The following is a 258,440-nucleotide window of genomic DNA, read 5'->3' on the forward strand; positions in this document are numbered from 1 at the left end:
TCTGTGTACGCAGAACTCTGGTTTACGCGGGCTCTCCACCGTCATATGGCCTCTCGTTATATCTGAACCTTTTAGTTTTCTCTCCCACTGCTCACTGTTTCATTCTCTTTTTTTTAAATTTCATCCTCCTTGAGATATAACTCACATACTATACAACAACATTTAAAGTATACAACTTGATATTTTTTAGTATATTCCTAGAGCTGTGCACCCAAAACCACAGTCAACTTTAGAGCATTTTCCTCATGCCAAGAGGAAACCCCATACTCATGACCATTTATGCCACAGGCCCCCAACCCTCCCCATATTCCCAGACCCTGGCAACCAGTAAGGTGCTTTTTGTCTCTACGGGTTGGACTCTATTCCACTCACTCATCTCAGATAAATGGAGTTCTCTAATATGTGGTCTTCCGTTACTGGCTTCTTTCACTTAGCATAACGTATCCAAGGTTCATCCCTGTTACAGCCTGTGTTAGTACTTCACTCCTTTTTGTTGCTGAGAAACATCTATTGTGTGGATGGACCACATTTTATTTATCCCTTCATCAGTTGATGGACTGATCATAAAGTAGGCTGCTATGAACATTCACGTACAAATTTTTGTGGGGACACATGTTTTTATTTCACCGGGGAACGTACCTAGGAGTGGAACTGCCGGGTCGCATGGTAACTCTATGTTTCACTTTTTGAGGAACTGCCAGACCCGTTTTCCAAAGTGGCCGCGCCATCTTCCATTCCTACCGGCAGTGTGGGAAGGTTCTAATTTCTCCACATCTCATCCTTGACATATCTCAGTGAAAACGTTTAAGAGCGTAGGTTCGACTGACCGCCCACCTCTCAGCACCTGGTGATACAGTTCACTGACTAGGTCCTGGATTGTCTGCCTCGCCCCAGGTACTCCCCACTGGTCAAGTCACCTAGGGCCAGAGTGATGCAGCGGAATAACACGGTTCAACACACAGCTGCCAGATGCCCATCCCTTCTGCAGAGTCTCTGGGAAAGAGATGAGGTCTGAACAACATCACTTCCTGAAGACGCAGTACTTGAAGGTGGCACCGGCTCCATCCCAGTCCCAGGGCCATGTGTGTGAAGAGAGCACCAGGCTAAGAAAGAAACGGGTATTGCTCTTCTTGGGCCTTGAAACGAGGCAACCTAGGAGACCTTGTAACTCGTTTGATCTGTTTCAACCAGCATTTCTGGGCTACAAGAGTCAAGTCTTTCCCAAGTAGTTGCTCTAGCGCCTCCATCTTCTTAGGAGCAGGAAATCTAGTGTCTGCATTTTTTTCTAAACTGTTTTTATTTATTTTAGAGAGAGAGAGAGACATCGTGAGCAGGGGAGGGTCAGAGAGAGAGAGATACAGAATCCGAATACAGGCTCCAGGCTCTGAGCTGTCAGCACAGAGCCCGACGTGGGGCTCGAAAACACGAACCGCGAGATCATGACCTGAGCCAAAGTCAGATGCTCAACCGACTGAGCCACCCAGGCACCCTCTCTACATTTTTTTTTTAAACTGCAGAGTCCCAGGGACTACTGTTGGGGGCCTGAAGGGCAAAGAGGCATAGGAGGGGATCTGAGCCTTGGGACATGGAGGTCTGAGGACCAAAGACCAGGGTTTTCACCCTTCCTCCCTCAGTTTCTAAGGGCCTCAGGGGGGTACTCACTCAGGTCAGTGGGAGTCAATCCTGCCGCAGGTACAGGGAGAGAGAGAGAGAGCAGGAGGTGTGCCTCAGAGACACCCTCAGTTTTGCTGTTGAAAGGGGGCCCTTCCTTGTTGGATTGACGTTGTTCCTTTTGCTGAGACCTGGCCTGGATCCCTAAGGCCAGGCTCCAAGTTCAAAGATTTCTTGGATCACAAGGATACACCCAGCGGTTGGATCCAGAGCTTCCTCCTCGACCTTACCCTGTGCAAGAACCAGTATATAATCTTCATGAAGACTCCTTCCAGGCTCGAGCCCCAGGAGGAATGGATATGGACCTTTCCAGTCTGTTGAACTGCAAACTCACGTACCTGTTAGTATAAGCACATAAACAGTTTACTTAGCAGAAACAATATGGCTGCTCAGAGGGGTAATAAGAACATGTGCAGGGGCGCCTGGGTGGTGCAGTCGGTTAAGCGTCCGACTTCTGCTCAGGTCATATCTCACGGTTCGTGGGTTCGAGCCCCACGTCGGGCTCTGTGCTGACAGCTAGCTCAGAGCCTGGAGCCTGTTTCAGATTCTGTCTCCCCCTCTCTCTGACCCTCCCCTGCTCACGCTGTCTCTCTCTCTCTCAGAAATAAATAAAACATGAAAAAAAAAAAAAAAAGAAGATGTGCAAATGGAGGAGTCTATAAATCCATGTCATGTGTCAAGTGGCAAAACCAGGAGGGGCCCTGAGAAGCCCTCCACTGGGCGGCATGTTGACCTTTTACATCTCTGCTACATGTGATGCTGGGGGGGCACCTGTCACCATAACAAGACTCTTCTGAAACCTTCACCTGAACAAGAGTCTAAGTCAACTTTAACAGAACACAGCCAAATACTGTCAACTAATTTTTACCCATGGCCTCCAAATATGACCACGGAGCCCCTCACTCAGCTCCCTTCCCACCTCCCACCTCTTCCCACCTTCACACCCCCAACCCCCCTGGTCTCCATTTTGGATTTCTCCCATAGAGTTTCCCTGGGCCAAGGGGGAGGTGGAGGAGAAGGGGCTTCAGTGTTCCTTTTTGTCAATGACCTTGCATCTATCCCAAACATCTTTTCTGATGTTTGAATCTCAGAGAGAAGGGGCTGGGTTCCGGAGATTTTGGCTCCAGAAGGTTCCATGACTGTTGGACACTTTTTGACTCTTTCTCCCTGGCAACCAGAATTGTGTGTCAAGAGGCATGAAGGGTGAGGGCAGGCTTCCTCAACTCTTATAAAGCTTTCTACCATGGTCCACTCAGGGCAATGAAGGCCTACTTACCGTACATTCTCATAATCAAAAGAATCCACCCAAAGATTCTTAACTGAATAATGAAAGGTCTGAGCTGGCTTTGGGCCTACCCTCTGACATAGAAGCAGCTGGCATAATTTAGACATTTCTCCCAACAGGTATCTAGTTACATTAACATCTTGGGAGATAATTTTAACAAATTATTGGATCATAAAGTTCTTTCAGACAAAAAAGAGCATTATCCTAAACACGTGTTTATTTTATTTTATTTAAAAAAAAATTTTTTTTTAATGTTTTATTTATTTCTAGGAGAGAAAGAGAGAGACAGCGTGAGCAGGGGAGGGTCAGAGAGAGAGGGAGTCACAGACTGAAACAGGCTCCAGGCTCTGAGCTGGCAGTCAGCACAGAGCCCGACGCGGGGCTCGAACCCACGAACCGTGAGATCATGACCTAAGCGAAAGTCGGACGCTTAACCAACTAAGCCACCCAGGCGCCCCCTAAACACGTGTTTAAACAGGATTTAAAAATATTAAAACTATGGTAACCCTTCCATTTTGATTTTTTGTTCACTACATTGCACCCTAATGATTAACATATCAGAAAATATATAGTTTAAAAATAAAATGACACTTCATGGGGCACCTGGGTGGCTCAGTTAAGTAACTGATGCTTGGCTTTGGCTCAGGTCATGATCTCATGGTTTGTGAGATTGAGCCCCACGTCAGGGTCTGTGCTGATAGCTCAGAGCCTGCTTGGGATTCTCTCTCCCCCTCTCTCTCTCTGCCCTTAACCCCCCTGTCTTAGGAGCACATGCATGCACACACTCCAGCTCTCAAAATAAATAAACTTAATAAAAAAGAGATTTCATAATTATTTCATGAACAGTTTTAACGATAAATTTTCTTAGAATGACACGAGAGAGAGAGAGATGAGGGGACAGGTAGAAAGGGAAGAAGTGGGTTCCAAGAATAACTTACTAATTAGTACAATATATGTGGCCGAAATGGTTGATTTTGGATTAATGTGATTTCTTGGTGAAATATTGGAATGTGAAACTCAAAAATCTTTCTTTATAGCTAAGGCTTTACCAAAGCTATTTCAAGTTTTGAAATCTCCGGGGGTGGGAGGAGGGTGGAAAGATAGGAGGTGGGGAATTCATTCCCGGGACAGGTTAAGGCTGGTGCAGCCTCTGGTATCGGTGGACTGTGGCTGTTAAATTGGCCCCTGGAGTCCTCAGATCCTGGCTTTTCACCCCAGCACCCCACCCCACCCCGCATAACTCACTGTGTGTTTTTAGCAAGCCACTTCCCCTTGGACTCACGAAATTCTGCTTCAGTTCTGTGATTCTTAAATAGAATTCAACCACACAAATCATTAAAATCTGAGGTGAGGTCATCCCTCTTGACCAGTAGGGGGCGACTGATGATCATGCCTTCCGTTTTTACCCTACCCCCACCCCTACCCCCACCCCCCCCCACCGTCAACGCTCCAGGAACCCTTCCCACTTTCTCTGGAAGTCATTCCTATGTTTAGGGCCTCCATTTCAGAATGAATGACCACTTTCATTATTTTTTATTTCTTTTAATACAAATGATACCCTAACAGAGACAAAGGCCCTATTTAAAAACCAAGTTGAAGGAAGCAAATATGGGGATGAGGTGCTGGTCTAAAGATTAGAGCACAGGTGTGCATTCATTCACTCTTTCATTCTATGAATGAATGAAACACCCTCCCTCCACTTTCCAAAACTGGGGAGATTTGTGAATCAGAGATAATCAAATTCACAGTCTGATTAACATTCCATTCGATAAATGGAAACTGACTGCACCCATCTGAGATCTGGCCCAATCACCGTTGGCTTGGTTTTCTAGCAATGGAAGCCAGACTTTGGGGGGAAAAACAAATATTCTCAAGCACGATAATGCCAGCTTTATTCTTTCATAAGGAGTGAGGTCAAAATAAAGTTGACAGGAAAAAATAGGATTTCCTTGTATGAGATTGGACTATTTTACCCTTGTATGAGATTGGAAAAATTAACAAGGACATATTTGTTTCTTTGATAACTAGTAAGCCAAAAGAGCCCCCCAAAACACCCCCGCCACCTTGTCTCCCATAGCTCATGCTGGTGGCGGCAACTATGGGAAAGCCGAGCACCCACCATTGTGCCCCGTCTTAAGACTAGGGCTGCCTCCCTCTAGGCAGAGTGAGCGAAGTATGGGCAGAGAAGAAACTGAAGATTATGATAAAGGCTAAACCCTGCATTTGATGGACACAAGAAAAGAGTGAGAGCAACTTCTTTCTGTGGAGACAGGTGGTTCCAATGAGGTAGATTGGCAGTCCAACTGTCCTATCAAGGTCAGCTAGAAAAACTGGACCAAACATATAAGACATGTCTTGGAAAGTGTGCTACTAGCTGGTGAGGGTTTGAGGGTCAAGATCCTGGAGAGAAGCGTTAGCAGAGAGATTAACCTTGAGGCATTTGCCCATTCTCCAGAGGCAGAGAAGCTTCCCATGTTTTATGCTAAAGAGACAAAAATTAGAGTTCAGGACCAAGAGCACCGAGGAGGAGGAGCCTAGGTAGACCCCTCAGGCTTTCAGCTGGGACATCCCAAGAGGAGGAGGTGACAAATAGAAAAACCCTCACAAGGACTGAAGCCCCATTTCCAGTCAACTCAATTTACTTATTATTATTATTATTATTATTATTACTGATTATTCAACCTCAGTGCTATTGTCGTTTTGTGCCAGCTAATTCTCTGTTGTGGGGACTGTCCTACCCCATGCACTGTAGAAAGTTTAGCAGCAGCATCCCTGGCCTCTACCCATTAGATGCCAGTAGCACCCCCACCAACTTCAGATGACCCAAACTGTCTCCAGACATTGCCAAATGCCTCCTGGAGGACAAAATTGCATCTGTTTGTTTGTTTGTTTAGAATACTTTTAAGTGTATCTGTCTGTTTTGAGAGCACATGCAAGTGGGGGAGGGACAGAGAGAGGGGGAAGAGAGAGAATCCCAAGCAGGCTCTGTGTCAGCTCAGAGTTCGATATGGGGCTTGAACCCATGAACCGTGAGATCACGACCTGTGTTGAAATCAAGAGTCGTCACTTAACCAACTGAGCCACCCAGGTACCCAAAATTGCCTCTGTTTTAAAACCAGAGTTTGTGGGGCACCTGCGTGGCTCAGTTGGTTAAGGGTCCAGCTTCAGCTCAGGTCATGATCTCACGGTTGGTGGGTTTGAGCCCCATGTCAGGCTCTGTGCTGACAGCTCAGAGCCTGGAGGCTGCTTTGGATTCTGTGTCTCCTTCTCTCTCTGCCCCTCCTCCACTCATGCTCTGGCTCTCTCAAAAATATTTAAAAATTTTTTTAAAAATAAAAAAAAAAATAAAACCAGAGTTTGCATGGGTGGCTCAGTCAGTTGAGCATCTGACTCTTGATTTTGGCTCAGGTCATGATCCCAGAGTCGTGGGATTGAGCCCCACATTGGGCTCTGAGCTGAGCATGGAGCCTGCTTGAGATTCTCTCTCTCTCCCTCTGCCCTTTGCCCCTGCTCACACTTTCTCTCTACTAAACCAAACCAACAAACAAACTCAAGCTTAAGGGTACCTGCCCAGATTGCCTGGGCAGAAGCAAAATAAATCTTACATCACCTAGAGCCTCAAATTATATCCATAGTTTTTCATTCATGATATCCAGCACCTAGTAAATAGATAAATCCCTTCTAAATAGATGATAAATAAAACATTAAAAAAAATTAAAAAAAAAATAAATAGATGATAAAGTTGACAGACATAAAAAGACAAACCCATAATCATAGTGGGAGATTTTAGGACAAAGTTTTCAGGAAGTGATGGAAAAAGCCAAAAAAAAAAAAAAATCAACCAGATCTGGACAACAGCCTTCAACTGTGAAGGGGGGAGTCTCTGGTGAGGGCATCGGGTCTAGTTGCGTGAGAGAGGGGGGTTCTGGGAGAAAGAGGTAATGATATTATGATTTATAGTAAGAAATACATATTTGGTCTTGGACTCTGTTCTCGGTGCCGTGAGTTCTGAAACACTTGGAATTTTCAAAGTGTTGAGAAGATAAAGTATCTTTTGTTATGTGAACAAGGTGACTTTTGGAAAGCCCCTGGGTCACCTCAGGATGGGGACTGGTCGCCAGAGGAACTAACCATGTAATAAGAGAAGTGGAACTTTCAGACCCGCTCCCAGACCTCCAGGGAGAGGAGAGAGGCTGGAGACTGCACTGAGTCACCAATGGCCAGTAATTTCATTGATCATGCCTACCTAAGGAAGCCTCCATAAAAACCCAAAAGGAGGAGGTCTGAGGAGCTTCCCAGTTGGTGAACGTGTGGAGATTCGAGGGGAGTGTTGCACTTGGAGAGGGCACAAAGCTTCTCTTTCCCCATACCTTCTACTATGTACCTCTTCCGTCTGGGTATTCCTGAGTTACATCCCTTTATAATAAGCCAGTAATCTAGTAAGTAAAATGTTAAGTTTCCAAGCTCAGTGAGCCACTCTAGCAAATTAATTTGCTAGACCCTAAGGAGGGGTCATGGGAACCTTCAATGTATAGCCTCTTGGCCAGAAGCACCGTTGACTATCTGGACTTGTGATTGGTATCTGAAGGGTGGGGGCAGGTGGTGGAATCTGATGCCCTCTCCAGGTCAATAATATCAGATTGAGTTAAATTGTAGGCCAGCCAGCTGCTGTGGGAGAATTGCTTGGTGGTATGGAAAAAACTCATACATCAGAATTGGGTACGGCAATAGTAATAGGGGCATCGTGGGGAGATGGACAGAGATGGGGAGAAAAGGAGTGTCTCTGTGGGTCCCCTCTTTCCGGAGGCCTAATGTTACAAGACCTCTTTTCTATGGGTGGCACAAGTTTGCTTTATTCGTACAGATGTTTCCTTTTTGTTCCTTCCTCTAAAGACTATACCGGCTGCCTCTGAGAACTTCCATCAGAGCTCAGTCATGTTTGGGTCACCAAAGACTAGTAAGGAGGCAAAAGGCAGATAGTAAGCACTTTCTGATCACCTGGGGGGTGTCCCCAGGAGCCCAAGTCCTCTCCTTCTCCTGCCATAAAGGTACCACCAGGTATCACCAGACTCAAAGAATCTAATATCTGAGGGTAGTCACTGAATTGGGAGAAAGTAGGACTGAATATCTGATTCCTGTCTCCACTCTCCCCTCAATGTTTTGGCAAGAAGTACTCTGGCACGCTACCTGCTACATGGCAGACATTATTCTGATTGTGGCTATGACACAGAGAGGGTAAGATTGGGATAAGAGATGGAGAAGCTGTATCCTTTGCCTTTGAGGAGCTCCTCTCAGCCTAGAAAGGGGGAGGGGATGATTGGCAATAAAATAAGTAAAGCAGTAGTTTGAGTTCAGTGTGCCAGAGCAAGGCCCGGAGGAACATACTTGCTGATAAGATGGCAGATGTAATCTGGACTCTTATGAGTGGTTCACGGAGAGGATGCTAGATTAGAGGAATCTAGTTAAAGCTTTGAGCGTCTTCTGGGTTAACATGGACAGAAAAGCCTGTAGGGGAAAAAGTGTGTTCACGGAAAAGTTTATCCAGCAGTGATGGAGAGCCTACTCTCTACCAGGCACTCTGCTAAGAGCCTGATGTCCATCAGCAAACAAGACTCAGTCCATCCCCCCAGGTTCCTTTGGGCTGATCCAGTAGGGCAGGTTGAAAAAGAAAGAGCCCGACGCGGGGCTCGAACCCACCGTGGGATCGTGACCTGGACCGAAGGAGGATGCTCAGACGACACAAGCCACAAGCTTGTCTGCCGACAAGCGGACACTTCTGATAAACTTTAACTTGATAAACGAGTGGTGTCTTGCAATACAAGTAGTACGTGACACCAAATGTCACATGATCACAACTGAGCCAACGGTTCTTCTCTCGCTCGCTCCCTCACTCGCTGCAGGATTACTTAGAAATAAATAAAAACATTAAAAAAATTTTTTTAAGTAATGTACTTCCATTGAAAAAAATTAGAATACAAAAAAATATATAAAGAAAAAATTTTCTATACTGTTAATAACCCAGGATAATTGCTATAGGCATTATATTTCCTTTTATTATTTTTTCTATGCATATATACTTTACAAAATTATTAAGCTATGTATTCTGTTTTGAGTATTGTTCAATGAAAAGGCAAGCTGCAGGGGCGCCTGGGTGGCTCAGTTGGTTAAGCATCCGACCAGCCTAGGTCATGATCTCACTCACGGCTTATCAGCTCGAGCCCTGCATTGGGCTCTGTGCTGTCAGCCTGCTTCAGATTCTGTGTCTCCCTCTCTTTCTGCCCTTCCCCCATTCACACTCTGTCTCTCTCTCAAAAATAAATAAACATAAAAAATTTAAAAATAAAAAAAACAAAGAAAGGGCAAGCTGTAGAAGAGAAGTCGAATGACCACATTTAAGTTGCCCTTATGTATGTATCTTCTGTTACTCCTCTGAGGTCTGGGAATCATAGGTCATAATATAAATAGACATTTTCTCAGGAAATGAAAAACAGAAAACTTTTCCTTTGTTCGTCCTACATTTCAGTACTCTTTCGACTTTCTAGAAAAACTACAGGTTTCCTTCGCAATCTGAATAAAGATGAGGGGCAATTTCCTTAGCATCAATTCCTCAATCCTGTGTAATATATACACAGATGAACATTGCTATTTATTCCCCAGTTCATCTGTCAAAACCAGTGTTTATAAAGTTTGAGTAAACTGTATCATAGAGCACAGAGATTGACTGATACAGTTAGAAACAGCCAGAAATATAGCACTCTATCCCTGAAGCTCGGTATGAGAGCCAGGTGCTAATGGTAAGCAGTCATATACAGAAGTCAAATGCCTGCAGGCAGTGACTTAGCAAGTCTGTGAGGCCTTTGACATGATAATACATTGAACCCAAGGTGCTAAAGGCCTGATAGAATGAATGAACTGTGGACTAAGGCAGAGCAACACGGTCATTGTGGCTCCCCTCTTACCAAGCAGGCATGGGCAGAAGGGCAGATGGGAGGAGACCCACCCTGTCCTGGGGCGTTCAGAGCATTGGTGCCAAGGACACCGAGCTCAGGGGCCCTGTTTGAGGATGATCTCTGCCCCCACCTCTTCTGAGATCCTGCTTTAACCGTTATCTCAGCTCTCTTAGTGTTCAGCTTCCGTCTCTCTTGATTTTTCCAGCAGCATTAAACTTACTCTCACCACTCCATCTGGTTGTTGGGCCATCTCTCTCCTCCCTTGCACAACCAAATTTCTTAAAGGAGTTGTCTACACTCGCCACCTCTGCTTTCTTATTTCCTGTTTTGCTCAAGTTTCCTTGGAGCAGAGACACTTCGGGCTGGCTCAAAGGAACCGCCTCTTGCAGGGACACGTTGGAGACCATGTGGAAGGCTAGAGACAGCCACATAGAAACTTGCAGTGGGGACTGTAAGCCCATCAGGATCAGATACACCTCATCTCCCTTCTCCTCCCCTCCTTTTCTCTCTCTTTCTCTGTTTTTCTCTCGACATGTCTTCCATTCTGTCCCTCTCTCTGCTTCTCATCTAGTGCCATCCCATAATGAGCACTCCACCGCCAGTCAACCTCAGGGTCTTCAGCTCCCACAGAGGCCCGAGAGAGATGGAACTTAATTAATCTGGTAATTTCCTCACTTGAGGAGACAAGTCAGAGGTCACTGGCCTCATATTATAGGATACAGCTATTTCAGGGCCACAGGATCATGGACAGAGCAACCTCCCTTAGAAGGGACCTTGGAGAGGGGCACCTGGGTGGCTTAGTCGGTTAAGCGTCCGACTTTCACTTAGGTCATGATCTCACGGTTCGTGGGTTCGAGCCCCGCGTCGGGCTCTGTGCTGACTGCCAGCTCAGAGCCTGGAGCCTATTTCAGAGTCTGTGGCTCCCTCTCTCTCTAACCCTCCCCTGCTCACACTGTCTCTCTCTCTCTCTCCTAGAAATAAATAAAAATATTAAAAAAAAAAAAAAAAAGAAGGGACCTTGGAGAGAAGAGCAGACCGTGAGAAGCATCTTTGTCTTCCTCCCATTCCCTCTTTAACCCAAGGCATTTGGTGTATGTGCTTGGCAGCCTGGAAGCTACTCTCACTGAGGTCACACACGATGTCTTTCTTGTTGAATCCAATGGATAGTTTCATTTCTTTCTGTGTTTGGATGTTCAGCGGCTTTGGAAACGATCAACCCTTCTTCTGCTCCTTTGTCTATGACTTTCATGAAATACACATTTGTCTTAGTTCTCTTCCTGCTTTTCTATCTGCTTCCTTCTGGCCTGTCTCGTGGGCTCCTGTTTCTCTACCTCTCCTCTCAAAGCTAGCCTTCCTCTGGGCCCATATTTTCCTTTCCTTTCCAGAGTCCTCTCTTCCCTTCTAGTCGCTCTCCAGGCCATCTCGTTGTCCCACATGCTCACAACCGCCTGCTCTGTCCTAATGGGTTCTAACTTTATATGTCTGCCTGACCTCCTCCAGACCCCTTCGCCAACCGGACAGCAACCCTGGATGTCCCACAGAAACATCAAAGTCATCGTATGTACATTTGAACTCACCACCTTCCTACTCAAACTTTCTCCTCCTCTGTTGTTTTCTACTTCTGCAGCTGGCGCCACCCACTTGCCTGAGCCAGACACTGGGCACCATATTCAATGCCCATCTTCCCATCACTCTCCACATCCAAATAAAGACCCAACGCCAAAGAATTGACAATAATTTCTTAATGTACCCAACACCCAGTGGTCCACTTTCTAAGTATCCATCTTTTCTTTCTCCCTCCTGCCATCACTACCATTCCTGGGTCCTTCAACAGCCTCATACCCGGGCTCTGTACCTTCAGTTTTTCAAACCCTAACCCAGTCACCCTACAATGGCCCAAGTATTCTTTTCTTTCCTCATTTTTATTGTTTGTTTATTTATTTTTAAGTGAGCTCAATGCCCAAAGTGGGGCTAGAACTCACAACCCCAAAATCGAGCCACAGGCTCTACCTACTGAGCCACCCAGGCAGTAGGTGACTCCTTCCTCCTTTTTAAAAGAAATATAGTTTTAGTATTTTATGTATACACAAAGACCTAAATCACTACCAAACAGTTAAGGTAGGACAGCTTTCTCTTTTTTTAAAGTTTGTTTATTTTGGGGATGCCTGGGTGGCTCAGTCGGGTAAGCGTCCGACTTCGGCTCAGGTCATGATCTCAGGTTCATAGGTTCGAGCCCCACATCGGGCTCTTTGCTGACGACTCAGAGCCTGGAGCTTGCTTTGGATAGCTGTGTTCCTCCCCCCTCGCCATCCTCCACTGATTGTGCACTCTCTCTTTCTCTCAAAAATAAATAAACATTAAAAATTTTTAAGTTTGTTTATTTTTGAGAGAAAGAGAGAGAGAAAAAACAAGTGGGGGAAGGGGCAGAGAGAAAGGAGACAGAGAATCCCAAGCAGGCTCCCAATGCCAGTGCAGAGCCCAACGTGGGGCTGGAACCCACAATCCGCAAGATCATGATCTGAGCCAAAGTCAAGAGTTGGTTGCTTAACCCACTGAGCCACCCATGGGCCCCAAGACAATTTAATATAACTATATACTTTGTTGCTTTTTTAACTTCTTGCTGTGAAGAATTTTAAACATACACTAAAGGAGACAGATTTTTCAAAAATTATTTATTTTGAAAAAGAGAGAGGGCGAGTGGGGGAGGGGCAAAGAGAGAGGGAAAGAAAGAATCCCAAGCCGGCTCTGCACCATCAGCTCAGAGCCCAACACGGGGCTCAAACTCATGAACTGTGAGATCATAACCTGAGCCTAAGAGTAGGACACTTAACCAATTGAACCACCCAGACACTCCTAAAGGAGACAGATTATAATATTCTTATGTTCCCGTCCCTCCAGCCCCAATAACCATCAACCCAAGCTAGGCCTGCCCTATCTGTATCCCAGCCCACTCGCCCACCTCACATAATTTTTGAAGCAAAGCCCATATACCCTCTCATTTAATTCATAAATATTTCAGTATGGATTTATAAAAGAGGTTTTTTTTAAATTTTTTATGTTTTTTATTTATTTGTGAGAGAGAGAGGGAGAGACAGTGTGAGCAGGGGAAGGTCAGAGAGAGAGGGAGACACAGAATCTGAAGCAGGCTCCAGGCTCTGAGCTGTCAGCACAGAACCCAACGGGGGCTCGAACCCACGAACCGTGAGATCATGACCTGAGCCAAAGTCGGACGCTTCACCGACTGAGACACCCAGGCGTCCCAAAAGATAGAGATTTTTAAAATACCACTATCACACCTAAAACGAATTCATAATTCTTTACATCACTAAGTACCTACTGTTTAAGTTTCCAATTGTCTCATAAATGTCATACATTTTTTAAAACTTAGGACCTAAATAAAGTGCATACATTGTAACTGATTGCTGTGTCTTTAAATGTCTTTTAGGGGCGCCTGGGTGGCTCAGTCGGTTAAGCGTCCGGCTTCGGCTCAGGTCACGATCTCACAGTTCGTGGGTTCGAGCCCCGCATCGGGCTCTGTGCTGACAGCTCACAGCCTGGAGCCTGCTTCAGATTCTGTGTCTCCCTCTCTCTCTGACCCTCCCCTACTCACACTGTCTCTCTCTCTCAAAAATAAACATTAAAAAAATTTAAAAAAAAATGTCTTTTATTCTGCTGGTTCTCACATCTCTTTCTTTTCCTTCCAGTTTATTTACCAAAAGAAAACCAGAAACATGTTGTTTGTCCTGTAGAGTTTGCTTACCTGGGTTTTATGGATTGCACTCCCATGGTGTCATTGACTAGATCCCAGCTTCTGCATTTTCTATGTATTGGTATTCGGATTTGGAGACTCTCTTAGCCAGGTTGAGCTGCTATAATGGAATACTGTGGATTAACCAATAGAAACTTACTTCTCACAGTTCTGGAGGCTGGCAAGTCCAAGCACAGGGTGCCGCCTTCACTGGGTTCTATGAAGACTCTCTGCCTGGCTTGCAGACAGTTGTCTTCTTGCACCCTTCTTACGTGGTGGAGAACAGCCCTGAGCTCTCTTCCTCTTCTTATAAGAACGTTGATCCCATCATGGGAGCCCCACTTTTATGACCTTATCTAAACCTAATTACCTCCCCAAGGCCCGCCTCCAAATATCATCACATGGTAGGGGGTTAGGGCTTCAACATATGAGTTCTGGGGAGACGCAAACATTCACTTCATAACAGAATGACCTTTTTTTTTTTTATTAGTGGCATCATTACATCTGACTCTTAATATACTGGGTCTTGGGGCGCCTGGGTGGCTCAGTCGGTTAAGTGTCCGACTTCAGCTCAGGTCATGATCTCATGGTTCATGGGTTCAAGCCCCGCATCAGGCTCTGTGCTGACAGCCAGCTCAGAGCCTGGAACCTGTTTCAGATTCTGTGTCTCCCTCTCTCTCTGACCCACCCCTGCTCATGCTCTCTCTCTCTCTCAGAAATAAATAAAACATTAAAAAAATTTAAAAAATATACACTGGGTCTTAAGGTTGATTGATTTTCCTTAGCAATTCAAACGGCTAGGGCAAGTAAATGTTTTTAAATCTTATTTCCTCTTCCTTGTAAAATCCTATAGTAACTCCCCATTTTTCTTAGGCTAAAGTTCAAAGGAGTGATCGTGTGACTATCTCCTGGCCACTGTGACTGACCAAGGGGTGAACATGTGACCCAAGTTAGGTCAATCAGAGCCCCTTTACCAGCTTTTTCTGCTGGAGCTGGGGGTATCTCTTTTGCTGTGGGCTGACCTTAAGGGAGGTTCTGAGGAATTCCTCCGGAAGTTCTCTGGTTTCCATGAGAGGACTTTTGCTAGCACAGTGGTGTTTAACCCTGGCTGCACAAAGAGAGATTTAAAAAAATACACAAGCCCATGCAAAAAGCCAGACACAAAACGCCGTGTACTTTATGATTCCATTTATATGAATGTCCTGCACAGGCAAATCTATAGAGAAGAAAAGTAAGTTGATGGTTGCCAGGGATCGGGGGAAGGAGGAATGGGGAGTGACTGATGATGGGTCTGAGACTTCTTTTGGGGATGAGGAAAATGTTCTGGAATTCGATATCGGTGATAATTATGCAACTTTAAAAAGGTGCGTTTTATGGTATGTGCAGTATATCTCAATTTTAAAAGGTACCCAAGGGGGGCGCCTGGGTGGCTTAGTCGGTTAAACATCCGACTTTCGCTTAGGTCATGATCTTGCGGTTCGTGGGTTCGAGCCCCGCGTCGGGCTCTGTGCTGACTGCCAGCTCAGAGCCTGGAGCCTGTTTCAGTCTGTGACTCCCTCTCTCTCTGATCCTCCCCTGCTCATGCTGTCTCTCTCTCTCCTAGAAATAAATAAAACATTAAAAAAAAATTTTTTTTAAAGGTACCCAAGGCCAGACTCCCCTAGATCAACTAATTAAAAAATTCTGCGAGTGGGGTCCAGGAGTTGACAATTTTGTAAAACTCCCCAGGTTATTGTAAGGAGCGACCAGCCTTGAGAACCACTGTTAGATTAACACATTTGCTCTCTTTCTTCCCCTCTCACTCCTCCCAAGGGTAAGTAGGGAAAATGGGGAGGGAGTGCTTAGTATGCGTGCTTGAATGGTGTCTCTGTCTCTCCTTTTCTCTTCCTTCTCTTAAATCAGTTCAGAAGAGAAGATATCCAGAAGCCCAGTTATGACTGCAGAGCTTGGTCTCTATTATTAACTGAATTGCATCTCCCCAGAATTCACACATCAAAGCCCTAATCCTCAGTGTGACTGTATTTGGGCGCATGAAGAGATACTTAAGGTAAATGGCATCATAAGGGTGACGCCCTGTCTTCATAAGAAGACATAAGAAGTCATAAGAAGACTCTTCATAAGAAGAGTAAGGGACACCAGGGATGAGCTCACACCGGGACAAGACCATGTGAGGACAGAGAGGAAAGACGCCCAAGGAGAGTGGCCTCAGCAAAATTGAATATGGACCTCCAGCCTCCAGAACTCGAGAAAATAAATTTCTTTTGTTGAAGCCACCAGCCTCTGGTATTTTGTTACAGCAGCACAAGCTGACTGATACAGTCTCCAATTCAGCTGTTTCTGTAACAGAACAAGAGAAAGGCAATCACACCAGTAAATGACGAGTCCTTTATCTTATCTCTTCCAATTGTTACGCCGCCTATTCGCTTTCATTGTGTTAGTGCATTGTCTAGAACCTCCAGAAAAACGCTGAATATCAGGAAAAACAGACTTCCTTGTCCTATTCCTTAAGTTAATGAGAATGCCTCTGGTATTTCGTGGATAAATATGATGTTTGCTTTTCCCTTTTGATCTCTATCTCAGTCCACCCAGTCCTCCCAGGCCGGGAGTCCATAATCAAAGCACCAGCAGGGTTGGATGAGGGCCCTCCTCTGGGTTACAGACTTTGCTGTGTCTTCACATGGTGGAAAGGGCTGGGGATCTTTCTGGAGCTTCTTCTCCCAGGGTGCTAATCCCCTTCATGAGGGCTGCATCTCGTGACCTAATCACTCGTCAAAACCCCATATCCTAATACCATCTCATTTGGGGGCAGTATTTCAACATATGAATTTTGGGAGAAGACACGTATTGATACCATAGCAGATATGCTTCTTCAAATTAGTAAGTCTTGACAAACTGTCTTGTTTTCCTACTCCATCTAGATAGTTCTGTTGCTTCCTCTGCACACTCACTATGCTTGAAACAAAATTAACTACAGACTATTTTCTGGACTTGCCATGCTCTTTCATGGCTCCATAGCTTTGTACATCCCCTTCTTCAGCTGGGAACACCCTCCCCAACCTCCCAATGCCCGACAGCTTAGAACCAGATACAACTATAGTTCCTCTTGAGACCCAGGACACAGGGAAGAAGATTCTTGCTTCTCTCCCCATTTAAGAAAATATTGGAGGAAAGAATCCCACGACTCTCCTCCTCTCCTTTAATTGGAGAGGTGGCCAGTATGACTCACAGCAGAGGTGGGGGTAATTGGTCTTAAAGGCAAGGCCCCAAGGGGCGCCTGGGTGGCTCAGTCGGTTAAGTGGCCACCTTTATCTCAGGTCATGATCTCACAGTCTGTGGGTTCAAGCCCCGTGTTGGGTTCTGTGCTGACAGCTCAGAGCCTGGAGCCTGCTTTGGACTCTGTGTCTCCCTCTCTCTGCTCCTCCCCTGTTCATGCTGTCTCTCTCTCTCTCTCTCTCCCAAAAATAAATAAACATAAAAAAAAATTTTTTTAAAGGCAGGGCCCCAGGCTCCACTCTTCTTTCACTTCCTGAATTCACATAGGATGCTCTTGTGTGGTTAGCACTCCTTGACAGGGCCACCCTCCTGGGGAAGTGGGAAGTGGCAATCTGTCATTCTCTCTTTTCCAACACCTTCTCTGTAGCTGGGTGGGGAGGTCCAGTGACCCTTGCCCTGTGGGCCCTGCACACTCAGTTCAGTGGAGAGAGAGGAAGGCCTACATTTCCCTTAGACCTAGGTTCAGGCCAGGTTCAAAGCTAGCTTTTACCGGAGCTTTGCATGAAGTTTGGTTTTTAGTTTCCCATGTGGCTAGAGATTCTTGGACTTAGATTCTTTCTTTTTTTAAATTTTTTATGTTTTATTTATTTCTGAGAGAGAGAGAGAGACAGCATGAACAGGGGAGGGGCAGAGAGAGAGGGAGATACAGAATCTGAAACAGGCTCCAGGCTCTGAGCTGTCAGCACAGAGCCCGACGCGGGGCTTGAACTCACAACCATGAGATCATGACCTGAGCCAAAGTCGGATGCTCAACCGACTGAGCCACCCAAGTGCCCCGTCATGGACATAGATTCTATTGGGGTGGAAGGGTGGCTCTCTTACAGACTCACTTAGTGGTGCTTTCAGCAAATATTTGCCAGATAAATGAGTGAACTGATTTATATGCCCTAGCCCTTCCCTCCTCTCGTAGTAGCTGCTAGACTGGGTACCTTTTGTGACCTCATTGCATCTACCCACCATTCTACCAAGTATGTATCATTATTTTCATTATAAAAGGGGAAATACTATATACTACTACCATACTAACTTAAAAAAAAAGGTTTATTTATTTATTTTGAGAGATGGGGGAGGGGGCAGAGAGACAGAGGAAGAGAGAGACTCCCAAGCAGGTTCCATGCCACCAGCACAGAGACTGATGTGGGACTGAATCTCACGAACCATGAGATCATGACCTGAGCCAAAACCAAGAGTTGGATGCTTAACCAACTGAGCCCCCAGGCGTCCCTACCACACTAATTACCTTGAAGCAAATCTCCACTTTAAAAAAAGTAGCAGACCCCACTGTTCACAAAATCTGGCCCTACTTTCTAGTTAGTCTTCATTCCGGCCCACTTCTTGATGTGCCTCTGTATAGGTCATATGCGTTATGGATCTTACTGAATCTTCCCTAGTTCCTGCATTAATTCAATCACAAACATTTATTGAGCACCTACTGTGTGCTGGGTACTGAATCAGGTACTGGGGACATGGCGAGTGATGAAGGTGGACACAGTCTTTGACCTTAATGAGTTTTCCTTTAGGAGGTCAACAGACTTGAACAGCACAAAGAGTGCTACAAAGGAGAAATTTAGGCTGATGGGTCTGAGACAGAGGAATGTCATCTAATTTGGGGAGCTAAGGAGGGCTTTCCTGAAAAGTGATTAATTTAAGCTAAGATCTCTGTGTGCTAGCTCAGGCTGCCTCTTGGGCTGGCATGCTTTTCCCACTTATTTTCTCTGGTCCCTGTCCATTATTCAACTTCCAGACCCAGTGAAATTTCTGGAAGTCTGTCCCTGATACTTATGTTAACATATAAAGTAAGGGGTGCTTGGATGGCTCAGTCACTTGAGCACCCAATTCTTGATTTCAACTCAGGTCGTGATCTCATGGTTTGTGAGTTCAAGTCCCGCATCGGACTCTGTGCCAGGCATAGGGAGCCTGCTTGGGATTCTCTCTCTTTTCCTCTCTCTCTGCCCCTCTCCTGCTCACACACACTCTCTCTCTCTCTCTCTCTCTCTCTCAAAAAGGAATAAGTAAACTTTAAAAAATAAAATAAAATATAAAATAAGATGCTAGGAAGTAAATAAACTAAAACCAAAAACTTTTCAAAATATTTCATCATAGAGGTAGAAGCTGTTCTTTGTCTACCTGTATGTTTTCTCTTCTTCTTCCTTGGTAACAGAAACCTAAATTTTAGCTTAGCCTTTGTTCATTCAGAGTAAAGACTGTTTTCCTACCTCCTTTGCAGCTAGGCTTGACTGTGGTATGTAAGCAGAAGTGGTGGGTGCTACTACAAGGTATGTCCTTAAAAGGAGACCGTGAGCTCCTTTTCCCTCCTTTTCATCCCAAAGCTCAGTGGATATGAAGACTGGAGATCCACCTTGGACCATGCTGATGAGGGCCACCTCCTAGGGATGGTGAAAAGGAAGCCGGAAGTAGCCTGGGGCCTAGATGCCCCGAGAAACACTATATTCGTTTCCTAACTATTCATTACCAATTGTGTGGCTCAAAACAAATCACCACTAACTGTACGGCTCAAAACAACAGAAATTTATTCTTTCATAACTCTGGGGTCTAGAAGTTCAAAATCAAGGTGTTAGCAGGGCCTCGATCCCTCGGAGGACTCTAGGGAAGGGTGGATCTTTCCTTGCCTCTTCCTGCTTCTAGAATCCCAGCTTTTCCTTGGGTTGAAGTGGCACCGCTCAAGTCTCTGCCCCATTGTCACATCGCTCCTGTTCTGTGTGTCTCCCTCTGTCCTCCCCTTTTCTTAAAAGACACCAGTCATTGGATGTGGGGCTCACTTTAAATTAGCGATGATTTCATCTACAAAGACTAATTACATCCACAATGACTCTGTTTCCAAATAAGGTCACATTCTAAGGTTCCATGTGGACATGAATTTTTGGGAGACACTACTCAACTCACTATACCCACTACACAAATTCTAAAATGCCTCTATAAGCTTTTCAAGGGACAGAAAAAAGCTCTTTTCTCTTGTTTATGCCATTAATAGTTTGGATCTCCGAAGGCATACCCCAACCATCAGAGTCATTCTGCAGGGCATGTCTTGTGCAATCTGCTGGAGACTGCTCTTGGCTGACAGCCTGCCCCAATCAGGACAGGGGCTGGAGGGTGACAGGACCCTCCCCCCGTGACCATATTATTGGACTTTGAATGGACACCCAACCCAAGCCGAGCAAAAAACATTCCCTCTTCCAGGGATTTAGAATAGGACTGAGAGATAACCGGTGTCTGAACTTGTCTCTTGATTGGAGGAAATATAAATGTATGAATTCTGGGGTAGTTCTCTTCTGTTTATCATGTGTAGAGAGAAACAGAGAAAACTGGTCTCTACATGGAAAAAAACAAAACAAAATAAAACAAAACAGATGTTCCAAGAGAGGAAGATCTATGGGTCTGACAAGAAGTCTGAATCGTTCCCATTCAGTCTTGGTTCCGGGGCTCCTAGGAGACTTGGCTGCATTTGTGTCCTAAGGTTAAAGATACTACTAGTGGCAGGTACTGAGAGCTTAACATGGTCCAGAGCATCTTACAGCATCTGATATATTGGTCAGGGCACTCTTTCCTAGTTTCTGCAGTGTTTTGGAGGCTTAACCCAACACAAGTTTTTTCTTGCCTCCCACTGAAGTCCTTAGTGGTCAGGCAGCTCCTTCTCTTCTACCTAAGTCGTCTGGAAGGGGTGAACTGCCAAGTCTGCTGGAGCAGAGAGAGAGATTGATGGAGGAGGTACAGCCACTCTTCTTTCTTTTTTTAAAAAAATTTTTTTGTTTTATAATTATGTAGCATATCTGCAGAGGTTCGAAATCCAATCTGTGTAGCAGGTATATTTAGATAAATCCAGTTCCCTCTACCCTATTCCCTCCTTTCCACTAAAGTTAACAATGAAAAAATTATGTTTATTTTCCTTTTAAAAAATAAGCAATTGGGGCACTTGGGTGGCTCAGTCGGTTAAGCGTCCAACTTCGGCTCAGGTCATGATCTCGCGGTTCGTGGGTTCAAGCCCCGCGTCGGGCTCTGTGCTGACAGTCAGCTCAGAGCCTGGAGCCTGCTTCGGATTCTGTGTCTCCCTCTCTCTCTGACCCTCCACTGCTCACGCTGTCTCTCTCTCTCTCAGAAATAAAAAAATAAATAAGCAATTATGCACATGGTCTCCCCTCCTTCCTCATTCAATACCATATGCATTATCTCTACCTTGCTTTTTTATTTGTCAGGGTTTTTTATTTATTATTTTGGTGAGATATACATAACATAAAGCTCACCATCCTAACCATGATTAGGTATACAGTCCAGTGACATTGGTACATTCACATTTTTATCCAACTGCCACCACCTCTAGAACTTTCCTCATTTTCCCAAACTGAAACCCCACACCCATTAAAAAATAACTCCTCATTTTCCCCTCCTCCCGCCCCCTAGCAACCAAATGTTGATTACTCTAGGTACTTCACAGAAGCGGAATCATACAATATTTGTCCGCTTGTGACTGGCTTATTTCACTTAACAGAATGTCTTCAAGTAACTAGAGTCACTCATAACTGCCTCAGTCCCAAAGTGATACATGTCACAGTCCATTGGCTAGGTCTAGACATATGGTCCCAAATGAACTGCAAGGGAGGCTGGGAAGTGTGGAGGAACACAGGGAATAGTTGGCGAGTGCTAGGTTTCATGAGACATACTTGTGTCACATGATAGATTCTCTTTTTTGCTTAAGCTAGCTTGAGTTGGCTGCTGTTGCTTGCACCCAAGGAATTCAAATCATATCCATCATATATGTGTATCTTAACGTGTGATAAATGGAGGAAGCTCAAAACTGAGGATTCTTCATTATTAACTGGTAGTGTTTTTGTGCTGCTTTTCAAAATTAGAGTTATGGGAATTGGTGTGAAAATAACCCTGCAGACCACATATCTAGTTTGATCAGCATTTATTAGACAAGTGCACTGAGCACGTAGGATGCATCAAGAACTGTGAGGATCATCGGGGACACAGCGTTGAATAAAATTTGGTCCCAGTCCAGTTAATGGAAAACATTGTCTGTTGATTCTCATTACTTGTTTGACCTATGACCTAAATGTGTATTATTAGATTGTGCTCATGAGGGAAATTTATGAGTCTACCATGAGTATATTTTTGAGTTGTAGAATTTCACTTCCTCTTACTTTCTCAACACTTTTGCTGTTGGTAGTGCTGTATCCAAATTTCCTCATTTTTTTCCTTCTTTGTATTTCTCTTTTTTGTAAAGTTAAATAATAAGGATCCCACATTTTACAAATTTTTATGACATCTTCCACCGTCTATCTAGGAATGACTCAAAAATGTTAAGCACGGACTAACTTTAAAAAATCTGTGCTTGGGGTGCCTGGGTGGCTCAGTCAGTTAAGCGTCTGACTTCGGCTCAGGTCATAATCTCACGATTCGTGGGTTTGAGCCCCGCATTGGGTTTTGTGCTGACAGCTAGCTCAGAGCCTGGAAACTGCTTCAGATTCTGTATCTCCCTCTCTCTCTGACCCTCCCCTGATCACGCTGTCTCTCTCTCTCTCTCTCTCTCAGGAAAAAAAAAATCTGTGCTTAATAACCCAGAGCTTATGGGTTGACATTGTTGCACAACAGTAAACACGGCAGGGAAACGAAGATTTCTTATATGAATGTGGAATTAGGTAGGAAGAAAGAATTAGTACTGTATTGTGATAGTCAAGACACCCGGATTGTAGGCCTAGGTCTTCCCACAAATCAACTGCATCATTTTGGGCAAATTCCTTTAGTTCCCTAGACGTTAGCCCTTCATCTGTAGAATGATGCCATCAAACTACCTGAAAATTTCTTTGTTCCTTAAGTTCTATACTTTTATGATTTTACAGAGAACCATAAGGAAGAGAGAGTTGGACATCTGGCACAACTAGGAAACTGTTTGGAGAAAGAAAAAGGAAAACGAGGAAATGGGAAAATTCCAAGGACAAAGAAGACAATATACAATAATTCAGAAAAGCAGAAAGTAAAGAAGTAAAGTAAAACAAGTTAAAAAGGAAGAAATGGAAGGTAAAAAAATTTTTTTGGTAATTACAAAGATAAATCCAATGAAATTTCACATTTAAGTTTGGAGAGAAGGAAGAAATCTGGTTAGCTATACTTGCATTAAGATGAACTCTTCAGAAGTCATTATGACTTGCATCTCTAAGGTTTAGCAATTCTAAAGAAAAAAGAAAGAGGTTATATCTAGTAGCTGCTTTAAGCTATCAGCTTGTTAAAACTAGCATGTTATGGAGTGAATAAATCCTTTTAAGGAGAAGGTGGACAAAGAATGCTGTGGGGTAAAAATGAAACAATGTGGGGTCGCCCATGAATGAATCATTCAGCTTTGCTGGTTGTCCTCCAGAACTCAGAAAGAATGATTACATTTCATCATTTCCTCCAGCGCCGCAACAAAGCATGGTATAGTTGAAGACAAAAATGCTTGGCTCATGGTCAGGCGACTCACATGACAATGGGGCCCCTGTCGTAGGGTGTGTGTGGGCGGCTTACTCTGATTCTCTTGGTCACTCAGTGGCATCATGGCACAAACGGAGACAGCCGCTCCTGAACAACCATTTTGCTTTGTTCCGAGGGAAGGAAGGAAGCTTCCATTCCAGGCTCTTCCCACCCCATCCTCTCTCCAACCCCCGTCGTCTTACTCTTGGGGTCAGAAGAAGGACGCACCCATCTTTAACTCACTCTTTACCCTCTTAGGGCCTATGAGACCTTGACAAGTGTTTGTGGGTTCTACCTCTCATCCTCCACATCCCCAAATGGGGACAATTGTGTACATGACATTAAATGACTAATGGTGGCCTTCACAGAGACTTAATGCAAAATGGAAGCTCAAAATATCATTTTTATTATGTTTTCCCCTCCGTGGACGTCCTTCTCCTTTCAGTCTAAAGAACAGATGAATCCTTTAGAGCAGATGATCCCATTTTGGAAAAAGTTTCCTCTAAAAGACACTGTTCCCAGCTTTAGGGAATAGGAATGTGCAGTTTTTATAGTCGAAAAGCCACATGAGATATTATAGATGGGGGGCGGGCGTGGGTAGCTGGGTGGTTCAGTTGGTTAAGCGTCCAACTCTGGATTTCGGTTCAGGTCATGATATCAGAGTCGTGGGATGGAGCCCTGTGTCTGGCTCTGTGCTGAGTGTGGAGCCTGCTTAGGATTCTCTCTCTCTCTCTCTCTCTCTCTCTCTCTCTCTCTTTCTCTCTCACCCTCTGCCCCTCTCCTGCTCACATGTATTCTCTCTCCCTCAAAATAAATAAACATTTTAAAAAAGACATTATAGATAGTTCTGTGGGACAATATGTTTCAAGTCACAGAATCATGAATCTTAGAGATGGGAATAACGCCTAAAGAGCTTATTCAGAGAGAACTGCTGGGTCGTTTCACCACTGAATGTGGTGTTGTCTCCCTTTTTGCCTGGAGAGACATGGCTTTTGGTGGTTTTCAGTATACTTATCTCTGGACAGCAATATCCTGTTCTTAAAATGACTGCTGGGGGTTCAGTTGTATCCCCTCAGAAGATACATTCAAGTCCTGGTCTCCAGTGTGTGTGAATATGACCTTACGTGGAAATAGGGTCTTCAAGGAGGTAATCAAGTTCAGATGAGGTCATGCTGGAGCCCTAATGCAGTGGCTGGTGTCTTCATAAGGAGAGGAAAATTTGAACACAGCCACACAGAGAGGATACCTTGTGACAACGGAGGCACAGAGTGGGGTGACTCATCTTACAAGCCAGGAGCATCAAGGATTGCCAGCAACCAGAAGAAGCCAAAAGAGGCAAGGAAGGCTAGAACCTTCAGAGGGAGTATGGCCTTGTCAGCACCTTGATTTTGAACCTCTAGGCTTCAGAAGTTGTGAGAGAATAAATTTCTGTTGTTTTAAGCTGCCCAGTGTGTGGTACTTTGCAGCCCTAGGAAACTAATCCACTGACCAAATGATGACATCTTTCTGTCTCCTTTCTTATTTTAACCTACAGAATAGGACTAATCCTTGCTCTCAATAGCCTTGAGATTTCTGATGGAAATGTTAACATAATTATTAATAATAATTGTAAAGTATTTGAAACAGTATTTTTATATTAAAATTATATATATTTGAATTGGGGGAAGCTCCCAGGGAGTCTCCCAGACAGTCTCTTCCCAGGTTCTCTTCTGTGCTGCTCCATCCAGAACTGGGGACCCTAGCAGGGGAACCCAGGCACGACAGAAACCATTTTTAAATGCTGGTTTACTTCCTATGACCTCAGAATAAAAATATGCTTTTAAGTATTAAGATTTTTTAATGTTTATTCATTTTTTTTGAGTGAGAGAGAGAGAAAGACAGAGTATGAGTCGGGGAGGGGGAGAGAGGGGGGAGACACAGAATCCAAAGCAGGCTTCAGGCTCTGAGCTGTCAGCACAGAGCCCAGCATGGGGCTTGAACTCAGGAACCGTGAGTTTATGACCCATGCCAAAGTTGGATGCTAAACTGACTAAGCCACCCAGATGCCCATAAGTATTTTTTGAAGTGAATTTTAGAGGATTTTTTTTTTTCATTTATTTATTTTGAGACAGAGAGAAAAAGTACGTGTGGGAGGGGCAGAGAGCGAATCCCAAGCAGACTTCACGCTCAGTACAGAGCCTGACGCAGGACTCGAACCCACAAACTGTGAGATCATGATCTAAGCTGAAATCAACAGTTGGATGCTTAACCCACTGAGCTACCTAGGTGCCCCTGTCTTTTAAGCATTTTGAGCTCTGGGGGCTATTGTGGAAAATTAGAGGTCGTGTTATCATCTTCCTTTGTCTCTCCTTTAATTTTGCTTTAAACTGACTTTCTTCAGGGGCACCTGGGTGGCTCAGTTGGTTAAGTGTGCAGCTTTAGCTCAGGTCATGATCTCACGGTTCATGGGTTTGAGCCCCACATTGGGCTCTGTCCTGATAGCTCAGAGCCTGGAGCCTGCTTCCGATTCTGTGTCTCCCTCTTTCTCTGCCCCTCCCCTGCTCACACTCTGTCTCTCTCTCTCTCTCTCCCTCAAAATAAATAAACATTAGGGAAAAAAAAGATTTTAAACTGACTTTCCTCAGAACTTGTTCATGTTTTCCCTTAAGACGTCTTCACTTTGGTACCTGATAATTCTTGTTTCAATGTCACTGGTTATTCCTCACCTAGGCAAAGGTGTGATTTCCGCATTCTATCTGGAACTCAGCTATTTATTTTAATCTGTGCACAGACTTCTAGCCGAGAAGGATATTTTGATTGACTATATTCCCTTACTTGTCAGGTTGTAAAGATGAGTGTAAATGGCATGCATGGCTACCATTGCGGGGGTTTTTTAAATTAAGTTTTTTAATTTTAATTCCAATATAGTCAAAACACAGTGTTATATTAGTTTCAGGTGTACAATATAGTGATTCAACAATTCTATAGATTATGGGTTTTGTTGTTTAATACGTGAAATCAATATAAATCCTGTTGGGGGGCACCTGGGTGGCTCAGTTGGTTAAGTGTCCAACTTCGGCTCAGGTCATGGTCTCATAATTGGTGAGTTGGACCCCTGTGCAGGGCTCTGTGCTGACAGCTCGAAGCCTGGAGCCTGCTTCAGATTCTGTGTCCCTCTCTCTCTCTGCCCCACCTCCGCTTCTGCTCTGTCTCTCAAAAATGAATAAACATTTCAAAAATTAAAGAAAAACCATATAAATCCTGTTGACCTCATGCTTTTCTTTCTTCTTCTTCTTTTTTTTTTTTTCTGTTACAGAGAATCACCTAGAACCTGGAATAGACACCAAGCTGATGACCTGATAAAGGATCCATTGCTTCATTACATCATCATTAGTGATAAGCTTGCCGGTCTCATACTTCCTAACTCTTTTTTTTAATTAATTAATTAATTAATTTATTAACGTTTATTATTATTGAGACAGAAACACAGCATGAGCAGGGAAGGGGCAGAGAGGGAGACACAGAATCCAAAACAGACTCCACGCTCTGAGTTGTCAGCACAGAGCCCAACGCGGGGCTCAAACCCACAAGCCATGAGATCATGACCTGAGCCAAAGTTGGAGGCTCAGCCGACTGAGCCACCTAGGCACACCTCGTACTTCCTAACTCTATAAAAGGTTTCTTTTACCTGTATAAAGAGGAATCCTTTGGCCAGTGCAAGGGATATTTCTTGCATGCTTACTTTGCAACTTCAGTGTTAGCTCTTTTCTAGAACATTGCCAACATTTTTTCTTCTTCTCAAACCCTAAAGAAGAATAGCCCTAAAGAAAAATTGTCTTATTCTTCTATGTAAACAACCCTATGCCTCCCATTCTGTGTCTGAAATTTAGACTTTTTGCCGCCCATTGTTCACCTTTTTTTGTGTGCTTTAAGAAGATTCTTCCTCAAATTAGGTCTTGGTTATAATTGAGATTTTTATTTTTCTAAAAAACCATGAATATTCTCAGTCATCTGGTTCAGACACTTGCACTATTTTTAGCACACAGCAAACCTGTTGTTTTCAATTAGATGAATAATGGAGCTAAATTTCCTGACTCTGTTTTTTCCCATTTTCTCAGTTACTATTTGATATATGTCTCTGAAATGATCATTTTTAATAGGTCCTCCCCATGATCCAAGAAACTTCACAGAATTGATCAGTCATGGGTAGATTGTTACAAGTATCTATCTTATATATGTCTACACTATTTAAGAGATTTCACATTGCACTGAGAGAAAAGATTCCTTCCTCATCTTCTGGGTTATTGGATGGACCCCCAAGGGTGGGTAGGGGGTGATGGGGAGAAGAGTCAGTAAGCTAAAGAGATCTTTGACTGTTATTATGGGCTGAATTGTGTCTCCCCCAAATTCTTATGTTGAAGTTCTCAGACTGTGACTCTATTTAGAGATAGAGTCTTTAAAGAGGTAATTAAGGGGCTCCTGGGTGGCCCAATCCGTTAAGTGTCCAACTTTGGCTCAGGACCTGATCATGCAGTTGTGGGTTTAGAGATCCATGTGGCCTCCTTGCTGACAGCTCAGAGCCTGCAGCCTGCTTCACATTCTGTGTCTCCCTCTCTCTCTGCCCCTCCCCTGCTCGTACTCTGTCTTTCTCTCTCTCTCTCTCTCTCAAAAATAAATAAATGTTAAAAAAAAATTAAAAGCAGGAAGAGGAGATGAAGACACGTCTCACACATGACAGAAAGAATCATGTGAGGACACAGTGAGAGGGTGGTCAACTGCAAACTAGGAAGAGGGACCTCAGAAGAAATCAACCTTGTTGACATGTCGATCTTTGTTTATTCATTTTTGAGAGACAGACAGACAAAATGTGAATGGGGGAGGGGTCAGAGAGAGGGAGACATTGAATCCAAAGCAGGTTTTAGGTTCTGAGGCCGTCAGCACAGAGCCTGATGCGGGGCTCGAACTCATGGACCGCAAGATTATGACCTGAACTGAAAGTCAGACGTTGAATCTACTGAGCCACCCGGGCACCCCAGAAACTTCTATTGTTTGAGCCCCCAGCCAGTGACACTGTCTTATGGCAGGCTGAGTTGCTAATCCAACTGGGTATCGGCCATAGCCCTTCTCTACTTCGGAGCTCAGCCTGAAGGGCAGGGGGAGGGCATGGAGAAGGATGTATGACAGAGCCATCAATTTGGAGACCTGCTCAGTACAGCTCTGAAGGCTCTAGGTATGCCATCACAGACGGGCTGCCTGGCGGAGGTGGGCCCCTTCTTGAGGGCACACATCCAACATACACTCCTGGGACAGAGGGAAACAGCTGCCGATATTCATACTTTAATAATTTGGTGGCTGTCATACTAAATTCCCTAATGGCTGATCTTTTACCTTTCCTTAAGAGAAGATAAATCTTTACTCTCTAGAAATAGAAGGAAACAATACAATTAATTTGTCTAGGCTTCTAGTAAACTCTTTATAGCTTTTTCTTTTTTTTTTAATTATTTTTTAGCATTTATTCACTTTTTGAGAGACAGAGAGAGACAGAGCATGAGCATGGGAGGGGCAGAGAGAGAGAGGGTGGCAGAATCTGAAGCGGGCTCTAGGCTCTGAGTTGTCAGCACAGAGCCCAACACAGGGCTTAAACCCACGAGATCATGACCTGAGCCGAAGTTGGACACTTAACCGACTGAGCCACCCAGGTGTCCCCATGGCTTTTTCTAACTGACATAAGCTGGTGTATTAAAAGGGGGCAATGAAAGAAAATCAAGCCATCCCAAAGAGATCTACAAATGTTCCTTGGGCAAGTGTACTTGGCTGAATAGTGTCCCCCGAAAATCCATGTCCTCAAGGAATCTATGAATGTGACCTTATTTGGAAATAAGACTTTTGGCAGATGGAATTAGCTGTTAAGATGATGTCAGGCTGATTTAGAGAGGGGGAAGGGCCATGTGACAGTGGAGGCAAAAACTGCAGTAACACAGCTGCCTGCCAAGAAGTGCCAAGATGGCCTGAAGTCTCCAGAAGCCAAGAAGAAGCCGGGAAGCCTCCTCCCCTGCAGCTTCCAGAGAGACGTGGTCCTGCCAACACCCTGATCTTGGACTTCGAACCTCCAGAACTGCGAGAGGATGGATTTCGGTTGTTTTCAGCCACCTAGTTCGTAGGACCTGTTTACAGCGGCCCCATGAAACTGACACAGGAAGTCAGCAGGACAGGGGCCACCACAGCTCTTGACAAGTGCTTGCCGGCTTGTAAGTGTCATATAGTAGCTACTGGCCCACATGAGAGATTTCAAGCCTCTGCGTGATAAGGGACAGTGTCTAGCACAGACCTCAGAAAAGCTTCTCCCTTTCCTTTCAAACACATCTGCGGTAAATGGACACTGCTGGCTGAGGTTCCACAAGGCATCTTGAGAGTATCCATTATCTCACATAAGATAATGCATATAAAGAGCTTTAAACTAGAAAATGCCTTGTGAGCCATAAGGTGACTATTGTACCTCCAGTGTGAAGAAGCATCTATTTTCTGAAACATCAGAATAGCTGCTTTGGGATGTACCCTCAGCTAACTGTTAAAGAAGAAATCTTTCCCTCTATGAAAGGCATTATCATTTAGCAGTAGGTACAGAAAAGGAAGTGTTAGAACTGCAATATTGTTGTTGTTGTGTTATTTTTTTTTTTAAAGTAGGCTCTATGCCCACCAAGCTCTACACCAGAACTCACTACCCTGAAATCAAAAGTCACATGCTCTACTGACTGAGCCAGTCAGGCGCCCCAGAAATGGCAATATTTTCTTTCTTTCTTTCTTTCTTTCTTTCTTTCTTTCTTTCTTTCTTTCTTTCTTTCTTTCTTTTAAAGTTTATTTATTTTGGGAGAGAGAGAGAGAGAGAGAGACAGAGCACAGATGTGGCAGGGGCACAGAGAGAGAGAGAGAGAGAGAGAAGGCAAGAGTGAGAGAGAGAGCATCCCAAGAGGGTTCTGATGCGGGGCTCAGAACTCCAGACTCATGAACCGAACTGTGAGATCATGACCCGAGCCAAAACCAAGAGTCGGTGGCTCAACTGGCTAAGCCACCCAGGCGCTCCTGCAATGTTTTCTTAAATGTCTCAGATGTAAACTTGAAATATGAAGCCCTGGTTTTAATGTTTAGTGTATGGTATGCTTTTCTTTTCTGCCAAAAGGAGTCATGTGAAGATGAGTGAGGTATATATTTGAAGCTAATTGTAAATGAAATCGTTCCTAGGTAGGGAAGTCCCAAGAGGCTGGGTAGCGTGTTGGGAATCACGCAGGATTAGAAATTCCAAGGTTGGTTTCTATGAGGTCCCAGGGCAGAAATTTTTGCCTGATCCCAGACAAGTTGCTGCGTTTTGCTGAGCCTTTATTCAGCTAGATGATTGCTAGAGTTCTCTAGAATTCCCCTGCCCAGTGGGAAAGAAGGGGCAATGGCCTCTGTAGCAGGTTGAATAGTGTCCCTGCAAAAGATATGTCCAAATCCTAATACTCAGTACCTGTGACTCTGACCTTATTTGGAAATAGTGTCTTTGTAGATGTAATTAATTAAAAAATTTTTTTAATGTTTTATTTATTTCTAGGAGAGAGAAAGAGAGACAGCGTGAGCAGGGGAGGGTCAGAGAGAGAGGGATCACAGACTCTGAAACAGGCTCCAGGTTCTGAGCTGGCAGTCAGCACAGAGCCCGACGCGGGGCTCGAACCCACGAACCGCGAGATCATGACCTAAGCGAAAGTCGGACGCTTAACCGACTAAGCCACCCAGGCACCCCTGTAGATGTAATTAATTTAAAGATGTCTGGGATGAGATCATCCTGGATTAGGGAGAGGCCTAGACCCAATGACCCCAACCCTCATAAAAGACAGAAAAGGAGAGGGAAAAAGAGTTGCAAGAGAGGACACCATCCGAAGATCCATGTGAAGACAGAAGAAGAGACCGGGGGTAGGTGGCTACAAGCCAAGGAGTACCAAGGATCACAGAAACCACCAGAAAGCAGGAGAGAGGCAGAAAACAGATGCTTTCACAGAGCCCTCAGAAGAAAGCAATCCTGTTAACATTTTGATTTTGTTCTTCTGGCTCCCAGAACTGTGACAGAATAAATCTCTGTTGGCTTAAGCCGCTGAGTTTGTGGTGATTTGTAAGGCAGCCCCAGCAGACTCGTACCATTCCCTCAGGGCCCGGGCACAATAAGCTACCAGTGACACCTGAGTCAGCATCTGATGATTAGAAATCAGTGCTGCCCATCCTTCCAGACCAAACACTTGTGCTATTCTAATGGGGCTTTTGTATCAATTTCCAATGGTGACTTAAAATAACGTACTTTATTCTCTTAGAGTTCTGGAGCACAAAAGTCCAAAATCAGCCTCATGGGGCCCAAATCAGGGGTCAGCAGGGCTCTGCTTCCACCAGAGACTCTCAGCACAATCGGTTCCTTGCCTCACGGAGCTTCTTGTGGCGCCCAGCACCCTTTGGCTTGTACACCACTTTCGTTTTCAAGACTGCCATTTTCAGGTGCCATTCTGTCTTCATATCACCTTCTTTCTGTGTGTAAAATCTCCACAGCCTCCTTTTTTTTCCTTCTTAAATTGAGCTATAATAGATATACAACATCGCTATTAGTTTTAGGTGTACAACATAAAGAGTTGATTTGGGACATAATCTATCATATATATATGATTACGACAAGAGTATAGTTAACATTCATCACCTCCTATAGTTACTGTTCTTTTTCTAGTGATGAGAACTTTTAAGATCTTCCTCAGCCTCCTTCTTATAAGGGTACATGTGATTGCATTTAGAGCCCACTCAGTTAATCCAGGATAATACCCTTAATCACAGCTCAAGATCCTTAATCATATTGGCAGAGATATTTTTTCCCTATAAGGCAAAATGTACAGGTTCCAGGATTAGGATCTGACATCTTTGAAGGTTGTTATTCAGCTGCCTTTGAGGGTTCCAACTGGCTTTTATTATTTTTTTAATTTACTTATTTAATGTTTTTTATTTATCTTTGAGAGAGGAAGAGAGTGGGGGAGGGGCAGACAGAGAGGGAGACAGGATCTGAAGCTGGCTCTGTGCTGATAGCAGAGAGCCCGACATGGGGCTCAAACTCACAAACCTTGAGGTCGTGACCTGAGCCGAAGTCAGCCGCTTAACACTGAGCCGCCCAGGTGCCCCTCAACTGGCTTATAGTGAAATGTCAGGTAAGCCACCCAGAGCAGTCCAGTGCAAGGGCTAGAAGCTCTCCCTTCATCTGACTTCGTCCTTTCCTCAGGACGCTCACGGTGGGGAAGGGGTGAAGTCCTTCAGAGAATATTCTGAATGGATACTACCTCTTTCTCCAGGTTTTGAGTGTCTGCCTCCCACCCTCATTTAATCCCCATCCCAGTCTGATGTCTCCCACCTCATTTTGAAAATTATAACCCTTCCAACAGGTTGGGACGTGCCCTTGGTCTCCCCAGGTATTTACCACTTTGGGCTTCAGCCCAGTGTTACTAAGGATGTCCCTCTGTTGGCTCTGGACTGCGTGTGTGTGCGTGTGTGTTTTGGGGGTGGCGAGGTAAGCTTGGATTCCTATGAATTGGGAGAGGGCTGTGTGCCTTGCTTAATTCCAGAGAGTTCCTTGACCAGGAAAGGGTGTGCCAGGTTCCTTCTGAATCACTCAAGGGCAAGTTCACCTTGCCCCAAGGAGTGTTCCATTTCTTCCTGAGACAGCCTAGCCTCATACCATGTGATGAGAACACTTGCTTCCTATTAAGTGTACTTATGAATCCTCTCCTGGAAAATCTATAAGCCTAGCATTATCCAATCAAAGAACTCTTCCTAGCTCCATTTTCACCAGAAGGGCTCCACATTAACTGGGAATAGCTCTCTCTGAGTCATTGGGATGAATGGTGCTATTCTTGAACACACCGTTTCCGATCTCCAAATTTATCTCTTGAGAGAAGTGGGTGTGTGGGTGTGTGTGTACATGTGTTCCCCCAGCTACGTGATTGTTAGTGGATTACAGAACTGGAGGTAGCAGAAGGTGTATCCGAGTTTAGGAAGCGGGGAGGGGCTAAAATGATGTCAGAGAATGATCTGAAGAGGGAAGGACAAATCAAGAGAACACAAAGAACAGGCACAAAATTCTGGAACGTAGAAGCTCAGAATGTTCTTTTATGCTAGTGTTGGGAGCAAGGTTTGAGGCACCTAACGCTTTTTAAAGGAAAATGGAAGATGAGTACCGAATTCGGTACAGGGCTTTGGATAACATCCAAAAGTCCTGAAGCTTATGTGTCACTGGCCTCAGGACAAATCCTCTGTCTCTAATTTGAGTCCAGGCCAACATCGACCTTCTAGTTATATGATTAATATCAATTGCTCCTACTTCCCAATGATGTGATTTGACCTAAAAGCTTCCAAATCATGTATATATTAACATATTTCTTCTTTAAAATATATTAACATAATGTATATGTACATTTATAAAACATGTTAGGAATCTATGAAATAATCTGGAATCTAGTGGAGACCCTTTATACATAAAGTAGATTTTTACAAAATTATAAAAAGACATTTCTGTAACACTTCATAAGTCAGAACTCCCTTTCAAAGACTTTACCTCATTGAATCCTGCTGAGAAACGAGTAAAGAAAATGTTGTATTTTCTCTACATTTCACATGAGGGAAGCCTGCCTTGGAGAGAATTGGGAGATTTGTCGGCCCACATGGCTTTGGTGAACGGAGGAGGTGGCCAGACCAGGGCTCCCCACTGGCCAGTGCTGAAGGGGCCACATGCAACTGGTAAACACTTCTGTTTACTGGCGGGGGGGGGGGGGCAGGGTACAATGCCAGCAGGGGGTGGGCAGGGGAGAACAAGAAGAGACCTCTTCAGAACTGCCTGTCTCACACTACTCTTTCCTACCTGTCTCTCCATCCCCTTGGATTTCTCGGCTCCAGGCTCCACAGGGAGAATAGCAAGTAATGCTATTATATCATATTATATCATATGAAATCATAGTCAGGGGCAGCAGGAAACAAGGCGCTGGTGGCCTCTTGGGGACTGCTTTCAGATCCAGAGCTGGTCTGTTTATGCAGCAGTCCCTCAAGCTTGTTAGGCTCCTCGGAGCCAAATTCTCCACTTCTCGTCATGAACTCACAAAGGGAGAAAAGTTCAGAATGGAAGGTGCCCTCCCTCAACCCCCAAATTGTTTACAGGGCACTTTTTTTTTCTATTCAAAATGAAAATAGTTATACTGAATCCCAAGGGAGTAACAGGCTCCCACTGAGTAACGAGATAGCCTTGTTAATGTCTGGGCGTTTCCGGCCAGCCCCCTTTGCCCCACGGCTGGAGAAGTTTCTGGCTTAGCGTCCTGCTATTTCTCTCCCTCTCCCATCCTCCAAGAAGGGCCAGGATTCTCCTGGGGGTCAGATTTCATAGCAAAGAGCTAAAAAAGAGGAAGGAGCCTGGTAAGATTTAGGAGAATCTGCGCTGTATGAGGACAGTAGTGAGAGAAAGAATAAGAGAAATACAAACAAAGGTCTTGCATTTCCTTAAATTATTTTTAATTGTGTGGAAAGGGTCCTTTTTTAAGTTCTGTGCTGCCCTGGGCTGAGCCCCTTGGGCTACAGCTTTAGAAGCATCTCACCTACAACCTGGAATCTTGATGAGATCAGAGAAGAGCAATGGGAACAAACCATGAGAAGCGAGACACTGCTTACGGACAACTGCAATGTTAGGATTTTGCCATATTCAAAAATCAGCAACAGGGGCGCCTGGGTGGCTTAGTCGGTTAAGCATCCGACTTTCGCTTAGGTCATGATCTCACGGTTCGTGGGTTCGAGCCCCGTGTCGGGCTCTGTGCTGACTGCCAGCTCGGAGCCTGGAGCCTGTTTCAGTCTGTGACTCCCTCTCTCTCTGACCCTCCCCTGCTCATGCTCTCTCTCTCTCTCTCCTAGAAATAAATGAAAATATATATATAAAAAAAAGCAGCAACAGTACTCTAATACTAAAATGAAAATGAGAGCCAACTTTTGAAATGTTTGCCACATCTGCAGCTGGTCTCTCATGAGCCTTGTTAAAAGGTCACCTCGGAGACTTTGCAAATCCTATTCCACTCTTCACTTCCCCCAGCTGGATACACCCCCCTTGCCCATCCGATCTGGGGCAATCCAGAGACCCCTCCCCCAACATACACCTTCTCTGTGCTTCCTCAGGCTCATTGAAGAATTGCTGGAAAACAGAGGGAAAAGGATGGACCACCAGTAGGAAAACTGAAACCCTGTATTTCCTTGTCGCTAAGTGCTGCCTTTACAAAATGGTGAAATACAGTGAGATGTTCTTTCTTTAGAAGAAACAAGGGATTTAAAATCTACTGGGTAGCATTTCAAGGATGTAAGTTTCTGCGGAAGCAAGCCCCCCCCCCTGCTGTTTTCTGGTGCAGTACAAAATATTCTTTAAAAAAATCTCTACCACCTGGGTGGCTCAGTTAGTTAAGCTTCCAACTTTAGCTCAGGTCACGATCTCACAGTTAGTGGGTTCCAGGGCGTTGAGCTCTGTGCTGACAGCTGGGAGCCTGGAACCTGCTTCAAATGGTCTCTCTCTCTCTGCCCCTCCCCTGCATTCTCTCTCTCTCTCTCAAGAACAAATAAACATCGGGGCGCCTGCGTGGCTCAGTTGGTTGAGTGACCGACTTTGGCTCAGTTCATGATCTCACCGTTTATGAGTTTCAGCCCGGTGTCCGGCTCTGTGTGGCAGCTCAGAGCCTGGAGCCTGCTTCGGACTGTGTCTCCCTCTCTCTGCCCCTCCCTTGCTCATGCTCTCTCTCTCAAAAAATTTTTTAAAAATTAAAAAAAAAGAATAAATAAACAAACATTAAAAAAGATTTAAAAAATCTCTAACATGATTATCTAACAGACAGCATTTTTGACAATTATTATTGATTTATGATGGTACCCGACCCCAATAGGCCGTCCACGGAGCGTTATAATTGCCAGAGAGGAAGAACAAGCCGTGGTTATTGCTGTGGTTTAGAAAATGTGCCTAAGAAAAAAACACTGTTCCTTATGCTCCACTTTAAGAAGTATAAAGGGGCTCCTGGGTAGCTCAGTTGGTTAAGTGGCCAACTTCGGCTCAGGTCATGATCTCACAGTTCCTGAGTTCAAGCTCTGCTTCCGCCTCTGTGCTGAGAGCTAGGAGCCTGCCTCAGATTCTGTGTCTCCCTCTCTCTCTGCCCCTCCCCTCCCTTGTACTCTGTCTCTCAAAAAATGAATAAATGTTAAAAAAAAATTTTTTTTTTAAGTATACCGTGCTGAAAGATGGCTTATATACTTAACTATACCCGTTTTGACAGCATTTAAGATGTTAGGAAAGCTCAATGGGGCGCCTGGGTGGCTCAGTCGGTTGGGTGCCCGACTTCAGTTCAGGTCACGATCTCACAGTTCGTGGTTTCGAGCCCCGCGTCGGGCTCTGTGCAGGCAGCTCAGAGCCTGGAGCCTGCTTTAGATTCTGTGTCTCCCTCTATCTCTGCACCTCCCCTGCTCATGCTCTGTCTCTCTCTGTTTCAAAAATAAATAAAATCTATTAAAAATTTTTAAAAAAGATGTTAGGAAAGTTCAAAAATACTAAGCAGCATATGAAAAATAAAAAGACCCATGCTTTGGGACTCCTGGCTTGTCAAGACAAAAGGTTCTAGATCCTGAGGCAATAAATTACTGAAAAATGTTTTTGTGTGTGGTGAAGAATGCATTTTACACAGACATATTTAACTAGCGTTTTTGTTTGTTTTTAAATTTAAAGCACTAAAAGCACATGGTTAAAAAAACAGAATCAGTGTACACGAATATAAAGTGAAAAGGAGAAGTTTCTGCCCTCCGTACATTTCTTTTTTTTTGTTTGTTTAATTTATTTCTAGGAGAGAGAGAGAGAGAGACAGCGTGAGCAGGGAAGGGTCAGAGAGAGAGGGAGACACAGACTCTGAAATAGGCTCCAGGCTCTGAGCTGGCAGTCAGCACAGAGCCCGACGCGGGGCTTGAACCCACGAACTGCGAGATCATGACCTAAGTGAAAGTCGGAGGCTTAACCAACTAAGCCACCCAGGCGCCCCATGCCCTCTGTACATTTCTGATCTCCCTCTACATTGATGGGATTTTGAGATGATGGTAGGGTACGGAGCTGATGGCCAAGAAAGATTTCTTGAAGACATCTTTGATGCCAAAAGGTAATTTCATTGAAGCACAGGGACAAGACCTATGGGCAGAAAGAGCTGCACTGGGATTGTGAAGAGTGACTATATACCTGCAGGCTGGGAGGCAGTTAGGGACAGCATACGTCTCTAAGGAATTTTGGAAGCAAGGACCTCAGTCATGAGACCCTTCAGATGTATATCAGGGGCCATAACCCTGGAGTAAAATTGCCAACGTATACTTGGGGTTAAAGATAAAGGAGGTTTGTGAAGGAATTTTTATGTGTTTAAGGAGACTCACAGGATCGTAGTGAGTCAGGATAATATTAAGCCAAGATTCCCTTTTTTGCCCCTAGCAGAGGGTCATCATTGAGGCACCTGAACTCCTAGAGGGAGGTCACTGCCTGTTTCAAAGACGTGTCAATGGGCTGTAGGCAGTAAGGGAATTTAATTTTTCATTTGTCTTTGTTTCCCACATCACTTTGACATGCACTTAAACCTCTTTACATTTTGATGAGGGTGATGTTAGGGCCCCAGGAAACGGAGTCTCTAGGTTTCTGGAGATTAGCTATGGATAAGATTGCCTTTTTCTTGCAGTTTACTAAGTGAACCATAAACTGAAGGGGACTCCTGTCCTACATGACTGTGATCTCTATCAGTCAACCATCTGTTTTCTTTCCTTTCCCCTGTTCTCTGGCAGCCAGGAGTGTCCGAGGAACATCACACATGTCCCACCTTTGGGGGCAGGGGTTGCTGTTAGCCTGTACTTTGCCCTCACCTTGCCCCTCCCCCCATCATCATTCCTCTGAAGTAACCATACTTTTTTATTTCAGAAATGCTGTGGGTTTATAAAAACATATCTCTCCCATTCTCCCCTTTTAAAAGCCCAAATGGGATACTTTAAATACTATCCTGCACTTTGGACTTTGTCTATGTAACAGTATATCTTGGGCATTTTTTTCAAATTAGCTTTTTTAAAACTACCTAATTTAACTATTTTTTTAAATTGGAAAGTAAATGCATAACAGAAAGGAAGTGAGAGACAGCTGGCTTTAGACAAATATGAAATCATCACTGTAAAGGCTAATTACCTTCCCTCTGGAAGAAGAGTAGAAGAAGAAAGAATAGATTTCCTTTTTTCTCTCTCAAACACACAAATTATTATAGCTGGTTAAACAATAACTTAAGTGGACAATTTTATCAGGCCAGATCACTAAACAATGAGTGCTTTTTAAAAAAAAATGTTTCTTTGTTTTGAAAGAGAGAGAGAAAGAGATATAGAGAGAGAGGGAGAGAGAATCCCAAGCAGGCTCTGCACTATCAGCGCAGAGCCTGATGCAGGGCTGGAATTCATGAATCGTGAGGTCATGACCTGAGCCGGAATCCAGAATCAGATGTTCAATTGACTGGGCCACCCAGGCAACTCCAACAATGAGTACTTTTTAGCCCTTCCCCCCCCCGCCGCCAAAGTATAGAAATGAAGGAGTTGGTCTTCTCCAGTGAACACAGTGATCTCTTTCTTTTAGATGAATGTGACAGTCTTCTGAGAGGCAGGCTTTCCCCTTTTTTCTTCTGTGGTGCTTCTCAGCAGTTTTACATATGTCGAACTGCTCCAAAATGGTAGTTACAATTTCCAGTTGTCCCTGATGACATTATGGAAGGAGGTACCATAAGTTTACTGGCAGACAAACCCATGAGAAATTGGCTGAGGATTACATTGTCAAATGTAAACATTTGGCTTTCGAGTATCTTGTGCCTTTAACCACTTGCACTGCTGACCTAAGAACTAGCAACCTCCTGGCAGGCAGAACATGTATTTTTAAAAATCCTTCCTTTGGGAGATGTCTCATACACAAACCAGATTGAAGAAAGTTCTCAGAGACGCACAACATACAAGATTGTGAGCAAGTAGACGGGAAAAGATGCTAAAAGTCACATTTCTCCAGTGGACAGTAGGATCCAATCAGAACCTAAAAATCTCAGAGACAAATAATAAACTTGACACTGAAGGCCAAATCAATAATCCGAGTTAAGTCATTTACCATCATTATTTGCGTTGGTTTAACTATGTGGACACATTTCCTCACACTCATTGATTTCAGGGCTGGAAGAACCCTTAGTGATCATCTCTTTTAATGTATAAAGAAACAGACTAAAAAAGATTAAGTAACTTGCCTGAGAGCATTCAGAGCTGGCTAGCACAACTAACTTCCTACAGGATATACTAAATGGTATAAGGATACCATACACAGAAGATATGTAACATGCATGATAGCTATTCCTGTTTAAAAACAGCATCACATGGACTTTCCAGTACAACCTAGATAACACTATTCAAGGGCAAGACGGTCTTGAATTAGGAAGCTGGAAGAGAGTGTTGAAGGCTAGCTGGTAGCCACAGACCAAAGTTGGGGGGGGCCAGCCAGGGAATGGAGAAACAAGAGCTGAGGTTCCGGAAGTCCCCAGCAAGAGCAAGGCAAGGCAGCTGTGTCAGGAGACTGGGGACATCTCCAAGGACAGAGCATTCAGTCGCTTCACTCACTCTGCTCTGCTCAGCCAGGCATTATTTAGAGAGAGAGATAGAGAGGGAGGAAGTCAGAGTCCAGGCGCAACTTTTCTTCAGGTTTTCTGTCTCCTAAAGATTCTTCTTGTTAGCTCTGGATTTATAGGTAACCATCCCCTTCCATGGTATTAGTTAATGATTGACTGCTGTTTTCTGCTAAGTGCTATCCGGCAGATTTTTCCAATATATTTCCTTTTAAAAAGTGCTGTTTAACCCTGGCTGCACATTAGAATCTTCTGGGTAGCTTGGGGAAAAAATGCTGATATTAGAGCCAACCCCAATGAGATTCTGATTTCATTGGTCTGAGGTCCTAGCATTGGTGAGTTTGAACAATTACCCAGGTGATTCTAATAGGTAGCTAAGGTTGGAACCACTGATTTAAAACATCAGGAAAAGTTTCAATCAACTAGCCAATTGTTTTCAATTATAATAGCATTGTTTTCCTCACATCTGGCAATGTGATTCATTAAAAAATAATGACATCTTTGTAGAACAGTCATCATAGGACTTTCTCATCACCTACTCATTTTCACTAAATAAAGTCAGCATATGGCCGAATTCAGCAGTAAATCTGAAACTGATGATTTCGCTGAACCTTATCTCCATTACCTTGTGTTTAAGTCACATCACAAAGATTTGCCATAGTAATCACTCCTCTTGATCTTTATGTTGAAGACATCTGGGCAGTCCAGGAGGTTTGGGACTTATCAGAGATTCCAGACATTTTGTCATCATGGGTCTTTCTGTGTTACGGAAATTCAGCAGAGAAATCAGTGTGGGCTGGAATAATTAGTATGGTGGAATTCCTTGCTGCTTTGGGGCACTCTTACTTTAAGCAGAAGGTTAAAAGTATTGCCTTCCTTATCTTGTCTCCTACCTCATTTTTTCCCCCCTTCTTTCCATCTAAAGCATTACAGAATGCAGGAGAAAGGACTAGCCAGACTCACAGATTTATAAAACCAAATGTAATTAAAGGTCATTTAGTTCAGGGGTGCCTGGGTGGCTCCATTAAGCAGTTGACTCTTGATTTCGGCTCAGATCATGATGTCACGGTTTCATGGATTCTAGCCCCACATAGCACTCTGCCCTGACCTTGCAAAGCCTGCTTGGGATTCTCTCTCTCTCTCTGCCCCTCCTCTGCTTCTGCTTTCTCTCAAAATAAATGGATAAACTTTTTATTTTATTTATTTTTTAAAATTTGTTAATGTTGGGGCGCCTGGGTGGCTTAGTCTGTTAAGCGTCCGACTTTCACCTAGGTCATGATCTCGCGGTTCGTGGGTTCGAGCCCCGCGTCGGGCTCTGTGCTGACTGCCAGCTCGGAGCCTGGAGCCTGTTTCAGTCTGTGACACCCTCTCTCTCTGGCCCTCCCCTGCTCACGCTGTCTCTCTCTCTCTCCTAGAAATAAATAAAACATTAAAAAAAATTTGTTAATGTTTATTCTTGAGAGAGAGACAGAGCACGAGCGGGGGGGGGGGAGGGGGCAGAGAGAGGGAGACACAGAATCTGAAACAGGCTCCAGGCTCTGAGCTGTCAGCACAGAGCCTGACACGGGGCTTGAACCCACGAACTGTAAGATCATGACCTGAGCTGAAGTCAGGTACTCAACCGACTGAGCCACCCAGGTGCCCCTAAACTTTTAAAAAGTCATTTAGTCCAACCACCATCTGAGACCAAGAGACCTTGCAAGGTCACACACTAGATTGCACGTGGAGCTGGACCTGACCTGGGAACCTGACTCCCAAGCTGCATTGGGTTCAAGATACCACCTGACCTTTCAAAACTGACAGCTCAAAGATATTCTGGAGGGCTTCCACCTTTCACCAGACATCTTATCCTGGTCAAACTAGATCACTCTCACTTCACTGATCGACTTATTGTGTCTTTTCAGACCCGCTGCTTAATTCGGGACATGATTACTCTGAACTTTACTGCCTTCTTCCTTGCAGTTTAAAGCCCTATGCTAATACTTGTGTATTTTCTATTGTTACATGTTTCTGCTTGATGTGCATTTATTGGATGCCTGCTGTTGTCAAACGTCACGAGGTACTGAGTGTAAAGACAAAATAGAGAACGGCCCTGCTCAGCGGGAAGGCTGGCTGGGGCTAGACCCCAATAAGCAGCGTCTTGAGTCGCATTTCCCTGCTCTCCTGGTCTAGGTCCCTGCGGCTGCTCAGGCCCAGGGGAGGAGGGGGTTTCAGGCTGGAGGTACGGAGTCGGTCTGGCTTTCCTCAGGGCTGGTGAAAGGAGCCAGGATGGCAGGGAAGACCCACGAGTGAGCTTCTGCTCCACAGGCCACACGGCAGGTCAGTCAGACCCTGACTAAGTCAAGCCCGGGTTCTGCCCGCTTTCGCCCCAGATGGGAAGGCGGGCCCGCCAGGGGAGGGGCCTGAGAAGAGCGGCCGGATGGGTGGAGGAGGAGGAGAGGAGGGAGGAGGAAGAGCCTGAGGGGAGGAGCCAGGAGGAGAACTCCCGGAGAAGCGGGAGGAGAGGGCGGAGGAAAGGGCAGGAAGGGGAGCGGGGAGAAGAAAGGCGCGCGGAGGAGGCAGGGAGGGGGAGGAGCCTGGGAAAAGCCGGGGGGAGGAGCCAGGGCAGAGGGTGGAGCCGGGAGCCGGGGGAGGTGCCGGGGGCGGGGCCGGGGAAGAGGCGGAGCCGAGGGAGAGGCCTCCAAGGCCGCCGCCGCAGCCGCCGCCACCGCCGCCAGTTCTCCTCCCTCGAGTCTGGCCGCCGGGGCGCTCCCTCAGCCGCCGTACCTCGAGGCGCGGGCTCTGGCGGCCCCGGTCGACTAGGACGCCCCGCGCGCCCCCCGCGGGTCGCCGCCGCCGGGGCCCGGGGCCGCAGAGACCAGGGCGCGCCCGGCCGCCGCTTCTGCCTCCCTCGGCGCCCGGGGCCGGCATGGAGCTCTTCCAAGCCAAGGACCACTACATCCTGCAGCAGGGCGAGCGCGCACTGTGGTGCAGCCGCCGCGACGGCGGCCTCCAGCTCCGCCCGGGTGAGACTGGAGGCGCGGAGTGGCCCTGGGCCCGGCGCGGCGGGGCGGAGTGGGGGGCGAGGAGGGGGCGCGGCCGGGCCCCTCGGCGCGGGCAGCCCGGCGGGCTCCGCCTGCGGCCCAGGCGCGCCGGGCGGGGCGGGCGCGAGGGGAGGCGCACGAGCTGTCATGATTTCCTGACGGGAGGGAGCGCTCGCCTCGCCCCTACCCCTCCACGGGGGACAAAGGGCCGGCGACCCTCGTTCCTCCGAGCGCGCCTCCGCGCCGAGATCCCCTGGGCTGCGGGACGGGAGTGGACCCGAGCTGAGCCGCGGGGTGGGAGGAAAGTTCGGGCGAGGCGCGCCTGGCCTTAGAGGCCTCTTCCACTCTGGAGCGGCTCTGGCACGTTCCCGCGACAAGTTCTGGGTTCGAATTCCGTCCCGATCTCAGACCAGAACCGACGGCGCCGGTTCAGTGGAACGTCCTGCCGGGGAGCTGCACTCGCTGTTGACATCTGTGTGTTTCTGGTGCTCTATTGTTAAAGGTGTGACTTCCTTCTGCTTACCTCATAAGCACCCGGGTTTAAAGCACCCTTTCTTTGATTTTAGTGTTAACAGTCAAACTGCATCGTAATGTCAAACTTCTAACACTTTTGTATGACTCAGTATTGTGTGATACCGGATGTGTCGTGGGGCCACACGAGGGTGTCATGTAAGCTGTTGGGAGATGCCTAAGTCTGCAACGATTAGTTTGTGTTAGGAAAGTTAGTTCAGAGCGGTGAGTTAAATAGAGCAGTCCCTGTCCTCAGAGAGCTGACTGTCCAAGACGCGGTTTCCTTTTTGGGGGGGCGGGGGAGGGGGGAGGACTCAGTGCACCTCCGCCTTTGAAGTTGCCAGTTGTTTTTCCGGAGAACCTCCGAGAGCTTTCATTTTAGAAGTGAGAGGACAGTGTTCTCTAAAGAAATGGCCAGAACATTTAAAATTTCTTTGTAATTCTGTGTGTAATGTAGACAAGAATCACAAGGTATGAATTGAGAAGTATAGGAAGGTCCAAATGAGCGTTTCGCATCACAGCTCTTCCCCTTTATAAGCTGGTTTCCAAGGACATTTTCCCTTAATTATTCCCAATCCCTATAACAACCTTACAAAAGCAGGTGGTGGTATCCTCTTTTTCAGGTGAGAAGAAGACACGTGTGAAACTTGGGTAACTTGGCCTGGGCTCACAGAGCCTGCCAGAACACTTTTGGCAGGTTCCACCGTTTTCTTATGGGGACCTGCTGGTTGATTTGTGAGAGCAGTGGAGGAGAACTTAATATTTTTTCCTAGGTTCTGGCTGTATTTTCTTGCCATTACAGTTTATTTCCTCGATTCAGAGTAAAGAAGAGAAACTACTGCACCCAGATAAGGTTCCTGATCTTGGGACAGAAGTCCAGTAGACAGGATGTGTTTGACCAGTCTCCAGTCATTCTCTGTTTTTCCCCATTTGACCATTTGCCTAGCACCTCCCACCCCTCTGCCCCCCATTTGGAGTAAGGCTTCAAAATGCCCCTTTGAAGAAAGGTAGGTTGCAAAATTCTCCAGGCTAAGAGCCGACTCTTTAGATTCTTAGGGCTTGACTATTACAGCTGGATGAACTTGAGATCATCTCCAGTTCATCCGACAGAACACTTTTCTGTGGCGCGTTTCAGGTTGGGCTTTTGAGTCCTTGCACATAAAATGTTTTGAAAACAGTACTGATCGGTGTTTGTTCAGTGTACATGTCGGAGGACAGGAATTAGTGTGTCTCATAAAAAACAGATTGCTAGGTGGTCACCTGTGAATTTGGGCAGTGGATTGAGACCTATGTAAATAGGGTGGGCTTGGCTGTTTCCGTTTCTAGGGCTCATCTATCCCTTCTCTTGGCCTCTAAGATTGACAGGGGTGAACCAAGCTGGTGGAATTCCATGCAGTGAGGTAAGGTCCTGGGAGCCTTCAGAAGAGGAGGGGTTTTAAGGGAATTATTTGTCTTTTCCTTAGTTTGTGTTTGTTTCTTGTACCCAAGAGGCTCTCCAGTCCTAACGGTTGCTTGGGTGTAAATTACTCGCCTCAAGTGAAGTTAAGTCAACTCTTCTTGCATGCAGCTAGTGACTTCCCTTTCAGTGGAAGGCCACCAGAACACCTACTGCTGAGCTAAAGAAGCTCAGTCAGTGAGTCACAGGCTTAAGCCTTTAAGGACTATTCACAGGGTAATCTGGGCCTAGAGTTTGTATTAAGCCATGTGGTTTGAATCACTGTTTATATATCCAAAGTCCATATCAGAAGGCAAATTAAAGGTTTTTTTTCCTGAATAAAATAACTCTAATCTTTGCAATTAAGTTCATATCACTTCTGAGGATATAGGAGACCACAGAAAGAAGTAGACCTAAAATCTAAAGGAAGAGGCCATTATGTTTCTGAAGTAACAGCCTTCTTTGATCTTCAGGTGTTCACGTGTAGCCAGTGAGTAAAGAATCCCATGCACCAAACTTTCCCAAATAGTATTTCCTATCCAGTACTCAAAGAATGGGTATTAATAATGGTATTTTAATTGGATAAGTGCTTTTCAGATCTTTTTCTATAGAATCATTTAATATTGTCTTCATTTTATTGGATCTTTTCCCTCTGCTGTTCTGGACAGCTTTGGTATTGTTTCTCATGACCGCATTTAAAATCTTTCATTGCTTCCTATTGGCTATTTAACTGAATAGGTTAGTGACCAAGGCCTTTCTTTTCCAAAGGGCAGTGTTATAAAACCAAAAAAAAGCCTGTGGGCTTTGTTTGTGGTTTTTGTTTGTGGCTATTGAACAACCTGAAACAGGACTTTTTTTTTTTCTTTCCTAGAGACCTCAAAAGAATCAGTATTGATTATTTAAAGTTAAAACGACCATTTCCTTAGCCAGGAAAGTTTGTCAGCCCCTTTTCTTGCCTAATTTATTCTTCTAAGCCCCTGCTCAGATACTGCTTCCCCCTGTGCTCACCCTGGCCCACATCCCTGGGGCAGAATCACTGGTCACCTTTATGGTGTTTCTGGGTGCTTTATACACTCAGTACACACTTTGAATATAGCACATACTGCATCACATGGTAGTAGTTTGCTTGCTTCTTTCCTAGTGGACAGCACATTCCCCAAGGCAAGGGCTTTATTCCTCTTGGTAGCTGGGCTTCAGACTGGGTAGGATGAAGAAGGTATTTTTGGTTGAGTTGAGCTAAAGTCCAGGTTTTCTCTCAGTAATATCATTGCCATAAAGATAGGATGTTGTGGTATGCCTAATATTCATTTCAGGCCCTGTTTTGAATATCTTCTAATTAGGGCAGAAAATCTCTGTCCAGCAGGGTGAGGAAATAACTCTGAGGAAAAGTGTATTTCCATTTGCGTTATTTTTCTACCTGATTTAGCATCACCTTTTTTTGTTTTGTTTTTTTGAAAATTTTTTTTTGAAATTGTGGAAGTATTCCATATTTTCTTAACCTGGTTTAAATTTTTCAGTTTCTTCTTCTAGCTAAACACTTGAGCACTGTTGCTTTTTTCTAGTGTTTTCACTTTAAGGGTAGCGAGGAGTCTGTATTCATTCATACATAGCCACTGCTTTTTGGTGGATGCTTCTGTCTTATAAGGTAATGACTACCAGAGATTGTTTTATTTTCTGCCAGGGAAAATGATAAAGCTCCGTGTGAATATTCAGTAATCTTCTGCCGGTGGTGTTTTGCTATCTGAGAATAAGGATTATAATTTAAAGACTTTAAAAAAAGGAATAGAAAACAGTCTACTATTGGAGAAGAGTGATAATGGTCTTATCTCTTTAGTTTTAAAAATTGCTTCTACTAGCCGTATGGCTTTGTCTGATATGACGGTGTTATGTAATTTCCTGCTGAGTATTGGTTCCTTCTATTCTGAGACTGAGTGACCATGAAAAGATGGCAAAGCATCTGTCATATACATAACATTCATAAGCATGTAAACTATATTTGTAGTTATGATACTCTGATGAATACCAGAGAACATTTTTTTGGAGGGGCTAGTGGCTCATAGTTAGAATTCACAGAAACCTTAAAAAGTGTTCCTGTTCTCCCTAGAGTTATTTTTTGATGAAAATTATTTTTAGTGTGTCATATGAAGTTCATTTTTTTTGAATGAGAAATTGTAGTTATGGAATTGATATGCACATAGAACTTATCTCTTTTCAGGAATCGTATTTTATGAAACTACATTCAGTTTATTTAGAATTTTTTTAGTGTCATTTGGTATTTACTTGGGGGAAAAAAGATTTTGAACTTTATCTTTTGTAAACATTGTGTTTACTAAAAATTCACAAATTACCATGACAAAATGTAATTGGGCATTTTGATTTAAAATTAATTATTGAATCTATTGTCAGAATATTTTAACCATTTTGTTGAATAACTAGGTTTTTTCCTGGTGTCTTTAGTCTTTAGTTTCCTTTAAGTAGTTTTATACCCCCAAAGCACTCCCCCCCCCCATATTTTATATTTCTAACAAGCTAGCAGTTAGATTGATTGTACATTTATTTTTATGAGCATTGATGCATGCAAGATAGAAAAGATCCCTATTTCTAAAGTACCTCCCCCCTTTCGCTTAAAAAAAAAAAAGTTTTTCTAAAGTGAGTGATGACCTTTGCAATCAAGTTTTACAGATTGTGGGAAGTTTTTGTGCATATTTTGTTGTCTATGTTGTCAACTGAGATTAACTATAGTAATAGTAACAGCTTTTATTTATTGAACATTTTTCTGAATCAGATACTGTTCTGAGCCCTTAATATGTACTGTTTATTTCATCCTGATAATAAACCTCAAGAGGAGGGTTTATTATTATCCTCATCTTATAGGTGAGGAAACTGAGGCACGGAGAATTAATTTGTCCAAGTTCACAGAGTAAGAGAGTCAGGCTCCTAACCCAGTATATGACTCTAAGGCCAAATTTTCTCCAATATTGACAAAGATGTTTTTATAAACCTTTTTACCTTCTTGACTACAGTTACAGGATTTATATTTTTATGGTAATACCTGACCTGTATCTTTAGCTATCACAATCATTCTAGAGTAGTATATGTAGAGACTAAAAGAGCCTCAGATGTCAAAGCATGCACATTGAGAAAGGATCGATGTAGAATGAAAGTCTGGTAACTGGGGCTACTGGTCGTCTCTGGCCCTAACCCTGCCCTGACTCCTTGTAGCAAAATTAGTTCATGTAGTTACAGGGAACGCTGTTCTGTAATTGATTAATGGTTTTTCCAGTTACGGTCAAGTTTATCAGGTTTCTCTTCTTTGGTTTTGAGAACATCTGCAGTTGGGGAAGGGAATGGATACAGGGTAGATCTTGGAGCTGAAACATCGATATGTACTGGATGGGAACTGTTTCAGCCAGTGATTAGCAACCTGAAGCCTTTCCCAGTCTCCCTGCAGGAGCCTCTAGATCCAGTTTCACAGGCATCCTTTCAGAGCACATAGAGCAGAGAGCAAGTGGAGGAGAAAAGGTCTTCGGGGCCACCACCTTCAAAGAGGGGAAGGACATCTGTAGAGTGCCTGGTTCCTAGATGCTTGCATTGTGACCAAGGCCTGGGCCAGCAGAGGCCAGGACTTGCCAAAGGCTGGCTTCAGCGGAGAGGCAGTCTCGAGGCCTTTTAAGCTAGAGCATTCGGGTCCCCAAAACCAGGGAGCCCGGACAGCTTGGTTTTTCAGAAATTTGGTTGCATTGGTGCTGCTCCCTGATGCCCAACAGCTTGACTCCCCTTTGTCCCAACTTCCCTGGGCTAACGCAGCCCAAGGAAGGAGAAGGACGTATCTAGGCACCTGGCTCGCTCAGTTGGCTACACGTCCGACATCTTCTCAGGTCATGATCTCGCAGTTTGTGAGCTCGAGCCCCACATCAGGCTCCCTGCTGTCAGCCTGTCAGCACAGAGCCCAGTTCAGATCCTCTGTCCCGCTCTCTTCTGCCCCTTCCCTACTCGCACTCTCCCAAAAAATAAATATTACACAGGAAAAAGGAGGTGTAGATCTATTGCCATTTCTCTAGCACCTGGCTCGTCACAGGTCTTCTGTAAAAATTATATTGAATGAATTGAAAGGATTCTAGTCCCTGGTCAACCCTGTGTACCTTGAGCAGCAAAGGGGCTGTTGGGATGATTAAATGGAGAATATAGGAACAGAAGACTAGAACACTGCCTCTCTTGCCAAAACAACAACAAAGTGCTAATTTCTCGTTGTCATTTTATTCATGAAAGGGAGGAATCGCACTTTTAAGTCTAGGATTCAGTCTCTTCTGTTTTTGAATGAAAATGGGATGCAAAGACATTTTAACTTTTCTCAAACTGGCCCTTGTACAAAAACCACAAATGACTTGTTGCTGATTTTGGTCGTTGTGATTTATGACAAAATTGGGTTGTGCTCGCTTCGGCAGCGCATCTGTGACAAAATCAGGTGATGTATTTGCAGATAGATCACTATTAGAAAATCAAACTAGTTCGTGCTGTTGAGTGGATTCTCAGAGACCTAATCTAACTTTGGTGTGGTTTCATGGGGATTTAAATGTGTTAGGTCTTTGTAAGCAGAATTACTGTCTCTCTATGAATAAACTGTAAACTGTTCTATTTCTGTTCAAAAAATTTTTAATGTTTATTTGTGAGAGAGGGAGAGAGAGAGAGAGAGTGTCTGTGTGTGTCGGAGCATGAGCAGGGGAGGGACACAGAAAGAGGGAGACACAGAATCTGAAGCAGAGTCCAGCCTCTGAGCTGTCAGTACGGAGCCTGACGCAGGACTTGAACCCATGAGCCGTGAGATCATGACCTGAGCTGAAGTTGGATGCTTAACAGACTGAGCCATCCAGGAACCCCTGTTCAAATGTTTTAAAATATAGCCTTTAAAAGTTTAGTCCTGCAAACACCAGCCCTGAGAAGTAAGAGCAATATCCTAGCGCCTCTAACAAACAATTACTTGTTAGCAAGTCTAAGTTATAATCATTATGTATTAACTGACCATAATTGAGCTGAGAAGAACGTTTGGAATATGTTTAACAAAATAGATATAATACATTTTTAAAATGTATCAGTAGCTGTTGATAATAAGTAATAATGCATAAATAGTATTTTTAAACTGATGATAAACCCTAAATGCTAACACATTTAGCATTATAGTACTATCACAACACATACTGGTAAGATCTTAATTAAATCTCGTGCTCTGTTAGGATGACTCATTTTCCGGCTGCTGTGAGACCCTTAAAGAAACTGCTCTCATTCACAAAAAAGCATCCACTTCTGGCTGCTTTCTGTGGTAAGCCTGGTTGAATGAAATACAGGTTGATTTTAGGTCAGTGTTTCTTGTTGTTTTTTCTTTTAAGGTAATTCATTTTATTTCAGGTCAATTCAATTTTAGCCATGCATTTCTTTAACTTGGTAGTGGGGTGTTTAGAAATACATTTTCTTTATGAATCTTATTCTTTGAAACAGCTTTTCAGTTAACCCCAAACTTGAAATTTCACAGTTTCTGCCATGGTCAATGTCTACAATTTGTAACAATCACAGAATCTGAAATATTAGGAAATTTTAAACATTGCCATAACGCTTTTAATTTTAGTAGTTTGCATGTATGATATTAATGATGCTTCTGAGTATCATTATACATTGTTTTATGCCAAGTACAAACATTCTTCTCCCTATTTCAGACCCTTGGGGGACAGACCAAATTGTTGAGTTGAGTAATAGTTTGCTGCTGTGCCTTCTGGGCACTTGTATTTCCTGACCTCCAGGATTCGGTTCTTTCTAGTAGCTGTTATATTTATCCCCCTTTACCTCTTTACAGTGCACATCTCCCTTGATTTACTATGGGATTATGTCCTGATCACCCCTTGTAAGCTGAAAATACCATAAGCCGAAAGTGTACTTAATACACGTGGCCTACCCAACATAGCCTAGTCTACCTTGAACATGGTCAGAACACTTCAGTTAGCCTACAGTTGGGCTCAAATCCTCTAATGCAAAGCCTATTTTATTATCAGGTGTTGAATATCTCCTGTAGTTTGTTGAATACTGTACTGTAAGTGAAGACAGAACACCCGTATGGGTGCAGGATGGTTAAGTGTGTGGGTTGTTTACCTGTGGGGGTCACGTGGCTGACTGGGAGCCTCAGTACCTGCGGCTGCCCAGCAGCATGAGGGTGAGGGTATGGTATTACATAACACTAGCCGGGGGGCGGGGAACAAAATTTTAAATTTGAAATACAGTTCCTATTGCATGTATATTGCTTTTACACCATTGTAAAGTCAAAGTCATAAATTGGACCATCGTGAGTGGAGGACCATCTGTATTCTCTTCTTGCAAAGAAGCAGCCTCACTTTCCCCCCTCTAATTTAGCATTCTGTTTCTCCTTCCAAATTATATTAAGTCTGAAATTCCGTGAAGTTATTTATTCTCTCAGCATTTATTGAAGACCTGTCTACTGGGCACTGTGCCAAAGAAAAAGATGGATAAAATGCTGTATCCTAGTCAAGGGTGTGGTCCAATGAGGGAGACACACACAGGATTCTAGAGAGACAGGTGCTGTGACACAGCTGTACGGCCCAGCTCTCTGGGAGGCTTGAGTTGGGTATTGAAGTTCGAGGTTTTAGTGTTGTTTTTTTTCCCACCAAAGTAGTGAAAAGCTGTTTTTCTTCCTAGTAAAGGAAATGGGAAGAAAGGTAGTCTTTTATTTGATTCTTTGAAGTTTCTTACAGCTATAAATAGTCTGATTATATTTCTCCTATGAGAGTGGAAAGCCCTGGAAGAAACTGGCTATATACATTAGTAGACTTCTATGGACTTTGTTTCCTGGCCAGACTTAACTCTTTTGTATGCACACTGACTTTGTTCTAATTGGATACTCAACCACAGAAGTCTAAGTGGCCAGACTGTCCCTTTACCTCTCACCCACAGCACACTTTGCTGTGGTCCTTGCTTCATCTAGAAGCAACTCATTTGAGGCCAACTAAGGTGGCAAATCCTAGACCTGATGGTGGGTTTGAAGGCAGAGCTTTTTGTCGGTGGGGGCCGGAGACGGGGGAGGATGACACAGACCATCCTAGGTGAAAGGAGTCAGTCGGTTTTGAACAGTTTCCAGGAGAAGCCAGAAAATTCTTTAAACACCAGCTGGGAGAAATATTGTGTCTATTTAATTATTGAAGTTCTAATTTTGTGCATCTTGGTTAAAAGCTCTAAAATGGGGAAAGAATGGGGCACCTGGGTGGCTCAGTCGGTTGGGTGTCTGACTTCAGCTCAGGTCATGATCTCACAGTTCAAGCCCCCCTTTGGGCTCAGAGCCCACTTTGGATTCTCATTCTCTCCCTCTCTCTCTCTCTCTCTCTCTCTCTCTCTCTCTCTCTCTTCCTCTCCCCACCTCTCCCGTGCGTGCTCTGCCTCTTAGAAATAAACATTAAAAAAAAAAATTTTTTTTTTTAAAAGGGGAAAGAGGGGTGCCTGGGTGGCTTAGTCGGTTAAGCGTCCAACTTTCGCTTAGGCCATGATCTCGCGGTTCGTGAGTTCGAGCCCCGCGTCTGGCTCTGTGCTGACTGCCAGCTCAGAGCCTGGAGCCTATTTCAGAGTCTGTATCTCCCTCTCTCTCTGACCCTTCCCTGCTCACGCTCTCTCTGTCTCTCTCTCCTAGAAATAAATAAAAATTAAAAAAAAAAAAAGGGAATCCTTGGTGATTCTCCTAAAAAAAATAAATAAAGGGGAAAGAAAATACCAACTGTTAGCTCTAATTTAGCTTTCAGGATCCCATTTCTGAAAGATCTATCAAAAAACAGTTTTGGGGAGCACAGAAGGTGAGAGGTCTATCCTACCCAACACATTGCTGTTCCTTGGGTAACGCATTACGAATTTACTGTTTGAGGATTTACCGAATCTTTATCTGAACTGATCATACTGTCTGCTGCTTAAGGTAATAAGTTTGAAAATCGCCATTTAAGCTGTACTTGCCTTAATTTATTCTCAAACCAGGTCTTTTAGACGTGTGTCTCCTGTGCTGGTATTCTGAATGCACTGTGAATCCACACCTTTCATAATTTTGTACATTTCCGTCAGGTCCTCCCAGCACCTGATTACATTGTCTGACCTTTCACAAAGTGTTGTTTTTTTTTCCTCCCCTTTGATCATCCTGTTCTTTTTTGAGTTGCATTGGGCTTTTCTTGAGATGGGACAACTGGGACTTTACATGTCAGAATCATAACAATTTTTAGATTGGTTATTGTAGAGTTTAAAAAACAATTTCTGATATCTTTCATGATTGTGGTTAAAACCTTGTGGCTCTGTTGCTGCACCCTAATTAGATCCCTGTTTTAATAGAAAAGTCTAGAAATTCTTAAGATCCCTTTCCTAAGTAGTGTCTCTCATCTTTTAAGTATTAGGGTAATTTTTTGAAACATTTCTTTTTTTTTTTTTTTAACTTTGTTTATTTTGAGAGAGAGTGAGAGAGCACAGCATGCTCACACATGCACATGAGCAGCGGAGGGATAGAGAGAGGAGGAGAGAGAGAGGGAGGGAGAGACTCCTAAGCAATACTTTATTTCATGGAAGTGTTTAAAGTTGTACATGGCACAGGCATCTTCTATGAATCAAAGTGATAGAATAAAATTACTGATGTAGGTTCCACCCAGTAACCTATAATCCTTTAGACGAGTAATTCTCAATCTGCCAGTACATTAGAATCACCTTGGGGAGATTATCAAAATACCTATGCCGGGGCCCCGCCGTGACCAACTGAGTCAGACCCTCAGAAGGGGTGGGGTCCAGACATCCACATTTTCTAAATGAGAAGCCAGCATCAGCAACCATTGTGGTGGGAGTGAGTTCACCTGGGGGGAAATCACCAGCTGCTAAAACTTCTAAATTGGGTTAGTTCTTTAGCTTGCTGAATGCCGGAAAATAATTACCATTAGAGAATTCAAAGAAACTTCAGACTTTGCATTTATGTGATGGCACCTGAGTCAAATTATTCACTAACCTGTTTCCTTGCCTAATTCGGAGAACTGAATCTCGGATGAGCTAATGATGGGAACTTTCAGTTCCTCACTTTAGAACCCTTTTCCTCATTTGACTTTGGTATTGGTGATTGTCTTTCAGAGCAATAATATCCTTTGTCTTTTGCAGGAAATGAAACTTGGGTCTGATTATTTATGCATACCCTAGCACCTTCTTTATTATTATTATTTTTTCTTTTTTTTTTTTTTTAAATGTTTTATTTATTTCTAGGAGAGAGAGAGAGAGAGACAGCGTGAGCAGGGGAGGGTCAGAGAGAGAGGGAGTCACAGACTGAAACAGGCTCCAGGCTCCGAGCTGGCAGTCAGCACAGAGCCCGATGCGGGGCTCGAACCCACGAACCGCGAGATCATGACCTAAGCGAAAGTCGGACGCTTAACCGACTAAGCCACCCAGGCGCCCTATTATTTTTTTTTCTTAAAGACACGTGAAATTGCCTGCAAATTCTTTAGTAGATGTGTGACACTCAGGCTTATCTAGCCAGGGCTGAGGGAGCGCCAGTCTCTCTGGGCTCTTGGAATGAATGACTCATGTGCTCTGCAGGCACACAGAAGTTAATCACTTGTTTTTTGTGTACCAGGAAGAGAAGGGCATGTGAAAATAGAAGCCATGTGCTGCCAAATGGGTCTGAAGAAAGAGTGGAAATGTTGACCTAATGGGTCAAACAATTGAGCTATGACAAAATACCCAAATATCTTTGGGTAAATGTTACTTTCGTTATTCTGCTAACTTAAATTTGGTGTTATTTCTAAAGTGCTAGACTTTTGTAGTTTGTAAGCAACTCTACCAGATAACTTTGAAATTCCTAAGTTTTAAAACCTATTTGCAAATTTCAAACGTTTCTCTTTCAAATTTGCATGCCCCATTGGGCCATCCCTTTCGAAGGAACGATTAGAAAGCAGTATGTTGGTTGGAGCAGATAAATTCCATGGCTGTTCTTCGTGGAAGGATGGTAGAGTCCCATTGGTCATATTCTCTGCCATACCATTGCCTTCCACCTCCAGAGAAGCCATTTGTATTGGTGACAGGGTGTCCATTAATTACCGAGTGTAGTTGGTACATATGCTTAGATTCCTGTCCTCTACCTGTGTCCTCTGTACAAGCAGACTCTGCTAATGCCAACTTTTATTTCCTTAGTGAAGAGTAACAGGTTACACACACACACACACACACACACACACACACACACACACTTTGAAGTGAACTGTGTACAAGGTACCCTACCAGGCAGCAGAATCACAGCAGTTCAGAAAGACATATGAGCGCCCCTCTTGGGCCAGGTATGTTGTCTGTTTAGGTCTTCCTCTGTTGCTTTGTCTATACATTGGCAAGGGAAACCATTTTAAGTTAAAGTTTCCTCGAATTTTCAGGCAAGTCTTCCATTGTGAGAAATCACACCTGTGTTATTATATTTATTAAAATATAAATGCTTTTGGTATTAAGAGCGCCTATTGCAAAATACTGGTCTTTTGGGGTCTTCCTTTAAAACCAGTGTAAATGGGTGCCTGGGTGGCTCAGTTGGTTAAGCATTCAACTCTTGATTTTGGCTCGGGTCATGATCTTAAGGTTGTGAAATCAAGCTCCTGAGCTGAGCGTGGAGCCTGCTTGGGATTTTCTCTCTCTCCTTTGCTTTTTGCCCTTCCCTGCCTGCCTCCCCTTCTCAAAAATAAATAAATAAATAATAGCAAAACCAAGATGTTAGTTTTATTAAATGTCATTGAAGAATGTGGAAACTAATTTGACAAACTATTTGTAAAAAAAAAAAAAAAAAGTCATTGAAGAGAACGTTGAAATAACATTGAAGATAAAGTTGGTAGGAGAAATCCATTTTCCATTTCAGTCTTTCATGCTTGCTTTTACTTATTCATTCATTTGGTTCAGTGACTACTAAATGAGTGCCTGCTACCAGTGGCAAATAAAACAGGCATAGAATTAAATAGACTGATAGATTGAAAGTTAATCTGTCTTTTAATTGGTTGAAATTACACATTTTTGCCTGAGTGGCTCACTTGGTTAAGTGTCCGACTTCTGCTTAGGTTGTGATCTCATGGTTCATGGGGTTGAGTCCGGCTTTGGACACTGTGCTGACAATGGAGCCTGGAGCCTGGTTTGGAGTCGGTGTCTCCTCTCTCTGCCCCTCTCCCACTCGTGCTCTGTCTTTCTCTCAAAAATGAATAAACATTAGAAAAATAATAACCTAGACATTTATTATAAGTATTAAATTGTTATTTATTACATAATATGTAATTGTATATTATGAAATTATTATACTTATTAGTTATTTCTACCTTTTTATGTTTTCCATTGTGTATATGTGGTTTTGTTTTGTTTTTTTCCTGTCACTTTTTCTTGTCTTCCATTGGATAGCTTGAATTTTTGTCAGGTGTCTTTTTGTTGCTGATTAAAAGTTATACAGTACATTCTATTTGTATTTTTCTATGGTTTTTCATGACTTAGGGCCCAGTACTTATTTTCACCTATGTAAGGAAAGTGTACCAATATTCGTGTTTTCTTCCCAAGCATGTTTTTACCTTTTTTTAGATTTTACCCCTTCTAGATTCTCCCTCTGTCCTGCATAGAGGATTTAGGGGAAGGGAGGAAGTTGACCCCTGTACTCAGTTTCCATCTGACCCAAATCAGGTTGCTGGGACTGAGACTGGGACGCCATGTTGATATCTAGGCATTGAGATAGTCTCATAAAACATTCATTAGTCTGAGAAGGCTTTTGGGAATTCTGGTCCTACCATAAGATTTAATAAGTAAAAACTTTGAAGTTGGGGTTTTTTTTTTTTTTCTTTTCTCCTTTCCTCTTTAAAAACAAATCCATATGTAGGCCCTTGAAATAAAAATTATGGAACTGAGTGGTAGGAACCTGGAATTTTATTTTTTTTAATGTTTATTTACTTTTGAGAGAGAGAGACAGAGAGACAGAGTATGAGTGGAAGAGAGTCAGAGAGGGGAGACACAGAATCTGAGACAGGCTCCAGACTCTGAGCTGTCAGACAGAGGCCAACCTCAGAGCCCAACACAGGGCACGAACCCATGGACCATGGGATCATGACCTGAGCTGAAGTCAGACGCTTAGCCAACTGAGTCAGCCAGGCGCCCCGGAACCTGGAATTTTAAACACCTGTTTCCCAGCTTAAGCTAAAAGGTATTGAATGTTTCTGTGCCAGGCGTTGTGTTGGGCACTTTCTCATGATTCTCTCTCATTTGATCCTTATTAAAAATGCTGCAAGTTGCATGAGCTTTCCATTGCCAGCAGAAGAGCTGTTGCTGAGAGGGGTTCGGGGACCGCTGAGGCTCTTTCCCATCCCCTCACCCCCGGGGGCACAGAGCACCCGCGCCACCCTCATCGCACTTGCATCTCTGGACTCTGTCTCCGCTCCTGGTTCTGGTGTCTGCTTAGGCCGCCCTCGTGCACCGGGCCCTGTCTTGTCACCCGGATCTGTGGTTTTGGCCCGTCCTCTCCTGTCCATCCTCTGCTCGCTGGCCCTAACATTCAGTCTCCAGTGCAGACCTGCCCCATCTGGATGGACCGGCTCCTGCATGTACTCCCTGTTGCCCACCCCACCCCGCCGGGTGGCCCCGTGCACTCCTGCTCACACCTCTCTGCCCCGCAGTAACCAGGCTGTCTAGTGTCGTCACCGCATTCAGTAAAGATCTGCGTGCTTGTTACGTGTGAAGCAGCCTGTCAGGTGTAGGACTGACCAGAGCGTTTTTAATGATCTAGATGGGGGAGGTCTTGGCCCCAACAAGGATGGTGGCAGTGGGGTTGGAGAGAAGTGAAACACTCATCAGGTACTGAGGAGAAAATCATTAGGACTTGGGGAGGAAGAAAAGCATTTTGGATGACTCCCAGGTTCTGGCTTGTGCCGCTGGAGCGATGTTGGTGAGCTAAAAGGCCTGTACCAGTGTAAAATGAGGGTATTAGACTCGAGAACGTTTTGTAGGGACTCTTATGGGGTTAGAGGTACATTAAAAAGAGCCCTGGACGAAGTGGGAAATGGTGCTCTGATTTTGACAAGCTTGTGTTGTATTGGGCACAGTCAACCCTGATATCTTCATCTGAAATAGACCAAGTGACCTTAACTTTGCCACTTTAAGTAGCGAACCCTTCTGTGTGATTCAGTGTACATTACCTGACCTCAGCTTGCCTCTCCATTCCATGCCGTCTCTTCCTTCGTTTGTCCATTCAGCGTTTTGGAACCTGCTGTGTACCGTGTACTGGGGACATAAAGCTAAATGAGACTAGGTCTCCATGAGCTTCCTGTTTAGTCAGGGAGATAGGAAAGTCAGTAATTAGATGCACTAGACCAAAATAAGGTGTCATGACAGAAATACATACCAGCAGGGTTCAGCGGGGCCACAAAAAGAGTGCCTCATCAGTTCTCCTGGGTGGGCGGAGTCAGCAATATGTCAGGGAACACCAGTGATTCTTGTTCTGAGTCTGGAATGAAAAGCAGGCAGAAGTGGGTGTGGAGCAGCATTCCAGACCCAGCCTGCACGCACTTCTGGATGGTTTCGGGAAGACCAGGGTGCTGGGGGGTGGGGAGGGGGCGGGAGGAGGGTAGACACAGCCAGACTAGCCCCTGCAAACTTTTCCAAGGAATTTGGACTTTGTCCCTAAGGCTGTGGGGAGTAGAAATGAAACGTTCAGATTAGTGATGTTCATATTTACGCTTTTCTAATGGCTGTTTTCAGGCAAAGAGCAATATTTAAAATAAAGGCAGTTGGGGTCCCTGGGTGGCTCAGTTGGTTGAGTGTCCGACTTTGGCTCAGGTCATGATTTCACAATTCATGCGTTCAAACCCTGGATCAGGCTCTCTGCTGTGAGAGCAGAGCCCGCTTCAGATTCTCTGTCCACCCCCCCCCCCCACCTCTGCCCTTCCCCTGCGTGTGCATGCATGTATTTGCTCTCTCAAAAATAATAAATAAACATTTAAAACAAAGGCCTTTATTACATCCTGATGAGCAGCAGTTCACCAGGAAGGGACCATAATTCTGAAAGTGTATGTGGCTGACAACATAGTCTCAAAACATGAAGCAAAAATTAAGGGAAAAATGGAAAAATCTACACAGAGTGTAAGATTGTAAACATAAACTCTCAAACTTTTTGGTTGAACAATCAAAAATATTAGTACATACAGGAGTTAAGCAAAATAATCCACAAAGTTGATATAATGAGCCCTCACCTCAAAGGTAAATAGTATGTTCAAATGTTTGAGATCCATAATAAGAAACACTTTTTAAATCATGACCTGTATGATACATGTATGTACCAGAAACAACAGTTTCATGAAATGTTTCTCTTTACCTGGTGCAATTTTCCTGTTTCCTGTTCTGCCCAGTTTCATTGATGTTAATGTCAATCTCATTATACAAAATTGATTTCATGACCCACTAACAGATTGACTCCTTTTTTCTTAAAAACACTGAGTTTCATTCACACATAGAATTCCCCTCCCCAAGCCAAGCCTCTGGTGCCCCTCTCTATCCCCCTCAAAACTTCCCCCACCTGCTAAAGCGAAGATGGGTTTGACTCCTGCTTTTACTGAGTCAAGGCCATCTGAGCAATTCATTTGCTGCTTCTCCGTTGCTATATTTAGCTTTTCACCTTCTCCCAGACCTAGAAAAAGGTAGTGCCCTTCCTCTCCAAGGGCAACTTTTACACCTGTACTTTTGATTTCATCATCTTCTGTTTTCTTTTCCTCCTTGAATATCTCCTCTGGTTCTTATTTCTCCTTAATCATTGCATTAGGACCTCAGTCTTAACAGGTTTAACCAGCTTTCTCTGGATCTCAAAGATGATCTGTGACTATTCTTTTCAGTCATTGGAGCACAAAATTTGGTCATCTTGATAGTTTTTTCTAGCTTTTTTTTTTTTAAATGTAAGTTAAAACTTTCTTGAATGGCTGATGTATTCTTGTGGTTCAGAATGCCAAAGATGGAAAAGGGTGTTGAGTTAGAACTTTCTCACCCACCTTTTCTTTTAGCTGTTTGATGCCCTGTCCTTTCTGCCCTGGCCCCTCGCCTTCTTCACCCACTCAGGAGAGAAAAGCTGTTTCAATGCCATTTTTTTACTTACTATCTTCCCATCCTTCCCTGGCTTCCTTTGAGGGGTTTCCTGTTAACCTCCTGTGCAGTCTTCACTTCCTGTCCACCCCATCCTCAAGCTGTGTAGCTCCAGGTCTTGTCCGGCTCAGACCCTTGCAACCGCCTTCTCGTTTTTCCCTTCCTTACTCTCAGTCTCCACCTCCTGTCAATACTGGTAGCTAGTCCCTGACGCAGTCTTGTTTTATTTATGCCATTACCTGCCTGCCAGAAAGCACACACTCATTAGTTTTTTGTTTACATCTCGCCACAATTGGTCTCAGTTTACTTTTTCTAGCTTTATCAAACCGAATCTTCACCACAGCCATTGGCCTTCTGTTCCAGACAGCTTGTTCCTTTATTTTTATATCTACCTACTTAGCCTGATACAGTACCTGCTCCCTGGCAGGTACTTGATAAGCATTTCTCCAATGAAAGGACACATTCCAGAACAAACTCGGTACTCTCCTTTGCATTATTTTTCTTGCTGCTTTCCTAATGTTTCAAGTTCGTCTTCTATGTAACTGTTCCTGACTGCTTTACCTCTAACTTTGTCTTCCTCTTTCATATTGCTATATAGCTCATTTGGTACCCAAAGGGTAGAGTTCCAAAACTGTGGTCCGTTCATTTGAGGTCAAGTTGAAGGGTTATGGGTGGTTGGAGCTCTTTGCTTAGAGGGGCATCTGTGTTGGCAGGTGTTGAGACTTGGCCTGCCTGACAGAGATTCTGGCACATCCTTTGAAAAGAAATCAGGGTATTTTTAGTCTGTATACCAGTGTGAATTCCAGTAGAGTTAGGCTTTTAAAAATTAGCAAAGATAAAATTAATAAATATTTAATACTGAGTAAAGAACAGCTTTTTAAGTGTAAAGATCATGAAAAAGGATCTGTATAAAAATTAAAAACTGAAAACATTTGTAAACATATCAGAGTTGATATCTTTAATATAAAAAGGACTCAAATCAGTAAGGAATATAGAAGCGTTAGAAGATATGAATAGCAAAATCATGGAAGAAACATAAGCAGCCAGTTTTATAATTAAATGTCTAATTTTATCAGCAATGAAAAGAAAATAAACATCATTTAGGCAATGGATGCCAGCAAATGAGAACAATTTAAAAAAATTCTAAATGGCCACAGGAGTACTTTAAAACCATAATTTTCATATTTCTGGCAGAACTCTAAGTTGGTATGTAACCTTTGTAGAAAGCAATTTGGTAATGTTTGAAAGCTTTAAATTTTTTCATGTTTTCACCTACTGATTTCATTGCTAGGAATCTGTCCTAAAGCTCTTAATTAGGGAGGCAATACAATATTTGCATAATGTTCATCACTTATCACAGTATATTTTAACAATAGGGACAAACTAGAAATCACTTAAATGCCCAAGAGTTAGGAAGTGCTTCCTTTAATGGAAAATATCTGCAGCTGTGAATTATAATTTTGAAGTGTTTTTTTTTTTTTTTAAGTTTATTTATTTTGAGAGAGAGAAAGCACAAGTGGGGAAGGGGCAGAGAGAGAGGGGGAGAGAGAATCCCAAACAGGCTCCACACTGACAGCACAGAGCCTGACACGGGACTCCATCTTACAAACTGTGAGATCATGACCTGAGCTGAAATCGAGAGTTGGATGCTTAACCCACTGAGCCACCCAGGTGCCCCAAAGAGTATTTTAAAGACCTGAGATGACTCACAAAATGTTAGAAGAAAAAAAGTTAGCATATACTGCTGTATTTGCAGTCTTGTGTTTCGGTATGCACACAAACTCTGACCCTAAACCTAGCAAAATAAGTTATCTTGGATGGGAGTGATAAAATATTTTTTTCCCAATTTTGTACAGTATTACTTTTATAGTAAGAATGTGTATTACTTAAATTGTAAATATGGTCCTATTGGTTAGTTCCATGTCTGGGTTCCATAACAGGATGGTTAAGAATACAGGCCATGAGTCATGCAGGCCTAGCTTTGAATTGCAGTTCTGCCCAAAGAGAGTCAACTTCATTTGCCTCCCGCTGAGTATATCATTAACAACAAAGACATTTAAGATACAGTAGTCAAAACTCAAGTGAATTTGGAGACCCTGAACTATTGAGTCTGTAATTACCCCATGAGTTATAGATTGATTATAAATTTCACTAAAATAAAATTTAAATGGTAATAATTAAAATGTAATTTAAATTTCCTGCTAAGACAAATATTGTTTTCATTCTCAGTAATTTTTCCCAGCTCTTGAGCTACCACTAGGTTTTCATTTATCTCCATGTATTTAACAGCCTTTTGCGCCTGGGTTTCTCTCGCAAGAGAGTTAAGCCCTGCCGTTCTCACACGTCCATTGTGTGTAACGAATTAGCCTCTTGTCTGGTAGTGGAGAAGAGTACTGGGTATGTGCCGTCCTTGGGAGAATTGAGAAAAGTCACCAAAGCGTTCTGTTCTAAGGACCCCTGATTGGGATGCTTGGCACATGGTATGCACTCAAGAAACGGCAGTGGTTCTTCCTGTTTTCGCCAGAGAAGTCACATAAAAGAGTACTGGCTTTCTGGATTTCTTTGCTTGGTGTAAGCTTCTTTGGCAAAGGGTGTTTTCTAGAGTGTGATCCAGTAAGTGGACATCTCTATGGCTGTTTCTCAGGCCTTGACTTTGAATCAGGGACCAGCTGTGGGCCACAGGGTGGTGAGAGAACTCCTCTACCTTACCCTCTTGCAGTGTACCAGCCTCTTTCCTCCACTGCAGGGCGCCAAAGTACTGCCTCCCATCCGAGTAGAGTTTCGGCTTGTCATTTCTCTCCCCATCTCTGTCCTGATGTCAGAAACCTTTTTCAGGCCTCGGATTTAATGCTTTTTCATAAATTGCTTTACAGTAATGTATTCAGTTCTGGATGTGCATAACTGCCCTTTGGGGATGGTGATCATTTAGAATAGACTACTACTGTTTTAATATGTTTTCTGATGAATATATTCTCATGATTGTTTCTTATTTTATTTTAGCTACCGATCTACTTCTTGCCTGGAATCCCATTTGTTTGGGATTGGTAGAAGGTGTTATTGGGAAAATTCAGCTTCATTCAGGTATGTTTCCGTCGAGTCCTTAAATTTGTCAAAGTTAACGTGGCATTCTATGACCTTTTCTTCTTTGAGGATGAATGTGGATTCTGTTACGACTTTGATTCCTTTGCTTTTGATTTTGGGTCTGCCCAAAGTAGTTATAGTTCCATATAAGTTTCATGAAGTACAAATAAAACATTAGAGAAAAGGAGGGATAATTTTACAACCTTTTCCTCCTCTTAAAAAAATTGAACACCTACTATGTGTCAGGAATTCTGCTAGTTGGTAGAACATAATAGTGAGAAAAAACTGACCTGTTTTCACCCTTGTTGTGGAGCTTATAGTTTAGGAAGAGAGATAGCGGTCAGTAATCTCTGAAATAAATGTGTAATTGTCTGATAATTGTGGTAGGTGCTCTGACAGAGCTACGCAAACTGCACTGATTTCAAGGGAGAGGGCGGTAGGAATAAGACCTCAGAGATAGGCACGTGGCAGACCATGACGGGCCTACTTTGGGTCAGCTGTCCATCCCCGATGCAGTCCACTCTGGCTAAGGAAGAGCATGGTTCTCTTAGCACGCAGTGTGGCCCTTTCCAGGGCAAATTGATAAAAGGTCTGAGTGATTCACCAGGCTCTTGCTTAGAAGACAGACACTTGTGTCTGGTTCAGAGGGAATTTTGTTGCTAAGAAAAGAGATGTATATAGGTAGTTTCCAAAAAGTCCTGAAAAGGACTAAGTGAAATATTTTAAGCACTGTATTTAAATATGTTTTTTCCTTTGGCATCAGTTTTAATGAGTTATGAACTATAGGCAGCTTTACCATAATTACTATGTAATTGGGAATCTAGCTACCTCTGTAGTATGTATGCCCTTTTTTACTCTTCTAAAATAAAATTGTTGTGGGCACCTGGCTGGCTCAGTGGGTACAGTGTGTGACTCTTGATCTCAGGGTTGTGGGTTCGAGCCCCACATTGGATGTAGAGATTACTTAAAAATAGAATCTTTAAAAAGTAAAATAAAATTGTTACGCATTTGGGAGCAAGGTTGCTTCTTCTGTGTTGTAAAGTACCTATTGCTGGAGACCATCTCATTTTCTTTTGTTAGATTCTTTGGTTATTTCTAAAAAGTTATTACTATTGGGGCACCTGTCTGGGTCAGTTGGTAGAACACACGACTCTTGATCTCCGAGTCGTAAGTTTGAGCCCCACATTGGGTGTAGAGATCACTTTTTTTTTTAGAGATCGCTTAAAACAATAAAATTAAGTCTTAAATTTTTTTAAAAATTTGTATTATGAAATATTTCATAGATACAAAAAGCTATTTATTATAGATGTACAGTGTAGGTTGTTATAAAACAATGTATATATGCTACCCAGATTAAGAAATGAAACATGATCAATGTCCTTGGATCTCTCACTGTGCCTTTCTCCAAGAATACCCTACTTCCTTTCCTTCAAGAGCACCTACAATTTTATTTTTAAGTAGGCTCTATACCCAGCATGGAGCCCAATGCGGGGTTTGAACTCCCGACCCCAAGATTAAGACCTGAGCTGAGATTAAGAGTCTGATCCTTAACCAACTGAGCCACCCAGGCACTCCTAGAGCACCTACTATTTTTAATTTTATGTTTTATATTTAATTTTATGTTTATTATTCCCTTGATTTTCATTATTATTTTTATTACATATACATCCCTAAGTAATAACATTGCTAAGGTTTGTATTTGGGGACCAACTTGACAATAAACTATTTGTAAGAAAAAATAAAAAAATAAAATAAAATAAAATTTCAAAAAAAAATCAAAAACAAAAACAAAAGGTTTGTATTTGGGGTACTTTACTATTAAGCTGTTCATGGTTTTTTTACTTCTTTTTTTCCCTGACTTAATTTGATATTTTTGAGATTTATCCATGTTGATATATGAAGCTTTAGTTCTTTATTTTCACTATTGTATGAGTATATCATAATTTGTTCTTTTTCCTATCATTGGGTGATTGTTTAGGGGGTTATTTTTGCTATTAGAAGTAATACCACAGGGCGCCTGGGTGGTTCAGTTGGTTAAGCGTCCAACTTTGGCTCAGGTCGTGATCTCATGGCTCATGAGTTTGAGCCCTGCATCGGGCTCTGTGCTGACAGGTCAGAGCCTGGAGCCTGCTTCCGATTCTGTGTTTCCCTCTCTTTCTGCCCCTCCCCCATTCACACTCTGTCTCTGTCTGTCTCTCTCTCAAAAATAAACATAAAAAAAATAAATAAATAAATACCACGATGAACATTGTTGGATATTCTGTCTTTGGTAGTTTTATAATTCTTGTGGTACAAAGAGAAAAAAGCATTTAGACATTGTATAACCATGCTAAGTATTTTAGTAACTCTCTCCTACCTGTCCACATTTACATAAATATATTTTTAATTCATTTATATGCTGACAGGATAATTTCATAGCTGAGTGTTCTGAGCTAAAACTCATTTTCTATTGTTTAAATGAAGCTTATGAAACTTTTGAGTTATTTTTCTTCAGTTTCAGGCACATCCTGCAGCAGTGAATAAATCACTGAAATCGGTCAGGAGACATGGATCCAAGCTTTATTTCTTAGCTTCAAGAAATAGAAGGGGTTACTTAACATCTGTTTTGTTTACCATCATATCCCGTGATACTATGGATTGACCCATGCAGCTGTTCTGCCCCTTCTCTTCTGTCATCTGGGGTCATTCATGTGGCCACGTTCACCCAGCATTTTTGCCTGGGGCATCTGTTTTCATTCCAGGCGTGTCTCTGCCCATGTAACCTCTCTCTTACACACAAGGCCTCCCCTTAGGTCCTCTCTCTTGGATATCTAGACATTTTTCCAGGGTGGTGGCTGAGTGCCGAGTCTCGGTGGGGGAAGGTTTATCGAACCTCTACTTGTGTCATTGAGCTTGCTAATACCCCATTGGCCAAAGTAAGCCACATAGCCAAGTCCAGAGCCAACATCGGAGGGGACTTTACAAAGGTTTGTGTCCCAGGAGGCTGATTCACTGCAGCCATCATGCCAGGAGCCTGTGCTTTGTAAGCTGTAAAACAAGAATAAAAATAACTGCCGTCCATTTTCCCCCCATAGTATTGTGAGTCTAAAGGAGATAATATACTTGAAGGTAATAAATTCTCACTATTTTATTAAGGCTCTTTTGGTTGCAAATATAAACCTATCAGGATACACAAAACGAAGATTTATTAGAAACCCAAGGGACCAAAAGCAAGAAGTGAATGTTTTACAGGATGTGAGATTGCACTGGGGCCAGGCGATCTCTGAGCACCACCTCTCCTGTGTGTCTCCTTTACTTTTCTCCTCTTTTCTCTGTTCTTCTGTGTATGTAGGACAAAATTTCTGCTCATAAATGGTACCCTCAGTCCTCAAGCCCTACAGCCACCGGAGACTGCCTGTAGCCATCAAGGATTGAGTACGGAGTCTAGTTCAACCCCTAGGAAGGAGATTCCTATTGGTCTGTCTGGGCCGTGGGCCTCCCCTGGTTGTCAGGGGTCAACCATGCTCCAGAGGCTTACTTCTTTGGCCAGAGTAGGAGGCCCTGGACTGCGCAGACGACCCAAAGTTATCTCCTACAAGCAATGAACAGATAGAAGTTGTTGGTCAATGAGTTCAGGATGCAGGGAACGTGTGGGCATTTTGGAGGTGGTGAACATGGGCGTCTCCCGTGGTCAGCCTCTGTTTACACGTGCTTTCCAACTCCTTGTACCACCTGCCTTTGGACTCCAAATAAGTGGTTGGTAAGCGCTGGGGGTACCTGTTCTACAGGACATTTTGGAAAAGGGAGAGGTGGAAAAAGAAAATGGAAAGAAAGAAAAGGAAAAAAAGGAAGGCGGGGAGAGTAATCGCTTTACTTTTTTTTCCCCCCCCTCTTGTCACATCACTCTTAAGAGGGGGAGTGGGGAGGAAGCGAAGGAACATCTTTTCTGGGCCCCCTGCTGTTCTTTCTTCCCTCACCCACCACCCACAAGAGCTAACTGCAGCCGCACCCCAGTGTGTCACTCCACCCCCACTCCCGCCCCCCAGTTCCCCACCCTTCTCGCCTTCCCTCCCTGCAATATCTACCCTGAGATGCCTAATCCCCAATCCTCCATGAACCCCACTAAATCTCTTGCTTTGGCCACACCATCAGCTTGGCCAGTTGGAGGTTCGTTCCCTGGATGTCCTGGACCTAATATAGTCACTTCAGATGCATGTTCCCCTGGGAACATCTTACCTTCTGGGGGTAGAGGATGGGGGGCGGGTAACATGTCTGTACTTAAACTCTTTTTCACTCCTGTTTCCCTCCTACTTATTCTCTACATTTCAATGCACGAATTTTTGTTCTTGTCTAGTGTGATGGGAACATAAGTTTATTTGAACAGATGTCATTGACAGTCTAACAATGGCGTGGGTGAGCCATGCCACTGTTCCTGACTGTCACTGAACTCTGAGCTCTGTGGAATGTAAGCAGGCATGACTTAGGAACAGTGTTAGTTTGCTGCCACAAAGTCCCACAGACCAGGGGGCTTGTATTTTCTCACAATTCTGGAGGCCAGAGGTCCCAAGGTCAAGGTGTTGGCAAGTGCTTTCTTCTGAGGCCTTTCTCCTTGGCTTGGAGATGGTTGTCTTCTCCCTTTGTCTTCTCATCATCTTCACACTGGCCTTTCTATGTGTGTATCTGTGTCCAGATTTCCTCTTACAAGGGCACCAGTCACATTGGTTTAGGACCCACCCTAATCACCTCATTTTTTTTTAAATTTTTATTTATTTTTATTTATTTTTAATGTTTTATTTCTAGGAGAGAGAGAGAGACAGCGTGAGAAGGGGAGGGTCAGAGAGAGAGGGAGTCACAGACTCTGAAACAGGCTCCAGGCTCTAGGCTGGCAGTCAGCACAGAGCCCGACACGGGGCTCGAACCCACGAACCGCGAGATCATGACCTAAGCGAAAGTCGGACGCTTAATTGACTAAGCCACCCAGGCGCCCCCCCAATCACCTCATTTTAACCTAATTACTTCTTTAAGACCTTGTCTGTAAAACAGGGTCGCATTATGAGGAAGGCCTCTTCCCCACACATTTGCAGGCAGGTGGACTTTCCGCTAGGGTGTAATGAAATCTGTCTCTGACAACTTGAATGTACCTGACTTTGGTTTGATCAGTGGGGTTTACCAATTTGAGGAACAGAAAATAGAAGGGGCGTGTAACATGGTAAATACATGAAAGAAAAGCCCCATGAAACATCAACATTTTTAATCCATTGTAGGGTCTAGGAGGACATAAGAGTGATAGATTAATGTGTAATTACAGGCATGATAAGAATCTTTTGTTTCCCTTTTTTGTGGCCCCCTCTCACCGCATCCCCGAGGATGAACTCCAGGAAGACAGGAGCTGTTTCTCTTGTGCTCACTGCTGTGTCCCTTACAGCAGGGCTACTCATAAATATTCAGCAACTACTACTGTAGCAAATATTCTGAGAGTGCCTACTGCACGTCAAGGTTTGCACTCAATGTTGCGGACTTCAGGGTGAACAAAACTCGAAGCTTCCAGGAGTGTGAGATTGGATCCAGGAGCTAGATGTTAATTACCCAGTCACACTGTATGCTCGCTAGACTTCAGCTTCTGGAATAGAGGGGGATGTTGTAAAGCATGTGGCAGAGGGGCCTGACTGGTGGGTGCGGGTCCCGGATGGAAGGCAGTCCTGAGGACTTGACATTGGAGGCAAGGCCTGAAAAATGAGATAATCTCGACAAGGCCAGGGTAAGGGCGCACCGTGAGAGGAGAGATGGCTCTTGGCAGAATCAGCAGCTGTGCGAAAGGCCTACATGATTGATGTTTCCCGGTTTCTGTTTGATGCTGGGGAGATAGCTGCGTCTTCACGGAGCTCTCTGTGAAGAGGTTGCGTTAGGCTGGAGGCTTTAACTGGATCACAAAATCAGAATCTATTCTTTAAATCAGAATCTATTTTGAAGATAGAGAAGAAGTTAAGCTCAGGGTAAAAAGCATCTGAATATAAAAAGAAAAGTATATATTCCATGATATTTTCAGAAATGGCGTGAAAACAGTATGGTATCTTGATTGATTTGGCAATAGAGGCTCTTGGCGTAGTAGTAATTGATCGAATTACTACTCGGGAGTATTGGACAGGCAGAGACGTGGCTCACCGTGGTAGCTTTCATTCATTAAAAGTATGCTGGCCATCTGCTCTTTCTCTGCTGTTGAAGTGGTGAAGATGTCCCCATCATTAAAATGGTAAAATGTATTCTGCATATGGTTTGAAAAGTGTGATTTTAGTCTGCTGCGGAGACTTGGCTAGGACACTGATGACATGAAATCTTTGCTACACTTCAGTGATGAATGAGTGGAGTGTCACTAGCCTTGCTTCAGTACTTTCCTGAAAAGCCATTGGAAAACCCCAGCTGTCAAGGGACCCAGAGGGAAGAAAGAAAAGCCTGGCAGAGCCTCGCAGTGCTCTTGGCCTCCACCCTCCACCAGGGGCCTGGCTCTTGGGGCACGCCTTTTCGATATTGCTTCTTATGTTTAAATACGTGTGTAATTGTCGATGACCATTTGCATTGTGGGAGAACTAGATTGTTTTACTTCAATTTATAACAATTTATAACAATTCACGTTATAAAAAACTTGTAAAAACATGGGATAAGGGATGTACAGCTCCATACATTTATTAAAATCATTGTACAATGGCGGAATTTCATGGTATGTAAATTATCTCAGTGAAGCCATTAAAAACATTTAAGTTGGAAGGGAGCTTTTGATGTACACTGTTGTTATTCCTTCTGATTTTATCTTAATTAAAAAAGTAAATCCCTCTCTTTTGAGGTTACTGTTGATTTTTTTTTTCATGTACTAAAGTTGATTTGAAGGAAGTAATCTAAGGAAGTATTATTTGTGACCTAACATTTCTGCCCAAATGGAATGACTTAAAAATGTAATTCAAATGTAGTCATCTTATATTCACTTTGTTATTCATGAGGGTCTTAGAATTATTATTTTGGAGGTAAAATTTTCATTGGTGACTATGTTCCTGGTTAACCCTTAAAAGACTCTGTAATTGTAGTTTAGGGAACCTATCCTGTGCCTGGATTTGGGTCTGGGAAGCAGGCAGCTATGTGGCGGGAGATTCCTTTCTCTGACATCTTCTTACTCTTTTCTGCTTACCTCCTCTTCCTTTTGCTCTCTCCCCAAGCACAGGGATACTGAATGGCCCTTACATCCTTTCTTTGTTCCCTTAGCCTCTTCCATCACTTTACACTTCAAAATCTTCCATCACCTCCCTTGTCCCCGACCTGAGCTTTGGTCTCCTTGGCGTGGATGGTTTTACCACCCTGGCAGCATGAACTGAACACACAAATGTGACCCACAGTTTTGAGCCTTCCCAATGGTTGTGAGATAAGCAAGCTTCTTGTTTCCGAGCACGTCTCTAATTGGCAGATTTTCATATTTTCAGGCAGGGAGATTCTTTGGAGATGGGTCAGCTTGCCTCTTATGCTGTTCCACTACCATTCCATTTTCTGTTTTTTTAAGTTTATTTGTTTTGAGAGAGCAAGAGAGAGAGAGCATGCAAAGGAGGGGCAGCGAGAGAGAAGGAGAGAATCCCAAGTAGGCTCCATCCACACTGTCAGCACAAAGCCTGATAGGGGGCTAGATCCCATGAACCATGAGATTGTGACCTGAGCTGAAATCAAGGGTCAGATGCTCATGACTGAGCCTCTCAAGTGCCCCCTTCCATTCCATTTTCTGGTTAGAAGCCATTTGTTCTTTTTTTGTTTTTAATTTTTTTTTTTAACATTTATTCATTTTTGAGAGAGAGAGAGAGAGAGAGGGACAGTGCGTTAGTGGGGGAGGGGCAGAAAGAGAGGGAGACACAGAATCTGAAGCAGGCTCCAGGCTCTTAGCTGTCAGCACAGAGCCTGACTCAGGGCCCGAACTCACGGACTGCGAGATCATGACCTGGGCTGAGGTCGGATGCTCAACTGACTGAGCCACCCAGGCACCCCCCCCCCCTCTCTTTTTTTTTTTTTAAGTATTTATTATTTTTTTTAAGAGACAGAGACAGAATATGAGCAGGGGAGGGGCAGAGAGAGGAGACACAGAATCCAAAGCAGGCTCCAGGCTCTGAGCTGTCAGCTCAGAGCCTGATGCGGGGCTCAAACTCCCAAACTGCCCAAGATCATGACCTGAGCCGAAGTCGGACACTTAACCTATTGAACCACTCAGGCACCCCAGCCATTTGTTCTTAAACTCCAGTTTGTCTCAGTGATTCATGTGGCAGTGATATTAAAATTTTTAGCTTTGGAAAAAGGAAAGGATTGTTACAGTAAGAGTGACTGTATGTATGGACCACCTATTAAGGTGCTTTCTGTATTTATTCCCCTCTTTATGTTCTTTTTGAATATTTTTATCTATTGAACATTCTGAAGTGATTATTGTCAAATTATTGCCAGGCATGATTGTTTAAGAAAAGAGATTCTTGATAAATACAGTAAGTTGTCATTTACTTAGACGTGGGCCAGTATCAGCCATCCAGAGCAGAAAGTGAAGGCTATTGATTGGTTGAATTGACTTGATTTTCAGGTTTGCTAGAGCTTATGGGTTTGGGGTCCCCTCTTGTAGGGGCCAGTTGCCTCCAGCCCTGGAGCATGTCTGTGCCCCCTCTCAACCAGTAGTTTATCTTCACGCTGGCAAACCTGCATCATGAATAAAAATCCCAGTTATACTTCATGTATTTGTTATACCCAATAGGTAGGAAAATATGCAATACATTAAACTTTTCAATGAACATATGAGAATACATCTTCATACTTTAAGGTATTTTTCTATATAAATTCATTTTGCCCAATGATACTTTATAAGTTTGACTTTTCTAGTTTTCTAAAACTATTACAGACGGAAAAGATTTTATATTTTTATGCAGTATCAGAGATTGTTTCATTTTATGGCAGGTCATTGTTAGGGACCTAAATTCATCCTAAGCATCATAAGCTAACCTGAATATGTTTCTGATTCCACCATTTGGTATTTTTGAAATGGTGCCTATTAAAAGTGCCTCTTGCCCTAGATGCTCTCTTTGTGAGTCATTGTCAATTTTCTATAAACCCAGACTTGAGGAACCTATACTAGTCAACAGAGCAGCCAGTCAGGAGACATTGAGTAACTACTATGTATGGAAGGTGAACAAATTAATAATTGGCTTTTGAGTTGGTAAGAGAATTAGAAGGCCAATATGGTGTACTTTCAGCTAGTAGGTCCCTGACTGAAAGTAACGGTGCTGGTATAGTGGCAATATTATTTGTAGTTCCACTTACTCAGTGTACGATGCTCCCTAAAATATATTCAGGGATGTGTAGTGATCTCTTTCTAATGGGGGTGGGGTGGGGAGCATTTCTGTTAATGTAGTTAAAAAAAAAAAAAAAAGAAATGGCTTTAAATATAGACTAAAACATTAAATATACTATGAATTCATATCTTTAGAAATTTAAATTCATTTATAAATTTGCATAAAGCCTACTCTATAGATGTACTCATATTCACATAAAATTACTAACTGGACAATTAATAGCTTACGCAGTGGGTATCAATGAAGTAGGTTTTATGCACACACTCGACTGAATTTAAATTCCTACCAAAGATTTGTGTTTAAAAAAAAAAAAAAAAACCCAAAACAGGATCCTTCACATTGTAATATAATTTATCCTGAGATAAGCAATTAAGATACACCAATTATTAGATTCTCTTATAATGTATAGTATGTTAATATATAATGGCTCATTTGAAGAGACTTCATACATTAAAAAAAATGAGATCGAGAGAACCTAGTCAGATTCGGTTTCTAACAGCAACAGACTAGCAATGTTTGAAGAGATAATAGCCAAGAATTTTCCGAAACCAATTATGAATACAAGTCACAGCTTTAAGAAGTACTTTGAACCACAGGGGAAAAGTATAAAGAAAACCACACTTTGGCACCACAAAATGAAACTGATGAAAACTACAGACCAAGAAAACACCCTGAAAGCATACAGAGGAAAAGTACACATGAAATTCAAAGGCATGCAGAGAGCATTGATAGAAACAATGGTGCCTGTCTAGAATTTTGTACCTTCAAAAGTTAAGGAAAATAAAGACCTTTTGAGACAAACTAAAACTGAGAGAATTTGTCACCAGCGGGATCTGCTAAAAAGAAAGACTAAGAGAGTTCTTCAGGTGAAAGGTAAATGACTCTAGATGGGAGTGTGGAGATGTGGGAAGGGATCCCTATCCCTCTGTCTACAGAAAATGCCAATATGCTGGCAGATTTAAAGGAATTTGGCTTTATATGGAGCTTAAAATAGAATTAAAATACATAACAGGGTGCCTGTGTGGCTCAGTCGGTTAAGCATCCGGCTTCAGCTCAGATTCGTGGGTTCGAGCCCCATATCGGGCTCTGTGCTGACAGCTAGCTCAGAGCCTGGAGCCTGTGTCAGAGTCTGTGTTTCCTTTTCTCTCTGACCCTCCCCTGCTCATACTGTCTCTCTCGCTCTGAAAAATAAATAAAAAACAGTAAAAAAATTTTTTTTAAAAGGAATTAAAATATGCCATAGAAGTGATACGGTGTGGGAGGGGGTTGGTGTTCTAAGGTCCTCCATTCCTTGCCCAGGAACTGGTAAAACTGGTTAAAAAAAAAAAAAAAAGCTTTTGTAGGTCAGGGTTCATGTTCTCATCCCCTATAATACAACCACTAATAGCGCCTGGGTGGCTCAGTCAGTTAAATGTCCAACTTCAGCTCAGGTCATGATCTCAAGGTTCGAGCCCCGTGTCAGGCTCTGTGGCTGATCGCTAGCTCAGAGCCTGGAGCCTGCTTCAGATTCTGTGTCTCCCTCTCTCTCTGCCCCTCCCCTGCTCACACTGTGCCCCCCTCTCTCTCTCTCAGAAATAAAAACATTTAAAAAATTAAAAAAAAATACAACCACTAACAAAATAATAAAAGATTATAAAATGTGAACAAAGGGGGAAATAGAATAAAAGTAATTTTAAAAATCTCCCCAAAGGCAAGTATATAGAACAGGTAGGACCAAAAAGAGATGGTAGGTTTCTAAATGTATCAATAATTACATATGAATGGATTTAATACTCCATTAAAGCCCGAAGTTTTCATACTGGAAGAATAGCCAGATCTATATATAAGCTGCTCCCAAGGTAAGCACCTTAGGTATATGTATACAGAATGGCTGAAAGTAAAACAATAGAAAAAATTGTGCAAATGCTAACCTACTGAAAACGGATGTGTAATATACTAATATCAAAGCTGACTTTAAGGCAAGAGGCATGGAATGATCTACATCTCAGTAATAACAGAAGGTTTGAATCACCAGAAAGGTATAATCATTTTAAATTGGTACACACCTAAACCTAACTTCAAACTCTATAAAGAGCAGTGAGTCATTTAAGTTAAATTGGTTCAGACTGTCAATTTGAAATGACAGAGAAACATAAAAGTATTCTTGATGTCAGTTTGACACAGAAGAAAGAAAGGGTGAGCCAATTGTAATCTCCTTTCCGGATTCTCATTTTCCTTCTTTACCAATGTGTCTCCATCTTCCCGTATATGTGGTGGGAACGCAGACCCCTCCCTGAGGCATCATCTGTAGAAGCCCTTCAAGAATTTAAATGCTTGTATTCAAATATTCTGTGACAAACAACTTTGGAGTATATAGTCTCCACCTGTCTTTGGGTTAGTATTTATTTTCATGTGGACATAGATACGGACTCTACTGTGCCCTTTGTTTACACTGGACTGTGTTAAGACAGCAGGTGCTCATTGCTTCATCATTTCCCACCTTCTCTGAGAAGTGGACCCAGGAGAGGTGCAGGGCCTGCTTTGTCCCCAGGAATATAGTCTCTTCTTCTGGGGGCAAGCTAAAGGAAGTAAATGTGTGAGAGTCAACAGCAGACGTCTCTTTTTATTTTTGCCTTTGGTCATAACATCAATGGTTGTAGAGAGATACAGAGAAAGTAGAAAGTGTCCAAAAGAGCAGTGAAAATAGAACCTACAAGATAAATTATGTTTGTATGCTACGAAATGCACACTCTTGCTCTCTCTCTTAAATACATACATACATACATACATACGTACATACATAAAGTCTTAACAAAAAATCCTATCCTACTGAACCAGTTCAAGTTAGAACCAGTCTCTGGAAAAGGTGAGCTGGAAGAAAATAGGAAAAGCAAACTCTTTTTCACACAAATATTCCATTCACTTCAGTTGTCTGGCACATATGAATATGTACTGCATGTGCATTTCTTTCAGGAGCTCTTTTAGTTGAAGCTCACTTAAGGCATTTACCACAGTAACCAACGCCCCCGCTGCCTCCCTGCAAGGCCTGTTGGTGGAGGTACTGGATGCTCCGAGGGCTGAAAGCTGGTAGCTGATGGGGGACTGTGTTGGAAGCCCTCTCTCTCCTGGTGGATCATGGATTGTGTCTGTTCCCAAATCTGTTTCTAGCTATTAAGCTCATTATTGTAATTACGTGATTAAATATTAAGCCCATCAACTCTAAGTGCAAAAGGAAGACTTGTTTCTATGAAAGCTGAACTGAATACTCTGGAAATACTTAGATAAAGCCGTGTGGCATTAAAAAGAAAAAGAATAAGGTGGCTCAGTCGGTTCAGCGTCCGACTTTGGCTCAGGTCATGATCTCATGGTCCGTTGAGTTTGGGCCCTATGTCGGGCTCTATGCTGACAGCTCAGAGCCTGCTTCGGATTCGTGCCCCCCTCTCTCTCTGTCCCTCTCCGGCTTGTTCTCTCTCTCTCAAAAATAAACAAACATTAAAAAAAAAAAAAACAGCAACACTGACTACCATCAGTGGCTCATTCTCAAAGAAAAATTCTAGGTAAATCGATAGAGATTTGAATGTTTCATATGAAAACTAAAATTAAGGGGCTCCTGGGTGGCTCAGTTGGTGGCATCTCTGACTCTCAGTTTCGGTTCAGGTCATGATCTCATGGTTCATGGGATTGAGCCCCTCACTAGGCTCTGCGCTGGCAGTGTGCAACTTGCTTGGGATTCTCTCTGCCCCTTCCCCACTTGCATGGAGGTGCAAACTAACATTAAAAAAAGGGTTTTTTAAAGTCATCTTAAGCTTTCAAGTAAGATTAAAAGGACTAATGCCAAGCATAGTAATTAATTGTTCTCTGATGGGGGGTTTGGATTTGATCTAAAGAATATCCATGGAATGGGGAATAATGGTCAAAAGGAACTATAGTTCTATACGTTAACATTTACATTTTTTTTTTTAATGTTTACTTTTGAAGAAGAGAGACAGAGTGCATGAGCGGGGAAGAGGCAGAGAGGGAGGCAGAATCTGAAGCAGGCTCTAGGCTCTGAGCTGTTAGCACAGAGCCTGATGCGGGGCTTGAACTCACAAACCGGGAGATCATGACCTGAACTGAAGCTGGACGCTTAACTGACTGAGCTACCCAGGCACCCCAACATTTACATTTTTAAGCAAAAGAATGTGTTCATGTATTCTTTATAAAATTAGCATCAACGAAAATGGATTGCTGGACACTCATGGTTGGATCACATGTGTATCGTTATGTCGGTAGGAAACATGTAGATGAAATACTTCCCAGAGGTAAGGTCATGAGTATGTCTAAAAACATTTTCTAAAATTGGATGAAAAAAACTTTTTGATGAAAATATTCTGCAACTGTTTTTACTCTTTTAAGTGAGTCAGTTATTGTATAGAGCAATTGAATCTTTTCCAGTACTATTGTTTTAGCTTGCCTGACTGGTCATCCTTTTCATGATAATCATTTCCTTATCAGTTTTCTTATCTTGCTGGGGAAGTCAGATTTCCTTGTCTGTCTCTTCCTGGAGGAGCCAGGGTTACAAAGTGAATTGTTTCTCCCATTGTAATCCGCTAAAAAAGGTGAACGAGTATCTTTATGCCAAAGGACCTTGCGAGCCTGAGTTGCCTCCATATCTCAGTGTAGGGCTTTCACTGAGCCACACTTTTTTTCTGGTAGATGATATAAATTAATACAATAGCCTGCCTTGGTGCTTTTAAAAATTTAGTTACAGAATTATGCCTGATGCATACTAGGACTGCAAATCTTGGACTGGATGCTCCTTCATTTTTCTTGTCTTAAACTATAAAACCTATATTTGCATCATTTAACCCTGTAACTAACATGTTCCTTCTTCCCAGACTTTCCAGGCTTACAGGGTTATTATGTGCTCTTTCAACTAAAGCAAAATAATTACAGAAATAAAGTTTGCTATTATTTCCCATGAGGTTTTTGTTTTGCTTTGTTTTCTAGAGTCGGTGGTTTTGCCTGGAGGAGAGATCTCCGTGTCCAATTCAAAATTTTCATTTTCTTTCCATTGTGATCATTTTAATTGGGTGTTTTTGTTTCGTTTGTTTGAACACTAGTGAAAAAAGGTAGCTGTTTGGAGTAATGTTGATGTAATTCAAGAATTAATAGGCTGTCCTAGCTTTACCGTGGTCTTTGGCAGAAAATACACTTTTTAGTTTTTTATTCTCTGCTTTGCTAGGTAAGACTCCTAACAAGTTCTTTTTTTTTTTTTTTTTTTTTTAAGAAGCTTTAAAAATAAACTGAGGGGGTGCCTGGGTGGCTCGGTCAGTTAAGCATCTGACTCTTGATTTCTTCTCAGGTCATGATCTCACCGTTCATGATTTTGAGCCCTGCATTGGGCTCTGTGCTGATAGTGTAGAGCCTACCTGGGATTTTCTCTCTCTCTCTTTCTCTTTCTCCCTCTCTCTCTCTCTGCCCCCCTCTCCCTCTCTCCTCTGCTTGCTCTCTCTTCCTCTCAAAATAAACATTAAAGCTTTTTTTAAATAAAAAATATTTTTTAAATTGAGATGTAATCCACATGCCATAAAATTCACCCCTCTAAAAGTGTACAATTCAGCGGTTTTTAATACATTTTCAGGGTTGTATAATTATTACCATTAATTCCAAAACATCTTTGTCATCCCAATTTGCTTAGATTATAACTAGTAGAAATCTATTCCCCTATTAATTTTACTTTTCATGTTTTCTTTTTTAAAAATTTGTATTAAAGTTCTTTTTTTTTTGATGTTTTTTATTTATTTCTAGGAGAGTGAGAGAGAGACAGCATGAGCAGGGGAGGGTCAGAGAAAGAGGGAGTCACAGACTGAAACAGACTCCAGGCTCTGAGATGGCAATCAGCACAGAGCCCGATGCGGGGCTCGAACCCACGAACCGCGAGATCATGACCTGAGCGAAAGTCGGACGCTTAACCGACTAAGCCACCCGGGCGCCCCATTAAAGTTCTTTTTTAAGGTTATTTACTTATTTATTTTGAGAACGAGTGTGAGCAGGGGATGAGGGGAGAGAGAGGGAGAGGGAGAATCCCAAGCAGGCTCTGCACTGTCAGCATGGAGCCGCGGGGCTCGATGTCAAGAACTGTGAGATCATGACCTGAGCAGAAATCAAGACTCTGATGCCAATTTACTGAGCCATCCAGGCACCCCTTATGTTTTCTTTTTGATCAAATTGTGAGACTGAAAAGAGGAGATTAAAAGACTTAAGAGACCAATTAACCCAATGAGGTTCGGAGATCCATTGGAAGTCAACTCTAAAAAAAGACTTTTTTAAATCCATGGTTCCCACACTTCTAGCTGCTAAATGACTTCAAAGCAGATTCCAGATACACTGTATCCACCAGTGCTTTGGTATCTGTTTCAGCATCATTCAATGACCTAGGTGCTCTCTCCCTCTTTATCATCATGTATGGTATCATACATGGGCATCAAGTGCCCATATTCTATGGGTCTGTGTATGTCTGCTCTGTTCTCTGGTATTCATTTGACCATTCCTATACCACTATCCCTTTGTTTTATTTACCTGCTTTATAGTATGTTTTGCTATCTAGTAAATGTTAGCTCTGAGTAACAATAACATGAATTATAAAGATTATTTACTCCTCATAGCTATTCTCTGTAGCAGTCAGTTTTATCCCGTTCTGCAGATAAGAAAACCAAGAAGTCAACTGAGTATTGTGCTAAGTACCCGGTAAATAAGTGGTCAGCTAAAATTCAAGTTTGAGTTCTGACCTCATAGTCCAGCCCAATAAAGCCTCCCTGAAAAGGGAAGGCTGATATTTATAGATTTTCTCTGTTGTTTGATAATTTACATTCTATTTTTTCAGATTTAATCTTTATCACAAATCCCCAGATATATTAAACTTCAGGACATAATATATATATTTCTAAAGAGCACCTTTTTCCCCCCACATTTTTTTTCTGTAGAACTAGCTAACTATAAAAGTATGCATATTTTATTTTACAGGCCATTTCTGTATGCATATCTTACTTTAAAATGTATTTGACTTTGGAAGTTGTATTTCAGTATTGGCAGGATCAGTATTTTTTATGAAAAAAAAAGATGCATTTTGGTTTCCCAAGTGAGTTCATGCATGGAGTAAAACCTTTGTTCGAAGGTTAATATTTTTATATTTTGGCATTATGCCATTAGTTGGTTTACTGGAAAGGTATTTATTACATTTGATTATGCATATTGTGTTTTTCATTGCTGTGATTTATTAAAACCGTAATTTGCAATGTTAATATGAAATGTATCCAAAGTAAACTCCAGCTAGAAGGCATAAACTAGGGAAAGGATTCCTAGTGTTGGCTGTTTGCCAGCACTCTAATACAAATGATTCCTGTGACGTTAGGAATCCTATAGTAAGGATTTTGTTTTATTCAACAAAACGTGTTGACGTTCAACAGTATATTCTTCGTTACTAACTCCTATCCTTCTGAAGAACAAGTGTTATGTACTTTATTTATTACGTGTTAGTTTTATTATACGATAGATGCTTGATAACCTTGATCCATGCCTGAAATACTCCCTAGCCCGTGGTAGGTCCTTGGTTAACGTTTAATGATAATGAATAATGAAATGGCCTGTAAATGCCTTGACACTTTGGAGTAAATTTCCACCCTACTTTATAAAGAATTATAAAACTCTTCCAAACTCTTGTATCTATGAGATGCCTTACGTACATCTTCAAAGCATAGTTCCTAGAATGAGAGTTGATTGATATTTAGGGGAAATTGAAATACAATATATCTCTTCTAAGAACATTTTGTATATGGTGAATATATATCCATCATGTTGGTTTTCCACAAGAAATTACTGAAACACGATTATTTTTATTTTTGGTGCTAATTAGGTATTACTTTTTTTAAGGGTGTCTGTAACCTCATGAACTGAAAAATTGCATTTGCATGCTGTCTTTCATAGACTGTTTCTCATTTAATTAAAAATCGTTTGTGAGAAATAAAAATTTGGATTGGAAAGATCACTGTTGGGCCCCTGGGTGTTTTCTTTCCTTCTTTCTTGTACTTATTAAAGATTCCTTTAGTTTGTTTTACCATCTCCCTCCCCTCACCCCACCCATTCTCCTCAATATATTATTTGCTCACTCGCCTAGTGTGCGCATGAAGTGGTTTTGGAGTCACTAACTCATGCCCTTCCAACAGATTCACTAACCAGAGTACAGTGTGATATACAGTTCTTATTGTCTTTATCCTTTTAAAAAAAATACTGTTTTCCAGAGTTATTTAGGTGACTTTTGTCTAACCGCGTGGTTACATTTTCCATTTGTATTAGAGTTAAGTTGCTGTTTACATATCATTTTTCGCCTCCTCCCCACTTCTGATTGAAAGCAACTATTTCTTTATTTTTGAGGAGATGTGAAACATCACCATGGTCCTAAGAGTCAGAACTATGCAAGAGAACTCAGAGAACTATCATTTCCCCTGATCCCTTGTCTCTCTCCCATTTCTGCATACTACTCCTCTCTGTGGGTAACCAGTCTCATTAGTTTCTAACTTCTCTCTCTTATTTTCGTGTGTAACTGAGCAGTGTATGTGTATTTTCTCGTATCTTCTTCCATAAAGGCTGGCACGCTCTAGATATTCGTCAGTACTCTGATTTGATAGTAAATCTTCTATGACTTTATTATACCTTTGTTCTATAAATATATCCAGTTTATCCAGATAATACATCCAGGAATCATTTCTTGTCAGTTCCTAGAACATGCCTAATGTCTTTTCTACAGCCTCGTACTATTCCACTGAGTGGATGTGTCCTAATTTATTCAACTGCTGTTCTATGTTTGGACCAGATTGTTTCTAGTATTTTGCAAATACAAACTGTTGCAGTGGATACACTTGAGTGTACATACTTTTGGGCTGGTTGCATATCCTCAGGGTGGACTCACAAGAGTGGGATTGCTAGGTTTAAGGTAAGTGCACATGTTTTATTCTTAGGGATCACCAAATTTCCTTCCAGAAAAGTTTTATCTGTTTGAATTCCCACCAGCACTGTATGTCAGTGCCTGTGTCCCCACAGCCGTGCCAGTGAATGTGCTGTCATACCTTTTATTTTCCCCAATCCAATGGGTGAAAATGGTATCACTACATTTTAATTTACATCTCTCTAATTATGAGTGAGATGGAACATCTTTTCCCATGTTCAGGGCTGTTTTTATGTCTTGTCTTATGCTTTACGTTGAAGGTTATATGTAGTGTATATATATTTTGTTGTTAGATTATTCATCTTCAGGTTGCTAGGATAGTAGCACTTTACAAACACCAGACATTTGTGTGACTTTTCTCTTTCAGACCTTCCATGGTGGCTTATTTTAATTCGGCAGAAAGCGTTGGTGGGCAAACTTCCGGGAGACCATGAGGTCTGTAAAGTCACCAAAATTGCTGTGCTGTCGCTTTCTGACATGGAACCTCAGGATCTTGAGCTAGAGGTAAGGTAGCAGTCTCAGGAAATTTTATGGAAGCTTGGCGTAAATATAATAACAAATAGGAGGATTTGGTTTAATAGACAAAAATCATAATTTAGAACTGGATAATGTTTTTAAAAGTAATTTAATCTTGTGGTTTTCAAATTTCACTTTACTAGTGGAAATGTTCAAACTCTGTGAAATCCAGTGTATCAGATGCATAAAGACAGAGGTGGTGATAGAGGGGAGGGGATCCTTGGGACCCTGCCCAGTTGGCCTCTCCTGGAAGGCCACTTTCTGCTTCAGGAGGCCCTCCAACTCTGAGCAGTACAGGCTAAAAACTCCTGAGTTGGGAGAGAGCAGAGTTAGTCAAGAAGGTGAGATTTAACTTACTCTGTATCCTTTTTTTATCTGTGTTTCTTGAAAATTTTCTGAGCATCTATTTCTTTTGTAATTTTTTTTAAAAGTTTTTTTTTTTTTTTAAGAAAGAAACCACTGATCTAGTGCAATATTTTAATTTTTCAAGAGGAAACCAAGCCTACAATAGAGGGACCTAAGGCCAGAATAATGAGATTTCCCAGGGCCAGTAGTTTTTTTTCTTTTTTTTTTTTTTTTTTTACATCCCATGGTACCACCACTTGGTAGAAATAACCCACGAAAGCATTTGTATCATGTTTGCTGTTGGTGTGGGGATGTGGCCTCACTCTGCCCTGGCCCTGGGGTACCCCAGTCACTATGTGATGTGTGAGGCCCTGAAGGTTGTGTGGAGCATCATATCTGATGCCTCAGACCCCCTGTAGAGTGAGTCCTGTTGTGTCCACACTGTACCAATGAAGGAAGGAGACTTGGCAAGAGTTAACTTACCGGTGGCGCATGGTGGAGTCTGGACCTGGACTCAGGCCATCAGGTCCTATATCGCTCTGCTGAGCTCCCTCCCTGTTACCTAAGCAACAAGTAACAGGTACCAGAGCACCCACTATCCCACAGTTTAATACATGTTTTTCTAGGCTCGTTTCTTGGGCAGGAAATATGGGGACAGGGTTAAATTGTTTAAAAAAATAAATAAAAATAACAGTTATTTTTATGCTTCAGATTGTACTGGAAGTTTGACAATCTAATTTTTTTTATTTAAAAAAACCTTTTTTTTAGGTTTATTTATTAGAGTTGGAGACAGCATGGGGGGGCGGGGTGGGAGTGGCACAGAGAGAGAGGGAGACACAGAATCTGAAGCAGGCTCCAGGCTCCAAGTTGTCCGCACAGAGCCCTATGCAAGGCTCCAACTCACCAACCGTATATCATGACCTGAGCTGAAGTCAGACACTGAACTGACTGAGCCACCCAGGCGCCCCGACAATCTAATTTTTAGAAAGCAACATGAAAATGAATTTAAGAGGACTCTTGTATTTTATTTATTATAGGAATCAAAAAAAGATTAGAGTATTTCGTATTCCCCTTTATTGGTGCTAGAGCTAGAACATTAATCATCATTGCTCATCCAGTTAGGCCTATTAAAAGTAGGTTTTTGCAACCAGACTAGCAAAAACTCTGTTAGTTTACTAAACCAATAAATGTGTCATCAGTGTCTTTGGGTGGCTTTGCTGACAAAGATGAGCATGGCTTTCTGTCCCCAACCTTTGCCTTAAGGGGGATCACTCCTTGGACTGCCATTCTGGTCTAAGCACTAAGCTAGGGACCCTGGGGGTCGCCTGGGAGGCTCAGTTGGTTAAGCGTCCGGCGTCGGCTCAGGTCATGATCTCACGGTTCGTGGGTTCAGGCCCCGCATCAGGCTCTGTGCTGACAGCTAGCTCAGAGCCTGGAGCCTGTTTCAAATTCTCTATTTCCCTCTCTCTCTGACCCTCCCCTGTTCGCACGCTCTCTCTCTCTCTCAGAAATAAATAAAACATTAAAAAAAAAAAACAAACTAGGGACCCTGGTAGTTAGATTTAGAGCAGGGGACCAGCTTGTCTCGCACCTTACCCACATGCCAGTCTTTGGTTTGCACATTTGCACTCCCAACCCTGTCACTCCTCATCCAGAGAAGCTTGGGACCCTCGCTGGATTTTTCAGGGAAATTTTCTGATGCCCTTTTGCTCTCCGATCTGTAACATCCTTGAGTTTAGTAGCTGACTATTGTATAAATGGGGGGGGGGGGGAGGCAGGGCAGAGGGTAAGCAAATGACATTTACATGGGATATTTTAAACACAGAATTGTGAATATTATGAAAACTTTAAGTTTTTCATTCTTCACATTTTCCCTTTCTTCTCTATTCTCAAGTAAAACAGATTATCTTTAAATAAAAATGAAAACGAGATTTCCCCCCAACATGAGAGAGTTGAATATTTTTACAGCACTGTTGGACTGTATTAGCTATAGCACTTAGCACGGGCATTAAGGGTAAGGTCCATGTTAAAAGTTGAAAGTATGTAATGGTCCCTGTTAATTGGGGGTAAATATGACATAGAGAAAATATTTCCAGATCCTATTTTTGGCACACGTTTCTCCGAAGAGATGATTATTTTAGAAATCTGTACTTAAGCCTTTTCCCCTTTTTTTAGAAGAGCTTTTCAATAGTGAAAAATAGGAAAGGGCAGAGAACAGCTATGTCGGAAATCATGAATTGCTTCCTTATTTTCCAATATGTTAATTAAAATCTTTGGGATCTTTATTTCCAACTTCCATATAAATCCATTTAAAAGGAGCTTTTGGAAGCTTAGTAATCATTGTTATTTCTTTTGATTACGTAGTCAATTGTAAATGAGAAGGGAAAAAAACCCACTACTTAGAAATAATCGTTGTCCGTATTCTAGTGAGTCTTAATGGTTATTTCCATTTGCCTCAAGCTCTTTGAAGGAGCAATATTATTTTGAAATTTTTAGAGTAGTTTTCTTTTTTTTTTTTTTTTGCATTTTTACATATTTTCCTACTTCTATTATTTTTTTCATAAACATACATATTTTTAAACTAAACTGATGCTTACATTTCTTTCTACCTCTTTCTAATTTGGAGCTCTATGTATTGTTTTCAGTGCCTTCACTGGGTCCTTTCCCAGCAAGGCCTTGGGCTCTTTAGTGCGGTCACTCTTCTCAGACTTGCGAGGAGGGCATCATCTGTCTTCTGTAATTGGAGCAGAAGCAGTCTTACTCCGGAGTCTGGAATTTAATAGATTTTTTAGTTTTCTGCCTTGGTTGCCTTTTCACCTCAAATATTAGGCCTGTTTACCAATTTTTTAAAAAATCCCCTTACTATACAGTTCACCCATTCACGGCATATAATTCAGTGGCTTTCAATGTATTCAGAGTTTTGTGACCATCACCACAGTGCATTTTAACATACTCATCCTGTATGTTAACCGCGAAGAAACCCTGTGCTCGTTAGCAGTCACTCCTCATTTTTCTCCAAACCCCAGCTCCGTCAGTCCTAGGCAACCACTGATCAGCTTTCTGTCTGTCTAAATTTGCCTGTTCTCAACATGTCTTTTAAATGGAATCTTATAATATGTGGCCTTTTGTGACTGGCTTCTTTTTACTTAGGGCAGTGTTTTCAAGGTGCATACCTGTTGTTTGTGTATCTCAGTACTTAATTCCTTTTCATTCTACTGTTTGGATATATCACATTTATCCATTCACCAGTTGATGGATATTTGGATTGCTTTCACTGTTTGGCTGTTAGGAATAGTTCTGTGAACATTTGTGCACAAGTTTTTGGTGGGCACTTGTTTTCATTTCTCTTGGGCATCGCCTAGGAGTGGAATTGCTGGGTCATATGATAACTCTCTGTTCATCCTTTTTGAGGAAGCACCAGACTGCTTTTCAGGGCAGTGTGCCATTTAAAAAAAAAAAAAAAAAGATCTATACAAGGGCATGAAGAATCTGGGCAGGGGGGGAGGGGGAGATCAAATAGATAACATCGATGTTCTTTCTTGTGAAAGAACATCCTTTAAAGTTTTATAGCCTCTGTCCCGTGTCTGCATATCTTATTTGCTATATCTCATTGCCTTAATAGATAACTGCATCATTTTCCATATTTGGTTTCCCTTTAGACATCTGTTTAAAGGTTTAGCTCCACATGGACATAGATACCAACTTTGAAAGTAAAGTCATTTATTTTCTTTTTCTTAAACAGCAGCAGCAACATCAGCCCTTAATCTTGGTTCTGAAACGTAAGTTGCTAGAGTAACAGAAAACTAGGGGAGCACCATGGGGCCTCTGGTGGTGGTTTTGTTTTTTGAGATCGTGTGATCAGAGCTGCGATAAGGGCCTAAGCACAGAACTGGCTGGGCCTCTGGAAAAGGGAAGGTGATCCCGCAGTCAGTGCTGTATGTTGTAATCCCAAGAGCTCTGTCTAAACAAAGCATTTTAGGATCCCAAGAGGTTATTTTCTCTATCTTTGTTTTTTAGAGGGGCTAAATTTAACCCTTTTAGGATTAAGGAATGCACATGTTGTGATGGGCACTGGGTGATTATAGTAAAAACTTTAAATGGTAGCCTGCTTTTTAAAAAAAAAGTTAACCCCTTTAAAAACAGTAGTGGTCTATACTTTTCTAAAGGTAACTGTGTGGAAGATTCTAAAATATTTATTGAATTGTTTAAATTTAAATCTCAATTTTTATTTTTTTAAGTTTATTTATTTGAGAGAGAGAGAGTGAGCATGAGCCAGGGAGGGGCAGAGAGAGAGAGAGAGAGAGAGGGAGAGAATCCCAAGCAGGCTCTGTGCCATCAGTGTGGAGCCTGACAACAAGGCTCGATCCCACAAACTGTGAGATGATGACATGAGCTGAAATCTAGAGTTGGATGACTAACTGACTAAGACACCCAAATGTCCCTAAATCTCTACTTAGAAAAATTGGATTTAAGAGACAGAAATCGACTTCCAGGTAAGATGGTATCCTGAGTTTATGCTTTGCTATACAGATCACAATCCTTATCTGAATCCTTTGGGACCATATTTGTCTCAGAATTCAGGGTTGAGAGTTTTCAAAAGGCTGTTTCATGTACTCCATACATACCCAGTGAGTCTGGGGCATTACCCCATAATACAGTACATTAGTATTTCCTAAAGAATCATATGAATATTCATACTAAGAGAGGTAAATGATGATTACCATAGCCTCCTATCAGCTCAGGGCATATTAGGCCATTAAAGGAGTTTGTAACAAACAAAAAAATTAACTTGGCAGGTTTCATTGATTTTTGGGATTTTGGAGTTGTGGATAATGAAGTTAAGGGCTATTGGGATTAGGCTCCATTCCAAGCCCAGGAAGGGGATAGGGGTTTTTGTTGTTGTTGTTGTTTTTTAAAGAAAAGAAAAGAAAGAAAAAGAAAGAGGAAACAAAGCCGTTGCCAGGCCTAGGGGAGAGAAGCATCTTCATGGAACATAAATGGACAGTATGTTGAACTGAGGCCAGAGGCCTCCTCGGTCCTCTGGGTCCAGAATCAGGCCATGGGAGGTGGAGATTTGGCCTTTGCACAGTAAAGGGAACTAAAAGGGCTCCAGGAGAGATGGGGGCCTGGAGCCGTGCTCAGTGCAACTTGCCACCTCATGAGAGGAGGCTTGGTAGGTTGTCCCCTCTCTGTGGGGTCATCATGCATAAAGAATTCTCCTGTTTAGCCAGGAGCCCCTGCCTCAAGAAATGCTGATCTGGGCAAAAGGTAAGGATCCGAATTAACATGATGGCACTCAGCATGACGTAGTTGGGGTTGATAGGAGAGACACTTGGGGAGAATAATGGAAGATGGGTGCCCGGTATCTTGAGTAAGGGATCCAGTAGAGAGTGGAGTCGGTGACCTAGGACAACCAGAGGCGGGGCAAGACTTGGGAAACAAACGTTGATCAGTTTTGGAAATGCTGAAGTTGAGGGACTAGCGTGTCAGTAGCTGGGAGATGTTATATTTTTGGGTCATGAACTCAGAGCACAAGAGTGGCATTAGAAACGTGTAGTTAAACATAGCAGTAGTTCAGATGAGAAGAGAGGATGACGTTTTCTAGACTTCACGGAGAAGGGGAAGAGAGCTAAGGGCAGAACGTTGGGACACACCACCGTCTTTAGGGACAGAAAGAGATGCCAACAAAGAAGACTGAGCAGGAGCACTTAGAGGTGAGGGAAGAGCCCAGAGTCGTGGGAAATCATCACAGGAGTGAGTGTTAGCGTCCTGTTCTTAGAGATAAGTTTGTTCTCTCCATCCTCAGGGGGCCCTTGTGTTACTCTGCCTGAGCAGTCCCATTGGGCTTTTACTCTCTGTCCTATCCCAGGCAGCTCACAGTCCTCACAGTTCAAGTGACCACGACACCGTTTGTACCCTGCTAACTCAGAGGAGAGTCTAGGCTTAAAGAATGGATTAAAATATGCATGTTCTGGTAAACTCTAACGATGTTAAAAGATGGTAGGAAAGGGGCTCTTAGAGCCTGAAACAGATGAGAGAGGAGTGAATGAAGGAAAGGTCCTCCTCCTAGAAGGGACGCAGCAGGAAGCTAGCCTTGCAGAGGAGGGGGCTCCCCTCTTGAGAGTGAGGAATGTGGAGGTGCAGACGCGGTACGCCACTACAAGGTTACTTTAGAAGAGCTGGCTCTTGCGCATCAGCTTTCAGACATCCCTGGGGGAGATTTTGCCGCCTTGATAACTGTTAAGGAATAACTATGTCTGACGAACGCATACTATCCTGTTTTGGAGATTAAAACTGGCAATCGTCTATAACTAGGTTTGGGCACGTTTTCAATTTTTTTGAGAGTGTTATTAATATGACTAGATAATTACTAACATTCTGTATAAGAATTGCTAACCAACAGTTGCTCAGCATTGCAAGCAGAAGAGGCAGCAGGGGTCTAACGGGAGAGCCTCTTGTTAAAAACTGCTTCTCTGCCGCCCCAGCGATTCTCCAGCAACGCAGGCGGGGGGGGGGGGGGGGGGGGGGGGGGGGCTGAGGTATACTCATGGAAGAAGGGCAGTGACACCAGTTCCACCTGGATGCACGCCCCGTGTGTGAACCTGGAGGTTACCGTTTATATTTGAGCATCAGAGCTCATTCAGCCATGTAACAGATACTTCTTGAGACCTTCTATGCCGGGGACTGTGCAGCACGAGAGATACAGGAGGAAACAAACCAAACATCTCTGCCATCATGAGCTTCCGTGATAACGGGGAGGACAGATAGTAAACGTCCGCATAATTCTGTATTATGTAGTATGTCCGGAAGTAATACATGGCTGTGGGAAATAAAAGTCGGGCACAGGAAGGGTGGTGGGGGGAGTGCTCAGGAGAGGCGATTGTGGTGAGAGGCCTGGGGAGAGGGTGTGTGGGCAGACAGGACAACTAGAAGGGAATCCCGAGGGGGAAGCGTTCCTGACGTGTTGAGGAGCAGCAAGAAGGCCAGTGTGGGCGGAGCGCAGTAAACAAGGAGAGGAAAGTAGGAGGTGAAGGCAGTGGAGGGAAGGTGAGAGTCTAGGTTTGGACCCATTGAATTTGAGATGCCCAGTGGAAATTCAGGAGGAAATGTTGGGATTGGAAAGTCTAGAATTGGGGAGAGAGCCGGACTGGAAATACCCATTTGGGAAGGAGGGGTTGGCATATGGATGCTATCTGAAGCCATGACACTGGATGAAATCATTGAGGGAATGAATTTAGTTAGAGAAGGGGATCAAGAGCTGAGCCCCAGACGTTAACAAGTCAAAAGGTCAGAAAGGAACCAGCAGAAAAGATAAAGAAGGAACAACCTGTAAAAGCCAAGAACAGTGCATCAGCGAGGACGACAGAGTGGTCAACTGGGTCAGATGCTGCGCAGAGGTGAAGATAAAGACCACGAGTCCACCTTGGGCTTAGTAAAGTGGAGGTCATTGGTCACCCTGAAGATAGTTTATGTAGAGTAGTTGGGCGGGGTGGGGGGGGGGGGTGCTAAAGCCTGACTGGAATGGGCCAGGGAGAGAAGGGGACAAGGTGGGCTGGAGGCAGTGAGGAGTCCAAAGAACAGGACGCTGGCTGGCAGAGGAAGAGGTGTCAAGGGAAGGCGTTAGAGGACAGATCTATCAGTATGTTTCTATGCTGGCGGGAGCGCCCCACGGCAGGAGGGGAGGCGGGGAGAGCTTCTGGAGCAGTGTGTGTTTGCTTAGCTCTCCTCTCCTTCCCTGTCAGCCTCAGAGCTTGGTAGTTTTGCTTTCTCTCCGGGAAGTCGTTAGCTCAGTGTGGGCAGGACTGCTGTGAGCAGCTTCGTCCTTAGTTCCTTGTGTTCACAAGTGGAGCAGGAGCAGCTTAAAGTTGCAGTCAGCTTGTGAGACTCACGTGAAGAGGCGTTTCGATAGCCGTAATTTTGAAAAGGCCTAAAATCTGTAAGATCCTGTTATGTCTGACTACAGTCCAGTTACCAGTCTGCACTTCTGATTTTCCTCCAGCTTTATTGAGGTATAATTGACAAAATTGTCCACTTCCAAATTCGATAGAACAGGAACACCTCTCCTCTTTTTATAAAATTTAAAATCAAAGTTTGAACTAGCTTTTGTTCTCATTTTTTAAATCCTGTTCATCACCTAGTAATAATTATTTTGTAAGACACTCTAACGGGCATGTAGTAACTGTTTGCTCTTCGTGAGAATCTACCACTTAGTGTAGGGATACAACCCGTGTGTTGAAAACATGGAATTAGCCTGCATATAGCTAAAAGAATCTTTGTGTACCTCTCAGAGTATTTGCCTTGTGTGTTGAACCCCATGAACTTGTACATCAGACCCTTGACTTTAAGCAGGTAGCCTTCTTCAGGACCTCTTAACATACTCCCATCTTCTTCCTCAGATTTGTCAGTTAGACTGCACATTTCCTGCAGCCTCTGCTGATTGCTTCAAATTTAATCTCTGGTCCCAAAGAGTATGTTTTTATGCTGATTCCGTTAGTATGTGTGAGGAGAGGAGGAGAAAGAGTGATTGAAATGTCCAGCTTTTAAGATTCCCAGTAGAGCAGACTCTTGACATCGTCTCAACCCAAATGCTCCGTTAACTGGCACGAATGAATATTTAGCACAGGTAGCTGTAGAGTAATGCCCCTGGAGCATAGCAGATGTGTACTTTGCAATATTTTAAATCTCAGATGCTGATGTTCAAAGCATTAATAAACCTCAACCAGAGTGTTTTTTATTCTTCAGTTATATTGGGTAAGAACTTACTGTCACTATGATCCAAACCTGAATTTCCCACCCCTAAATCTTCAGGATGTCCTGTCCTGTGTTATTTTCTTATCCTCTATGATAGCTTTCTCTCTTTAAGTTTATTTTTATTTATTATGAGAAGGGGCAGGGACAGAGAGGGGCAGACAGCGGGACAGAGAAAATCCCAAGCTGTGCGCTGTCAGCTCAGAGGCCTATACAGGGCTCGATCTCCTGAACCATTGGGATCATGACCTAGGCCAAAATCAGGAGTCAGATGCTTGACGGACTGAGCCACCCAGGAGCCCCTCTGTGGTAGCTTTCTAATCCTTGAAACCACAGCTAGCTGTGCTTTCTAATATCAGGTGTCTGCATGGCCATTTTATTAATAAATCTTTGAGGTTTTCTTTTAACCACCGTGCATGAGCAGTAGCAGTCACTTCTGCACTTATACTGGGACATTTAACAAGCAGACAGTAATAATAATGAATTTTCTTTCTCTTCCTAATTATTTAGCTCTGTAAGAAGCATCATTTTGGAATCAATAAACCAGAGAAGATTGTACCATCTCCAGATGACTCAAAGTTCCTACTGAAGACCTTTACGCATATTAAATCCAATGTGTCTGCTCCTAATAAAAAGAAAGTAAGAGTTTCAATGATATGGGCTTGGAATTCATCTTTGATTACTTTTAGATTGAAGGGTAATTTCTTTCCCAGGAAGCTTGTTTTCAAACTGTTTGTCCCGTGCACGGTTCTTGGGATTATTTTCACTCCCTCCACCACCACCCCCGCCAGGAAGTTGGGTGTTATCCACATAATGCTGTACGTTGAATTCCTGCAGTAATAGTAGATTAATTTCTTACAGGTTAAGGAAAGTAAAGAAAAGGAGAAGCTGGAGAGGAGATTACTTGAGGAGTTGCTGAAAATGTTTATGGACTCAGAATCCTTTTACTATAGCTTGACTTATGACCTAACCAATTCGGTGCAAAGGCAAAGCAGTGGGGAGACAGACCCCCGTCCCCTCTGGCAGAAGGTACTTCTCTCACAGCTCAGGGCAGCCTTTGCCCCCCAGAACGATTTTTGGACCCTTTTGACTTCTATGGGAAAATACAACATGTTTCTGAACTGTTCATTCTCTACCTTTTCCAGGTTGATGACCGATTTTTTTGGAATAAATATATGATACAAGATCTTACTGAGATTGGTGTGAGTAGTTGTTTCTAAAATATCCTAAAGGTAGTTATGGTTGTTAAGCAAATTTTTAAAAACTGTAATAAAATGAATTCAGAATCTCACTAAAATGGGGACACCTGGCTGGCTCAGTCGGTAGAGCATGTGACTTTTGATCTCAGAGTTGTGAATTTAAGCCCCACACTGGGCATGGAGTCAACTTAAAAAAAAAAAAAAATCTCACTATAATGTTTTCTTCTCTAGGATGGGAATCATTCAGCTAGGAATGCCAAGGCATTGTTTTAAGACCTCTACTGCCTCGCCACAGGCCTAGTTTTTAGCAAGTTCCCATGGGATAGAAGTAATTTAAGCTGCGGAACTAATGTCCCCAGAGTTCCTAGGAGACAGAGGTTTTGTCTGCACCCATTGGAAATGTTGAAATGTGCTTTGTCTTCAATGATGCCAGTCGCTTCCCTTTCCAGTTTCCTCATCTGGGGATTGGAGTAGACAGATCTCTGAGGACATTCCAGTACTGCCAGTATTTGAATCAGGGAAGAGAGGGAATGTATCGAGATTATTGTATGAGGACCCTTCCAGTTTAATGATTATTTTGTTCCTTCACTCTGTCGCCTGTGTTGAAGAATTATACCCATCCAAGGACATGTCAGTCAGTCAAGAAATATGTGTGTCAGGCCTACTATGTGCCAGTTACTATTTTGGACACAAAGTGGGCCAACAGCTGAATGGATAACATTATTTTTTCATTAACTTTTCAAAAATTTCAAACCTTTTGGGGCGCCTGGGTGGCTTAGTCGGTTAAGCGTCCGACTTTCGCTTGGGTCATGATCTCGCGGTTCGTGGGTTTGGGTCCCGCGTCGGGCTCTGTGCTGACTGCCAGCTCAGAGCCTGGAGCCTGTTTCAGTCTGTGACTCCCTCTCTCTCTGACCCTCCCCTGCTCATGCTGTCTCTCTCTCTCTCTCCTAGAAATAAATAAAAACATTTAAAAAAAAAAATTTCAAACCTTTTTTCTCCTTTCTAGCTCTCCCCCTTGGTGGTGGTTAGTGGAAATGATTTTGACTTTAGCAGTGTCTACCATGAGATATCCTTCATGAGAATGAGGCTTGAAAATGTTCTCACCTCTTTGTATGATGCTGATCAAACCATGACCACTGAAACTCAGTGATGGGGAGAAAAATGAGGGTGACAATAATGCATATTTTTCCTGCTTGCTGACGTACTGAGTTCTGATGTGTTCTGCAGGGTTTTGTCAGGCCCTTCGAATTACCATTTAAAACTGATGGCTTGCAGGAGACGTGGTGTTTGGCCGCGTACGTTTCTCTGTTCCTGTCAAGAGTTTTGCATTGTTGCTAGAACAAAAATACAGATAATGAGGATGGTGGTAAGAATAATGAATGCATATAGACCCTTCGAAATTTTCAATTCTAACCACCTTCCTAACATCGTATCTGCCACTCCATAAAACAAAACAAAACTGTGAGGCAGGTCCTGCCTGGCTTATGTGATTGTGGATGATGAGGTGGGTTTGAAGGTCATGCTGAGGTTAAGGCTGGATACAGTTGTGGAGATGAGAGAGAGAGAGAGAGAGAGAGAGAGAGAAAGGGAGAGAGAGAGAGAGAGAGAGACACCAACACCCTGGAACGCTTTTTACCCTTCACTCTCCCTGCAGACAGTCAGCTGGGAAACCGGAGTATTCTTAGCCTCAAAGGCACAGAAGGGGAAATGTCTAGCTGTAATTAATACTCTCCTAATTATGTTGGGTGACTTTGTAAAATAAGATATTTATGGAAAGGATTTTTTTTTCTTTTTTTTCTTTCTTTTTTTTTTTTTTTGGTTTACTATATGGATTTAGTTTGGCAAGGCAAATTTTTTCTAAACTAGAAAATAGTTGGACATCTGCGCTTTGTAGTAAGGGGATCAGAATTGGTTGTATGTTATTAAAGTCTTGATACAATAGTGAGTTAAAAATCAGCCTGTAAGTGTTTTTTTTCCCCGTACCAATGAGAATAATCATAGTAACTATGTTTGTGAAATCCTTATAATAAGGCAGGTACTATGCCAAACACTTTTTACATTTTAGTCATTCACTCAACCTAATGTGATAATAGTTTTTCCTGTTTCTCAAAGCAGGATGGTGTGGCATGGTGAGGGTAAGTGATTCATCAGAGCGAGTTCGTAAGTGCCGTGGGTCCTCTCAGGCGGCTCTTTTTATTTATTTATTTATTTTGTAAGTGATCTCAACACCCAATGTGGGGCTCAAAGTCATGACCCTGAGATCAAGAGTCATAGCTATCTCTGTCCAGCCAGGCACCCCCCAGGCAGCTCTTTTTGAATGCTCGCCCTAGAGAAAAAGGCTCTCCCCTTTGTCTTCCTCCCTCTTTCCCTCCCTCCTCCTGCCATTCTCCAATAAGCAGAAAACATGGTTAAAAACTAGAAGGTTTCAGCTTTTAGTAAACGGACAAATATGTGCTGGCTTCTGTGTGGGTTTAAGAAAGCACCAGGGCTGAACAGAATAGAACCAACATGATGTGCATATTGTTTTCAGACACCAGATGTGGACTTTTGGATTCTCCCCATTATCCAAGGTTTCGTGCAGATTGAAGAACTTGTGGTTAATTATAATGAATCATCTGATGATGAGAAAAGCAGCCCAGAGACGCCCCCTCAGGAGTCCACCTGTGTAGATGACATTCACCCACGATTTCTAGTGGCTCTCATTTCACGCCGAAGTAGGCACAGAGCAGGTGAGTAGAAGGGCTGAAATCATGTGCAAGTTAAATTCAGACGAGAACGGGGAAAGCGGCAGATGTGTTGAAATGCTAATGACAATAATGGATTTGGAAGCATAATTGGTTTCAAAGTGCTCAGTGACTCTAAATAGTGTGGTGTAATTGGAGACCAATTTTTGGAGGGAGGTGATTGGGGGAGAGTTAACAAAAGCAGAAAGAGAAAGAGGTATATATATGGAGAAGACAGTCATGGGATGTGCTTCTAAATACCATTGTTCCCACTGACAGCCTGTATCACGGTGATAAATCCTTCCTGAGTGCTAGCACCTTTGGGAAAACCCTCGCCTTACAGTTCACTGAAAGTAGCTTCACTTCAACTTTTACAAAACAATGATATATATGGTTACGAGTTTGGAGGAAGCTGATGCTGTTCTGGCTGGAAGTTGCACATTAGATCCTTAAAGCTCTCCTGGAAGATGGATTTGGTTAAGAAGCATATCTAATCAGGGACGCCTGGGTGGCTCAGTTGGTTAAGCGTCCAGCTTCGGCTCAGGTCATGATCTCACGGTGGTTCGTGGGTTCGAGCCCCACATCGGGCTCTGTGCTGACAGCTCAGAGCTGGAACCCACTTCGGATTCTGTGTCTCTGTCTCCCACTACCCCTCCCCTGCTCACGCTCTGTGTCTTTCTCTCTCAAAAATAAACATTAAAAAAAATTTAAAAAGCACTTCTAATCAGACTAAATAATGTTTTTTTCCCCTCTGTCTTCTGTTTGAATTTTCTTTTAGGAATGCGTTATAAACGAAGAGGAGTGGATAAAAATGGAAATGTTGCCAATTATGTGGAAACTGAGCAGTTAATTCATGTTCATAATCATACTTTGTCATTTATTCAAACACGAGGCTCTGTGCCTGTCTTTTGGAGCCAGGTTGGGTATCGATATAATCCGCGACCTCGGCTGGACAAAAGTAAGCACGTCCATCACTTAGTTTGCCATGATGATTTGAGAGAGTATTGTTTAAAAATATTAGGTACTTTATAGGTTTGGATTTGCTTGGCCAGATACTTCATTTAAAACCAACCATTTAATCCACTTAGTGAGATGTAATAGAGATATCGTAATTGCAAGACTATTAATGGTTGTTGACAATTTAAGTACTTTGTTTAACAATAAAAAATGCTCTAACAATAGAGAAAAGCATAGCTTATTTCACAGATTTTAATTGCTTCGTTGGAGACTACTTTATGAAATGTTTACTTTTGGAAAAGGGTAAATGTACCCAATATTAAAAGAAGCAGGGAATATGCTCAGAAGGTATCTACAAAAAATAGATACGATGCCTTTACTTAAGTGTCTTGCTGCGTAAGGTTTATTGTTGTTTTAACTATTGAAGATTTCATTTCTTCCAGCATTTTAACTGGAGCGCTGGAATGACTAAATCATGTCAGTCTAATCAGATTACTCAATGAGGTTGATTTTAAAAATCGTTTATAGAATATTTTTCTCTCAAAACTCAATAGATATTTATAAGAATCCAGTAAGCCTTCAGTTTATAGTATTCATATTTTTAGAGTTTTTATTCTCTTCCTACAAACGACAGGGAACCCGTTCTGACGCTAGGCTGGACGCATGCACAATAAAGGTCCCGTGTGCATTTCCAGTGTGGTCTGGGGCAGTCTAACTGGGGAAAAAAGCAATCAGAGATCTTTAGCGTAGCATTCTATTTTAAAATATTGTTTTTTTGTTTTTTTTTTTTTTTACCATCTTAGTTACATTTGGTTGCCAAGAAATAGTTGAAAAGTAAGAGTAAGGGTGGAATAGGTACTGATTTCTGTCTCCAACATGGGAAGGAAAAATAGATTTTGTATCACTTCTTTGTAGGTGAAAAGGACACTATTGCCTATTTCTGTGCCCATTTCGAAGAACAACTGAAAATTTACAAAAAACAGGTGGGCTTTGATCTGTATTAAAATGTTCCTTCATATTCAGCCATGGTTATGTATCTGTTTCTTTAAATTTCATGAAAGTAGCAATGTACTATTTGTAATTTAAAAAAATGATCTCTTGTCCAAAAAAATGGCATCTTGCCATGAAGTTGAAGAATACATAAGCTAAGAATATTTCTAATATTCTCCAGGAAGAATTATCATTGAATCAGCTTCTTTAGAGTGTTTTTAGATAAGAGCTTAGTCTACCGTCATTAATTATTATAGTTTAAGAAGTATCTAGAGTAAGGAAAGAAAGGCATCTCCATACCACCTGTAGTTCTGCCTCCTGAAGAAAACGATTTGATATGCATCTTTCAATATTTTTTTTCTTTGCCCACCTATCTTATGTATTCATATGTAGGAGGGTGATCATATAGACTAAAATCAACTGAAAACTATTAAGTGAAATTACAAGTTCAGTAAGATGGCCGGATTTCAGATACAGGATTTGTATAGAATAGCCGTAAGTCCGATCTATTAGCAGTGACCAGTCCGAATGTGTAATGCTGTAGGATGCATTTTTCTAACAGCAACAAAAATAAAAAAGGGGCGCTTTTGTGGCTCAGTTAGTTAAACGTCCAACTTCGGCTCAGGTCATGATCTCATGGTTCGTGGGTTCGAGCCCCGTGTTGGGCTCTGTGCTGACAGCTAGCTCGGAGCCTGGAGCCTATTTCAGATTCTGTGGCTCCCTCTCTCTCTGACCCTCCCCTGCTCATGCTGTCTCTCTCTCTCTCTCTCTCTCAGAAATAAATAAAACATTAAAAAAAATTTTAAATAAATAAGGAAGAAATAACCTAAAACCTAATAAACATACAAAAAAAAGATAGCTGTGTATGGGGGCAGGAGATGGGAGGAAGAATTACTAAAGAACACAAAAGAAAACCTGAGTAAATGGAGAGAAAATACCATGTTCCTGGAAGGAAAAACTAATACTGAACAGATTTCAGTTCTTCCAAAATTAATATATAAATTTTGTGCAGTCCCAAGAAAGTCTGAGCAGAAAAATAAAAAACAAACCCTAATGGCCACCTGGGTGGCTCAGTGGAGTGTCAGCCTTCAGCTCAGGTCGTGATCTCACAGTTCATGGGTTTGAGCCCCGTATTGGGCTCACTGCTGTCAGTACATAACCCGCATCGGATCCTCTGCCCTACTGTCTCTCTGTCCCTCCCTTGCTCATGCTCTCTCTTAAAAATAAATAAACCTTAAAAAAAAAAAAAAGCAAACCCTCAGATTGAAAAAATTATAATTTTTAAGTTTGACAATAAGAGAGAAGGGCAGGTAATTGGGGCAGTGAGAACTGTCACACGTTGCTAGGGGAAACCTAAGTTGGTATAGCTATTTCGAATGGTATTATCAATCATAATAAAATATGCTTATACTGTTAATCCAGTAGTTTGGCTTTATGATATCGATCCTACATATTATATCTAGAAGTCATTTCCAGGTGGATGTGGATCTGAATGTAAAAAGTTAAAGTTAAACCATAAACCTTTTAAAGGAAAATATAAAAGGTCTTTTTTTTTTTTTTTTTTTTAAAGACCTAAGGCCTTAGCCCAGCCTCACCATGGCACCCCTAGAACATCTTTTTGATCTTTGGTCTTAATCAGGACTTAAAAAGCATTAACCAATAATGAAAAATATTGATACATTTGACTTTACTAAATTTTTAATTTTTATTGAAGTTTTATCATTTATTTAAACTGTATTAAAATTAAATAGGACTCAAATCACCAACCATGGTGAAAAAAAATTATTTAGAATTTAAGCTTTATTAAAATAAAGAATTTCTGTTTATTAAAAGGCACCACTAAGAGAATGGAAAAGCAGTTCAAAAAGTAAGAGAAGATATTTAAGATTTTTTAATACATATATAGAACCAAAGACTCCTATCTAGAGTTACTAAAAAAAAAAAAAACAAAAAACAAAAAAACCCTCTTAAAAATGCTAAAAACAGATGTACAACCCAAAAGAAAAGGAGACAAAAGACTTAAGCAGATATTCATGAAAAAAAGTGTATTTAATAGGCTCAGGAACATATGAAAAGGTGTTGAACTTCACTTATCATCAGGGAAGTGCAGACTAAAACCTAACTTAGACAAGAGAATGACTAAAATAAAATGATCATGTTTATCAAGCTTCATTAAGGATGTGAAATAAGTGAGACTCTATACAAAACAACTTTAACTGTACCTGAAACACATATTCAATCCAGGAGGCAGGTCCAAGAGCATTTTTTGCAGCATTAAAGTAACCCGATTGTTCAACGGGACATCAGTGGATAAATAAAGGGTGGTACATTTAAAGTGTTGACTTACAGATGCTTAAAACGATGAGGAAGATCTGTGTGTACTAGCATGGAAAGAGCTTAAGATCACACAGAGCGAGAAAAGGCTGTAACAGCATATGGTGTGTTGCCATTTCAAACCCAGAAAACAAAACTGTGTTGTTTATGTACATGTAATTCTTTTCCACATATATGCTGTCACACATATGTGGCATGCACATTTATGTAGGCATACCTTTACATGGGCTGAAAGGGCACACACCAAACTCGTAACCAGTGTTACCTCCCAGGGAAGGGTATGGTTCTGGGTGGTAGTGAGGAGGGATTTGACCTTTATCTATGTTTGAATTTTTTTACAGTGTGAATAAGTTCATGTATCAGCAATATGTGCAATTATAATTAGCATTACAGAAAATAAACCACAATTTATTTTTTAATGTTCATTTATTTTTGAGATAACGCGAGATCGTGTCCTGAGCTGAAGTTGGATGCTTAACCGACTGAGCCACCCAGGTGCCCAAACCACAATTTAAATGTAACTACTAGGGACGCCTTGGCTGGCTCAGCTGGTGAGTGTGCAACCCTTGATCTCAGGATCGTGGGTGGGAGCCCTGTGTCTGGCTCTGTGCTGACAGCTCAGAGCCTGGAACCTGCTTCAGATTCTGTGTCTCCCTCTCTCTCTGACCCTCCCCTGCTCACGCTCTGTCTCTGTCTCCCTCTCAAAAATAAATATTAAAAAAAGTAAACTTGTTTTAAAAAAAGAATTTTAATGATGTCAAGGTGTGCAAAGGAAGCAGAAGAAATCGCCTCCTTACCACCCTCATCCCTGCTCTGTATGGACTTTGAAAGCCTGTTTGTACACATCAGTTTTATTGGCACATGTACTGAGCAGATACCTTCTCCTTTCTGATGGTACCCCAGTAATGTTCCCTTGTCCACCTGCATCCCCTGGGTAATTGCTCTCTGGAAAGTGGGCCCACGTCAGTCTGACTCAGTCCGGGTGGCACCACCATTCCTGTTGCCAGCGATTGGTTTAGCCATTGGCCTGCGTGTGTTCATTGGCAGTTTGGCCAGTGAGGTAGTATGTGAGGGAAGTCTGCTGGGAAGCTTCTGGGCAAGATTTCCTGCTCTAATAAATAAGCAGAGATACGGGACCCAACAGTCCCTCGGTGGTGGTTGTGTGTGGAAGTGACGTACTTCTGCAGCTGTGGCAAAACCATGAATGAACTAGCCTGAGGGCTGACCAGTGTGCCGATGATGGCAGCACAAAAAGATAGAAAGAATTTGATATTGATGCCCCTGAATTAAGCAATTCCGGGACGATGTAACTTCCTCTTCTGAGACCTGAGTCAGTGATTCATCATTTGCAGCTAAAGCCTATTCTGACACATGCATATGTACAAATTTAAAATTAAGTCAAAGGAGGGCTCTGCCATGTGCATTATTCTGCAGCTGTTTTCACTTACTGTTCCATGGCTGTTATTTAACCATTTATCTGTTAGTGGATCCTTAGGATATAGTTTTTGCCACTGTAAAACAGCTTTTATGTACTTTGGGACACTTGTGTGGTTTACAGAACAAATTTCTAGAGGTAGAATGGCTGGACCAAACAGAATACATTTATTCATTTTTTTAAATGTTTTTATTTATATTTAAGAGAGAGACAGAGACAGAGTCTGAGCAGGGGAGGGGCAGAGAGAGAGGGAGACAGAATCTGAAGCAGGTTCCAGGCTCCGAGCTGTCAGCACAGAGCCCGATACAGGGCTCAAGCTCACAAATAGTGAGATCATGACCTGAGCCGAAGTCAGATGCTCAACTGACTGAGCCAACAAGGCGCCCCAAACAGAATGCATTTAAACTTGATACCTACCACTCTTATTCCCCAAAAGATCCCAGCAGTGTACACTGTCAGCAAGAGTGCGAGCCAGTGCCCATCTCCCCATATTCACTAATGCTGACTACATTTAGGATTCAATTTTTGCCTCTGTAGAGATAAAAACTAGTTTTCCGTTTTTAAATTAGTATTTATTTTTTAAAGAGGTTTTATTTAAATTCTATTTAGTTAACATACAGTGTAATATTAGTTTCAGGTGTACAGCCTGGCAATTCAGCACTTCCATACAACAAACAGGTGCTCATCCAAGTGTCCTTTTTAGTCCCCATCACCGGTGTCACCCATCCCTCCACCCATCTCCCCTTCGGTAACCACCAGTTTGTTTTCCACAGTTGGAGTCTGTTTCTTGGTTTGCCTCTCTCTCTTTGATTATTAACAAAGTTGTAGCCTCATGTTTATTGGGTATTTGTATATTTTCTCTTGTGAATTTCCTCCGTATTGTGAATTTTCCTCTTTTTCTTACTGACTTTATAGCACTCTTAATATAGTATCGGTTTAATGTTACAGGTCTAGTCCCCCACATAATCTTTTGTTTCTTTTTGTTGTTTTACCTTTGTTTACTTGTATCATCATTGGGTAAAGAGGTTTTAAGTTTTTATGTTGTCACAATTGTTCATCTTTTCCTTTATGCCCTCTGGGTCTTATCTTATGCTTAGAAAGTCATGTCCAGTCCTACAGTTATGGAAACATCACCCCAGATATTCTTCTAGCTTTTAATAACTTAAAAGTGTATTTAAGTCATTAATGCATCTTATAATTTGTGTATAATGAGATGTAGAGCGTTAAAGTAAGTCTTCCCCCCACTATATAGATAATTCTCCCAGTGCCATTTATAGAATAGTCTGTATTTCTGCCAGAATGATATTGTTAATACTTTAGATTCCTCGATGTGCATAGGTCTGTCTCTAGGCTGGCTATCCTGTTCTATGTGTCATTCACCTGTTTCTACAAGAGTACTTCTGTCTTAATTGCTATAGATTTAGAGTATGTTTTGCTTTCCAATGGGACAAGTCCTCCTTTATTATTAGTCTTCAAAACTTTTTCCATATATTGGGGCGCCTGGGTGGCTTAGTCGGTTAAGCGTCCGACTTTCGCTTGGGTCATGATCTCACTGTTTGTGGGTTCGAGCCCTGCGTCGGGCTCTGTACTGACTGCCAGCTCAGAGCCTGGAGCCTGTTTCAGTCTGTGACTCCCTCTCTCTCTGACCCTCCCCTGCTCACGCTGTCTCTCTCTCTCTCTCCTAGAAATAAATAAAACATTAAAAAAAATTATAAAAAAACAAAACAAAACTTTTTCCATATATTTATCCTTCCAGATGAACTTCAGGATTAACTTGTCAAGTCCATAGAAAGATCCTGATCAGGAAATACAAATCAAAACCACACTGAGATACCACCTCACGCCAGTCAGAGTGGCTAAAATGAGCAAATCAGAGAACTCTAGATGCTGGCGAGGATGTGGAGACACGGGCACCCTCCTGCACTGTTGGTGGGAATGTAAACTGGTACAGCCCCTCTGGAAAACAGTGTGGAGGTTCCTCAGGAAACTAACAATAGAACTCCCTTATGACCCAGCAATAGCACTGCTAGGAATTTACCCAAGGGATACAGAAATGCTGAGGCATAGGAGCACATGTACCCCAATGTTCATAGCAGCACTCTCCACAATAGCTAAAACATGGAAAGAGCCTAAGTGTCCATCAACAGATGAATGGATCAAGAAGATGTGGTTTATCTATACCATGGAATACTACATGGCAATGAGAAACAATGAAATCTGGCCATGTGTAGCAACATGGATGGACCTTGAGGGTGTTATGCTGAGCGAAATAAGTCAGGCAGAGAAGGACAAATACCATATGTTTGCACGTATAGGAGGATTAGGAGGAACTTGACGGAGGAACAAGGGGGAGAAGAAGGGCGGAAATGGTGGGGGAAAGGGAGAGAGGCAAACCATGAGAGACTCTTGAATGCTGACAAAAACTGAGGACTGATGGATGTGGGGGGGAGGGGGGGATGGGCATGAAGGAGGGCACTTTGGGGATGAGCACTGAGTGTTATGTAGAAACTAATTTGACAATAAACTATTTGTAAAAAAAAAAAAAAAAAAGAAAGATCCTGATCAAATTTTCATTGGGATTGTTGAGTGTTTAATTAATCTGGGGAGACTTGGCATCTTTACACTTTTGAATCTTGCTATCTAGTACCATAGTGTGTCTTTCCATTTATTCATATTTTCTTTTATGTGTTTAAGCAAAGTTTTATAGTGTCCATATGTAGGTCTTGTATATTTCTTTAAAACTTGTAAATGTTTTTAATATTTGCTGTTATAAAGGACCTTATTTATTATTTTATTATAACTAATTTGTTCTAATTGGTTATTGCAGATATGTAATACATTAAAAACCTATTAATGCTATGATGTAAATGGTTCTCAGAAACCTAAATGTAACAAGTGAAAATCTAATTTTATAGGGGAAAAAAATGATGCGTGAGTGGATAAACTTGAGTATGGCTATGAAATATTTCTAAAACACAATTTCAAATAAACTGATGCAAAACCACACTGAGTTTAACACCTGATTAAACTGAATTTGTTTTTCCTCAACTTTCTCAGGTTATTATTAACTTGGTGGACCAGGCAGGCAGGGAGAAAATTATTGGCGATGCTTACCTGAAGCAAGTGTTACTCTTCAACAGCTCACATCTCACTTACGTCTCATTTGACTTCCATGAGCACTGGTAAGAGGGCTTCCTGACAGGAGTTTTGATCGGTTCCAGTGTTGGTGGGACACGCAGCCACAGCAAGCTGAACTCTCCTCTTCCTGATGGGAAGAGAACGTTCTTCGTCTCATTGTTACTTAGTTTTAATTTTCTTTTTCTTCTCCTTCTTCTTCTTCTTCTTCTTTTTTTTTTTTTTTTTAACATTTATTTATCATTGAGAGACAGAGAGAGACAGAGCATGATCATGGAAGGGGCAGAGAGAGAAGGAGACACAGAATCTGAAGCAGGCCTCAGGCTCTGAGCTGTCAGCACAGAGCCTGACACAGGGCTTGAACTCACAAACTGTGAGATCATGACCTGAGCCGAAGTTGGACGCTCATTCAACTGAGCCACCCAGGCGCCCTGACATGAATAAAACTTAGTTTTAATTTTCACATCAGCTTCATTTTGGCTAAAAATTTAATTGTTCCTGAAATATTTTATCTTTCCCAAAACAACATGGCAATGGAGAGTTCCATTTTTCATTTTTTCACTTGAAGAGCTTCTAGAGGGGTTCCTTTCAGCTTGAGTCCAAGCCTAGCAGAAGTAATCGAGTCCCCTGACTTAAAAATCCTTCTCCTGGCTCTTCTTCATACTCTACTAGTAACACTTCTTTCTCTGTGGATAAGCTTCAGTAGGATTTACTCTGGAAAAACGATGATCAGTGGATCATATTGATAGTAATTTTAACTTGCGTGTGTTCTGAAAGCCAGGTTCTTCTGCCTTAATCCTGGCTCTCCTGTGGATTCATTTGCCTTAGTATTCTAAGCTTCTGATAGCTGTGATGTATTTCAGTGTGTTCTTTTTTATTTTCTTTCACAATGCAGATTAGTTATAAACATGTATATAATTGCCTATATAATTTATAGTGGTGTTAACCTCACAGGCTTACAGCAATAATTTTCTATAATTTTTCCAAGCTACTTTAAATATTGTTATCTTAAGCTAGAAAACCTATTATTAGGTTTAACCTATTACTAAACATTTTCTTTTTCTTTTGGCATGGATTTTAGCCGAGGAATGAAGTTTGAGAATGTTCAGACACTAACAGATGCCATTTATGACATTATTCTGGACATGAAGTGGTGTTGGTAGGTATCTCCTAAGAAGGCAATTTGACAAAATCTTGGTCTGTGAAATCAGATGTGTTTGTCCGGTACTGCTAAACACTAAAATAATAGCAGCAAGCTGAGAAAGCGTGTTTGTTTTTCTTATTTTGCTTCCCAATTACTAGTCTCCTTTTTGAGAGTGTCAGTCACTAGGCAGTGTTAGCTCTGAAAAGGGAAAAGTTGTCAGATGGTCAGGCAGGATGAAGTGAAATGTTCTGTGATTGTTCTTTAATTCCACCTAATGCTCAGGGTCTACATTTCCTCTTCCTCTTCTCACCATCACTAATGTGGGAAGGAGGCCTTAGAGGTACTTGGTCTCATTTTGCAGGCATTTCAAAATTAGAAGGAAGACGATTCTGAGACTGCAGGAGGGAGGTGTAGGAAGAAGAAACTGGCTTACATGATAAGAAAGAACATTCACTTAGACTTGAAGGCCCGAGGTGGACAGAGAAATTAAACGCCCAGGGTCTGCTGCATGACTCCTCACTGAGTGGTAAAGTGACTTTGCTCAAGCTACGTGCATTTAGATGCATTTCTACTTGGAGTCAAAAAGGAGGGACAGGATGGTGTTTTTTTTTTTTTTTTTTTTAATGTTTTATTTATTTCTAGGAGAGAGAGACAGTGTGAGCAGGGGAGGGTCAGAGAGAGAGGGAGTCACAGACTGAAACAGGCTCCAGGCTCCGAGCTGGCAGTCAGCACAGAGCCTGACGCGGGGCCCGAACCCACGAACCGCGAGATCATTACCTAAGCGAAAGTCGGACGCTTAACTGACTAAGCCACCCAGGCGCCCCTAGGATGGTGTTTTAAAGTGGCTTCTGGCTTTAATATATATTTAAATATTTAACTTGGGGTTGTGTCAGGTGTGCTTCGTACTTGCGAAACTTGGGGTAAGTCACTGCACCTCATTTTGGTTTTGTTTTTTCCCCAAATGGGATAACCACGTCTGTCTTACCAAGGTACTGTGTGCATTAACAACAGTGTCTGCAAGGTACTCAGTCACACAATGATGTGCCAGACAGATGGATAACCAGTGCCATTGCTGTTCTTATTCTAAAGACTTGAGGTTTTTGAAAAGCTTGCTGAAGTCTTCCATATTGTAACATAACCCCATACTGTTTTTGAAAAGGGTCGATCAAGCTGGAGTCATATGTAAACAAGAAGGGATTTTTCGCGTCAATTGCATGGACTGTCTGGATCGTACCAACGTGGTCCAGGCCGCCATCGCACGAGTGGTCATGGAACAGCAGGTAATGGGGGGGGGGGGTCCTTGGATTGTTAAGCACTCATTTCCAACGTTTTCCCCCACACGTAAACGAGTAACAAATCCTTGTTCTGTAGGCCATTTACAGCATTCGAACAACCTTGTTGCAGAGTACGACCTTGGCTAGAAATAAGTGGAATTAAGGGGCATTCTCTTGAGTGCTCAGTTCCAACATGCGAGGCCTCGCATTTCGGCATTGATTGCGTGGCACTGTGTGGTCATACGCCTTTTTTCTCTGAGCTCCAAACCCTGCCTTGTGCATGTGGGGAATGGGAGTTGGCCGTACTTTCTGCCCAGCCCCAGCTGCGTGTCGGGCTCTGCCAGTGAGGGGTGTCAGACGAAGACCAGGAGGCTGGAGGAGGAAGGAGGAACCAGCTTCTTCACCCGTGTGACGGTCCTGCACCGCAGAGCCGGCCTCGCCCCTCGTGCCCCGGGTGGCGGTGGCTGCTCTGGCCAGTCCTTACATCTGTTCTCAGTGTGCTTCTCTAGATCTTTGAGCCCTGCAACACCTGAGCAGTGAATTTGCAAGGTGGAAATTCTTAGCATGGTTTCTGGGCTTTTTTGATAGAACCTAGTGACTGTTTTGTTTTTGTTTTTGTTTTGGGATCGTGAGTCTGTTCCTTCTAACGCTACTCTAAAGCCGCCAGAGTTTGAGTCCAAGTGCTGGCCTTACCATGTATGAGGTGTTGACCCCATGCAAGGAACTCAGCTTCTCGAAACTTGTCTCCTCATCTGTAAAATGGATGTAATAAGAGTATTGATTCGTAGGGTTGTTATGAGGAGCAAAGGAAATAATTTCTATAAAAAAGCTCTTAGGGGCGCCTGGGGGGCTCAGTCGGTTAAGTGTCTGACTCCGGGTCAGGTCATGATCTCACAGTCTGTGAGTTCGAGCCCCGCATCGGGCTTTGTGCTGACAGCTCAGAGCCTGGAACCTGCTTCGGATTCTGTGTGTCTCTCTGCCCCTCCCCTACTCTCTCTCTCTCTTTCTCTCTCTCTCTCTCTCCCTCCCCCCCCTTTCTCTCAAAAATAAATACAACATTTAAAAAAAATTTTTTTTTTTAGAAAGTCTCATAGAACCCCAGCACAGGGTTCACATTTATTGGGTACATATTGCTCTTTTACCATTAATATTATTGTTGTTCCAATAGGCTTTTTTCATAGTTTCACTTCAACCATCATGCTGTGGTTTCTTGGCTCATATGTAGCTAATCCACCAATGTGTTCACTTTAGCTGAAAAAACTAGGTGTGATGCCCCCGGAACAGCCACTACCAGTGAAGTGCAGTCGGATCTATCAGATAATGTGGGCCAACAATGGGGACTCCATTAGCAGACAGTATGCTGGCACGGCCGCTCTGAAGGTGAGTGCAGCCGGCTTCCGTGCGTCATCCTGGGGACATGGATGTGGTTGAAAATTGACTCGGCTTTTGAGAGAAAGATATGTGGGCTGCAGATGGTGGTCTTCATAGCTGACTCCTTTCTGGAATGTTTGGCAATGGCAGGGATCACACATTCACATCTTGCTGCGGCCAGGTCATGCGACCACCTGTTTGATTAAAGGGGCAAATGGGTATGAACCCAAGGAAGAGCGTATCTGGTCTCCAGAGGGGGCTTCCTTTTGGGGACAGAGGCCCAGGGTTGTCAGGTCTTCCAGGTTTGCACGGAAGTTTGGAAATGTGGAACCTCACATGAAATAGTTGGTGTTTAAAACTTTATACAGATAACATGTCTGTTGACAAGATTCAGTCCCTTGTACAATGATTGACGTCCCCCAGATTTGAATCCCCAACCTTGGGCAAGGCACTTAACCTCTCTGTGTCTGTCTCTTCATTTGTAAAACAGGATAATATATTAGGCATACTTCAAAAGACTGTCATGAGAGGGGCGCCTGGGTGGCTCAGGCAGTTGAGCCCCGACTTCGGCTCATATCATGATCTCGCTCCAGTCATGATCTCACAGTCCGTGGGTTTGAGCCCTGTGTCAGGCTCTGAGCTGTCAGCACAGAGCCTGCTTCAAATCCTGTGTCTCCCTCTCTCTCTGCTCCTCCCCCCACTCATGCTCTGTCTCTTTCTCTCAAAAATAAACATTAAAAAATTTTTTTAAAAAGATTGCCATGGGATTATATGCATTAATGCATCTGCGGGGCATTCCCTGGCACCTAGTAAAATGCTGAAGAAGTGTTTTATTATCTTTTCAAAGTGATATGGTACAGGCATAAAAACACACATAGACCAGTGGAATAGAACTGAGAGCTCAGAACACCTGAGAAATAAACCCACACATAGACGTCAACTAATAGTTGACAGAGGAACCAAGAACACCCAATAGGGAGGTGCCTGGATGGCTTAGTCAGTTAAGTATCTGACTCTTGATTACACCACTCACAAAAATTAACCTGAAACATATTAAAGACTTAAATGTAAGACCTGAAGTTTTACAGTTAGTTTGTTCCTACAAGAAAACATAGGGGAAAGCTCTGAGACATGGCCTTGGCAGTGATTATTTGGGTGTGACACCAACAGCAAGTGAGAAGAGTAAAAATAAACAAGTGGGACTACATCAAATGGCAGAGCTGTAGCACAGCAAAAGAAACAACCAACAGAATGAAAAGACCACCTACGGAATGGGAGAGAATATTTGTAAACCATATACCTGATAAGGGCCTAATACCCAAAATATATAAGGAACTCCTATAGCTTAGTAGCAAAAAAAAAAACCAAATAATCTGACAAAAAATGGGCTAAAGACCTGAAGATTTTTCTACATAACACCTACAAATGGTCCAGAGGTATATGAAAAGGTGCTCCACCTCTGATAATCAGTAATTATTAGAAAAATGCCAATCCAGGGGCTCCTGGGTGGCTCAATCGGTTAAGCATCCGACTTTGGCTCAGGTCATGATCTCACAGTTCGTGAGTTCAAGCCCCACGTCAGGCTCTGTGCTGACAGCTTAGAGCCTGTAACCTGCTTCAGGTTCTGTGTCTCCTCTCTCTCTCCCTCCCTCCCTCCCCCCCCCCCCCTCTCTCTCTGCCCCTCCCCAACTTGGGCTCTCTCTGTCTCTTAAACAAACATTTAAAAAAATAAATAAAGAAATGCCAATCCAAACCATGATTAAGATAACCATCTCGTTCCCGTTAGGATGGCTGTCATCAAAGACAAGAGATAACAAGTATTAGCAAAGGTGTGAAAAAATATATGTCATCAGTGGGAATGTAAATTGGCACAGCCATCATGGAAAACAGTATGGACAGTCCCTAAAAAATTAAAATGGAATGGCCATATGATCTAGCAATCCCATTTTTGGGTATATATGGAAATGAAACCAGTGTCTCCGAGAGATCGCTTCCCTCCCTTGTTCATTGCAGCATTGTTTACAGTAAATAGCCAAGACATGAAAACAGCCAACCACGGTGTCTGGTGATGGATGAATGTAGAGTGAGTGACTGAGATATGTGTGTGATAGAATGTTATTCGGTCATAAAAAAGAAGGAAATGCTGCCTTTGCAACAACATGGGTGAACCTTGAGGGCGTTGTGTTATGAAGCCAGCCAGCCAGAGAAAGGCAAGCACTGCCTCATCTCACTTCTGTACAGAATCTAAAAAAGTCAAACTCAGAAGCAAGAGTTGATTGGTGGTTACCAGGGGAAGGGGAAAATGGAGAGCTGTCGGTCAAAGCATACAAACTTCCAGTTCCAAGATGAACAGGTTCTGGGGGCCTGCTGTGCAGTTTGGTGACCATAGTTAAACATACCGCGTTGCATCCTTGAAATTTGCTGAGAGATCTTAAATGTTCTCACCACACGTACACGCTTGTGTGCGCGCACACACACACGTACACACACAAGGACTGTGTGACATAAGATACGCTAACTAAACTTAATGTAATCATTTCACAATACATACATAGGTCAAATCATCACATTGTACACTGTAAACTCACGCAGTGCTCCCATTTATATTTTGTCAATTGTATCTCAATAGAACTGGGAGGAAAAGGAGAAATACTTTCTTTTTTCTTTGATATTAAACTTCTTTGGGCTCAGCATTTAGGTCTTTCTCTTCTGTAGTAGATTGTTTTCGCTAAATATTTCCTATGAACAACTTCACTGACTAGCACTATGTTCTTCCTAAGTCATCAGTGTTAGGACAAGACCTCTTTTTGAAATCGCCTCGCATGGAAATAGAAGGGTTGCGATGCGGGAAGAAAAGAAGACACTGTTTTCCTTTTGCCTCAAGTTTAAGTCACTGCCCCCCAGGGCCTTGCTCTGACACCTCTGTCGTGAAAAAGCAAGAGCAACAAAACCGTTTAGATCTTCCTTAGATCATTCTACAGAGATTGTAATGGGCAGCAAGATACAGAAAAATACAGAAATCTCTGCTCTTTCTCTCTGGACACACACATCTGCATATCACCAGTTAAATACCATTGTAATAAACTCTAGGGCACAGTCCATATTTTCCCACGTCAGAAATTTGTGATTTTTGAGTATCCTACCAGGTGGAGCCTTGAAAATCTTTTTGTTGGTTATGTAGTCAGTTCTGACCTGTAAATTCTAGAAATTCTACAGATTGCCAAGAATGGATTTAGTTTAAAGCACCATCTACAGAAGACTTAATGCCACAAATAGCATTTTAATTATTTGATGTGCTTGTGTCACAGCCAGATATTAGTAGGTGTTTTAATTTAACTGTATTATTTAGAAATTATAAAAGCCTATAGAATTTTGGTCTTGTTTTGAAAGCCCACATTGACTTTGGGGACATTCTTGTGTTTGAATTGATTGTCAGAATGACTTTTTCCTCAACAGGGTGACTTTACAAGGACAGGAGAAAGGAAGTTAGCTGGAGTTATGAAAGATGGAGTTAACTCGGCCAATCGGTATTACCTGAATAGATTTAAGGATGCTTATAGGCAAGCTGTTATAGGTAAGGAACACAAATGCCTTTCTTTCTTTAAAATTTGTTATTCCTCTGTGACTAGTTTTTTGCAGACACCAACTTCATTAACACAGCGCAATGTTTTATAATATACTTGTGTTTCTGTATTGAGCATCTTACCCAAGAAATCAGCTTCACATTTGTACAAGACTAGACTTTGACGGATTTTTGAGGCTGAAGCACAAAGGCAACCATTCATTTCCGTGTATTTGTCAGTTTGCTATTCATGTAACAGAAGGCAGAGTTGAGGTTCCTGGAGTATGGAAGAAGGTACCCTAAAACCTCATCAACTGAAAACTCCAGGTCCTGTTTGTTTGCCCATTACACGAGGCTGGGAGATGTGATGTCTTTCTTGCTCTGTATGACATTTGTCATATGCCCTTGCTGCAGACAACACACCTTCCTTTCCTATAAGCATGAATGAACATGATATTAGGATGTTTATTTAGGGGCGGCTGGGTGGCTTAGTCGGTTAAGTGTCCGACTTTCAGTTAGGTCATGATCTCGCGGTTCGTGGGTTCGAGCCCCGCGTCGGGCTCTGTGCTGACTGCCAGCTCAGAGCCTGGAGCCTGTTTCAGTCTGTGACTCCCTCTCTCTCTGACCCTCCCCTGCTCACGCTGTCTCTCTCTCTCCTAGAAATAAATAAAAATATTAAAAAAAAGAAAAAGATGTTTATTTAGAGATTATCCTAACCAATTCTTATCACTATTTAGAAGAGGAAATAAAGAGTAGATTGCCCAGTGCAATTCATGCAATGGCATGTTTTTAATTTGATTTTCATGAAAGTATTACCTCCTAGGATTAAAGTAAATGTAGAACATTCTGGGTTAGAACCAAAGTAACAACTTGTTACTTTTTTTTTTTTTTTTTTTTTTGTTTATTTGAGAGAAAGAGTGCATGCTTTAGAGCAGAGGAAGGAGGGAGGGAGGGAGACAGACAGACAGACAGACAGACTCTCAAGCACGCTCTGCGTTGTCAGCACAGATCCAGACTTGGGGCTCAATCCCACAAACCATGAGATCATGACCTGAGCTGAAATCAAGAGTCCAACACCCAGCCAATTGAGCCACCCAGGCATCTCTCTGAGAATATTTTTAAAATCCTATTGTTTGATCTTATTATTTGTCATATATGAAATAGTAGGGCCGATACACAGGCCAGTTAGGAATTAGACAAGTCAGGTATAAATAAGTTTGGTTTTTGCCACAGGTAGGGTGTGTGTTGCCTGGAAAATTGGATTTTAGCAGTTTATTCAAGAAAAAATAAGACACCTTTCCTCCATTGGTTGATCTAGCAGCTCAGTTACGCCACTGAGGACCCAGACTATGTCCCTCTCTCAATTTGACCATCCATAGCATCAGCTTCACCCTAATCTTGAAGCTGGATTTCTTCAAAGGTGAGAGAGGGAGGGAGACCACAGCAGTCTGGGTTTACTGTTTCCCCTTGTAAGGCCAGTGGTCGGCAGCCCTCTTCCAGAAGCCGCCAGTCTCGTTGTCCTGAACACATATAAGGAATGGGTTACAGTGCCCCGTGAAGGCTTGAGCTCCATGCCATACCACGAAGAAGTTAGCTGGTGTGTTCAGATCCTTTGCCCATTGGTTTGTTATTTCTTATTACTGAGTTGTAGGAATTCTTTGTACATTCTGTACAGGCCCCTATCAGATGACTTGTAAATACCCTCTCCCGTTCTGTAGATTGTTTTCAGTTCCATGGCCTTGCCTTTTGAGACACACAAGTTTTTAACTGTGATGATGTCCACTTTGTCTCTTTTGCTGTTGTAGCTTGTGACTTTGGTGTCCTATCTGAAACAAGCCTAATCCAGGGGCTGCCTGCGTGACTCGGTCGGTTAAGCATCCCACTCTTGATCTCAGCTCGGGTCCTGATTTCAGTTCTGAGTTCAAGCCCCTCATTGGGCTGCATGCTGGGTGTGAAGCCTACTTTAAAAAAACAGACAAAAAAAACCTACTCCAAGATCACAAAGATTCATACCTATATTTTCTTAAGAGTTTTATTGTTTTAGGCCTTACATTCTGTTGATTTTTTTAAAAAATACATTAGCAAATTAAGTGATAATAGATATTCACACTTTCCACTCTAGATTTAATGCAAGGCATTCCAGTGACAGAAGATCTTTATTCCATATTTACCAAGGAGAAAGAGCATGAAGCTTTGCATAAGGAGAATCAGAGAAGCCACCAGGAACTAATTAGCCAGCTGTTACAAAGTTATATGAAGTTACTGCTGCCTGATGATGAAAAGTTCCATGGGGGCTGGGCCCTCATTGACTGTGACCCCAGGTGAGTGGGAGTCACATACTGGTAACTAACGTGTTTACGTTTCTGATGTCATAATAGCACTAGTGGGCATCTGCCGAGCTGTGGGCATGGGTGCGTGTGGTGCATGGTGCATGGCCGCAAGCTTCACATACCAGGGCTGGAAACCAAGCAGGCTGATGGAGGCACTCACCCTGGATACAAAATTGAGGGGGCATTTAAAAAAACTCTGTAATGAAGAGAAATATTTTAATGCCACTTAAAAAAAAAATCCATATTTGATTTTTTAAAAACCCGAAGTGTATACCAACAGTTCACAGCTGCCCCCGCCCCACATTCTGGGTTCATTGCTTTCTTGCCCATAACCGAGTGCAGCAAGAGGAGCAATGATCCCAGTCACTTGGGTTGGTTGTAAAGTATCCTGACCTTTCACAAAATGAACCAGCCAACTAATGCTGGACATTTTTTAATCCAGCTTCAAGTCATTCTTCAAGAGGAACAGCAGGATCTAAATTCATTCACAAATTGGATGTTTGCTTTTAGGCTAAAATCTAACATTATCGTCTTCAATATTACGAGTTAGAAACATTGCGAAAACTTCTAGACCAAGCTCTGAGGACAGATAGCTCTATTTAGATTTTTCGTACTTTACATTTCATGTGTTTTTAATAAAAGGCATAAAACAAGCTTGAGAGAACAATCGAATGCAAGGTAATATTTATATGTATAATCAAATTAAAAGCAATATTGGCTTTAGGTTCAGAGCAACCCCTTCCATGACTTTAATTTCATGGACTATTTCACTTTGATAATCAATACTGTATGTATGGATGCAGTTTTCAGATTCTTAAAATCAGAGATGAGGTTTTTCTTACACACAAATTAGCAGAAAACTTCTGGGTTCCCATGTGCCATTTGGTAAAAAATTTTGACTCATGTACCCTAGTTTTTTATGTGTGTGTTTCTTTTAATAACATTCGTTCAACTTAAGGCAGCATCCCGAAAGAGGGAGATTCAGGAATAACTATAGGCAGCACACCTGCAGTTTGCTTGAATTTTAACTTTGCATTTCAGATTCGTAAAGGTGTTGTGATTGTCAGTCCCATCTTCCTTAGATCAAGTATTTTTTTTAATAGTTTATTGTCAAGTTGGTTTCCATATAACACCCAGTGCTCATCCCCACAAGTGCCCTCCTCCATGCCCATCACCCGCCTTCCCCCCCACCCCCATCAGCCCTCAGTTTGTTCTTGGCATTCAAGAGTCTCTCATGGTTTGCCTCCCTCCCTCTCCCCAACTATTTTTCCCCTTCTTCTCCCACATGGTCCTCCGTTAAGTTCCTCCTAATCCTCCTATACGTGCAAACATATGGTATTTGTCCTTCTCTGCCTGACTTATTTCGCTCAGCATAACACCCTCAAGGTCCATCCATGTTGCTACACATGGCCAGATTTCATTCTTTCTCAAAGCCATGTAGTATTCCATAGTATAGATAAACCACATCTTCTTGATCCATTCGTCAGTTGACAGACACTTAGATCAAGTATTTTTATTTCTGCTTTGGAGACCATCGAAATAGGGAAGGACCAAAATATTCTTTTAAGTTTTTAAAATGTTTATTTTTTAGAGACAGAGAGAAACAGAGTATTAGTGGGGGAGAGGTAGAGAGAGAGACCTACAGAATCTGAAGCAGGCTCGAGGCTCTGAGCTGTCAGCACAGAGCCCGACGCGGGACTCGAACCCACGAACTATGAGATCATGACCTGTGCTAAAGTCAGATGCTTAACTGACTAAGTCACCTAGGCACCCCAAAATGTTCTTTTCTAAAGCCGACTACCATTTTGCAAGGTCATATTACACCTAATTTGATTTCCAATCCTGTAATTCTCATGTAGAGTTGGTATCCTGGATGAGTTTAAAAATATGTAAAGTGTGTTTAGCTGTGCTATATTTAAAGCTTGCTACAAAATTTGGGTAAGCACTCTTGTTACGAGTCAGCAGAAGTCTCTTGCATTTAAGAAAAACATGTATGACAACACTTGGACTTTTTTCTGGCAACTGGGCTCACTGGCACAACATAAATTATTGGTACCGTATGTACCAAAATAGTGCCGAAACCAGACTGGTCTCCCGTCCTAGGATCGGAGCAGGTGTTTAAGAAAATTGCTGGGTGGTTAGAGTCCCAAATCCATAATAATTTCCCAGATCCCAAATGACTACTCCAGTTTTCTCTTGTCTTTATTCACGTGATGAAATACTCTTTTTTTCTGATTTTTGACTCCCACCCCTCTCTAATGCCCAGTGATTGAACTCCTCATTTTGCTTTAACCCTGCACCATACAGTTTGGCTTTCCGATAACCGGGAGCCAGTGCCTGTGTTCTGCTCATCTTCTTTGGTTAAAGCTCCTGAGGATGGAGAATTTACTCGGATGACCCATGCTAGGCAGCAAGTGTCCCTGCATCCTTCCCTTCCCAGTCCTTTGTTTTAGGCCCTCTCTTCCCTCAAATTCCTCAGTGCTGGGCCTCTGGCTAAGTCTCCTAATTTCCAGCCTGTCCCGGGATTCCCTGCCTCTCTTCTTCACATGTCACCTGTGCAAGATGTTTTGGCCTCTAATCCTTTCTTAGATGGTCTATGGCTAAGGTTTATCGTGAGAGGATCCCTTTGCCTATGTCACGAGCCAAAGCACCTTCACCCCTGCCATCCTCATCCTTGTCTTCTTCCTCATGGCCATTGGTGGACTGCAGAGGCCCATCGGAGCCAGGGTCATGGACCTAGTGAAGCACTTTGACCTCTGTTCTGTAGGACACGGAAGGATTCTGAAGATTGTCCCATCAGCTTATATCTCATTGGCCGAGGTGTGGTCTTGCGCGTCTTGTGGGAATGGCGCTGTGTGTTGCCTCTTCAGCGCGGACACTGGACTTGGGTCTGAGGAGAGATGGGCAGGGAGCTCCGCTGCTAAGCAGAACAACAGGAGTGTCTGAGGAAGTGACGTGTTGATTCTCAAGAGGAGGACAGGGTTAGGGGAGCAGAGGGGACACAGACTTGTGGAAATCTGCTCGTGGTCTACTTCTGGGTGACAGGGACAGACGGCTCAGGTTTGAAACTCTCTGCTCTGGTCTTGGAAGGATCTCCTTTCCCCGAGGCTGACCAAACCAGAAGTGGTTGTATCCGATAGTGGCTGAGGTGTTAGCTACTTGCTGGTTTTTTTCTTGCCCTTTGTGTTTCCCACTATTACTGTTTTACTAGAAACTGCCACCCTCGTAGCTGTGGAACAAGATGGCAGGGATAGAGTAGACAGGGGAGCTGATCCAGTGACTTCCAAGGTCATGTTTTGGCTTGGGGAGAAGGCCGGGGGCCCGCCCATCAGGAGTCTTTGTATCTTTGAGGTAATGGGAGACACGTCACAGCCCTGAGGTGGCCCCAGTGTTGGGCCCCTGTGTGGGGGGTGTGGTTTGGAGCCTTACATTCAGGTTTTGGAGGAGCTGGAGCAGAAGCTACCCTTGTTTCAGAGCAGTCTTCTCTCTCTTATTCCACAGGTGATGCTTTTTCAGATACAGAATTATTACCATCTTCAGGCTCACTACATTTTCCTCTCAGGTGGATTGTTCTCTGATGGGTCTCATGTGCCCATTTGAATTTCCACAGTTAACTGTGTGTCTGCATCTCGATTACACACAGTTCTTTAAGAACTCTCCTGCTTGTCAGCTTCTTGTGGTTGTCATCCTTTCTAATACTGCTAAAGTTTAACTTCACCATTGGTATTTTTCTTCATTTGCAAAGCTTAAAGGTTGTCCAGATGGCGGACCATTTTCCCTTGAAGGGAGATGTTTGGTAACTTGCTCTTTGGCTGTCTGAGTTGCTACAGAACCTTTGCACAGTCTATTGACTGAGCCAGAGAAGTAGACCCAGAGCAGGCAGGCCCTGATGGAGAACAGGGAGAGGTCGCTCCGGGAATGGCTGTGTGGGCTCAGGGCCCCGGACAGCCAGCCATGGGGCTTGGGGTCTTCAGCAGTTGGTACCTGCCTGCATCAGCCATTCGCTCCTGGGTTGTGTGTTTATATTTTAAAATAAAATATAAACCTTCACTGAGATAGAGTTTATGTACCATGTAATCCATCCATTTAAAGCCTACAATTCAGTGGCTTTTACTATGTTCATAGACTTGTGCGATTATTACCAGGGTGAATTTTAGACCATTTTTATTACTCCAAAAGAAAGCCCTGCACCCACTAGCCGTTACTCCCCATTCTCCTGTCCCTCTGCCCAGACAACCACTGATCTACTTTCTCTCTATATACATGTCCCTGTTCTGGACATTTCATGTAAATGGAATCATATCACACGTGACCTTCTGTGACTGGTTTCATTCACTTAGCATCATGTGTTCACGGTTTGTGCACGCTGTGGCACATATCAGAACTGCATTCCTTTTTGTAGCTGACTTGTATTCCGTCATATGGATATAGCACATATTGCTTATTTTCTTCCATGGGTGGACATTTAGGTGATTGCTACTTTTTGGCCATTGTAGATAGTAATACTGAGAATGGTCCTGTACAAGTTTGGGTTTGAACATCAGTTGTTATTTTGGGTGCACACCTAGGAGTGCAAAGTGTTGGGTCATGTGTAAATCTGTTTCACACTTGAGACACCATCAAGCTACTTTCCAGAGTGACTGCATCATTTGACATTCTCACCAGCAGCCTTCAAAGGTTCCAGTTTTTCTACCTCACCAACATGTTTTCCTTTTTTTTTTTTTTAAATTATAGTCCTCCTAAGTGGCGTGAAGGTAGTATCTGACTGGTTTTGATTTGCGTGTCCCTACTGACAGGATGTTAAGGACTTTTTTCTGGTAGTTGTTGGTCATTTCACATCTTCCTTGGAAAAATGTTGAAATCTTTTGCATGTTTTAAAAACTGAGTTCTGTGTCTTTTTGTTGTTGAGCTACTGTGTTTTGGTAAATAAACTTTTTACAGGCCAGGGCTAGGGTTAGAGTGAGACAAGGTTTGACAAGTGCAGTGTCAGGTCCTGTCTTACTTAAAATGTTGGTGTTTTGTTCATCATGGTATTTTGGCATTAAGTTTGAGATTTTTTTAAAATACTGCACAAAAAAATTAATGGCTGGGTGTTTTTGACGTCCCCTTAAATTCTGTGCCAGAGTCTCGCCGCACTGTGGTCCCGGCCACTTAACTCCGGCAGGAAAACCGTTCTGGCCGCAGTTGACAAATGCGCAGCCCTGGCGCCGCAGGAGCGACCCGCTCGCGCGCCGCACCTCCCACCCCTGCCGGGGCGGCCGCGCACCGTCTCTGCGCTGTCCCCGCACTGCCTGCTGGCCTCCCGGGCGCTCCTGTCGCGGCCTCTTCCGTTCCAGCCTCGAGCTCGGCTTGGACCCCAGCGGCCCGAGGCGCGGACACCGGTCGGTCCGGGTCCCCCCTCCCTGCGCTGCGCCCCATTGCCGCGAAAACGCTGGGCCCCGAATGACAGTGGCCGGGGGCGCACCGCGGGCCGCGGGGGGCGACTGAAGAGTGGGAGGACAGCGGGCGTACGGCCCAGGTGCCCTGGGGCACCTCCACCAGCCCACTCTTGATTTTGCTTAACTCTGTCGAGCCCGCCTTTTCTAGCCCGAGTTGATGCCCACTTTTCCACCCATTTCAGGGGAGCGGGCAGGCGTGGGGCGGCTACGCTGCTGGGCGTCTGAGCACAGGGGACAGATGTTCACGCTGCTGCGGCCGCGGGTGTCCAGCTGAGCAGCGGCGAGTGCGAACTCGGACCGGACCGCGGGCACCTCGGCGCCCCGCCCCCGCAGGCTGGGGCCGGGCGCTGTGCGGGGTCGGGATGGCGGGGGCGGGCGCGCATGCGCACTGGGCGCGTGCCGCGGCAGCGGGGGCGGCCGGAAGCAAGACGCGACTCCTGGGCGTGGCTTGGCGCTGCAGTTGCCGCAGTTGCCGCAGTCTCCGCAGTCGCTGCAGGCGCGAGCTTGGGTGCAGGCGGCTCCGAGCGAGCTTCGACTTCTCGACGGACGGACGGACGGACTGACTGACAGACGCGATGCCGCGCTCCCACAGGCCTCCACCAACCGCCCAGCGGCCCGCCAACGCCACCGGCAATGCCACCGGCAATGCCGCCGAGCCCAAGCCCGAAGGCGGCAGCCTGGCCACGACTTTCAAGATTTTTCTTCTTTTTGCAGGACTTATGGTTAAAGTTCCTGTGGGGCTCTATTTTTCCTGCAAGTTGCTGCTTTTCCAGAGTCTCCTGTTAATGTCTCCTGACGACAGTGGCTTTTATGCGACTATTGTCGCGGTGGTGGGGCTGCATGTGGTGCTGGCAGTTTTTGTCTTCATCGTGTGGAAGGAGGGCATGCCTGACTGGCAGGAAAACAAAAATGAGTAGAGCAGCTTCGGAAGCTGCAAACGCGGGGGGTGGGGAAGTACCTAAGCGGGGTGGGGGGCGGGGAGGGGGCTTCGTTTCCTGTCCGTGTTGAAAAACGTGTCTTTTTTTGTGCGCTTCAGGGGCAGGGTGGGCGGGGAGGGAAATTAAGTACTTACTGCAGCTAAGACTCCAGTACAATTGCGGGTGGGGGGAGGGCTGACCTTTTTCTTGACCGCCTGTTACGTGCCCAGTGCTTTTCGTTAAAGACATAATGTTTTTGACTGAGGATCCAGTTGGACTGATGTAAATATACTAATGCCGCGATGGAAAGCTCGAGGAAGTAACACTGGCGTGTAGTAGAGTTTCTCACTGAGAGAAGCGTCGTGACATAATTTCTCTGGCTTGGCTCCGGCGCCCGTTTGCGGAGCGCACGTAAGTATCGCTGCGCGGGCCCCGGTGCGCGGGAGCGCGGCTGCCGTTCGCGGTGAAGCCGCCGGCAGCCCGAGCGCGCGCCCGTGGGCTCACCGGGGCTTCGTTAGTTAGTGCGCGTGAATTTTGGATCGATCGTCGGGTCCTGGTGTCTTGTCGTATTTTTCGATGTCTTATTTTCGGTGAAAGTGGAGGCGAATTTGTTACTTCGGGTTGAGACCGTGTGAGTTACGCTGCGGCAAAGGGCCGCGGATGTAAATTACTGCAGTTTTCAGATTTTGGTCAGTTTGTCTCTGCAGTACGCATTAGACAGTGACCTCATTCTGACGCAGTTTAAGGACGTGACTGCCATCTACAAATGATTGTCCCGCCCTACTGTTTTCCATTTGTTTTGCAGTAGTAGCCTTCTGGAAAATCTTGGCAAATAGGTATGAAATTCTAAGGGAGCATACCCACTCGTACAGTGAAGTTTTGGGACCAATATGAGAATATTGAGACCAATATAAGAACGTAGATTAACTTCCACCTTTTGATTGGAAATTAATATTGTTAATATTAGATGAATACTGAAACCTGTATTTGAGTTCAGATTTGGCCCCGTTATCTGCTGATTATTTGTACATTTTTATACTTGGGCCATTTTTTAGTCATAATCTTACAGAAATGTATACTTGTTTTGACAGTGGAGGTAAAATATGGCAACATGGACTTAGAATAAGGAAATGTTTACTTGTTCCTAAAAAGCCAAATAAATTAATCTGGAGTAAGAAGTACACAAAGTGGCTCCGGCTTCGTCCCATTTTTGCACCTAAATGTTATGTTTATGTAAATTTTTTTCAAAAGATGCATTCTGCAACACGTGTAGAAATACCCTTAATGTGTACTGTTCTTTTGGTGGTTAGGTCTTGTGAGATAATATAGACATTTTCTTCTTTTCTGAGACTCTGCTTTTCCTTTTTTCCTCAAACCCCTTTCCTCGCAAATTATCTTATTTCCCTGAATCCTCCCACGTCCTTGGCCCCCTCTCTGAGAAGGGACCTCTCCTCAGCTCTCTTCCCTGACTCCCCCACCCACGTTCTCAAAGTGGGTTCCTTTTTTCCTCCCCTCCAAACCCTGGGTAGATTGTATACATTTAACTTCAAAAGTAGGACTCCTTGATTATTTTTCTGATGCCCCCCCCCCGCCGAAACCAATATTTATCACAAGTGGCTCTGCTGTAGAAATAATTTTGGTGAAAATGCAGATGAAAATGAAAATATTTAATGATCTGTGTCATGTCTGTTTAGCCTCATTGATGCTACTCACAGAGATGTGGATGTGCTGTTACTGCTTTCTAACTCTGCCTACTACGTGGCCTAGTAAGTTGCTTATTGGTTTAAAGCTTGTAATTGTTATTTTAAGTAAATTTCCTTATTAGAATTCATGACAAAAAAATTAACAGTCTGGTTTTATTACATAGTTGAAGGAACTTAGCTGAACTTCTTTACCTTATATAACTGTTGGATCATTCTTAATCAGTTAGAAAATGTGACTTTAGAGTTGTAATCAATATTTATATAATGCTCTAGCATTTGCTATTATTTCTTATATATTTTCCATGATTGATGTACTCCACATTATACATTGTTTTTTATTACTGTATAATAAACAGTTCCCTATCTTTTAGCACTGAAATACTGCCGTTGGGGTGCCTTTGGGGTTTTGTGTTGGTTTTTTTTTTTGCTATTAGCAATGATAACAGTTGTCTTTGTGCAGATAATTGTATGTGTGTATGCACACACCTGCTTCTCTCTGGTTACAAGGGTATGAACTTGTGAACTCTAACAGCTCTGCGGTTTATTGCCAGATCTCCAGGAAGACTACCAGTTAACCATGCCACTAGCAAAATTACAAGCACTTCCTCATTAGCCTTACCAGAAGCAGGTTTCTTTTTTTTCTGCTAAGTAAATACTCTCTTTTTGGCCTTGTGTGATGGTCTTTTTTTTTAGTCACTGGCCCAGGTGCCTGTTGACATTGATAGATGGATTTTTTATTCTTAATTTTGGGTATCAGATGTATCTGCTGTTATTCACAAATACATATCTGTTTGTATGTATGTGTGTGCCTTCCTTTTAGGTTAAGTTTTAGGTTTGTTGGTTTTGAATATTTTTATGAAACAAATTATATTCTGTAATTCATTTTAGTGTAAGAGCTTTAAGCTGATTGTTCTTCAGCTTTTGAAGTGTATATGTAATGTTATTTCATCTAGTTTTTAAAGTGTTTAATTTTTTATCCCAGAAAATAATGTGTTCTGAAAGATTTTTTACTGCATAGAAGTTGGTACTATTATTACCTCAGCTGACAAACCAAATATGCTTTTGATTTTAATCCTGTTTTTACTCCCTTTTATCCAGTTATGATGATGAAGTTGATAAAGTAAACCAGTATCAACGACTGAGTCTAGAAGACCTGGAAAAAATAGAAATAGGTAAATTTTAACATGCTAATCAAGTCCTAGAAAGCAAATACGGTTTTGTCCAAGAGTGGGCCACTCTGAACAAGCACTGGGACATCTTACTGGAACCAGGAAGGGATACTGATACTGCGAGTCTGTTTTTAGGACTCTCTTCTGTTCCTTAGCGATTAGTGATGGAGAGAGTCTAATAACTGCCTTTTATTACTTGTGAAGATAAACTCAGGGATCAAGAAAGTTTAAATATTTGAGACTGAAGAAGTGTTTTTATTTAGTCTCATCAGGTCATCCCAGCAAGCTTGTATTTCGGGTGTTCTCGTTTAGAAGAAATAAGAAAAGTGTGCTGAATACTAATTGAGGAGTCAAGTTTTGGTATTTTAGAGATACAGAAAAAAGTGAATGTTGCGTGAGATTTAAACCTTTTCGTTTGGGTGTTTAGGTCCCGAACCCACTCTTTTTGGTAAGCCGAAGTTCTCCTGCATGCGACTGCACTACAGATACAAGGAAGCAAGTGGCTATTTCCACACTCTGAGAGCTGTGATGCGCAGCCCAGAAGAGGACGGCAAAGGTAATGAAGGGCTGACCGTGTTCAGTGATAGCTTTTGATCTGCTCTTACAAGTCCAGGTGGGACCGGGGAAAGTACACACCGTCTCAAACAGTGATCCAGGAAAACTGCCCTTGCTTGCCACCTTCAGGTAGCAGCCTTGTCCCCAGCCAGGCTGGGGAGTTATTTGGGCCAATGCAGCTGGGGCGGGGGGATCTGTGATGGGACATCTGTGTGTTTGGCCACATAGGTGCCGGGCCTTTGCCCCAACACATGCCTTTCGTGGCCACCGGTCAGGGACCACTCCTGTCTCGTTCGAAGCTGTTGCCGTGGCGTCTAACACCAGACAAATTAGGAAAAACTTTTCATTCCAATTAATATGGGTCTTTTGCCCTTTATGAACTCTTCTGTTAACGTTTTAGAACAACAACAAAAAGTTTTAGAACATTTTGAATTAGTGGGGGGAGTAATGAACAAGAAGCAGTTTTCTGTAAATCGCAGCAAGTACATTTGTATTGAAACGTAAGACGGCACATTGTGCAGGGTTCTGAGTTACAAGTGCTGTTATTTTAGTCTGTTTTGGGGGAAACTGGCCAGCAACTGTGTTTGGGTTTCAGATACCCTTCAGTGCATTGCGGAGATGCTGCAGATAACCAAGCAAGCCATGGGATTAGATGTACCTATAATTGAGAAAAAACTTGAGAGGTGAGCCCAGTACTTTACATTTTCTCATGAATAAAGACATTGTTATCCAAAATCTTACTCCTTTAAAAGTATTTGCAAAATGGGAAGAACTCTAACTGTGGTGATGTATTAGTATTTACGCTGCGAAGTGTCTGGTTTCTGTGGATCAGAAAGTAATGCTTTCAGTTTAAATCTGAATGCTCTTGAGAGTATGTCTAAGCGGTACATTACTTGTGGCCATAATTTAAACAACTTTATAGAGAAAATGACAGCCAGTATGTTTTAAACACCAGTGGATTCTGAATTTGGGGAACGAATCCCTGTGAAGAGATTATTTTATTAAAATTTGGATTTTCCATCTAATTAACATTTCATGGTTCACATTCCACTAAAGAGAGCCATTTGGTCACCCAGAGAATCATTGTTCAGTCTTCTATTAGTAGAACTGTTTCCGTAGCTCTTTACCATCCTATTTTTTCTGAACATGCTTATGACCAGCAAGAGTCAGAAAGTACGTATTGAGACATGTGGCAAACAGCAATAATTTTTTCTGACATTTATAGCTGTCGTGAGGGATGCCAGGTGAGAAAACATCATGTTAAATAGCGAATGAAAACACTATGTGAAGAGTGTGTTAAACACTATGTTTAAAATATCTTTTAAAATAAATATAGGTAAATCACAGGAAACAAGGACGATCCCTCCCTCCCTCCCATCTGAATTAAGCAAAATTGGAAGGCGTGCAGACAGCATTAGTGAAGCTGTTACACATTCCCATGTATGGGCCTGTTGTCTCTTGCTGGTCATTTAGGTCATGGATGTGGACCTCCCCCAGCTGGTAGCTACTTGCCACAAGGGCCGTAGTAGTTTCTCCCTCCCCCTGCCGTCAGCCAGGTGGTCTTCCTCCTGACCCATTGTCAGGTCAGTGGTAGCCCCTGTCACAACACCTGTGTCATTCACTGCATCTCACCATGTAGGCATTTATCATCCCCCCTCATCACCAGAAGAGGGGGGAGTAGTGTAGGTATGTAGAGACTGTGTTCATATAACTGTTATTACAGTATTCTAATTGTCTTCCTTGCTGTTGATCTTACTGTGCCTAGTTCATAAATTAAGCTTTATTCCAGGTACATATGTATAGGGAAGAACGTAGTATCTTCATGAAGGAAACACGTAATAATTATGACCAACTCTAAAGATAGAAGCTTTGACCCCCAAAGAACCCAACATGATGAACCTAACTATTGTGAAGAGCCTCACTGAGCTAGACTAAGATCTGACAGGCATAGTGTTTCCAGAGGCTCCTTGCATGGCCTGCTTGAGGACGGTAAGGGCAGGAAACTGCTTGCTGGACCCAGGGTTAAAGTCCTGCAGCCAGGCCACTGTTCCCACTCAGTGCTCGGGGACAACTTGTCAGCGCTGTTTATTTTTTTTTTTTATGTTTTTTATTTATTTTTGAGAGTCAGAGACAGCGCAAGCAGTGGAGGGTCAAAGAGAGAGGGAGACACAGAATCTGAAGAGAGGCTCCAGGCTTTGAGCTAGCTGTCAGCACAGAGCCCGACATGGGGCTCGAACCCACGAACCGTGAGATCATGACCTGAGCCAAAGTCGGACGCTTAACCGACTGAGCCACCCAGGTGCCCCATTGTCAGCGCTGTTTAGATGCTTGTGCTGCCCAGTGGCCAACAACCATGCTGGTTGCTTCAGCGACTTAGTACCAAAAAGATGATCTCTCGTTAATCATCTTTTAATAGTGATTATATGTTGAAACAATAGTATCTTAAGATGTACAGAATACTACCAAAAATCTCACGTTTAATAGTGGCTGGAGAGTGAGGTTACCAAATAGCTCACATTTCTGTGGGACAGGACTGTTATAGCAGCAGTTCCAAGGCATATCTGAGCTTACCAATCAGCACCGCACGGTTTTTAAGAAATTGGGCCCAAATAAAGTGACAATTTTTATATACATTCGTAATTGAAACCGGCCTATTGGATTTCACAGGGAATTAACTTTTCTTCTCATTTGTAGGAAGAGCAGTAAACCTCATGAAGACATCCTTGGCATCAGATCTCAAAACCAAGGCTCTTTGGCCCAGGGAAAAAATTTTTTAATGAGCAAATTTTCATCTCTAAATCAAAAAGTGAAACAGACCAAATCTAATGTAAATATTGGCAACCTGCGAAAGCTAGGAAACTTCACCAAACCTGAAATGAAAGTTAACTTTCTAAAACCAAACTTAAAAGTAAATCTCTGGAAGTCAGATAGCAGTCTCGAAACCATGGAAAACACCGGTGTGCTGGATAATAAAGTCCAGGCAGAGTCAGACGGGGAAATATCTTCAGACAATGACTCCTACCACTCTGATGAATTCCTTGCAAATTCCAAGTCTGATGAAGACAAACAGCTAGCGAACTCTCTAGAGAACGTAGGCCCAATAGACTATGTTCTTCCGAGCTGTGGTATTATAGCTTCGGCACCTCGATTAGGCAGTCGGTCCCAGTCTCTGAGCAGCACGGATATTAGCATTCACGTCCCTCCAGAGGGTGCCGCTCACGGAAGCGGTTTTGGAAAAGGCCAGGAGTCTCCTGTCAAGAAAAGCCCTTCTGCCGACAACATACACGTACTGACTGGCTTCGCCAAGCCTGTGGATATTTACTGCCACAGATTTGGACAAGATGCACAAACCAAAATGACCCGGCTGTCAGAAACAGGGTCTGTTACTCAGCAGGCTAGGGAGGAAGGAAACCCAGTGACCAATCGAGTTTCTAATGAAGAGACACACCCTGAATCCACAGAACTGATACCTTCTCGACCGTCTCAGTTAGATGTGGCTTCTTCGGCGGCCGGCCCCCAGTATCTGTCGGTTGAACCGGTGCTCCCTGTTGCATCTCAGAAGAGCCCAGGCTCGGGCTCCGGCTCACGGGAACCGGAGCCTGGCCTTCCCGTAACTCCTTCCCCGTCAGAGGGCGCTGGCGGCAGGGCGGTCTCCCCCTTTGCGAAGATCCGGAGTTCCATGGTCCAGGTTGCTAGCATCACCCAAGCTGGGCTAACCCAGGGGATAAACTTCGCCGTGGCCAAGGTCCAGAAGAGCCCCGCAGAGCCTGAGGTGGCTCAGGAAATCCAGCAAAATGAACTTAAAAACATGTTTACACAATGCCAGACACGAATAATTCAGATTTAGTTTTTAGCCACAAAAGAATCCTTTGGCGTTTATTTAATCCCAAAAGAGGTTTCACATACTAGGCAATTCTGACCTTCGTGGTCTTTGAAGCTAGGGATCAAAATCCTAGTTCTGTTTTATCGGGAAAGGTTTTAAATGGAGTGTGAACTTGAGCACATTTCCAGATTTGAGAGCCAGAATAGAAGTATGTCATCCTAGAAAGGTAGAGACGTGAGTAGCTTATACACTACAGAGCAAGTCTGTCTCGGGAAGGTTTTGGGAATAATTAGAGACCGGATAACCAGAACGACCCTTCTTGGGAGCGAGGAGGGTGGGTGGTGCGTGTGAAGTAAACACGGGAAGTACAAACGCGGACACGTTTTGTTCTGTCAATTCCTTTGTGTAAATACATTTAGTTTTTAGTGACTTTAAAGTTACTAGTACAAAGAAGCATTTGAATATAAAAAGTTTAGTTTTGATGGCCTAACCCATTCCCTATAAAGACTAAATTGAGGATTATTGGCACTACAGTCAAAGGTATGCCCATCTGATCTCGAGTTTCCCTGGAGCCTACTTAAAATATTTTGCTTCTTTCTACATCCCAAAGTCCAGGATTATTAAGACTTGTCAGTCATGAAATCGGAGACACCAGATGTGAATCCCAGGACCTGTTAAATTTTTGCTGTTTCCAGGAACGGAAGACTGTACATTAGATACTTGTAATTCTTGAAATAAGTGTTCAAGTTGTAAATGGTCGCAGGGAGGCCTTCCTTACTGAAAAGCAGGAAAGGTTCATCTGAAGCACAGCGGTGCTAAAACTGATTTGAGGACTTCTACTCCTGAGCATGCGGAACCACGGCCCAGGACGGCCCGTACACCAGGAGCGTTGCACACCTTGGTACAAACAAGTTTTGGTTTGTCTGGTATCTTTAGAGCCTTACTCTGTTGAAGTGATTCTCAGCTAAACATTATGTCTGTTGTCACTTTGATAAGTATTTCCACGTTTGTTATTTATTAGTGGCATCTTTTTTTGAAGTGTCAAATCTTGTGACTATTTAAAATAAAATACCATTGTAATTTAAAGTGACAACATGTATGAGAATTCCTTGAATAACATTTTAAGGGTTGGGGGCGCCTGGGTGGCTCAGTTAAGCAGCCGCCTTTGACTCCAGTTATGATGTCAGCGTTCAGGAGTTTGAGCCCTGCATCGGGCTCTCCAGTCTCTGCACGGAGCCTGCTTGGGATTCTGTCTCCCTCTCCAAAAAAAAAAAAAAAAAATCTCCCCTCACCCTAAAAAAAAAAAGGAAAATACTGAAAAGGCTGTGGCTCTTTTATTTTTCTAATTTGGGAGAAGGCAAGGAGGCGGGGGAGCAGGCTCCACGCTCAGGGCCTGACACCGGGCTCCATCCCACAATCCTGGGATTATGGGTCAGGAGGTGGAGGCTCAGCTGACTAAGCCACCCAGGTGGCTCCTTCATGACTTTAAAAACGATGAAGCACATCACAAACTATAAACACCCAAGCTGCAACTGAACGCCTCATTCTGGTCTTAATCAGCTTTTTTCCTGGGGTCTTAAAATACTAAAGTGTCCCACAGCGGGAGAGAAAAATGTCAGCAAACTCCGGTGATAAAACCTATCTTTTAAGCTCCACAGAAACTCGTCCCAAAAACTAAAAATAAGGCGACATTTAATTCCAGTGGGGGTAACAGGTCTGTTCCGTTTCCTGGCGGTTCACACAGGAATACCAAGCCCATGAGCTGCATCAACTTCACTGCCCCGCGTGTGGACAAAGGACAGAAGGGAGTTCTGAAGCCCAGGGTCCCAGTCTCTCACTCCAGTGGGACTCCAGGAGGGCGCGGGGAGTTTACAGTAGCAGGTTTCCACCAGGAAAAGTGGGATCTTCCCCCACAGGTCACAGCGGAAGAGTCTCAGAATTCATGAAAAACAACCCCAAGTCCTAGTACTTTGGGAAGTTTTATTTATTTGAACGAGGGTTTTCCTCTCAGGAGAACGTTTCTGCAAGATCAAGCAAATCACGTACTTTCTCTTTGGTAAATTACAGTTCACGATGGCACAATAATCACATGGTAACTAATCTACGCTCTTGAATTTTATTCTCACAAATCCAGTTGAGTCTTCGTTTCTAAGTTAAGGAAGTCTAGTCTACCAGTTATAAAAATGAAAACCAGTTAGAATTCTAAATATAAACAAATTATTTACATTAGTTTATAAAAATAGATTTGAGTTTAGGAAAAGTTAGCTAGTAATTTCCACTTCAGTTAAGTATAATGAATTCCTTGGTTTTCAAGGCAGACCCTGTTTCCCTGTTGAGCTGCGTCAGTTTGGAGTCGGGGGCAGATTTAACGGAATCATTTAACTGATCTCGTGTTTCCCACTACGTAAGTCACTGGCTCAGAAACCCATCTTTATACGTTACCACCGATAGCTTAACCTAATGGTCTCAACTTGCCAAACGTCTTTGATACCACAGTTCTGCTACTTTACAGAATTGCTTTCTAAAACTACGGGTAATGGGTATTCTTGTTACTTTGGAAACTTTCATGCTAAAACTGGTCTGGGACAAACTTACCTACAGCTTTCTCAGGTACTCCTGGACTAGCAGATCATGTCAGCTGAGCTAACCCTTCTGGACCTAAGGGAGACACTTACATAAAAGTTCAAAATCCAATGCAATCATCAAAGCAACTAAATGACCATTAGGAAAACAATTTAAGACTTTTATTTTCTACAGAAGGCTTTTTTTTTTTAAAGCTACCTGTTTGCTCTCCTCATATTTGGGCAAGACCTCTTATCGCAGGGCAGCATTCCCCCTAAACAGCCCCCCTAAAACAGTGGTTCCCAAATGCACTGGGGTGAAATGAGAAAAATAAGGACAATGTAGTGTTGTTGTTTTTTCCAAAAAGCTGTGTTTATTCCATTTCAAGGACTCTCTCCTTCTGAGAGTGTCCTTTTAGGAAGAAAAAAATAATACAGTAGTTTCTTTCAGATTACTTGGCAAAACACATTGGCAACCCTGTGAGTCCCCCAGATTTTTGGGACTACTGGTCCATGAAATCCCAAAGTCTGGGAACCACTGCCGTGTAGAAAGACTAATGTTGTAGGTTATTGACAACTGTTCAATGGGGGAAAAAAAATCTGTGGCCAAATGTCTGGGAAAGGATACTCAGAACCTCACAGGTCGTGTGACTTAACGGCAAGCACACCCCAGTCCCCAAACTTGGACCACTAGCCCCGTTCAGACCCACCGTAAATCGGAAAGACGCAAAAGTCTGAAGCAAACAGCTCCTCTCTGACTTTGGAATTCCAACAATTCTCTTCAAACGAGGCTGACATTAGCATTTCAACAGAGTCTGGCCTATGACTTAGCTGGAACTAAGGAAATGGTATAATCAGCAACATTATCAATATTAAACTTTTAATATCAAATACATTTTTGTACATCGTTACTAATTTATATAATTATAAAACAATCAAAAGCTCCATAAAATCAGTGAGGTAAAAGCCCTCACTGAATATTATATAAACTTCGGATGTTACCAGGCTTGATTTCAGGAAAAGGCATTGGTTTTTGATACAAATTATCTACAAAACAATGTGGTATAAATGGCATTTGAATTTTACAATAACGTGGCTACGATTTGCCCACGACTCTCGTAAGTGTCAGATCTTTAAAGTTCATTTCCATTCACACATTTCTGCTGTTGAAGCCTGGCTCTTCTTAAAGACTCCAGCTGCTTCGCTCTGAGCCATCGTTCCCTTGACAGCGTCGTCTGACCCGCACTGAGAGACAGAAACCTGGAGTGAAACACAAAAGATTTAAGTCTAGACCTAGGGCGGTATCTAGTTCTTTCTTTCTTTCTCTCGAAGAACCTAGGACTACTGGGTTAGAGGCCAAGACCATCTGGTAGCTACAAAGAAGTCAAAAGCCAAGTTAGAGGCCCACAAACGGGTCTCTGAAGTTTCAAGACAAAAAGTGAGCTTGTCCCACCGAAGTGGTCACCTGCCGAACAATCCCCCCTCACGAAGCACTTTCGCAATGTGTCCTCGGGAAAACACTCTCCATTTGTGGAAATCTGTCTCTGTTGCTTCCCCAAATTGGGAGGTTCATACATCGCTTACTAAATAACTCAGCAATTTATGGACACACGTTACTCACCGAGCGACAATGAGCAACTGGTGGAGGTCGTCTGCGGTGATGCTCTGAGGGTCGTTCTTGCGCATTTCCACAAAGTCGTCTTCAACGGCCTGCAGCGAGAGAGCAAGCGGGCTGTAAGGGGGAGAAGCCGCACGCGGCCCACCGGGAGAGGGACCGGGCCGCCGGGCCTGCTTCTGAGACCGCGGGGACCAGAAGGTGGCGGACTGAGGAGCACGGAGCCGGGAACGGCGACGCCAAGCGTCCTGGGCCTGCGGGGGATGAGTGACTGTCACAACAGCGGCAGCAGGAGGCCTCTGAGGACCCTCTCCCTCCTCCTCTAAAGGGCACAAGAACGTGAGGAAAAAAATCCCCAAATCTGCTTCTTCAAAAGTTGAAAATAAACCAGAACACAGGGAGCCTTTTGTTCAAGAAGCACGCGCCCCGCCCCCCACGGCGCTGCAACTGGACCTCTTGGCCGCCACCAGGGAGGGTCCCTTCACACCCTGCCCCGGAGAGCGGGGTTTATGTGACCGGCTCCCTGGGAGGACCGGCCGCCCGGTGTGAAGCCTCTTCCCGCAGGGACGGAGCCAAATCAACTGGAAGCGATGCCGCCACCACCACCGCCCCCTCCCCACCCCCCCGCGCTGGGCAAACTGGCGGCCAGCCAAAGCCCGCGGAAGGAAAAGCCAGGAAAGGAGAGGTTTTCCTCCCGGAACCCCCCGCGCACGGCCTGTCCCTCCCTCCCCAGGAGCGCAGCCGCCCGCGTGCGTGTGCAGGGCTGTGCACACGGCCAGAGGCGCCGAGCGGGCTCCAAGCGACCCCTGGGTAACCTCCTCCGCAGGAGAAGGGGGGAGGTCATGGCTGTGACCTGCAGGCCGAGGGTGGGGGGCTTGTCCACGCAGGAACACGGAGCCCTGGGCTTACCGCGAGGCGCCCCCGGCCCCCAGGCATCTGCAGGAGGTAAGTTTCTATCCAATCACTGACCGGCCACTAAGCCCACGCGGAGACTTCACAGAACTCATTCTGAGGCCGCCCAACCACCACCAGCCCTGGGGACGGGAGAGCCCCCCACCCCCCCCACCAGCAGGGCCACCCATTGCCTGAAACATCTGGTTTTCAGAACAAAAACGAGACGGGGAAAGACACAAGAGCGTGTGGCCCCCTTTGCCGGGAACAAGGAACCACGGGCCTCGGAGGCGGCCCAAATCCCGGACTCCCGGGGGCAGAGGCTTTAAGCCCTCTCTCGTAAACACATTCCAGCAACTACAGCAAACCACACAGAAGGAACGAAAAGTATGAGAATGTCTCGCCAAACAAGGAACCTCCATAGAGACAGAAATTATGTAAAAAAAAAAAAAAAAGAGCTGAAATCCCCAATTCACGGGACGCGCAGCGACGGAGCGAGTCTCTGCAAACGCACAGAAGGTCGAAGGAAAGCGGAACGTCCAGTCTGGGGACGAGAAGGTAAAAGGAGGAAAAATGAGCAAATCCTGGGCGCCCTGTGGGGCCCCATCGCGTGTACTGATGCTCACGGGGAGAGGAGAGGGAAAGGGGCAGAAAGAAGTGTAAAGAACTAATGAGCAAAACCTCACCCAACTTTCTTTTAGTATTTAATTTTGAGCATAGGGGCGGGGGAGGGGCGAGGAGAGGGGACAGAGGATCCGAAGCGGGCCCTGCGCTGACAGCACAGAGCCTGACGCAGGGCTCAGACTCACCAACCACAAGATCATGACCCGAGAGGGCGGACGCTCGACCGACTGAGCCACCCCAGGTGCTCCTCAAACCAAGTTTCTTAAAAACGTTCCCAAGATGTGCCCCAACCTGCGCCCCCGAGAAGCCCCGCGGGACAAGCTCCCAGGGCCACACTCCTGCACGCGCCCCAGCCAAGCTGTCAGAGCCAGAGGGCGTCCCGGAAGCCAGGGAGCAGGAACCCCCCGCCCCACAGAGAAGCTTCTCATTAGAGACTGCGGGGGCCCCTAGGCAACCGGAGGAAATACGTAAAGCACCGGAAGAAAAAGCCTCTAAGCCAAGAACTCCACGCCCCGCAAGAGCCGTCTTCAGAAATGAAGGAGAAAGGCAGACACTCGCAGGTCAAACAGCGGACTGTCTGTCCCCAGCAGGGCCACCCCACGGGGGCAGGGAGAGGGACACCGCCGCGAACGTCACCGGTACAGGGAACCACACAGCTCAGTACGAAGAGCAGCAGCAGGTCTTTTTCCTCGTAACTTCTTCCCTGTGACTGAGAGGCGAGAGCAGAGAGCAAACATTATAAAGGCGCCAACGGAGAGCAATGGCCGAGGCGGTGACGTGTGTGGCGGTCAAGCGCTGGGCGAGCCCGGACCGGAGTGACAGAGAGGCCGTTCCCTATACTGCCGTGATCGATCCCAAACAGACCGGTAACCGCGGAACCCAGAACTACTACTACAAAACAGATGGTAAAGACACACAGACACGGAAATTAGAATCGTATACAAGGAATGATCTCAAACAACACACCACCGCAGGGACAAAGGGACACGGACGACACGAGACCTGCGGAAAGCAGAGCGGAGCTCCCTTCTCGGCGGTCACGGGAAACAGGAGGCGACTCCACAGTCTGACTCGGCCCGGGGTGGGGTGGGGGTCCCCGACGCGGGCGCGAACCCACCTTGGTTATTTCGTCCGAAATGCTGTAGTCCAGGAAGCGCAGGAGCGTGAGATAGATGCGGAACTTGTCGAGCAGGGACGGGAGCACGGCGGCCAGCAGGCTCTCGGTGTATTCCTCCATGTTGGGCGGCACGAGCTGGGGCTGCAGGTGGACCTGGCAGTCTGCCTAGAGCGAGCAACGACAAGGGACTTCCCAAGTTCCTAAAGGACTCGAAGTGCGGGAGGGGGCGGCACCTTGTCAGCCCATGAAGGAACCAGAAGATACTCTTTACTGGGGGAAGGGCACCTTTGTGTTTTGAGAGAGCGAGCATGTGTAAACGTGCAAGCAGAGGTGAGGCAGAGGGAAAAGGGGACAAAAGGTGACAGGGAGGGGGGATGAGGGTAAAGAAGGGGTGGGGGGTAGGGAAGGGAGAGAGAGAATGAATGTATCTTAAGCAGGCTCCACTCACAGAGCTCAACACGGGGCTTGATCCCCCAACACTGGGATCGTCACACCTGAGCCAAAATCAAGAGCCGGATGCTAAACCGATAGAGCCACCGAGGTGCCCAGGCGAGGGGAGGGGAGGGGGTGTCACTTTTTAACATGGATTTACAAGCACTAGGACTACCTCAGCAACACTCACTGAAGTTAGCCTGTCTTTGGTTACTTTTATTTCCTAATTAACAGTATCAGTAACATATAAAAAGGGAGCCCACCTCTACAAAGCAGCTAACTAAAATGTTAAAATCAAGGTTTCCTTGATCCTGGAAGATGTAGTGTTTCCTAATGATCTGCATTTCTAGAAATCACATAAAGCAGGTTAACAGATTCCCACAGAAAACTTACTCCTGGGCCATTTTATCCTTACCCATAGGCCATTTCTCATAAATCACAGGTGACCCTGAGTTCACAGAGAAACTATATACCTTTTAAGCAACTGGGCAAACTTTTCATCATCCAAAGATTCAGAATCAAAAGCTTTCTTCTCAAATTGCGCTGATGATTTACCAGGGCACCTCGTTGCCAGGCACAAAATAATTACCGTGTCATCAGGAACGTTTTACAAGGAACTCTAAAGTCTTTCTCACATAAGACTGACAGAAAACAAGGGAGCCGAGGCAGCAAGAACGAAGGTCTGGATGTCAGGCAATTTACAGACAGTTTCTCCCTTCCAGGCCCGGATGTGGGAGTTTCGGCTCCCAGAAGCTTTCCTTTGCTTGTGCTGTGATCTCCACTATCTGGTTCTTCACAGAGAGTTTTCATCCCCAAGGCAGGAACAAAACCACCAATTCTCTCACTGACAATCAGCAGCCACAATTCCAACACAAGTTTAACTTCCAAATAATAAGCAGTACCGAGAAACAAAACGAAAATATACACCTCATTCCAGCATAACCTCCCTCCATCTTGAAATGGCTCCTCTTACCGGGAGGAGTGATCTCCCCTCCGAAGTAATGAAAACGTTAATGCTGCAGGGGAACTCCATGTGGTGGTAACTGAAGTCATAATCCACTTTCTGCCACGTGATTAGGTTGCTCAGGGCAGTCACATTATGAACACCTAAAAAATTAAAAAAATAATTTTTTGGTCACCTGATTTTAATCACCTACACAAAGTGGTCTTACCGACACTGATTTTAAGATACGAGGTTTCTACCTCTTTTTAAAGTGACTGGGGCACCGTTCAACTTCCTAAACTAAACATTCACTATGTAATGGATGCCACAGACAATACCGATCAAGCTGGACAAACGTATTTTGGGGCCAAGATCCCCCCAAAATCTAAGCTGGCACCTGGCACACAACTCAGCCTAAGACAGGTTCCCAGGAAGTACGATCACTTCCCAGGTGATGTGCCCACAGATCTGAAATGACAGGATAGAACCGAAATGATTTTTATGCATAGAAAGGACGTTATTGAATTTTACCGGCTTTCATCTTCACCTCTGCCTTAAGCATCCCCCACCCACACTACCTGTTCTTCTACCCTTGCCTCCTGAACTCCCCTCCCGCAAAGTGCCTCGTCCGTGCTCAGCTGAGTGCACTCTGCTTTCTTGGAATTTTAGAACATGTTCTGTAACTGAGGTTCGTTCAAACCATTCAACCTACTTTTTTTTCAGACATTCTCTGAAAAATAATTTTAAATTTCACACTGGGGAGTATACAGCGTTTTATCAGATCTTCTTTACACTTTTCTTTTTAGCTACTAGATTACTGAAGGCAAAATCTCCTCCCTCCTCAGCCTTTAAGAGCCCCTTGCTGGGTCCTTGTACCATTTCCGTATCACTACACAAACCACAGCTGACGTGCCCCACGCGTAAGTTCCGAACAGCCGCAGCGTACAGGTCATATGACAAGACTTGACCTTAAATACTCCTGAAATGGGAGTCTGCCTTTCGTCCGGTGATTCTTTTAAAAGTCACTACCAGATCTGACTTTCCCGGGAGGTCAGAAACAAAGGGCAGCATCCACGCCCATACCTGGTGTGTCCAGCTGCCCCTGTTCCAGAAGAGTCTCATCAATCACAAGGGAGGTGTTGCTGGGTAGCTGGAGGAGCCCGCTGACCAGGCGGTTGGCCGCATAGTCCTTGTGGGGGGTCAGCCGCAGGCGGTTCATGTTCTCTATGGTCATCTGCAGGCGGAAAGACTACACACAGACACGTTTCAGTGAGCGAGGAACCAAGTTCCCTGTCTTAAGAAAATACGTATGAGGGGTTCACCACCTGCCACATGTGTGTAAGACAGAGCTCATCAATTTCTAAGGGTGTAGCTTCATGGTTTCTTGAGCTCTCAGAAGCAAAAATAGTATTTACATCTTAAATAGGAATTTCACTGATTGTAAGAGCTGCTTTATTCTCATTTTGTTTGGTTTTCTTAATGAATGATTTCTATTTTATCAGCGAACAAGAAACGATAGATAATTCAGATCCATTTATCAAACATTCAGAAGCTTGACTTCTTTTACCTACCACGACCACACGCTAACAAAACGGAAAATATCTAATCAACACAGGAGAGAAAAGCTTAATTTTCCTCTGCACGCCTCAAATTAAAATCACATTCATTCATCAGACTAGCACAGACCAGTGAACAAAACGCCCTGGTAAACACTGAGGAGCAGAGCCCCCTGAGCGGCGGCTGGGCCCTGCGGGTCCCGTGACCAATGCCGGCGGCCTCCTCGTCCCTTGTCAACATACTTCAGGACCTGTCAGACCCATGCGCACCTCTCCTCCGTCTCCCCCAGCCCAGCAATGCCCTCTGCACCTGCTTCACACTCCAACACCCCTCCTATCACCCCAGCCTCAGAAGAAGTAGGTGTGCTTGGGTGGAGCCTGGGGCTGGGGAGAAGGGTGCTGAGCAAGAAACTTCCAGCATTTAGGGGATTACTGCACCATGCCTCAGGGACTCAAAGAAAATGCACAGGAGGCTGGAACTCCAGAGATAAAAGCAAATAAGCCCTGAAGGAGAGTCTGTCAAATCCCAAGGTGGCAAAGAGCAGGGTCTAGCTCCATGAAGGCAGAAGCGGGTCGCTCATACTTAACCCGCTGTGAAAACTACACAGGAGATTAACAAGGTAAGTGTTCAGAAAAAGTCTGGTGCCGGATAGAAACACAAGACAACGACTAGGGAACGGCATATGGTAACAACAGTAAAACCCGCAAATCCACTAGAGAGTGATGCAACATAAAAAGAATAAAAAGGAAAACCCTCACCACGCTCTAACCTCGTGTACTTCGCAGAGACCTTTCACACTGAAAATTCAATTTGTGTCCTAAGTATGTGTCCTCGGCTGTGCCCTGACTTCTCCCCAGGACGCATTCCGCACCAGCCACACTGGCCTCTGGTGTGCCTCCAACGTGCGGAGCACACTGCTGCCTCCAGGCCTCGGCGCTTGCTCTCTCCGCCTAGGACGGACACCCCGACAGAGCATCCGGCCTGGCCTGCTCCCACACTTGACCAAGTGTCCCCCTGAATTCCCTGAAGGCGAGACCTTCCCTGACCACGCTGATTACCTTTCTTCTGGCCCATGACTGATCTCCAGGACATTTCAATGACATACTGCGTATTTACTTAGTACTACTCGTCCTCTCCTACAACAACTGAAATCTGACCAGTTCAGTAATTCCCAAAATGCGGTCTAGGGAACTCCCTGCGAGTTGCTGACACCCTTTTATGGAGTCCCCGGGGTCAAAATCCCACATAGATAAAAGATCCATTCAATGTGCAAGAGAGACCAATGAGTTTACTGCAGCGGGGGATAAAGTTCACAGATCCCACACCTGCAACTACCCTTCAAGACAATGTCACATAGGCAACTCTGGCCTAGTGTCAAAGAACGTCCATAGGTATCCGAAAAGGCTAAGAACAGTCCTTCCTTGGCCAACTACTCTTCTGTACAGAGCCAGAAGTATTCCTTCATATACTTCAACCAAAATGTCCGATTACCATGGACTGAATGCAGAAGTGGATTTGACAACCCAGCGATCCATAGATCCAGATGTTAAAGAGACTGGCAAAAAACCATGTCACTTTGATCACTAACGGTTTTTGATTTGAGAAAATAGCTATAGCTACAAAAACATTTTATGTTCCTATGTAATGATTTTTGTGAATCAGTATTTTAGCATATTTTTAGTTTTTCTACTCTGCTAAATTCATGCTAAAAACAACCCAAATAAATTACACCCCTTTAAGTCCTCAATAACTTAAGTGTAAACTGAGTCAAGGAGTGTGAGAAACACTGGTCTATTTGGCCCACTGCTGCTCCCTAGGAGCCCCGAGGGCGCTGGCGCTCACCCTCAGCTGACGCGGTTAGACAAGCGATCAGCTCTGTGGTGACACCACTACTCAGCAGCAATACCTGCCCCAGCCCGTTCCCCACGTCTCACCACACAGGCGCTCAGTCCAGACGCCCTGGCAAACAAAGGCAGCTCGACTTTGCAAGCAAGAGTTAAAACTGGGGCAATGGAGATACAGATCTTTATTACCTCAGCTAAATGAATTATGCTCCTGTAATTTAGGTTTACTTAAAGATTTTTAACGTACACAGAAGAGACCAAATTGCACAAATAGGCACCAATTGAGAGTGTAATTTTGAGGGAGTTACCTGCAATCATGCCATTAGATTTACAGAGATACACGCTAAGGCAATGAAAGAAAAGTGAAATGTTGAGGGCAGAATAGATTTTAAATTATGGAACTTGGCAGGCTTTGTTTCCCCTGAGTAAGATCTTTCAAATACTTGGGTTGAATGAAAGACAATTAGATAAATTTTTCAAGTCTGCTTAGGTTTATAATAAATATTTATATTGATCTTACTGCTGGAACAAGATGCTGAATAATTCGGTATAAGTGTTCTGTGAAGCTACTATTCCGCGGGCAACCACTCAAGTTAACCGTGAATTTTCCCAGTGGAAGAACGTCTCTTCTTGTATACCTAGGAAAAAAAGATACCAACCAGTAAGATATTCAGGTCGTTTCCTGATTTCCACCAAAAAGCAAACAAAGATTAGCACAATACTATCATTAAAAATAAAGTAGATTAGGGGCGCCTGGGTGGCTTAGTTGGTTAAGTGTCTGACTCTTGATTTTGGCTCAGGTCATGATCTCACAGTTGTGGCTTTGAGCCTGATGTCCAGCTCTGCACTGACAGCACAGAACCCAATTGGGACCTTCCCTCTCTCCCTCTCCTCCTACCCCTTCCCCCAACTCCCTCAAAATAAACAAACTTAGAAAAAGAGAAAATAAAGCTGATTACTCTGATCGGTTCATTGATCAGAATGACAGCAATAAAAGTAGCAGCCAGAACTTATATTTAAGGGCTGATCATGAGCTAGGGACTGTCCAGAGAGCTTAAATGCCTCATTTAATCCCCACACACTCGGAGGTAGGTCATCTTTGCTGCCCAGGGGAGAAATCTGAGACAGAAATGTGAAGTAACGTGCCCAAAGTTCACACTGTCAGGAAGTGGGAGAGCTGGATTCGAACCTACAGAGTCTGGCTCCAGAATGTGTCTGTGCACTCAACTGTTACGTATGGCTGTCTGACGTTCTATCCAAGGAAAGATTTATTGGAGTACAAAGATGTTTACTGCAGTGTCTTATAACAGAAAAAAACTAGGAAATCTAACATGTATGGAAACAGTACAACTGTCTGTAAGGAAACACATACTATGCAGCCAGTAAAAAGCTTTATGAAGAATTACAGAGAGAAAATGTTAAAGATATAGTCAATGATAAAACCAAGAGGAAGAACTGTGTTAAAATGTAATGGAGATCTGTGTAGGGATATAGCCAATCCTTATGCAGACAAAAAGGATGAAATGATGATGCCTGGGCGGCTCGGTCAGTTAAGCAGCTACCTTCGGCTCCGGTCACGATCTCAGGGTTGGTGGGTTCAAGCCCCGAGTCGGGCTCTGTGCTGTCAGCGGGGAGCCTGCTTCGGATCCTCTGTCTCCCTCTCTCTCTCTGCCCCTCCCCTGCTCACTCACTCTCCCTCTCAAAAATAAACATTCAAAAAAAAAAAAAAGAAAAGATGAAATGGACATGAGCAAAGACGTGTTAACAGAGATCATCTCTAACTGGAGGGATTACAGGTGATTTCCCATTTCTTTATGCTCCTGGAACTTTGAAGACACCACACACATTACTTCTGAAATCAGGAAAGGCAGACCTACAGTGACGTGAAGGGGAAGGGCGCTCACGTCCACAGACCGGTCAGAGGCACACACACTGAACTGTGTGGAGCCTGGGAAGTACGAACAGAGAATGCAGAACACGAAAGAGTAAAACAGCTCATTTTACTCATCAGCCAGGCTCTCTGACTGTGGCTCTTCCATTTACGGGAGGCATAAACAAAAGGTTAAATGTGACCCTGAGAAAAAGAATTTGTCTGCCATCTGGTGTAACATTTGTTACACTGAACGAATAAAAACCATCTGATGATGAAGCTAATAAACTCTGACACCCAAGTTACCGGAGATCCCTTCCCACTCGCTTCCACTTCCCACACCACGCCCACTGCCCTCAGCGCCCCCGGGCTGCCCGCACTCACACTGTGGAGATGAGATGTAAGATAAGGTACTCAGCTGCCAGGCCGTCTCCCAGAAGCGCGTGCGTGAGGAAACCGAGCAGCTCTGCCCGGACGGGAGACAGTTCAGACATGAAACCTGAAACGACTAGAGAGGGGAGACCAGGCTCAGAACACACGGTGGCTCCTCTCGAGTGTCTCAGGCTCACAAAGCTACACAAACTCGAGTGCGACAGAGCACTGAAATCCACAGACAACTGACATTGACTTAGAATATGGGTCATTAAGTGAAGACAGCCTGTAAACTTCCTTTTGCTTCATTTTAATAAAGAGGATTAACACAGAGGAAAATGGGGCAGCAAAAGGGCAGTTCCTAGAGAAACCCAACCTGAGGGGGGCCCTGACAACTCGGCTCCACCGTGAGCACCCGTCACAGGCAGCTCCTGACACACACACACACGGCCTGACGGTCTGGGCCCCACAGACTCAGCACTTACACTTACAGGTTTTGCTCTCCTCCTTGTTAAGGCAAGCAGGCAGCAAAGGATTGATGTGCTGCAACTTCTGGGCTAAAACCACGTGGATTCTAGGCACTAACGAGGCTGGAGGACTGTGCACTCGCTGCTCTTCGGCCGTGTCTGTGCATTCCATTGGGTCCAGGAGCAAAGAGGCATCCCTATGGAGACAGCACAAAGCTTCAATTCACAGACACCCCTCTGAAAATAAAATGAGAATTCAAGCCGAGATTGGTTCCACCTGTGTGTCTCCTTAAAGAACAGAAAATGGCCCCTCACTCTAAACTGTCAGGCCACACAGACTTCAGGCTAGCTGGGTCATAGGCATATGGGTTTATTCCCCGGGAACCAGAACACTTTTCCCGTGTGCTGCAGCTGCCATTAATGGGACAGAGTATGTCAGTGAGGAGGTCATTTCCAAACACAGATATTCTTAAGCTACCAGCTGAGACATGAAACACTTTGCAGCAGTGTCTCAGCTACCCCCAACCTGGGGTCTTCTTCTCCAAAGGCATCAGGTACCTATTATTTAGTGTGTCAAAGATCCACTCACCTCTGTCCTACTAACATTTTCCTACATGACACCTCCCTTGAAGGGTGGTAGTCAAGTGGTGAAAATAAAGTGTGAGTTTTTCAAATTTGCCAAATAAATGAGCAGATGATACATTTGTTGTGATGTGATTGAAACAAATCTAAAATGTTTTTAGAACTTCAGCCTTCACAGGTTGCTGTCCAGAGTCCCCCCCCCCCCCACCGTCATACTGCTAGCCTCCTCGCACATAAGGACAGTGACAACCCTTAGGTGGCCAGTACTGTGTGCTGGGCAGGGTTCTTCACTGTGCACCAAAACCTTTGGCCACAGAGAGGAAACCAAGCCCCTGCAGAAGTCAAGCCTAAGGTCACACAGCCAGTAACTGGCCACACCGGGTTGCCAACCCAAGCCATCCGGGTCTCTCTGTACCCTGAGCAGCCTCAGCAAATGAAGTCACTGATGCAGGAAAATCATCTTAACCAGAAACAGCTAAGATAAGCAATCTGCTATCTTCTCATTAAGGAATGTTATTTAAGTTTATTTAAAGTTCTTTAAAATTTTTATTTTGTACCTTTTTTTAATATATGGTAAAAAGTAAGTTCTTCCTGTGGAGAAACCAAGATCAATGTCCAATACTCAGTAAGAACTATCGTGGGCGGGGAGGGGGGGGGTCAGGGGGGCAGGGGGATGGGATTCCATTCTTCTGGCAAACTCAAAAGAGAATGAGGAAGATCTGGATTTTCAGGCCATATTGTTAAACGAGCAGAAAAAGAATAAAGGTATACATATACCGTGCCACCTTTTATGTAAGAATAAAGGAGGAATATGATATACACATGTCTACTTATTTTTGCAAAAAATACAGGAAAGATAAAAGTGGAAATGGAGGTTGGTTCCCTGTGGAGGGTGAGCCTGAACAGGGCAGGGGATAACAGCCCTGCATTCTTTGTGTACAGCTGTCATCACTTTGGCAATAATGTCGATGTTTTCTATACTTTAAAAATCAAAACAGTAAGGGTGGGAAGAAAAACTCTTGACATGAAGCACAATGGAAACAAAGGAACGTGACCACATAAAATGAAATGATGAGCCGAAGAACCAAGGGGGAAGAAAGGAACCCACCCCAGTAACTCTGGACGTAACACTCTGACTACATACCTCATTCTAAAATAAGAAGAAATGGAAACGAAATCCTGAACTCAAGTTACAAGATTTGTTGTCTGCGGTGCTAAGGACTACCAGTTCTGAAATGACCTTCGCTGCGCTGTAGGGTGTATGGAGAATAATGAGAGCCACGCTTCTTTCTGTTAGAAAAGGAGTTACAAACATGGGAAGGGGGAAGACGTACGTGCTGAATTAGAACCAGAAATAGTGTGAACTCACGGTTCTGATATACAGACTTGAAACTACACAGATATAGGTGTATGTGTATATCATTAAATGTAATTCCTCCCTAAAAGAAACTGGTGCTCCTTGGAAATATGGATGATACTGCAGCGGGAGCATGGGAAGAACAAGATGAAGCTGGAACAGCATCAATGTGCCAGAAAAGGTATTCAACTTTGAGAAGGTCATGTCAGCCAGGACCCAGAGCCCACTAGTGAAATGAGAAAATCTGAATCTCAAAATTATACCAGGCTAACATCCATGCTGATATAAACAAACTACTGGAATAAACAAATGAGAGAGAATGGAAATTGCTCTTCCAACAGAATGCCAATAGTAAGTGTAGGAGGAATGACTGAAATTTTTTTAAAAAGTCACCATCACAGTAATAACTGGTTCAAGAATCATCAATGGATATTAAAATAAGTAGATGAAAGTTATAGGAGAAGCCAGATATTTACATAGTTTCAAAGTATCTTCTTCCAAATTACTTATTACAAAGTGAAAAACAGTAACTTTACAAGACAAAAACCTGGCAGATGCCACCTTAACCAAGTGATCAAAATTAATACCACCAGTAACAGGGCAAACTGACATCACAGGTCTCCTGAGGTGATGGCCTGAATCTAATTGTGAAGAAACAGGACACAAACCCAAAATGAGGTATTCTACAAAATGACTAGCTTATATTCCTCAAAGGTGTCAAGGCTCTGTGCATGTGAGGACATGGAAGACAGCCATCTGCAAACCAGGGGACCCTCATTAGACACCAGATCTGTCAGCACCTTAATTCTGGACTTCCCAGCCTCCAGAACTGTGAGCAACGAATTTCTCTTGTTAAAAAAAAAGTATTAAGACCAGAAAAGATGAAAAGTTGAGAACTGTCCCAGGTTAGTGGCACATGTGACCCTATGAATCCTGTACCAGGGAAAAGAAGAAAAACAACAACAAAACAAACGCCAGAAAGAACACGACTGAGATGCTGGGGAATTAAGTGTGGACTGTGTGGGTCAGTGTACCGGGCATTCAGGGCAAAGCTCTAATTTTGATAGTATATGAGAAAGTCTTTGTTCTTCGGAAATACGAACTCAAGTATTTAGGGTATAATGTAGGCAACTTACTCTCAAGAGTTTCAGAAAAATGTACGTGTGCACACATCTAAGAGACAAATGATGACAGTAAATGAGGCACAAGTGTTAACAACTGGTAAATCTGGGTAAAGGGAGAAAGTTCTTTACAACTATCCTCCAACCTTTCTGCAAGTTCGAAATCATATCAAATAAAGTTCCCCAAAAAAGAGCGAACAGACTCACCTTTCATCATTATTCAGTGTACTTAGCACAGGGTCCACAGACAGAATGCCATATAACTCAAGAACATCGTTTACTTTGAAACAGTCCCAGTCTTCATAGACCTAACAGGAGGAGACCACACAAAATCATATTGTTAGGACTAAACACCACCACCAAAGAATCATAAAATACAGGAAATGGACCTTAAAGCAACTCCTTTATTTCATCAATTGAAACCAAGAGAGGTAAAGTGCTTGCCTGAAGTCATTCTCCTAGCAATTAACAAGTAAAACAGAGGACGCCTGACTCCCAGACCACGGTCTGTTTTCAACATCCCACACTGCTTTGAAGAAGAGGGCTTTCCCAAAGGATGATGGCCAACTAAACGAGAAATACGCATGATCTCAAAATCCATCAGGCATACCACCGAGAGAGCGGGGAGGAAACCAGGAGTACTAACTTTGGACTTAACACAAACCATGTACCGTTAGGAGGATTAACACTGATTCAGGCCATGAGGCTTTTCACAATAAAATGAACTTTCAAAGTGGGTCGGTCTCTGATGGACTTTAGTAACTGGGAAAGCCCCAACTGGGGAGACATAACTGAAGGCCACTCAAGTTAAAAAACCACAAAATAGGAGAATGGAAATTCTCTCGATCATCTCTGAAAACTTCTATTACTTGTTTCACCTACCAGGATCAAAAAGCCAGGGTAAACAAGACGGGAGAACAAACCACCGATATATTTGCTGCCTTCTATTTTATTTTAAATTCAAATGAGAAATGGATTTTGAGGAATGTTAAAAATGAAGTTATTAGGAAGATGGAAATAATATAGGAAGGAAGTAGACATGAATTAAAAAACTGTTCCACTTGTGTGTTCAAAATATCCTTCAATTCTTTCAGAATGCTGTGATGGGCAGAACACGGCCGCCCAGAGGTCCACATCCTAATCCCTGAAATCTGTGAATGTGTTACCTTGCAAGCAAAAGGAATGTGTGTAAATTAAAGACCCTGCGATGAGATTCTCCTGGATTATCCGAGTGGGCCCAAAGGTAATCATGAAGGCCCTTAAAATCGGGAGAATCTTTCCTATCAACAGTCCAAGGGAGATGTGACTACGCAAAAATGGTTAGAGAGAGAGGCATGGCTGCTGGTTCTGAAGATGGAAGAAGGGGGTCCCAAGCCAAGGAATGTGACCACCTCTAGAAGCTGGAAAGAGCAAGAAAGCAGTGTCTTCCCAGAGCATCTATGAAGGAATGCAGCCCTAAGGACTGCATTTTATCCTCAGTGAGATCCATGTTGGACTTCTGACCTAAAGCCTATAAAATGGTATTTTCTGTTGTTATTATAAGCCACTAAAGTTGTATTTGCTACAGCAGCCACAGGAAACAAACACAAGGCTAAGAGCATTCCATGTCCACTTCTGAGACACACAGACAGCACTGCTGTGTCCACAGGAGGTCTAGAAAAGGTTTAGTACCTTCACAAGGCATGCAGGGCCCTTCTCCCCTGGCAGTGGAAAATTCAGGTCAAAAGGAGAAGAGAAGTTCAAGAAGTTCAGCTGTTGCCCAGTAGAAGCTTCGGTTTCTAAACGTTTTGGCTCTCCACACCACTGAAGACCACCAACACTCCCTAAATGCAAAGAACAGCAGTGCACTTAGTCATTTGTACGGCTTCCTGGACATAAAGAACATTCCAAAGAGCTTCTCAAGTTTGATATAAATGATGCTTCTGAACTCACAAACTTCAAGTTGTTACAGTTCTTAAGGAAAGAACATATGCTAACAAAACCCACTGTCTGACCTAAAAGAGAACACAATTATGAAGATCTGCAAATTTTAATCATTTCGCTCTTACAATGGCAAAAAATTCCCATTAAATCTCAAGTGTAAGCATTTTAAAAGTTAATATTTAATACAGTTACTCTGACATCTTTAACCTAAAAAATACATGGTTTACTAACAGAAAACCCACCTTGATAGAACAAACTTTTTGCTAATTAGTAAGCAGAATAAAACCATATAATAACAATGTATTCATTTACCACATACTCATTAATATCTATTATGTACTAGGAATCAGACTAGCTGGGGATACAAAGATGATTGAAAAGTACCCTCTATCTCTGAAGCAGTCCCAGCTTAGGGCTTATAACTTACTAGAATCACCAGATAGCCAGCCATACCATAAGGTATCAGTCAGCAATAAAAAGGAATAAACTATTGGTGCATGCAACAACTTGGATGGCTCTCAAGGACATTTTGCTGAATGAAAAAAGCCAATCCACAAAGTTTACATACTATTTGATTCCATTTATGTAACCTTTTTTTTTTTTTTTAGGGTTAATGATAGGCTCAAGTCTTTTATTTATTTATTTTTAAATTGAAGTATACCTGACTACATATGGTCACGCAGTAACAAGAATAGAGAATGAATTAGTGTTTGCTAGCGGTTAGGAATCTGTGCGGAAGGGAGGGACAGGAAAGTGGTGAGCATGACTCTAAAAGGGCAACTTAAGAGATGGTGGGTGATGAACTGTTCTGGACCTTGACTGGGTAGTGGTCCCATGAATCTACACATGACCAAACTGCACAAAAGTAAATACGCACACACAGAAGTGCATATAAGAAATGTGAACATAAGGCCAATGGGTGGTATTAATGTCCATCTCCTGGTTAGGATATTCTACTAGAATTATACAAGATGTTATCAGGGGAAACTGGGTCAAGTATATACGGGTTCTCTCTGTATTATTTCTTTCAACTACATGTGGTCTACACTTATCTCAAAAAGTTTAAAAATATATGCAGCTTGACAGATTACCCAGGAACCAACAAACAAGTTTTACATAAATAATATACTCAAATGTATTTAAAAAAAACCCTAGAGTATGACATTCAAACAAAAGGCAAAAAAAAAAAAAAAAAAAAAAAAAAAAAAAAAAAAAAAAAAAAAAAAAAAAAAAAAAAAAAAAAAAAAAAAAAAAAAAAAAAAAGAAGAGCGCATCAACTGCTTGACAATAAGAGAATTACTATGTCCTGGAATCTAATGTTACTTATTGTTAAGTTACACCATCAATTTATACCATTTGGGGGGTATGTGGGAAAAAAGGATAACCACATTTGTATAGATTTACAGTAAGACATTCCAATTTTAAGAACATTAAAATCTGCCTTGACTTTAAGGAATATAGTAATATGAACTTATAAAGAAGGAAGACATATGGGTAAGTGAAATTCATTAGTAATTCCATTTACCACTCTCAGCCCAATCTTACAGAAGCCCACTGACAAGACTGACTTTTTTGACCAGGATCCTCTCCCTTCAACGTGCCCTCTGGTGAAGGTGCTCAAGCTCAATGATTGGAGAGAAAAGGAGTAAAAAGACAAACATCTACCTGCCACGATACAGAATCCTCTTAAAAACTGTGACCGGGGAAATTGAGGATGAAATATGCCAATCCTGAAAGGGTCTCGTGCTCTTAGGGAACTGCACCTTTGTTCTCTGTGTTAATGTGAATTCACTGGGTTTTCAGCACGTTTCGAGATAAACCACCACAAATGTGTGTAAATACAACTTTACCTAACCCGAGCGCGCTCTGCTCTCAAACTGAGGACTAAGTCATCTCGTGCACCACAACTTCAAGTGTTCCACTGGTGTTTTCAATCTCACTAACTTAAAGTACCACTATCTCAAAAGGAAAATAAAAAAGGATGTTTTCAGATATGAAGAAAACATTTTCAGGATAAAGTACTATGCACAGTGATTATTACTTATGAGCAGAGATAAAAATCACACTGATGATAAAAATCTTCCTAGGTATGAAGAATGAGAAAAGACCTTTGACTAACCACCTGAGACTCTTACACACTAACAGGTGTGCAGACACTTGTCACCACGTCATCCTAACTGCTCAGTCATGAAACACAGTCTGACCAAAAAGTACTGCAGCAGCTCTTAAAACTGTCTATAATTGTGATAAACTTGAAAGTGAGGTTGGCCCATCACTGCCAGCTCCTAAATCTAGAGCCAGAACTCTGAGAGTGAAGTCCACACAAAGCCCGCTGGCGCCCACTACCTGCTTGTCTGGCACTCGCAGGCTGGTCTTTCTGTTTGCTGGGCTGTAGGTCCATGTCTTCATCATCTTCGTAACTCCTCTTGTGACGACTGGGGGTATAGGACGTTGAAGGACTGACTCGAGCTTGGTTTGCATTAACATAGGCGTTAAACGGGAAGTTAAGAAAAGTCTACCATGAACTGAGGACTATCCTAATGTATGCTAATTACAGGACTAATAAAAGATTAATAGTTTGGCAATCTGGTTAAAATTAAAACATCCTTTCAAAAGAAGACTAGACTTCCAGTTTTGAACATGAAGGTATAGCAGCTTAACCTCATGCCCCCACCCCCTGCTACAAAGAACTGTAAAACTAGGCAAAAAACAATGCAACTTTGTCCAGTCATTTTAAGAGACTGTAAGGTTATAATCCTTGAATAAGAAAACACACCGGAAAAAACTCCACAGTCTTCCTGGCTTTCTAACACTGCCCAAATTGCAACAGAGAAGTAAAGGCCCTGCGCTTGCTCGGTAGGGAGAACAGAGCAACCATTTCAGGGCTACTGACCACCTGGAAGTTGCAGAACAGTCTGTACCAGCGAGGAAAAGCTGTAGATAAAAATACCCAGAAATCGGGGCAACGTGGGTGGCTCAGTCGGTTGGGCATCCGACTTCAGCTCAGGTCATGATCTCACGGCTCGTGGGTTCGAGCCCCACGTCGGGCTCTGTGCTGACAGACAGTTCAGGGCCTGGAGCCTGTCTGAGATTCTGTGTCTCCCTCTCTCTCTGACCCTCCCTTGCTCACGCTGTCTCTCAGAAATAAATAAAACATTAAAAAAAAAAATTTTTTTTTAAATACCCAGAAATCTGTGCAGGTTGCATTCGGGTCTTGGGCTGAACACAAACCTGTGGACGTAAAACTCAGGACTCCTTGAGGCCTAGCAGGGAACAGCAGCTAGCTGGCTGGAAGCTAACTGGAGATGGTGGAAACTGTACAATATTAGAACTGGACCTTGATGAACATCTCAGGCACTTATGTGTGACCCAGAAATAGCACATCTCGTAAGGACTATGTCCTACACAGCAAGGCCCACTCCATACCCACTTTAACAAATCCCAAAACCAAGCCTGGCAAACAAGGTCCAAGTGATCCACTTCAATCACCTGCCTGTCAGAACAAAATGCAACATTCCTGAGACAAGACAAAACCAAACTTTCTACAATACTGTATATCAGCATATAGTGACACATTATTAGTTACAGATGAAGAAATAAGAAAATATCACCTACAATCAGGATTAAAGATAATCAGGGGCACCTGGGTGGCTCAGTCAGTTAAGCATCCGACTTCGGCTCAGGACATGATCTCATAGTTCGTGAGTTCGAGCCCCACACTGGGCTCTGTGCTGACAGTGCAGAGCCTGAGACTACTCTGGATTCTGTGTCTGCTTCTCTCTCTGCCCCTCTCCACCCCATGCTCTGTCTCCCTCATGCTCTGTCTCCCTCAAAAATAAACATTAAAAAAAATTTTTTTTAAATCACTAAAAACAAATCTAGAGAGGACTCCAATATTGGAATTAGCAGACAAGGGCACTAAACGGCAATTATAAAATTCACAATTTTGAAAGAAACGATGAATCAAAGATGAGGAATGTTAGCAGAGAAATGGAAACAATGAAAAGGAATCAAATGAAAAATGAAGAACTGAAAAGTAAGATATCTGAAATAAAAACAAAAACAAGTCTCCCGAAGCTCAGTCACCTGGTGGACAGAAGCAAAAAATCTAATGATCATGTGAGTGGATCCCTAGAAAATGAGACAATGGGGGCGCCTGGGTGGCTTAGTCGGTTAAGCGTCCGACTTTCGCTCAGGTCATGATCTCGCGGTTCGTGGGTTCGAGCCCCGCGTCGGGCTCTGTGCTGACTGCCAGCTCGGAGCCTGGAGCCTGTTTCAGTCTGTGATTCCCTCTCTCTCTGGCCCTCCCCTGCTCACGCTGTCTCTCTCTCTCTCTCCCTCCTAGAAATAAATAAAAAAAAATATTAAAAAAAAAAAAAAAAAAAGAAAATGAGACAATGATGAGAGGCAGGGACAGACAAACATCTGGAGAAATAAAGGCTGAAACCTGAAAAATACCAGTCCACGGATCCAAAAATCCCAAAAATATCCAAGCAAGATAAATACAAAAATACCCACACACATCATAGTCAAACTGCTGAAAACCACAGACAGAGAACATTAGAAGCAGCCAGAGGAAAATCAGAGACATTACACCCAGAAATACAGTAAGATGATAGCCACCTTGCATCATAAAGCAACAGAGTCCAGAAGACATGAAACAATACCACTAGAGCACTGGGCAGGGAAAATAGCTGTCAATCAAGAATTCTAGATCCAGCGAAAACATCTTTCAAAAATAGAGGTGAAACAGACATTTTCAGTTGAACCAAAGCTGAGAAAACGTATCACCAAAAAATGTGTACTTAAAAAAAAAAAAGGCTTAGTAAAATGATTCCATATAAAAACAAAAAGAACAGGGGTGCCTGGTGGCTTAGTCAGTTAAGCCTGCTTGGGATTCTCTCTCTCCTCCTCTCTCTGTCCTTCCCATGCTCAAGCTCTCTCTCTTAAAATAAACTTAAAAAAAAATAAAATAAAAAATAAAGGGAGCCAGAAATGGCATATACATACACAAATACATAAAAGACATATCTTCCTCATCTCTTAATTTACATAGAAGCTAAATGTTTACAGCAAACATGATACTATATTGGGGGCTCTACGATTTAATATAAATCAAGTGTACGGCAACAGCAGCACAAGGAAGTAGAGGGATGAATGGAAGTACATTATTGTAAACATCAAGAAACAAAGAAGAAATCACAAGGGATATTAGAAAATGTCTGAGTTGAATGACAGTGTAAACAACAAATCAAAATCTGTGGAATGCAATTAAAGCAGTGATTATGAAGAAATGTACAGCCTTAAATGCTAATATTAGAAATAAAAGATTTGAAATTATTGATCTGGGCATCCACTTTGAGAAGTGAGAGAAAAATTAAAACCAAACTAGCATAAAAGGAAACGAGAACAGAAGTCAATGAGATAGAAAACAAAATTAAACAGTTGGCTCTTTGACAAACCACTAACACTGATCAAGTATAAAGAAGAAAAATTAACATTACTAGAAATGAAAAGAGATCACTGCTAGATACGCCCCAGACATGAAAAGAACAAGAGAATATTATGAAAAGCTCTGATACTGACATTAATTCAACTGAGATTAAATGATTTTGAAACAATTCTTTGAAAGATACAACATATTACAACTGACACAGAAAAGAACTGTTAAAAAACTTAATTGAAAATCTTCTCACAAAGAAAACAAAAGGCCCCAAACTGGAAACAACTCAAATGCTTATCTTATCAAGTGGAAAAAATACAAACAAATACCATCAGCAATAAAAAAGAATGAGCTACTCACATACACACAGGGATGAATCTCAAATATGTTATGCAGAACAAAAATCAGACACAAAGGCTCTCTCTGATTCCATTTCAGGACACTCAAGAATAGGTAAAATGAAGCTACAGTGAAAGAAATCGGGACAGTGGTTCCAAGAGGAGAGACAGGTGCCTGGAAAAGACACAAGGGAACTTGCTAGCACAAGTTCGTTATTTTGACGGGTGCAAAATGAATGGGTATGCATTTGTCCAAATCACTGCAGTGTACCCCTAAAATCTATGCATCTCAGGGTATGTGAACTAAGCCTAAAAAAATTACCTATTAAAAAAATTACACAATTTAAAAAATAAAAAAGAGACAAAGATGTTTCCATGTCTCTCAAAATAGCCAACATGTATGTTGTTTTCCCTTAAGAACTTCAGAATTAGTTCTAATTTGAAACTATGTTTTTACCTAATTATGGTACTTTTTCTGTACCTTTAACCACCTTGATCTTTTTAACATTATTTCTTTTTTAAGTTTTTTTCTATTTATTTTGAGAAAGAGCATGTGTGTGAGCAACAGAAGAGCAGAGAGAGGAGAAGAGAGAGAGAGAGAAGGGGGGGGGGCGTGGAGAGAGAGAATCCCAAGCAGGCTCTGCACTGCGAGTAGCAGAGCCTGGGAGCCTGGACTTGGGGTTCGAACTCATGAACTGTGAGATCAAGTCCTGATCTTAATGAAATCAAGTGTCAGACACTTAACTGACTAAGCCACTCAGGTGCCTCAACAGTATTTCACTATAGGAATGTACCATAATTTTGTGATTTTGCCATGATGAATAGTTGGGTTGTTTTATAAGCTTTCTTATTTAGGACAAATGGAAAACACTTCATTAAAATAAAGCCAAGCTCTGTAAATGAAGAACAATTTTTTCGCAGCTAACTTCATCAGCATAAAAAGACAGTTTCTAAAAACCCAAAATTTAATTTTTTAATTTTTTTTTAATGTTTTATTTATTTCTGAGAGAGAGACAAAGTGTGAGCAGGAGAGGGTCAGAGAGAGAGGGAGACACAGAATCCGAAACAGGCTCCAGGCTCTGAACTGGCTGTCAGCACAGAGCCTGACGCGGGGCTCAACGCCGGGCTAGAACCCACAAACCGCGAGATCATGACCTGAGCCGAAGTCGGACGCTTAACTGGCTGAGCCACCCAGACGCCCCTTTTAAGTTTTTTTTTAATTTTACTTATTTTCAGGTTGTGTGTGTAAACAAGGTAGGGGAGAGGAAAGAGAGGGAGGTGGAAGGGAGAAGAAGGGGGGGGGGAGAACAAATCCCAAGCAGGCAGAGGTGGACGTGTGGCCTGAACTCACACACTAGAAGATCACGACCTGAGCAGAAATCAAGAGTTGGATGCTTAACCAAGTGAGGTGCCCAGGTGCCCTTAACTGTGGTCTTTTCAACTAAGAAGATAATCAGGAACCATTCCACACAAAAGAAACTTCAGATAAAGGATATTTCTTTTACCCACGTAGATTCCCCAGGCACTGGAACACAATAGAAAGTCTGTCTTTCCAATGTGGTAGTTCGTGGAGAATTTAAATCAACTTCTTGTTGAGGCTGTGATATACACAAAAAGTATATTTAAAATTTTATTAAGAAAAACAAAAACAAAAATTTTAATTAGCAAACCACTTTTTCTTTCTTTTTTTTAAAAAATTTTTTAAAATGTTTTATTTCTAGGAGAGAGAGAGAGAGACAGCGTGAGCAGGGGAGGGCCAGAGAGAGAGGGAGACACAGACTCTGAAACAGGCTCCAGGCTCTGAGCTGGCAGTCAGCACAGAGCCCGATGCGCGGCTCGAACCCACGAACCGCGAGATCACGACCTAAGCAAAAGTCGGACGCTTAACCGACTAAGCCACCCAGGCGCCCCAAGCAAACCACTTTTTCATGTTATTTATAAAATCATGGTGAATATTACACATTAAGAACTAAAAACTACCAAATCCAAACTATCATTTTTATTTATTTTTTAATGTTTATTATTAAGAGACAGAGACAGAGCATGAGCAGGGGAGGGGCAGAGAGAGACGGAGCCACAGAATCCGAAGCAGGTTCCAGGCTCTGAGCCTGATGCCGGGCTCAAACTCACAAACTGTGAGATCATGACCTGAGCCGAAGTCGGACACTTAATGGACTAAGCCACCCAGGCACCCCCAAACTATCATTTTTTAAAAAGGAAAATGGACATAAAATCATTTCACATGCAATAATGAATATACTACCTTCCCTCAAATCCATAATACACAGCACCCTGTTACAAAATTAAATTCTTTTTAATAAACAGGATACTTTAATTTTTTTCAAAAACAAAGTACATGCTAATTCCATTGTCTCTTTCATACAGAATAATCAGAATCAGCCTTTATAAAGCAGGAACTTAATGAAATTTTCACTAGGGTAACTGATAAGAGATTTGAGTCAGATATTATTCCCTAGAAAAGGTGTGTTCTCTATTTCAAATACACTTAGAAAATCCTAAGAGATAAGAAAGAACGCAAGATGTAATATTAAAATATTACTTTAATAAGTACATACTATTTTTATAGTACAAAAAAATTTCTTAGAATTAAAATATATATTCCATTTTGTAGGGAAAAAAACAAGGGCCCAAGGACCCACAAACCCAAGAGACATTATGTTTGAGCCTTAGCTAATATGCACAAGCTGGGCTTTCAGCTTGTTTCTTTCTGTCCAGGCCACAAATTTTCCTTGTTTGGTCCTTTTACTTATGACCTTTAGCAAAACAATAGAAACTCTTTGCCTTCGGAGGTATCACACATGGACAGACACATCATCTATTTTATTTTCCTATTTCCAGATGATGAAATTTAGTAATCTATGTTCATATTGCATTACTGTGTATTGGACAAAATTGTGTTTATTAATACATTATGTTAATATGCCTTCAGGCTCCTCAAACAAGGGATGCAGCAAGCATTTTTAAAGTTAACTCATTCAATCTGGCACCATATTTTACTTTATGGAAACAACGTAAGAGAAAAAGACGCTGAGAGACCTGGTTCATCAAGTGTTAAGATTAACAAATCCATCTTTCACGGGTCCCCCTAAATAACTGTAGGAAGTTACAGTTTTGTTTAACGTAATCTTCACAGCAACCTTCCAAATTAGGGCTGTTCGTCTGTCCAGACCGGCCACTGAACTAGAACACTTTACTCAAACAGGCACAGCTTCTACTGTGAATTAACGGGCTGGCATGAGGGTTATAAATCAATCTCTTGAGGTTTGGGTACACAGGACTCAGACGCCCAAAATATAAAAGGCCCTACATAATCTGATTAAATTAAAATTCTGGATCAGCAAACCAGAGAATTAGACCCTAGAATGGAGGTTAACTCTACCAAGGGAACACCTTTCTACGTAAGCATCTGGCTGATCAAAACCCCCAACTGTGATAAGTGTTTTCCTCCCCAACAATAAAATTACCATCAATTTCAACAGAACCACATGAAAAACACACAAAAAGTAAAATATGGGAGGTACTTTTGCTTTTATCAGAAAAGCAATTTTTTAAAAAACACAGATATACTGTAGTTCCTTTATAACTGATTTCCTAGTAAGTTTCTACCTCAAGACAATCCCTTTCACAAACATAATTCTGACCAGTGTTCTCTGCCTTCTTGCCATTTCCATTACAGATATGTAAGAGGGCTTCCATTACTTCTTTTTATCAAAGAAAGCTTAAGTTTATTAAAGACATTTTTCCGGGGCGCCTGGGTGGCTCAGTCAGTTAAGCGTCTGACTTCAACTCAGGTCATGATCTCACACTTTGTGGTTTTGAGCCCCGTGTCGGGCTCCGTGCTGACAGCTCAGAGCCTGGAGCCTGTTTCCAATTCTGTATCTCCCTCTCTCTCTGACCCTCCCCTGCTCATTCTGTCTCTCTCTCAGAAAATAAATAACGCATAAAACAAAAACAAAAAAAAGCATTCTTCCTCCTACAAAAAGGCAGAATTTAATGAAATTTAAGCAAGCATTAAGTCCTAAATTAATCTTCCACTTTTATTTTAAAAGAATTTATTGTAACCTGTAATTTTTAAACCAAGTATAGAGATATTAGGAAAAGAATCAGTTTTTGTTATTTACAATACTCCACTTCTAAGAGATTTTTAGAACATCAAAAATATATCAAAGAAACTTAAATAGAAGGTAAATAAAACATTCACATGACTTCTTAGAACTGATACACACAAGATAAATACATTTAAAGAAAATATGGAAATAAATTTGCTGCTTAAGAAAAAAATTTTATTGGGCCACCTGGGTGGCTCAGTCAGTTTTGAGCGTTCAACTCTTAATTTTGGCTCAGGTCATAATCTCATGGTTCCTGAGCTTGAGCCTCACATCGGGCTCTCTGTCAGCACAGAGCCTGCTTTGGATCCTCTGTTTAACCCCCTCTCTGCCCCACCCCCGACTTGTGTTCTCTCTCTCTCTCAAAAATAAAATTTAGAAAAAAAGAAAAATTGTTATTAAAAATGTTTTATACACCTTACGGATACATACCCCACACTCTGCTACATCTCTATATTTTCCAAAATGAAGGACCTATGATCCAAAACAAAAAATAACAGTATCAGATCAGTATATCTGAATGAAAGTCACCAGAAACAACAAAAGGAGAAAATTAATACCACTAATTATAAACAGAAAGTTTCATGAAAAAAAGCAATACATACACGTGCTTTTGTGTTTCGGTTAACCGTTTCATAAACTCCCATGTAAAATTCAGGGTCAAACATATCTTGGATCATACAGCGAAACTTCACAAAACTGTTAGGTTTCAAATAATGAAGGGGAACTTCATTCAATGATGGTACCTTAAAGGAAAACAAATCAATAAAATATTCTTATCTGTAAAACATTAAGCACATATACGGAGGCTATGTATCCAGACCCAAACTGCAACACACACACACCCCTCAAACCCCAGTAGGAAGTCAATAATCTCCACAGTTAACATAAGTGCTAGGCACAAAAGTATGGAGTTCTTCCAAGTTTGTATAATGACGTTGGACTCTAATGTAAACTTCACAAGTAGCAGAAAGGCATTTGCCTTATTCAGATCATCTCTTAAACTAGTATGTGCCAGGGGCACCTGGGTAGCTCAATTGGTTAGGCATCTGACTTCAGCTGAGGTCATCATCTTGTGGTTCGGGAGTTCGAGCCCACATCAGGCTCTGTGCTGACAGCTCAGAGCCTAGCGCCTGCTTCACATTTAATGTCTCCCCCTCTCTCTGCCCCACCACCACTTGCACTCAGTCTCTCTCTCAAAAATAAACAGTAAAAAAATTTTAAAGAAACTAGTACATGCCAATTCTTTTTAAAGGAAGGTAATAAAACAAAGATAAGAGACTCACACACCTATTGATTTTTTTGTCTTAGAGAGAGTAACATGGTCAGTTACTGCCACCTAGAGGCAGCAACACAGAAGCACTGAACTGTTTGAATTTAAGTTTCAGTTGAAAGAGGGCAAGATCTTTGAACACATATACACTTAAAGCAGAAGGCAGGACACATTAATGTACATAGTTTAAAATTTTATGTGGGTTAACACTCTACTGAGAGAAACTGGAAGTCAGCTCCAACCCTCTCCTCACGAAAAAGCAATAAACTTACCCATTTTGGAGCATTATTTTCCTTCAGCTTTTCCTTAAAATATTCAATTACTTTCTTCTCCCAGTCAGGATTAACTCCATTTTGGGCTGAAAGAAAAAGGCACTTTTCACAGTTACAGGTACAATATTACAATACGTAACAACAGGCTCTGGTCAGGTACAACACTTCCTGTTCAGGTGAAGCCCCGCACTGGGTACCCAGGAGACTGCCCTTCAGGGGCCTGGGTGTCGCAAGGCAGGACAGAGTGGACCTCGTGCGGGCTCTCAGGAGCCAACACCCGAGCTGAGAATACCCACAGAACAAGGCCTAAAGCTGCCCAGACAAAGCGGCATATGAACCATCACCTGTAAAGCACAATGCTCTTTGAAAACATTTTATACAGATTTTTTCCCCTTACAATTACCCTGAAATAAAGAGGGCCTTCTTAAAAAATAGTAATAATAATTTGGGAGTAATTTCAAACTTTCCAAAAAAATCACAAACAGTAAGTACAAAGAATACCTCTATCTTTGCTCCATTTGCTTTATCTGCTCTCATACACAGTTTTCTGACCCAAGTTAGATTAAGTTACACACATCATATACTCTTGCCTTTAGGGATTTCAATGTGTATTTCCTTAGACAGATTATCTTACATAACTAGCAGTGCTGTTACCAAGCTCAGGAAATTCAAAGCGGGTACAATACTTTTCATCTAACCCACCATCCATATTCCAATACTATCCTTCATCGCACTTCTTCCTCCTCAGTACACGAGCCAGTCTAGGATCACATACTGCTTTTAGCTATCATGTCTCTTTAATCTCCTTCAATCTGGGGCAGTTCCTCAATCTTTATTTTTTATGACATTCATATTTAAGAAGAATATCAACCCTATAAAAATATAGGCTTCTCACTTTGGGTTTGTCTAATGTTCCCCGATATTCGACTACAGGTGTGCACTATGAGACTATTTCATAAGCGATGCTGTGTCCTTGTAATGGTATCATCTAGAGGCAAGATGTCCATCCTCCCCTCACTGATGATGTCCACCTTAACCACCCAGTCAAAAGGACAGCCAATCTCTCCACAGGACAGTTACTTTTTTCCCCCTTTACAACTGTTAAGTAATCTGCAGGAAGCACTTGAAGACTATGCATTTTTTTGTTACAAATCTTGCCCCACCCCCAGATTTAGCATCCATGACTCTTACAATCATGATAGCAAAATGAGGAGAAAGGTGTTTTTAACGTCATGTTAAAGAGAATAAAACCGGGGCACCTGGCTGGCTCAGTTAGTAGAGCAATTCTTGATCTCAGGGTTGTAAATATGAGCCCCATGTTGGGCGTAGAGATTACTTAAAATCTTAGGGGCGCCTGGAAGGCTCATTCGGTTAAGCGTCTGACTTCAGTTCAGGTATGATCTCACTGTTGGTGGAGTTCGAGCCTTGCTGACAGCTCAGAGCCTGGAGCCTGCTTCACATTCTGTGTCTAACCTCTCTCTTCTGTCCCTCCCCTGCTTACACTCTCTCACTCTCTCAAAAAATAAACATTAAAAATAAATTAAAAATAAAAATCTTTAAAAAACAAAGAAAACCAAGGCTTTGAAAAAAATTACAGGAATTGGCAAGACCAAAGTGACTTACTGACAGATTTAGGAATATCTATTTGGGGAGAACCAGCAAGCCACATTGCTAGCCAATACTTCCACCATTTATATTCATCGCACAGGTGCTATGGCGAGGTGAAGTAAAGGAACTATTTGTGACAGAGCGGATTGTTAGAAATACTCATAAAATTCCATGAACACCATGCTTATTAGCAGGGCTTCCAAACGCTTTCACTTAATCGAGCAATGTCTAGTTCTGGAAAAAGAGGGAAGAATAAACTGCCGAGGCGATCCAGATGTGCAACAACAATCAGAGCCACTGGGGAACTTGGTCCTAGGAGCATGCCCTGACCACTGTCGTTAGGATCACCTGGGCAGTTGTTAAAAATGCAAAATTTGGGGCGCCTGGGTGGCTTAGTCGGTTAAGCGTCCGACTTTCGCTTAGGTCGTGATCTCGCGGTTCGTGGGTTTGAGCCCCACGTCGGGCTCTGTGCTGACTGCCACCTCAGAGCCCGGAGCCTGTTTCAGTCTGTGACTCCCTCTCTCTCTGACCCTCCCCTGCTCACGCTGTCTCTCTCTCTCTCCTAGAAATAAATAAAAAACATTTTTAAAAAATGCAAAATTTTCAGCCCATTCCAGACCTACTGAAACGGAATTTCTGCAGCTGAGGCCTAGCAACTTGTGTTTTAAAATGCCTAAATGGCTTCGCAGCGCCCGTCCCTTCCCGCTGGCCGTCCCCCCTCCTTGCAGCAGCCACAGCGCGCAGCCGGGGCGGCAGGACCCCAAGTCCCGCTTCCACAAGGAGGGGCAGTGGCGCGGGGCCGTCATGGTCCTGCCCCACCCGCGCCCCGCAGTGAGGCGCCCCACTGCTGCGCCATCACACCCGGTCCAGTGGCAGCGGGCAGGGCCTTCCACTCAGCGAGCCTCCAGAGGCCGGCGTCCCAGAGAAGGCGGCACGAACCCGCCATCTCGGTGGATGCAAGAAGGCAGAAGCGGTCTGCGGAGGCCTGCAGGAGGGAGCCGGGCTCCGAGTCCGTCCTCTTTCCCTGGAAGACCTCGGACCCCAAGAAGGGGGACGGCTCTCCAGAAGCTCTCCAGGCTCCAATATGTCATGCCCACACAGAATGTCTGCAGGGAGGAAGCCAGAGTCACAGCAGAGGAGGGAGGGCTGCAGCCAGCGCTCGCACAGCCGGTGCCAACGCTGGACTCGGATGCCCCCGCACAAAGGGCCAAGGAAGCCGCAGAACAGGATGTGGAGAAGAAAAAGAATAAGGTGCTGCTGGCAAACTGTGATAAAAAAAAAATAATAAAAATACACAAATAAAATGCCCCAGAAGTGAGTCTGATGCACACTAAAGAGAGCCACTGTTGTACTAGAGTGCCAATAAAGGATTACCAAAATGGCCAAAAAAAAAAAAAGGATGGGCATTTTTGTTTCCAGTAAAAAAGGATGTTTAAAGAAAAGGCTGATGCACAGAAGTGACAGCCACTGCAACGCTACTATTCTGAGTGCATTTATGCAAGAAACATGACATGCTGGGTGGGGGAGGGCAGGCCTCAGTGGAGCATGCAACTCGTGACCTCACAATGGTGAGTTCAAACCCCACACTGGGTGCATAGCTTACTTTTTAAAAACTAAATAAAAAATAAAAGTTAAGCAAGACCATGCCACAGGATGATGAAGCTACATCAAAGAGTGATTGGGAGGTGGTAAGTTACATGTACACAGATAGGGTTCTCCTAAATAGAGGCCAGCTTACAAAATACCTGGTACTGCTGGACAATTAAAGGGCTGCAATAGATAATCCAAAAAAAAAAAAAAAAAAAAAATCAAGCGTGTAGACACTGTCCATTATTTATGAAGCCAACAATGTGCCCAGCACTCCACCAGGTTGTACAAGGGTACTGAGAGAGCTGGAAATTTTGAAGCAAAGATAAGCAGTGAACAGAGACTAACAGCCAAAAGCACTGAGAAACTAATGCAGGTCAGATCATCTCAGAGAGGGCTTCCGACGGAGCTGCTGCTGGAGCTGGGCCTGCAAAGAGGGGCAGCCCCGAGCCACGCCGAGGGAGAAGGAATTTGTGATTTCCAGACACGGAGCAAGGACAGGATGGGCGCTCCCGGATATTTAGGTAGAGAGAGAGCACTCAGTGCCTGGAAACAGCCTGTGGCCACTATGCCTCAGTTCGGTCTCAAAAGTAAGCCGTCCCACAGGAAAAGAGAGAAGCAGATTCCCACAGACACAGTCTAACTATCTGGCTATAATTGAGGCCGACACTAACCCACTCACAGATTCAACTACCTAAGATAATGTATTCATCATCTTGAGTTTAAGTAGGACCAAGTTGGTCACACAAATATCACTTTATGATATTTCCTAGGAGCTCTTGGCCATCTGAATTTGACCACCACTACACTCAATCTTATTCTAGTTTAAGACTCGGCGGGGGGTGGGGGGGAGAGTACCTGGGTCAGTCAGAGGTTCTCCCTCACCAATACTCCATCTTGTCAATCTTTTTAATCCTAGCCATTGTGCTGGTCTATCACTGTGGTCTTAATATGCATTTCCCTAATGACAAATTAGGCTGGATACCTTTTCATATTCATTCACCATTCCAATAAATTCTTTTGCGAAGTGCCTACTCACAATTATGTCCACTTTAAAAAATGGGTTTGTTGTGGCATCAACAATTACACTAATTTCCTGTGTATTCTAGACGGAAGTCGTAAGTCAGATATACACGCATGGCACATTATTTTCTCCTAATCTGTACTGTCTTTTTGACATTCTTCATGGTATCTTTTGATGAGAAGTCCAATTTGCCAAGTTTTTTTCTTTCATAGTAACAGACCTCAAGCTGATGAAAATATTCTGAGGTTTACTTTCCATACTTCAGTCTGTAACCCACATCAAATTAATGTTTTGGTCAATATTGTGACATAGGGGTTGAGGCTCATTTTTTCCCCCAAAAAGATATCCACTTGTTCCAACATTAATTAAGAGGCTTTTCTTTTAGCATCGAATTGCTTTGCACTTGTATCAAAAATCAACTCACTGTACTTATGTTTCTCTATTCCCACACTGGTATATTACACTGATCTATTTATCTCTATGCTGTCTTAATACTATACTCCTACTGTCTTAACCATTATGGCTCGGTCTCGAGTCTTAAAAATCAAATAGTTAAGTTCTCCAAGTTTATCTTGATTATTCTCATCCTTCACATGTCTGTGTAATTGAGAGGACCAGCTTATGGACTTCTGTGTTAAGTCTGCTGAAATTTTGATGAGGGTTGTGTTGAACCTGCAGATAATTTGAGGAGAAGTGACATCTTCACTGAGTCTTCCAATCTATGAATTCTCCCATGGGGGAACTCCCATAAGGGGGCCTACACATGGATTCTTCCAGACTTCATGTGTATCTTTTTCCCTTATGATCCAGCTGTGTACCTTTACTATCCTGCTGTAAGAAATCTTAGCTTTGAATACAACTACACACGGAGTCACATTAAGTCCTTCTAGTGAGTCGGGGCACCGGGGTGGCTCAGTTGGTTGAGCGTCCGACTTCAGCTCAGGTCATGATCTCCTGGTTCGTGGGTCTGAGCCCCATGTTGGGCTCTGTGCTGACAGCTAGCTCAGAGCCTGGAGCCTGCTTCACTTCTGTGTCTTCCTCTCTCTCTGACCCTCCCCTGCTCACACTCTCTCTCTCCCTCTCTCAGAAATAAATAAAACATTAAAAAAAAAAAAAAAGTCCTTCTAGTGAGTCTCTCAAGACAGAAGTGGTCTTGGGAACCCTACTACATGAGTACACCAAAGTTCATTTCTCTTGACTGCTGAATAGTATTCCACAGTATAGCTAAATGACAATTTGTTTCTCTATTTACTCATTAAAGGACATTTAGATTGTCTCCAGGTTTAACTATGAACAAAACAACTAATCATTTGTGTACAGGGTTTTTGTGTGAACATAAGCTTTCATTTCTCTAAGTAAATACCTAGGAATGGGACAGCTGAGTATATGGTAAATGTATGGTTAACTTTTAAGTTTCCTCCTCTTTCCCAGAGTGGTTATACCATTTTGCATTCTCACCAGCAATGTATAAAAGATCAAGCTCTTTGTATCCTTTGTATCCAGCTTTTCGTACTGTCACTTTGTTTTCCTATTTTAGCTGTTCTAATAGGGGTGTAACATCTCATCATGGTTCGTATTTGCATTTCCTTAGTGGCTAATGGTGTTGAATTGCTGAGGCATCTATTTAATCTTTGGCCCTTTTAAAAACTGGGTTAATTATCATTGTGTTTTATGTATTTATTCTGGATACAAATTTCATCTATGTTTTCAAATAAGGCAATAGCTTATCTTTCCATTCTAATAATATTTTTCGCAGAACAAAAGTTTTTAGTTTTGATGGTTCTCAAATTTTTGTTTCACGCGTTGCGTCTTTGGTGTATGCCTAAGATCTCAATGCCAAACCCTGGGCCACAAAGATCTTCTACTTCTAAAAGTTTTATATTTTGGGGCGCTTGGGTGGCTCAGTAGGTTTAAGTGGCCAACTTCAGCTCAGGTCATGATCTCACAGTTCGTGGGTTCAAGCCCTACGTTGGACTCTGTGCTGACAGCTCAGATCCTGGAGCCTGCTTCAGATTTTGTATCTCCCTCTCTGACCCTCCCCCATTCATGCTCTCTCTCTCAAAAATAAAAATAAATAAGTTTTCTATTTTTACAGTCTTAAATTTTATACTTAGGTCTATGACTCACTTTGAGTTAATTTTTATATAAGGTATGACATTTATAGGTTAAAATTCACATTTTTGCAAACAAGGTCTCGTTGTTCCCACATTTATGTGGAAAATACCTTTTCCATGAATTATCTTTATACTCTCTCAAACAATAAAGGCGCTAAGAATGAACCTTACAAACATTATGTGAAGTGAAATAATCTAGACACAAAAGGACAAATACTGTAGGATTCCACTCACATGAGGTACCAAGAATAGGCAAAATCAAGGGCGCCTGGGTGGCTTAGTCGGTTAAGCGTCCGACTTTCGCTTAGGTCGTGATCTCGCGGTTCGTGGGTTCGAGCCCCGCGTCAGGCTCTGTGCTGACTGCCAGCTCAGAGCCTGGAGCCTGTTTCAGAGTCTGTGTCTTCCTCTCTCTCTGACCCTCCCCTGCTCACACTGTCTCTCTCCTAGAAATAAATTAAAAAAAAAAAAAATAGGCAAAATCAGAGAGAAAAATTAGAACAGAGGCCCTTGTTGGGGGGACACACAAAGGAGGGGGAGCTGATGGTGATCTATTTCATCGTGGGTGAGGGTGACTATGTGGTGTGGTAAGCAGAATAATGCCACATCCTAATTCCAGAAACTGAATATATGACATGACAAAGGGGAAGTTAGGCAGAAGATACAGAATTGAGGTTGATCATTGGCTGACCTTAAAGCAGAGAGATTATCCATGTGCATCCAATATAATCACAAGGGTCCTTACCATGGAAGAGGGAGACAGAAGTCGTCAGAGTGAGGAGAAAAGAGCTCGGAAGGGGCCATGAGCCAAGAAATGTTGGCAGACTCCAGAAGCTGGAAAACAACAAGGAAACAGATTCTCCCCTAGAGCCTCCAGAAAGGAATGCTGTCCTGTTGACAACTAGATTTCACCCAGTAAGACCCACATCATTCTGGCCTCCAGAACTGTAAGATAATAAGTTTATGCTGTTTTAAGTCCTTAAATTTGTGGTGATTTGTCACAGTAAAAATAGGAAATACAATTTTTTGAAGAACTGCTCCATTAAGTTGTTGAATTTATGTTCATAGAGTTATCTTGTATTATCCTTTCCACATCCATAGAGTCTATAGTAGTATCTCTTCTTTCATTCCTGGTACCAGTAATTTGTGTCTTTTTTTTTTTCCCCTTTGCTAGTCTGCCTATAAACTTATGCACTTTACTGATCCTTTTGTTTAAAAAAAAAAAAAAAGTTTTGTGTTTCATTTTCTTTTTTCTTGTTTACAATTTCATTTCTGCCTTACCTTTATTAGTTCCTTCTGTTTTGTTGTTTTTTTTTTCCCAAAATGTTTATTTTTGAGACAGAGAGAGACAGAGCATGAGCTGGGGAGGGGCAGAGAGGGAGACACAGAATCTGAAACAGGCTCCAGGCTCTGAGCGGTCAGCACAGAGCCTGATGCGGGGCTCGAACTCATGAACTGTGAGATCATGACCTGAGCCGAAGTTGGACACTTAACCAACTGAGCCACCTAAGCGCCCCTCCTTTCTTCTCTTTGACTTGGGTTTATTTTGCTCTTCATTTCTAGTTTTAAGATGGAAGCTTAAAAGAAAAAAAAAAAAGAAGCTTAAATTATTGATTTGAGATCGTCTTCTCTTCTAATAAATGCACTTAATGCCTCTTAGCACATCTTTGGCTGTATCCCACAAATTTTGATATGCTGTGTTTTCATTTTCATTTAGCTCAAAATATTTTAAAATTCCCCTCGAGACTTTTTGATCCATGGATTATTTAGAAATATTATTTCCGGGGCACCTGGGTGGCTTAGTCAGTTAAGCGTGACTTTTGCTTGGGTCATGATCTCATGATTCGTGGGTTCGAGCCCCGCATAGGGCTCTGTGCTGATTGCCAGCTCAGAGCCTGGAGCCTATTTCAGAGTCTGTGTCTCCCTCTCTCTCTGACCCTCCCCTGCTCACGCTGTCTCTCTCTCTCTCCTAGAAATAAATAAAAATATTAAAAAAAAAAAAAGAAATATTATTTCCACAAGTTTGAATTTTATCATTGGTTACTGATTTCTAATCTGACTTCATTACAGCTGGAGAACATAGTTGATGATTTCAACTCTTTAGGATTTGTTAATATCTTTATGATCCAGGATGTGGTTTATTTTGGTGAATGTTCTATGCGCATTCGGAAAAAATTTATGTTGTGATGTTGGTGGAGCATTCTACAAGTGTCAATTAGATCTACTTGTTTGATGGTTTTGTGCAGTTTTTCTAAATTCTTGCTTTTCTTTCCTTTTTTTTGACATTTGTTTTTGAGAGAGAAACATCTTTTTAACATTTATTTTGAGAGAGCACACACAAGCAGGGGAGGGGCAGAGAGGGGGACAAAGTATCCAAAACGGGCTCTGCGCTGACAGCGAGTCCAATGCAGGGCTTGAACTCACAAACCTTGAGATCGTGACCTGAGCTAAAGTTGGACACTTAACTGACAGAGCCACCCAGGCGCCCCGCCCCGATCCTCGCTGATCTTCTATTCACTTGTTCTGTAGCGTACTAAAAGAGAAATGGTAAAATCTCCAATTATAATTACAGATTTCTCTATTTCTCCTTGCAGTTCCATGAATTGTTACTTCCTGCATTCTAAAGCTCTGCTGTTAGGTGCATTCACATGTAGGGCATCTTACTGAGCAGTTTTATCATTATGTGATGAAGTTCTTGTTCTCTTCTCACACGATCTTTCTTAAAATATTTTTCAATTTAAAATGAGGGCTCCACTAAAGACAAAGACCTGAGGTCCAAGAAACAACAGGATTAACTCATGAATGCAACGGGAGAAAAAAAGTCCAACATAATAATTAAGTCACAAACCTAAAAAGCAACTACCACAAATTAGAGGAATAATTTAAAACGGAAGTTGGGGCAACTGGGCAGCTCAGCTGATTAAGCCTCCAACTCTCGATTTCAGCCCACGTCATGATCTCATGGTTTGTGAGTTCAAGCCCCATATTTGGCTCCGGCGGCTTGGAATTCTCGAGCACACAAATAAATTTTTAAAAAGGGGGAAGTTGAAGAACATCCAAAGGACATCATAGTTCTTAGTAAATATGTAATATAAATGAAACGCTGGAAGAACTTAGTGAATATGATGTCAAATTTCTGTTCAATAAGAAAAAAATGCAATAATACAAATATAAGTAAATTAAGTTTTAACATGGTACTGCTCAAGAAAGTGCATATGTACCTGACAGCATAGCTTCAAAATACATAAAGCAATAACTTTCAGAACCAAAGAGAAAAACTAAACAGAAATCACAAAGACTTGACACAGCCCTCTCAGAAAATCACACATAAAACACAAAAGTAAATACGCAGCAGGTATGAATAATCTCTCCAATAAATATAAATATCCAGAGTGCATTTTTAACATGTGACGTTCACAAAAGGTTCTACGTACTAGTCACAGAGGAAGCCTCAATAGATGTCAGGTGTTATGTTCTCCGTCCAAAACGTGACAAGAACTCAGTACAAAGGGAAGCTTAACACAGAAGCACCTTTATGTCTATAATGATTTTTAAAACAAAGAAGGCCATGCTAATAAATAATCCTTAATTTAGAGAGGACTTTATAGGGGTGCCTGGGTAGCTCAGTCGGTGAAGCATCCAACTTTGGCTCAGGTCATGATCTCATGGTTAATGGGTTCAAGCCCCGTGTCAGGCTCTGTGCTGACAACGAGCTCGGAGCCTGGAGCCTGTTTCAGATTCTGTGTCTCCCTCTCTCTCTGACCCTCCCCTGCTCACGTTGTCTCTATCTCTCTCCCTCAAAAAACAAATAAAACACTAAAAATTAAAAAAAAAATAGAGAGGACTTTATAGGGAGTAATTTTGATATTCTCTCAGATGGATAACAAAAAAAGCTGAGCAGGTTAGTATTTGTGGGCTACTAAGGTGGTGTTTATGAAGTTATAGATTCGAATACACTTATCAAGTACAAAAAAAGAAGAGATTACTACTTTTCAACCTAAGAAGCTTTTAGAAAAAAGATAAACCAAATAAGAAAAATAATAAATGAAATGGAGAACAAAAACACAAATACAAATCATTAATATTAAGATAGACAAATTTTTTGGCAGGCCAGTTCAGAAGAAAATCCAAAGAATAAAATCAGACAAATAAAAAGAAACAAAGAGAACGCGATACTAAACGGAAAAAATAGGGGTGCTGGGTGGCTTAGTTACGTGTCTGCTTTCAGCTCAGGTCATGATCTCAGCTTGCGAGTTTGAGCCCCACGTCGGGCTCTGTGCTGACAGCTCAGAGCCTGGAGCCGGCTTCAGATTCTGTCTCTGTCTGTCTCTTCTCCCCCACTCACACATTGTCTCTCTCAAATATAAACAAATATTTTTTAAAAAATTTTTAAAAAGGAAAAAGGAAAAAGCAACTATAGAACAAAACAAAAAAAGGGGGGAAATGGTATAGATAACAGAAATACTAAAAACTATGTGAAATATTATGAACTATAAACTAACATATTTGAAATTCAGGTGAAACAGTTAAATTTCGGAAAGAATATAAACTGCCCAAACTGCCACAAGATTGGCAGACAGAGCTCTTAGGGTTATCACAATTTGGTCAAAGAACACTGTATGTCTAATATTGCATGAGAGATAATCTGATCTTTTCCTCTCAATCCCATGAAGTCCCAAATCCAGATAATTTCGTACTTTCAAGCCAAGTTGTTCACAAAAGATGAACATGCAAAACTCCTATATAAACTACATAAACCTCTATTAGTTAACTGAATCCAATTCACAAAGAAATCATGATCATGCAGTACTTATCCCAATAATACAAAGGTTGTTTATGATCAGAAAACCTAGGAGTGTAATTTATGGCATTAAAAGTTTAAAGAAAAACTATAACCATCTCAGGGGATAGAAAATTAGGTATTTGATAAAATGCAAAACGTAGCTCATGATAAAAAAATGATAATTATGGCTTGATAGTAAACTTTGGAGTGTAAGAGAAACCTTTTGACCTTGAATCTTGAAACACTGTCCTTAAATCAAAATAATTTAATGACAGGATTACACTTCCTTCTCTACTGGTCCGTTTAAACGGTTCTGCGGGGAAAGCACTTATACAATCATAATAACGTAAATGCTATTCACTGGTTTTTGACCTTTATGATATGATCAGACAAAGCACTAAAGCTTTGTAAACTTTGGTAACGCACAATGACTGACACAAATTGGGTAGAAGCAATGGAGAGTTGTGTAGACACTAATTTCCTCATCTTATGAAATGGAAACTCTGAAATGGTTATCTAAAGTTGCTGGAGGGAAAAAACAACTTCAGAATATGCCTTTACATTCAAAAGGAAAGCAACTGAAGAATTAAAAATAAGTGAAAAACCAGAAACTTCACACTAAGATAGGAACAAGCCAACGAAGACCCTCTCACCACTCATTTTCAACACTGTACTAGAAGCCATAACTAATGCAATAAGACAGAAAAAGGAAATAAAAGGTATAATGACCCAGAAGGAAAAGATAAAAGTGTTTGCAGAAGACGTTTCTACATAGAAAATCCAAAGGCATCAACAACAAAAAACCCCTAATGGAACTAATAAGCAATTATAGCAAGACTGCAAAATGCAAGGTTAGTATACGCTATTCAATCATATTCCTATATACTATCAATGATCAAGTGGAATTTGAAATTAAAAACACAGAACCCTTTACATTAGCATCCACCAAAATGAAATTCTTGTGTATAAATCTAACAAAATATGTATAAGATCTGTATGAGGAAGGCTATAAGAGTCTGATGAAAGAAATTCAAGAACTACATAAATGGGGAAATATTCCACATTCATGGCTAGGAAGACTCAATGTTGTCAACATTCTTCCCAATAAAGACTTAGCTAAGTGCATTTGTTTGGACAGTAAATCTCTAAGTGGTCCAGAACAGTCCAAACTTGCTTAGGGGCAATTAGCATCCCCCAGTCCCTGTGGGGCACTCTACTGTCCTACATGCATACAACAGATTTTAAATAAACACGGTGATTGTAAAGATGAAGAAACAGAACTTGAGTTACTTCAATTCTATCTTCTATGAGACAATTTGGGAGAGTTTAGTTGTGTTTAACATTTAAAACAATGTGAAATGAGAGGCAGAGTAAGCACAAATTTTAGATCACACATAAAATAATTCACTGAATTTAGTATTTAACACTAAAACATATTCTTCTCAAACTATTCTTTGCTTTATAACTAAATCAAGAAACTATATTAACAGGAGCGCCTGGGTGGCTCAGGTGGGTAAGTGACTGACTCTTGATTTAGGCTCAGGTCATGATCTCATGGTGTTAGTCTCGAGCCCCTGCATCTAGCTCCCTGTGGGCCTCAGCGCTGGCGGTGGAGCCCGCTTAACACTCTCTCTCTTCCTCTGCCCTTCTCCCCTGCTTGTGCATGTGCTTTGAAAGGGAAAGGGAAAGGGAAAGGGAAAGGGAAAGGGAAAGGGAAAGGGAAAGGAAAGACATTAACAACAAAAAATACATTCACATCAGTAGCACAATTTGGGAACTGCCTAACTTGTGCCTTTTGCAGTTTCTTGTTTCTTTAGAATTCACGTTAATTATCAATTGTTTCTTTTTTGTCCTGCAGGAACTTGGGAAGTTATCCAAATAATTAATTATATAATTAAAACGAAATTCTTCAAATCTCATGTGTGGTACCCATACCAACATGAAACAACATCAATACAGTGGAACTCAACAAAAAAAATTCTAAAATCATTGAAGGGGTGGGGTGGGGGACAGAAGAAGGTGATAGAAGCAATGACCCAAACTATCTTGAAATATATAATACCTTCAGCATTGTGTATAACTTCATTTCATGATTATTACTGAAAATCATTCAGTAGTTGAAGGGGAAAAAAAGGAAATATTTTAAGAAATGACTCAGGGAGCCAAATATCCAGGGTATGGTTCAGAAGTTCAGAAGCAGTGTGGCTCTAGTGTCTGTAATCTTAACTGTTTTCTATTATCAAAGAACTAAAAGCCCTACAGATTCAATGCAATCTCTACCAAAATGCCCAATGCCTATCTTTGCAGAAATGGGCGATCTGATTCTAAATTTATATGGAGATGCAAGGGACTCTAACGAGCCAAAACCATATTAAAAAAGAACAAAGTTGAAGGATTCACACTTCCTGATTTAAAAACTTCCTGCAGAGCTAATCACGACAACGTGGTACTGGCATGCGGATAAACATAGAGACCAACAGAATGGAACCAAGAGTTCAGAAATAAAACTACACATCTACAGTCCAATGTTTTTTTGACGAAGGTGTCAAAACCATTCAGTGGGGAGAACTGACTTTTCAAAACCAGTGCAGGAGATTCCAGGATGGGGGAACGCATCCACTGCTGGGAGGGAGCGCACCCCCCCCCCAGTTCCCTGGAGATAAAAGCACGGGGTACTTACTCCAGATCCCACTCTTTGCATCCTCCATATGGCTGTCCAACTCAATACTTTATAATATCCTTTATAATAAACTGGTAAATGTAAAAAATAAACCAAAAGCAAATGACACTGGGATAACTGGATATTCATGTGCAAAAGAATGAATCTGGATCCCTACCTCTTACCTTATACAAAAATTCAAAATTAATTAAAGACCTAAATCTAACAGCTAAAACTGAAACTCTTAGAAAGAACATAGGTATCAATATTGACATCTGGTATTAGGCAATGGGTTCTGAAATTTGGCAATCAAAGGGAAGACAGATAAACTGGACTTCATCAAAATTAAAAAGTTAAACATATACAAGTAAAATGTTATTAAAGTTCTTCTGGTGCCTCCATTCCTTTACGTGAACTACAGCGTATTATGCACCAAAAAAAAAAGTAAAAACTTACATTGGAACACATTACCAAGAAAGTGAAGATAATCCACAAAATGGTAGAAATATTTACAAATTACATATATCTGGTGAGTCTAGTATGCAGATTATACAAAGAACTCAAAGCTCAACAATAAAAAGACAAAACCCAACTAAAACATTTGCATAGGATTTGAATACACATTCCTTCAGAGAAAATATACAAATGGCCAATATGCATATTAAAATATGCTATTACCATTAGTCATTAGAGAAATACAAATCAAAACCACAAGAAGTTATCACTTCACACCCACTAGGATGACTATAATAAAACAGAAAAAAACAAAATTAGATGTAAGTAACTTAGAAACCTCACACATTGCTGGTGAAAATGTAAAGTGGTACAGCCACTTTGGACAACAGTTTGGCAATTCCTCAAACAATTAAACATAAAAGTGGCACCTGAGTGGCTCAGTTAGCATCCGACTCTCGATTTTGGCTCAGGTCATAATCTCACAGTTGGTGAGTTTGAGCCCCATATCAGGCTCCTACCTGACTATGTGGACCTCCACTGTTCTTATGACTTGGCAAGCCCATTCCCAGGTATATTCCCAAGAGAACAGAACACGCAAAAATTTGTACAGTAATATTTACAGCAGCACGACTCACAACAGCTAAGAAGTAGAACAACCCAAGGGCCCATCCATGAATGAACATGTGGTATATCCATGCAGAATATTATTTGCAGTCAGAAAAAGGAATATTGTGCTGATATATGCCACTGCATGGTTGAATCCTGAAAATATTAAGCTAAGTGAAAAGCCAGATACAGGAGTCCACATGTATTATTCCAATTATATGAATGTCCTGAATAGGTAAATCATAAACAGAAGTAGACTGATTACCAGAAAATGGAGGAGGGGGCAATTGGGAGTGACTGCTAATAGGTATAGGGTTTCTTTTTGGGATAATGGAAATGATAGTGGTGATGGGTGTACACCACTGTGAGTGACTACAGTGATTTTCATGAAAAATCAATGAAGTGCTCATTCCTACATGATTTTTATGTTATGTGAGTTATATCTCAATAAAAAAATTGCAAAAATAAAGGCACCAAAAGCAGAATTACAAGCGGTTACTTCAGTGGGGAAAGAGCATCCTTTTACTCATCATTTAATACCATGTTTCTTAAAATCACGCGTGAGTTATTATTTATTTAAAAATGCATATATACATATTTATGCCTTTTGCCACAGGTGCCCAATTCATTCTTCTTCTCTGAGAACCTGCCCCAGTGTGGAGGCGTGGGACTGCCCGACATCTCTCTGTGCGCTGGCCACGGCCGCTAGTGCATGAGTGGACCCTGACGCCATGCTGGGCCGGTCAGACTCTCTAACCCTAGAATCTGAGATTAAGATGCTAACCAGCGTGGAAGTGAGACCCGGTGAAGCCGGGAGCCGTGGAGTACAGACAGACAAAACTCGTGTGCACAGACGAACAGAGCCTAAGGAAGAAGGTCTGCGAAGAGCTGCTTAGATCCCTGCTTGCTTTCCAGTTCCACTCTTGGGACGCCAGGACAGCCTCCCGGTCTTTGGTTCCACAGCCTGTAACAAATGCCCTTTTTTCCAGCGGCCTACCAAGGTCAGGGTGGTAGGGGAGATCCAGGTACAAACAAAAGGGGATGAACGGTCTGTCCAGAATCATGCTGACAATAAAAAAGCAAACGGACTTTTAGTCAATTTTATTACTGCTTTCAATTCGTTAAAATGCTAGTGACCAAATCCTTCTCCCTGCCCTCCTCCACATAACACTGCTCTTTTAGTCTAGTTCTGGGTGTTAAGATACAACCACAGTACCTTGAATATAACCAATAATAATGATCTTGACCCAACCAACAATCTAAAAACAGTGAAAGAAATCAGTCAATAAGCATTCCTACATTTTCCAAAATTGCCAGTGGTTATTCAAGTAAGGAAAAAAACTGTTAATGATGTTTTAAAATTTTTACATATTCTTTTTTTGAGAGCAAGAGTATCTGCAAGTGGGGGAGGTGCAGAGGGGGAAGGAGAGAGAATCCCAAGCAGGCTCCATGTTCAGCACGGAGCCCAATGCGGGGCTCGATCCCACCACCATGAGATCATGACCTGAGTCAAAAATCAAGAATCTGACGCTTATCTGACTGAGGCACCCAGATGCCCCTTAATGATGTTTAAGATTTCACTTAAGTAATAGCTATATCCAACCTGGGGCTCAAACTTATGACCCTGAACTCAAGAGTCGAACGCTCCTCTGACTGAGCCAGTCAGCTGCTCTAAGCAAATTTATTCTTTTTAATTTAACTAGCAATTAGATCTAGAAATCTTGTCTTAGGAGTCTCCGCTTAGATCAAGCCAATTCCATTTTGACAGGTACCACTCGATGAGAAGGAGTGGGTGAAAATGGGGAGGGGCTACAGGAGGATGTCCTCCCGTTTCTTCCATGGTTACCTGGGAGCTTAGTGCCTCGTGCTGCCCGTGGGGGCTCCACCAGTGTTCACCCTTCCTGGTGCGGGTTGGAGCCACCTGTGAGGGTACAGTCACACCAGAGTAGATCATTCAAGAGAAACTGAGGCAGCAGAGGATTGGAATGAGTATAGCTAGTCTTTCAGGGTTAATGTGGTACAGTAGAGAGGACCCGAGTGAAGGAAATTTCTTTTAAATAAAAACTGATTAAGAGAAAAAAAAAGGTATACCACAACTTTTAAATTAATATTCCTGCCTTTAAAAAGGGAAGCAATTTGATATGGATCACTGAATGATCACTGTAGGGACTCAGCCATTAGCACTAGGCACGTAACAGAGCCCAACAGAGATATGCTGAAGTATTCCTAAATCATAATTTAAATCTTTGGACCTCAATGTCCTGTATATAAAATCTTTATACTCCAAGTGAAGCATTCAAGATTTTATGAGGACTCACGGGAAAAAATGTGCAAACAACTGTAATACAGCAGGTACACCAAGTACAGATTGATCCACAAAGATAAATTATGACCCAAGGAGTTACGATTGGCCACTCCCAGAATGTCAAAGTTTCCTACCTAAACGAATAAGAATTAGGGCTTGCACGTGAAAGTAACTCATACTGCGCAGGATCATGAATTCTCTGAATCAACAGGAGGTTCCATCAGGACTGTCCTATGTCTGAGACCTGTGGTCACAGAAACCATCCCAATTCACACCATTTCTGATTGATCAGTCTTTCCACTGCCTCTAACACATGTTCACTGAGCATTTTCACTGTGCACGGTGCATTCCAGGCAACGAGGATATACTGATGAAGAAGTCTGATACAGGCCCTGAATTCGCTAAGAAAAAATATAGCAAAGGAACCCAAGAAACAAAGTACTTTCAACAACTTGCTTTACTTATGTGAAATTGATAAAGGGAAACCTCACTAAAATGGACTTGGGAGGCTGAAAGGGGGAGCTCTACCCCTCAATGTAAATTACAGACCCCTTACAGAAGAATCTTCAACAGGTTAAGGATCAATCATAGGCCCCAACAGGGAGAGCTAATACATTCAATCTCCTACAAGAAATCTACTATCCCTGCAACTCAGCCAGTGAGAAAGCATCATCACCCTGAACCCTTGTTTTTCTCCAATGGGCTTTCCTTCCAAATAACCTATCCCAACTTCCTCCTTCTCTGTAAAATAAAGTTCCTCTCCTTTGTTTGTGAGACTTGTCCATGGTTTGCCTTAGCTTGCATTCATGTCCCGAACTGCAATTCTCTGTCACTTCCCAGTAAACCCATTTTTATTGGTAAAATACCAGGCAGTTTTATTTTTAGGGTTAACATATGCTAATTTCCAGGACCTGACAGATCCTGTAGTAACTGAAGCAAGGGGTACTTAGCTTAGGTTTCCAAAAGGAGAGTAGATTTAGACAGGAAAGTGCAAGTGGAATGAGGAGGGGGCCAGGCAAAGGAAAGACCTGATGCAGAAGGCCTAGAGGCAAGGTCCACAATTAACGAACTGAAGGAGGGTTCAACAGGAGAGAGAATGTGATGAGGTGAGGTCGGAGAGCAAGGTAGGGGTGGACCCTAGAAAGGCCTCAGAAATCACAACAATCATTTCTCTAATTGTGTGAGAAATCAATTTGAAACAATGTACTGAAGAGTCTACAAGTTTAACACCTGACCTACTTCTCACAGAAACATACCTGTGATGCTGTTAATATAAAGGTATTCAACATATTCATAGCTATAAGAATATACAGTAAAAATACATAGTTCAAGACAGCTTTCACACACACAAAAAATCACAGCTTTAAAGCAGTATTATTTTCTTCTAGGACAACTTATATGGGAAAATAAGATTCTCTGGGGAAACACAACAAGATCTAGGTGCCCATAACAACTTACAAAACTTACAAAATACTGTAAATCCAGTATTTTTATCCAAATTATACCCTTTCTGTACTATAATGAGATGTGCCCCTTAGGATCATCCACATAGGAAACAAAACATGACAAATACTTTCAAAACTCCATCAACTATTAAATCATCTTATTTATCCAGCAAGACCAGGGTATGGAGTATTTCTCATAAACAAACTTTCTAAATATCCATAACTGGAACTATGCCCTTAAGAACCAAAACATTTTAAGTTTATTTATTTACTTTTGAGAGAGAGAGAGAGAGAGAGAGAATCCCAAGCAGTCTCCGCACTATCAGCGCAGAGGCTGATGCGGGGCTTGAACTCATGAACCTTTATATCACGACCTGAGCCGAAACCAAGAGTCGGACGCTTACCGGACTGAGCCACCCAGGTGCCCCAAAACTTTTCACTTTTGATGGATTTTCCCTAAGTACCACCTATCTATTTGCACCGACCTAAACCAACTGTGCAATTTAATCTTCACTCCACATTTTGGAGCCATTATTTTGGACGTCAATAATGGGTTTCAGTATTCGTTGTGAACATCAATTACTAGGATTTAGTGGAGGACTATATGCCCCTTCCTCAAAGCACCCTTATCGATATAGTAAAAAAAAAAAAAAAATTTTTTTGCCTTAAAAAATGTATATATACATACATAGCTTTAGAATCTTTATCAGGTTGTCAGTGTTCACGGACTACAGTCTTGATGCCTACACAGGCCTTCTAATTTACTGCTTCTAGTCTCAGCCTGGGAAACCAGAAGACTAAACTGGTTCAAATTATAGGGAAAATGAATAAAGAGTTGCTGAATCCCTCCTACATGAAATAACGTGCATTTTCCGCCACTGGTTTTGGCTGCTGGAAACCATCTAGCTTCGGTATCAAAGCGTTCTCACGGATACCACCCCTCCCCGGGCGCTTTAAATGAGCTCAAGCCACTCACTAAGTTACCTCCAGGTGCCACAACCGAACAGTGATTTCTGCTTTGCCTCCACCACTCGCAAGTGCAAAAAGAACGGCGGGGGGCGGGGGGCGGGGGGCGGGGGGCGGGGTCAAAACGCCTAGTTAACCGCAAACAAGCCTCAGTTTTCCTTCATGGATGCTTAGCAGGGAAGGAGCATTAACAAGAACTACAACTAAAATTTACTAAGCTGGTCTGCAGCATCCTAAGCCCTTTCCTACGCAGAAACTCGGCTGAGTTCAACATCTCTTGCTAGCTCTGGCACGAAAGGAGGCTTTAAAGTCATCATAACAGAAAAATGAAGCTACTGCCCCTACTCTTATCGCGAAAAGGGAGGATGTGTGTAATACAGTAGTTAGAGCCAACTTCTGCGGCGAGCGAGCACTGCCCCGACACACCGGAAGTTTTGAAATATCCTGCAGGCTTCCCAGAGGCAAAGTGCTTTCCGTCGCCCCGTCTCGGCGGGCCCCCCCGAGGGTTCAAGGACCCCCTCCGCGAAGCGCCGGCACGCAGGGCGCGGGTCCCCGGGGCGCCACCGAGGGGAGCGAGGCCGGCAATCAGTGCCGGCCGCCGGCCCCTCGCCGCGTAACCTTGGCCGCTCGCGAACCACGAATCGGGCAGGTGGGAGGCACCTGCGGCGGGTCGGGGCAGCCGCGGCCCCGGCACGCGCACGGGCCCCGGCCCGGGGGTGTCTCCGCGCCGCCCGCGCAGGCCCGGCCGGCCACGCCAGCCTTCGGGGGAGCCCCGCGTGGGGCCGGGCCCCGGGCTCGGCAAACTCGGCGGCCCGCCCGGCCCGCCCCCGGCGCCGCCACTCACCGAAGAAGCCTTGCACGATCCCGAGCGGGTGGCTCAGCCAATCCTCCCCACACGGCATCTCGCCGACGGGCCGGGGCCGGCGCGGCCCGGCGTCCCGGGCCGCGGCTCCTCCTCGGGGGCTCGGCCGCCCTCCGCCCGCGCCCTCCCACGCACGGCGAGCCTCGGGGCGCCGGCCGCCCGGCCTGCCCGCGCCTCAGGGAACGGCGGCTGCGGCGGCGGCAGCCAAGGAGCAGCTGGGCACGGGCAGGCGGCGCGTGCGGGCCCCCAGCCTCCACTTCGCACAATGGCGGGAAATAGGCGCCGCCGACCGCGCTGCCTGCGACCTGGGTGGAGCTCGCGCGGGGAGGGGTGGCGGGAGCGCGCGGCGCGGCCCCGCGGGCGGGAGGAGGGGCGGGCCGGCTCGCGCGGGGGTGGGCCGGGGCGGGGCGGAGCCAGGACGCGGCGGCGGCGGCGGCGGCGCGGCCGCCATCTTGGAGACGGGCAAAAGGAAGGGCGCGCGGGGCGGGGGGCTGGAAAGGCGTGGACGCCGAGCGCGGTGTATGGCAGGTTGTCACGCTGTGCTAGTGTGGAGGGGGGAATTCCCCAGGTCCGGTTTATTAATGCATAATACGAGGCCTTGCACAGGCTGGAGGCCGCGGAGCCCAAAAGCACAAACCCAAGGAGACCTTTGTGTCCTCTCTGGGCGAAACTAGTGGGCGAAACAGCCCTTGGTGTCGGTCCATCCCCTCTTGGTGCTAGTTTTGTTTTCATTTGTTTTGCTCCTTTCTCTGGCGCCCTGCCTGAAACACCCATACAGTGACTCCCTCAGCTGCATAAAGCCTTATCCCACTGGGGGAGGTATACGTTTAAATAAGGGGTGCTTTGAAAACCCCAGGTGCCCTTTGCTGGCGTCTCTGGCGCTGTGCTAGAGGGACAAGTTCATAACTGAGGGGCAAGCTCCTAACTGGAAACATACCTACCTGTCTGCCTCCGTCTAGAAGCTGGAAACAGCCAGGGAGCTTTGGCCGGGTCCTGTAGAACGTATGTGTACAGACACACCTTCGAAACGCTGCCCCTTTGTGCCACACCACCTCAAAAAAGCGAAAGTCATAACACATCAAACGAAGTTTTTGGTTTCCCAGGGCAATAAAGATGATGTGTACACTATGCTATACTCTTTTTTCTTTTTTTTTTTTTAATTTTTAACGTGCTTATTATCGGGAGACAGAGAGAAACAGTATGAGTAGGGGAGGGGCAGGGAGAGGCAGAGACACAGAATCCGAAACAGGCCCCAGGCTCTGAGCTGTCAGCACAGAGCCCACGCCGGGCTCTAACTCACCAACCGTGAGATCACAACCTGAGCCGAAGTCAGACGCGTAACCGACTGAGACACCCAGGCACCCCCACTAAGCTGTACTCTATTAAGTGTGCGATAGCTTTTTGTCTGAAAAAGTATAGACATCAATTTTAAAATATTTTTTTAACTTAGAAGATGCTGTCGTCTGAATTTTCAGCAAGTCATAATCACTGATCACAGATCACCATAACAAAAATGTTTGAAATACTACAAGAATTAACAAAACCTGATGTAGAGCTACCCAGTGAGCAAATGGTCTTGGAAAAATAGCACCAATGGACTTATTCCAAATGATGTTGTCACTAACTTCAATTTGTGGAAAAATGCAGTATTGGGGGAATGCAGGGAAGCAAAGCACAATAAAACAATGCATGCCTCTATTCAGAATACCCTAAGAATGAAGATGGTGGCATCAACACAAAAGATCAAATCTAGGAGTAAACTTTAGTGAGGGAATTCAGGAAATATCCAAGGTCAGTGAGGACTGGAATGTACCTGAGAAAACTGTAATAACTACAGCTGAAGAAAGAGCATGTTAACAGAAGGAGGATGATCTGAATGAAGACTGGAAAGTGGGAAGCCTAAGGATAAGAACTGAACTCGAATCTCAAGCCCTACTTAGAGCAAAAGCAGGTAATTTGTATTTCTCATTGTGAACTAATTAACTGGCCTACCGGTTTATACATCTGGCTCTTGTGAGTTTGGTTGAGCTGAGAAAACGGAGTTTCAAATCCAGGACTCTACCACCACTTTGTTCATTTATTCATGTGTGTAGCGGAGAGCATTGCCAAGCCCCTGGGATTAAATGGAGAAATCCCATATGTTAGTTTCTTGACCAGTAACAGGCAAATTAAATGTATGTGGACAAGAGAGTGTCTGCTTTTAATGCAGATTGATTTGCTTTACCTGAAATTGCCAATGGATACCAAGTCAGCAGTGGCTAGGGACGTTCAAGCTCTAAGTTTCTCCCTCTGTATTTAGTGACTTAGAAGCAAACCATTGCTCACATTTACTTAAAGAGACTCTGTGGTGCTTTTGTAATGTCACTTTTTTACATTTTTAATGTATGTTTTTAATGTTTATTTTTTCGGGGGGGGGAGGGAGAGAAGTGGGGGAGGGGTAGAGAGAGAGGAAGTCACAGAATCTGAAGCAGGCTCCAGGCTCTGAATGTCAGCACAGAGCCAGGCTTGGGGCTCGAAATCACAAATGGTGAGATCATGACCTGAGCCAAAGTCTGATGCTCAACTGACTGAGCCACCCAGGCTCCCCGAAATGTCATTATTTTAAAAGCACATCTCTGTGGCAAGATTTGACTTCCCGCCACCACTAATGGCACTGCTGTCCCCACACCAAGCCTATATTTTTAAGGAGGGCATTAAATAACCCTATGTACCTCTATGGGGTAAAGGAAAGGGATGTTTGAGGGCTTTCCTGAAATGTGACATTTACACTAGGATTTGAAAGACAAATAAGAGATAACTGGGCAAAAAGTGTGAGGGAAGAGTGTTCAAGCCTAGGAAAACAAAGCTTGCAAACAAAAATTTTAAAATGACAATTTATCATATGACTTGGCTACTAATTATCTTTATGTAATCATAATAATGTTGCAATTTGAGTGTTAGTCTAGCCAATGTTATAATTTAACTAGGGTGAGAGGCTAAGAGGAAAGGGTTCATATATGTGATGAGGACAAAGATCGAAAGGGGCAAAATCCTCATTGTTCATCTGGGGAGTCAACAATATAATGCAAACAGGAAAAACAGCAGAAGTGGTGATGTAATCCTGTTAATTTAGGAACAGAACTACTGAAAGAATTGGCAGGGAGAGTTGAATGTAATGGCCTTCAGGGTGGGGTGAATTTCTTTTAAACATTTGCTAGTTTAATATTTGCTAGCTACATATTTGTTATTAATTAAACCCCAACTGCACTAGAATTTCCATTAGACTGTAAGATCCTTGAAGCAATGATGTTGGTAGTTATATGCTTTTTATTCCCTAGAGCCTAGAACAATGCCTGGCATAGCATAGGGGCTCAATAAATGGTTGCTGAATGGAGAGTGCACATTTTCCATCAGTTGCTTAAATTTCTTCTCTAGATGTTTAGACACATTTTCTTGGATACCCTTCCTAGAGCCTTTTGACCTGTTCCGATCTAGATTTGTTGCCCTCTACCTCTGGTACAAAACTTTCTTCCTAGGGTCTCCTACCACCATTATCCTTAAGATTCTCTTTCCATTCATGGTTTCATTGACACTCCAGAAAAATCGGTTCCCTCCTCCTTCCATAGCTATAGGTAGATTTCCTGGGGAAGACCTGCATTTTCTAGCTACAGAAGTATAATAAGGCTGCTTGCCCAACGAGGGACTACATTTCCCAGCCTCCTTTGCAGCTAGGTAGGGCTTCCTGATAAGGTTCTTACCTATGAACTGGGAGCATATGCTGGCTCTTGAACTTCCCCTCAATTGCTTATGAGAAAACTTTTGGCCTGGATATGTTCTTTCCTCTTTGTGATGGACAGGATGGTGATGACCTGAAGGACTCTGTGTGACAGCCTGTATTTTTATATGAACATTGCATTCTGAGGCCTCTTTGTTACAGCTGCTAGCATTACTCTAAGTAATTCAGAAAGTGGTGTAAGTGGGGTGTTTACAAACACAAACACAAAGTAAGGTGGCTCCAGTTTAGTGGTTGGAGGGCGGGTAGCAATCAGTGAAAATGAAATGCCTGAGACAATGAAGGCGATTGATTTCATTTAGGCTGTTGTTATAGGGAGAATGTTCATGCAGGAACATCTCAAAGGAGAGTGGTAAATTTTGAGTTTCATAAAACAAGGAAGTCATTGAGGAAGGGTGGAGGGGAGTCTAATGTTGGAATTTGCAAGAACGAGTTAGTCTTTTGCATTTATCTTCTTTCTTGGAAGATAAAAACAAGAAGGGATTTTTTAACTATCCCTGGTTTCTGAGGAGTGAGTGGAGGCAACAAATAGGGAAATTGGACCCATTGACCAAGTTCTGACTTTCCTGGGCCAATTGCTGCAGAGTTCTTTTGTTAAATATGGTCTGGCCATTGTTTGTGTATTCAGTCTCTCAGAAATATCTTGCAAACCATATATGTAAATTAAGTTATCAATAGTCACATTTAGAGTTTAAAAAAGGCACAAACTTCTAATTATAAAATAAATAAGTCACAGGAATGAAAAGCACAGCATAGGGAATATAATCAATAACATTGTAATAACTTTGGGGACAGGTAGAAACTACACTTGTGGCGGTGAGCATTTCATAATGTGTATAGCTGTCAAATCAATATGTTTTACACCTGAAATATATATCAATTACACTTCAATTACAAATTGAAAACAAACTGGGGCACCTGGGTGGCTCAGTTGGCTAAACCTCTGACTCATGATTTCAGCTAAGGTCATGAGCTCAATATTGTGAGGTCGAGCCCTGCTTGAGATTCTCTCTCTCTCACCCTCTCTCACCCTCTGCCCCTCCTACCCTACATGTGTGTGCACACTCTCTTTCTCTCTCTCTCTCTAAATAAATAGAAAATAGAAAACAAACAAGAAACCATAATGAGATACTATTACATACCTGTTAGAATGGCCAACATTTAAAATACTGGCAAAACCAGGTATAGATATTACTGGTGGGAAAAGAAGATGATACAGTGGGGAAATAAGATGATGAAAAAGGGGCACCTGGGTGGTTCAGTTGGTTAAGAGTCCAACATCAGGGGCACCTGGGTGGCTCAGTCGGTTAAGTGTCCGACTTCAGCTCGGGTCATGATCTCACGGTTCATGGGTTCGAGCCCCACACTTCTCAATTCAGACAGCCACCTTTCTAGTGCTCAGCAGCCACAGGTAGCCAGTGCTACCAAGTCAGACAGCACGGGAGAGACCAGGGCCTCTGTATTCAGATAGAGGAGGTAAGAATCTTGCTCAAAGGCATTTTCAAGGGTCTGTTAAGATATTTCTGGGAAACTAAAGAATCCTGCCTCATGGCAAAGGTCAGATCAAGGATGTAGCTTCCCACCTATGCCTATTAGGCTGACAGAAAAAGGGCTCAAGTCAGACAAGGATGTAAAGACCATGAAACTTTCAGGAAATAAAATACCAGGAGTGTGGCCTGAAAAAGTCTGCAACTCGTCAAGTTTTACAGCAAGTCTCAGGCCCCTCACTCATAGGAACAGGCAGTGGGGGCTCCCAAAGCTGTACAGCCCCCAAAGAGAATGTGCTTCCCAGTGCCACTTGAGATATAGCCATGGGAGGGCCGAGGACAAGGAGAAACCTCCCTGACGGCAACGCCGAGGCCAGGGAGGACTGTAGATTGGGGAGATTTTTTTTTTATGTTTTATTTATTTCTGAGAGAGAGAGAGAGAGACAGCGTGAGCAAGGGAGGGTCAGAGAGAGGGAGATACAGAATCTGAAACAGGCTCCAGGCTCTGAGCTGGCAGTAAGCACAGAGCCCGACATGGGGCTCGAACCCACGAACCGTGAGATCGTGACCTGAGCCGAAGTCGGAGGATTAACTGACTGAGCCACCTAGGCGCCCCTGGGGAGATATTTCTAGACACCCAAACCAGGGGCAGCCAGGACTAATCATAAACGTTCTCCACTCCCAGGGCAGGGAGTCTTTTCGATTTATGCCTCACGAGATTTAATCATTTCTGTGCAACAGTGGGAGTCTGCATGCAGCTAGCCTGTTCTTGCTCTCTGACTGTCTACTGTGCCCTGTTGTTATGGCTCATGAGGAGCCACATCCAGGCCCAGTGGAAAGGGCTGAGCTGCACCCACAGATCCTGGATGTTAAACAGGATGCAGCTGGTTGCCTCCTTCGAGAAACAAGTATATTCTACATGTGGGAAGAAGGGTTGGTGCTTGGTGGCCAGAGGGGCAGACTGTCACCTGCCCACTAAAATCTTCTTCCGCCATACAGAACAGTTACAGAACTGTAGGTTGGATGTGCCTACTCGGGGGGGGACTGTATTCCCAGCTCTTCTTGTACCAGGAATGACTTTGTTCACATCCTCACTAGTGGAATGTGAACAGAAGTAATTCGTGCAAGGTCTGTCTCACTTCTTTTTTTTTTTTAATATTTTTATTTATTTCTAGGAGAGAGAGAGAGACAGCGTGAGCAGGGGAGGGTCAGAGAGAGAGGGANATTTTTATTTATTTCTAGGAGAGAGAGAGAGACAGCGTGAGCAGGGGAGGGTCAGAGAGAGAGGGAGTCACAGACTGAAACAGGCTCCAGGCTCTGAGCTGGCAGTCAGCACAGAGCCCGACGCGGGGCTCGAACCCACGAACCGCGGGATCATGACTTAAGTGAAAGTCGGACGCTTAACCGACTAAGCCACCCAGGCGCCCCATGTCTCACTTCTTAAGATGAGACGTCTGTGCCTGAACTACTCTGCCCCCCAGCCACTGCCTTGGCTGGTCAGAACTAGAGCAGCCTTGAAAACCTTGTACTGAAGATGAAAAACTGGTTAACTGCACGCACTCTTCTGTGGGAAATGAACCTTTACTTTGTTTGAGCCACTGCATTTTGGGTCTTTTTGTTAAAGCAGCTTACATTCTCCTGTACACCTGTGTTGGACATCATGTGTCCTGTATGCCACGTAGGAAGACTTTCTTAGCTTATTCCTTTATTTTGGTGGGGCACCTCCTCCATTTGCTTTCTCAGAAGGTGTGCTGGAGGGGTAAGGATTTAGAGAGCTGAATTCCTTTACATTTGACCTGTTTTATCCTTCTGGAACCTTTAAGAATCCTCTGTTTGTCTCCAGTGTTCTAGTGTGGGTCTATTTTCAACTGCTGTGCTGGGTAGTCAACCCTTGCAATCTGGAAACTTGTATCCTTCATTTCTTAGAATAAAATTTTTTTTTGTCTTTGATGATTCCCTCCCCTGCATTTTCTCTACCTCTATTCTTAGCAGAACTCTTAATATACAGATATTGGCTTTCCTTGCCCAGCACTCCAATTTTCTTATGTTTCTCTCCTCGCTCCCATCTGTCTTTTTGCCTTGTTTTTTGGGAGATTTCTCATTATTTATCTTCCTTCTACTGAGCTTCTTGTGTGTTCCCTGAACATTTCTTTTCTTTTTAAAATAACATTCTAGGGGGGGCGGGCGCCTTGATGGCTCAGTTGGTTGAGTGTCTGACTTCGGCTCAGGTCATGATCTCACCGTTCGTGGGTTCAGCTCTGTGCTGACAGCTTGCTCAGAGCCTGAAGCCTGCTTTGGATTCTGTGTCTCCTTCTCTCTCTCTCTCTCTCCCCTCCCGCCCCCTCCCCCGCCATGCTCTGCATCTGTTTCTCAAAAATAAATAAATGTTAAAAAACAATTTTTAAAAAATTAACACATTAATCTTGTTTCTTGGTCAATGAGCCTCTTATCCCTCTGAGGATATTACTGACAGACTTTGTAAGTCTTTTTCTTAGAACCATGTGGGTTGTTTCTTCTAAGTTGCTATTTCTTCTTCATTTGGTGTGTGTCTTGTTCTGATCTCTTTCACATTAGAGGATCTTCTCAATTATGTGGTGATCGTATTTGAAGTGTGGGGACCAGGGGTGCCTGACCAGCTCAGTTGCTGTTGATGTCAGGGTTGTGACTTTGAGCCCCATGTTGGCCATACAACGGACTTAAAAAAAAAAAAAGTGTGGGGACTAATAAGGTGACTGGGAGCTCAGAGCATATAAATAGGGGTTGTTGATTGTGAACTTAACATGGGGTGACCTGGCTGGGCTGTCTTCCTAGGAACCCCTGTTTCAGCATCTCTATGTCTCTCATTCCCATGCCTCAAAGAAGAGGCTTCTAATCTTCTGCCTGAAGGTTGAAGGTCTGGCACCCAGTGTTCTCGGAGCTGTGCAGAGAAACTTGGCTGGGGTTGTGAGAGAGATTATTTTATTACTCAATCTGTACCTACTTGCTTACTGTTTCTTTTGTTACCCACTCCAGAAGGGAAAACATACACTCTTTTTTTCTAGAAGGGGGATGGTTAGTGGTCCAGTTACTCAGAGTAGGGGGGAAGAGACCTAACTGCTTCTCCAGCAGTTGTACCCAATTCTTCCAAACTCTCTAGCTTTGCTGCTACCTCCTGAGGTGCCTGGGGTCATCAGGCCCTCACCCTTATGATGATTCTATGGTGCAAATAAAGTTGCTGTGGGGCTTTCCCCATTACTGGTTTGCTAAATCACCTACTACCGGTCCATTTGTGTGTGTGTGTGTGTGTGTGTGTTGTGTGCGCGCAAAATCTTGTTGCTGTCGAATCTTCTCCTATCCCCCTAATCCTTCTGGGTTTAAAAATCAAACACACCTATTTGTGTTTTCAACAGAGTTTCCCCAGGAGGAAAGAAATGAAGACACGTCTCTTGAATCTGATGTCTCTCCCCAGGAGATACTCCTATTTCTCTGCTCATTTCTACTGCCATTGCTCTAATATGAGCTACTCTCACTACTTCCTGGTCCCTTGTAGCAGCCCGGGTTGCCCTTTCCTTATCTGTTTTATTACACTGAAGTCAGAATGAATTTTCTACAGGGCAAATGTTATTTCTCCACCCTCTTTTATTTAAAAAAAATTTAATGGTAATTTTTTTTTTTTTTTTTTGAGAGACAGAGAGCAAGCAGGGAGAGAGGCAGAGAGGGAGACACAGAATGTGAAGCAGGCTCCAAGCTGTCAGCACAGAGCCCAATGTGGGGCTTGAACCCATGAACCATGAGATCATGACCTGAGTTGAAGTCAGACACGTAACCAACTGAGCCTCACGGGCACCCCTCCCTACCCTCTTTTAAACCCTTCTTTGGCTCCCTGTTGCTCTTGACTTGTAAGCCCCTGCATCATCTGGCCTTGCTCTGCGTTTCATTCTCATCTTTCAACTTTCTTCCAGTTGCTCAGTGTGGCATTTCAGGGTATCCCTACATACTGTAACTTTTTTTTTTGAAATGATCTCTCATTGCTTCCTTTAAACCCTCCCCACCAAATTTTCCAGTTAACTTCTATTCATTGTCTTTCAGGTCTCAACTTAAAATTTTCTTCTTCAAGGAATCCTTTCATGTCATTCAACCCTATGTAGGTCCTTTGTTGATGGTCTGATTAGTCTAAATATTTGCCATCTTTCCCCACAGAATGATTATAGCCCCCTCCCCTGATGGTGTCCATATTCCATGTAACACACTTGGGGAAGTTCTACATTACAACTTTCACCACTGTTTAGTTTCCTGCATTCCTGGCCAAACTATATGCTCTAAGAAGGAAGGCTTCTGTGTCTATCTTATATTCCACCGAACCCATAGGGTTTGGTGTACTGCCTTGCCCACCCATAGGAATGACAAAGACTCTCTCCTTGACCCAATTCTAGCAAGTCTTCTAGCAGTTTATGGCCATGTCCTTAAAATGACCTCAGTCCTCCTTAAAATGCCTGCCCTGAGAAAGCTCAACACTGCCAGAAGAGCTTACTGTGTGTTCCAGGCAAAACCTGGTACTAGGCATATGGGCCCCTGGGCTCCCTTTCAGAGCAGTTACTTTAGAAAACTTGCAGTTATCGATCCCTTATAGCTTTGAGATGTAAATCTGCCACACAGAACTGTCTTCTCAAGGCCCATCTCTTCCCAGACTGGTGGTATATTGCTCTAACTTGTATAACTGCCTGTCATAAAGATATGAGAAGTTTGTCTCTCCTTCAGATGATTGTCAATTAAGAAACCCACGTGGCCACGACACAGGGACCAACATCCCTTGGCACCTCTCAATGCCTTCCCCTTAGCACTCTGGTCTTTGGAAAGTCTCCAGTCTTTTGGTGAAGTTCAGTTCAGTTCACGATGTACCCTCTTTCCTATTTTAATAGTTATTATCCAGTAAAATCTATCCTTACTGTATGCTTTTATTTATTTTTTTTAATTTTTTTTAACGTTTTATTTATTTCTAGGAGAGAGAGAGAGAGACAGCGTGAGCAGGGGAGGGTCAGAGAGAGAGGGAGTCACAGACTGAAACAGGCTCCAGGCTCTGAGCTGGCAGTCAGCACAGAGCCCGACGCGGGGCTCGAACCCACGATCCGCAAGATCATGACCTAAGCGAAAGTCGGACGCTTAACCGACTAAGCCACCCAGGCGCCCCTATCCTTACTGTATGCTTTTAACTAGTGTCTCATTTTATGTCTGACAGGAAGCACACTAAATAATTATTGAGTTAAGTAAACAGGTTCTATCAGAAGTGAATAGCTGCGGGGAAGGAGTTTCATTATTTCAAAGCTTCGTTTGGGGTCTATCTTCCTCTCCCACCTTCTGAAAAGCGACTTGTCTGTTATTTTTTATTTCATAATCCCTAACTACATGAAAGATGACAATTACATCCAAGTCATCCACAGCGCATTTTGGGATTGAACTAATCAGATTATTGTAGACAGATATAGAAAGCTATTTTAAAATGTAGCAACTCCAAATTTCAGTTCCCTGGTTCCTTTTTTAAACATGGCTTAAAAACTTCAGAAGTTTTATCATTTCTATTTCTGGGCCAACAAAAGAGTTCAGTTCAGTCCAGAAAGACATGTGGGCGGGTTGGATGTGAGTTGCTAGCGTGGGTGAGTCGGGCTCAGCTTTGGCTACAAATGGCTCAACACCTCTTCTTCCCTCCCAATGGGGACAGCGCTCCGCTGACTTCCCCTGCAGGCTCTCGCTGTTCCTCCAAAAGCCAGTTAAACTGTTCATTCGATACTTTTAGGCAGCCCAGCGCGCCCCCGCAATCCGTGACCCTCAGCGTCAATTCGTGAGGTGCTTCAGAACCAGCAGTACTGCCACTCCCACACTCCAGACCCAGCCTCCGCCAAGGCCGCGCCTAGGAGCGTCACGTGGCAGGACACGGGCGTGAAGCCAGCGCCGCCATGTTAGTTTCTGGCGGCGCTTTCCGGGGAACGGGAAGGCGTCTGACGAGCCGACCGGAGTTCCGGGCCTTGTGCGCATGTGCGGAAGTGTGCTGGCCCCGAGTGTGACCGGTTTCCGGCCGGTGGTGCTGCACCGGCTGCCAGGAGACGTGTAACGGACGGTGGGCCGCAGCCATGGCCGAGAGGAAAACTAACGGTAGCGGCGGCACCGCCTCCACCTCCTCGTCGGGCACGAACTTACTCTTCTCTTCCTCGGCCACGGAATTCAGCTTCAACGTGCCCTTCATCCCAGTCACCCAAGCCGTCGCTGCCTCGGCCTCCTTGCTCCTGCCTGGAGGTAGTGGGGGGCGGGGGGGGGGGCGGGTCCGGTGGGAAGAGTGTGTGCGGGAGGCAGTGGCGGAGGGCGTGGGGTGACAAGGGTCGAACAAGAGGTGTTCCTTGTGCTTCGACTCTGTGGGTAGCTTGCCAGGGCCGTCAGTGGCCAGGTTTGAGTGGCCCGGGGGCTTTGAGATCTTGGAATTCGGGGGCCAGATCATGAGGCTTGCTCTCCGTCCGAGGACCCCTCTGATCCGAGGGCTGGACACTCCACACTGGCACAGGCATTACACAAATTTTTGTTGAACACATGCTCGTGTGCCAAGTGCTGGCAGGGAATGCAAAGAAAATAATGCTTCTCAACTAGGAAGCAGTAGGAGATCTCCTTGGATAGACTTGTAATACTTACAAAGTAGAGGAACGGAATGCAGTACTCATCCTTCAAAGCTGTGTATCACTTTGTCTAAGAAGCTTTTTCCTGTTCTCCTTGGCCCCCACTCCTTTGTGCACCCTAGCTCTTTCATGCCTTTATTATTGTCTAGCTTTTTAATGATTGGGTGGCATAACCCAGACCATAGTACCTAGGAGCACAGGCTGTGTTCCAGCCCTGGCTGTGCCAGGAACTTGCTGTGGGACCTTCGGCATGTTACTTTTCCTCTCTGGGCTTCACCTTCCATGTCTGTACAGCCTCATAAGGCTGTAATGAGAAGTGGATTAATTTTTGTAAGGCGCTGAGTGTAGTGCCTGACACATAGTGTTATAGAAATGTTTGTGAAATAAACACATCTGCCTCTCTGTTTGGACTGTGGGCTTCTTGATGTTTGCAGCTGTTGCTAAAGTGTGTGCCGGGGCGTGGCCTGAGTAGTCAGAGGGGAGGAGATCACCAAGGGCCACATCTACCATACCAAGGAGTTTGTAGTTTACCCTGTAGGGTGTGGAGGAGCCTTTGAAGGATTTTAAATTAACGAGGCAGTGGAATTAGAGGTGTGTTTCAGAAAGACTGGAATTTTCTGAGGTTGCACCAGAGTAAAGCTGACTGTAGCAAGAGCGGTCAGTCTGGAGGCTGTTGGGAGTCAGGCACATTGGGTATGAAGAGCAGGGATGAGAGGTGAGAGATGTTTTAGACTATACATTGTTGGGACTCAGTGACTCCCCGGAGGCCATACTGTCAGCTCTCTCAGCACAGAGGCTCCTTTCCTTCATTCAGTTTTAGCGGGAAGACCGGACTCCCTAACAAGCATGCGATGGATATTGTGTACGTGTTTCTTGAATGACTGAGTGGTTAAGTGAAGGGATTGAGAAATGGAGCCGGGGGAGGAGTCTAAGAGACAATGTTTCAGTTTGATGTCTGGATGGATGTTGGTAAACACCTGTTGAGATAGTGCAGTGTAGTAAAATGAGCACGTGAAGGGATCTGGGAAGGTGGCAAATTCATTTTCAGGCTTACTAAGCTTGGGGTGTATGTGGCTGAGTCTGTCAGAAGTGTTGTGGAAGCAGTTGGATGATAGCTTCTGGGATACGTGAGAACACACTCAGTTTGAGACGGATTTGGGAGTGTCAGAAGCGTACAGGCGCTTATTAAAGTTGTCGGTTTCGATGCCAAATGTGTCCACCTGTCATTAGAAAGTGCCCCTGAGGTGAGCTGGCAGCCTGCTGAGATGAGGCTTTCATTTGCATTTGATGCTAATCAGAAAAAAGTCTCTTGGATCAGGCTGGTCCCAGGCTGTCGTAAAGGATGAAAGATACCACAGAGGTTTATTTTCCCATTCCATGTTTTTAGTTGTTGAGAGATGAACTGAGAAATACAGACCATTTCAGGCAGCTGAAAAGAGAGAGTGGGAGCTGGAGATCTACCCCAGCAGGAGAATAAAGCCAGCAGACAAAGGGCTTTGTGAAGGAGGTGAGAATTTATTTTTGGTTACAAAGAAACAATGGAGAGTATTTTGAATAGTGGAGTATCTCAGTTAAATTGATGTGTGAGAAATACAGTGGGAGCAACCTAGAAGCTCAAGCCAGAATGTCTGCGAGCCCAGCGAAAGAAGGCCTCTCGGGGGCAAGGATCAGTGTGCCCGCGTGCCGAGTGTGCCGAGTGTGGGTCTTCTGCTGGGCTCCTTGCCTCCAGCCGTAGGAGGGAAGGGGGACTGAGACCGGAGAAGGGAAAGATTAGGAAGACAGTTTCTACAAGCTAAGGGCTTTTGAAAGTTTAGTAAGATGAGCAGACTGGACTTTCGAGGCCACGTGGAGGGAGAATCCTTTTATTTTACAACTTGGTTGCAGAAGAGAAGGTAGTTTGGGATTGATAATACCTGCAGGGAAGATCAGTTTGGGCAAAGGGAAGTGAAGAGATCTTAACTTTGGTTAGAAAATGGCTTTTTTTAAATGGTGATTGGGCATTCTCTAATGACTAGTTCTCTGGTTGCGATAATGTGACTTTTGGGATGGCTATTAATGGTTGACCTACTTTGCCTTGGGAATACAAATGCCACATGTTCATTTGTACAATGAATGCTTTGTAGGTGAGAGTCCCGACACACCCCTTCTTGTCAACAGAGTCCATATCTCTACCTAAGTTTCTGATTACTGTAGAAGTAAAATTACGTGTATTTTGGTAGCGGAATGTATTTGAATTTTTTTTTTTTAACCAGGAAGAAATGAAAAATAAAATGTAAAAATCGTAGGTATAGATTCTGTTTCTGTTTTTAAAAACTCCTGTATACAAATACGTGTAATTTATATATAGTTACAAAATAAATACTTGACTACTTATATTTACTTAAAAAATATCAAAGGTTATGTGCCAAAATATTGACTTGTTAACAGTGATTGTCTATTGTCTCTGGGAGGTGGGGTTATGAATGAATTCAAATTTCCCCCCTTCTGTTTTTTCGTATTCTTGTTTTCTAGTTTTTCTTCTTCTTTTTTAATGTTTTTTTTTTTTTTTTAATTTATTTCTGAGAGAGAGAGAGAAACAGCGTGAGCAGGAGAGGGTCAGAGAGAGAGGGAGATACAGAATCTGAAACAGACCCCAGGCTCTGAGCTGTCAGCACAGAGCCCGATGAGGGGCTCGAACCCACCAACCATGAGATGATGACCTGAGCCAAAGTCGGACACTTAACCGACTGAGAACTAGGCGCCCCTAGTTTTTCATCTCAAAGGAAAAAAGAACAAGGTTTTCCTTTTTCTTTTTTGGTAATGCGGAAATAGGAAAACAAAAGAACACGTACAATTGCGAGTTCTGCCGTCTAGGATCGTAGCTGCAGAACAAGAGACTATCCTTTAAATCTTTTGCTCTCCTGTTCCTTTTCAGAGGATGCCACCGACGTGGGTGAGGAGGACAGCTTCCTCGGTCAGACTTCTGCTCACACATCTACCCCACAGACATTTAGTTACTTCTCTCAGGTATCAAGCAGTAGTGATCCTTTTGGGAACATTGGACAGTCACCGTTAACAGCTGTGGCAGCATCGGCTGGACACTCAGTGTACCCCAAGCCCCCAGCTGCTCTGCCCTTCACAACTGGATCCCAAGATGTGTCGAATGCGTGTTCACCGGCCATCTCGAAGGCTCACTATGGTGCTCCACCTTCTGCACAGATGGGAATGAATACTTACCTGCCTTCTCAGCCAAGTAGCCTCCCTCCTTCCAATTTTGGGAGCCCTCCGCAAGGAACGCCCCAACAAGGACACAATCCGTATCGTCACACCCCTGTCAGCAGCAGGGCCAACCCGTACATTGCACCCCCACAGCTGCAGCAGTGCCAAACGCCAGGCCATCCCGCCCATCCTCCCCCTGTGGGACCCCCTGTTCACATGTACCAGGTGCCTGCAGGATCTTTGCCACCGGTATGGAGACATGTTTTTATGTCCTGGCTATTCACTCTGTTTTGTTTTATTGTATTGTGTTCTATTTTTTATTAAAAAAAAATTTTTTTTTTAACATTTATTCATTTTGGAGACAACAGAGACAGAACGTGAGCAGGGGAGGGGAAGAGAGAGAGAGAGAGAGAGAGAGAGATGTAGAATCCAAAGGAAGCTCTGGGCTCTGAGTCGTCAGCCCAGAGCCTGACGCGGAGCTCAGACTCACAAGCCGTGAGATCATGACCTTAGCCGAAGTCGGATGCTCGACCAACAGAGCCACTCAGGTGCCCCTTGCTCTGATTTTTTATTTCTCATCTTAGCCTATGCTTTTAAAAACAGCTTCTATTTTTATTTTTTCATTTCATTTTTTAAAAAAGTTTATTTACTGAGTTATTTTCAGAACGTGAGAGTGTGCGTTTGCTCGCCTGCACATACAAATCGGGAAGGAGCAGAGAGAGAGGGTGAGAGAGAATCTCAAGCAGGCTCTGCACTGTCAGTGCAGAGCCCAACCTGGGGCTCAATCCCACCAACCGTGAGATTATGACTTGAGCGAAAATCAAGAATTGGACGCTGAACCCCCTGAGCCACCCAGGTGTCTCAATGCTGGGCTTCTAATAGTTAGCATGATGATAAACTGTTTTCAGAAGACATTCTTTGTAAGCTACGTGCTTTGAAGTAAACATTCTTTTATTTTTTTTTATTATTATTATTATTTTTTAATATTTTATTTATTTCCAGGAGAGAGAGAGAGAGACAGCGCGAGCAAGGGAGGGTCAGAGAGAGAGGGAGTCACAGACTGAAACAGGCTCCAGGCTCTGAGCTGGCAGTCAGCACAGAGCCCGACGCGGGGCTCGAACCCACGAACCGCGAGATCGTGACCTAAGCGAAAGTCGGACGCTTAACCGACTAAGCCACCCAGGCGCCCCAGTAAACATTCTTTTAAAGGAAGCTCATAAAGGGGCACCTCGGTGGCTCATTTGGTTGAGAGTCAGATTTTGGCTCAGGTCATGATCTCATAGTTTGCGAGTTCAAGCCCCACATTGGGGTTGCTGCTGTGAGTGCAGAGCCCGCTTTGGATCCTTTGTCCCCTTTCTCTCTCTGCCACGGCTCCCTACTGCCACTCTCTCAAAAAAAAATGAATAAACATTAAAAAAAAAAATTTAAAGGAAGCTCATTAAGTGGTTTGTAGTTTGGTTTATATTATTGATTTATGGAAGTAGTACCTGATTTTAATGAGTTAACTACATGTCAGTATTTTAGTGTGAGATACCAATAATAAATGTTATCTAGGGATGTGTTAGAGTTGAAGCATTTATTAACAGACTGCCATTTTCTCATTTTTTAATTATTCTGTTCAATCAAAACATTCAATTACAAGGACTAAAATTTATGACTTCAATAATTTCTTTTATTTACATTATGAAGTTTGGGTCTAGACAGTCAAGCTCCATCTCAGGAGTGTGATGGGACAACATTTGCATTGGGTAAATTCTATGAAATTCCCTAATGCTTTTTTTCCCCAGTTAATTGTTGAGCTGACTTCCACAGGGAAATCAACTGAATCAAAAACAGGGAAAAGATTAAAAGGAAGAATTAAGAACCCAAGTGTGGCAGAGATAGCGGTATTATAATCAGAGAATGACCTAACTTCTCTCTTGGGAACAGAGAATGGGCTCAGCTTTGTTGTTTAATTTAAATCCTATCAGTACATTAACTCTCGATAATGTTGGATTTCAGCATATTGGAAAATAAGTGCCTCATAGTATGTGGTATAGTTAATATATTAGTTTGCTGCTTAAATGTTTGAAAAGGTTTCTAATTAAGAAATTTAAAAATGATAATTTCAGACTTGACAGCTACAAAAATAAAAATAGCACAAACAGCACCCCAATACCCTTAAAGCCATATTTACCTGTCATTAACATCTAACCCCATTTGTTCTTTCACTTGTGCACATGTGCACTCTCTCACATTTGGACGTCTGCATGCAGTTGTTTGGGAAATAGTCAGTTGAATGCATTATGACTCTTTATTCCTACCTGTTTTAGTGCCAGTGTTCTAAGAATAAGGATGTTTTTTTACATGACCACAGTACAGTTATCACCTCAGTAATTTTAACATCAATACATTACAAAATTATTTTTAATTAAGACATTTAAAAATAGTTGTATTCTAATTAAACAATTATTTTTTTAATTTTTAAGTTAAAAACTTTTTAATGTTAATTTTGAGAGAGACAGGTGGGGGAGGGGCAGAGAGAGAGAGAGGGAGACACAGAATCTGAAGCACGCTCCAGGCTCCGAGCTGTGAGATCGTGACCTGAGTTGAAGTCAGACACTTTACCAACCAAGCCACCCAAGTGCTCCCCGACTTTTAATTTTTTTAAGTTTATTTTTTGAGAGAGGGGGAGAGAGAATGCGTGCAAGCAGGGGAGGGGCAGAGAGAGACGGGGAGAGAGGGAATTCCAAGCAGGCTCTGTGCCGCTAACGTTAGGCCTGATGCAGGGCTCAAACCCACAAACCACGAACCACCCAGGTGTCCCTGATTCTGATTTTAAAAATATTTCCAGTGTAGAAAATTGAAAAATGCAGAATACTCAAATGATTAAAAATTGCCCCTAGATAATCCCTCTTCTCATTTTTCTCTGTTTTATCTTTTTTTCTAGACAGACATTGTATATGATTTCTGTGAACATTTTTTATATGTTAAGATTTTTTTCTAAAACATTTTTAATGGCTCTAGAGAGTTCTACCTTTTAAGTCGCAGGTAATGTATTTAATCAGGTCTCTGTTAGACATTTTGATTGTGTTCAGTGATTTTCTATTATAAATGATCATTTAGTCTTTGTAGGTAAATTTTTACTTCTTTATTACTTCTTAAGATAGAATGGACAGGTCAAGGAATAAAAATTAAATAAATCACAGGAGATATACTGCTAGATCAATTTCTGTAAAGGTGCTAGGTTATTTTACCATCAGTTTAAGAAAGCCCAGTTTACCTTGTTTTTTTTTTAATGCTTATTTATTTAATGTTTTTTATTTATTTCTGAGAGAGACATCATGAGCACGGGAGGGTCAGAGAGAGAGAGATACAGAATCCGAAACAGGCACTAGGGTCTGAGTTGGCTATCGGCATAGAGCCCGATGTGGGCTCAAACCCACGAACTGTGAGATCGTTACCTGAGCCGAAGTTGGACGCTTAACTGAGTGAGCCACCCAGGCGCCCCAATGTTTATTTATTTTTGAGAGAGAGAAAGAGAGAGAGAGAACGTGAGCAGGGGAGGGTCAGAGAGAGAGGGAGACACAGAATCCAAAACAGGCTCCAGGCTCTGAGCTGTCAGCACAGAGCCTGACATGGAGCTTGAGCCCACAAACTGTGAGATCATGACCTGAGCCGAAGTTGAACACCCAACTGACTGAGCCACCCAGGCGCCCCAAGAAAGCCTAGTTTACTTTGAGACTGATGTTGGATTTTGTTTTTAATTTTGTTAGATTAAAAACCATTGTTTTAGTTGCTGTAGGGCCTAGTTAGTAAACTAAATAGTTGTCCAGAAATACAGGAAGGATAACCATTAGTAACGTTACTTGGGGTTTGAGGCATATACAGGATTGTTTGGACAGATGTCATAGTCCTGTCTTTCTGGTGTCTTCCAGGTTCCTCCTTCAGTGCCGTCAGGGTTGACCCCTCCAACACAACAGCAGGCTCTTGCTAGACCTGCGGGTCCCTCCGTGCAAGCGCCCCCTCCTTTTCTACTTCAAAACCAGTATGAACCTGTGCAACCCCACTGGTTTTACTGCAAGGAGGTAGAATTCAAGCAACTGTGGATGCCTTTCAGTGTGTTTGACTCTTTGAATCTCGAAGAAATCTATAATTCAGGTAAGCACTGGTCATGCACCATTTGTAGGTCATTTAAGGAAGAGAAGAAATGATATTTATCCATGGCTTACACTCTGTGAATGTCAAATTCCTTAATCCTTGTAGACTCCACCAGACTCTATCTTAAGGTAGTGATAGTAATAGAAGTCCTGAGTTATTTGAGCAAGGTTTTAAAAATGTTTCAGTAGTTTTCATCTTTGTTTAAAGATATTTTAAGTTAGAGAAATAGAATAGTCCCTATAATGTAGGTGTCATTTTTCCTATTTCCCTCATTATTTTGTAGTTACAGGCATTTATAAAACATCTTTGGAGTTCTTGTTCCTGAAGATGCTTTGAAAAGTGTTCCACGGTCAGGCGACTTTTGGAACTGATTTAACTTCATTCACCTCTTGAGATAGATAGTGCAATGGAGTGTGTTAAGGCTCTGAGAAGTCTTGGAGTATGGAATTATGTGTTTGTTTGTTTTTTAAATCTTGATGATATTTCATCATGAGACTTAAAAGTCACTTGTTAATACCCTCTAGAAGCATACTTCATGGAGACTTGCTGCTTGGATTAAAAAAAGAAAGTCCGGTTATTTGAATTATTTTATGATCATGCCTTGAAACTTTGCTCCGGCTATTTTTTCTTCACTTAATGAGGAGTCAGCACAAATTAATACTGAACTTCAATTTTTAAACAAGAATGAACTTAGTTCTTTGTCTTTAAGGATCAACTAATCACCATATTCATTATTTATTTTGTTTTTTATTTTTTAAATTAACTTACTATTTTTAAATTTTTCATTATTTTTCAACATGCCTTGTAACTGTTGGGTTAAAATGTGGACTTTGTGCTCCAGTCCAGCCGGACCCTGAGAGCGTGGTTCTAGGCACGGATGGAGGGCGCTACGACGTCTATCTCTATGATCGAATGAGGAAAGCTGTGTACTGGGAAGAGGAGCCGGCTGAAGTCAGACGCTGTACTTGGTTTTACAAAGGGGACACAGATAGCAGATTTATTCCCTATACAGAGGAGTTCAGTGAAAAACTAGAGGTATGTGGGTTTTATTTTTTTTTTAATGCTTTTCTTCAAAACACGTAGGCCCTGTGTATATTGGAGCCCCACGTAACACCCCTCACAAGGAAGCAGGCTTTTGAAGAGCCTGTTTTGATCCTGTTCACAAAGAAGATTGCTTTTTCAGTGGTGCCATTGTTCAGATGAGGTGCTAATCATGGCCTCAGTGTCTGAAGGTGGACTGTTTTACAGGGGCTTATTGCAAATCTAGAAAGATACTTGTATCAGACCTTCAAACCAACTTAGTCTGCTGGGATCTGTTGCTGATAGCAGGTGCCGAACATATGGATTCTTCTCTGATTACTGTTCAGCAAATGACTTGAGCTTAACTTCTGATTTTTGAAAACAAGTAGAAAATGGAATAGAAACAAATGTTTTAAGATTTATTAGTCATTCTAAAACTGGTGGTTAATGTGTTTTCATGTAATTGCATTCATTTCTTATGTTTCTACTTAATGGGTGAATTAATACATGAATTCAATTTATGCACATTGGAAACAAGATACAGAACACTTTAGCTACTATTTTTTTTCTTAACATTTATTTCGAGAGAGTGCATGGGTATGTGTGACCATGTGTGAGCGAGGAATGAGCAGAGGGAAAGAGAGGGAGAGAGAGAATCCCAAGTAGGAGAAAGAGAATCCCAACATGCCTGGGGCTGTCAGCATGGACCCTGACACAGGGCTCAGTCAGACCAACCGTGAGATAGTGACCTGAGCTGAATGTTTAACTGACTGAGCCAACCAGGCACTCCTACTTACTTTTTTTAATGTAGTAGTTATTAAAACTGGGATAACCAGTGCTAACAGAAAGCATTAAAACAACACCATGTTAACATTAAAACGAGCTCCTACAATGTTAATCTTCTCTAGATTCAGATTAAAAAAAATTTTGTTTTCAATATTTTATTTATCTCTGAGAGAGAGAGAGAGAGAGAGAGACAGTGTGAGCAGGGGAGAGTCAGAGAGAGAGGGAGATACAGAATCTGTAACAGGCTCCAGGCTCTGAGCTAGCTGTCAGCACAGAACCTGATGCAGGGCTCAAACCCACGAACCGTGAGATCGTGACCTGAGCTGAAGTCCAACGCTTAACCCACTGAGCCACCCAGGCGCCCCTAAATTCAGATTTTGAATAGCTTTAAGCAAGGACTAGACCTTATGTTTTGTTCAGTAACTGACAGTCAAGTTTAACAGCTACCTTTTAATTAACTAAATGTTTTTGCCCCCAGAGAATGTAATATTTAATAGAGATAAGAAAAAAAAAATAAAATCACAATATTGTCATCCTTTCAAATTGAACCCCTACATTTAAAAAATACTTTCTTAGGGGTACCTGACTGGCTCAGTCAGTGGAGCATGTGACTCTTGAACTCGGGGTTGTGAGTTCAAGCCTCACGTTGGGTGTGGAGATTACTTTAAAAAAATATCTTAAAAAACATTTTTTTTATTAGACTGTTATTTGTCCATATACGTATACTTTTTTATTTTTTTATTTTTACTTTTTTGTGAGGGAGAGAGTGTGCTCACACTCAGGGGAAAGGGACAGAGGGAGAAAGAGAATCTTAAGCAGGTTCCATGCCTACTATGGAGCCCAATACGGGGCTCGATCATGACCTGAGCTAAAATTAAGAGTCAGATGCTTAACCAACTGAGCCACCCAGGCGTCCCTATGTTCATATTTTTTTCTAATAACTATAATAGTATAGACTTTTTATGGAGCATTTTCTTTTTTTTTTTTTAATTATAAATGCATTTCTTAGGTATTATCAGTTGTGTCTGTTCTGGAAATACTAATCTTTGTAGTAGCAACTATGAAATACTGTTCTGTAACCAAATCGGTACCAGAAGATGAGTGTTCGCCTAAAGTAAGACAGTGGTTAGTTGGGGAAAGTGAATTGGAAAAGAAGGTTGTTGTGAGCAGAGACTTCAGATTTTTTTCACTTCAACCCATATTAAGAAATACAGTTTACCTTGAGATTTATATACACATTTGATACTCTCTTTCTCTCTCTCTCTCTCTCACACACACACACACACACACACACACACACACACTCAGACACACACACACATTTAACTATCAGAAATAGTGGTGTGTGGTGGTAAACTGGCTCTCTGGGGGAACAAAAGCCCCTGCTTTATAGCATTTGGTGATTTCCATGATGTTAGTACCCCCTTCATGGCCAGATTTATCAACAGGATGTTACTGGACATGGAGTTGGGAAAAGCTGTGATGGCTCTTGTGAGCCGGGGTGAGCCTGTGCTAACACACCATTAAAAACAGAGGTCCGTGAAACAGTACAAACACTTACTAGGTATCAGTCTGGTATTTTCTATTTCATTTAAAACATTGATTTTAGAATTCATTACTAGGCATGACCCACAGTTTGGAAAACACTGATTTAGAGTAGAGTCAGAACCCAGTTAAAAAGACCAAAGACTGAGAAGAAGGCATAATATTAATTTTGTTTTTGGGACTATCAAGTACCAGGAGGCGCCTGTCTCCTAAGACATAATTTTAGTTACTGGAATGAGGAAAAATGTAAAAGACTGCTGATATCTATAGCTTAAGTTTAGATCTAAGTTATTATTTTTTTAAAGTTTATTTATTTTTATAGTGAGTAGGGAGAGGGAGAGAGAGAACCCTGGGTAGGCTCTACACCATCAGCGCAGAGTCCGACATGGGGCTCGATCTCATGAACCATGAGATGACCTGAGCTGAAACCAAGAATTGGACGCTTAACCGACTGAGTCACCCAGGCATTCCATTTAGCCCTAAATTATTAAACAAACAAATGAATACTGTAGTTTTTGGTACCTTTGATAAGATCCTACTCAAGGTATAACGTCCCAAGGCTGAATGTTTATTCCTATTATTTTGAAGCTAGAGTGTATAGTCTAAGTATAAAGTCCAAGTGGTATCTGAAAGTATGTATTTCATCTTAACTATACTTGATTATAAACAGATGACACAGGCATTGAGGTTGTGGTAGCTGTCCATGTACTGACTATCTCAACAGCACATGGCTATTCATTTTTTTTTCTTTTAATGTTTGTTTATTTTGAGAGAGAGTATGTGTGCATGGGCCTGAGGGAAGGGCAGAGACAGAGAGAAAGAGAGAGAAACTCCGAAGCAAGCTCCATGTGGCCAGGGCAAGGCCTGATGTAGGGCTCAAACCCACAAACCATGAGATTATGACCTGACCTGAAGTCAGGAGTCAGATGCTTAACTGACTGAGCTACCCAGACACCCCAGCACATGGCCATTCTTAACCTAGGGAGATCTTAGCTCCTCTTCAGCTCTTTCAGGAAACTCAATGTAGATCTGGGAAGAGGCAGAGGAAGTTAGGAAGTGAAAAAGCTAATGAGAAAAAGAGAAGCAGATGATACATATTGCTCAGTATTGTGTAGGTGATCTTATCCTATCAGAGCACTAACACAAAACAGAAGAGTTGGAAACAGAAAACACCTTCTACTTGATGATGATATGATTATGTCAAAAATCAGGAGAACTTTTAGAAATACCATTAGCACTGTAAGTCTGTAGATATAAAATCAACATTTACAAATTAAGAGTGTTCCTATGCAATAGAAATAACTAACCAAAGGGGACACCTGGCTGGCTCAGTTAGCAAAGCATGTGACTCTAGATTTCAGGGTCATGAGTTGAAGCCCAATGTTGGGCGTGGAGGGTACAGAAAGAAAAAATGAGGAAAGGAGGGAGGGAGGAAAGAAGGAGGAAGGAAGGACGGATTAGAAACCGTAATAAAAAAAGCAGATACTATTTATAATACTAAGAAAACTACAGGCTAAGTAGGAAAAAGTCCGACAAATACGTATATGAACTTATGGAAAAAAACCGTCAAACAGGATTGATGGACATAAAAGATGATCTCAAGAAATGATGCTGAATATTATGTTCATAGATGTACAGTTAAGATGTTAGCTCTTCCCAACTTATTTTATAAATTTTATGTAATCCCAATCAAAATCCCATTAGGAGTTTTAAGGTAAAATTTGCAAACTGCTCCTGAATTTTATATGGAAGGTCACAATGGAATAACCAAGACCATTTGGAAGAATGATGTGTGGGAACTTGCTCTGCCAGACGACATTTATCATAAAGCTGTGGCTGGGGTGCCTGGGTGGCTCAGTCGATTAAGCGTCTGACTCTTGGTTTCTTGTCTTTTATTCTCTTTTAAAAATTTTTTTTAATGTTTATTTATTTTTGAGAGAGAGAGAGATAGAGCATGAGCACGAGAGGGGCAGAGGGAGAGGGAGAGGGAGACATAGAATCTGAAGCAGGCTCCAGGCACTGAGCTGTCAGCATGGAGCCCGATGCAGGGCTTGAACTTACAAACTGCGAGATCATGACCTGAGCCGAAGTCAGATTCTCAACTGACTGAGCCACCTAGGCAACCCTCTTGGTTTTGACTCAGATCCTGTGGGTTCGTGCCCTGCATCAGGCTCTGTGCTGGCAGTTTGGACATTCTCCCTCTCTCTCCCTCCCTGTCCCTCCCTCTCTGTCTCTCCCCTCTTTCTTCCCCCTCCCCCCTCTCTCCCCGTCTCTGCCCCTCCCTCGCTTACATTGTCTCTGTCACTCTCAATATAAATAAATAAACCTAAAAAAATTTTACCATAAAGCTGTGGATTGAAAGGGAATATAAAAAAAGTGCAGATAATTCTTTTTACTTTTTTATTTATCTTGAGAGAGAGAACCAGCAGCAGGGGAAGGGCAGAGAGAGAGGGAGACAAAGGATCTGAAGAGGGCTGTGTGCTGACAGCAGAGAGCCCGATGTGGGGCTGGAACTCAGGAACTGCAAGATCATAACCTGAGCTGAAGTCAGACACTCAACTGAGTGAGCCATCTAGGTTCCCCAAAGTGCAAATTATTCTTTTTGTTTGTATCTTGCTCTTAAGAATTATGAAGAAATATGTTTAAAATTCCAAAAGACAAAGTGAGGAAGAAGGTCAGATGCATAGAGGCTGATGGAGAGGAATCAATATTGAATGACTATCTAGGAGACAAAAAGAAACTCTTCAATTTTGACATGATTGTCAATTAATCATTGTTGTTATTTTTTTTCCTAGTTGCTTAGTGATTTATTTATTTATTTACATCGAAGTTAATATATAGTGCAATAATGATTTCAGGAGTAGGTTCCAGGGATTCATCCCTTATGTATAATACCCAGTACTCATCCCTACAAGTGTCTTCCTTAATGCTCCTAACCCATTTAGCCCATCCCCCCCACAGCTCCACCGGCAACCCTCTGTTCTCCATATTTAAGAATCTCTTATGTTTTGTCCCCCTCCCTGCTTTTATATTCTTTTTGCTTCCTTTGCCTTATGTTCTTCTGTTTTGTATCTTAAAGTCCTCATATGAGTGAAGTCATATGATATTGTTTTTCTCTGACTAATTTCGCTTAGCATAATACCCTCTGTTTCCAAACATGTAGTTGCAAATGGCAAGATTTCATTCTTTTGATTGCTGAGTAATATTGCAGTGTGTGTGTGTGTGTGTGTGTATACATATATACATAGATATACGTGTGTGTGTGTGTATATATATATATATATATATATATATATATATATATAACATTTTCTTTATCCATTCATTTGTCAATGGACATTTGGGCTCTTTCCATACTTTGGCTATTGTTGATAGTGCTGCTATATAAACATTTGGGGTGCATGTGTCCCTTCGAAACAGCACACCTGTATCCCATGGATATATACCTAGTAGTGCAATTGCTGGGTCATAGGGTAGTTCTGTTTTTAACTTTTTGAGGAACCTCCATACTGTTTTCCAGAGTGGCTGCACCAGTGTGCATTCCGACCAGCAGTGCAAAAGAGATCCTTTCTCCGCATCCTCGCCAATATCTGTTGTTGCCTGAGTTGTTAATGTTAGCCATTCTGACAGGTGTGAGGTGGTATCTCATTGTGATTTTAATATTTATTTCTCTGATGGTGAATGATGTTGAGCATTTTTTCATGTGTCAGTTGACCATCTGGATGTCTTCTTTGGAAAAGTGTCTATTCATGTCTTTTGCCCATTTCTTCACTGGATTATTTGTTTTTTGGGTGTTGAGTTTGATAAGTTCTTTATAGATTTTGGATATTAACCCTTTATCTAATATATCATTTGCAAGTATCCTCTCGTACTCCATCAGTTGCATTCTAGTTTTATTGATTATTTCCTTTGCTGTGCAGAAGCTTTTTATCTTTTTTCTTTTTAATTTTTTTTCTTTTTTTTTATTTCTGAGAGAGGGAGAGACACAGCGTGAGCAGGGGAGGGTCAGAGAGAGAGGAAGATACAGAATCTGAAACAGGCTCCAAGCTCTGAGCTGGCAGTCAGCACAGAGCCCGACGTGGGGCTCGAACCCACAGACCATGAGATCATGAACTGAGCTGAAGTTGGACGCTTAACCGACTAAGCCACCCAGGTGCCCCAGAAGCTTTTAATCTTCATGAGGTCTCAATAGATTCTTCTTGCTTTTGTTTCCCTTGCTTCTGGAGACATGTTGAGTAAGAAGTTGCTGTGGCTGAGGTCAAAGTTTTTGCCTGCTTTCTTCTCTAGGATTTTGATGGCTTCTTGTCTTACGTTTAGGTCTTTCATCCATTTTGAGTTTATTTTTGTGTATGGCTTACACAAAAAAATGGTCCAGGTTCATTTTTCTGCGTGTTGCTGTCCAGTTTTCCCAACACCTTTTGTTGAAGAGACTTGTCTTTATTTCATTGGGTATGCTTTCCTGCTTTGTCAGAGATTAGTTGGCCATACATTTGTGGGTCCATTTCTGGATTCTCTATTTCGTTGCATTGATCTGAGTGTTTTTGTGCCAGTACCATACTGTCTTGATGATTGCAGCTTTGTAATACATCTTGAAGTCTGGGATTGTAATGCCTCCAGCTTTGGTTTTCCTTTTCAGGATTGCTTTGGCTATATGGGATCTTTTCTGTTTCCATACAGATTTTAAGATTGTTCTAGCTCTGTGAAGAATGCTGGTGGGATTTTGATAGGGATTGCATTGAATATGTAGATTGCCTTGGGTAGTATCGACATTTTAACAGTATTTGTTCTTCCAGTCCAGGAGCAAGGAATATTTTACTATTTTTTAATGTCTTCTTCAGTTACTTTCATAAACTTTGCATAGTTTTCGATGTATAGATTTTTCATCTCTTTCGTTAGGTTTATTGCTAGGTATTTTATGGGTTTTGGTAGAATTGTAAATGGGATCGATTCCTTGATTTCTCTGTGTTAACTTCATTATTGGTGTATAGAAATTTAATTGATTACTATGCATTGATTTTTATGTCCTGCGACTTTGCTGAATTCATGGATCAGTTCTATCAGTTTTTTGGTGGAATCTTTTGGGTTTTCCATATAGAGTATCACGTCATTTGTGGAGAATGAAGTTTGACTTTCTCCTTGCTGATTTGGATGCCTTTTATTCCTTTGTGTTGTCTGATTGCTGAGACTAGGATTTCCAATATTATGTTGAATAATAGTGGTGAGAGTGGACATCCGGCTCGTGTTCCTGACCTTAGGCAGAAAGCTGTCAGTTTTTCCCCATTGAGGATGATATTAGCGTTGGGTCTTTCATATATGGCTTTTATGATCTCGAGGTATGATCCTTCTGTTCCTATTTTCTCAAGGGTTTTTATCAAGAAAGGACACTATATTTTGTCAAATGCTCTCTCTGTGTCTATTGAGAGGATCATGTGGTTCTTGTCCTTTCTTTTATGGATGTGATGTATCACATTGATTCTTTTGCAGATAGGGCTGTTTTGAACCAGCCCTGCATTCCAGGTGTAAATCCCACGCAGTCGTGTTGAATAATTCTTCTAAGGTATTGTTGGATCCCATTGGCTAGTATCTTGTTGAGGATTTTTACATCCACATTCATCAGGGCAATTGGTCTGTAGTTCTCCTTTTTAAAAAGTGGGGTCTTTGTCTGGTTTTGGAATGAAGGTAATGCTGGCTTCATTGAATGAGTTTGAAAGTTTTCCATTTCTATTTTTTTTTAAATTTTTAATGTTTTATTTATTTCTGAGAGAGAGAGACAGCGTGAGTAGGGGAGGGGCAGAAAGAGAGGGAGACACAGAATCTGAAACAGGCTCCAGGCTCTGAGCTAGCTGTCAGCACAGAGCCCGACTCGGGGCTCGAACCCACAAAATGTGAGATCGTGACCTGAGCCGAAGTTGGCCACCTAACCAACTGAGCCACCCAGGCGCCCCCTCCATTTCAATTTTTTTGGAATAGCTGCAAAAGAATAGGTGTTAACTCTTCTTTAAATGTTTGGTAGAATTCCCCTGGAAAGCCATCTGGCCCTGGACTCTTGTTTTTTTGGTAGATTTTTGATTACTAATTCGATTTCTTTACTGGTTATGGGCCTGTTCAGTTTTCTGTTTCTTCCTGTTTCAGTTTTGGTAGTTTATGTTATTAATTAAAAAAAAAAATCAGACCATGAGTGTGCCAGAGGTTCCCCATGATCTCATCTTGCATCTCTCTCCAGGAGGCCCTCAGACTTTTTTTTTTTGCCTTGTAGAGAGCAGAATACTGTATCTGGAGGGGGAGTAAGAAGACTGTTCAATGGTCCAGTCTTTGGAGTCAGAAATTTGAGGGTGGGAGTGAACTGCGGTTCTGCCCTTGCTACTTTACATGTGGGATCTCGTGCAAACTGTGAACTTATAATGTCTACTGACGGGTTGAATTGTGTCCTCCTTTGCACCTCAGAAAAGATATGTTGAAGCCCTAACCTCTAGCACCTCAGAATGTGATCTTTCCTGGAAACAGGGTTCTTGCAGGTACAGCTAGTTAGGATGGGATCATTCTGGAGAATGGTGGGCCCCTAATCCAATGTGACTTGATGTCATACCAAGTAAAAATAGAGAATTGGAGTATGCATCTGTAATGCCAAGAACACTAAAGATTGCTGGCAAACTACCAGAAGCTAGGAAGAGGCAAGGGAGGCGTTCCCTATAGGTTTCAGAGGGACACTGCCGTGGCTGACACTTGACTTCACACTTACTGTAGTCTCTGGACCTGTGAGACAGTACACTTCTTTTTCTTTAAAAAATTTTTTTAAAATGTTTTTTTAGTTTTGAGAGAGAGAGAGAGAGAGCAAGTAGAAGAGGGGCAATGAGAGAAAGGGAGACACAGAATCTGAAGCAGGGTCCAGGCTTTGAGCTGTCAGTACAGAGCCAGACACGGGGCTCAAACCCACAAACCACGAGACCATGACCTGACCTGAAGTCGGGGATTAACCAACTGAGACACCCAGGCGCCCAAGACAGTACATTTTTATTGTTTTAAGCCATTCGTTTTGTGGTACTTTGTTATAGCAGCCCTAGGAAACTAATAGACTGTATAAACCTTTGTTCTCTCCTCTATGTAATGAGGACAATCTTATTTATTGAGAGTAATTAACTAAATAAGGTAATGTGTGTAAAGTGACAGACAGGTATGACAATTAGTACATGAGAGCTGTTACATTATTTTTATCATCAACATAGTTATACTTCCACACTTTTTCTCAGCATGGCATAGATTTGTCTTATTGGATTATATGTTTCTATTATTTTAGGCTGAATATAAAAAAGCAGTAACCACCAATCAGTGGCACCGTAGATTAGAGTTCCCAAGCGGAGAGACCATCGTTATGCACAACCCGAAGGTAATGTTATTGTTTAAGATATTAAAGTGTTAAGGAGAAAAAAAAGATAATAAAGTGTAAGGTTCATTTTAATAATGGTTTTATTGAATGTGATTGATAGATGTTCATTTTTATTAACTTCTGTAGCGATTTATTTGTAACTAGCATGTGGCTTTTAAAAGCTTACTATATCACATTGGTCATAGAAACAAAAAAGAAATTTAAATTTTTCTCATGAGGTTTCTATTTATGGCCTCGTGTCAGCTGAAGCATAGTGTGCAGCCTAATTTGCCCACTCTGTGCTTGATGATGTTTCATTTCAACTTTTAAAGATACGTTCTTCCTCTTTTTGTTTGTATTGTCTCCATGAACTTGGCTTTTTTAAAGATACAATTCGTGGTCTTCTTTCATTTACCACACTTAGTCTCTCTGAGCTCCAGGTTCCTCACCTGTAATAAGATTTACTTCCCAGGGTCAGGATCATATTTTAAATAAAATGAAGTAATTTCTACAAAAACATCTAGCATAGTGCTTGGCATACCATAGTTTCTCAGAACATAGGCTATTTATTTTAGAAAAACATAAGACAAAAATAATTTTAATCTCATCACTTCTATAGTTCTTATTGGTACTGAAATAAATAAAAATAAAAACACTCATATGCCAACAAACTTGAAACAATAAAAATGTATCACATCAAAAATAAAAGCCTCTTACTCTGCATTTCCTGTTTCTCCTCCTGATGTTAACTACTCTTGACCTTTTGTTTTGTATTTGTTTTTGATGCAAACACAAACATTTTGCATACCGTCTAATGCGCGTCCTTCTTTTTGTTTTTGAAGAAAATTTTCTGTGTGACATGGGACTAAGTTTAATATAGTTGATTTAAGAGAATATATGTTTTCTTAAAAACCAGTGAGTATAGTCAGTTTTTGGCATTGAAACTGAATTTGTAAGTTAATTGGGAATCTTGCTATTTTTATAAAGGACTATGCTGTAAATATTTTTGTAAGATAAAGATTCCTCTATTTTAGGTAGCTTTTCCTTAATTTCTTATGCATAACCCTGGATTATTGCATTAATTTTTTAAATGAAGGTATACTACTTCTGATTTAGTTGTAGTATTTTCCAGTATAAGCATTGGAGGTAATGGTATTGATTTGCCTAGTTTTAATGGTTAATGAACTCTTGCAGGACTGTTATAAAATCGGTTTTGGGAGAACAGTACGAACTTGATTTATGAACTATTCATACTATGAAGTAGTTTATTGTGTATTGAAATAAATTGTGTAGCCTGTAGTGGAAATGAACTTGGTCGCGAGCTCTGTCATAATCCTTCTGTCGTGTCTTGAAGGTTATTGTTCAGTTCCAGCCTTCATCAGTGCCAGATGAATGGGGAACCACACAAGATGGACAGACAAGGCCCAGGGTTGTAAAGCGTGGAATTGATGATAACCTTGATGAAATTCCTGATGGTGTGTATAGTTTGTTTAGGGCCAAGGTCATTTTTAGACTCATCTATTTTAGCATCATTTTTTAGAATGATGAAAAAGGAAGCAGGTATTAGGACTACCTGCCGTAACATACAGAAATCAGCCAGATTGGCACATACCTTTCTTTTTATTCGATTTTCCCTCTCTTAATTTTTAAGTTGAGAATCCTGTTGAAAATCTACAAATCACATAATGTAGATTCTAAAATATGTGTTGTTGCGAAGAAACACTTTGCTGGTTGAAACCAGGCTTTTGGCAATACTTTTGGGCTTTTTTAGGTCATGCCTTATCTACCTTGTATTACTCTAGTGCAAAAGTTTGCAAACTCCTTCTGTTGAGGGTCAAATAGTAAATATTTCAGGCCATATGGACTTTGTCACATCTACTCAACTCAGCCATTGCAGTATGAAAGCATCTGTAGATGATATATAAGCAAATGAGCATAGCTGTGTTGCAGTAAAGCTTTGTAAACAACAGGCAATGAGCAGGATTTGGGCCGTTTCATCAGCCCCTGCTCCAGTGTATATGCTTTGGTTTCTCCTGTTACACCATTTAAAATACACATTTTAGGGACACCTGAGTGGTTCATCGGTTAAATGTCTGACTTCTGCTCAGGTCATGAGCAGGCTGGCGAGTTTGAGCCCTGCATCAGGCTTTCTGCTGTCAGTACAGAGCCCACTTCAGATCCCATCTCCCTCTTGCTGCCCCTCCCCTGCTTGCGCTGGCACCTGTGTGCGCCCTCTCTCTCTCTGAAATAAACATTTAAGAAAGAAATAACATTTTATTTTGACAGTTACATACTTTATTTTTGTTTCATTGTCTTATGAAATTATAAGATAAATGTACTTGTGTTATAAATCTGAACAAAATAACCAGAGTAAAATAGTAAATTTAACTTGTAGATGTTCCTATGTGCCAGAGTAAGATAAAAGATTTAACTTGATGTTCCTATATATAACTTGAAGTTGTTCTTGATACAGAAGATATATTCTATAGGGAAAGGGACGGATTTGGGGAAAATCTGAAAATATTTTATTTGAATTAATTATATTTATTTATTTAAGTAGTCTCTATACCCCGTGTGGGGCTTGGAATCACAACCCCAAGATCAGGGGTCGCATGCTTCTCCAGCTGAGCCAGCCAGGCGCCCCATTGGGGGAAATACTTTCAAGTTTGAATGTTGGCATATCGCTTTTCCATGTGGGGCTCCTGGGGGCTCTGAAGAAATCACAAAGGTTATGGAGACTCAGGAGGCACAAAACTACTGATTATCACATGCTCATAACTTTTGGGGTCAGAGGTGACCTTCCTCCACTTCTTGGCCTAGTTCACTGTTATTTACCGAGATGGACCTTGAGCTGTGTTCTTCTCATTTCATAGAGAGCAATGAAGCTTATTAGCATGGAAGGGTCTTACAGTTCTTTGCCCAGTTTGTGATGAGAAAAGGGATATCTATATATAATACTGCACGTGTTCAGGTTCGTGTGCATTTCTTTTGTAGGGGAAATGCCTCGGGTTGACCATTTGGTGTTCATGGTGCATGGCATTGGACCTGTGTGTGACTTGCGCTTTAGAAGCATTATTGAATGTGGTAAGTTAGTCATTTTATTTCATGCAATGACTTGAGAACTAATAGAAGAACACTTAAATGATCTTTTTTTTTTCTTGGAACAAATATCATTTTCTGGTAGTAGAGAAATTCAAAAGGTGACACACTTATGTTAAAACAAATAGAAAATATCTGACAAATTTTCTAAAAAGAGCTGTTCACTCAAAACTAACTGTTCATTTTTAAGATTGTTTCTAGCTGTATACTTCTGGCTGACGAACTGTACGGGGAGACTTTTAAAAGGTTGCGGGGAAATAATTTGTATTTAACTTGCTCTTACAATACGTACAACTCTTAAAATCCTAGACTGTGAAGAATTAGAAGAATTAGAAGTAGACAGTCTTTGAAATAGTCTAGCCTTTCTGACACACCCCCTCTGCCTAAGCACCTCTAGCAACTAGGAATACCTGTGCTTTGAGCTTTAACTTTAAAGTGAATTTGTTGAAAGAAGTTGTTTAATGGAACAGTGAGTCTGCCTGATTTACTTACATTTCGGAAGTGTTATTTTTATATCTGTGTAATAGTTCATATTCATGGCATACTTGGTTTGTGCCAGGCCTTTTGCATGTATTGTTTTACTTACCTCTCCTGATAAACCTCGGGGGCATAGGAGCCATCACTGTCCTCTGCACTAACAGGTGAGGCACTGAGGCCCGTAAGCCTAAGTTATAAGTTAGCCTCTCCGGTATCGCCGTCTGTGGGTTCTCAGGCAGGGGTCCCGCGGCAGGGAGTTTGATTCCAGAGTCTGTACCCATAACGCCATGCTCCCTTCCAGAGATGGTAGTTAAATTAAATATTCTTCAGTCATTTACATCTTCCCCTAAACTATTGAAAACTAAAAAAGAGCTTCCTGAAGGTTGGGTTTTTTCTTCATTGGACTGATTTTGTTATTCTTTTCTTTCTTTTTCTTAAGAAGTTTGTTACAGAGCATACTGGCATAGTTCAGGGAATTGCTAACTACCTGTCAAGCTGGGAAAATTTAATCTATCTAATTTGTCTTCCTGAATTTTTTTTCAAGTGGATGATTTTAGAGTGGTTTCTCTGAAATTGCTGCAGACACATTTCAAGAAATCTTTAGATGATCGGAAAGTAAGCAGAGTGGAATTCCTTCCTGTTCATTGGCATAGTTCCTTGGGTGGGGACGCCACAGGCGTTGACAGGTTTGTGGACTTCGATAACTTGTCATTCAGATTACTCACACTTAGATTCAAGATTTAAACCATAATATGAATAGCTTCAACAGATATATTCAACAAATACAGTCCTCTATTTAAATGATCTAGTTGAAAAAAAAATTATCTAATTGCTCTGCAATATGATTTAAGTATTGGCTGTTAATGTTTATATGCTACTTGTGTGTTTACGTGTGTGTTTTTGCGCATGTGCGTAGGCATATGTATGCATTCCTATTATGAATATTTAAATTTAAGGAATTTAAGCCAGCTTTAGAATACTATTCTCATCTATAGTAGTTTAGACAAGGGGCTGTCCTGTCCATGTTAGGACATTTAGGAGCATCCTGGCCTCTACTCACTAGGCAGCAGCAGCCCCTCGCCCCCCCAACCCCCAAACCCATAACTGCCAAAAACATCTCCGTCTCATTGTTAAAGATGAGCAGCACTCTGTAGGCACTGTGACAAGTTAAAGCTCCCCACTCGGTTTTGAATGCTCCCAGTTGAGAAGCGCAGTTTCAGTAAGTATTTCTGCTGGGACACAGGGCCAATACTTAAATCATATTGCAGAGCAACTCGATAACACAAAATGTGTTATGCCATATGTTGTTCTATGCTAGGCCCTATTATGAGGGTGTTTTCTTGCTCTTTGGATGTTCACGAACTTGGCTGTCTCCATTTTCAAATCAGGAAAGATTTTCAGTGCATGAAGCTGCTTTCTGATTCTTTGTTATATTCCCTGTTGTCCTGTCCACCACAATTTTTGTCAGGTATCCTGATTCCAGTTAATTGGAAGAAAAATAAAAGAGTAGCCTTTCCTCTTTAAAAATAACATTTAAGTTTTTACATAGCCTTTCTTTTATGTAATAACTCTTCATGAGTCCCCAAAGTCCCAGTATAGCTATAGGCACACATAATTTTTGCTTTATCTTGATTGATTTATAATAAGTTTGTCTACAGAATCAACTCATAATTAGCCTGTGGGATTCTTTTATTTGTTGTATATTTAGAAATCAGTATCTAAACTTTAAAAAATCTGTAGGTTTAAGGTGGCTATTGACTGAATATACTTTTTTTTTTTTCTCTAAACAGGAACATTAAGAAAATCACCTTACCAAGTATTGGTCGGTTTCGTCACTTTACCAATGAAACCTTGCTAGATATTTTATTTTACAATAGCCCCACCTACTGTCAGACGATTGTGGAAAAAGTGAGCATGGAGATAAACCGTCTGCATGCACTATTTATGAGTCGGAATCCAGACTTCAAAGGAGGCGTCTCTGTTGCTGGTCATAGTTTAGGTAAAACTGTCAAGTATCCACATTTTAAACACGATTTTTGTTGAGTCCTCACTGCTTTTAGAGAGGATGACAATGTTAGTGCGCTATTTAGAATTATAGGTTTTAATTCGTTTTTATTTTATTATTTTTTTAATGTTTATTTTTGAGAGAGAGATAGAGTGCGAGCAGGGGAGGAACAGAGAGAGAGGGAGACACAGAATCTAAAGCAGGCTCCAGGCTCTGAGCTGTCAGCACAGAGCCCAATGTGGGGCTCAAACCCACGAACCATGAGATTGTGACCTGAGCTAAAGTCGGATGCTCAACTGACTGAGCCAACCAGGTGCCTCAGGTTTTAAGTTTTTTAAAGGGTAGACATGAATGCGGTGAGTCTAGTTAGATTCTGCCTTTCCTTTTCAATGACCTAGGAATGCTTTATATTTTAATTTATTCTATGTTTGGTAAACCAGTGATATTGATGATCAGATCTTGATTGACATTTAACTTTTGTATGATTTCTGCCTAGGGAGTTTGTTAAAACAAAAAAGCGTGATCAGTGTTACAAAATTAGTAGTACATTATAAAGCAAAATGCAATTTTTTTTCTAGGCTCTTTAATATTGTTTGACATCCTCTCTAATCAAAAAGATTTGAATTTGTCAAAGTCTCCCGGGCCTTTTGCTGTTGCTAATGGAGTTGTGAAGCAGCCATATTTTCAGGAAAAGCAGGTATGGTCTTATTAACATTCACAGTTAGAGGTGAAGCTGAACAGTTTATTAAAGTCTGAACTCTTTCCTGAAATTTTATTTTTTATAAGGTTTGTTTATTTAAGTAATCTCTACACCCAACGTGGGGCTTGAACTCACATTGTTGAGGTCAGGAGTCACAGTCTTCTGACTGGACCAGCCAGGTGCCCCTGAAATGTTTTTATAAATCAAATTATCCTGAGGTTTATAAGTGTGATAGGATCATATAACTTGTTGGAGTTTCTCACTCTTCTTCCTTCTGGATTATAAATAAATTAATTAATTAATTAAATGTTTTTCTTTATTTCTGAGAGAGAGAGGCAGCCTGAGCAGGGGAGGGTCAGAGAGAGAGGGAGGCACAGAATCTGAAGCAGGCTCCAGGCTCTGAGCTAGCTGTCAGCACAGAGCCCAATGTGGGGCTCGAAGCCACGAACCGTGAGATTGTGACCTGAGCCAAAGTTGGACACTTAACCGACTGAGCCACTCAGGTGCCCCTGGATTATAAATTTAAACATGAGAGAAAGTTTATGATTTAAAAAAATGTTAAGCAAATTACTGTAGAAAATGGGAGTGAGAATGATTTATTACATTTATATTCTTTTTCAGACTATTCAAACTTTGGATGATAAACTACCTAAAATTGATTTCTTTTTGGAGCAAAATTGTTTAAGATTTTCTGTAGGTCAGGAGACATTTTGTGGGAGTTTTTCTGAGCTTTGTAATGTTCCCTTGACTTTTTTTTTTTTTTTTTTTTTTAAGATGTCTGAAGAGCCAAAGCTGACTTTGGATGAGTCTTGTGACCTTGATGTTGAAAATGAAGAAGTCCTAAGTTTGCAAGAAACTCTGGAAGCACTTAGCCTCTCTGAATACGTTAGCACTTTTGAAAAGGAAAAGATTGACATGGAATCTCTGGTACTGGTGATACTTTGATTCATTTTGTTTAACATTGTTTTTCCTGTTGTAAGATCAACAATTAGGCTGATTTGAACATTCTTACATTGTAATACATTTCAGATAAGGCAGAGACTTAAATGCTTGAAAAATTGAGAATAGGAGTTTTGTTTGTTTGTTTGTCTTAGTATAATCTGGGAAGGCCTGTAAGTATGACACAAAACTCAGAAGCCGTAAGAGGAAAATTGCATAGCACGAGTTGCCCTAAACAACGTCTAACGGCCAGCGATAGATTAAGAAGAATATTTGGAACACACCTTATAGACAAAGGCCTTATTTCCTTATTATTCAAAGCTCCTACAAAATAGTTCCAACACTGCTAACACAATAGGAAAATAGGTCAAGAATATGAACAGATGATAAACAGAAAAGGAAATAACAAGTGACTTCTTATCATGTGAAAACTCATGAGTGAAAGGCAGAGTGAAAGTGCAGTGAGTTTTTTTTAACCTTTCAGTTTGGCCAAAATAAAGAGCTTGATAGCATACTGTGGGGCCAGAATGAGGGGAAGTATGCACGGTTTACATATCATTAGTGAGACTGTAAATTGGTACCACCTCTATGGAAAGGAGTTTGGTAATATCCTTTAAAATACAAAAAAAGCCATATCTCTTGCATTAGCAGTTTGACTGCCAGAAATCATTCCTGTGGAGAACTATTTACACAGAGTTTTCTTTTCTTTTAAGTTATTATGTATGTATAGTTTTAATGTTTGTTTTTGAAAGAGAGAGGTAAGCAGGGAAGGGACAGAGAGAGTGGGAGACAGAGAATTTGAAGCACGCTGCAGGCTCTGAGCTGTCAGTACAGAGCCTGATGTGGGGCACGGGGCTCAAACTTACGAATGGTGAGATCATGATCTGAGCTGAAGTTGGACACTTAACCCACTGAGCCACCCAGATGCCCCTATGCAAGACTTTCTACAAGGGTACTCACTACAGCACTGTTTATAATAGCAAAACCTTAGAAACACATCCCATGTCCACCAGTAGGGCACCAGTGAAATAATTAATGGTGCATGCACGTGATGGAATACCTGCAGCTATTGGATAAATAAGGCAGTGTCAGAGATACTGGTGTGAGATGATTCCTAGGATATGTTATGAGAAAAGCGCACAGTTTAATCCTGTTTGTATAGCAGGCTACACATACAAGGAAAACCACGTAGGTGCTGTGTATACAGAAGATGTCTCTGGAAGGAGAGCAGATTGTCAGCAGTGGCTGTTGAGAGGGGTGGTTGGGACAGGAGTGGAGGGGAGAGACTTCATTGTCTGCTCGACAATGTAGCTTTTGAGTTTAATATAACATGCATGTATTTTCTGCTAAAAATGAATAGAATGATTTAGATGTGGAGGCCCCAGATTTTACAACCTAAATCAATCCATGATTTAAAAACAAATGAACTTTAAAAATATATTTATATACAGGGGCGCCTGGGTGGCTCAGTCGGTTGAGCGTCCGACTTTCGCTTAGGTCATGATCTCACGGTTCGTGGGTTCGAGCCCCGCGTCGGGCTCTGTGCTGACAGCTCAGAGCCTGGAGCCTGTTTCAGTCTGTGACTCCCTCTCTCTCTGACCCTCCCCTGCTCATGCTGTCTCTCTCTCTCGCTCCTAGAAATAAAATAAAAAACATTAAAAAAAAAAATATATATATATATATTTTTAGTGTTTATTTTTGGGACAGACCGAGCGTGAGTGGGGGAGGGGCAGAGAGAGAGGGAGACACAGAATCTGAAGCAGGCTCCAGGCTCCAAGCTGTCAACACAGAGCCCACCGCGAGGCTCGAACTCACGGACCCTGAGATCATGACCTGAGCCGAAGTCAGACGCCCAACTGACTAAGCCACCCAGGTGCCCCTAAAAACAAATGAACTTTTAAAAAATCAACTGAATCTTAGATTGCTTTCAATGAAATGGTTTCATGCTATCATTTCCTTATTTCAGTTTCAGTTTATCTGTCATTAGACCAATTAACTAATGTGCTTGTTTGTTTCCTTTTAAAGCTTATGTGCACAGTTGATGACCTGAAGGAGATGGGCATACCCCTTGGACCCAGAAAGAAGATTGCTAACTTTGTAAAACAGAAAGCAGTTAAACTGGTAAAGTTTATTTCTGCCCTAAAAATAGAAACCCAAACTCATCTTTTGGTTTGTATTTTGGAAGTTTGTGCTGATACTGGTATGGTTAGGCCAGCAGGGTGCTCCTTGCCCAAGGGCACGGTCGTGTTGATGGAGGCCCAGACTTTTGGAGTCAACCGGAGTTGGACTTTCAATCCTAGGGTGACTGACCATCCCGATTTTCCTGGAACTGAGAGAATTCCCAGGCTGAAGGACTTGCAGCTTTAAAATTGGTATTTTGGGATTTCCTGGTGCAAACACTGAGTAAGCCCTGGACAGGTAGATGGATTGGTCACATTAGTGCCCAGGTCAACTCCTTAGTAGCTACTTCTTCATGAGCAACTTGCTTCACTTTTTGGATCTTTGGTTTCCCTCATTTCTAAAATGTGAGTGATGCTACCGTCCTTCTAGAGCTGCAGTGAGGATGAAATAACACATGTCAGCTTTGCCCCCAGTAAATATTAGCACACATTCTCCCTTCCCAGGCCTCACCATCTAAAGAAACAAGAATAGACCCACTAAAATCTCATTAAGTAACAACCAAAAAGCAAAAATTCTTAACAATACAAAACAAAGCCACAACTCAAAAGCATGTAGAAAGAAATAGACCAACTGGGAAGAACTCACTTGTTTAATTTTCATTTATTGATCAAGTTAATTTGACACATTTTCTAAATACTTAGAAAAATTAACACTTAGGGTGGCTGCTTTATTTGTTTTGCTGTTATGATGGTTTATGTTGATCCTTCCATCTTTTGGATTTGTTCTTTTATTTGTGTCATGTGTTTGGAACTTCACATCCGTCACCTTATGTGCAATAGGACTATAAAGTGTTAGGACTGATTTGTTATGATCAGCTTGTGTAGTTGAGTTCTTCAGCATTTTATGGGTGTTTTTTGGGTCAGGCTCCATGCTTGGTATTTGGGGTTTGGAGATGAACAAGTCTAGTTAGGGGCAGAGATTTGACCACAAATGATGCATCGGTCCCGTAGCAGGGTACCATCTGTGCCGTCAGAGCCAGGGGAGGGTGCCATTTCTGGCCTGGGGAGAAGGGGCTGGGAGTGGTGAGAGAAGACTCCTCCGAATGCTGCTGCTTGAGCTTGAAGGAGAGAAGGGTCAGGGGAGATGGCCTTCCAGGAGGGGGCTTGTCATTTCCTGTGGCTGAAACAGCAGATGAGCTGGGAATACAGTAGGACCGGGGGTCCTGGAGGCTAGAATGGCAGGTGTTGGAGTTTGGATTTTCTTTTATAAGGGAGTGGTTCTTAAGCATGTTTTCATGACCATGAAAGTCATGGTACTTTTTTTTTTTAAGTTAGTTTGTTTTGAGAGAGAGAGAGGGAGAAAGTATGTGTGTATAAGTGGGGAGGGGGGGCCAGAGAGGGAGGGAGAGAGAACCCCACGCAGGCTCCAAGCTGCCAGTGCAGAGCCCTATGTGGAGCTTGATGTCAAAAACCTTGAGATCATGACCTGAGCAAAATCAAGAGTTGGATGCTTAACCGACTGAGCCATCCAGGTGCCCTGAAAGTCATGGTGCTTTTAAAGAAATACCATGAAATGCTGACCTGCTTATTAGTTCTGTCACAAATGAAGATTTAGTATCAAATCATCTGTAAGTATAAAAGTTTAATTTCTATTTTAGAAATTTTAAAACTTAAAAATATGTACAATAAACCACATTATAAAATTTCAGCCATGAGCAAATGTATCGGTAGTATATGAGTTTTTAACATTTTGATTCCTTCCTGGTTTTTCCATTAACATTTGCTTTCTTTTGCTATTGGCTAGGGCCCACTGGCTGATATGGAGTGCTAAAGGGAAAAAAATTGGAGCTAAGCTTAAAATTGAGACAGTTCTATTCTCAGTTTGGTTAAAAATGTTTTTTTAAAATCCTATAATTGGAAGATTGTACTTTTTAACCCCCCTTACCCGTTTCTCATACCCCCAACCCTTATCTCTGGCAACACCAAATGGTTCTCAAGTTTTATAAGTTTGTTGATTTTTTTAAATTTTTATTTATTTATTTTAAAATGTTTTATTTCTGAGAGAGACAGACACTCTCTCTCTGAGAGAGCTCTGAGAGAGCATGAGCAGGGGAGGGTCAGAGAGAGAGGGAGATACAGGATCTGAAACAGGCTCCAGGCTCTGAGCTAGCTGTCAGCACAGAGCCCGATGCGGGGCTCGAACCCATGAACCGTGAGATCATGACCTGAGCCGAAGTTGCCGCTTAACCGACTGAGCCACCCAGGCGCCCCAGTTTGTTGATTTTTAGATTCCACATTTAAGTGAGATCACATAGCATTTGTGTTCTCTGTCTTATTTCACCTTTCATAATGCCCTCAAGGTCTATCCATGTTGCAAATAGCAAGATTCCTTTCTTTTTATTGATAAATAATATTCCTGTCTGTATATACACACACAGACACACATACACAAATTTATACACACACGTACCAAAACATTATTCATTCATCCATCAATGGACACTTAGGTTGTTTTCATATATTGACTATTGTGTAACAAATGATGTAATGAACTTGGGGTTACAGATGTAAAAGACTGTGATTTTGTTTCATTTGGTTGTACCTCTAGAAGTGGAATTGTTGGATCATATAGCATACCTGCTTTTAATTTTGGTGGGAACCTCCATACTGTTTTCTGTAGTGGCTACACCAATTAACATTCCCATGAACAGTGTGCAAGTGTTCCCTTTTCTCTACATTATTTCCAAAACTAGTTATCTCTTGCCTTTGTTGATCACAGCCGTTCTAACAGTTGTTAGGTGATACCTCATTGCAGGTTGGCTTTGCATTTCCCTGGTGGTTAATGACGTGAAACATACATTCATGTACCTGTTTGCCATGTGTATGTGTGTGTCTATTCAAATACTCTGCCCATTTTTAAATTGGATTGACGTCATTAAAAAAAATTTTTTTGTGTGTATGTGAAATGGGCGATAGTTTCGTATAGCACCAGTAAACCGCTTGCTCCAGTTTTGAGGGGACACTGAGAACCACTGCTGTCAAGCAGTGAGAGGCTGTTGGGAACCTCAGAGCAGTCATTGTAATTATTCAGTGATTAGTAAGAAATCTTGGGGGTGTATTAGGAAGTGGAAAAGGAGGCTGGCAGTGGCAGAGAGTTCTCTTTTCTCTTTCGGCGTACTGAATTGACCAAGTAGACTTGTTTCCCGATCTCCTGGCGTTTTCAAGTCCTTAATAGACAGGATCATTTGGCCAGCGGTTTTGTTGGGGCGCCATTTTCAGTAGAGTCTTAGGCCGACACGTGCAAGCTGGCGAGTGAGGGCCCCTGAGATGTGGGCTTGTGGCTATCGGGCCAGTCCCCTCAGGGGGCTGCTCGTGGTCACCTGACTCTGTCAGGCCGCTGGGCCGGGCTGCGGTCACCAACCAGCGTGAGTGGATTTGATCTCGTTCCTGCAGAGACACACCTGTTCCACAGACGCTCCCAGAGCTTTGGTTACTTCCTTACTAACGGAAATATGTGGGTCTCTTCAGTTCAGCGCAGGATGTTTTGAACGTCTCGCACCTGTGTATCACCACCTAAAAGAGGAGTTAAACATTTTTGTCACCAGATAGTTCTCTCGCGCTTCTTTGTAGTCCACTCCTCCTGCCACACAATAACTACTTTGTTTTTTTTTTTTTTAATGTTTTATTTATTTCTAGGAGAGAGAGAGAGAGAGAGAGAGACAGCGTGAGAAGGGGAGGGTCAGAGAGAGAGGGAGTCACAGACTGAAACAGGCTCCAGGCTCTGAGCTGGCAGTCACCACAGAGCCCGACGCGGGGCTCGAACCCACGAACCGCGAGATCATGACCTAAGTGAAAGTCGGACGCTTAACCGACTAAGCCACCAGGCGCCCCCACAATAACTACTTTGGTTTCCGTTCCTGTTGAGTTTTAGCGGCTCTACAAGTTCACATAAATGGAATCCGCATCCTATACTCTTTTGAATCTGGCTTCTTTTACTCAAAATCATGTTTTTGAGGTTCATCCAATTGTTGCACCATTTGCAGTTCATTCCTTTTTATCTCTGAGTAGTTTTTCCATCATGTGACTCTAGATGTAGCGTGCGCTCCTCCATTCTTCCCAAAATGGTTTTGAGGAAAACTAGTCACTGGCTGCACATAAAGTAATGGGTATACACATGTTGAATGAAGAAATTTCTACCCAAATCTGCATCTTTATAGGAAGCATATATTTTACAATTAAATGGTACTTTAATCTGTCTAAAGTTGAGATCGTAAAGGACAAAGTTGGCATTTTTTTATTAAAAATCTAAGTTATGTAGAAATGTAGAGTGAATAGTAGAATGATAGGCAGTATTTAGATTTAACTGTTGCTGTTTTGTTGTTTTTTTCTTAGTCTCTTAATCATTTTTTTCTTCAGAATTTTATGTATGTATGTTTATATTTTAGAGAGAGAGTGAGGGTGAGAGAGAGGTGGGGGCAGAGAGAGAGGGAGACACAGAATCCGAAGCAGGCTTCAGGCTCTGAGCTGTCAGCACAGAGCCTGACGCGGGGCTCAAACCCACAAACCACAAGATCATGACCTGAGCCGAAGTCAGATGCTCAATGGACTGAGCCACCCAGGGGCCCCTTTTTTCTTAAGGATTTTACAGTAATTTATAGAAATTCTGACATTTCTTCCTCAAATATTTAGTGTGTGTCTCTAAAAAGGACATTTCTCTAATCCCCACATGGCCTGAGAAATGACTGAAGATTCCTTACCGTGGAGATAACGTGTTCCATAGTGATAGCTGATTAACTGAATTTTTCCTCAGGGTTATGTTATGAATTGTTCATTTTTCACAGGAACAGAAAAAAGCAGTATCAGAAAAGAAGGCAGTGATGGCTGCTTCGACAAAGGGGCAAGAGGAAAGTGCTCAGAAAGCTAAAGAAATGGCTTCTCTCCCCTCAGAATCTAATGAATCCAAGAGGAAACTTCCAGTTGGTGCTTATGTATCTTCTGTGCACGTTGATTATGAGTCTTTTGAAGTTGGCACTGGACAGGTAAGTTTATATGTTGATTAGGGCTGCGTATTTTATATTGGAACCACATATCTTTATTATTTGAGTAGGCTTTAAATTCTTTAAAAATTCAACATTTATGGGGGGCGATGGAGAAAACTAATTTTCTCTCAGGATTGTATGCTGCTTTCATGGAAATGTTCAAAGTGAGGGATTGAATGTGTATTGAACATTATTACTTTGGAAATTATTTTTATTTCAGTTTTTCCATTGTTTTGTAGCAGTATTTTATATTTTGTAGCATTAGTCTCTCATAGCCATTACCAACAGAGTGGCGGTAGTTAGAAAGAAAATTATGTTCTGAACACAGTAGTCTCCAGTTACCGGCAGTTTTCAGTTAGTCACTCATGGTCACCTGTGGCCTGGAAGCAGATGATTCTCCTTCTGACATACGGTCAGAAGGTCAGTAGTAGCCTAGCGTTATGTCACATGCCTCCGTCGTTCCCGCCACCTCATCTCATCACGTAGGCCTTTTATCCTCTCACGTCATCACAAGAAGGAGGAGTGCAGTACAGGAGGACATTTCAGGAGAGACTGTAGTCTGTCACATAACTTTTAGTGCAGTGTATTGTGGGCATTGTTCTCTTTTATTACTATTGTTGTTCATCTCTTATTATACCTAATTTGTAAGTTAAAGTTTGCCATAGGTATGTATGTGTAGGCAAAGACTTAGTATATAGCGTACAGCGTTATCCGATGTTTCAGGCATCCGCTGGGGGTCTTGGAATGTATCCCCTTGGATGAGGGGAGACTGCTGTGTACTTAGATTCCTGTGAGAGACACTTGCTGCATTCACTTAACTTACAGTTTTTAGTATTTGTAATTCTTTCCTTGCAGAAAAATTTCTTTTTCCCCAGAAAATTTCTATAAAAACCAAGAACTCGGGGCGCCTGGGTGGCTTAGTCGGTTAAGCGTCCGACTTTCGCTTAGGTCATGATCTCGCGGTTCGTGGGTTCGAGCCCCGCGTCGGGCTCTGTGCTGACTGCCAGCTCAGAGCCTGGAGCCTGTTTCAGTCTGTGACTCCCTCTCTCTCTGACCCTCTCCTGCTCACGCTGTCTCTCTCTCTCTCTCTCCTAGAAATAAATAAAACATTAAAAAAAAAAAAAACCAAGAACTCAAGGGTGCTATATTTAATGATATACTTTAATATACTTATATCTCAATGGCTTAGGAGTATTAAAATCTTTTTAGACATTGTTTTTTTGAGTGTATTTATAGTTGGGTCTCTAAGGTTCCATTATCATAAGGGAATTCGTGACTGGTTTAAAAATGGAACAAGGCGTTATAGCCTGTTCAAGCTTTTAACCCAATTCATTGATAAAGATTGTATTTTTTAAAATGTGTTTTTATTTATTTATTAATTATTATTATTATTTTAAGTTTACTTATTTATTTTGAGAGAGACAGAGACAGTTCAAATGGGGAAGTGGCAGAGAGAGAGGGAGACGGAGAATCCCAAGCACGCTCTGTACGGTCAGTGTGGAGCCCAACGTGGGGCTTGAACTCATGAAACCATGAGATTGTGACCTGAGCCAAAGACGCTTTAACCAACTGAGCCATGCAGGTGCTCCTAAAATGTCTTTCTTTTTAACCATGAGCAAACTTGAACATACTTTAGCAAACAAAGGGCAGATATTTACTCATTTAACTGTGAAGGAGCAGAGTGTAGGAGATTTGTGGAATGAGGGGCACTGTGACCAGGACACACTCACTGCATGCCCCTCTCTGGGAGTTGGCCTTCTCCATGAACCTGGACTCATGTGTGTCCTTGACTGTAGGCTCCTCCTCTTAAAGCTATATGACCACAGAGGAACAGGAATCTCTCCTGATAGGTCCAGTTAGGAAAATTTATTTGACCTGATTTGAGTTACAAGTCCATGTTGGGTAAATTCATGCTGCCTGCGGAATGGGGCACAGGTTGATTGACCCAGCCCGGGTCACATGCCGCCTCTGTGGGGGGGGGCGGGCAATGTGGGCAAGTAGGGTCTGTTACCCAAAGGGCTATGGGGCAGTGTGGACAGTAGTTGCCAGAAAGCCAAGAAACTACTTAAGCAAGAGAAAGGAAATAACACCATAATCACCTCAGCCGGAACTAACACTGTGCACTGTTTGAACAAGCCCTTCTAGACTTTTATTTAAGCATTTAACATTTATATATATATACTTTAATAAAAACTGGAAAACACTACATAATTGTTTTATCAAAAGTTTATACTGCTGTTTTCAAGTACTATATTATGAATATATTCCCAAGTCCCTGGATATTTCTCTCATTTTTAATGACTGCCTTGTTACTATTTGGAAATATAATGATTTATTTTGTCACTTACTTGTTATTGGATGTATTAGCTTGCCCGGGCCACCATTACAAACTATCACACCCTTGGTGGCTTTAAACAGCGGAAGCTTACTGTCTCAGTTTTAGAGGCTGGAGAGTCGAGCGAGGTGTCCGCAGGGCCACACACACTCCCTGGTGAGGTGTCCGCAGGGTCACCATCCCTCTGAAACCTACGGGGAAGAATCTTCCTGCCTCTTTCACTAGCGGCTCCTTGGCTCACAGATGCCATTCTCCAGGCCTGTTTTCACAGAGCTTCTCCTGTGTCTGCATCCTCTGTGTGTGTTTCTTTATCCAAATATCCCCTTTTTATAGTAACACCAATCATGTTGGTTTAGGGCCGATCTAAATACCTTATTGTAACTCGATTACTGCTGTAAAGACCCTGTTTCCAAACGAGGTCTGAGGCACTGCCGTGTACCTTTCTTGTGAGGCACACAGTTCATCCATAACATTGGACATGTAGGCAGTTTCTGGTTTTTCACTTTTTTAAGCAATCCAGTGATGAACACTTTTATTTATTTTTTTCTTTTATAGTGAATTGTCAAGTTGGTTTCCATGTAACACCCAGTGCTTGATGAACACTTTTTAAAAGAAAATATTTATTTTTGAGATAGAGAGGGAGGGAGAGCAGGGCAGGGACAGAGAGAGAGGGAGACAGAGGATCTGAAGTGGGCTCTGCGCTGATGGCAGTGAGCCCGATGCAGGGCTTGAACTCACCAACCTTGAGATCATGACCTGAGCTCAGTCCTTAACTGACTGAGCCACCCAGGTGCCCCCAGTGATGAACATTTTTAAACCAATTTTCTGTGCACTTTCGTTATTTCCTTTACCTAAATAAGTAGAAGTGAGATAGCTGAGTATCCCAAGAATGTACACACGAATATTCTGGTAGTTCTTCTACTTGGCCCTGAAAAGGTTGTGCCGGTTTGTACTCTCGCTAGCAGTTTATAGCATTGACCCCCGTCTAGTCTCCTCATTGACACTGGTGCTACCTTTCTCCTTTACAAATAGGCAGTGCTCTCACTCTGGTCACTTTCTTCTGAAGAAATAACTTTTTGGTGAAAACAGAAGACTTTTTACTTTCTTCCTAGTATTTCATTTATCTGATAACCTTTTGGGGTGATGGTGTCTCGTGTTTCTGAGCACTCTAGTCAAGTTTGATATTTGATTTCTTTGTTGAAGTGCTAGTTTTACCTACTTTCCTACTGAGTTTTTTTTTTTCCTTCGTGGATATCTAAGAGTTTCTGTATACATAAAGGGTATTTGGTCTTTGTCATCTGTGTTTTAAATACCTTTTCTGGTTGGTACTTTTCCTTTTAACTTTGTATTTTCTTCTTTTTTTTGGTCTGGAGTTGGGGGGAAATGGGTAATCTGGGAGCATGTCCCATGTGGCCCTCCTCAGTAGCCGAAACCATCGAATTTGCACAGATAAGGGCAAGCAAAGGCATGTGCAGTCCACACTTTGTTAGACGGGGCAGCCTAGTGTAGTCAAGGGCGCTGAGTGCTCTCAGGTGAGTGGTGTCACCTGTCTGAGCTTCACTGTCTTCATCTGAGAAGTGAGAAGTGACGTGATAATCTTGCCTGCATCCCTTCAGCGGGCCTCTGTCATGCACTTGGGGATTGCACCATTCATTGTTCTTCATTCTCAGGATACTCAAGTGACAAAGACTTGTATCCTGCCACTGAGCAACAAACAGAAGAGCTTTGTAAACTGTAGAGTGCCACCGATGTAGGTGCTTTTTCTTAGTCTAGACAGTTCTTAGTAGGCTGAGATGCTACATGCAAGCTGTCCCAAAACAGAAGCTCTTTGGGGACACATCATTTTCCTAATGGAAAGAAACTTGCTGGAACAAATGAAGATGGTAGTTATAATAGAGGTAGCAGTTGTCGAATGCCAGGCCCTATGCTTTAGCACTTCACGTGGATTAGGTTATTGAGTTTTCAGTTCCATTTTGAGTTTGGCACTGTTATGGTCCCCATTTTATAGGTGAGGAAACAGGCTGAGACATGAGAAGTTAAGAAACTTGCCCGAGGTCCCATAGTAAGGTGTGGAGCCAGGATTTAGACCCAGCCAGTTTGAATCTAGAGAGTGCAGTTTTAATGATAATTTATAACTAAAACAAATACAGTGCTTACTGTATACTGTATGTACTGAAGTGTAGACAGGAGATGTGGTAGTCTGTGAAGATTTTAAAGATAAATTTTTTAGTCCCTTTTAAAATAGCTGTGACAGTGATTATAAGGATTATAAGCCATACCTAGAGTGGCATCATCTGTGTGGATGTGATTTTCATTAAGTGCCATTCCAGCTTGAACTTGTGAATTTTGTATTATATGACATTGGAATGATGTTGTTTTTAATGTTTTGATTCTTCCTAGGTTTCTGTTGTTTACAACTCACTAGACTTTGAACCAGAGATTTTCTTTGCCTTGGGATCTCCAATTGGTATGTTTCTCACCATTCGAGGAGTGGATAGAATAGATGAGAACTACAGGCTTCCCACTTGTAAAGGATTCTTCAATATTTATCATCCAGTGAGTGACTTGAATTCCTTTTTCTTTTGAAGAAGATGAAACACCTACCTAGAAACACCTCTCTAGATCCTCATAGATTCTCAGATTCTTATTTCTTAGGAACTAACTCTGATTTTGATGTACATACAGCTTAGCTCTCAGTCCCAGTAGAGAATAGTCCGATGCTTTCCAGTAAACTTTTCTACCAGAAAGCCTTTGTTCAAGGAAATAATTCTATTGTTTTGCTTGCAAAGTAATATTACCCACAAACTTGGAAGCCTGCTTCTAATTACCAGTAGGTGAATAACTTGGGGGGAAAAAAATCAAAATCTCTGGTTTGCTAGTTATTCATTTGGTTGCCCTGTTTTGTATGTAATTCAAGACAAAAGAGCTTTTCCTGAATTTCCAATTCTTCCATTTACAGCTCGATCCAGTGGCGTATAGATTAGAGCCTATGATTGTTCCAGATCTGGACCTGAAAGCAGTTCTGATTCCCCATCACAAGGGCAGAAAAAGACTTCATTTAGGTAAAAAACAAATACTATAAAAACTTGTTTCCTTCCTGTCATTTTGGAATCTCTCAGTCCTAGTGAATTAAGCATTTCCTGTCATTTGTCATTGAATTATGAAAATTTTAACACGAAGTTCTTTCTGACAGAATTAATGTTATTGAAATGCTTGCTGTGTTTAGAACCTGTTTATTAAATGTTCAGAGGAACTGTAAAGAAAGGTTTGAATGCGTTGTTTCTCCTTGATGACTTTTTCCTTGAAATGGCATTCTAATGGTTGAGATACTTAGGAATGGGGAAGTTGGTGATAAAAAGTTGGTAGAATTTGGTCATAATTTTTGGAGTTGGGAAGTAGAGTAGCACTTGAACTAAGGACCAACAATCAGGAAATAAGTGAGCTGTCATTTCCTTGCTAACAGGATAAACTTTTCCCTTTAAAAATGTTCACTAAACATAGTGGATCAATAATAATTCCAGCTGGGGTTTAGGTTTCTCTTATGCCAGTTGAAGGTGTATATTATCCATAGGTTTAAAGGTTTGGGTGGAAGGAATTGGAGTATAGCCCAGAAGAGCGAGGAAAGTGATCATGCTCTTTTACTTGAAAGTGGGGGTTTCCTTTCCTTTTTTTTTGCTTACATCATGCTTTTAAAAAATATTTAACTCTTTTTTGGAGCACCTGGGTGGGTCAGTCAGGTGTCTGACTCTTGATTTTCAATTTTTTTTTTAATGTTTTATTTATTTCAGAGAGAGAGACAGTAGGAGCAGGGGAGGCTCAGAGAGAGGGAGACACAGAATCTGAAACAGGCTCCAGGCTCTGAACTAGCTGTCAGCACAGAGCCCAATGTGGGGCTCGAACCCATGAACTGTGAGATGATGACCTGAGCCAAAGTTGGATGCTCAACCGACTGAGCCACTCAAGCGCCCCTGACTCTTGATTTTGACTCAAGTCATGATCTCTACCTCTGTGCGGACAGCGTGGAGCCTGCTTGGGATTCTCTCTCTTCTCTCTCTCTCTCTGCCCCTCTGCTGCTCATGCTCATTTGCTCTCTCTCTCTCAAAATAAATAAACATTAAAAAATAAATAAAAATAAAAAGTATTTAACTCCTTTGAAGTTAAAATGAGAAATTTGGCACTCAAATACCTTGAATTCAAATAGCATTTATTAGACAAAAGTAGAAAAGTTAAAGGGGCAGGAGTTTCTTCATTTTTAAGGAAGTTAAATTGTGGTTATATCAGAACCTCAAATTCTCAAAACCATTTTACCATTACAGATTAGAAAAGCGGTCATCTTTTTAATCTTGTGGGGTCCATCTTTTTTTTTTCCTAACTTGCAGTAAAAAAAAAAAAAACACATGAATTTTTATGGTATTTGAACACCTTCATTCCTTTTTCTTTGTTTCTTTGTTTCTTTCCTTCTTTCTTTCTTTCTTGGACATGTATGCATTTTGGCTGGATTAGCTTTAATTGTTAAAAAAAAAAAAATGACAGAATAGGATTTCTCAAACATTTTCATATGTTGAAAGTTCTTGGCTGAGAGATTCCCTGTGGTTGGCACTTAAGAGAGGCCTTGAGGGAGGGGTCTTATCCTGAGGACGGTGTTAGCTTTTGTTTTAATTTTCATGGTACAGAATTTTACCTAGGGCCTAATTAACTTGATGTGTTGTCTTAATCTCTCCAGAGTTGAAAGATAGTCTCTCTCGTATGGGATCGGATTTGAAGCAAGGCTTCATTAGCTCCCTGAAAAGTGCTTGGCAGACGTTGAATGAGTTTGCCCGCGCTCACACCTCTTCAGCTCAGCTGCAGGAAGAACTGGAAAAGGTGGCCAATCAGATCAAAGAAGAAGAAGAAAAACAAGTAGTTGAAGGTAAATTTGACCTTGGAGGCATTTTCTAGTACAAATGTTATTTGTAAACATAATACTTATGAATTGTCTAATGAGGCTTTTCCATGCTAGTCTCTTGTTAAAATGTTCTTCCTACAAAGAAATATGTGTTCTGATAAACTGTACCTCAGAATGCATGTCCTTCTTTTCCTGGATTTTTGCCTGATAGTTGCTGGACTTTTTTACTCTGCAGTCTTAAATTTTTGTTGAGACTAGTTCTAAGGCCAGAAAGGCATATCATGAGAGTTAAGCATGTTATTCAGGCATGTTAAAGACCCACTGTGAGAAATTATCTTCCTGATGCTGTTGTTTAACTTTGTCATTATGTTATAGACTTTATCTGCATTGTCAGGTATTTGTGCCATAATGTTTTTGACTCTTTCAGATTCTAATTCTGTTTCCTTTCTTTCTACAATGCTCTCTCACCCCTTTTCTTCAAAACTTCTGTCAGCTCACTGGCTCTTTCTCCTCTCTCTCGGGTAACCAGCCCCTCTTCCTTCCCCTGGCTCTTTGGAGGAATGGGAAGTGAGCCTGGTAGCTCCCCAGGTTGCTACGTGTGTCAAGCGATATTCTCTTGGGCCCAGAAAGTCAGCTAAAGTCAAAGGATAATGATTAAGTGATTGACTTTGATATTGAAATGGTTTAAATTCTAGCAGAAAAGATTGTTGAAAGTCCAGATTTTTCCAAGGATGAGGACTACTTAGGAAAGGTGGGAATGCTAAACGGAGGCCGCCGAATTGACTACGTTCTTCAAGAAAAGCCAATAGAGAGTTTTAATGAATATCTTTTCGCTCTTCAGAGTCATTTATGCTATTGGTAAGTATTTTCTTCTTTGATAACATTCCCGTGGCCTTTAGGTACTAGCACATCCAGCAGTTTTAGGGAGACTCTTTTGCGGATTTATCATTTGTGATGGAATATTAATTTCAATGGCCATATACTCAAAATCTGTCTTTTCCCCGTTTAGTTTGTTGTCCACTAGATGGCAGTGTGTCATCTGCCTTTGACCACTGGCCTGTGGTACTTGCATACACGGGTATGTAGGGCTGCCTTTCACAGAGTGAGAGTCATAGGGTCTTTGAAAAGCCATCTTTTCATAAAGCCCTGGTCACCACGGAGGGTCGCGGCACAGCTGTTTTGTAGCTGCTCGGCGTCCATCCAGTTTGCAAGGACACTTTAAGACTACACTCCTTTATTTTCATAAAATAAAGTAGGTTGACTAGAACAAAAGGTGCATTTTCCACCTTTATGCATAGAGGTTAATTTCTACTCGTGGTGTGTTAAGTAATAATTGTTCTTTTCTTTGTGATAGGGAATCTGAAGATACTGCCCTGCTATTACTTAAAGAAATTTATCGAACAATGAACATTAGTCCAGAACAGCCCCAGCATTGATTGGACTTCAGTCTCATCCTGTGAGTTTATCTTTATTGTGTATATACATTCCGAATGTTTCATTCTAAAGTCTTTTTTAGTTTTTTTTTTTTTGCTTTGTTTTGTTTTTGTTTAACATAATCTCTGTACCTAGCATGGGGCTGGAACTCAGGACCCCGAGATCAAGAGTCACCTGTTCCACCTGGACCCAGCCAGCCGGGCGCCCGCCCCTCTGAAGTCTTTTTGATGGAGTTGATGTTGATTATAATTTTCTCTTTTTTCTGTTTCTTCCTAGTGGATTCTTTTTTTTCCTTTTATTTAAAAATTAAGAATAGAGAACCTAAAGAGGGGAATTGGTTTGCAATTTACATTTCTGATGCATTACAGTTTTTTTTTTTCCTAATTCTGCGTGAAATCTGAGTTCTTTGATTTTCAGTTTCTTTTCTAGAAGATATTCCCAGGAATATCAGTTAGGAATTGCTTTGGCTGTAGGTAACAGTACCCAGCTCACAGTACCTTAAACGAAGAGAGGTTTATTTTTCTTGTGGAACAAGAAGGGTTCATCCGTTGAGTGACGTCACTGGACATCACACTCTAGGCATCTTTTCATCTGCATGTCGGCTCTTACTCCACAGTTACAGGATGGCTCCCGTGGCTCCAGGCATCGTGTGTACATTCGAGACATGGATAAGGGGGAAAGGACTGTCAGTTACAGCTGTTCCTTTTAATTAGGAAAGCAAAAGGCACGTCTAGAAGTTCACTCTTGCCTGTTGCCTAAGCCGGGGCTGCATGTGCTGTGTTTCCTCCAACCCCGATCTGCATGGCGGATTGTAAAAGCAATGCTTTCTGCGCCCCAGTCTTTATAGAGGGAAGCCGGAAGGAAGGGGCTTAGACATGAATGAGCCAGCCTGCCTTCCTGACTGTTCTCCTGAGACCCTGACACCTCTTCTTCCTCACGAGATGATGCATCATTTACAAAAAAGAAGTAGTGTGTTTTTTAAATAGCTCGAAATTTTGAAGCCCTTCAAAGCATGGAATATAAGTGTTGAGTTCTAAACTGTGAAGTCAAAAGTAGTTCCTGGCAGTTTTTCTTTATTTTTTTTTTTTATGTTTTATTTATTTCTGAGAGAGAGAGAGAGAGCATGAGCAGGGGAGGGTCAGAGAGAGAGGGAGACAGAGAATCCGAAACAGGCTCCAGGCTCTGAGCTAGCTGTCAGCACAGAGCCCCATGCGGGGCTCGAACCCACGAACCATGAGATCTTGACCTGAGCCAAAGTCGGACTCTTAACTGACTGAGCCACCCAGGCGCCCCAATGATTCCTCCTTTGATTGATAAATATTTATTCCACACTTACTATGTGCCAGGCATCAGTTTTCATGCTGTGGATAAATGGGTGATAAGTTAGCCTTCTCACCTTTATTTTATTATTATTATTTTTTAATGTTTTTTATTTATTTCTAGGAGAGAGAGAGAGAGAGACAGCATGAGCAGGGGAGGGTCAGAGAGAGAGGGAGTCACAGACTGCGAAACAGGCTCCAGGCTCTGAGCCGCAGTCAGCACAGAGCCCGACACGGGGCTCGAACCCACAAACCGCGAGATCATGACCTAAGCGAAAGTCGGACGCTTAACCGACTAAGCCACCCAGGCGCCCCTAGCCTTCTCACCTTTAAAGAACTTACCTTCTACTGGGAGAAGAGCAATAGTAAACCTGCGCTTTCACCCACAAGTACGTTTCAGATATTGTGAAGAGAGAAAATAGGCGGACATTGCAGGTGATGGGTAGCTACTGGGAAAGACCTTGCTGGGATTGGCCTATCAACATTGGGGTTGATAATTGAAAGATGAGAAGGAGGTGGATGTCCAAGGGTATGGGGAGAACAAACAGCAGGAAGGGCAGCTACCTTCTAAGGTCATGAGATGGGAACAGACGTGTCATGTTTGAGGGACAGCACACAGACCAGTGTGGCTGGTGGTAATAAATGAAGGGGAGCCCAGGGGGAGAGGAGTCAGAGAGGTGGGCGGGCCTGGTTATGAGGGAGCTGGTCAGGCCTTTGCATTTTACTCTAAGTGTAATGGAAATATGGAGGGTTTTAATGGGCGGGGTGACATGACTTGGCTTAGGCCTTGGAAAGAATGACCTGGATTCTGCGTAGAGGGCAGACTGCTGGGTAAAGACAGAAGAAGGGGGAGTCGTGAAGAGGCTAGTGGTGACTCTGACGAGGGCTCTGGTGGTAGGGATGGTGACAGATGGCTGAGTGCAGATCTGTTGTGGAGGGAGGGAAGTCCAGGACTTCCAGAGGAATTCATCATAGGGGAGGAAGGAATGAAGTTGAGGATGACTCAGCATTTTGAGGTGAGCAGCTGGGTGGATGGTGTACCTTTCAGGGGAAAGCTTGTGGACAGAGCAGGGTCTTTTGTCGGGGGGTGAGGATGGGGTGAGGACTCAGTAGCTCTGTTGTGTTAAGTCAGTAGTTGATGTTCTGAAGCTGATGGCCTGAAGCCCAGAAGAAAGTTCTGAGCTAAAGGTAAAGACCTTAGAATCAGTCATCAGCATATACTTGGCCGTTTGAAGCCAGGAACTGGACAGGATCACCTTGGAGTGAGTAGATGGAGAAGAGAAGAGGTCTGGTGGAAGAGGAGCCATTGAAGTGAAAGAAAATTTGGGGGCTTAAGATCTTGGGGAAGCTGAGAGACGATAGAGTGGTCAGTGGTGTCCAGGGCTGCTGACCCAGAGGTCCAGAAAGAGGAAGGCCAGAACTTGGCCATTGGCTTGAGGTTTGAGGAGGGCACAGAACACTGGTAGCCTTGAGCAAAGCCATTTAACGCCATGGCAGAGGTAAAGTGGCTTGAGCAGAGGTAAGGGATCAGAGAGGAAAGAGTTTTGCTGTGAAGGGTAATAGAAGGAAGATGGGGAGACATTTTATGATATTAAAGTGTGTTTGCTACTGAGTATGCTCCAGTATTGGGGGGGGCAGTGATAAGGAAGGAGCAAATGGGGATAATTGTGGAGGAAATACTTGAAAAGGCAGTGCGGGAAGGGGCCTAGGTCACGTGAAGCGTTTAGCCTTAAGGAAAGAACAGTGGTGCATCTTTCCTGGTACCAGATGGAGAGGAGTGTGGACACTGATGCGGGTAGGTGGTGACTTTGGTGATGCCTTCAAGGATCTTCTTTCGTCTGGGAGAGGATGGACAGTAAATAAACAATTGCAGTTTGCCAGATGGTAAAACGTAGAGCAGAAGGGTTGGGGGGAGGCAGTGCATTTGGATGGGACAAGTTGCTACTCGATATCAGGTGGCGAGGGACAGTCTCACTGATACAGTGTCACTGGAGCAGTGAGCAGGCGGTATCTGGGGAAAGATCATTTCAGGCGAAGAGAAGTACATATATCAGAACATAAGAGCTGCCTCATTCTTTGTAACGATTGTGTGTATTCCATTGACTGCTCCACTGTCGTTCTTTGTTAATAGGCATTTAGGTTATTCTAACCTTTTACTAGAATGAACAAGGCTTTAGTAGTATCTAGTATTTAAAAGTTGCATTGTATCCCATTTTATAGTTCTGTTATTTATTAAAATACTTACTTTATACCACTGTTGAGTGTTTAGATGTTTTTTCAACCTTATTATAAATAATTCTGACCTGTAGTTGCATACGCCTTTAGCACATATCTGTCTGGGATAAATCCCTACACATAGCATGGCTGGATACAAGAGTATTGCATGTTGTAAAAGGATTTTGGGGCACCCGGGGGGCTCAGTCAGTTGAGCATCAGACTCTTGGTTTCAGCTCAGGTCATGATCCCAGGATTGTGGGATCAAGCCCTTTGTTGGGCTCTGTGCTGAGTGTGGAGCCTGCTTTGGATTCTCATTCTCTCTATCTCTGTCTCCTAAATTAAAAAAAAAAAAGGGATTTTGATCTATACTACCTATTGCTAAATTGCATTTCAGAAGGGTTGCTCAGTTTTCATATTTCCCATCAGTGTAAAAGTGCTGGTTTTCCTGCCCCCCTTGCCAGCACTGCGTATTACTGTTTTTATTTATTTTTTATTATTTTTTTTAATGTTTGTTTTTTTTTTTTTTTTCTAGGAGAGAGAGAGAGAGAGAGACAGCATGAGCAGGGAGGGTCAGAGAGAGAGGGAGTCACAGACTCTGAAACAGGCTCCAGGCTCTGAGCTGGAAGTCAGCACAGAGCCCGACGCAGGGCTCGAACCCACGAACCGTGAGATTATGACCCGAGCGAAAGTCGGACGCTTAACCGACTAAGCCACCCAGGTGCCCCTGCGTATTACTGTTTTTAAAAAGCTTGCCCATTTGATAGCCAGAAAACCTTTCGTCTCGTACAGAGTTTTTCACTGCTTATTGTTTTATTTCTCCTTATACTTGGTTGTAAAATTTGGGCAAGAACTTTAGTTCCTGAGACTGTTCTCCTACTGTACGATAATTTAGAATAGAGCAGTTCTTGTATACTTGGTTCAGCTTAGATCATTTTTGTTGAATAATTCTTTTATGTTTCTCTCCTTTAGTCCTTTTTAGAATTGTTCTTTAAGGGACTCCTGGGTGGCTCAGTTGGTTTTGACTCAGGTTATGATCTCATGGTTCATGAGTTTGAGCCCTGCACTGGGCTCTGTGCTGACAGTGCACAGCCTCCTTTGGATTCCCTCTGTCTCAGTGCTCCTCCCCTGCTCAGGCACTCTCTCCCTCTCAAATTAAACAAATAAGTAAAAATAGAAAAAGAATTGTTCTTTAAAAAGCTTCACATGAATCTTACAGAAACTTTATATTTTTTATACGCATTTTGGTCTGAAGATCTACCATGCTAGTTACTCTGACTGAACACTCATTGCCGCACTTTCCCCCCCTTGGAAGGCCTGAGGCTTTGTGCTCAGAGGCTGTGTTCTTCGGAGGCACTTAACAGTGTTGGGGTAAAGCTGAGCACTTAACAGTATTTTTTTTTTTTTACTTCAAGAAGGAGCCATAGAGCCGTAGTTTATTAGTGTAACTCTGTGAAGTTCACCAGGTATTTTTTTTTTCTTTTATAGACTTTCTTGTCTTTCCAGAAAGTCGGGATAGAAATTACATTGCTCAGAAAACCCTCAGAGGACATTTCCCATTTGCTCCCATGATGGATGTCAGAAAAGCGGTTCATCGGTGTTTCCTCAGAATTTCTCACATGTAGGAAGTCGTTTAAGAGAAGACGTCCATGTGCTCGCTTCGGCAGCACATATACAAAAAAAAAAAAGAGAAGACGTCCAGAACAAAAAGACAGTGAAGAAAATCAGTCCCACGTTTGGACAGTGTAGATAAGAAAATGTAATTTTAAAAATGATGCAGTTAAAAATTCCTCAGATCAGTTTAGTTGTACAGCCGTCAAAGTAACGCGTGGTATCAGTGAAGAAGTATGTGTAGCATGCAGATGGTTATTTCTGTTACTGAAGAACCTATTGTCAAAGGGCCATTAAACTCGCATTTTTTAAATTAATGTAGTATGTTCTTTTATTCAAGTATGTACGGACTTCTTGAGACACTGTAGTAATATGATTTTCCAAAAATTTATGTTCTACTTTTAAATGTGACTTGTAGTTTCAGGCTGCTTCAGTGTGGGTCATTTGCATCTGAGAGGAAGTGGCCAAGATCACTTGTATTCCAAGTCGAATCTGAGGTTTCATGAGGCCTTTGAAGCTCTCGCCGAGAGTGTACTTGTGGAAAGAAGAGAGTTGCTCCCGCGGCAGAGGTCGTCCTGTGTGTGACGTCCCCCCCGGCACGCGGCGGCCGCTCACACGGGCGTGGGGAGCAGACGAGAGCTCTTCCCATCTGTCCCCTGAGGTAGCTATGCAGTCGCCTCATTGCTAAACTTTCAAGTATTATGAGAACCAAAGTAGAGTTTTTAGGTTTGGGCTTTTTTTTTGGTTTTTGGTTTTTGGGGTTTTGTTTTTACTTGGTATTAATTTCACATATGCCAAAGTATTTCAGGATATGAAATGTATTGCTTCTAGACTATAAATCTACTTCCTGGAAAGACTGTTCTGTAATATTTCACTTTGTTTTACTATGACTTCAAAATCAAACAATCTTAAATATTTTCCTAATACTACACGGGAATGCCGATTTTTCTTCTGTTATGCGGTAGAGACATTTTACACTGTTTACATAGTTCTCATGGAACATAGACTTTTTTGAAAGCAACATATGATACACATTTTTTGTGTATATATTCTAATTAGTGTGAATAAAACAGTAACTGCATTTTTAAAAAGCAGCATACGTCTGTATTTCTCGTCTTCCTTAAAAATATTCCAGCGAGTTCAGCGTTCATTTACTTTTCGTTGTGAGTACCTGCTGTATGTGATTCATTCATGGCATTTGCTCATAATAATAGAATTAGGACGGAACAATTTTAGAGCCGAAGTGATGTCAGGCAGCATGTGTTCATTCCCACCAACCTTATTCTATGGCTGAGGACACGACACTAAGTGCCTTTCTCTGACTGCAGATCTAGTGGCCGATCGGGGCTGGAATACAGTTTCCCTGACTCCATTTTGGCCTTCATTTCTCGACACCTACTACTACCGCCTTTCACTTAATTTCCATTTATCTTCCCTAAACTGGAGACATAAAGAAAAATGAAGGTCATTTATGTATACTTAACAAAATCCAGTTTGAATTTTCAACTTACAACTGGTTTCGTCTGCCTGTGTCTTTTGAGTATTGTGCAGAGAAGCACCTGAACCAGTGTCTAAAGAATAAATGTGTACCAGGTGAGTTTCAGGAGTTTTTTTTTTTAATGTTTATTATTGAGACAAAGAGAAACAGAGCATGAGTAGGGGAGGGGCAGAGAGAGAGGGAGACACAAAATCAGAAGCAGGCTCCACGCTCTGAGCTGCCAGCACAGCCTGACGCGGGGCTCGAACCCACGAGCCACGAGATCATGACCTGAACTGAAGCTGGACATTTAACCGACTGAGCCACCCAGGCACCCCATGGAATTTTGAGATTTTATTTTAACACTTGAAACATGTATTAGAAGTTTTGGCGACTCTGCCTGTGGACATGTATTTATATTACTCTTCAATTTCTTTAAAAAAAATTAAAGCAAAACTGTTAGCATTTCCCAGGAGAGTGGAATCTGCATCTGTTAGCATATTGTTCACTATTGGTACCACGGTGTCTACCAAGGTCTTGTCTCATAGGAAGGCACTTTCCAAATATTTCTTGAATAAAAGAATTTCAAGAATCAAAAACATGGTTTAACACTTGGAAGAGATGTTGAAAGACCATTTGGATCAGTGGTTTGTAAACTTTTTAAAAGCAGCAAAACCCTTTTTCAAGTGAGAACTTCCCATAAAATTCCAGAACATAACCTAGATGTGAGCATAGCTTCTGAGTCCGGCTTGACCTCCCACTTCCCCCAGAACAGCTCACCTCCGCCTGGCCCCTCCCACCCCAGCCCCTAATCTGGGCTAATGCCCTCACTTTCCCCAGGTGAGGAAGGTCAAGTCTCTTGTCCTTCTGAAAGGGTTTCAGACCCAGAGTGTGGGACCAAAAAAAAGCCTCAGTGTCTCATGTTGGAGGTCCAAGTCCTCATAAAACCGGTGATGGTAACCTGGCTGGTTAAGTTGACAACTAACAAGGGGAAAGCACTCTTTAGCTCTGATACACCTGTGTGTTTCCAGAGGTCTATCAAGTAAGGGTGTTTTCTCAAAGTGTGAGCGTCACAACAAATTACACAGGTCATATTGATTTTTGAGGTAAGTGTGTTCCTGGAAAGGTGTGATCCACGTAGAGCCTGGGAAATGAGGCAGAGAGGAGCTAACCCCCATCCTGGCAGGAAGACCATACGTGTGACATAGTCACTCACGGCACGTGGTCTGACTGTGAGCAAGGCTGGCGATCCACTGTCCCAGGAACCCCAGGATAATTGGCCTTGGTGCTTACACTGCCGTTGTTTTGGGTTTCCATGACGGGAGGTGTCCAGCTGCTTTAGTGTTTACCACGCGACACTGGTGGTGACCTCGTTTCCCGTGTAGGTTTTGCCATCTGGGAAAAGGGTGAATTGAGCTGCGGGTGCTGAGTGATGGGCTTTCTTCTAAGATACAGTCTTCATAACCGTTCGGTAGGCGTTCTGCCTCGGAGGAGCCGGCGTGCAGGTGGGTCCTCTAAGGGGGTGATGGAATTCAGCGCCGTTAGGGGCTGAGGTGACGGCCCTGTGTTCTGCTGCCCATCTCCCCGCAGAGCACGGGCTGGACTGTCGGCTGGTTTGTCTCCTCGAGGTGTCTGTCATACTGTTATCAGTCTTGCCCTGCTATTTCACCTCTGAGCGAGCTTCCCAAACCCTGACGGCCTCGTAAAGAGCTTTGGTGCCTCCCTGCCTTGGTGACCAAGCTCTTAGCTCTGGCCCCTGGGATGAGACTTTGTCCCTCACCTATCAAAGCACAGTGTGTTTTGGTTTTGGTCCGGTTCCTCTGCCATGCAGTTCCCTGACCTCACAGTTGTGAGACTAAATGGAAATATGGGTGAAGTGCGTGTGACAGTGCCAGGCACGTAGTAGCACGTGGGACGCCCTGTTCTGTCGCCGGGAGCACTCACGTCAGGGAAGACCCAGGCCTTCACGGCTGGCTCACTGCCACTCCTCTCCTTCCTGGGCTGTACTTTGACCAGGTTTCTTGCAGCCGAGAGCAGCTAGCGGCCATGCAGGCGCGTGAAGCGTGGCGGCCTGGAGGAGGCAGTGGTCGTTAGAAAGGAGGATGAGGGACAGTAGAGCCGGTTGGGGTGGGGTGGCAGGGATGCCAACGCTGATCTGCTGCTTCACGAAGGTCAGCAGGCCCATTAGAAAGCACCTGTGGGCCACCAGGGCGGCTCAGTCGGCTAAGCGTCTGACTCTTGATTTTGGCTCAAGTCACAATCTCACTGGTTAGTGGGTTCAAGACCCATATCGGGCTCTACGATGACAGTGTGGAGCCTGCTTGGGATTCTCATGCCCCTGCCCTTCCCGCACGCATATACTCTCTCTCAAAATAAACTTGAAAAAAGTAAGCACCTGTGTGTTAACTTCTGCATGCCCTGATTCCCTAAGCTCTTTTTGGGATATAAAGATCAAGAAAACATGTTTTTCCTTCTTAAATTCTGTTTTCTCCCTGATACTTTGTTTTCCTGCTTGAAAACATCGACCCTCCCTTCTAGAGTTCCTCCAAACTCACAGGCCCCACAGAACACATGGAAGATGACTTCACGTTGTTAACACCAGGGGGAGCTCGTGAGACAACACAGCCTCTTCATACTTCAGTCTCCAGCCAAGGGGAACGAGTCTGGGCGGTATACGCGGGCAATACCCCCGGAAACGACCACAAAATACGTTCAGCATGTGACACTGCGTGATGACACCTCAAACAGACCAGGGATTATCAAGGACCCATCCTGGAGCTAGTAGATTCGTTAGAGAGTGAAATGCAGATTCAGGTTCATGGACAGGTGCAAATGGCATCCTTGGGGTGACCCGCTGTATTTTTGTTTCCTTCCTTATGTTAAAGAGTGACTTCTAAGAGACTCTCTTATGGAAATTTCCACATACTCCCAAGTATGGAGGCTGGCTTGATGAATCCCCTTCTACTCTTTGCCCTCACGTTGGCGGTGCTGGCAGGGATGGCCTCTTGAGGTGACCTAAAGGACACGCAAGTAGTGGCGGCCAGGTGAGAAGTGGGGCAGAGTACTCAGGATGCGTGGGAATCTGTCGGGTGGGAAAGGGCATTGCACGCTCGGGCCGCTGGAAGAAATTAGGTTGTTATGCGTGAACTGTGAAAAGAACCGTATGAGTGTGTTGAGTCTGATTATCATTAACACTGTATGTTTTTAAAGGCTATTTATCTTTTTTATTTATTTATATTTTTTACAAATAGTTTGTCAAATTAGTTTCCACATAACATTCAGTGCTCATCCCCACAAGTGCCCTCCTCCATGCCCATCCTCCCCCCCCCCACATCCATCAGTCCTCAGTTTTTGTCAGCATTCAAGAGTCTCTCATGGTTTGCCTCTCTCCCTTTCCCCCACCATTTCCCCCCTTCTTCTCCCCCTTGTTCCTCCGTCAAGTTCCTCCTAATCCTCCTATACGTGCAAACATATGATATTTGTCCTTCTCTGCCTGACTTATTTCGCTCAGCATCACACCCTCAAGGTCCTCATGTTGCTACACATGGCCAGATTTCATTGTTTCTCATTGCCATGTAGTATTCCATCATATAGATGAACCACATCTTCTTGATCCATTCGTCCGTTGATGGACACTTTGGCTCTTTCCATGTTTTAGCTATTGTTGGGAGTGCTGCTATGAACATTGGGGTCCATGTGCCCCTATGCATCAGCACTCCTGTATCCCTTGGGTAAATTCCTAGCAGTGCTATTGCTGGGTCATAGGGGAGTTCTAGTGTTAGTTTCCTGAGGAACCTCCACACTGTTTTCCAGAGGGGCTGTACCCGTTTACATTCCCACCAACAGTGTAGGAGGGTGCCCGTTTCTCCACATCCTCGCCAGCATCTAGAGTTCTCTGATTTGCTCATTTTAGCCACTCTGACTGGCGTGAGGTGGTATCTCAGTGTGGTTTTGATTTGTATTTCCCTGATGAGGAGGGATGCTGAGCATCGTTTCATGTGTCTGTTGGCCATCTGGATGTCCTCTTTGGAGAAGTGTCTGTTCATGTCTTCTGCCCATTTCTTCACTGGGTTGTTTGTTTTTCGGGCGTGTAGTTTGGTGAGTTCCTTATAGATTCTGGATATTAACCCTTTATCTGATATGTCATTTGCAACTATCTTTTCCCATTCCGTTGGTTGCCTATTAATTTTCTGGGTTGTTTCCTTGGCTGTGCAGAAGCTTTTAATCTTGATGAGGTCCCAACAGTTTATTTTTGCTCTTGATTCCCTTGCTTTTGGGGATGTGTCAAGTAAGAAGTTGCTGCGGTGGAGGTCAAGGAGGTTGTTTCCTGCTTTCTCCTCTAGGGTGTTGATAGTTTCCTGTCTCACGTTCAGGTCCTTTATCCATTTTGAGTTGATTTTTGTGCATGGTGTGAGAAAATGATCTAGTTTCATTCTTCTGCATGTTGCTGTCCAGTTCTCCCAACACCATCTGTTAAAAAGGCTGTCTTTTTTCCATTGGATATTCTTTCCTGCTTTGTCAAAGATCAGTTGGCTGTATACTTTTGGGTCCACTTCTGAGTTCTCAATTCTGTTCCATTGGTCTATGTGTCTGTTTTTGTGCCAATACCATACTGTCTTGAGGATGACAGCTTTGTAGTAGAGGCTGAAGTCTGGGATGGTGATACCTCCCGTTTTGGTTTTATTTTTCAGTATTACTTTGGCTATTCGGGGTCTTTTGTGGTTCCATACAAATTTTTGGATAGTTTGTTCTAGTTTTGAGAAGTATGCTGGTGCAATTTTGATTGGAATTGCATTGAATGTGTAGAGTGCTTTAGGTAGTAATGACATCTTAACTATATTTATTCTTCCTATCCATGAGCATGGAATGTTTTTCCATTTCTTTGTGTCTTCTTCAATTTCCTTCATAAGTTTTCTATAGTTTTCATCATACAGATCTCTTGTATCCTTGGTTAGGTTTATTCCGAGGTATTTTATGGTTTTTTGTGCAATTGTGAATGGGATCAGTTTCTTGATTTCTCTTTCTGTTGCTTCATTATTGGTGTATAAAAATGCAACCGATTTCTGTACGTTGATTTTGTACCCTGCAACTTGGCTGAATTCTTGGATCAGTTCTAGTAGGCTTCTGGTGGAGTCTGTCGGGTTTTCTATGTAGAGTATCATGTCATCTGCGAAGAGTGAAAGTTTGACTTCCTCTTTGCCAATTCTGATGCCTTTGATTTCCTTTTGTTGTCTGATGGCTGATGCTAGGACTTCCAGCACTATGTTAAACAACAGTGGTGAGAGTGGACATCCCTGTCGTGTTCCTGATCTCAGGGGGAAAGCTCTCAGTTTTTCCCCGTTGAGGATGATGTTAGCTGAAGGCTTCTCATAGATGGCTTTGATGATGTTTAAGTAGGTTCCTTCTATCCCAACTTTCTCGAGAGTCTTTATTAAGAAGGGATGCTGTATTTTGTCAAATGCTTTTTCTGCATCTATTGACAGGATCATATGGTTTTTATCTTTTCTTTTATTGATATGATGTATCACATTGATTGATTTGCGAATGTTGAACCAGCCCTGTAACCCAGGAATGAATCCCACTTGATCTTGGTGGATGATTCTTTTGATATGCTGCTGGATTCGATTTGCAAGGATCTTGTTGAGAATTTTTGCATCCGTATTCATCAAGGATATTGGCCTATAGTTCTCTTTTTTTGCTGGATCTCTGTCTGGCTTGGGAATCAGAGTGATGCTGGCTTCATAAAATGAGTCCGGGAGTTTTCCTTCGACTTCTATTTTTTGGAATAGCTTGAGAAGAATTGGGATTAATTCTGTTTTAAATGTCTGGTAGAATTCCCCAGGGAAACCATCAGGTCCAGGGCTCTTATTTGTTGGGAGATTTTTGATCACTGATTCGATTTCTTCACTCGTTATGGGTCTGTTCAGGTTTTCTATTTCTTCCCGTGTGAATTTTGGTAGTGAGTGTGTGTTTAGGAATTTGTCCATTTCTTCTAAGTTGTCCAATTTGTTGGCATATAATTTTTCATAGTATTCCCTGATAATTGCTTGTATTTCTGAGGGGTTGGTTGTAATAAGTCCATTTTCATTCATAATTTTGTCTATTTGGGTGCTCTCTCTTTTCTTTTTGATAAGCCTGGCTAGAGGTTTGTCAATTTTGTTTACTTTTTCAAAAAACCAACTCTTGGTTTCATTGATCTGTTCAATTGTTTCTTTGGTCTCTATGTTGTTTATTTCTGCTCTAATTTTTACTATTTCTCTTCTTCTACTGGGTTTAGGGCGTTCTTGTTGCTCTGCCTCTAGCTCCTTTAGGTGAGCTGTTAGATTTTGGACTTGTGCTTTTTCTAATCTCTTGAAATAGGCCTGGAGAGCAATGTACTTTCCTCTTAGGACTGCCTTGGCCGCATCCCATAGATTTTGAATTGTTGTGTTTTCATTTTCATTTGTTTCCATATATTTTTTAATTTCCTCTCTAATTGCCTGATTGGCCCATTCATTCTTTAGAAGGGTGTTCTTTAACCTCCATGTTTTTGGCGGTTTTCCAGACTTCTTCCTGTAATTGATTTCAAGTTTCAAAGCATTGTGATCTGACAGTGTGCATGGTATGATCTCTATTCTTTTATATTTATTGAGGGCTGCTTTATGTCCCAGTATGTGATCTATCTTGGAGAATGTGCCATGCGCACTTGAGAAGAAAGTAAATTCCCTGGCCTCAGGATGTAAAGTTCTAAATATATCCGTCAGATCCATCTGGTCCAATGTGTCTTTCAAGTCCATTATTTCTTTAGTGATTTTCTGTCTGGTTGACCTATCCATTGCTGTAAGCGGAGTATTAAAGTCCCCTGCTATTAGCACATTCTTATCTATAAGCTTGTTTCTGTTTGTGATTAATTGTTTTAGATATTTAGGTGCTCCCATATTCGGTGCGTAGACATTTATGATTGTTAGTTCTTCCTGATGGATGGACCCTGTAATTATTATGTAGTGCCCTTCTTCATCTCTTGTGATTGTCTTTAATTTAAAGTCCAGTTTGTCTGATATAAGTATCGCTACTCCGGCTTTCTTTTGATTTCCTGTAGCATGATATATATTTCTCCATCCCCTTACTTTTAATCTGAAGGTATCTTCCCGTCTAAAATGAGTTTCTTGTAGACAGCATATTGATGGATTTTGTTTTTTAATCCATTCTGCTACCCTATGTCTTTTGATTGGAGCATTCAGCCCATTTACATTCAGTGTTATTATTGAAATATGTGGGTTTAGAGTCTTTGTATCTTTTGTAGGGTTCATGTTTGTGGTGGTGTCTCTGGTATCTTTGTTCCTTGCAACCTTTCCTTCAGAGCATCCCCCTCAGGATTTCTTGTAGGGCTGGCTTCGTGGTGACAAATTCTTTCAATTTCTGTTTATTTGGAAAGGTTTTTATCTCTCCTTCTATTTTGAATGACAGGCTTGCTGGATAGAGGATTCTTGGCTGCATATTTTTACTGTTCATCACATTGAAGATTTCCTGCCATTCCTTTCTAGCCTGCCAAGTTTCAGTAGATAGGTCTGTCACCACTCTGATAGGTTTCCCTTTGTATGTTAGGGCCCTTTTCTCCCTAGCTGCTTTCAAAATTCTCTCTTTGTCCTTGTATTTGGCCATTTTTACTATGATATGTCGTGCAGAAGATCGATTCAGGTTACGTCTGAGGGGAGTCCTCTGAGCCTCTTGTATTTCCACATTTACTTCCTTCCCCAGGTCGGGGAAGTTCTCTGCTATAATTTGTTCCAGGACTCCTTCAGCACCTTTCCCTCTCTCTTCCTCTTCTGGGATTCCTATGATACGGATATTGTTGCGTTTGACCGTATCGCTGAGCTCTCGAATTCTTCTTTCCTGTTCCTGGATCAGTTTGTCTCTTTTTTTGTCAGCTTCTTGTTTTTCTATAATGGTGTCTTCTAAATCACTTATTCTCCTTTCTGCCTCTTCAATCCGTGCATTGGAGGCCTCTAATTTATTATGTATCTCATTTATCGCATTTTTAAATTCTTCATGCCTATTTTTATTTTCCATTCTGTCTGTAGCCATAGTTTCTTTGATGTCCCCTATGTTTTTTTCAAGCCCAGCTATTAATTTTACCATTATTATTCTAAAATCTTGTTCAGTTATGCTGCTGATATCTGTTTTGAGCAGTTCATTAGCTGTCATTTCTTCTTGGAGTATCTTTGGAGGAGAGCTCTTTTGTTTCATTATTTTAGTTAGCTTTCCGGCTCTTGTTGGTTTTAAAGACCTGTTATGCTCTCTGTATCTCTGAGCGCTGCTATATCCAGGAAGACTCTCTGACTTTCCAGGGCCTATCCCTTCAGAGAGTGTTTTTTGAGTGGTATCTCTTGGTCTCTCTTGTTGGGACCTTGGTTATTTTATTTTCCTATTCGTAATGATATTTGGGACTCTACACCTTGTGTACTCTGGCTTGTTTCTTGAGGTAGCCCTGGAAAAGAAAACAGACAGACAAACACACAGGGAGTAGGAGCACACAAACGCACAGGCTAATTCAAATAACATCCAACGCGAGAGGGAAAACGAAAAAGTTAAGAGAAAAGACAGAGGAGGGAGGGCGAATAATAGGGAGTATAAAATACATAAAAGTGTCAAAAAGGGGAAAAGAAAAGGAAAAAAGAAGAAAACCGATGGACAAAGAAAGGTTTAAAGCATATAACAAGATTTCCCAGCTACAGTTAAATAGCCGAGTGTATGCAGTGCTGGTTGAAGAGCATAGAGAAAGAGAAAGAAGACAGGGCAGGATGAGGCACAATTGGAAATAGAATGAACAGGCAGAAGGGATAAGAAGCTTTTTTCAAAGAGGTAAAGGGTAGAATATGGTTGGATAGGTGAGAGAAGGATGCTGGAATTATCCAGAGAAACTATATAGTCTAATTACTCCTGAGAGAAATAGCTGAAAATGTCAGTAGGTGTAGAATTTACATTTACACAATGGACTCGTGATTGTTTAAGCAAGCTGGCGACCAGAGTTAATCAGGTCAGTGTTCTGGGGAAAAAAGCGAGAAAAGAGAAAGAAGAAGAAAAAAGAAGAAAAAAAAAAAGGGGGGGGGGGGGGGGGGGCAGCTCTCAGGCAGGGATGGGCGCGGCGTGATCCAGTGCCTCAGGCGGGAGCTCTGCCTGGGCGGGTGTGGGGAGGAGAGTGACGGTGCCCCAGTCCCTTCTTGAACCAAGCGCTGCACCTCGCTTTTTTGGGCGTGTAAACTCCCCGTACCGGGGGCGCAGCCGAAGTTGGTTGCACTCTTCAACCCAGGCCAGTTCCAATCTCCAAATCCCGTCCGCGCGCCCCGCTGAAGTTGCCTTAGACACAGCTTCCCAGGCAACCCCCTCGGGCAATTCCAGGCCCCCTGCCGAGCTCTGGGGGCGGAGTCAGAATCGCTGCTTCCTTCTCTGGGTCGGGCTGGCGCGCATGTGCGGCGGTTGCCTGCTGGCTGCGCTGAGCCCGAGCCCGCTGGAGTGAGGAAAACCGGGTCCCTCTATGGCTCGTCACCCGAAACACGAACTCGCAGGCAGATCTCCCAGTTTTTAGCTCTTTGCCTTCCCTCCAGAGACCCAGCCCGCCAGGAGCGCGGATGCCCGGTGTCTGCGCGGCTCTTTCAGGGGCCCCAGCCGCCCGGGAGCTACAATGGCGGCAGGCGCACCGCCGCTCTGAAGTCCAGCCGCCGGGAGCGTCACAAAGAAGCAGTTTGTGTGCTCAGCCCCCCCAGGACCAGTTGGCGCGAGGGGACCTGGTGTGCAGGTATTTGGCAAGTACGGTCTTTCTATGCCCCAAGTGGAGGTTTTTCCCCCCCAAGCGGTGGTTTTTCTGTTTCGGACTCTCCTTTTCCCCTCTCACTCCCCGTAGAGGGTAGAGGGGGATCGCCTCCCACCCTGGAGTCTCCGATCCCGGCCCGATTTTATCTTCCCCGGTTTGCACTCACGTTAGAAGGCTCTCTCAGTGGATTCTGCGTCTTTTTTCTCCCAATCTCTCAGGTTTTGTAAGGTTTCCAGTGGCTTCAGCTCTTTTCTGTGTGATGGATGGGCGCGAGTGCAAGTACGGAGCTCCTTACTTCTCCGCCATCTTGCCCCCCTCCAGAAAACTTAATTCTAAAGTCTATTTATTTTGAGAGAGAGAGGGACAGAGAGAATTCCAAGCAAACTCTGCACTGTCAGCACAGAGCCTGATGCGGGTCTCAAACCTACGAACTAGGAGATTGTGACCTGAGCCGAAATCAAGAGCCGGATGCTCAACCGACTGAGCCACACAGGCTCCCCAGTAACATTGTTTGAAAGACAACATTTCTAGTGGCACCTTTTCTTTCCGTAGCCGTTGGGTCACATTGGCTCTTGTTCACAGGAACACAGTTTGGAATATCAGCAAGTGCTCGCTACCTGTGCCGCTCAGATCCATGTCCAGCTGCTTCTCTTTACTGGTGGCCAGTTGCAAAGCGTTTTTTTTTTTTTTTTTTTTAGGGTTTATTTATTTTTTGAGAGAGAGGGATAGAGTGTGAGTGGGGAAGATACAGAGAGAGAGAGAGGGACACACAGAATCTGAAGCAGGTTCCAGGCTCCAAGCTGTCAGCACAGAGCCTGACGCGGGGCTCGAACCCACAAGCTGTGAGATCATGACCTGAGCTAACGTTGGCCGCTTAACCAACTGAACCACCCAGGCGCCCTGCAAAGCGGGTTTGAAGGGCACTTCTGACTCCCAGAGAAGCTTCAGGTGAACGGGGCTGCTGTCGTTGGAACGTTCCTTCCTGGACGAGAGCTGGGGTGGGAGATTTGGGCACCGGCCATGGCCATGTTTCAGGCACTGTGCACATTCTAGTTGGTTCATGTAGTCTTTACAGGAGCCTGCTGGAGGTGGCTGTTACCCCATTTTACAGACGAGAGAACTGAGGCTTATAGCAGCGAGCTGTGTTGCCAGGGCCACACAGTGTCAGGGCTGAATAAAGTGCACCTGTCCCCCCAAATGAAAATATGGGAAATTCTTTCAAATACTTGCAGACTGCCTGCCCGCCCGCATCTGTTGGGAAGCGAGTAGGTGGTCACAAACTTGCTGTGTTATTACTGCATAAGCCAAATCATCTTCAGAAGACACCTTTGAAAGAAAAGGGTAAGTTTTCGGAGCTGTGCATTCTAATTTGCTTCGTCGTTTTGGCCCGAAGTGCTCTTGTTTTCTTTAACGGGGCTAAAAACCTCTTGTTAAGGAAGATTCCCAAATACTGGCCTAAATGGGACCTAGACGTTTGCACAACGACCCTTTGAACTGAAGAGGGAGGAATAAGTGCAAGATGGTCTGTTTGGCCTTGGAGGCGTCCTGGCCTCTGTGCTCACCCTGGGCTTCCCAGTGACCACTGTCAGGCCGGTCCCCGTCGGGCTGGCTCTCCGTTCTCCCTTCTGGGGCCCATTCTTCTCCGTCCCGGGCAGCAGCGACCCAGTCCTGCTCGAGAGTCCAGCCTGAAGCCTCGGGGCGCCAGCGTGGCCTCAGACGCTGACCCTGGCTGCCCGGCCCACCGAGGGGTTTCCCTCTGTTGCACGTCTCATGGCCCCCGCACCCTCTTCGCCAGCCTGCTCCCTCCGTGAGCCAAGCCAGCTATTCACTCTCCCCGGTGGCTTTCCTTTGGCTGGCTGTGCTGCCCTGCGCTGCGAGTCTGGCCTCTCTGTGGACCAGAGCCCTGGCCCACCTGCCCCCTGCACCCGCCTCGGCCCCATGTGGCCGCTGTATCCCCGAGCCCTTGAGCCCCAGTTTGGTCCCCGGTGTTTATTCAAAAAGCACAGTTGAACAGGGGGAAATGACTCACGGGACTCCAGCCTTTGCTTCAAAGGACGTTGAAGGGAGGCGGACAGACTTGCCCCCCTTCCCCGGCCCCTGCGGCCTCTGCCACGCTGTCCTCAACCTGGCGCCCTGCCCCCTCCCCCACCCCAGACAGAAGAGCCACGTTAGAGCGACAGGGTCCCAGCTGAACATCCGTAAGGCAGGTGAAGGGAGTGTAAGCGTTCACCCTCTGTTCTCCCGCACCCATGTGGTCACCTGGTGAGGGGACACCCGCGAGCCACCGCCAGGCCGCAGGTGCTGCTTCTAACACACACGGCTGCCCCATGAGGTGTGCTAGGCGGGGAGGTCGCCTTCACTTCAAGGATCTGGATTTAATGCGTTTTGTTCCTCCAAACAAATAAGACCTTTAATTACAAAGCTTTCCCTGTGAAAAGATAGAAAATCTCCCCACCCTCCTCACCCCCAAAGTATCATCCTGTGTCAAAAACAGTTTCCCTAAACGGGACCCATGAGCACTTTTACTACGCAGACTTCTCTGGACGCCATCTAGAAATTCTTTCATTTGCCTCTTTTGAAGTGTTGCTTTTCCATCCTTCTCATTAGAGCTCGCTTTGGGTCACGTCTTGGTCATGAGTGCGAACAGGACGGATTTTGTTATTTTGTTCAGCATCTGGGCAGGCAGCCTTGAGTCTTGTATTCGAAATACCAGTCTTTGTATTCAAACGCCTTTCATCTAACTTCCTTCAAAATTCATTGTTGTCAAATATGAGTTCTGGATTGGTGATTTTTGAGTCTCAATAAGCCTTCTCCAGAAGAAACACGAAGATTAAGGTTTCTGATCCTTGGGCACCACTAGTCAAAATATGTGCTGCTTCTGTGCAGAGAATGAAATCCAGTCTCCTGGCTGGAATTTAGAGCCACAGCTGTTTTCTTTGGTTCTGAGAGAAGAACATCAAGTCTTCTCCTTGGCGTATCTTAAAGTTCTGGAAAGCTTTCTTGAATAGCAAGAGTTATCGTGTGCAGTAAACTGGAACTACATCCCCATTCGCCAAGCCTCAAAGGGAAATGAATATTTAAAGTCATTTTTATTTTATAGATGCTGTTTCATTTTGCATAGTGCGAATCCCAAACAACTTAGAAGATGGTGGTCGCTTTTTATTTTGCTGGCTAGAATTGAGTCTTCCACCCCCAAGGAAGAAGTTGCTTCACAAAATTTTTTAGGGTGAACTTTTAGCAACTTAAATATGAAAAGGACATGAACAGATAATTCACTAAAAAGACTAGGACACTTGAAAGAAAACGTTCATGCTTGTTACTTATCTCAGAAATACAAATTAAAATGTAAAAAGAAGGACCTTTTTAAAAAACTTCTCATAGTAGTAAATTACAAAAAAAAAAGACGTGCACAGAACTTAACAATTGCTAGCAGGAATATGAATTCATACTTCTTTGCAGAAAACAATTTGGTATCCTGTGTATCAAGAGCCTTAAAATGGTCTGTACCTTTTAACCCCATAATTTCAGTTTCAGAAATAGTATTAAAAATAGGCAAAGATTTATATACACTGGATTATTCATCAGGGGAGCTTTTTTAGAGTGAAGACCTGGAGGCAAAATAAGATGGTCTGTGTGAGAGAAGTCGGAGAACCCGGAGACTTGAAATTTCACGCATTTCCATTCTTGGCCACAAGAGGGCGTACTGGGCAGTGAAAGCGTGTGGACTGTGGTGCAAATGTGTTTATTTTTCTAAGTATAAAAACAACCCATATGCATCCCCGTCGGTGGCAGGCTGCCAGCATTGTCTGTACAGGGTCAGCGTGTCAGAGATAGTGTCTTCGCAGAGTGCCACCTGAAGTGGTACGGAGGTCACTTGTATATAAGCCAGTCTGCATGGATGATGGATGTGTGTAGCTTGGGGGCTCAGGATCCTCCTAACCAGTCCTGAGCAATCTGAGCATTGTGTGGGGGGCGGGGCGGGCTTGGATTGTGGGTACAATAAAGCCAGACTTAAGAGTTCCGTCTCCTGAGTCCAAAGCCCGTTTGTGTCCATCTGGAACCCAAAACATAGCGACAGCTTCATATATCACTTCAGTGTTTGTGGCATAGGAATGGCACAGGCCCATTTTATAGGTGAAAAAATCTGAGATTAGAAAAGTGGATGGGCGCCCAGGTACCTCAGTTGGTTAAATGCCCAACTTCGGCTCAGGTCATGTCTCTCGGTTTGTGAGTTCGAGCTCCGCATCAGGCTGTGTGTGCTGACAGTTCAGAGCCGGGAGCCTGCTTCCGATTCTGTGTCTCCTCTCTCTCTGCCCTTCCCCTGCTCACACACACACTCTCTCTCTCTCAAAAATAAACATTTAAAAATATTTTTAAAAAATGGAGTGACTTGTCTAAGATCACACAATGATTCAATGGTGGAAAAATGGGATGAAAGGTCAAGATTTTACTTACAGCTTTTCTCACGTTCCTCTCATGTTTGGACACAATATCTCAGTGTGTTGATCAAAAATTCTTTTTTTCGTGGATTTGGAAGGAAGAAGAGTATGTTAATCATCTAAAAAATTATCTTGTCCTTCATATGTACACGTACCTCCCACAACATCCTTACCTTTTCCTACCTCGTATAACCGTTGAGAATGTGCCCCTGGGGCCTGGACAGCTGTTCCTTATTTCAGTGGGTTTTGTAAATATTTGGTCCCCCCCCACCCGCGTTGTTGTGGACTGACTGGCACTGCCCACCTGTCCGGCACCCCCGCTTTAGTGCTCAGCCTAGGGTCCCATGTTTGTAGGCAGGAACAGGTGCACAGTAGGGACGAATATCTTAACTGATGTGAAATACAGAGCCTTAACTTTATAAGCTTGAGTCAGACCCATAAGAACATCAAGAGCATCTTTAGTAGTTGCAATTATTTCTTTTATTGCTTTGCACTTGCCCCTGGGCAGAACGCTTTCGTGAACTTCACTGTGTTTGCTCTTTGTGCTAATTAAGGCAAGAAGGCAGGACAGGGATGATCATCTCCATCTTTATAGATGGGAGAACCGTGGTTCCCGGGGGGGATGTGACTTGTCCACAGTGACTCGGGAGTGGATGAGGAAGCCGGGGCCGGAGCTCACGTCTTTTCCATCTAACACCTGCCCTCCCTTCTGTGGCACTGCTTGCTTCTCCTCGGAAATACATTTCGTATCGGTATATAATTGGTAATTCTGCCAGGCCCCAAAGTGTGTAAATATGAAATAGTTCTTGACACCGTGTTGGATTAGAAAATTTGGCAAATGTGGAGAAGCATAAATGAGAAAATAAAATTACACCATTTGTTTCCTTATAAAAATGCAATCACATTTGGGGCACCTGAGTGGCTTAGTCGATTAAGTGTCCGACTTTGGCTCAGGTCATGATCTCACTGTTCGTGAGTTCAAGTCTTGAATCGGGCTCTGTGCTGACAGCTCAGAGCCTGGAGCCTGCTTTGGATTCTGTGTCTTCCTCTCTCTCTGCCCCTCCCCCGCTTGCACTCTGTCTCTCTCTCTCTCTCTCAAAAATAAACAAACATAAAAAAATTTTTTTAAATGGAATCATGTTATAATGTTTGGAACTTTTTATGCGTATTATTTCTTGACTTTTTTCTATGTCATTAAAAAATCTATAAAATTAAATCACTTTTTACTTATCCGATCACCATTATTTGGCTTTTGAATTGTTTCCAATTCTCCAAATATGTAAGTACATGTTATGTGTGTGTGTATTTTGTTCCCTGAACAGCAGTGTTGGTAACCACCGAACTCCAGCTTACATGTAGATTTCAACCTCAGTTACTTAGCTGGGTAGTAAAGTAGTTTTCTATTTTTAAGCCAAAAGTTAATTCTTTTTTTAATCGTTTATTGTCAAGTTGGTTTCCATATAATACCCAGTGCTCATCCCAACAAGTCCCCTCCTCCATGCCCATCACCCCCCTTCCCCTCTCCCCCACCCCCATCAGCCCTCAGTTTGTTCTCAGTATTCAAGAGTCTCTCATGGTTTGCCTCCCTCCCTCTCTCCCACTATTTTTCCCCTTCTTCTCCCCTATGGTCCTCTGTTAAGTTCCTCCTAATCCTCCTATACCTACAAACATATGGTATCTGTCCTTCTCTGTGACATTTCACTCAGCATAACACCCTCAAGTTCCATCCATGTTGCTACACATGGCCAGATTTCATTCTTTCTCATTGCCATGTAGTATTCCATTGTATAGATAAACGACATCTTCTTGATCCATTTGTCAGTTGATGGACACTTCGGCTCTTTCCATGTTTAGCCCAAAGTTAATTCTACTGAAGAACCAAATTTAAAAAAAAGTAAAGCAGACAGTTGTGGGAAACGTGGATTCTATTAAGGCACTTCTCTGTCAGAACACAGTGACCATTTAACACACTCACAGTGGCTTTCAAGTCTGATTCACTTAGAAGGGGTGTGTTTACCAAAAGTGGTATTAAAAAAATTTTTTTAATGTTTATTTATTTTGGAGAAAGAGAGAGAGATGGAGAGACAGAGCAGGAGTTGGGGAGGGGCAGGGAGAGAGAGGAAGACACAGAATCCAAAATATTTTCTAGGCTCCGAGCTGTCAGCACAGAGCCCAACGTGGGGCTCAAACTCACAAATGGTGAGATCATGACCTGAGCTGAAGTCAGAAGCTTAACCAACTGAGCCACCCAGGCACCCAAAAAGGTTAAATCTACAAACTGTTTTGACCAGCGGATGTCATTTAAATGTGGCTTGCACATGTGGTCATGGAAACCTAATGATATGGTTTCTGAGCCTTTCCAAATCTTCTGGAAAGACTTTATATCTCAGAAAGGTTTTAGTTATCCACTGTATGGGATTCATATGATTTCTACTGCATTCACTTAATTTGCTTTCATTCAGGTGAATGGAAATTTAGTCCTTGGTCTGATTCATGTAGCTAGTTAGCACTAGCTACATTTTTAATGTAGCAATATTTTAAACTCCTTTTATAGTACCTGGGGCACTTAATTTATTTACTTATTTATTTTTATCTTAGAGTATATACTCATGTGTGCTTGGCAGGGAGAAAAAGAGAGAGAGAGAGAGAGAGACTGAGAGGCTTCATACTCAGTGTGGAGCCCAATGCAGGGCTCGATCTTACGACCCTGGGATCATGACCTGAGCCAAAATCAAGAATCAGACGCTCAATCAACTGAGCCACCGAGGTGCTCCTGCATGTTTCATTTATTTACTCTTATTTAAAAGTGAAATTTGCCTTTGTGCATAAAGCTCTAATTTCAGAAAATACAGTTATTGTTTGTAGATGTTGCTTCCTTACAAACCTATTCAGATTCTCTAATCTACCTTCCAGAGGTTCTTAAATCCAAATTATGCACATGAGAAGGGAAGAGGGAGAGCAAAGTAACCCATCCAGTGTTTCCTCTTGCTGAGCAATCGTGTCTTCCAGAATACACTTGTTCCCTTGTTGGCTCCCTGCCCAGCCGCCCCCACTTCCGCAACACCAATTTTCAGTACCCAACTCATCACTTTTTCAATTACAAAGCCATGAGAGGGATTTCCATTTTCAGTAATGATGGACTAGCTTATTGCATGCCAGCCATCCTACTAAAAGAAACTGGGAACTGTGATATATAGAAAACAATGTCTGACAGTAGCAGAGACGTACCGAAGAAGTGAGGACTCAAGGGACCAAGATTCCAAAGAGAAGCAGATACAGCAAAATTTGACATTTGGTGCTGCTTATCCCCTTGAGGCAATTGCCAAAGCAGAAGCTGGTGACTGAGATCCTGTAGAGGTGACAGCAGTGCTCCAGGGATTTTTATGATACTGAGGGACGGAAATTACCATTTACAGCACACCAAGGCGGAGGGATTCTGATAAAAATTCCCGGATTTCAGCTGGGACTTCTGATAGTCCATTCTTTCAGATGGGGATGAACCAGAAGTAGAGCAGCCCTCATGAAGACTGAAGCTCAGATTTAAATAAGCTTACTCCCTGATTGCATTACAGTGATTTACCCCTACGTGAACTGCCTGCAAGAAGCAAAAACAAATTGTTTTGGAAGGAAGATACTATCACCCAGAGCTTCAAATTTTCTGTGTAATTTTTCATATACAATGTCCAATCTGCATGACTGAAAACCTGAAGAAAAAAACACACCTACAGTAGATCCAGACATTGAAGTTATTCGATATGGACTTAAAAATGATGGTGATTAATATCATCAAGAAATTAGCTGACAATTTGGAGTAGAGAATTGGAGACGTGAAAAATACTGAATGGAAATTCTAGAACTGAAAAATATAGTAATAGAAGATAAGAACTGAATAGTGGGTTTTATAAAAGAGAAGATGTAGTTGAAGAGAGGAATAGTGAATTAGAAGGCAGGTCAGGAAGAAATAGCCTGAACCACACAGAGGAAAAGGATAGAAAATACAGGAAAGAGTGTTAGAGACATCTGGAATATGAAAGATCTAATGTGTATTTGAAGTCCTGGAAGGCAAGCAGGACAGAGACTAGGGCAGGAGCAGTATTTGAAGAGCACATTGATGAGGACCTTCCAAAACTGGCAATAGTTTCAAAAGCACCATAAACCGGAAGCTGAGTAAATATAAAGAAAACCACATCATGGTGAGGCACATCATGGTAAAATGCTGAGTTAAATCACTCCTTAAGTCACCACTTGACCAGAATGTTTTCCCCTGAACAGATCTTCACCCACATGGGCCATCACTACTGCTATGTACCCCACAAGTGCTTCCAAAGCTTTGCCTCCAGAATTCTTTGCAGGCACATCTCTCTTTGGGGGAGCGTTTTCCAAGAACCAGCATTTGCCCTGAGTGAGTTCCCTGTGCACTTGGGGTGTGCTTTTCTCACAGCACCCTTGTCTATGGTCCCAGGGGTGAAATGCTCAGTGCCTCATCCACCTGGGCAGGCCTTTCACTGAGAAGTGGGAAGGTACGTAGGGTCATGGCTGAGAGCATGGGCTCTGGAAACAGATCGCTATGCTTGCTCACCTCCTTCTTTCCCACTTAGTCATCATATAATCTTATGTTTTGGAGCTTTCGTGTCCCCAAATGCACAATAAGGATGATAGCAGTTATACTTTTAAGGGTTGTTATGAGATTTAAATGAGCTCATGTTTATAAAGTGTCTGACGTATAGAAGACAATTAATGGATGAGCTTATTTTTAAATCTTCCTGACCCATTTCTTCACCCTGACCGGCAGCCATGCTTTTCTTCCTTAATAATAGCTGAGGCTTCTTCAAACCTTTTGCGCCTGCTTTGCCCCAGTGGGAGCCGAACATGAAAGGAGAGGAGGTGGTGTACATTTTATATCAGAGGAGAGAGCTTAAAAATTAATCTCTTTAAGTATGTACAAGAGTTGGTGAACTTCACCCTTCAAAGGAGGAAGTGAATGTTAAAGTTTGAAAAGTTTCCAAAAAAGCCAGAGAAATCAGACCCTGATCAGATCAAATAAACCACCTGGGTTGGTTGAAGGATTTATCTCTGTATAGTAGAGGTTACTGCTCTTGCTACCCTGACCCATTTTAATTTGCTTCCCAGCCTTTTAAGAAAGATTAATGAATTGGATGCACCATTTTCTCTACCAGAAACTTCTTTAATAACAGTTTCCATCAATTGAACCTTGTATTCCTGATTCAACTGTCTGTTAACCTGACTACTGTTAACTTCTTGGTTAAGACATTTAAAAAATGTATTCAGGAGTGCCTGGGTGGCTCAGGTCTGATCTCACCATTTGTGAGTTCAAGTCCCACATCAGGCTTTGTGCTGACAGCTCAGAGCCTGGAGCCTGCTTCAGATTCTGTGTCTCCCTCTTTCTCTGCCTCTCCCCCACTCACACTCTGTGTGATAACAAATAAACATTAAAATAAATAACATTAAAACATTAAATATGGTTTAATAATAATAAATAAATAATAAAATATTAAAATAAATAAACATTTAAAAATTTAAAACAGTATTTGTATTATTTACATATGCACACAGTAGGTGTATTACTCCAGTGTACTTTACTCATATTCTATTCCTCCTGCTCCTTAGGTAAATACATATCTGTATAATTTATATTGTAATTTTAGCTACATCGTAGAAACTTGGAAAATAAATCTTACTTAATGTCAAAGGCTAAAGCCAGCCACCATTAGCATCAGCCTGTCGGATATTTTGGCTCTCCCTGGGTTAGCACTGAGGAGCATTCAGGAGAAATGAAAGAATAACCGAATCTGCCTTCCAGATAGCGCTGAGTATCTGTCAGGCATCAGAAGAAGCCGTCGTCAGGCAAGATCGCATGTCATTCTTTCAACAACCCAGGGAAGCCTTTACTTTGTTCCAAGAGTATCTTTTATTGTCCTTTTTTCACAAGTCAGAAATATGATTTAAAAAATTTTTTTTAAATGTTTATTTGTTTTTAAGATAGAGAGACTAAGTGTGAGCGGGGGAGGGGCAGAGAGCGAGGGAGACACAGAATGCAAAGCAGGCGGGGCGCCTGGGTGGCTTAGTCGGTTAGGCGTCCGACTTTCGCTTAGGTCATGATCTCGCGGTTCGTGGGTTCGAGCCCCGCGTCGGGCTCTGTGCTGACTGCCAGCTCAGAGCCTGGAGCCTGTTTCAGAGTCTGTGTCTCCCTCTCTCTCTGACCCTCCCCTGCTCA

At 42.8% G+C, this 258,440-nt stretch overlaps 3 protein-coding genes and 1 long non-coding RNA gene across 8 annotated transcripts; 3 read left to right on the forward strand and 1 right to left on the reverse strand.

Moving 5' to 3' along the window:
• Positions 1–42,802: 42,802 nt before the first annotated feature.
• Positions 42,803–128,325, forward strand: INPP5F (inositol polyphosphate-5-phosphatase F). Of its 3 annotated transcripts, XM_039237328.1 has the most exons (20): positions 42,803–43,094; positions 63,187–63,267; positions 81,932–82,068; positions 91,684–91,812; positions 92,035–92,202; positions 92,319–92,375; positions 94,903–95,101; positions 95,874–96,053; positions 96,968–97,035; positions 103,869–103,993; positions 105,028–105,105; positions 106,250–106,370; positions 107,616–107,744; positions 111,192–111,309; positions 113,420–113,618; positions 121,677–121,748; positions 122,784–122,857; positions 123,282–123,410; positions 124,005–124,092; positions 126,104–128,325. In XM_039237328.1, exons 1-20 carry the CDS (start codon positions 42,998–43,000, stop codon positions 127,254–127,256), a joined length of 3,402 nt encoding a protein of 1,133 aa, XP_039093259.1. In that variant the 5' UTR covers positions 42,803–42,997; the 3' UTR covers positions 127,257–128,325. The 3 variants fall into 3 exon arrangements, with proteins under 3 accessions (XP_039093259.1, XP_039093260.1, XP_039093262.1); XM_039237329.1 differs by lacking the exons at positions 121,677–121,748; positions 122,784–122,857; positions 123,282–123,410; positions 124,005–124,092; positions 126,104–128,325 and having other exon boundaries at positions 113,398–113,583; XM_039237331.1 differs by lacking the exons at positions 95,874–96,053; positions 96,968–97,035; positions 103,869–103,993; ... (8 more) ...; positions 124,005–124,092; positions 126,104–128,325 and having other exon boundaries at positions 92,319–92,373; positions 94,903–95,036.
• Positions 128,326–129,195: 870 nt separating this feature from the next.
• Positions 129,196–178,693, reverse strand: LOC120235159 (minichromosome maintenance complex binding protein). 2 transcript variants are annotated; one of them, XM_039237320.1, is made up of 16 exons: positions 178,356–178,693; positions 157,962–158,047; positions 157,022–157,162; positions 156,849–156,890; positions 153,786–153,887; positions 148,855–148,999; positions 146,257–146,408; positions 144,793–144,893; positions 141,550–141,722; positions 141,071–141,194; positions 139,337–139,454; positions 136,499–136,664; positions 135,446–135,579; positions 134,041–134,205; positions 131,415–131,503; positions 129,196–131,053 (listed from the first exon to the last, which is right to left on the reverse strand). In XM_039237320.1, the coding sequence occupies exons 1-16, from the start codon at positions 178,411–178,413 to the stop codon at positions 130,927–130,929; spliced, it is 1,923 nt and encodes a 640-aa protein (XP_039093251.1). In that variant the 5' UTR covers positions 178,414–178,693; the 3' UTR covers positions 129,196–130,926. The 2 variants fall into 2 exon arrangements, with proteins under 2 accessions (XP_039093251.1, XP_039093250.1); XM_039237319.1 differs by having other exon boundaries at positions 141,544–141,722.
• On the forward strand, positions 161,198–173,889 carry LOC120235160. Its single transcript, XR_005529328.1, has 2 exons — positions 161,198–161,257; positions 173,412–173,889. It is a non-coding gene; the product is annotated as an uncharacterized LOC120235160 (long non-coding RNA).
• A 10,986-nt stretch (positions 178,694–189,679) lies between the features above and the next one.
• LOC120235166 (SEC23 interacting protein) lies at positions 189,680–237,590 on the forward strand. 2 transcript variants are annotated; one of them, XM_039237340.1, is made up of 19 exons: positions 189,680–189,899; positions 193,185–193,717; positions 197,386–197,608; positions 198,450–198,643; positions 208,254–208,343; positions 209,677–209,797; positions 211,317–211,406; positions 212,443–212,584; positions 213,689–213,897; positions 214,482–214,600; positions 215,378–215,530; positions 217,568–217,663; positions 222,504–222,701; positions 227,437–227,592; positions 227,996–228,098; positions 229,760–229,945; positions 230,617–230,779; positions 231,276–231,377; positions 236,377–237,590. In XM_039237340.1, exons 1-18 carry the CDS (start codon positions 189,737–189,739, stop codon positions 231,355–231,357), a joined length of 3,021 nt encoding a protein of 1,006 aa, XP_039093271.1. In that variant the 5' UTR covers positions 189,680–189,736; the 3' UTR covers positions 231,358–231,377; positions 236,377–237,590. The 2 variants fall into 2 exon arrangements, with proteins under 2 accessions (XP_039093271.1, XP_039093272.1); XM_039237341.1 differs by having other exon boundaries at positions 230,620–230,779.
• The last annotated feature ends 20,850 nt before the right edge of the window (positions 237,591–258,440 follow it).

The sequence above is a fragment of the Hyaena hyaena genome, unplaced genomic scaffold, assembly GCF_003009895.1.
Source record: "Hyaena hyaena isolate Hyena2069 unplaced genomic scaffold, ASM300989v1 scaffold_124, whole genome shotgun sequence".
Lineage (NCBI taxonomy): Eukaryota > Metazoa > Chordata > Mammalia > Carnivora > Hyaenidae > Hyaena > Hyaena hyaena.

Coding starts and splice junctions, on each gene's coding strand:
- INPP5F (XM_039237328.1), top strand. CDS start 42,998: ATGGAGCTCTTCCAAGCCAAGGACCACTACATCCTGCAGCAGGGCGAG. Junction 92,376..94,902: donor AAGATCTTACTGAGATTGGT/GTGAGTAGTTGT, acceptor TATTGTTTTCAG/ACACCAGATGTGGACTTTTG. Junction 105,106..106,249: donor CTGGACATGAAGTGGTGTTG/GTAGGTATCTCC, acceptor GTTTTTGAAAAG/GGTCGATCAAGCTGGAGTCA.
- LOC120235159 (XM_039237319.1), bottom strand. CDS start 178,413: ATGCCGTGTGGGGAGGATTGGCTGAGCCACCCGCTCGGGATCGTGCAA. Junction 141,723..144,792: donor ACACTGAATAATGATGAAAG/GTGAGTCTGTTC, acceptor CTGTCTCCATAG/GGATGCCTCTTTGCTCCTGG. Junction 139,455..141,070: donor TTACATCTCATCTCCACAGT/GTGAGTGCGGGC, acceptor TTTTTTTCCTAG/GTATACAAGAAGAGACGTTC.
- LOC120235166 (XM_039237340.1), top strand. CDS start 189,737: ATGGCCGAGAGGAAAACTAACGGTAGCGGCGGCACCGCCTCCACCTCC. Junction 189,900..193,184: donor CTCCTTGCTCCTGCCTGGAG/GTAGTGGGGGGC, acceptor GTTCCTTTTCAG/AGGATGCCACCGACGTGGGT. Junction 197,609..198,449: donor CGAAGAAATCTATAATTCAG/GTAAGCACTGGT, acceptor TTTGTGCTCCAG/TCCAGCCGGACCCTGAGAGC.